This window comes from Emydura macquarii, unplaced genomic scaffold, assembly GCF_026122565.2.
Source record: "Emydura macquarii macquarii isolate MOO-44397 ecotype Brisbane River unplaced genomic scaffold, CSIRO-AGI_Emac_v2 contig_719, whole genome shotgun sequence".
In the NCBI taxonomy this organism is placed as follows: domain Eukaryota; kingdom Metazoa; phylum Chordata; order Testudines; family Chelidae; genus Emydura; species Emydura macquarii.
The window spans coordinates 1804220-2092577 of record NW_027130856.1 but is presented as its reverse complement, the minus strand read 5'-3'; the positions used below and the strand labels follow the sequence as shown (position 1 = coordinate 2092577).

Sequence of the window (288358 nt, the reverse complement as noted above, 5' to 3'; positions counted from 1 at the left end):
AGACAATGATAAATAGAAGAGAAATGGTGTTAGAGAGTTAGGTATGGAGATGGCACTTTTCCCTTTCAGTCAGTAGTAAGCTGTGCAAATTCCAGTTTGAACATATGGGCATGGCTGTTCATAGATGGACCCCAAGCCCTGCTTCCAGGTATGCCCCCAAATACAACTTTATCCACCTCCCCTCAAGTATCCTCCACCAATCCCTCTCACCATTCCTGTCTGCCCCTTGCGCCTAACTCCCCACAGAGATGTCTCTCTGCCCACTGCCTCCAAATCTCACTGAATGTGTTACTGCCCCAAATGTCAATCTCTCTGCCCTAATTCCCCTCACCCTGTATTTGTAACTCTTCTCTTCTAACCTGTATTTCCCCCTCTGTGTCACTCTGCCTCTCTATCCTCAGATGTATCTCTCTGCTCCAGATCCCCCCCAAACATGTCTGTCTCTGCCTAACCCCCCACATCCAACTACTTTCCCGCCCACCTCATTAATTAGTGTCTCTGCAGCATATATGCATCTGCTCCCTGAATGTACCTCTGTGCCCCATGGCTGGCTGACTGCCTGACTAGGACTATCCCTGCTCTCTGCTAACCAGCTCCTGGCAATCCAGCAGCACAGGTGGTAACTGCAGAACAAGAGGGCAAAGCGCAGGAGCTGCAGCTGCCTGGAAAAATCACAGAGGGCAATGCCCCCCTTCCCAGCTGTTCTAGTAGGAGCCCCAGTGGAAGAAAGCTGACCATGCAGCAGTAACTGCTGGTATTTTCTGTAGTAGCCTGGGTAGGCCCCGTGCTGTTTCAGGCTCCCAAGCAATATGGGGTGAGTTGCAGAGATGAGATTTACACCCCAGTTTGGGCAATTATATTTTGCTTGCCTAACTCAGGCCCAACTTCAGCTGGTTTCTGTTCTCTTCACTTCTTGTGCTCAAAGGTAGTGTGGCGTTCCTATGCGTTGTTAAAAGCCATCATGCTGTGGCTCCATTATCCCCCTGGTATGCCGGGTAATTGGAGATCCTTTACAACAGAAGGCACTGGGCAGTGAGTCGTTATTTCACATTGTTAATCACAGTTATCCATGTCAGCATGTATTTTATATGAGAGGGACCCTTTAACACGCATGTAAAATAGGCTGTGAAAGTATAACACCTGTGTTCTGAAGAAAGGTGACTACAGAAAGTTAAGATTCTTCTCAAGAAAATGCTGCACACAATCATTTTTTTAGAACAAGAGTGCAAAAAAGTTTCAAACTGATTTAAAAATGTCAACTGTCTTTTTTTTTTTTGTGACTCTGCAAGAAATATGACACAATATTACTTGTAAAACTTTTATTTAATCAATGCTTAATGGCTCCTAATATATTTTAAATATGCATCAGCAAGTCAGTTTTGACATTTATTGGGAGCCATTAGATAACAATTTAATGGTGATTTTATGACAAATGTCTGACACCATTAAAAATGTGATGGTTGATAAATTATAATGTAATGCATTTTTGGGTGTCAGAGAATTTGGGTGTTTTCAAATGTGACTGCTTTTGAAGTTTTAAATTAAAGGTTTTAACTTATTTTAACTCATGCATGCTGGCTTTCAGAATGAGGTATAGCTGGCTGCGTTGGGGAAGTATTTATTAGTTTAAGAAAAGGAAGTATAGGGGCTAAAATGCTATGATCAGGATAAAAGCAAACATTAAAGTCAGTGCAGACACTTGTGGTACTGCAGTGGATCTGATGGGAGACAATGGCTGGAGTTGCTTGCTCACTGAGACAAGTTTTTGCTTGTTCTTTCCCATGCACAGTGCTGCAAACCTCAGTTTGGATTCCCAACTGTGGGTTTCAGGGCAGATTATAAATATGGGAGCTTATGAGACATTTCTTTCTTAAATTGCTTGGAAATCTCATATTTACATCAACATGTGTACCCTGAATTGAGAGTAGGATCTTAAGTATATATTGGGTTCTGGATGGCTTTGGAAAGAGATCTGCGGCTGTGGGAAAAAGACGCTTTATTGCAAAAGGCCACCTGATGTAAGGTAGAACAATTTTTGTCAGGAATGCAGTGCTCAGACAGATGGAAAAACAGCGAGGGGATTTCTCAGAGTCAGAGATGACATAAAAGGATATGATGTCTAGAGGGCAAGGAAAGCCAAGTAAGCATCAGCAGCCTCCAGAGCTGCAAAGATGCTGGACACGGCAGCTGGAAAAGCAGCATTTTGCACTCATGGCATCTGGGATGGAAGAGCAGAAGTGAGGCCAGATTTTTGAGTTAATTTTGCATCTCTGGACTCTCCTGGGTTCCTCCCTCTCAACATTTATACAATCTGCCTTTGAGGGTGTTTTGTGTATGTGGGTAACTTTAGCTTGCGGTTCTTGAATATACTGCATCTATCTGTACTAACAAACTTCCTACTAGCCAGCTGGCCTCTCTCCCACCAGCAACCCCGGCTTCCCCCGCTTTCTTGGACCCTCCCTGTTTACCACTGGTGTCTCTAGGCTGTCTCCTCCCCCATTCCTACTGCCTCTTATCTATTTCTCTGAGCAGGGCTGAGAAGCAGCTTGACCCCTACATATACAAAGGGCAGAGGTAAACCTTACAAGAAGCCCAAGTAGCATCCCATAAAGCATAACATGGCAGCTAGGGAATGCTTAGGCCAGGGTTCCCTGGAAACCATGCACTGGGAATTAGGGAGCTATATTTCCTCGTCTGTGGTTGGTAGGCATATCCTGAAGGTTCTCTAGCTATCTCGCTGGACACATGGGGGTGTTGCAGTCCCATGGCTGTTAATGCAAAGCTAGCTGAAGAGGAAACATTTCAAGTAACTTCCTGTCCCCTCAAAAGGCCCTTGTGATTTACCTTGGTCAGATACAAGATGTGGAGAGCAGAGAGCATGCGTTCGTGAGGAATCACCCAGGAAGCAGCAGAAAGGGGAAAGGCAGTTTCCTGGCATGCTGGGAAGGAAGGCAGCTGGGGGGAATAGTTGGGGATTGAGAGCGATGTTCCCTTGAAGGTTTGAGTTAAGTGAACGTGAACTTCCAAGTTAGCAGGCCTTGTGACCAGACACTTGTGAAATGAACTGCAGCGTTCCTGTTAGAAATGCTATCATTCACTGAGCCCTGCAGGGTTCTCGCCGCTCTACAGCAAACTGCATTTACATAGCAGCTGTCACCCCAAAGGCAGCTCTGGTAGTTCTGCAGTTAGCAAGGCAAAATCTCAACGATGAAGCAAACCACGGTTTTTCTTTCATTTCAATGAGTTTTTGCATGAAACTACTGACCATGCATTAACCCAGCTTGCCAGCCTGGGAGCCACGGTCCTCTATTTACAAACTAGGCATAGCAGAGCCAGTAGCACGTCATGCTCCCCCACAGTGCCTTGCCAATGTGCCTTGGACACTACTGGGAAGGGATCACCACTGCAGATGTGTCAGTCTCCTTGGCCCATCCAATCCTTGGCATCTCTACTGAGAGTGCCAGCCGTGGTGGGGTTTGTCCCGTATGGGCTGGATTAAGAGCACCAATGCATTCAACTTAACCCCCCAAGAAGCCATCAGGTTGTAACTACATTTCAGTTTCAGCTAAATTGGGTTGAATTCAAACCGGCGCCCTCATTATCAGTGTTCATATCCCTAGCTATAATACTCAGCCACACAGCCTTCCATAAAGTAAGTTTTTGCTAAATAAATTGGCTTGCTTGGTGGGGTGTGGATGTAGAGTGGAAGAAAAATTCCATACAGCATCAAAATGTCCTTAGAGGCGACCCGGACAGCTTTTTAAAAAAACATCCTGGAGCTGCTTGTCTAAATAACCAAGAGGGTTATTTTGGCCCTTTGGCACTTATTTTCCTTCTGTTTATCCAGTGTCTGAAGTGCCCACTTACTACTTGCTCTGGTTAGATACTGCATTATTAATTGTGCTGCTAAGGTGCGTCAGGGAACTGGGGTACCGAGAAATGGCCATGCAGGTGCAAAAGATGAAGGGTAAAAAAATGAAATATTACTTTGCCCTTTTATTATTGCTTTTTATCTGAGGCTCTCAGGGTGTTTTACAAAGTTGGATATTATTATCCCCATTTTACAGATGAGAAAACTAAGGGTTAAAAGGCTTGTCTAAGGGCACACAGAAAATCAACGAAAGAGCCAGAAATAGCACCCAAGTTTCTTGATGCCAAGTCCCTGATTCTAACAAACTGAGTGGAATATCTGCCTGATTGGAACCCTTTATAGTTTTGCTTGCTGTCATTCATTATCCATTGTTACTTTCTATACTGTATCTCCAGCATAGCCTCTCTTATTTGTCTTTCTTCAAGCCTGTACTGGCTTTTTATATCTCCTCATACGGAAGCTCCCAGAAGACTCTAATTGTTTTGATTGCTCTTCTCTGGATCTTTTCTGTTACTTCTCTGCCCTTTTTTCAGATATGATGGCCAAAACCAAATGTACCATTCCTGGAGAGAAGATACATTATACTGGTGTCATGGATGAGAGGGAGTATAGTTTTGTGTTCAAAGCAGTTTGTGCATCTGGGTTCTATTCCCAGTTCTGCAACATTTAATTTTAACTGTGGACAGTTGCTTAGCCTCTTCTATTCCACAGTTTCCACACCTGTAAAATAAGAATGGTAATACTTAGCTATCTTCACATGGCTGCTGGGAGGCTTAATTCATTAATCATTATAAAGTACTTTCAGATACTATACTTTGACTGGAGATGCAATAGGAAGGGAAAAATAGAATTGATTAATTATACTCTAGCCCTATCATAATAGAAGTCTAATAGCCTAATCACTCTTTTGAACCCTGCTGAGTATGTTTACCCACAACAGTTAATGGTTTTTATATGAAAAAAAGATGCATTTCCATCATCCCAGCTGTCAGACTCTATTCTCTAACACTGATCTCTGGAGATTGCGAACCAGGATGGGTTCTGCTGTGGGAAACCCAGAGCTGGGGTAGAGTGGTGAAGGCGGACAGCACTACAGACATGACGTTAAAATGACGTTTGCTGCAGTGTTGCTAATCTGTTTTTTCTGGGCAACAAGGGCCTGATTCTGCAAGATGCTTTGCGCTTCCAGAGGAATGCTGAACACTGCCTCCCACTGGTGTCAGTGAGAGTGGAGGGTGCTTAGCACCCCTATGAAGATGCTCTATATAGCACCTTGCAGGACTGGGCCCTAAGAACCTGACACTAAGACTCAGCTGACTTTGAAAACCAATCCTTGCAGATTATTTTGAAGTTCGATAATGTCCTGCTGTCCCCACTTCAGAGCACTAGAAGCCATTTCATTCTTTGGGGTTTAAAAAATCATTTATGTTGTGGGTGTGTTTGTGGGTGTGTGTGTAAAGCTAATTATTCCATAATTACATATTTCATGTGCATTTGACCCATCCGTTGCAGTCGGCCTACGAATCCATCTCCATTGAGGCTGCTTCTAGCATCCCAAACACTGAGCATCCGCATATAGACACCATTTAAAAAACCCCAAGCCTTCCGCATAAGTGTTTTCTCCTTTCCCCACTAATGTAGAATGTCCTTTACCATTCATGATTCTCTTTCTATTGTTGTGTTCCCCCTCTCCAGCCATCACCCTGTCTCTTTCATCAGCACCCTCTTCTCCCACCCCAAGTCCATGCCTCTCCGTGACTTGCAGTCCATCAGTGTTGACTGTTCATCTGCTCTCAACCTTCTCCTCCCTTCCCTTTCTTCCAGTGATGTGGTTATTGATTCCCTCTGCTTCACTCTCCTCCACCCTTGACTCTTTTGTCCCTCTCTCCTATCACAAAGTCCACTCTGACACACACCCTCAGTCCTGGGTCACCCAACATCTGCTTTCTCTGCTCTTGCTCTCATGCTGTGAAGCACCTCTGGCAGAAATCCAGGGATGTAATTTGCTATAGGGCAAGTGGGGCTGTTGCCTCAACCAGATCATGGTTTGCCTCCCCCGCCCCCCTGACTTTTCATAGATTTATATGCTCCATTTTGTCTTCCACTTCCCCCCTGACTTTGCATATAATCAGTGGCGTACTGTGAGTCTCCGGCGCACAGGGGCCAATACTTACATTTGCACCCCACCCCCCACCCCATTGGCGGCCTTTAGAAAAAGTCTGCTTTAGTTGTAAGAATTACTGTATTTCTGCCAATGATTTTATGTTTGGGTAATAAATTAAATCTCTTTACTAAATTCATTACATTATTGCACAGTTATAAATAATTCCAGTTAAACAACAAAAACAATTTTACTGGTCTTCTGCTACTCAGTTATTAAAGAGGAAATAAAACAAAATCTGCCAGTTTACGAGCACTGAAATAAAGTTCCTCTGGGAGTGAAAAGCCTGCATTCAGATTGATAGCCATTGTGAGTCTTTCTATTGTAGTAACATGACAGCTTTGAAATGAGGCGAGAGAGCAGCTCACTCTCAATGTGTGTAAGAATTGGCTAGGTAGCAAAGCCCTTATTTTCTCTGGATAATTTTTTCCTAAATGAGCAAATGCCTGCTATAGAAATGTCAAACATTTTCCAAGCGACGTTCCAGGTAGAGTCCGTTGACTTGCATTTCTGAGAAAGCACTTAAACTGCAAACTTCATGAGCAGATGTCAGTGTTTTGGATCCGTTTGACATTATTAAAGATGCAGGTGGCCCATTGGCACCATTGATTCGGCTCTCAGCAGCAACGGGCACTGGCTGTGAGGCCCAGCATCTCATCATTTTTCCCGAAACACCAGTCACAGCTCATGAGGAAAGCCAGGCAGAGACAAGCTATAAATCTCACCATATATATTCTTCAGTAAAAATTAGGTGTGAAATCCAGTTTTAAGAAAATAGTGATATTGATATTGCTAATGTGTGTTGTTTTGCATGTGTAAGATGGCAGCTCTAGTTCTTTCATGTCATCTTGGGTCAAACCCAATGGACTATGAAACGGTGGGAGAGCATGGGAATTCAAAACTGCACTTTTGTCCCCATCATCCCCATTTCTTGCTGTCTTACAGATTTCTATTAATGCCTGCTCACTTTTATCCTCATGGCCTTTGTCATCTTATACATCTTTAGAGCTCCTCTGGCAACATATGAATAATAGTGAATAGTCCCCAGTGACCAAACATGTTGGTTACTTGGGAGCCTTCTCTTCAGATTCTCCTCTCATGCATGGCCTGATCCTGCAATGTTCTCACTGCCTTCAACTCCCACTGACTTCCTTGGCATTGTGTTCTGTAGGATCCTGTCCTCTACTGGCAACACCATGCCTGTTGGCTGCCTCTCCACATGGCTGAGCAGGACAAGTCAAGAGGGAGGGGAGGTGGGACTCCCAGAGTTAATGGGTGACGCAGCATTAACTCCTTTGTAGTTAGCCTCTAGGATATCTATGACATCTTGAGCATGCCCCAGTAAGCAGCTACTCTCCATCTCTTCACCTCCTAATCTATGGGGCAGTCGCCTTAGGGACAGGCTTACTCACTAGCCAGTTAATTATACATTTACAATAGGAGCACTTCAATTCCCACTTTCCATTCTAGAGAGATGACGAGTTCTAGCAGCAGAACCCATTTTAAGTACAGGGAATATCTTTGAAACCTGAAGTATCTCAAAAAACAGGGATGAACTTTGTAAATGTGGGTGCTGTAGTGAGCTATGTACAAGTGTTGCATATTAATAGTTACAAAGGGAACTGACTCAAACCATATGTCCATTTTAGCAGCTTGCACAGATGGCTTGCCCTCTCCACTGACTGCATTGCATCTGGCCTATCTCGTCAGGGCCACGAAAACCGAAGCCAGCTGAATACTCACTGAAAAGGTTGGAAGGAGAGGGGAGGCCAACTGGGAACCGTGCGGGAGATCTATGAAATAAGAAAAGTAGTAAAATACTGGACCTCCTGCAAGATGACAGCAAAGTGGGGGGGGAGGGCTGAGGCATCTTTCAAAAGTGTGGAGATTGGTTTGAGATGAGAGGTCCTCGTGGGTATTTCCCCAAGGCCCTCTGGGTACCAAGGATGTTAGAGGTCTTCTGGAGAAGAATTTATGTGAAAGCCCTGGAAAATGCACCTGTTTCTCATAGGTTTCATCTGAACTCCATCAAAACTTGTGATTTTGGCAGTTTCACTCTGTTTTCAGGTTCATTCTGACCAGAAGTTCAAAGAGAAACAAAACCCAAAGGAAAGGTTCACTGAGCACCCTGTGGAATGAAATGGCTTGGTCTCCGGCAGTTCTAACTCCACAGAACCCTAAAATAATGACCCTGTGTTTTGCCCACACCCTTTGGGAGATTTTAGCATTGCAATATACTTCTGTTGCCCTTAACATTCTCAAAGTAACAGGATGCTTTTCATTACGATCTCATGCAGGAAAGAGCACTGGAAAGTTTTCAGTGGTTCTGCACTACAGTATAGTTCAAGTCAGGGAGCTTACTAATGGCCTTCACCCTATATGCTACCAAATAAATAAATAATGAAATCAATAAAAATCCCCCTTTCCATTTGAAGAGCAACGAACAAATAGGGAAAGATTTGCAAACGTGAGCGGTTCCTTAAGTCTACTTATTTAATCAGCGTTCTCTATTGGCACCATTTTGACACATGAATATGACTATTTAACATGCTAATTAAATGGCTTGAACATGGAGCAGCCTCCTTTTAGCACATACTGTATCTGAAAATTCCAGGGGGAGCCCTGGTCTGTGTCCAGTCCATAGATTTGCACAGCACTTCCTGACTTGCTGCCTTTTACCTCAGCATTATCTCCTGCTAGACTGAGCCTTAAAGCCAGGCATCTGGCAAGTTCTCTCTTTCAGCTACCATGACAAATGTCTGACCTACCAGAGAAACTGAAATGAAACTGGGGTTTTAACTCTTTGGGTTTTTTTGGAACAAACCCATGAAAAACTGATTCTTTAGTAACATATTGAACAATCACTTCACTTATGGCATGTTTAGCAACGTTCAAAACCATTACACTTTTAGCATGCAATAAAATATGATGATTTATTACGGGAGGAGCCTTTTGATTATATTTAATGAGTTTCCATTATATCAGTTTATTAGAAGTGCGACAGTCCTCATTAAAATCAGTTGATGATTTAAACTAGAAATATTATCCAGCATGTTTTGGGGTGCAATAGCCTCATCTGGCTAAATGGGGGAGATACATATATAAATCCACCTGCGAACAGAACGTCCCCCTTAATGATGGGACAGTTAACAGGGAGAAGTGGCTTTGTTTAAGCCTGTAAACAGAGCCTTAGTTAACTAGAAAATTGCTTTTCAGGTTCTGCATGATGACTTCAGGGTAGTTTTGTTTTTACATTAGGAAAATTGTTAGCTAAGGTATAGGAACGAAAGAATCCCACCTTCCACTGAACTAAGGAAAATGCAGTTTATAATAGGATGCTAAATCAATTTTGTATTCTAAAACTAAATGATGGCAGGGTTTTTGTCCAGGGAAGCAGCGAGACAGTTTTACTGCCCACCTTTCAGGGCACCTCAGGTTTCCCTTAAAATGATTTATTTTTGCTTTACTTTGCATTTATTAAAGGTTTGTTTGATGCATTGAGATACGTTGGAAACCAAACAGAAAAATAACTTTTCTCCGTGTACTGTAGTTCATCAAATACATGAAAAATTTGGAACAAAATAGCCCTGCAGAGAGGTTTATTGTCCAACACTCATTTCTTTCTTGAGTTACTTATATGGGAAGGGAAAATTTATTGACATGTTTGTGTGTTTAAGTTGGACAGGGCAATATGAAAACTGAACTAGTGGTGTTAAAGGAGTGCAGTGTAACATTAGTCTGGTCACTACATCTCATTATAAATAAGCTTGGGAGCTTCTCTATATTCCCCAAACGCTCACTGACTTCATTCTCTATTGATCTCAATAAGAATTTTAAGAGTGCAAGGATTGCAGCATTAAGCCCTACATTTTTATGAACCAAAGTCTTGATTTTAAGAGGTGCTGAATACTCCCAGCTTCCATTAGCACCGACAGATTTTTTTTGTTTGTTTGCTTTTTGCTTGTTTTGAAGTCCACTGGAGTTGCGAGCAGTCGACACAAGACAGAATTAGGCCCCAAATCCTGGTGCCATTGATCAGGACTTCATTAGGCACTTAGCCTGAGTAAAATGTGAGTTGTAACTTCTGGATTTGGCCCTATATTTTGAAAATGTCTTAAATCAGTGAATGCTGAATAACTAATAGTGAAACAGGCTGCCCCCTTGATGATTTGGTTATATAGATGGAGACCCAGGAACTACAACTCAGCCAATGAATGCCTGACAAAGCAGGAGACTTCCAAGATGCGGTATGGAAAGCTTATTTTAAAACCTGTTTAATTAATCAACCCTGGGGAATGAATCACACTTGGAAAAAAATACTTTTTCTACCAAAATTTCTGCTCCTGCTCCCATTTTCATCTGTGGAAATTTGTCCATTGACTTCATTGGGGGTAGGATTAGTATTGACTTAAATTGGAGTTGATGGCTCACTAAGCATTTCTCCTAGCAGCCTGCAGGATCAAGCTTTGATCCAGCAAATCTGTCTTTGAAATCTCCTTTTTACTGGGCTGCCTCAGATGCTGCATACTTGTGAGCCTTGCAGGTCCCTGTAGGGCTACATTGCTCCTTGGTGGTTATGATATTTTCCACTTGTGAAAGGTGGCTTGATAGCGCTGCAGACTGAAGTCCTCTATTTGCCACTGAGTGGCTATGTATGCTTCTTCCACACCTCCTTTCCAAGATGGGGGGAAATCCACCTCTATGAGCAGGGCAAGAGTCAGTTCAGTTCGCATGGTCCATTCAGTCCTTGGATTCTCTACTAAGGCTGTCAGCAATGATCTTAATTCCAATGTTTGTGATGCTGGCCTTTATAATGTGGACTCCTGTCAATTAGGGAAACTTTAGATCACCAGTTTCAGTTCGTATTCAGCTAGCGTATGAACCGGCCATTATAATAATAGAATGATAGTAATGATATTTGATTACTACCACCTTGGATTTGATTTGACTTGGTTATATTAGATTTGACTGGAAAGAATGGTATGTGGGGTTTCATGTAGTGGTTGATGACAGCTTCATGGCTCTGCTGAGCAGGGGTGCTGTAACTAGGGGTGCATCCCCTGGCTTGAAGTGGTTTCCATCATATACAGGATGTACAGTTTTGTGCAAATTGTTCCAACGCCATTACTGCTGAGATTATAACAATTCAACAGAAAACACTTAAAAAATAATAAAAAAAACCCCCACCAATATATTTGTTCAGTATATCTCCAGTGGCTGGAGATGAGACATTAGATGAGGCGGGTTCTGAGTTACTACAAAGACCTCTTTCCCAGGTGTTCCTCACGTGGGTCTTGCCCATATGTTCAGGGTTTAACTGATTCCCATATTTGGGGTCAGGAAGGAATTTTCCCCCAGGTCAGATTGGCAGAGATTCTGGGGATGGGGGTTCACTTTCCTCTGCAGTGTGGGGCATGGGTTACTTGCCGGTCTGAACTAGTGTAAATGGTGGATTCTCTGAAGTCTTTAAATCAATATTTGCGCACTTCAGTAACTCAGCCAGAAGCTATGGGCCTATTACAGGGGTGGGTGGGTGAGGTTCTGTGGCCTGCAACATGCAGGAGGTCAGACTAGATGATCACGATGGTCCTTTCTGGCTGTAAAGTCTGAGTATTCTGCTGGGGTTCTATTCTGCTGTGCCAGTGAAGCCACTTGAAGTAGTGGTTTACTCCTGTATTCTACAAATCCCACATGAGAACTTTATCTAAACTAGTTTTACTTGAGCCAAGCAAAGGGTCTTTCATCAGCCAGCTAGGGGGAGGCTTCCACAGTCTGGTACATGTCACCAATCAGAGTTGTGGTCCTCGGGAAAAGACAGATTTTCTCTTTGTGTAAATTCATCCGATTCCACCATTTCATACTCCATATGAACCACTGTGGGTGTTTATAGCCTTTAAATACTTGTAGATGGTTATCATATCCTCCTCCTTTAGTCATCGTTTGGCCAAGCTATCCATACTGAATTCTTTCAGGCTTTCCTCATTTAGTCATTCCCTCCAGTCTCTCAATTATTTGTCGTGGTATTCTTTGAATTCTCCCCAATTTGTCAACATCGTTGTGGTCCTGAGGTGCACGAGTGCAGTATTCCAGGTGCAGTCCCAGCAGAATCTTGTAACCTGGGCCTATCACAGCCCTGCTCTGTGATGCGATACCTCTGTGTCTTACAGCCTCAAATCACACTGGCTTGTTTCCATGTTGCAACTCCAGCTCATATCTAACTTGTTGTCCACTATCAGTGCTCTGCTTTCCAGGTTTCTCCCTCCTCTTGCATAGCTGTGTTTTGGATTATTTTCCCCAGATGTATTAACTTCCATTTTCCCAGGCTCAGTCTAATTTTGTTATTTCCTGCTCATATTTCTAACCTTTCGGTCCCTCTGTATTATTCCAGCATCCTCCTCTGTTTGTTTCAAATTGTTTAGGCCAAAATCTGGAGAAAGTGGAGATGAGCCAGCATGTGAATCCAGGAACTCTGGCAGCCATTTTGCAAAGGAACCATCCAGTTCACCAGATTCCATCCCTTTACAGGTCACAATAACAAGCAGCGAGTTAACAAACCTTGCTTTCTTTCCCTGGCATATCTATCTGGTTACCAAGAGCAGCTTTGTAGTGGTTTGCAGGCACACATTTGTGATCAAAGAGGCTTTCAGAAGTACATCTCCCAGAATAACCTGCAATGGGCCCCATGTTTCATGAGGGGAAAGAAACAGACAAAATTTCCAAAGTTGTTTGAAGTTAAACACCAAAATGAACATGTCCTGATTTTCAGAGTTGCTGAGCCCTCGTTGTTCCCACCAATAATTTTGACTATCACTTCTACTTAAGGAGTGGGGGTCCTTGAATGGCCTTCTGGGAGATGTAGTTCTGATTGTAATGAGGCTTAGGTGCCTAAATATCTTTGGGGATCTGGGCCTTAGTTCCTATGCCATTACTGTGTGTCAGTGCTCTAACATGAATGGTGTTACAGTTTTTTCTTCAGTAATGTTCTGTACTAGCTCATGCCCCCCCAAAATGCCTTCCAATATAGCTACCGGATTTCCCAAACCTGACCAGTTAGTCAGCTCTGGTTTTGTTTTTATTTTATTTCTTTTAACAAAGGTTACTCTCAGTTCTTGGATGTTATCAGCTGCTTCATGGCCTTTCATCAGCGCATCGCTCACTTCCTGAGGGCCTGTTTTCCACTTGATGACTGAGGAGTTGCCTCTGATGCCAGGAACTGAGCATTTTTAATTTCACTGCCTTGAGGTTTTAGGAAAATGGAGCTCTCACAAGAAGTGGTTTATATTTCACCATTTCAATAGGCTGTAAAGGATCCTACAGACTAATATTCATTGAAATCAGACTTAATTCCTAGAATGTTCGCTAATATCCAGATGTGTGACAGCTGGAAACTAAGGGTTCAGTTGTGGGAGGGGGTTCAAGATCACACTGTACAGGAGCTGGGGAGTGTGGGGGGAGGATAGTCTCTGCTTTGGCAGCTGGGATTCTCTTTACAGACTCTGCTGGAATGGGATTTATCAAAACAAGCACATGTCCACTATTCCAAGGACTCAAAACCAAGTACGTTCCAAGCGCATTTTCAGCACCACAGGCAGCTTCTCCCAAGAGAAATCCTACAGTCCTAAGCCAGGACCATGGAAGATGCAGAGAGAGCAATCTTCTATGCAGCTATAGCAGCTGCAAAGTCTCAGCCAACATAATTGTTTCTGACTGCAAAAGGAGTTTGTCACCCCAGCATGGCTCCGTGCACTGCCAGGAATTAAGGGCTAGATCCACAAATGGATTGAACTGCCACTCCTGGCACCTAAATCCAAAATTCACGTCTTCAATACCTCCACTTAGCTGCTGCCTCACTATGTAGGTGCCTTAATTTTTGCTGGTAAAGTTCCTTAGGCAGTTAAAAATTGGCCAGTGGAGATATGGACCGATACTGCAGTCTAGTTGCCCAGACCCCTAGCTCATGCATAAATCCTAGCAGGATCTTCAAACCTGGTGTTCCCCTGCCTATCTCACTTGTGAGCTGGTGGGCATTCCCCCAGCTGCCTAATGGCTTAGGTACCTTACAATACAACACAACACAACACAGCTACTAGTGCTGTGGCCACACTCCTCCTTTAGCTCAGTGATTAGAACACTCACCTGGCCTGTAGGAAAGAAAGGTTCAATTCTCCCTGATCTGGAGAATTCTCCCTGATCTGGAGAAGGAATCTGAACTTGTATCTCCCACCTCCTCAAAGAGTACCCTAACTATGAGGTATTCTGGGGCAGGACTTCCTCAATTTCTCCTGTTGACAAAGTTCCACTTTATATGAATAACTAAATATTCACTGGGCCAGAGTGTGGGAGTATGGCCCTAAACCTGGTTTAGGGTATTCAGCTGGGTGGGGTACAGGAGACTCAAGTCCCCCTAGCGCAATGCACATTTAATTAATTATCCACAGTGGAACAGCTCCAACAGGAGAGACAGAGTGCTGCCCCAGAATACACTGTGGTCCAGTGGTTAGAGCACTCTCCTGAGAGGGGGAGTCTACGGATACGTCTACATGGCAAAAAAACCACACCCACAGCAGTGAGTCTCAGAGCCCAGGTCTACAGCCTTGGCTTGCAGGGCTCATGCTATGGTGCTAAAAAGAGCTGTTTAGATGTTCCAATGTGGGTTGGAGCTCAGGCTCTGAAGCCTGGGGAGGGGGATGGTCTTCAGAGGCCAAGCTCCAGCCCAAGCTGGAACGTCTACATGGCTTTTTTTCACACCACAGTGCAAGCCTGAGTCTGTAGAGCCAGGCTCTGAGACTTGCTGTGAGGTTGGTAGGTTGGTTGGGGTTTTTTTGAAGGGTAGGTCTACACTTTCCCTAGCTGGATCTAGCCCTGAGCCTGTGGCACACACAGGATTGTGCCCATCAGGCCCTGTGGATTCCAGCAGTCGATGGACATTCGTTGAATCCTCCTTTGCAAAAGCTGATCTTGATATTCGGAGCCCTTGGTGGTCGGGCAGGGCTAAGATGTCTCTCCCTTTGCAGCCAAGAGCTTCTGTGATATCAGTGATCTCTTCGGGAGCCACTGAACATTGAACATTAAAAGGCGAGATTAGTGGGCATGAAACAGGTTTCTAAGGCACCAGTGAACAGCTGTGCATTTCCTTCCAGAAGAGCTACACATGCAAGGCCTGGCTCTTGGCCTGCCTTGGATTGCCCATACTAATATATACATTAATAAAACCTCTGCCTGCTCATGGGAAGGGCAAGAGGACAAGCTCTGTGTCTATGGGTAGGCCACGCACTAGGATTTATGGAAGGTGCCCAGAGACTCTGATCACCTCTGTATCACTTGAATTAAAATGGATTCAGTCATGCCCTTAATCCCTCTACATCTTGCCCCCTCCCCCACATCTCTGAGAGTCATTCCTTCCATCCCTTTCTCATCCCTACTGTTGGCCAGCTCTCTCCCTGGGCCATTCAGCTATGCTGACTCTTCCTCCTGGCTCAGATGAGAGCTAGTAGTAGGGAAGCAGCCATAGTCTGGTGCCAACCTGATCTAGGTGAGCGTTTTGGCAGCTGGGAGCCAGACGAGCTCTGCCCTTCCTTTGGGGAGTAGTCCCACTCCATCCCATCCCTTTGGTGGAAATCCTACCCACTCTCCTATGCAAATACCTCCTACTCCTCTCCTAAAACACTGAGAAATTTGGCTTGTTCCCAAATATTAAATATAGCACAGCACGCTCCCTTGCCCAAAACAAAAAGCGTAAGCAACAAGTGTAAATGTAGACGAGCCCACACAAGCCTTTCTACAACTCTGGAAACACACTATCATAGTAAAGTATTGTGGCAAAAATAGGGATGTTAATGTATTCCATGTATAAGTTCTATACAAGAAGGAATTGTCTGAACACAAAGAAAAGTCCCATTGCATGGTAGCGCAGCCAAAGGACTAAGGGGTTCAGCTAGGAAGTATTGACGCCACTCAGCACACCTTTGACTTTAAAGAAATTCAACTTTTTGCAACTACGAGGACTGTGATATGACAAAGCATCTCACAAATGGAATAAAAAGAAAGAACTAATTATCCAGAACAAGAGTTGTTGTAAAGCCAAGAGCTTAAAACTAGCAACAGGTGTTACTCCCTCCCCCGTACTGGGCTAAATGTGGTTAAAATTTCCGACAATTTTGAAGGCAAGAGAACACAAGGGTGACTCAGGGAGAAGTGGGCGGGGGGGAAGGCGGGGGTGGAACTGGGCACGTGAGAGAGGAGTGGGACTCGCTGGCTCTCATGCCAGCAGGTTTTGGCAAGGTGAGACTTACTGTAATTAGTGTTAGCAGTGGACTGAGGCGGTTCTCTCTCTGCACAGCTCGGCAGGGTGAAAAATGTAGCACGCTAGCAAATCCCAAATCAAACAGCTGCGGGCCAGATAGCCATAGCTGATCTGTGCCAGATGTATGCCACTGCTGAACTGGTCACAACACTGCCAGTTGCTTTGCTTGGGTTTGAGAGGAACACGGCTGAGGGGCGGGGGAGAGGGGGGGAAAGAGAGTCTGCAGTATAATGTTCCATGCGCACACACTGCCAAGTCACACAACTCGCTTTTTTCCCTTCACTGTTAGGATTCCCTAGTGCCTTTAATTTAGGATGCCCTAAGTGAGCTTCTCAAATGTGCAGAACAGGAACATTTTCCAAGCACACACCCCCTGTGAAAGCAGCCATCAGGCAGCCCTTCCCCTGAGCTCACCCAGGCTAATTACAGCTAATAACTGTAAACAGAGTAAAAGCCACATCACTGGACTGCTGCTAAAACACCAAATGCAAACTCACAAGCAGGCCTGCGCTTTCCCGTTACTGAGCAGCCTTTAAAGTGCGAGGGCCCCATGCAAGCCCAGCGGGCATTGAAAGCACTCAGCCTGCCTCAGGCCCCAGGGAGCATGCGCAAGCACTGTAATATTCACAGCAGCAATGGTGAGCAATGGTTAAACGTCACGGGAATGTTTTTCTTCAGTCAAGTTTAAGAGGAAAATGCCTGATAGGGCAGAGCAGCTCCCACTAGCCAGAGCATAATCAGCTTCACACCAGCCTGCATAAAGACAGGCAGTGGTGTCACTGTCACGGGAGGCAGCAATGGATTATGCTGTTGCTGGCGGTATGCTGCAATCTTCCCCTCCCCCCAGCCTACTGGACTAGTTGAATCAATAGTGCCATTATAGAAAAAAAAAAAGTCTCCCTGGGTAGTGCAGTAAATATATGGTACAAATCGAAGGAGTCAGTCAGATTGTGTGTGCTCTGTGACTTCCTTATATGTAACTCCAGCCACATTATTATATAATGCACTGGCCTGTGGGTGTTCAACAGTGCCCTCTACTGGATGGATTGTCAAGGTGATCCAGTATTTATCCATCTGTAAATGTCTTGCTTTGCTAATAAGTGATAATATTACCACCAGTTAATAGACAGTCCTTTGGCTGTGTTTTTTTTTTTTGGAGCCAAATGTCATGACTAGAGCAGGGTGAAGAGTGAGGAAAAAATATTTGGAAACATTTTGGCAAATTAGAAGACATAATTTATCTGTGCTAGTGGTCATGGGGAAAGGACTTCTGGCCTGTGGTTGTATTTCACTTAGTGACAAAAATGACCTGTCGGTAGAAGAGCACAGAGTTTAATTTGTTCAGGGAATAAAGGAAGAGGCTGCACTTATCATGTGGATGTCCTCACTTCAGAGACATTGAAGGGGATAACCCCTTTGTAAGGTCCATAAAAGATAGATGAATTGATGTGACCAGTGCCTCATCACTGGGAACTGATCTGTAGCCTCACCCTGATAGGAATGGAAAGTCCCTATAGGGATTGAAACTTTGGACTTCTGAGTCTAAAGCAGGAGCCTCTGCTAAACAGTCAGATCTATTAACTTAAAAGCAGTAAAGCTGAAAAAAAACCCTCCTATGTGGTCCAGCCACTAGAGAGAGACAAAGCCCCTTGTTGCATTAGTGTGAACTACAAGCACAGAAGCTCTATACACACGGAACATAGCCAGAAATAAACCCTGTTTTAAAATCCTATTTGAAGAATGGCTCATCTATCTGTGCAGCACCTCCCTAGGCTTCACAGTGTCAGCAAGGGGGATAAACTCATGTCCTAGAATGGGCTTTAACCACAATCCCTGCCAATCCTGAGTTGTGAAGTCTATGGGCCTAGCCATACTGACACTGAGAAATCGTAAGAAAGACAGACACCTCGAGAACGCAGCAGCTAGCTGGCTCCAGTTCTGTTGCTGAAGTATTCCCCCACGTATCTGATTTTTTTGTACAATACATTATTGATGCTGTCGCTATGTGCTGAATAATACACCACTACTTATCAGACCATATGCCTTCATGCCGTAATTGGCACTCCGCGGCGGTACGTTTTTAGAATCCAACGATGGTGCAATAAATAAATTGTGTTTCTTAAACATGAAATGTTAAATTCTCAATTTTGGCAAACAATCACAAAATGGCTGCCCATGTTCAGATCCCCTCCGGCAATGGCAACTGCAGGATGCCAACATTGCCCAAATAAAGCAAGAATCTGCTATAAGATCACACTTAATTTTTTTCTGAATTTCCATGCCCCCTACCCTCCATTCTAGTAAAACCGGGTGGCTGATTGGTATAGGAGGGAGGGTGTCGTGTGGTTCTAGAGGCTCGCTCCCTCTTGCTCACAAAAAACAAGCTGATATTCTGTGATTGTGTCCTGTTAGCAGGATGAAGTCAGTGAGCCAGCTGCCAGTGTGCTTATGGCTGCTGGTGTTAATATTCCTTTCCCTAGTATCATTCCTTTAGCCCAGATTGGATAAATTAGCAATCTGGTTGTTTTACTGTCTGTAATAGCCTTAACTAGCTCCAATTCACTTTCTGTTTTGGATTGGCCTAGTAAAACTTGGAAGCATAGCAGCCCAGGCTAACTTGATGTTTCTTTCCATTTATTTTGTAGTCTTTTAACTATTCAGCACTTTCTAGTTTACACTGTGAACTGTACAGGACACAAGATTCACACTAAACTAGCCAGCACATATTTTTTCCTTATGGAGTATCTGAAAATAGTTTTCTTGAGCAACTTTATCCTTCTACATGTTAGTACTGTTTTTGACAAAAAAACAAAACAAAAAACCACACACTCTGTTTCTCCAGGATGCACCCTGAGTTGTTCCATAGCATTTACTAGTGCACTGATATCCAAACTAGCTCCCTTAATTAGCCTGAAGTGCCATCTGCTGGTTATGTGTGTCAATGTCATATTTCTCCCCCACACTACTGCTATTTGCAAACACCCTCATGATTCTAATTTCAGACTGTGACGTTCATGATTTTTGTCCTCAACTTGGAATACCCCAAACGTAATATTTTTCTGGCACTTGTAAAAATATTTAAGTAAGGAGACTGTTTAGATAACTATACAGCATTGGGCTGTAGCTATGAAGAGAATTTATAGGAAATAGAATTAAACTGGAAGGAAATAAATTACTTTGCTAGAACTTAAATATTTGTACAACCCAAAGGACTCAGAGATGCTGAAACCTCTGTTTATTCATTCATTCAGTGTAAACATAAGACGGAAAAAGTGATAGTAGCTTTTATTTATTGTCTTTAAGGAAGAGTTGAAGTAAGGAAGATTTTTTTCTTTTTTTGTTTTTAAACCTCCTGGGGTTTTGAAGCTGTTTGGTGAAAAAGCACCTTGAAAGGTTTTTCACTTTGAGCTTTTGCCTAGTCAACTCTGGTGAGCAACAGGTCACACATGTGCAGGCAACAGCCAAAGTAAACTAAAAAAGACCATCTGTTGCCTTTAATCTTTGGCGGGAGAGGGGGGTGGTGGGGAGGGAAGCGAGGGAGGATTTCCTGACAATAACAGCAAGTGCAGTAGTAGTGAGACACTTCATTGGCTGTTAGCATCAGGAAATCCAGACTCCCAACACCATTGCATTACAACAAGCCCCACTGCCCCGAAATAACAGCCATGAATGGAAGAGCAACTTCACAGGATATAATGAAAGAATTTGGGGTGGGGAGATGTGAGGTGGGTAAGAGGTTAAAAAAAAAAAAGCAGTAACTAAATCCTAGCTTACAGAAGATATTCTGAAAGCCAGGCAATGACATTCTTAGGATCTGTGTTTGAGAAGTCAGGTTTTTTTTACTCTGGCTATAGTTTAATGCTAGTGTTGTTAATTACATGTATGTCATACACACACTTGTATGACAAAAGTCCAGTGACATGCAGAAACATAGGCCAATATTGTAAAATCTGGCTACTTACATAGAAGGGGTCAGATTTTCAAAAATGCTGAGTACCAGCAGCTCCCAGTGATTTCACTGGGGTTTGTGCGTGCTCTGCACTTCTGAACATCAGGCCTCTTTTATTTCAAGTGTCTAACTATGGATTTAGTAGCCTAAGTTTAGACACCCAGATTTGAAAATTTTAGCCATAACTATCTTATGGTGCCATCTGAAGTCTCCATGATAGGGACCACTATAGGCTTCAGCCACTGAAGGGTGACTTGCCCCTTTGAGATGTCAATTCTTGTAAAGGTTTTTAGCCTGTCTGACATGAGCAGACACTCCTGAGCAGGTCTGACCTTCCATCCAGTACTGCTGGTACTATTGCGGGAGAACTGAGACACAGCCACAGTCATTCACAGTAGAACCTCAAAGATATGAACACCTCAGGAGTGGAGGTTGTACATAACTCTGATCAAAACGTTGTGGTGGTTCTTTCAGAAGCTTACAACTGAACATTGACTTAATACAGCTTTGAAACTTTGACCCTGTCTACACTTACCTCCGAGATTTGGCGGCAGTTGACGGAGTTATGCAAGCTACGGAAAAAACTTGCGTAACTCCCGTCGACTTCTCTGCTCCTCTTCTGCGTGCTGTCTTCACTGCCCTGTGTCACTTTTGAAGGTGGTCTTAGTATGTCGATTTCTGGATTGACTGAGCGGGTCTTCACTGACCGCTCAGTCGATCCAGAGAAATCGATCTGACGGCGGCAACTTTGCCGCCGTCAGTGTAGCCGTAGCCTTTACCATGCAGAAGAAAAAACGCTGTTTTTAACCTTCTTATTTTAAATGAAACAAGCACAGAAACAGTTTCCTTACCTTGTCAAATATTTTTGAAAACTTCCCATTCATTTTTTTTAAGTAGTTAACATTTAACTCAGCACTCTACTGTATTTTGCATATTTTTGGTTGACTCTGCTGCCTGATTGCACGTACTTCTGATTCCAAATGAGTTGTGTGGTTGACCGGTCAGTTCATAACTCTGAGGTTCTACTGTATGTTATTTACTGTCACTGTTTCTCAAACTGGATGGAAAGAGCGTTGCCCTGGAACCAGTATGTTGTACAGTACTGTAGCTACTTCTCTGTCCTCACAAGATCTCATGACCATACATCGTATGTTGAGACAACAAAGATCTCATATTAAGTTCAGGCAAGGATAGCAGAATATATATATATATTATATTCAGAATAGTATATATATATATGTATATATATATATATATATAGTAGCTTCAAGCTTTTTCTAAAACAAAACATTAACAAATTCAGTAAAGAAAAATGAAGCCATGTGGCTGAGACCCACAAGTGTAATTCACTGCAAAGGAGATGGGTTAAAGCAAAGTGACATAGTATTAAAACAAAGGTGGCCAAATGTATGCCAGAGGGGTTGTCACACAAATGAATCAGACAACTGAATTCAGGTGCCTTATACAATTCCTAGACAGCATGTTCTTAAGCTATATAGTAAGTGACACTGAAGGAAACATTTTGTGACATCTGAGGTGCTGGGAGCTAAGGATTTCACCCCGCTGGAAATGAGGAAACACAGAAAAGCAGTTCCACCACTTAGCATGCAGGAGGATTCTGATACAACCAATATAATAAATAGCTAATGCGCCCTGTGTAACCCTAAGAGCCCTGCAATGCCCACTGGATGGGAGCTGTCTCCCATACCACCAAAGAAATTAGTGTATGCAAATTAGCCATAGAGGAGAGGTGGTGAGTGGTTGAGTTACCTCTGATATCACAATGGTCTAAGATACCTTATTGTAGCTGTACACTATCTGGCGGTCATTTGTAAAGTCGAAATGGCTGAGAACTTGAAAACTGGATAGTAAAAGACCGTGGAACCCAGTGGTGATTCAACCTAGTGATATTCTGAACAAAAAGAGCTCTCAGGCATGCTTGTAGCTGCCTCCATCGCTTCGTACTGACTCAGACATTCTAGGCTTCCAAGTGACACAGAATGACAATCTGGAATCTTATTATAGAGATATAGTGGAAAGGAGGAAGGGGATGGTCTTTGGAGCTCTTTTAACTTGAATTAGATTTCCTCTTGCCTTTTTCACAGCATTTGGGTGTCTGTTCCACAATATTCATTTACGAGCCATTCTTTGAATGTTCCAGCTCAGTTTTCTAGTGGTTAAAACAAGGACTGGAAATCAGATCTCTGAGTTCTTTTTTCAGACTCTGCCACTGACTTGTAGAATTTAGGTAAACTGAGTCACAGAGTGACATGCCCAAGCATTTAAAAATGTGGGCATAACAATTACCTAGAGCCCTGCAACTCTGAGGCTGCTTTATATCTGCAGACTATGTTTGCGGCTTGGATGCAGATACAAATTTTGTATCCGTGCAGGGCTCTACAAATACCAAAGTAGCTTGCAGGGGGGTTGTGATGCTTAATTAGCTCACGTTTGTAAAAAGTAGAATGGGTTAGAAAAAGTTTGATGGAACCAAAGTCCAACAGAAAATATGGTTCTGCTGAAATCAAAATACTTCACACAACACAACACTGGGTCATTTTCCTGGAAAGAACGGTTACATTGTAACTGTTGTTCTTCAAGATGTGTTGCTCATGACCATTCTGAATTAGGTGTTGGGGCATGCCACGTGCACTGGTGCCTTAAATTTTTCCCGTAGTGGTATCTGTAGGGCCGGATCTAGTGCCCTCTGCAGCGGTGCGTGTATGCGCCCATATATAGGGCACTGCCAGCCCCCCTCCCTTCCAGTTCCTTCTTGCCGGAACTCTGACAGAGGGGATGGAGGGTGGGTTGTGGAATGGACGTGAGCAACACATCTTGAAGAACAACAGTTACGAGGTACATAACCGTTCTTTCTTCTTTGAGTGCTTGTTCATGTCCATTCTGAACTATGTGACCTACCAGCAGTGCCTCTGGAGGTGGGCAGAAGTTCATGACCGTGATGATTGTAGCACTGCTCTGCCAAACCCAGCATTGTCCTGAGCTTGCTGCGTGATGACATAGGGGATGTGAAAGTATGTACCAAAGACCATGTAGTGGCTCTACATATGTCCTGTATGGCCACATGCACCAAGAAGGCTGCTGAAGATGCCTGAGCCCTTGTATAACGGGCTGACAGGGATGCTGGAGGCGTGACCCCCACTTGCTAATAGCAGGCTCGAATACAAGCTGTAATCCGACGATATTCACTGGGATGATACCTGACGGCCCTTCATCCAGTCAGCGATTGTCACGAAGAGCTGCGTGGAGCAGCGAAAGGGCCTGGTCCTATTGATGTAGAAGGCTAGGGCCCGCCTTACATCAAGAGAGTGGAGACACCTCTCCTCATTAGAGCTGTGCGGCTTTGGATAGAACACCGGCAGGAAGATGTCCTGGTTAGCATGAAAGTGGGAAACAACCTTTGGCAGAAACGCAGGGTGAGGACAAAGCTGGATTTTGTCCTTGAAGAAGACTGTATGGAGGTTCAGGGCTTTAATCTCGGAGACTCTCTGTGCAGAGGTGATCATCACCAGAAAGGCTACCTTCCAGGACAGGTGCGTGAAGGAGCAGGAAGCCAATGGTTCAAATGGTGGTGCAGTGAGCCGGGACAGGATGAGGTTTCAGTCCCATTGGGGAACTGGGTCCTGCAGTGGAGGAAAAAACCTCTTCAGGCCCTTGAAGAATCTGACTGCCATCTCATGGGAAAAAAACCAACCTGCCATGTAGTGGCGGATGAAAGGCTGATATCACCGCTAGGTGCACCTTAACAGATGAGAAGGCTAAACCTTCCTGTTTCAGATGAAGCAGATAGTCCAAGATCACCTGTATAGGTGGTTTTGTCAGCAAGATGTTATAGCGGGCCACCCAGCAGGTGAAGTGATTCCATTTGGCCAGATAGGATGCCCTAGTGGAAGGCTCCCTCCTTTCCAACAGTATTTTTTTAACTTGGGCCAAACAGTAACGCTCCTCCCTGTTCAACCATGAAGCATCCACACTGTCAGATGCAAGGAGGCCAGGTCCGGGTAGAACAGCCGACCCTGGTCGTGGGAGAGGAGGTCTTGTTGCAACGGAAGTGACCAAAGGCGACGTCCAAAAATATCCCGAACCAATGCTGCCGAGGCCATGCTGGGGCTATCAGGTAGGGATAGGATACAGAGTGACCTAAACAAACTGGAGGATTGGGCCAAAAGAAATCTAATGAGGTTCAACAAGGACAAGTGCAGAGTCCTCCACTTAGGAAGGAAGAATCCCATGCACAGCTATAGACTGGGGACCGACGAGCTGGGCAGCAGCTCTGCAGAAAAGGATCTGGGGGTAACGGTGGATAAAAAGCTGGATATGAGTCAGCAGTGTGCCCTGGTTGTCAAGAAGGCTAATGGCATATTGGGCTGCATTAGGAGGGGCATTGCCAGCAGGTCACAGGAAGTGTTTATTCCCCTCTATTTGGCATTGGTGAGGCCGCATTTAGAATATTGTGTCCAGTTTTGGGCCCCCCACTACAAAAAGGATGTGGACAAGTTGGAGAGAGTGCAGCGGAGGGCAACCAAAATGATTAGGGGGCTGGAGCACAGGACTGATGAGGAGAGGCTGAGGGAACTGGGCTTGTTTAGTCTGCAAAAGAGAAGAGTGAGGGGGGATTTGATAGCGGCCTTTAACTACCTGAAAGGGGGTTCCAGGGAGGAGGGGGCTAGGCTGTTCTCGGTGGTGGCAGATGACAGAACAAGGAGCAACGGTCTCAAGTTGCAGGGCGGGAGGTCTAGGTTGGACATTAGGAAAAAGTTTTTTACTAGGAGGGTGGTGAAGCACTGGAATGGGTTACCTAGGGAGGTGGTGGAATCTCCATCCTTAGAGGTTTTTAAGCTGAGGCTTGACAAAGCCCTGGTTGGGATGATATAGCTGAGGTTAGTCCTGCTTTGAGCAGGGGGTTGGACTAGATGACCTCCTGAGGTCCCTTCCGACTCTAATATTCTATGATTCTATGACACGTGCCCTGTCTCTTTTGATCTTCACAAGGACTTTGTGTATGAGAGGTATTGGAGGAAATGCATACATGAGACCCCTCGACCAGGATAGGAGAAAAGCATCAGCCAGCGAGGCATTTTTGGGCCCCAGGAGAGAGCAGAATCAAACACACTTCCTGTTCTCCCTGGTCACGAAGAAGTCCACTTGGGGAATACCCCACCTTTGGAAGATGCGGTTGGCTACCTCCTTGTGGAGTGACCATTTGTGGTGAGAACAAAAGATCTGCTCAGACGCTCCACTAAGGTATTCCTTAAACCGAGGTAGATGAACTGCTTCCAGATGAATGTTGTGGTCCATGCAGAGGTCCCACAAGCGTAAGGCTTTCTGACACAGGGCTGAGGATCTGGCTCCTTCCTGTCTGTTGATGTAATACATTGCAGCCGTGTTGTCTGTAAGAACCCTCACCACTTTGTTGGACAGGTGTGGCAGGAACACCTCAAAGGCCAGATGAGCCGCCCTGAGTTCTCTGATGTTGATGTGAAGAGCCAGCTTTTCCTTGGTCCAAAGGCCCTGAGTTTGTAGGGCACTGAGGTGGGTATCCTAGCCCATATCTAAGGTGTCTGAGACCAGTGACAGAATCAGTCTTGGGGCCTCGAAAGGTACTCCTGCCAGTGCACGCCGCAGCTTTGTCCACCATGACAGAGAGGTAAGTATGTGGAAAGGGGGGGGGTGGATTGTGAGTACTCTGTCCAAGGAGTACCTGGATGGAGAATATACAGTCACCAGCCACATCTGAAGCAGTCAAGGTTGTAGCCTGACATACTGGACCACGTAAGTACAAGCCGCCATGTGTTCCAGGAGGCTGACATACCCTCACCATGGTGAGGGGCTGGTTTGTCAGTCTGGCTATAAGCTCCAACATTGCTAGGAACCTGGCTTTAGGCAGTAGCGCTTTGACTTGCATAGAGTCTAGGAATTTCATAGGATCCTATGAACTCTATCCTCCGGAGCAGTATCGATTTCTGTTAGTTTATCAGCAGGCCCAGCAACTAACATGTGTCCCTTATGATCTCGATGCCGTGCTGGACCTGCACTCTCGACCGACCACGGATGAGCCAGTTGTCCAGGTAAGGAAACACCTATACTCTTTTGCACCTGAGGTGGGCCGCTACTACCGCCATGCACTTGGTGAATATGCACGGTGCAGTGGAAAGGCTGAATGAAAGGACTGCAGATTGGTAGTGCCATGTGCCTACCATAAACCGCAGGAACCTCCTATGGCCCAGGAAAATAGCAATATGAAAGTAGGTGTCCTTCAGACTGAGGGCGGCGTACCAGTCACCTGGATCCAGAGAGGGGATGATGGCCACTAGGATGACCATACGAAACTTTAACTTTTTGAGAAATTTGTTTAGGCCACATAGGTCCAGTATAGGTCTCAGTCCTCCTTTTGCCTTTGGGATTAAAAAGTACTGGGAGTAGAATCCTTTTCCCCTCAGTCCTTGCGGAATCTCCTCCACAGCTCCCAATCGTAGGAGTTCCTGCACCTCCTGAATGAGGAGCTGAAGAGGGATAGGGAGGGAGGCTGGGAAACAAACTGGGAGGTGTAGCTAGCGGTACGATGTTATGGACATCCAGGCAGGGAGGAAAGAGGCGAGGCAGGAGGAGAATAGCCAGGAATCTGGATCTCGGGTGGTGTCTGGTAGGTCGCCCCTGGGCGCACCTTCAGAAACTTTGCCTTCCACCCGAGGGATGACAGCTCAGGCTTGATCTCGAGGCAGAGCTGGTGAATTGCCTCGGTGGTGCTTGTAGCCCTTATTTCTTTTCCTGTAGGGCTCCCCTTAGGATTGGTCCCCAAAGCACTGCTGCTGAGAAGGCCTAAAATGCCTCCTCAACGAGGATGGGGTATAAAGGCCCAATGAGAGTAGCCCTTGAGACCTTTAATCCATGCAGTCTGGAGTCAATCTGGACAGCAAACAGAGTCAAGCCATCAAACAAGAAGTCCTATTGGACTTCCACCGAGAGACCAGATGATTGGAGCCACGATGCTCTCATCATTGACACCGTGGAGGCCATTGACCGCACCACTGAGTCTGCTGCATCTGACGCCACTTGTAGGGAGGCCCTAGCTACTGTTTTGCCCTCCTCCAGGATTGCATCAAATTCCTGCTTGGAGGACTGTGGAAGAGAGTCGGCAAACTTCTCCAGCGACTGCCAGATGTTGAAGTGATTCTGTCCCACAATGCCTGTCGGTTGGACACCCTCACTTGTAGGCTCGCTGTTGAATAAACCTTGTGACCAAATAAATTCAATTTATTGGCCTCTTTACTTTTTGGGGTTGAGCTCATCTCCCCTGCCTGTCATGCTCGTTAGCTGCTGCAACCACCAGCGAGCCCAGAGCTGGACGTGTGTACTCGTAATCATACCCCTTAGCAGGCACATAGTATTTCTTTACTGCTTGCTTGGAAGTAGAGGGCAGAGAGGCTGGGGTCTTCCACAGAGCCTCGGCAAGCTTTACTGCCCCTTCATGCACCGAGAGGGCCACTCTGGAACGGGCTTCAGATGCCAGGATGCCAAAGAGTTCATCTACTGGCTCTGTGAGTTCTTCTATCTCGAGGCCCAGATTTGCTGCCACACGCTTTAACAGTTCCTGGTGCACCCAGTAATCATCTAGCGGAGCAGCATGAGAGGGGCCTGCTACGGCCTCATCTGGTGAGGAGGAAGAGGAGGCTGGTAACTGGAGAAGGGCTGGATCTTCCTCCCTAGTAGGGGTGGTCAGCAACAGGCTGCCCGAGAGCGAGTCCTCGTGGTCTGAGCCACCATCTAGGTTTGGTTCCGCAGCCGGGTCCCTTAAAGAATGCAGTATTGAAGAATGCAGAGGAGTGAGGGTAAGGCACCGTGATTTGAGGGAACCCCCCCAAGGATTCCAAAATTGCCAAGTTCCAGTCCACTGCCCCTGTGGCCACACCCCATCTTTGGCAGCATGGGGAGCCTATCTGTTCAGGGGAATGATGACCTCCTCTCCTGAGTCCGAGGAGGTATTTCCTGGTGACCATAAGGGTGCTGACGCCACATGCTTCTCTGTGTCACTTCTTGAACGCTGGAGCTCTATGTCAGGGAGTGGTGTCAAGAGCCCAAACACTGGCTGTAACTCGACCACATTTTTGTCCTTAGGTTTTCTATAAGGACTTGAGCAGGGCCGGGGCTCCGGTGATCCACCGCGGGAGGTCAGCACATGGTGCCGGGGGCTTGGAGAATGGCTGCGTTCTGAGGATCAACGCCAGTGCTCTGTGAATCAGTACCGGTGTTCTGGGGATCAGCGCCTATCATCCAGTGACTGGAGGGGCGACCCCGACCCCTCTCGGTGCAGTTTCAGGGATCGGTGCTGAGAATCTGGTGACCCCTGTGGAACTGGTGAATGGCATCCCATTGACAGGGGAGTGTTGTGGTGGTACCAATGCCGGCTTCCTCTTCGACATACCCCCTGCCGAGGTGTCTGTTCCTCAGTGTGCCAACCCAACCTCCTGCAGTGTAGGCGGTACCAGCATGGCCAAGAGGTCCTTCATCACCTGGAACACCTCAGGCATGGTGGGGACCAACAGGCGATGCAGGCCTCTGCTACTCCCTGGAGTCAGTGGCAGCACAGGTGCCAGGCTCGATGCCCTCACAGGTAGAGATACTCTCAGGGGTGACTCAGGTTTCCCCATGGTCCCCAAACTATTCTTAGCCAAGTTTGGCACAGGCGAGCATTCTTTTTTGGCGTGTGTCTTCTTTGGGCACATCTTCGGCACCAGAGATGTCGAACAGGGCTGGGAAGACATCGACGCCGGGGGGAGGGAGGGCTGGGCACGCTCCTGGTCAATGCCATAGTGCTGGGTACCAAATCTGACCTCGGCTTCGATGTCGGTCTGAGTGTTGACTCTATCAGAAGGACTTTAAGCCTAATGTCCCTGTCCTTCTTGGTTCGTAGGCGAAACCCCTTACAAATCTTGCCCTTCTCTCGAACATGAGCTTCCCCCAAACACTTCATACAGTTTTGGTGTGGGTCACTCAATGGCACAGGCTTCTTGCACAAAACAAAGGGTTTAAACCCCAGGGACTGGGCATGCCCCGACTCTGGGTAAACGCACTAACTAACTAACTTTGAAGTATTAACAAACAACTATATACTATAGAAAACAAGCAAAAATCATTAGGAATACTAGGACTTGCAAGAGCAAGAGACATTCCAGCACCATCACAGGCAGTAAGAAGGAACTGGAAGTGGGGGGAAAGTGGGAGGGGGACAACCGGCAGTGCCTATATATGGGCGTATACGCGCGCTGCTGCAAAGGATGCTAGATCCGCCCTACGGATACCACTAGAGGAAAAATTTCCGGCACCAGTGCATGTGGTGCACACATATCTAATTCAGAATAGACATGAGCAAGCACTTGAAGAAGAAGTTCATTTCAGAAGAAAAATGGAAAAAAGTTCTAAGAATGTTGCAATGGTCTGTGTAAATATTCTCAGAATGAAACATTGTTATTCTGAAACTACTTTGTTTCAAATTCTTATGTTTGTTATATATTAATATAAAATAAAAAAGTCAAAATCAAAATGATTTTGTCTAAATGAAATGGCTTGATTAACCCAAATGGTTTTGTTGTTATTTTCCTTTGGAAAATTTTGAAATTTCAGTTTTCATGACAATTCAAAATGAAGTCAAGATTTAAAATCTTTTTATACTTCAAGAAATGGAACTTTGTCCTCTCCACAGCACAAAGAAAATGCTTTGAGATAGAGAGCATTGCTTTGAAAGCAAGTTGCTAGAAGTGCATTGTGCTCATTGATTGACAGCACTAGCAGCTGTGTCTTTTGGGAGAGAAATGGTAAATTCTATCTCACTGAGGACAGATGAACCTGAAACATTAAGGACACTGGACATGCTCAGCGACTCTAAGAAGTCACTAAACTAGTACAAACAAAGCCACACACTAGAATCCCTTTAGCAGCCAAAAGTGCAGACTTGGCACCCAGCTCATACATAAATATGTAAAGACAGCCCATGTGGATCATGAAAAAAGGCCATATTTTATTCTTTAAGACTTTACAGAAATGAAAGTAGTGCTCTAAGTGAGAAAAAGATGGAGAAACAAAAGGAAAAAACAATAGGATTAGCTTGGATTTTACATAAATAAAAACTAATTTCGTGAATGACTCTCCAACGTAAACTTACAAGTAGAGGCATAAAAGTAGATATAATTTTGCATACTCCCTGGTAAATAAAACTAGACAGATCAATTTATTTGCTGTCCATAAATGATGACCAATTTATCAAGCATAGAGAGAACAATGTTTTTTCCCTGGGAACAGAGGCACTTATAATAAAGTGTTACCACTCCAGCTACATTATAAATAACATCCAATTTATGAAGTTAGGAAGCAGATGCATTTCCTAGTAATATGTCATCATTATCTAGAATAGGTAATAAAATCTAGGATACTATATATTTCCTGGCTGCATAAAAACAATTAATATCCCCATAAAGTAAACAACCACAAGTGCAATTTAGAAATTAGTTGTTCAATAAGATGATTACATGTCAAAGACCGATCTCATTACAGCCCAAGATATTTGAAAACGTCACATCTTTAAGGTGCAGTTAATGTACTCAGTAAGAGAAACTGGAGCCCAGAGAGTTCAATGGGCGGGTCAGAACAACATACCAATTTTGGATAAGTGTAAATTTAAATTCAATATCTTCACTTCATGTTAGTAGATCAACATTTACTCAATAACTGCCGGAAAGGCTCTCATGACCTTTTTGGAAAACTTGTCCAATATTTGCTTTGCTTCAGTCTTCCAGCACTGCATCTCCTCAGGTCTCTATGGCTTTTGAAAAATAATTCAGTGATACATAAACTTGGTGGTTACCAATAACTCAGTGCAGCCTTGTGAAAATTCTTCAAAAATGACCAAGATCAGGCCAAAAAATAACTGGCCAGTTGTGCCATGTTAATGAAAGAACTATATTTTTGCTACATCTCAACAACAAAAATTGCTGGGTGACTAGAATTTTTTAAGTACATAAAACAAATATGGTGAACACATGGAGTGGCTGCTCATCCATGGAACCAGTTTCCACCCCTCCCAGTCTGTTTTGCATGAATCACTATTTGTTACAACAGGGTTTTCCTTCATTCGTCACCTGTGCTGCCAGCCCCCTACATAAGTTAAGCCCCTTAGAAGAGCTGTATAGGCAAACCATTCATGAAGGAAAGGTGACATCCTGTGCAGTAACTGTGTTTCTTCAAGATGTGTCCCCCTAGGAGTGCTCCACTTCACGTGCATGTGTGTCTCATGCACCTTTGATCAGAGACTTTGGTTAGCAGTGCTCATTTGGCCTGTATATGCAACACAGCTTCCTGCTCTGCATCGACTATATAGGTCTGAGCAGGTGAACACCCCTCAGTTCTTTCTCTACTGCAAAGGCCCACAATGGAAACTCTGAAGTAGAGGGGAAGGAGGGCGGGTAGCGGAGAACCCAGAGGGACACACATCACAAAGAACTACAGTTCTGCACAGGGTGAGTAACCGTTTGTTTTGCGAGTCAGCTATCCCTGTCGGTATGCTCCATTTCAGGTTACTCCTGAAAGCAGTATCCCCAAAGGGAGGAAGGAGCTTGGGCGTCAGGTCCAGAACCAAAAAGAGAACAACATTGTGATGCTCTGTACCCCCATGCCCACCCTTATAGTATAATTGTGTATTATCTAATGCAAAGTATGGCATGTTAGATGTCTTTGGAATGCTCAGGATGTACTGATCATTATAGTTATAGTAATATATTGATTGCAATTTCATGTGTATAGTTATGAGGCTGCACTATGTGATATTCCCAAAAATGTGTTTTCATGGTTTTAAATATGTCCAGGCAAAACTCTCCAGGAGCAGAGGGGCAATTCACACCCCATCAAGGTGTGTATAAGACAAACCCAGCTCAGCCTTCCAGGAACAAAGGATTGGCTTGGGCATGAAGGGAAGATCAATTGGACTCTCAAGTGAGTCACCTCCCTTCCTTGGCCAGCTTGGAACCCTGAGGCAGTAATGCTCACTGACTCAGGACATGAATGAATCCATATAAGGACTTTGTTTGTCACGTGACCCTGGGGGGGGGGTGCGGGGCAAAGCCCCAGAGGGGAGAAGGAACATTATAAAAAGGGGAGACATTTGCCATGTTCTCTTGTTTCCACCTCCATCTATTACCACCACCAAGCAACTGAAGAGGGGAGAGCTTGGCTGAAGGGAAACCAGCCAGCCTGTGGTAAGAATTACCTAAATTTGTCAGGTTGCTGAAAGTGTTAAGCTTAGCTTAGAATGTGTTTTATTTTTATTTCTTTTGACCAAAGCTGACTTGTTATGATTTGACTTATAATCACTTAAAATCCTTCTGTATTTAATAAATTTGTTTGTTTGCTCTACCTAAAACAGTGCATTTGATTTGAAGTGTGTTGGAGACTTCACTGGGAATAACAAGGCTGGTGCATATCAAATTTCTTTGTTAAATTGATGAATTTATGTGACCTTACTTTGTGTTCAGTAAGCATAACTGAACATTGTAAGATGGAGGTTCCTAGGGTTGTATCTGGGACTGGGGGTATTGGCTTAGCTAGTGTCATTCTGTTGTATAATCTGAAGAGTGGCTGGCTAGAAGCACTCACTTAGTTGAGAGCACCTTACAGGCTGGAGGTTGTGCACGAGCAACCCAGGAATGGGAGCTCTAGGAGTGGGCGGTGACACAGCAATTCACCAACCCAGATTGCACCAGGGGAACGTCACACACTGCCAACTGCTGCATCGGATCTAGTGGCATGGATCAAAAAGCACGTGTTTGGAGAAGGTATGTATTGAAGACTATGTAGCACTCTGCAGATCTCAGATACTGGAACGTCTTTAAGTAATGCCATAGATGTTGACTGTCCCCATGTAGAGTGTGTTAATACCCTGCAAAGAGGTTGAATGCCAGTGATATCATAATGTGCAATAATACACCCAGAGATCCACCTCGATAGCTGATAGCACAGCTTTGTAAGATTGCCCCTTGAACAGCCAATCATTGAGGTACACGAATAACTTAAATGGCCTCTTGACAAAGGTAAGTGGCTACCACCACAAAAACCCTTGACAACACTCTTAGAACTGAGGAGAGTCCAAAGGAGAGCACCCAGTATTGAAAATGCTCCTGGCCTATTACAAAACACAGGTATTTTCTGTGAGATGGATGAATCATTCTACGGAAATAAGTGTCTTGTAGGTCGAGGGCCAAAAACCAATCCCTTCAATTTAGTGAAGGAATAATAGCTGCCAGAGTCACCATTCTGAACTTCTAAAGCGTTACAAATTTGTTTAGTAACCTTAAATCTAATATTGGTCTCCGCCATCCATTTTTTTTCAGTACAAGAAATTACATCAAAAGAAACCCTTTTCCTTGTGTGGAACAGGAACAGTCTCTTTCACTCTTAAATGAAGACGGGAGTGTATCTCTCATGATTTAGTAGGAGTACGTGAGAGGCTTCCCTGAAGAGGAAGGTGGAAGGGAGGGAGTGTGACAGGATCCCCAGGGAACAGCCTGGAACTGTGAGACCTATGTGCACCCTTAACTTTCCAGCCTGAACTGTCTCTCACAATGTTTTGCCAGTGACAGCAGCAAACCCCTCTAGATACTGTTATCACTCAGCCACCAGCATTCAGAGGCACACCCAACTAAGTTGCATGAATACTTTCATGAATTGTACACCGGGAAACACCAGCAGATCTACCAACCCTCCAGCCTCGCATCTCAGGATTATACCATCCTGCTCTGCTCAAGCCCTTCTCTAGGAGAAAGGTCGTCGCATGATGCCACTGTCCCTTATTTTATACCTTCAGTCTATGTGCCTGGAAAACACTAACTCAGACATGTCCTGGTGGGTCTTGCTGAGTCACAGAGTTGAGCAATCCCCATTGTGCGATGCTTGTGCAACTCTCTTACAGAATTGTAAATCCCTTGTTTATAACTACCCTGCTGATTAATGGTTGTTAATGGTGTGGGTCATCTTCTTTATTATCATTGGAGAACAAGCAGCAGGTGACTCTGAAACTCACACCATATTTCAATAACAACCATAAAGCAAAATCTCAAACTAACATTACACATATTTTGACAAAACAATGGGTTTCAGCAGATCATGACCTTACATATGTATGATATCTTACATGCTTTGTATGAAATATCACAACCATACATGAATGATGAATATGGGGATTACAGGGTGCTACTTTGAGGTATAGTGTGTCACAGCATGGAGGTAAAATGGATAGTATAGCCAGATGTTTCAATCTCCATGACCCAGGCATGCTGAAAATGGGAACATTGGTCTCCAAATGGGGAGAGGTGGGCAAATTGTTGCAGCTGGTGAAATAAAGAACAGGGATGATTCAAACCTTTGACCAGATCATCAAAACTGGTGTTTTGATGCCAGCTGAGTACTCAGGCTAGATGGGTGAGTGGTTCTTTCCCTCTGAAATCTGTCTTTGGTATGCAGAGAATCAGATTGGGTGGGACTTCTGGGCAGTTCATGACCTACTACATTTTCTTATGTTCATAGGTGTGTAAATTCCCAGAGATCGTAAAGCACTCTTGGAGTCTTTCATAGTGTGCAGGGATTCGTCTGTGTTTCCTGAAAACTACTTCTGACCATCAAACGGGGGTGGGGTCCTCTCCAGCGCTTTGAATCTCTGTGGGGAAGCCGGACAGTTGGAGCCAGGATGCCCTGTGCATAACTGCCGCCACAGAGATGGAACCAGCTATGATGTCTTCTATATCTAGGGGGATTTGAAGTGAGGTCCTGGCCAGTGATTCTCCCTCAGAAATGATGGCCTGAAATTTCTCTTTACTGTGATGGAAGGTACTCAATAAAAGTACTAAATTTTGTGCAGTATGTGTAACAATATTCTGCATATTTGCCTGGTAATTCGCAATCTGAAATTGCAGATGAGTAGGACTTCCGTCCAAAAATATCTAGACCCTTCTGGTCTTTGACAGATGGAGTTGATTTGGTGTGGTGTTATTTCCTCTGTTCGTTCACTGTGTCCATTACCAGACAATTAGTTGGGGGTGGGAGAGTAAAAATTTGAAGTCTTTGGTGGAGACATAATATTTTTTTATCTGCCTGCTTGTAAGTTGATGGTACTGTTGCTGGAGTTTTCCAAACCATCTTTGCTGGATCCAAAAGCACATCATTGACTGGTAGGTGTTGTTGATTGTAGTTGTCTGGCAATTTGTGTTGTGATTTCTTGATCTCTTTGAGTGGTATCACTAGAGTATCTGCCACCATTTGAAGAGGTCCTGATATTGCTGGAAATCCTCAACCATAGACAGTGGTGGAGGCAATACAGCCTCATCTGAAAACAACAAGGAGATACTGGTTTGAAGAGTAAGCTCCTTATCTGCCCTAGCTTCCTGATCCTTTAACATCTCTTCCTGCTAAGGAATGGGCTGGGGTGGAGGGGATTATATCTCTCTCTCATCCCAGTGGAAGAGATTCGATGATTTGGAAAACAGTTTTTCGTATGTCACCCAGGGGTCCCAGTATAGCCATTGAGATGGGCCATAGAGGAAGGCGATGGAATCCAAGGCTGTTTCCACCACCTGTGGTGTCTTTCTTGAAATTTCTCTCTCTCTTTGTTGGTCTCAAATAGTGGGTTCCTTCTTCTTTTTGCGTGTGGTGAGAGTTCCGTTCGGGCATTCATTCAGCAATTGTATGTAGCAGACCTCAGCCATTCCAGTGCTTTGTGAGTCAGGAGGTTGAGGGAAACCCAGCCTCCTTCGAGACGGTGGATGGGGCATTCCTCCACTGTTTGTATTTCTCCACACTCTCAGCCTGTAGTAGCACAAAGGTTCCAGCTGTGCATGCAGGAATTGAAGCGCCCAACACCAGTCCTTAGGCAGTTTAAGCAGGTCCACTCCTTTCATGGCACGCTGCAGCCTATGGATGAGGTGAAGATGGGAGGCAGTTGTTGCTGTCTGCCAGAGTGTTGTTCCTTTCTCCACTGGCTCATGACCCACTTACTCTGGCTTTGGCCGTTATCTGCCTCTATGAAGGCCTGCAGCTCCTGAGGCATTGAGCCGGCGGAGACTGGAAGATCCTTTCATGAAGGGGGTGGAGTAGGCTTTTAGCAGCTTTGAATGCTGCCTGCCTGGTTTCAGCCAGCCATCTCAGGTAGTGGGGTGGAACACCAGACAGAATGGGCAATTCATAAGATGGTGTGGGGCGTAGGCATTTATTGATAATGCGAAGGGCAGCATTGAGATGCGTGTCCAGCTTAGGCCTATGTCTACTCCTGTCCCAAGCAGACATGCAGTATTCTGCTGGAGCGTACACAAGTGCCAACGCAGCAGAGCGCAGAGTTGTGACTCCACACTCCAGTCATAACTGCACAGCCTCTGCAGCAGGTTGATCTGGGCTGCCACTTTTGCTACCACTCCATTAATATGATGGTGGAAAGAAAGGGTTCTGGCCAGCTTTACCCCTACATAGGTTGGGGTGAGAATGGCAGGGACGAGCTGTTGAGTTGGATGATGAGTTCTTTGTTTGCCTCCCTATTGTTCAGGTGGAAGGCTGAGCAGGTTGTTTTTTGAATGTTAAGGCGAAGCCGCCACTGATGATAATAGGTATGCATTGCTTGGATGTCCCTTTCTAAGGTCTGTTGCATGTCCTAAAAGGACTTGCTGGAGTAGAGAATGACTATGTCGTTGGCATATGTGAGTTTCATGCCTGAGGTATGTGGAAGGTCAGCAGTATAGAGGTTGAAAAGCACAGGGGCAAAGACTGACCCTTGTGGAACACCACAGGAAAGTCGGTGAAGCGAGAACTCTGCCCTGGATGATATTGCACACACCCTTATTAATAATGAGAAATACACCCACCCAGATAGAGCCTTCTCACGCTGTTAGGCTTGAGATAGAGAGCCCCCCTATGGTATTGGAGGAATCCTTTGCCTCTATGATACTGAGCTGAGAGGTTGTAGCTTCTGAGACAGTCAACCTACAGGAAGACTGAGGTATTTTAGGAGGAGGCGCTTTATGAAGCGAGTCAGCGCTCATCTTGGGACCTTTTGAGGAGGTCTTTGGCATTTTCCCCTTTCTGGGGAAGAGTTGAGCCAAGTCGAAGGGGTGCTGGATTTGCCTGGAGACTGGCGTAGAGGGGCGTTCTTCTGATCTGGTGCTGAAGCAGGCCAAAGGGTATGCTGCATCATTAGTAGTGTCAATTTGATCTCCTGGTTCTTCCTTTCCCTGGATTTAAGGGCTACACAGAAGTTATCCTTCTAAGGGATGTGTGACTCTCCAGGGCAACGAATGCACGTGGAATGGCCGTCGCTAACCAGGTGGCCTCCCCACAAGTGAGGCAGTGTTTGAACCCCAGTGAGCTGGGTATGCCCCCACAACGAAGACACGCCTTCCCAGGGGGAGCAGAGAGGACCAAAACTAGTTTAGTTTAGTAGTTGAGGGGAATTAACCTATCTAAAAATGAACTCACTATTAGGAGAACAAAACTTTAGTCAAGGCACGCTCGAGGCAGACACACTGAAGATCCTTCTCAAGTCGAGGTAGTTAAGAAGGAACTGAGGGTTCACCTGCTAAATCCTATATAATCTTGCTGAGCAGCACGAGGGTGTGTAGGTGCCTACCTGGGCCGGATGGACCCTGCTAATGAAAATCTCTGATCGAATGCACATGAGTCCCTGAAGTGGAGCTACTTTGAGTAGTAGGGACACTATGCTGCCTCCCCAACCTCACACTTTGCAGTGGGGGCAATCTGTGCTGTCCTCTTTCAGGGATGGGGCAGTTTGATGGGCTTCAAAATATATGGCTTAGACCAGTGAGTATGTGGTGAGGCGTGGCAGCAGCTTCTAGCCCAGCGTAGAGGCTTTAGCATGGATTGCAGCTGTCAAGGAGCTATTGTGCAGCCTGAAGCCTTCTCATTGTTTTTTTTTAATTATTCTATTGTGGTTTGTTCTAGGAGGCCCCGTCCTGGACCAGGCCCCCTTGTGCTAGGTGCAGTATAAATGCATAGCAAAAAGATAGTCCCGGCCCTAAAAAGCTTGGGATCTAGAGACGTGTCTAGATGTGGAAGTTAGTGCTCAGTGAGCTAAAGTGTAAAAGTAAAGCACATTAGCTCTGCTGCACTAACTCCCAGCATGGACACTCTTAGTGGGCATGTCCTCAGGCAATTTCATTTAATAATACTTCCAAAGTCTATTCAGCTAATGTACGCCAATGCCCTTTCAGTGGAGGGTGTGTCCATGTAGGGCATGAGAGCTAGCATGTGCCAGTTAATGCGGGCTTTTCCCCTGTGTAGCCAAACGCTAAGTGTAAGACAAGGGACAGCTGGTGCATACAGACAGAGATGGGGAGCACAAGGAAACAATGCAACAATACTGGTCAGCATAATACGCAGTGGTCTCAGCACCCCAGCTGCCTAACCGCTGTTGAGTTTCTCTGCAGTTATGCTGCAGTTTACTGTGCAGTGTGTAATCAGGGTTGGTGCAGGAAGGGCGATAGCGCCAATTTCTTAACTTTCCACAGTGTTCAGTATCTCAGCTATTTGTCTCATTAATTTCATCCTCCTCACCTCTCAATGAGCCTGCTCTCTCTCCAATACTTCTTCCTTAGAATCATAGAAGATTAGGGTTGGAAGGGGCCTCAGGTAGTCATTTAGTCCAATCCCCTGCTCAAAGCAGGACCAACCCCAATTAAATCCTTCTGGCTTGCCACACCTCTATCCACTACCAGGAACGCAAGCGGCTATTTGGGTTTTTCAATTTTTTGTTTTTAATTATAACCCTTCATTTCCCCACTTTTCCGCTTTCAGTAGCGCTTCAGTTTTAACTCTGAACTCATTGGGCAGGCCTTTCGGAAGTCACAATAACTCATTCCAAGTTACTTAGTAGTCTTTAACAGTTAGTTCCTACACCTCAGTAAGTAGTAACAGCTTCTTTCCCCTGTTTGGGATTTCTAGTTTATGCTCTCCTTTCTGATCCTTCTACACTAGTAGAAACCTGGCTATTCAGGTGCTTATTTATACATACATAGTAGCAAGCATCTGACCGCACGAGGATACCATTAGTCTTATTTTTAAAATTCTAACAATTTTTTGTTTGCTAATACAAGAAGGCAGTTTCGGTGTTAATTTTTTAAGAGACCTGTGGTATGGTGCCAGAACTGCAATGTGTAATTGTAATGTAAAGCAGAATCATCACACATAGATTTTTCTTAAAAGATCTGTGATGTAGTTAGAAATGGCCTTTCCTTTCATGAAGGAAGTGGAGCCTTTAAAACATTTGAATTCTTGTGTTCGCAGTTCTCAATTAAATGGAAGTGCCAGTGCAAACTGTTCTTATTAGAGCAGTCTCCTGAGAACACACCTAAATCTTCAGAATGCCCTCAATAAGGCGACAGCTAATGCCTGGCATTTGGGCTCTGTGGAAAAGACACAATTGTAGCTTGTGTGTGTCATCCTGGCTGGCTATTCAGCTACTAGATGAATACAGCAGTCTGGATTGTCTCACAAATTGTCATAACAGCCATTTTGCAGACTTAAATGTGCCATAATTAGGAATTTGAGCTGAAAGGGTTTTTTTAAAGTGCACACTCAAGCTAGACATCTGTAGCAATGTTGCTTTTTTTTTTTTTAAACTACCTGTGCAGGAACACTTATATAAGGATTTGTTAGGTGTGAAATGGGCTGGAAACGAACACAATGATATGCCAAAACAACAACTACAAGTTTACTCTTGAATAACCCACAGCTGGTATGTTTCAGCTACAAGAGGAGGCTAATGAAGCAGAGGAAGGAAAAGAAACAGGTAATCTTACCTTTTGATTATTGTTTTTGTCCAATTTGTTTCAATATTTGGTATCAAGAATTGTGGAGAAGGCCTTACTGAAGGGAAACGCTTCATCTGGACTCCTCTGAAAGAATGCACTCATCTTTCTGCTTCATGAACTGAAGATGACCAGATGCCGTGGAGAATGGTAATGCTGAACAGCACAGGGGGTGGGGGTGGGGGGGGGGGGGGGGGGGCGACTCAGTGACCAAGACACTTTAACATCACATTAGTGGTGTTGGTCAGTAAGTTAAGTGAACCACTCATTTCAGCCTACATGGAGTGTGCCTCCTGTATTACTAAAGAACAGGTGACTTCTCGCTGAGCTCCAGGCATTGTGAGCTGGATGCTGTGGGGAGCTCTTAGAAAGGGCACTTCAGCAGGCAGAAAGCAATTTCACTGGGTAGGCCTGCAGCTCTTTACCAACTATCTAGTCATTCACTACCAAGACTACACCGTGACTCTTTTCTTCACTCTGCATTGCCAGGTGTGCAGATCACCCAATACTTGAACTGGAGAGACGGTGGAAATAACTAGACAGAGTATCCACTACTTTCATTCACTACTTCAATGTCCTGTTGCTAAAGCTGCAAAAACAAGTATGTCAGCCCTGGTGTACATAGCTGGAGAACACACCGACTTCCCTTGTGTAAAGTCATATTGGCATAGGCTGGTAGATAGCATCTAGCAACCTAAGTGGCTAGGAAGGCAGCATGGAGACCTGCTACTATGTAATGCCACCTGCTCAAGTGCATAAGGATGTCCGTTTCAGACAGACACATGAATGACCAGTGCTGCTAAGGAAGTTAATACCTTTTTAGCTGATTTTTCTACCGGGTGAAGAAGCCAGTGTTAAAAATGAGTAAAGCACTACCATGCTTCTGGGTACAGTGCTAGGTACAGGTAGCATTGCATATCTCCAGAAGGGAAAGGGGCATTGGATTGCTTAGACATGCCCAAGATGGCTCCTTCTGTGTGAGGAAATTGTTTTGACGTTACAGCTTGTCAAGGCAAAAAGCTGGAAGTTGTTGAGGGGGGTTGAATTTGTTTTGGTGCAGTGCCATAATGGGTTGGCACAGAGCTTCCCACAGTGTTTATATTAGTTTGCCTTCCAATTTGACTCTTGCTGACAGTGGCTGTCACTTCTGCATTGTTTCTCATAGACTATTTATCAGTATCTAATCTGTGGGGTAAGACTAGCCCATGGAGCAGAGAGCTGACTGAATAATGGTGCTATAAATGCCCCCAAGCCGTTGATAAGGATCCCAGAACCCTGGAATTATAACGCCATGAGTCAGAAATGGTTTGGTTTGCAGAGTACACAGAGTGGAGATGCTCATCTTGCCCGCCCACTCTCCTGGCAGACCCAGAGAGCTCATGTCCTCCAGCCTCCCTTCTTTTAGATACCAGAGGGTCAGAACAGGCAGTCATACCTGAAGCCCAAGGGGGGGAGGGGGGCTCTGATTTATGCCAGGGCCCCAGCTGAACTTGGTTAAATTATGCCATGCTGTGATGTTACACCCATAATGTCAAACTGCATCATCCTTACATGATGGTATCAAGCTAGGTGAAGGGGCCTGGCTGTGCAGCCAAGGCTGAAAGGGTGGCCTAGGCCACCAGTGGCTCCCCTCCCCCCATTAATGTTTGAGAGTGTCAGCCTGCCTGCTTCTCCAGTAGCACGGCCATGTGACCATATGTCTCTCTTCTTGCTGGGTCCTCAGCCCTCCTCCACCCTGAGAGGGGCCTGAAGTGCCTCCAGGAGCTGGAGCGAGCGGCAGGGCCCAAATGTCTGAGTGGCAGCAAGGTCAGTCCAAGCACAGCAAGTATCAGGTAACGAATGTTCTATGCAGCATTCACTGAGGCAATTCCAGGGGCGATGCCGATACATACTCTGCACTGTGCCCCTTGCGTTTCACGCACTGAGCTGACATGGCGGGCCAGTCCTGCTCTAGCACAGTAGCAGCTGGGCCAATGCCACTGCTCCGTTCCTAAATGACAGCTCAAAGCAGCAGCCATAGGCGCTGACTCCCCAGGGCTGTGACTCACACTGGTTGAAGAATCTGTCTGGCAAGAAATACGTGCAGCTTGCAATGCAGTCCACTGACACAAAATCACACCAATTGTTCCACTGCCCGCTTGGCAGGCCTCAGTCCTGTTCTGGGTCAGGGACGGTGCTGTGAGACGATCTGTTTTTGTGACACAGGAGGGAGACCTGACATGTGTTACGTATCCTGCATGACCTGCACTTGGCAGCCCTGTCATGTAGAGGTAGAGAGAGAGAGAGAGAGACCCTAAGTGTCCTTTGGGCTAGAGGAAAGCATGTTGGGCTCGGAGCCAGAAGCCACAGCCTCTTAAATTTGACTGATCTTCCTAACAGTGCAGTTTAGCTGCCATGCTTCTATATAATGGTGAAAGCACTTGAGGATCAGCCCTAAGCAGCCTGCAAAGCTGTGGACTGAGTGTAGAAACAGATTAATTTTCAGTCACTGGAGAATGGTTTTTTCTACCATTCAGTGTATTTGAAGGGACTCATGGAAGGGGGTTTCTGTGCCGCATAAGCGACGTTGCTGCTTGTGTTCCAGGCTGCCTGCAGCACTGCTCTGCCTTCAGTCATTCCCCAGCCCAGGCCTTGGGGCATCTGAGTTGTCAATGCTGTAAAGAAAACATGCACTCTAGGCATTCAAAGTACTCCATGGCAAGACACTGCCTCCTTCTCCCCTCGCCCCTCCCCCGGGGCTGCATCTCCCAGACCTTATTCCACATACTAGGAAAGATTCTGGGCTATTTCAGGGGGGCACAAAGGTTGCTTTACATCACTTTTGTGGCCCAATTACAGTCAGTCCCATGGGCCAGAACAACCCCCAGGACAAGTGAGAGCTGCCCCAGGGGTCACTAACAGGTTGGGCTGCAGCCCGCAATTGACTTAAGCATAGAGCGGCACGCCGGCTGCTCCCTCAGCATGCCCCTAAACTGAGACCAGCAAAGAGTTGTGCAAACCAGTCCCACAGCACTCCCACCCTCAGGGTGTTCCCCCAGGGACGGTTGTAGCCCCTTTACACTGGCAGCATGGTGGGAAGAGGCCACAGCAGGAGCTAGCATTATAGAAGATTAGGGTTGGACGGGACCTCAGGGGGTATCTAGTCCAACCCCCTGCTCAAAGCAGGACCAAACCCAACTAAATCATCCCAGCCAGGGCTTTGTCAAGCCGGGCCTTAAAAACCTCTAAGGATGGAGATTCCACCACCTCTCTAGGTAACCCATTCCCCTGCTTCACCGAATCCAGCCCTATATCCCAGGAAGGACTAATTGATGAGAAATGCCAGTTTTGTCCATCCAAAGCTGCCTTCTACGCCAAGCATTCCTAGTAGCTGGTAGCAGTTGCAGAAAACTGCAGCCACACACATGGGCGGTGGGTATGACTCTTGGGGCCATGAAGTCTCCCCAAACGGCTGCTGTCAGAAGCTCCTGTTTGGCCTCAGCCCATGCGGCCCCACTTTGCTGCTCCTCTTTCCCCCATGCATGCTGCTGATGCTGGAGCAATTCTGTTAGGGCCAGCGCTGGAGGGGGTGGAGAGGCATGAGCATGGGCAGGGGGGAGCCTCGGGGGAGGGGGCGGAGTGACATGACTGGCAGGGGTGGGGGGGCTTGGGAGAGGAGGTGGAGAAGGGCAGACCAGTGTGAGTGACGGAGTCTCAGGGGAGGGGGTCGACCAGGGTGCAGGGTGAGGGGTCTAGGAGAGGGAGTGGAGCATGGGCAGGACCTAGGGAGGAGGCAGCTGAGTATGGGTATGGCCTCAGGGTGGAGCTACCCACCCCAAATGCAAGAGGCACGTGCTGCGTCTACAGCACACAGGATTGCTCGGTTTGCATGTTTCTCTTTCCTTTACTCAGGAGCACTTGCTTGTCTCCATCTTTTTAAAAGGCGGTTGGGAGTGGCCCAGGTAGGCCTAAAACCATCAGGCTTTTCTCATTCTAAGGGACATCTCCCTTGGATGCAGAATTATTGCATGAGCAGCTCATCGTTACACAGCAGAGACAACGGGCGAGTGTGAAGGTGGTGTACAAATCTCCCAGTGACCATAACAGCTGTGGAATTGACTTCTCTCCAGTGAATGCTGAACATCCATGATTGCCCACGTGGCTGTGATGTTAGGCACAAGTTGATTCACCCACTCAACAAACATCATCTTCCTGTGCACAGCTGCTCCAGGTAGGGTGACCATGTTTCCCAAAGGGAAAGTGGGACAGCAGGGGGGGGCTAGCTTGAGACCCCCTCTGTGCGCAGGGCTCGCATCAGTGCTTGCCAGAGACCCACCTGAGCCCTGCTTCCCCCCTTGTGCAGGACTGGCAAAGCTGCTCCCTTCCCCCCAGCATGTTTCTTTGCACCTCACTTTTTTTTTTTTTTTTTTAAAAACAAATGTGGGCATTTGTGCCGTTTGCTCTCACCAATGGGTCTGACCTCCTGCACAACCCAGAACGTCACTCACCCACTCCGTAATAGAGCCCTAACCTATGATTGAGTTATTGAAGCCCTCAAATCATGGTTTAAAGACTTCAAGATACAGAGAATCCACCAACAAGTGAGCTGTGTCCCATGCTAGAGAGGAAAGTGAAAAACCCACTGGGCCTCTGCCAATCTGCCTTGGGGGAAAATGCCTTCCCGACCCCAAATACATCAATCAGCTAAAACCTTAGCATGTGGTCAAGACTCACCAGCCAGACACAACCCCTCCCAGCATAGGCCATTAGGCATATTTACAAAAAATCCACTCCTTTTGTTTTCAAAAGAAAAATGGTTAGGGGTCTATTACAGGAGTGTGTGGGTGAGGTTCTGGGGCCTGTGTTGTGCAGAAGGTAAAACTAGATGATGATGATTGGTCCTTTCTAACCTTATAGTCTGTTTGTTTTATATGATGCCTGGAAAAAAAAAGGTTTTGATTGTGAGCTTTTTCCTTTTCTTCACCTCCCTCTGCACTTTGACCCTTAAAATAGTAACATAGAAAGCAGGGGAGAGTGGGGAGACAAAAGTGGGGGGGGAGAAAAAGGAAAAAACCAAAAATGTTTAATTAAAAATAATGAAAAATGTCCACTAAAACAATATCTGGTTCCTTTCTGAAATTAGCAGAACAAACATAACTTTGAAAATGTTGGGTGTTCTTTGTGAAAAGACCTATATCATTTTTCACTCAGCTCTAATTTTGACCTGTACAAAAACCTATATGTTTGGGGTCCTGCCTGTCTGTACAAGCTGCCTCTCTACTCCTGTGTTACCAATCCCATCAGCAGCATCTGAGGCACTAGAACAAATCAACCCTGCTTTAAATGCAATGGGGTTGCTGGCACGGTGCCTTCATTCCAGGTTGCTTGACTCTGGGATTAATTTCCCCACCTTGGTTACAGAGAGTTTGAATGTATTGCCTCTCAGGTACTTTTTCAAGGTCAGTCCATTTTTGCTTTTTTATCAGGCCTCTCGTGGGAGCTGATGTGCAAATTTGAAAGACGGGAGGGGTGGGGGGGTGTTAAGAATGGGACTTTGCTTTTTGTTGCTGATAAAGAAGTTTGTTTTATGTATTAATTGTACATGAACTTCAAGCAATAGCTGGGATCATTCTTAACAGAACCCAATAAACAGACCACAGCCATCAGCATGAAAACATAGGGATATTCATATCCTGAAGCTCTGCCCCTAAATCAATATAATATTGGTGTGCCTTGTGCTTACCATTGTATTATATTGAATATTATATTGATTTAGGGGCAGAGCTTCAGGATATGAATATCCCTATTTTTTCATGCTGATGGCTGTGGTCTGTTTATTGGGTTCTGTTAAGAATGTGTGAATAAATGGAGCTAATCCTTAATTCTATCTTGATCACTGCAAAGGGTGAAAGAAAAAAAGTGTTTAAAATAATAACAGCATAAATACATGGAGGCTAAAATATGTTGAAGAGGACCCAATGCAGCAAATACTTCAGATCCAGTTCTAGAAAATAGTTCTATGAATCTGGTGCTCTGGAATGTGTGTTTCCACTCTGAAGGTAGACCCCAAGGAGAAGACATAAAATGAGTAAATGGAGGTTGCTACTGGCTTCTTAAAAACGGTATGTCAGCATCCACCTGTAGGTCAGAAAATGGTTATTTTCAGGGGTTGGAAATATTGCCAGTATCACCCTGTGGGGTATTTCTAATTCTTCACAGAGATCAGTAACAAAAGAAAATAAACCATTTTCATAAATCCTTTTGCTGTAATATTGCACATCAGTTGAATGCAACTTAATATGAAATTTATGCCTGAGATGGAAAAAAACATATTTTTAGACCAAAAAAGAGAAGAGGTGTGCACTAATTTAAAACTTTACACTCATCTGTCAGAATAGTTACAAAGCCTAATCCTTTTAAAACATGTGGATAATCAGATTTGGTCTGGAGGTTTGACAAAACATACATCCACTACACTCAAGATCCACTTTATTTTCCTGTGGTCTCAGTCAGGTCAAGAGCAGCAATTATCAAAAATACAAAGTCACTTGGCACTAACAGGTAACACAGATGTTTTCCCTTTATAAGTAGAAAGGAGATTTCCAGTAGCTACAGTCTATAAGGCAAGTTTTCTGGGTTTACAGGATGTAGTATTTGAAAGGTACAATGATATTGCAAAGGTAACAGTAGCAATCTTCACAAAAATTCAAGGTCAGAGATAGCAGCTACCTGAAAATAAAGATAACATTTCAAGCAATGACAGAATCTCAACCTGATTATACTTGCCAAACTAGTGCAAATGGCCATGTTTTCAGTTCTACCACTTTCTTTGAGATTGAAAATACAGAGAACATTCAATGCCATGTTCATTTTGTTTCAAGAGCTTTAGTCAAAATCATGCATATTCTTAGTAGGTATGCAATTGGCCAAACATTTTACATAAGGTATAAAAAGGGGACATTGAAAGTAGTTCAATAGTTGTACAATTGTTTCAAGAGGTAGCAGTAGTTAAGACTGTTGTTGCACAGTCTAATTTTATCTTTGTATAATCATCTTAAATTTCTCTGTATGATCTGCCACTCTTAAATCATAACACTGTACATGTCCTCTAAATGCCTCAGGTTACAAATATTTCAAATGTAAATACAGTATCATGGAACATTTCTATAGGTTAGTAAAGGGTGTGTGTGTAAATAATGACTAGCCAGAGCACTGCTAAGAGTTTATTCTGAAGCTTTTACTTTAAGCTGTTATATCAGGAAAGACATTTAATCTTTACAACATATATTAGAAACTGAGATGTTTTTATTTCTACTGTTATAAAAGTAACATAGGATACCATTCTAAACCATCTTCAAAATGCAGACCAATCTTTTTTGTATATAAACTGTACACAAAAACAAGGCACTATACATTTTTGGATACTGAAGTATAAAGGTTGATTTGCATAGTTTCTAAAGAAACACATGCCATAAATACAAATGCTTTGTTCAGCTTAGCACCTGAAGCAGCACTGAGAGCAATTCATTACCTATTGCGAAGAGAAACTTTTCAGAATGCATAAGAGATACATATTGGTGGTATAGCTAATTCCGTATAAGCAACTGCCATCCAGCTACGTTCTGTAGATATTTTTTTTTTTTTTTTACAAGAAAGTCTTGAAAGTGAATACATATTGCATTGTTAAATACATACTTGTTCTATGTGTTTATATAAATATAAATTCTTTGTAATCCACAAACTAACAAAATAATACTTTACAAAGAGAACCTCTTCAAAAAACACATGGCAAGTACTATATATAGCCAAAGGATTGTTGCAGCAGTAGCTTGAGAAACTACTGTTTAAGTGCACAGGAGAGCAAAGTTTAAACACATTATCCTTGGAGTTGAAACAAAGTTTTCAAAAAGAATTCTCTCGCACATTTACAATATTACATGACTCAAGATCAGGCAGTATCTAAAATTTAAGATCATCTCTAATTTGTTTTTGAACACTAATTCAGAGCAATTCGTTTTGCTAATCCCAGGGTATTGAAAATGACGATACAGATCCATCAGGTACTTCCACTAAGTGTTAACACTACTTAGAAAAGTCCTTTTGCCTTTTTCACATTAACCTGTTTCCAAGAGGGCAGTGCATTGTACTCGTCTCTTGTCATCTCTAAGGCAGCCTGAATTTAAGAAAAAAAAACACATCATTGTTAGGAAAGTCATTTACTAAACTCAAAGTGCTCATCAATTGAGTAGTGAAACTGTCACAAGAATGTAGGTATGACTCAATACATGCATGTACACACTCCATTTACCTCAAAGTCTTCATCTGAAAGATAAATTTCAAGTTTCAGTGGATCAACTCCCTCAGGTAGAGGCCTTGCTAAGAGATCTGCTAGCGGATACACAGTTTTGCACAGTTTGGCTAACACATCCTCTACAAGGATTATTTGATTAGAAACTTCAGCATCCTGGAGGAGAGAAAGGAATAACAGGAAAGAGTTTAGCAACATGCTATTGAAATCAGCAACTGCTGATTTTAAATACAGCTCATTACACTGCTGGTACCAATTCTGCAGTAACTGGGGATGGTTAGCTGGTCCCTGTATTTTAGAAGCAGACTATGCACATTGGGAGCTAACCCAGTTCTTTGGCTGGAACAATTTGCTACTATAAAATATCTGTATTTAAGGACATGAGGGCTCCCCTCTTCCGTAATAAAACCACCATTTTGCTATCAAATTTTGACTGAGGAAAACTGGCTCTCTCTGGGATCTACTGCAATGTCCCTTCTTGGTAATAGTTTACACTTAAAAACACATTGCATCCGAGGATCTTAGAGCAGTCATATATATGGGCTTGTATTAACTCCATTTCCCTGAAGGGGAAGCCAATGCAGAGAGGCTCAAAGAAATCCCTGTACAATGACACTCTGCCATGCTAGGATGGAGATCATGATTTGAATTACACAAAAAACATACTGCTACTTGTTTTGTTCAGTTGCACTGAGATTCTTCTTGGTGAATCAACCCCACCAAAGTGTGTGTAATATTTTGTATGGAAGCAAACAATATTGCAGTTCATGGCTTCAAAGAAAACAAGAGCATGGCTTGTTGATAGGCAGGAACAGGACTTAATCACAGTTTTGTGGAGCTCAGAGGTGGCACCATTCTTTTTATCTTACTAGTTTTAGGTAGGATTCAAAGTTAAGAATCAAGTTAAGAATCTTTTAGTTCCAATTCTTAAGTCCTCAGAGAATGAAACATTTACTAGAATGTATGAAAATCTATAACTCTTTGAAAATATATATAATGCCCTTGTCAAAATTCAGTCATGTGAACGATATTTATTTCTTCCAGATTCCTGAAGTGCATTATTTAGGTTAATCCTCTGGAGTTTGGGACTTCCCAGCACAAAACGGGTTAGCTGTTACTAGCAATATCAAACAGCAAATACGAGAGCAGCAACAGGAAAAAATTGCAATGGAAAGTTTGTTTACCATTTCTGTGATCTCAGCTATGTCTTCCCTGTGTTCCCAGCTAGGGAACATATTGGTGAATGTCAGAGGTTCAAGACCAGCATGAATTAGGTAGGATTTGGGAGGCTTCTTTACATTTTTTCCTATAACATCCAAAACACAAAGAGAGAGTTGTAAACAGGAATTATCTTTCAGACTCTCAGTCACTCTACACTTCCAGGTAAAATTAATTTAAAATTCATAAAAATTAATTCACTGCCAGGGCCCTTCATCTAGACTTCATTAAGCAAATTTTCATTTGTACATTAGAAAAACTTTAAAAAGGTCTATTTTTCAGTATTTTAAAAGTATTTTATCACATCACCTCTGGGCACATGTGCCAATCCAAATATGCAGCTAACTAGTGAAAAGAACAAAACAAAATGGACTCCCCTTCTAACATGCATAATATAACATATATATGCCCAATCCACTGCCCTGCTAAAAAGCCTGAGTGGAAAGATGAGTTTTACATAATGTTCTGAGGGTAACAGATTAGGCTTTGCTAGACCACCAAGAGAAGGGAATTCCAGAACAGAGTGTCCTCCATTGAAAATGTCAGCAGCATGCACAATTCAAGTTTGGAGACCTCTGTGAGAACATCTCAGCTGTCCACAGTGCCATTGCAGTATGTGGGGAGTGCAAGATGGTACTGGTAGTTAGAAGCTAAAACAGACAGGCCTTTAGAAAGCAATATAAACACCTGGAATTGAAGTGAATCTAGAAGTGAACAGGAAGTCAGTGCAGTCTATGGAGTACTCATAACATGCTCCGTATGGCCAACTGGACTATTGCAATGTGCTCCAGTTGGAACTTGCGAAGGATTTTCAAGGGATGCCCTGCACATCATCCAGAACACTGTATAATCCTATCTGAAGGTCAGAAAGCCATACCCATAGATAATGACTGCAGTTATTACACCAAGCACAGATGCAAAAAGGCACTCGTGGCCAGCTGAATTCATAAAAATTAGGGACCCAAGAATGTTCCTAGATGCTGAATATCCCTGAAGAAGGGTGGACAAAAGTCCTTAAAAATGGAGAGGGGCATCATTTCTAAAAACAGCCTCAGACCATCTTATTTGGAGCCTCATCCAGCCCACTCTACCCCAAGTCCCTATCTCAGGTGGGCACTGAGAAAGACGACACCACAACTTGTAGGTTAGATGAAATGAAGACAGAGAAGCTTGTCATCAGCTTAAACCACTTTGCTATCTCATCTACCAGCCTCCCCTACAAACTGAGCATGAGGAATGATAACAGAACCTTGCAAGAGGACACACTTGAGCTATTATTACCCAGCATTCTAGGATCTCAGAGGACAGCCAGCATCAACCCAGGATCAAGAGTGACCCTGTCTACTGCACTCATTGTCTGGACATAAAAATGTGCATGGTCCTTAGTAATAAAAGCAGCAAGCAGATCTAAAAGAGTCAGCATGGATACCTAACTTTCATCCACTGTTAGAAAGTCAACCAAGGAAACGAGTGCAATCTTCACACCATACCTATACATAAACCTGACAGATAGGGACCAATGAAATCTGAGGAGTCCAGACACTGCCAGAGTTGTCTCTTCACAAGAATCACTAACTGACAAGGGGGAGCAGAGAGATTACAGAAATCTCACAAGTCTGGTGTGTACATTCTAGTCTATCACAGAATGCCACATGACATCTCAAATGAAGGCCAGTGTCACATGGGTCATTAATATCATTGTGAATTCCATGTATAGATACAATGTAAGGAGTTACATAGATATACTGAAAATGTGGTTTTCATGTCTGTATTAAGGCATTAGTCACCAGCAAAGGTGAAAAACCAGTTCTCCACCAGACAGGTGAAAAGCAATGTCTCTCTCTTTTGGGATACAAATTAAGCATTGTACACTAACACAAAGGATGGCCATTTACATATGAAGTCAAATGTTAATGAAGAGATGTGAAGTCAACAGGGAAGGAGCACACAGGATAAAACAAGCCAATGGGGATGGTAGCAGAGAGGGGGGTTATGCTGGCTCAGAGTAAAGAAAATGAATTTGGGGGTATATCTAGGAGGCAAAGAAGACACAGCCTCACCCTGCACCTAGGAAGTAAATGGACAGCGCATTTACATTCATGAAAACGGGATCTCAAGCAGCTTTGCTTGAAAACACTGCAGATAACTTTGGATGAGAAACTTCTTTAGACAGGTTAACCTGTTAGTTAAGATAGCGTGTTATGATTTTATTTTATATGTAACCCATTTGTTTCCAATATTCTTACTCACTATCATTTGTGTCTTGAATCTTTGATAACAAACTTATCCTTGTTTACACTATAAATATATCTACGTGTTGTGATATTAAGCAAAATGCTAATCCTGAGTTGAATCTTAAAAGTTGGTGTGTTCTGTTCCTTTGGAAACCCAGTAGTTCTGTGAGGGCTGGTTCACACTGACCGTGGCAGTCGACGGGAGTTAAGCAAACTATGCAAAGTAGTTTGCATAACTGACGTCGACTGCTCAGCTTCCCTTCTGTGCGCTGTTCACACTGCGCTGAGCCGATGGGAACAGCGTTCCCGTTGACTCAACGTGATGCTACTTGAGGGGGTGGACTTACTCAGTTGACTTCCTGATCGATTGATCAGGTCTCATTGACCGCTCAATCGATCCTGAACGAGCGATCTGGCAGCGGCGATTTTGCCGCCATCAGTGTAAAAGTAGCCTGAGTAGCCAGCATCAGACGCTGGATATCATAGGGGAATGCTACTGTTACACTGCAAGGCAAAAATAGGGCTGGGAGAGTGTTTGGGTGGCTAACAGGCTGGTGGGGTCAGGAAGCTGACACCCACATAAGCACAAGCAAGACTCCCTCACACTAGAGGCGGAGGGTAACAAGGTGACTCAGGGTCCTGGGCACCCAGAAACATCACAACCACTTTCTCAACAACTCTGCAAAATGTGAGCATTATGTTTTTGTTTGAGGTCAAACATTTGGTAGCAAACATATTAGAAAGCATTCAGTTGCATGAAACAGACGAATTTACAGAACTTTAATCTCAAGTATCCCAATGAACAAATTAGCAACAAATCAGAATACTTCAGCTATACAATTTAGACATGAGATTTGTCATTTGAATATCTGCTTTACTTTTAATCCTCCTATATCACAATCGCACTATGGAAACTGCTTGAATTTGCCATGGAATACTCTGACAGCTATTTGAAACTCTGCATTTTGCAAAATTTGTCAGTCTAGTCTAGACAGTAAGCAATTCAGCTCAGTAATACTAGTGGTGGGGTACAGGGAGGGTTGTTTGCACCAGATATTACTCTAACATAGGCTTAGCCATCTGGTAGGACAATTTAATTTTTGTGCAGAGAAACATTTAATCAGTTCAGTTAATGAAGTGAACTCTGCCCTCTACTCAAGCTGGTTTGCCTCTCTTATGCAAGAGCACAAATGGCAAAACATACTCTCTCTCCTATGCTGGAGCTCAGTGCTCCAAAGTAGTCTGCTGATTTAGCAGACAAAGCTTTTAAAAGTTTCAAGAAAATCTGATAGGTTCGATAAAGAGATTTATGCACAAAAGAAGCAAAGAGTGCTGCTAGGAATATTCAAGCTGTTATCCAAGGCTACAAACCAAACTACTTCATGTCATCTTGTAGTTTGAACACTGGCTGTAAGCCAAAAAAGTAACAAAAAAACCCTCACTTGAATTCTTCAGATTACCCACTTAACTAGATCCTTCTTGCTATTCTATTTTACTTTTAGGATAATGGCAGTATTTATATTTCTTGCTATTTAATTGCTCCATCTTGTTAGGGTAGTGAAAGACCAGAGCTAGTTAACCCAGGAAAGCTTAATTCCTGTAAAGTTTTCAGCATATCTGACAGGAGAATCACCCAACGCACAAGCCCAACAGGCTGACAATCCAGTAGAACAGCATAGTCAAATGGTGCTGGCTACCACTGTCACCTGGGCCACAAACCTAGCTCCTTTTCCTTCACAGTGCTTGAGATCACCCTAGTATTCAGATTGATTTTGGCAGGTGACGTGCTTAGGTAGAATATTAGGACTTTGATGGTGGAAAACTTGCTCTGAATCCATACATCAACAGCACAAATAGCTCTTGCCGAACTAAAACCACACCTGGAAAGGGAGCAAAGGGAGTTTTCAACTCCAAAGCCACTGCAGCTGAAAAATCATAGCCAACAGAGTTATTGCACTTAGCGAAATAATGTATCAGTTTGTAATTCGTAATCCCAAACAGAGACCACCAAGGGACTCTCCACTTACTTTGCATCCAAATATGGGAGGGAGGAAGGGGAAACAGAGACAGAAAATCCAAACCACTGCAGATGGCATTCGCCACCCTGTTACCATTACAGCCACTGAAGTTCAGAGGCACATTCAAGTCACAACCTCTAACAGAGATCCATGCCCCTCCTGTTTGATGAAAGCCGAGAGGGGGGAGGGGGAAGAGTTTCCATTAACACAAGGTTGTGTTGTCTAGCAGCTGGAGCCACTGGACTGTGTCTCAGAAGACCTGGATTCTATTCTCAGCTTTTCCACTGGCTTGCTGGGTGACCGGGCCAAGTCACTGCACCTCTGTGTCTCACCTCCTTAGTAAAGTGCTCTGAGATCTACAGGTGAAAAACGCCATGTAAGAGCTAGGTGGCATTATCACCAACAACTCCTTCAGCGTTTCAGAACTGCAGTGGTTTGCCCAGTCCTCAAAAAACCAGCATGTGGTGCTCAAAGGCCTTTCCAACTATTGCTCCCTCTTGAACCTCTCATGCCTACTCAGATTGAACACAACTAAAGGCCAGCATGTGAAAATACTTGCTAACATCCTCTGCATAGAATAGATAGACATCACGTCTTAATGCTCTCCCTTTCAATGACTTTCCACACTCAGCCACAAGGGATTTCTGATCCACCTAGGTGACAATTGGAGTAAACTGTACAGTAGCATAAGGACAGTCATTCCTCTCCTAAGGACCCAAAGAGCCATGATCAGTAACTGGCAACTTCTTCCCCAAGGGTCAACATACGTAGAGTTCAACAGCGGTAAATAATATATCCTTCCCCCCCTCTGCCTCTCACCTTATTCAACATATGTGAGAGACCACTGGAAGGTGCCACTGACTCAGTTGCCAACAATATGAGAGTTGTACAGTTCATTTACTGCAGTTGAAACCGATGTCACCAAGGATGTCACAATGCCACAAGAAATCAGCTCTTTAGTTGTAACTGGGAAAAGTTGGCTCAAACTAAACTGGAGTGATGCTAGTCAGACTGAAGAAATGCTCTGAAATTACAGCTGAGTCAATGTCCTCTTCTTCCAATGAAGGCATCACCCAACCCCTATTTGTCAGAGGGGTGAGAAGTCTCAAGGTTCTTTTCATCTCACTCCCAAGCTTGGATGACCAGGTAACATCAGTGGAAACAACCTTTTTTTCATCTCCTGCTCAGTCCCTTCATCCCAGATAAGAATCAATCCACATTCATCAATCGCAGCCTGGATCACTGTAGGCGGGGCTATATATGGAAGCAATTCAGAGGCTCTAACTTATGCAGAACATAACTGGTTGTCTCCTTAATGAGGCAGGCTGCTGTGAGCACATCACCCTATAGTTTGCTCCCTACAAAAGGCCCCGATCAGCTTCCACCTTGTCAGTTCAAAGCCTTGTTCCTGATTTTCAAAGCCATCAACAAATCAGAAGCCAGTTACATCAGCAATTGCATCTCCCACCATTTCTTTGGGACAATGCAGTTTACAAAACCCAGGATGAAGTGCATGACAGCTGGAGCCACAGCATTCAGGATTAAAGGGGGTTCTGTAACAGCATGAACTTCCAGAGATGATCAGACTAATCCACCACCTGCTTTCCTCTTTGAGAAAGCACATTTGCATTACACGCATGATGATTTAAAAATAATAAAAAACATTACTTCCCAAGCAGAGGCTCCTAATTCTGATGGAAGGATCAGGGGAAAGAACAGAAATTCCCTGAAGCTTACTACAGACTCACCTTGCCGATTTACTTTACCAAGGGAGAACTTAAATACTCTGGTGATGGTTACTGCAGAACCTTAAAAGAGTCAGGATTAACACTGGCACAAATTACCTTTCTTCTTACCTTTGCAGTATTGGAGTACTGTCTCCATGGCACATTTCCTGTCTGTAGCCCATCGGATTCGAGCTGATCCAGTTATTTTGTTTTCTACAGGCCACCAACCTTGCCAAAGATACACTTCGTGGTGATTGTCAACAAGGAAGAGTGCTACACAGCCAAAGAACAACCAAAAATACCAGAGATTTATACAGTCAATGTATTATTAGGTTTCTCCATAAGATAACTGCAAAGCCCTGACTAAAATCAGCTTATTTTGGTAATGGAGGACAGATGAGACTCATTTTAGAGTCCATCAATGCCATTTGTTATTCAACCACAGGGATTTCTGCGAACCCCAGAAGCAAGGGGCTAAACTCTGGTTCCCACACAAAAGAGTGGCCTCTCTTTAGTAATGGTTCACATACAAATACATTTAATTGGTTCCCAGTGTCTGCGAAGTGGAAATTTCAATCTTTTGTTGCTCACAGCTGAACCTCTCATGGTTTTACGCACACTGAAACTCTACTGCTGTGAATTAAATCTGAACAGACCCATGCTTACCGTGTCCCAGTGCAAAGCAAAGTGTGCCTTTTCCCTCCCTACTTGCTTGTTGCATGAATACTTTTATAGATCACCACTGCTCAATAACTCCTATCAGTATGTTTCATCTACTTACCTGAGGAAATAACATTATACTGGGGGTGTCTGGGTTTGGAAAACTTATTGATGGGTATCGTAGCTGGCATTAGTGCAATATTTACATTGCCAGCTTCTGTACCTGGCTGTGGGGCAGTGTAGAGATCCTCCTGCAGGAATGGCATGGAATTGACGACAGTGGGATCTCTTGCAGGGTATATGTATTCAGTGGCCGAAAAGTCTCCTGATGAGCTGCTGAGGATGAACAGGCGAGGGGTGAAGTTAAACTTTCCAGGATCTAATAAAGCAAACAAAAAAACATCTAGTACAACAGGACACCATTAATTTGAAAAGCTGCATTTACATTTTCTACATAACAACACTTTGGCTTTTGAATAATCAGGAAAGGAGACTGGCAACAGACCGCATTTTGAATCCAACCCTGCCTCATTGTGACCAGCCATTGGGGGTATATCCACCCTTCAGTTAAACTCCTGCGGCTGGCCCATGCCAGCTGATTTGGGCTCGTGGGGTTTGGGCTAAGGGGCTACTTAACTGTAGTGTAGACATTCAGGCTCAGGCCAGAGCCCAAGCTCTGAGGCCCTCCCAGCTCACAGGGTCCTAGAGCCTGGCTATAGCCCGAGTCTGAATATCTACACCACAATTATACAGCCCCTTAATCCAAGCCACGCAAGCCCAGTCAGTTGGCATGGACCAGCCGCAGGTTTTCAGTTGTAGTGTAGACACACCCCTGGTGGTTGCCTGTTCTGTGGCTTATGTGAAGTTAGCCTACCTCACAAACTACTATGTAACTGACAAGATTTTCATATTATCAATCCACCCCACAACTATTACCTTTGTTGACAGATCCAGCAGAGAGGCCAATAATTGGCCCTCTGAAGCACCTGGCACTGGCCCCTGTTGGAAGACAGGATACTGGGCTAGACAGACCACTGGTCTGACCCAGTATGGCCATTCTTATGTTCTTATGACTGAACACAAACAATCATCCAATCCCTCCAGAGGAGAACTGAAACATTTGGTGGGCTAAGAGTTAACTGCTGCTCTGTTCTATGTGTCTGTGCGGGGAGGACACTTCACTCTCCAGCCTCTTCCATCCCCAGACCCAATAGATTCACTTGTGTGGGGCAGGAAGCATATTCTACTCTCAAATGACTGTCTTGACTTCATCAGGGCCCTGACTACCGCTGAAGTTTCACATCAAAATCAGAAATGCATTGAACTAAAAAAAAATGTATTTTATAGTCCTGCAACACAGTAACATTTAGGTAAAGATCACTGGAATGCAGCATTACCTTGCAACATGCAATCATAGGCTTTTCGATCTCTCCTTCCTAATGCATCCCAGAATCCCAATGGCTCCGACCCTTCATCACATTCATGTATTGTCACCTTGCTGCTGCTGTGCAATCCTGCTTCCAATGGACATCTGCAACACAAAGAAGTTATGTGAACCCAACACCCTTACTCCCAACAACACACAGCTTCATGCACTTGTCAGCAGCCCAAGTCAGTCCAAAGACTGACTCTATGGACACTGACACTTCCTTTTTGCCAGCCTCATCCATGTGACAATCTATACAGGAAACAACAACGTAAGATATGACATTTCAGTAACTGCATTTTATTTGTATGACTGATCATATACCCAGAGCGTGAGAGAATACTCATGTGAGCTCTTTACCAACTCTCCAGTTTCTCCTTTCAATCCCCCCATCAGTTCCTCTTGCAATCTTCCTTCCCTAGTCTCATCATATCCCCTCTCTCATAAAGCTTTTTTTTATCCTATCACCTCTGTTAGGTCATAGTTTAATCTTTACTTTTAGGATGTTGTTCAATCTCGTGGAGATTGAACACATATTTCCTTAACTGGAATGCCAACTCAATACAGCAAGAACAATAAATGTATCTAATATTATTGGGATTGTGTGGAAATCAGGATATGCACATAATGAACTAGGTGCCCTGTCCATTCCTCCCTCTCCCAACACACTTCCTTGCTGCAATATCTCAGCAACCTACTCAAGATCAGTGCTGCTGCAGAGTTGTTGGGTTTTTTCAGGCAGATAGCTACATTTCATAGCTCTGCTAGACAATACAAATGTCTCCAAGGTATAAGTCAGCTACTTACTGTTCTTTTATTTTATTGGCTGCTGTTCTTCCCACATCCTTTGTGTGAGACTGTGCTTTGCAGCCATGCCACAGGTAGATAAGGGCTTTACTTATATTGAGAACAATCATGGAAGTCCTGGACCTCAGGCTGCTGCAGTGACATGCTACTTCAAGTAAATTTCCTTCAATGGAAACTTCTCCTCGTACACAGTACAGCCTCCAGTCACCTGGAGTGGGCATGAACAGGACAGCTTTATTACATACTAGCAAAGTTACTTCTAATTCAAGATCTTTTAGGATAAATGGCAAGCGCTGTATGACATTACACAATCTTAAAATATCACAAAGTGATAAAAGGAAATTCAGAGTCAATTTTATCACTGCTCCTTAACCCTCCCCCCTTTTATGTTTAGGGTGTACAGGGACCAATAAAATAATGGTACTTTATCTTTTAGTGTCATCTCCTCTTGGTGAACTGTAATACCGAGGCATAGCAGGGCAAGTTCAGGTTTATCCCAATATAATTTCAGCCTTTTCAGGCTACGATTGGATTGAAAAGAATTTGCCTAGCGTTCACAGAATCCCTAGTGTGAATTGCAATGTGAGATAAAAAGGTCACACAAGCTTCATTTTGTTTGAGTAAGAGAAGTCCAAAACGACAACATGCAAGTTCATAATCAATCATCATTTCTGCTGGACTATGTAAAACAGAGGAGCATCTTAATGCAGAGGGGACAGTTTACTCATAATTACAAACCAACCAAGACAATTTAAATGTGGACTGGAACAGCAAAACCAATTTGCTCCTAGACTGACAAAACACATTTTAAGGTTAAAGTGGGGAATGAACTAAAATGAAAGCAAGAGTATAACCCCATGACAAAGATCATCTATAGAAGAACCTCCACTATTCTCTTTCCTACAGAATGAGTGCTAGTTTAGCCTTAATCTAAAATCCATTTTTCCAGAAAAAGCAGATCTTGGAGCAGAAAACCCGTATCTAATAAGTGATTTACTTTGTGTATTTTCTTCTTCCTCTTCTCTTCTTCCAGCATGCACAATCATCCCTCCCTGGAAGCACTGCAGGAAGCATGGTGGTTCTTTCCCTTGAAGCACTTGTACCTAGAAATTAAAGCACCACAATACCACAACCACAGCAAACAGATTTAGAGATTGAGGGAACTGCCCCGTGATAGATTATCAAAAAATAGTATAGTCCTGGCCACCCACAAAGGTGGTTTTTCTTATATGTTAAAACACAGGCTATAATTTGACCTGCCAAATACATCAACATTCAGTGGGACTCATATATGTTGTTCTGGCTAGGTACTATGTTGCAGTGTTCAGCAATCTTAAATTGCAGAGGATAAGGAACACTGAAAATATTGGAATTTATTTACATTGGTTTATTTTGAAAAAATAACTCGAGTCCATAAATGGCAGGAATCATCTTCTCAAAGAACTGAGACATAATTTGAGACAATAGTTTTATGGCAGCACTATGAAGAGTGTAAAAATCATATACAAATATGTTTTAATGTTGCTTAAAATGCTAATTTCTATGAAGCCTTACAACGTTTTATGATTATTTAACTGATATTGCTGATTATTAAACTAATAGGACAGACTGGTTTATAATCACTTGCACAGAATTTGATATGGCCAGTGTCAAATGTGATCATGTCCCTTGCTCCCTTCACGCCATACCTGCTCCCCATATCATTACAATACTGTCCAAATACAATTCAATTTTATGTCTTGGTCTGGCAGAAATTGCTTCTTATGGGGCTCAGCAGAATGGCTGGAGCAATTCTGACACTTGCAGTGAGAAAGGATATGAATTCCCTAACTGGATTCTGGACTTGAAGGAGGAGAGGTATCTACACATTCATGCCTTTACCTACAGCTGGGGGAAAGAGAGAAGAAACATTCTTCCTCAGGCATTCCCAGAAGACTGATATTGGAATTACATAATCCACAAAGAGCCAGTTTTTTTTTTTTATAATGCTGGAATGTTCTTTGGGAAGTAGGAGTGAAGCCATAGGGGGATATGTATGCAACTCACCTGTGCTCCTCTCTCTTCATCAAGCTCCACAGTCATCAGTGCTGACGTCCCCTTCTCACTCACTGTAGAGTGCCTCCCTTGCCAAAAGAAGTACACACACTTCTCTTTTCCAACAACCCTTACTTGCTGCTCTCCCTTTTGTCTGCTTCCGACTGCAAAACAAATAGCTCAAGTTGAAGGAAAACAGCAATCACTATCATTGTGGATAGCATGTGCTTAGTCAGCCAGCAATATGAAATCCAGCGCAGCACTGACTACATTCACAATTTGAGAAATGTTAATGCATCACATGATTCATCTGGTGGATGTAAAGCCGCCCGCACAGTCTCCTCTGCTGACTGCCCAAAGGCCTCCAAACCAGAAGAAGGGTCATGTAAAATAATTAACATCACTTGAGAGAATCAGACCATGTGAAATGGGGTAGCCAGTCATGTTACCAGACAACAACAAAAAACACATTGGGTCTCATTTTCCATAGTACACTGCTCTTTGGCAGCAAGAGATTAGCTGGCTGCTGAGTGACATTGGAAAGGACAGCAGTTGGGACAGCGACAGGCACAAAATGAAAGTTCTTCTTTGTAAAATTATATTAAAAAGGAAACTGCAAGGGGATTTCAAGTTATGACTATCAGAGAACATTAAATTAACAACTTCCTTTCTTGAAAAGAATCTCGTGATTACTTGCAAAAGTCTCATTTTTCAATCAACTGACCATTCCATTTTAGTCTGAGCAGAGGACTACGGGCCAGGAAATTTTTTTTAAAGGACTGTATCCATTATCTAATTATTGCAATTAGTACTCAATAGCATGTGTGAAAAAAGACATGTTCTATATTAAAAACCCTTGATGGAAAGCTTTACTTTAGCTATCAAATACTCTGAATAACCTGTGATGCAATTAGGACAAGATTATTTTGGCACCTACCAGATGTTCAGAAATGTTGAACTACTCTGAAAATCCAGGCCCTCTAAAGTCATCTCAAACTGGGCTCCCAAAATCACTAGTTACTTCTGAACTAAAAACTCTTCAAGGAGTGAGAAGTCAGTTTTATTTTGTTTACATACAGAATCAGCTTATGGCTTCATGTTTAAGTTGAATCTTTTTCTTATTAAAAAGTTTCTGCAACAAAAGCACATGTGTCTGACTTGACTTTATCTGCAGCTATTCTCAGATTCACAACTTTTTATGCTGTAAGTGGATTCTCCAGTATCTTGACTCCACAATCATGCATTGGTCAGCATTTTCTGACTCTTTTTAAGACTGAAGGCATATTTGTGCTGTGGGGTGCTCTGATTAGGGCACTTCCTATCTTGGAGCACAATTCCATCCATTTGTGGGGCTGTTTATATTTTACTTACCAATGAGGCCATCTCCTGCTCTGGTGTTCATTCCTCATTTTGAGGGCATGGAGTGAGGCACAGCCCTACCAGTTCACTGCCTCAGCAAAGATTACAGAATTGGTTGCTTGCCAGAGATCTACCTACTCGGTCTTTTCATCAGAGGATAGTTAAGAATTTTCAAAGCAAGGTCAAAATCCATTGACAAGTGTTTGAGGAGCCAGCACAAAGAGAGATTCCTTCCCTCTTGGCCTTTTGGCTTCCCCACCTAGCATAGCCTTTTTTTTCCCTCTTGGTTCCTCTCTCCACTACCTGGCAAAGGCTTCACTTGGAACTAAACCTGCATCTCCTGCACGTCAGTTCAGAGCACTGCCACTAGTCCAGCTCCCTAGCTGATTCAGTTTGAGGTTAAAGATGGTTACAATTACTCTTTATATCATCACTCAAGCCATTGTGCAAACTGGAACTATGCAACTACAATTTGGATGCAAGTAAGTGTGCGTTACGGGGGTGTGGCTTGTGTGTAACGTGCATGTTATCCTGAAGCAGAGGCCACCTAATGGGGGAGGAGATATCCATGAGCCAAAACCCCAGAAACTAAGTGTTCCTAAACTGGCTCTGTGCACACACACACATGCCTGGACAGAAGGATGGTGGGTCAGAAAGAATAGTGGAGTAATGGGGATTTAAATGTCTTTAATTGGGATTAACAGAAGTGTTGAAGTTAACAAATGGAAAAGTGCTGTGTGATAGCAGAGATTGCACTTTGGTGTGAGGAAGGAGAAAAACAGCTTTGATTTTATCAGGAATTCTACTTCATATCTTGCTTACAAAGTTCTCTTAATAGCCACATGCTGTAAGTGAATTCTTGTCTTGTTTGCCTAGTTGGGTGCCTCACATACAAGGAAATTTAGCTCTCGATTTTGCTACTAACATTAGCTGTTTTAGCCACAGAAGTCAGTATCTAAGCATGAAGAAATTCAGTTGTTCACTAACCTGCAGTGCTCACCATGTACTTCCATTTAACCACGTATGTGTCTCCCTCATGGAACTGTCCAATGCTTTGTTTAGGCAGCCTACTGTAATCAAATTCCAGGATGTGCCAGACATCCACAGAGGCAGTGATAATTTCAAACTGCCTCCCATCTTCTCCTTCAACAAATCCATAGCCACGGCCAATATTTATTCCATCAAAGACTGTGCCAACCGTAGTTTGGGGCACTGATACCATTAGCATGACATCATATGGTTTAAAGTCAGACCTGGAGTCTTCCTGTGACAAGACACAACAGATTTTTTTTTGGTCTAGCTTTAGATTTTTTTCTTCTTACCCAATGATTTAACTATTAACACACAAGTAACAAATGTATTAGATACTTCTTGACAGTGGTCCTGTGTTCCTCTTGTACTAAAGCCAGTTTTGCAGCATTGATCAAACCCCTCAACACTAGCTGATAAAGAGTGTGTACGTGGGTTTACCACCAATGATATTGTTCTGGTTGACATTTTAAAGACAAAACCATCAAGGATGCAGTCTAGACTACCGAGAACAAAACTTGCATAGCTACTGATGATTATCAGTCATATATGTTTTACATTCAAATTTGCCTTCCCATTACAAGCACACAGATCAAATATTGAAAATACTCAGTAAGTTTATTTGCTCTACCTTCTGATGAAGAGATTCACTAGAGTTCTTCTCATTGTGCTTCTTTAACTCAGTCCAATCAAGAAATTTTTCTTTGAATAATATAGTCTCATTGTGTTCTGTTAGTCTGCCAAAGATAGCCCAGTCAGGACGCCCTTGTCCTTTTCTGTATCAGAAAAGGCAAAAAACTGGATTAAATTACACACTGTGACATATATGCAAGAAATCTAATGTTTTAAACATCCTTGAAAAAACTCATGTTCAATACAGGTTTCCAAGTCTTACTCTACTTTGCAAATTATAAAGTTTGAAACTACTTAGGTATCAAACATTTGCCACTGACTCGATACAGGATTTTAAAGATGACCTGCAAAGGAAAGCAAATGGCTATGTACCTTTTTCCTTATGCTTTTTCCAGCTTGAAAGATTCCACCTTCCTGAACTTTTATTTGCCAATACATAGCCCCTCAGCCAGCACAACTTTATATCATGCCGGCTTGTGGCAACTAAAAGCCACTGTTTGCACAGAGGACAATGGCAGTTGGCAGTTACACACTGACCCAGTCGAAGGGAATTCAGTTGCATTAATGCCCAATAATGCACATCCTGAGTGTATCAATAAGAGTAAAACAGCTGTTAGTTTGATACCTTGGGATAAGGGGATTGCACTCTCCAGGATCTAGAGGATTTATGTCACAATTGGCGTAGTCAAAAGTTCCATTCCACAAATGTTTGGCCAGCTGGAATGCTACTTTTCTTTGTGCTAATGTGACTTCTTTCCCATGCCATACATATACTTCGCTGCCGAAATCAAACACCAGAACCTAGAAACAATTCAAGTAGTAATTTAACTGCAGGGAAAATATGCTCAGTTATACCAAACTATTTAGCAGTGGCCAGATTGTGATATAATTAACGTAGAGAAACAAATACATACAAATATCATGTGACAAAAAGAGCCAACAATGAAACAGCAGCCACAGTACAGTGTGGTTGCAATGCCATGCAGGGTTTGATTTGTGGACCCAATTACTTGCATATTTGATAAGCAAGTACTGGGAATTCTACAGAGGAATTTGCTTATGAGGAAGTGAGGTCACGGGAGAATTCAAAGCTCTTACTGATCACAAAGCAATATTGATTTGTTCTAAAAACCTACTTTCAGTCCTTCCTGGTTGGATGATGTGGCTTCAGTAAGAGTTTACTGAGGATGGAGCAGAGTTTTTGGGCAGGGGAGAGGAAAAAAAATTAGAACTGTCCAGTTTGGACTTAGATGGCCTGGGAGCAAACGAACCCACCATGGACAAAAAGAAGTTGGAATTCTTTAAAATTTCTCAGTGTTGAAATAATACATTCTAATTTTTCCTTACTTTCTTGGTATCAGGGGTTTTGCAGATGGTCAGTCTCTGGTAGTGAAGGGTTTACAAGTACAAAGGACCTGATTTTCAGTAAGTTTGCAATGTGTATTTGCAATTGTGTGCCTACAAACTTACTGAAAATCAGACCACCAGTATCTTCCAAAGGACGTGTTAAGTGTTCCAAATTTAAGCCTCCTAAAGGCAACTTGTTGTACCTCTTTGGGTTGTAGCAGAGTACATCTTGGCATTTTTCCCCAGTAATCATCATCAGGAATAAGTTTATCATCTACTAAACGATAGATGCAATTTGTTTCTATTATTGCAGCTTCGTACATTTCATCTTCCTCGGGGCTTCCAGCAGCTTGATGAGAAAAAATTACAAATACAAAATGTTCTAATATCAAATTTCTCTACATTGGAACAGCCAACTCAGGTATTTTACTGTGATATAACATCAGGGACTGAAATAGTGAAAATATAAAAACTCTTACACTGGTAACTTGTCTGGCCACCGAGGAGTTTCCAGAAGTCTTTGGCTGCGTGGGTATGGGTATTTATTCCTTCTTCTATGGTCTGTACATAAGAAGCTCTACAGCCGAGTTCCCTCTTTGTCTGAATTAAAGTTGCAAGTTCTGAAGCCTAAGAGATAACATAATTATCTGAATAGGATCAGTTAAGTCATTTGTGCAAGTTCAGTTGAGGGAAAGTGTAGGAGCAAGAAAGGGGACAGCATGGTTGGTAGCAGTGGTAATAGTCATTACTTCTCTTTTCATTAAACACACAGAAGCTAGAGAAAAATGGCAAAAATACACTAGTGCTTTTATTTGCATTATAATGAGAATTGATCCTGCTGAACGTAGAAACAAAAACAACATCCTGCAATTCAAACTATTTTTCTGTTTAAATACAAATCCCTTTCCTGAGGATTTCCTATTTTCTATTGAGGTTTTGCAACTTGCATGCCCCACCTCAGCTTCCAATAAATGCAGACGGTGAAATATATTTAGGGAATAAGCCACATCTGCCGACCACTGATTATCAATGATATACTATTGTGCACCTATTCCAGCACTGGACTATTCAGATAATTGGCCTCAAGACTGAGTATGTGGAAGGAGGAAATAACCTGTGAGATCTCATTTTAGTGGACTAACCTTAGCTTTTTCTATGACATTTGCAAACTCTCCTATCCACAGGAAACAGTAATGTGGAGTTAACAGCAAGAAACAATCTCCACTGTTCAGCGATGAAGCCCTTGGTTCAACTAATCTTGTCTGAACATGTCTTCTTCCTAAAATATAAAACCAGGGTAATTATATTCCTAAAAATACAGGCATCAACCTTTGAAGACCTAATTATTTTGAATGAAAGACAAACTTGATCCCATTGCACTAATAATCTATTTCCAAAAGTCTTTCATTAAAAGAATGAATAAAGAATAGCATAGGGTGCATACTTAGGGGAAAAATTGTTTCCTTCTATTAATTTGTATTTCTATATTGCCACCTGTTCCTGCCTTGACAATTTTATACCCCACCGGAGAAAAAAGAATAATAATAAATGGCATAAAAAGCAGTCAAAATCCATAGCCTTTTCCATTTGTGAAACTGCTTTATTGTCTTACTAGACAATCATATAATCAGTAACAAGTTTTAAAGAGTCTTACTTGCCAAAGAAGCAGCTAGTATTTATCAGGGATTATGCACACTAATAATATCTTGCAAGAAAAACTGAAATGGCATTATGGTGTTCTTACTGTAAGTGAAAAGTGGGTAGTAATTTATTTGGTATGTTATATCCCTGCACCATAAACTTCACTTCTTGTATCTTTTAGGTTTATCTTTCCAGGGCAGCGTGTTCTTTTTCAGTACAGTGGGGCTCCAATTTCTACTGGAGCCTTTGGATGTTACTATAATGAATATGTATAAATATAAAAACTTTTTGCATACCTTTAATTTGCAACAGCATCAGTTTCTTGTATGGCACAGCACTGTTGTTGGAGTTTTGTTCAGTTAGATTGACACTTCGTAGACTGACACTGCTGAAGTTTTCTTTGCTTGCTAAGCCAGCAAGTGCTACTTCTGAGAAATTTGAGTTTGTAGACACTTACACACAGAAAACAAAAAAACCAAACAGGAGACACAAAAAGCAAAAAACAAAAACAAAAAAAAACACATTATGTTTGGTTTCTATATTTTATTTAGATTTTTTTCTTGCATGGCTCATTTTCAGCTTTTTTTGTTGTTGCCACTGAAAAAGACAACAAAAAACAGATTGAACTTAAGTTAACAGCTAGTCCAAAGACTTGTTTGTCTTAATCATTAGGCAAGTTTCTAGATATCGTCATATAGTAAACTGTCAACAGTCAGTTTACCAAATATTTTATTTGGCAGAAATTCCAATTTAAGAAAGAAATCTCTTACTCAATATTTTGGGAAATGCACTGTACATTTGTGATGAAAATTTGAATGATTAATGATGACAAGAAGCTGAGAGAGAAACCAAGTCTAATTAGATGCAATTCCTCTCAAATTTGTCTCACCTATTGTGATACAACAGAAATTTACACACTCCAAAGTCTCAGAATCAGCTTACTGTAAAGTTTTAAAAGAACCTCAAGTATTGGCAATTAATGTCTAGTTCTCAACCAAAAACGATGATGATTTCAGAAGTTAATAATTCAGATTAATGCTTCTCTTTACATTATATCTCAATTCAGAAAGAAAAGGTGGGCAACGCAAAATCTTTTACTGGACCAACTTCTGTTAGTGAAAGAGAAGTTTTTGAGCTACAGAGAGCTCTTCTTCAGGTCTAGGAAAAGTACTCAGTGTTACAGCTAAATACACGGTGGAACAGATTGTTTGGTATAACACCGCAAAGTACAATACTACACAGAATATATGTTTTCATCAGAACAGGCAACATAAAAATTAGTTATTTTCTCTGCGGAGGCAATAAGGGAAACTTAACCAATACACTATAATGATGGTTTGCCAAATAAACTTTGAAGAAACATCACAGTACTGTTACTTGTTAGTGCTGTGGTTTTCACAAGAATGCCATGTCACTAATACACTTCTCTGCAAGTTCCTGCCCGAATATAGTTACTCTATAGGTAAGCTAATGGTTTGGAGTTACAAGATCAGTTATGAATGCTGGAGGGATAATTATGGCCATGATATTCAGGGCAATTTACAAGAACAAAAGTTTGTATATTTTTGCCAGATTAGACTTGTTCTCTTTTCCCAACAGAAGTATAATTTGTCATCATTCTCAACACCCATTTTATCTCAGACCTAGTTGTTACTGCCATCTTCAGCCCCGCTCCTCCCACCTCTACCCAATCTCTCAAAACCCAATGATGCTCTCTCTTCCCTGGTTGAACAGACTGGAAAAATTGGTGTCCAAGTAATGAAGTAGATAACCTTCCCTCAAAGATCCAAATGCATCACTTCTTTCCAGTTCCACTGGGGTTCAATACTTTACCGATGTTCAGCCTTCTAACTGAAAATTAAAGGATGAATTCTCAGAGAGAGCTATGTGTTTGTTTTGTTAGCCCTTCACTACTAGAAAGATACTGGCATGTAAAAGCCATCAAATTGACTTACTTTTTTCTACTTTCATTCGCTTTGACTCCATGAAGGCAATGTTTAATCTTTGTTCAGTGTATTCATGAAGAATGTCCTCTCTTGCTGCCAGCAATTTGAGGGGATTCCTTGAAGCCTGAACTCTGCGCGTAGGTCTCACTGCACGTTTGTGCTCTGCTACAGAAGAAATTAACCTAAGCAGCAAATGAAAGTTTTATAATGTTCAAATGACATAATTGGTCTTAGTCAAAAGCACTAATGTTCACAGACTTGCTCTCTACTGGGATGACGTTTAAAGCTAAAGTCAGCTCACTGATGCATGCACAAGGGGATTCCAGAATCTGGAGAAGAATTGGATGTGGCAACTGTTAAGAGATATCTACAAAACGATTTCTACAATTGAACATCTTGTGGAGCTCTCCATATCTGTAACTAAAATTAGCCAACTCTGGGGCAAAGACGTGGTCAAGTTGTATGCTTTCTCCTGTTGGGGTAAAGATGGGAGGGGAGAGGTAAAAAAAAGGGGAGACCAACTGCCATTTGTAAGGGAACGTGCAAAAATTCATTCAGAAGAGGGGAAGAGAAGGAGCTCACTTTGGGGCATAAGGATCAAAGATGGCATCAAAGTCCTCATCAAGCTCCAAAGGGACTGTGGACACGGGGCAATCCATGTGACGGTAAAATTTGGAAAAGGTTTCATCATCATCCAGCTTCATCACCTCTTTCACCGATTTTCCTGTGACCGTTAGCACTGTTTCTTGCATCCCACCTACTGCAGATACAGATAAAAGAAAGATGGTCTTAAATACAGTGCTGGGTTTCTGACCTTAAAGTTGTGTGGTGGTGGTGGTTTGTTTTTCTGTGTGTGGTTTTGTTTTTGTTTTTTGTTTTTTAAAAACAGAGATAACATTCAAAAACAAGCCTAAGATGAGGTAGCTTCACACAATGATGATACATGCAGGGTCTGGGGCACTCAGTAGCATGAATTTCCTACAATAAAGAATAATTAAATTAACTAACTAAATTCTGCCATCCCTCCTCAAGTGATGTATCAGGATTACTTACAGGGAAAGACACTACGCAGGGCTAATAAGGGGGGCAAAATCCAGATCTTATTTCAGTGCTTCACCATGTGAAATTGCTCATTTTAACCTCCTCCAGGGAACGTTTACTTATTTCTGACATGCTTGACACAATGCCAAATACGAAAATAAAGTCTTGGTCCTAAAACATTTGCCATGTAGAAGTCAGACACTAAGATTGGAAAACTAAATATCTAGATGTGGGAACAACTCACTTTATAACCAAAGCCACTAAGTTATGAAGTGAATTATAAAGGGGCACATAAAAAGATTTAAAAATATGACTTGAATGAACAGGGTGGGGGAGGTGACCAATGCATTGGTTTGGTATTAGTAAGATTAAACAATGGACCAGCATTTGAAGACAGATTACCATAGGTAATGACAGGTTCCTAACCAATGTCCAAAGTGGTGATATGGCCTTATAACTTTATCTGGATAATTTGCTAGAAGCAAGAATGTAATGGGAAAAGATGGTGGGGCATTGAGATTGTACAAGAAAAGAATTACAATTTTTTAAAAGCTTTTTGTTTTCTACAAAACAAATAGCGGGTGTTTACTAACAACATTTTGCAAAGACTGAATCGGAGAAAAAGTGTACAACCTTCGCTATGGTCTTGGTGAAATGAACAATACAAGTACACAAACTTCTGCTATCAGGACAATAACTAAAATACTTTAATTGCTTTGCAAAATCAGGCAGAGAGTCTATTACATTCTTGAATTACTTTTACAAACCTTTGTTATTCAGCCTTCCTAAGAATGTTTCCAGCTTGTCTAGCTTCATGTCTGATTCTAACTGCATATCAGGCCTGGCTTCTATTTCTAAGCAAAATGAAAATATTACAAACAAACAGTTACAGTGTGATTCAAACATGTACAAAAGCCTAATTTCAGTTCAGCCATTTTGATTACCTACCTTCCAGAGGCTTTGAAACTGGAGTGGTAGACTTTAGCCTGTTACAGAAAGGGGATGCCACTGGAGTTATGGCAGTAGGTGATGCCAAACCTGCAGAATAAGCAGAGTCTTTCAGATTGCCACACCACTGTAAACTGTGAGGCTATGTAACTATGTGAACTTGTAAATTATTGCTTGTTAAAGTAACATAGTATGGGAAATGGGTTCTCTATTAAAGCAACCTTTGTGATTATTTTAACATGTATATGGTTTGGACTGTGTGTATCACTCAGACATTTGTAACGTTTTTGTGCAAAATAAATCATCTGCAGGGAATCTACCAAGCTCTTGTTCAGAATATATTCTGTGGAAAGAATCTTCACACATCTACTAAGCAAGGTAGCAAAAAAAAAAAAAAGGCTTGAATTGTCAGTACAATTTCCTTCCCCATTCCCACCACCAGCCAAAGTCCATGGGGCTCTGAGGCTTGCACGTGCATTTGTGGAGAGAGGAGTTAAAGGGGAAGCAAAGCAGTAGACTTGGATTCAGATTCAGGGGCTGCATCCTGATTATTGAGTCCCAGTCCCAGTTCAATATACACTATTCTCTCTTCCCTAATAACTAGCACATGTTTGATCAGAACAAATTAAACTCAGTACATACGTTTAGAACATTTTTTTAAAAATGAACATATGGGGATTCAGTACGAAGTAACACTATTCAGGGTAAAGGTTCACCACGTTAGTTGGGAAAGTACATTGCAACACTGAATTGTATACAACATCCCTCACTGCTTAGCTTAACACTGAAGAAGAAAAATCTTGATACCTTTTAAACATATGACTATTTTTCCATGTAGTAACTGTTAATTACTGAGCAGCTCAGGTTTAAGTCTTGTTTTGGAAACTTTACTGTTTTCCTCAGATAACATATATTGAAGCTGTATCAGTTTAACAACTTTTTTCATTATCTATATTAAAGACCCATCATCCTGGAGCAAGCCCTAGCATGCAGTAATTACCAAACACTGAAGTGAATTTAAAACACAGTTGGGAAGCTTATTAATGAAGACACTTTTTTACTAGTAATTGAGAAGCCTGAATTCAGGATAGATTTTGAGAGGCCTGAATTCGGGGTAGATTTTAAAGCCCTTGGCCAATGGTGTGTAGGTGAGAGTGTGCATGGACTGGTCACACAACTCCCCCTGCTGCTGGATGAACACAGCAGTGCAGAGAGCAGCTCTCAAGAGTGATGATGATAAAAGTTAATTCGACAGTTTGAAGACAAAAGAATCTTCAACCACAAAGTGATTAAGACTGAAGGAAAAAACAATGATTTGATTTTACGTTTTATTGTGTTTTTACCTTGCCATTAAATTAAATCTCATCTTTGAGAATTCCTTCATCTAGGCAATACACAAAGGTTGCGTACGTATAAATGAAATCCAGCCCAGACTACTTCTAATCAGTACAGATGTCAATGACTCTCCAGGTTCCTCTACAACACTAACATCCAGAGCGGACAAGTTCCCTCCCCTCAAATTTTAAGATCAAATGCTAGCATCAAGCACGTAGGGGTGCATGGCTCAGGTTCTCAGCCTGCAATCTGTGGCCCACTGAGCACTTGCTGATGGCTCACAGAGAGCTGGTAAGTCACATGATACTGGCTCTTCTGATTACCAGCAGCTAGAAATACATTAAATATTTTCTTAATGTTACTTCTCCATTAAGCAACTAATGCAGTTGCCACAAAGATGATACGCAACCACAGGTGGGAAGGTGTGGGGAGAAGGTCTGTAAGATCACAAATAGGACAAGGAAATGGCCAATGAGCAGGGTGGGGCAAAATTTTTATAGTTTATTAAAAAAATGCAGCTTTGGTTGATGTGAAACAATTTGCAAATTTGACACGAATTCACTAAATAGTTTTGGCCAAAAGTTTTTTGTTTTGCTTTTTGGGGGAGGAAGAGGGTGTCTTAAGGCACCATACATAAAACAGAAGGGAGGTGGAACTTTTAGCCCAGTGGTTAGGGCACTCACCTGGTTCAATTCCTCCCTCTGTCTGATGTGGAGCAGAGATTTGAAACTTTCATCTCCCACGTCCCAGGTGAGAACCCTAACCGCCAGCCTACTGGGTCACTCCCTGTGCCTGGCTCAGCAACCATTCAAGTATTTAACACCAAGCAGAACTGCTTCAACAAGAGAAATTGAGAGTGACACTGACACAGGCTGGCTGGCCCTTAAGGGTCCAGCCTATGAAAGAGCAGGCTCGCCCCCACCTCAAGTTGATCAGCTGAGGAACAGCTTTCAACTTATCAGACCTAGAAGGGGATTCTCATGAAGAACTGGGTGAGTCCAATTGGAGGGGGGCAACCGGGGGGGAAGGGGAATTGCCTACTGTCTGGGAAACAGCCTGAAAGGAGGCTGAGAAGCAGAAAGGGAAGAAGAGCAGACAGGCTACACCCAGGATGAGCTGGAACCCCAAAGAGTGAAAGCCTGCCTGACCCCTGGAAAAGGGGAAAGACTGTGCTAAGCCCTGGACAGTGGAACTGCTTGAGGCACAAGAGCATGGGACTAGACGTGAGGACAAACTACAGTGGTGGACCTGCAGGAAGAGGGGGTCTTCTGAGCCCAGCTGAGTTCACTAGTCCATTGTTTTGAGTATTTCTGCTGGACTGGGATAAAGCACTCTGGGTGTGTCTGCACAGGGATAAAGAACTCATGGCTGGCCCAGGATCAAGGGGCTCAGGGTCTGGGGCTAAAAACTGCTGGGTGGACATTCAGGCTTGGGCTGGAGCCTGAGCTCTGGGACCCTCCCACCTCACAGAGCTCCAGGTCCACCCCGAGCATGAACATCTGTGCGCCGCAGGGCTTTTATGGGCCCTGGAAGGGGCAGGACTCTATGAAGTAGTGTGGCCAGAGGGCCAGGACACATCTATGGCTTGAGTAGGCGAAGGACAGTAGGGGAAAACTCAAGCGAAAGTGCCACAGCTAGCCAGAAGGGGACGTATTGGAGTGGCAACCTTGCCACAGACCCATACTAGATTATGCCATAGCAACGTGGGAATCCCAAGTCCAAACACCTCCTCCACATAAGGCAAAGGGTGGAACTGACCTTGGCTCTCCAACATCCCAAGTGAGTGCCCTACCTGCTGGGCTAAAAGTGAGGCCCCACCCTTATATCCTCTCCTTTTTGTAAATCTAGCCCCTCATTTCCTTTGCTTTTACATCACAAAAGTTCCCACAAACAGAAACAAAATGTTTCATTTGACCCAAACCAAAAGTTTGTTGATTTTTCAGAACTGCCAATAATTCAAAAAAATCTGTTATTTGCCCAGCTCTGTCTCAGAGACCAGTTCTATTTTCTATTAAGATGTGGTCCGCTCTGTAATAAGAGTGGCACACAGGAATGCTAATAAGAGTGATACTTCTGGCCCTGGTCACACGACATGATCAGGGTTACAAAAAGTTAGCCCCCTCTCACATGGCAGGGATCAGTATCTATTGATTCCACTGGTACTGTTACACACACAAAATTTGAGAGATTTTTAGATTAGGTAACTTCCACCACCCCAAATCTAGATATACATTCCCACAACACAGGCTACCCTTTTAGGTCCACTGACTAAAAAGGGTAAGCCCTTCTTGATATTTTCACCTTGAAATGGACAATCGGTACAAATCCCTATGCAATTAATGATCAAAAACAAGGATTTTATGGCTGGCTGCTTCTGTAAGACCCTAATTATTTCTTCTGTGCAGAAAATCTACTGTAAATTGTTCAGCTTTTTACAGTATCTCAAGGATAACACCATAACAGTGAAATTACTGGTGAATTCTGTTTTATACCCTACATGTAGTTCATTAAAAAAAAATCCGTAGATGTGCACTTGCTAAATACTTGAGAGATTCTTGCAAAAAGAAGTCAGTTACAGGTCAATAGCTAAATCTCACTATTCTTATTGAGACAGAGCACTTTGATTATCAAATAAGAGCTATGTAATGAAGGGAAATCCAGTTATGCCCCCTGGGTTGGACTGGAGACAAAAACTGAACATTACTATGAGTGTACAAACAATTTACTGTTACTATTTACGGACTATTGAGCTTCATAATAACTGGACATAACTGCAAACAATACAGGACAAAATGATCAAAAGAAGCAATCACTGGAAATTACAGCAACACAATGACATTTGGCTGAAGATAAACAGTCCTCTCTTGCTAAATATGAATACTGTTTCTGTGTAACATTAGCCTTTCGTTTTGACCAGATAGAGAAGCAGTGGCTCATTTTTATTTATTTATTTATATGTGGATGATTTCTTTACAGACCTTTTTTTACCATTCGGCCAGCTACAGTGAACTGGGTAGAGTCATTGGCTGCTCCTTTGCCCTTTGTCTTCCAGGCTTCTTCCCGAACAGTAATCAGGTGTTTTCTTTCTTCAATAGTCATTTGATTCTCATGGCTGTCTGCCATTCTCTGCTTTTTTGGGAAATGAAGAAATAGATTTTAACTGATGTAAACTCTGCAATACATAGCAATGAATAGGAGAGACATTTCAATCATTATCCTTTAAATGGAGAGAAAAGCAATACATGTTACTAAGGAACATACATAGATGCTATAGCCCAGTGACTCTGCAGCAGTAAAAAGCTTTATTGTTTTGCCACCCTATTACAGTAGTAAGATGAAATTTCAGTCAATGGTATATCTTGGTTCAGGAAATTGTCAGGATTCACTCACTGCAAGACAATTAGCCTAGCTTTAATTAAAGCAAACTAAGTGGTCAATAATGTGATAACTTTAGGTGGCTTAAATTTTCTAAATTATTGTACTTCTGAAATATTTCCTGCTAATCTGTTTCAGTGATCTCTGAGAGAAGCTTCCAAATGTGAATTACAAAGTAGCACAGTGGATTAGTAGTAGAATTTTTAACCTCCGAGTTTAATGATTTTTAATTCAGTCTCTTGCTGTATATTCTCCAAGCCGGCTTAGCAGCCTTGTCTCTAGAGGCAGATCACTTTGGGATCTGTGCCAGCTTGTTCTTTGGAATAATTTCTCCAGTAGCTGTGATCATTCCAAATGCCTTTTGTCTCACCCACTTGGAGCTTTTGCCAGTTTGCTTTAAGGGAGAGACATTCAACAGCTTCAGTGATTAGAAGTAGCTTTGAGCAGGAACTATTTCAGTTCCCTCCATCCACATAGGAGAGTGGGAAGGAAGGTACATTAAGTAGGAAAAAACACCATAAATACTTCCCTCATCCTAGCTGAGTCAGTTTAGAGAATCAGGTCAGTTTCTACAAATCAGTTACCTTAAATAGAAGCTAACATTTTTTGGATTTGTGTTACACAGAAATCATAAACAGGACACACCAAAGAACAGCATTGCCAATTATCAATTTCATTGCAACTCTTATGCTATTTGGTGTTTTTCTTAGAAACCCAGCAGCTGTAATCAAACAACTGCATGAGAACATCGGCTTTCATTTAATTTTTTCCTACCCTCACAATTACAGAGAAAAGCTTGAAAACATGAAGTGAATGCATCCTTCAGGTTCTGAAACCAGAAAGATGATAGAAAACCAATTTATATTACAAATGTGTTTTTAAGAGCCTGATTCATGATTTTTGAATGCTTGAGCTGGCAATATTGAATGAATTAAACAATTCAATATTTTAAGGGACCAGTATCATGACTATAGAGGCAGGGAGACAGGGAAGGAATTTCTTGTAACTAAGAATTTATCTGAAAAGATAAAGAATCATCCACCAGTAGCAAAAGGAATGACAGGGTAAGGAAAAGCTAGCACAAGGATTGGAAGCTCTCGGTCTTTTTCCTCCCTCCTTCTCTAGCCGAGTGTACAATTATGTTTGTTTTGAGTTCAATAGAAATGTTAACTGGATGGGAAACCAGACCTTTTAATGACAAGATACATGGTAACTTAGAAAACATTCAGACTGAAGTACAATCTTTTCAATCCTGTGTGCCAGATGTTAGTTTTGGGGCGCCTTGGTGGGTCACATTCAAAAATATAATTCCAGATTCTAGAACCAGATTTGTATTAAAGGTCTGGATTTATTTTAGCCATAGAAAAACGTTAAAATAAAATTAAGTAAGTCTGTTAGAGAAAAGCACAACTCAGTGAGAACACTGAAGAATTTTTTCCCCCTTGTACTACAGTTCCAATATCAGTATCAACATTCGTAGTGGCAAGTCAAAGACAGAAGCAAGGGTGTCACTCTCCAGTTTCTTGTAGTGTTTTGACTTCACATTATTTTATTACTGAGCATGTACTTTTGCAGATGTACGAGCTTCCAACATTGAACACAGCTTCAGCACAAAAAGTCTTTGAAGTAGGGACAAGTTTCTAGAAGATTTCATGCATTCCATTTTTTTTTCGATAGAAAACAAGGATGAATCTGCAGTTCACACAGCTTTAGCTAAAGATTTTGTGGTTGCTGTTCAACTGCTACCTCCATTGGATTGATGAACAGCTGAATGCTGGATCTCAAACTCTCAAAATCTGCAAATCTGGTGCTAAACTTGGTGAGATAGCGGATATAATTTTCAAGAAGCTGCAAAAACCGCCACCAACAGTCTCAGTTGAGAGCTCCTTGCATGATGGAAAATTGGTGATGTTACTCCTCTGAAGAGTCCAAGCTTTCTGTGGAATGCTTCAACATGGCCCATAAGTGTAGAAATACTTTGATCTATACCTTGCAGCTGAAGACTGAGTGAATTGGTTAAGTCTGTTAGGAAGGCCAGTGAGCAGAAAAATGCTCAGTCTTTTAACTTCTCTTGACACTAGGCAGTGTTGCTTATTTTCCTTTTTCAGAACAGCAAGGATCTCCTTTCTGAGTGAAAAAAATTATTGAAGATACTGTCCCACACTCAGCCACTGAACTTGTGAATGGAGAGGCAAACCCCATATTCTGCATTCAACTCCTCAAGGAAGCTGATACATTTTCTGTGCCTCTGTGCTCTATTTCCTCCACAGATGATGCTGACTGTTCGTATTACACTGGTCATCACATCACTAATTTTAACAGATTTCCTGCAAAGAGCCTTCTAGTGTACAATGCTGTGGAGGGTCAGACATTCAACTATATTTTCTCTTGGCAAACCTACTAATTCACTTTTACTGCTAATCATTGCTTTTGCACCAGCTCTGACAATGCAGCAGCACTTTTGGAAGCCACCATTATTGCCCATAGCAGAAGCAACTGCCTTGTAAATATCTGCATCCTTTGTACTGAACTCAAGTGGAACTAGCTTCAGTAACTACTCATGCATGAAGAAATCTTCATCAATACTTCAGATGAAAATCAATAACTGTCTGACATCACAGACGTCAGTCCTCTTGTTTAGAGCTAATCTAATGAAAAGCACTTACATTTTTCACCAGCTGTCTTCAGTTTTGAAGACACAGGATTGTTCATGTCACTTACTCTCCTAGCTACAAGTTTGGTGAGACAATGACACGCTTTCAAAATTCTTTGCCATTTTTTCCATCCCCAAACAGATGAGCCATTCACTTAGGGTATGTCTATATTGACAGCAACACTGTTGGCTCTGCCGGATCGATTGAGCAGCTGTGGAGACTGTTCAATCAATCTGGAAGTTGATGCCGTTAATCCATCCCTGCAAAAAAAGTAACGCTGAGTTGATGGGAGGCACTTCCCATTGGCGCAGCATAGTGGCGACGCCCCGGTAGGTAGAAGTTAAGCAGTTGAGGGAAGATATGCAAGCTATTCTCCGTAACTTGTGTATTTCCCGTTGACTGCCGCTGAATTTTGCCAGGTGTATAGACCAGGCCTTAATGTATTTGCCATGGAATCCACACAGGACAGATTGGGCCTTCCAGCCATGACCGATAACCAATTTAGGAGTGGAGCCCCAAAGGCAAGCAGATGGAACGTCTCCTCTGCACTGGCAACTTCTGCAGCGTAGCTGGCTCCAAACATATCGACTTCTGTCCTTCCTTTGGTTTAAACCAGTGAAGCTAAGAGGGAGACACTGAACCATGGGCAAAGCAGTGCCCAGGCTATTGCAGCCATATTGCATGGAGAGGTCACTCCCTCCTTGCTGACAGCATGGACACAACATGGAAGATGGCAGTTGGAAAAAATAAGAAACTAAGAACTTTCCGGCTTGGAAGCTGGAATGTTAGGACCATCTGCCTGGGATTGACAGACTATGATAACCTAGAATACACAAGCAGCAAATGGAAGTCAGCTTTGATAGACCATAAGCTGTACAAACTCAACACTGACATTGCAGCACTTCAGGAAACAAAACTTGCAGATGCTGGTTCTGTCCAAGAGGACAATTATATCTACTTTGGGCAGGGTAAAAGCAGCAAAGAAAATTGTCTGCATGGTGTCGGCTTCACTGTGAAAAATAAGTGGTTAAAACTCCTATTGAAAAGTCAAAGCACATTATCTCTCTTAAATTTGAGATGATTATTGGCTTTTTGAACATCATTAGTGCTTATGCACCGACACTCAAATCTAGCCATGAGTAGAAAGATACATTTTACCACTCTGTGTCAAGTCATCAAAAGAATACCATCAACTGAGCAACTTTTCCTCCTCGGTGACTTCAATCCAAGAGTCGGCCCAGATGACAACTCATGGCCAGATTGCTTAGGACATTTTGGCATTGGCAAGCTGAATGATAATGGCCAACAACTTCTTGAATTCTGTGCCCAAAACCAAACATGAATTACCAACTCATATTTTGCAGGAAAAGATTGCCACTATCGGGCCACTAGCACCAATTAGACCTTGTCATCGGTGCTGGGGCCAATTATGTTCAACATCTTCATTAATGATCTGGAGGATGAGGTGGATTGCACCCTCAGTAAGTTTGCAGATGACACTAAAATGGGGGGATTGGTAGATACGCTGGATGGGATACAGAGAGACCTAGACAAATTGGATGATTGGAACAAAAAAAAAAAAAAATCTGATAAGGTCAACAAAGACAAGTGCAGAGTCCTGCACCTAAGATGGAAGAATCCCATGAGTTACAAACTGAAGACCGACGAGCTAGGCAGCAGTTCTCCAGGAAAGAACCTGGGGGTTACAATGGACGAGAAACTGGATATGAAATCAATAGTGTGCCCTTATTGCCAAGAAGGCTAATGGGATATTGGGCTGCATTAGTAGGAACATTGCCAGCAGACCTAGGAAAGTGATTATTCCCCTCTATTCAGCACTAGTGAGGCCACATTTGGAGTATTGTGTCCAGTTTTGGGCCCCCCACTACAGAAAAGATGTGGACAAATTGGAGAGAGTCCAGAGGAGGGCAACAAAAATGTTTAGGTGGCTGGAGCACATGACTTATGAGGAGATGGTGATGGAACTAGGCTTATTTAGTCTGCAGAAGAGAAGAATGAGTGGGGATTTGATAGCAGCCTTTAACTACCTGAAAGGGGGGTCCCGGGAGAATGGAGCTAGGCTGTTTTCAGTGGTAGTAGAAACAATGGTCTCAAGTTGCAGTGGACGTGGACTAGGTTGAATATTAGGAAAAACTTTTTCACTAGGAGGGTGGTGAAGCACTGGAATGGGTTACCTAAGGAGGTGGTGGAATCTCCATCCTGAAAGGTTTTTAAGGTGTGGCTTGAGAAAGCACTGGCTGGGATGATTTAGTTGGGGTTGGTCCTGCTTTGAGCAGGGGATTGGACTAGATGGTCTCCTGAGGTCCCTTCCAATCCTCATCTTCTATGATTTTAAGGAGGAAAAAGACTTATTGTCAGTGCAGAACACCCACACATTTCACAGTGCTGACTGTGACACTGACCACTCTTTAATCATTGGCAAAGTGAAGATTAGAGCTAAAAAACTATAGAGAGCAAAACTTGGGAGCAAGCCCAGAATCAATGGTACTAACATCAAAAAACAGGAAATGCCATAAGTTTGTAAAGGCTTTTGAACTCAGCATGCATGGGAGGTTGCTACCATAAGAAGGCAGAGTAATCTTGGGAAGATTTAAGAACAACAATCCATGAAACAGCTTTAACTACATTTGGGGGAAAGAGAATCAGAAAAGGATTTTTTTTGAAGAAAATGAAATGGAACTATTACCTTTTATTAAAACTAAGAACACAGTCTACCTGGAACACAATAAGAAGCCAATAAAGAGCACTAAAGTGAGACTTTGACATGCAAAAGCCGAAGTAGAGAGAGCAAGTAGACATTCTGCAAATCATTACCGGATCAAGCTCTGTGAAGAGATACAGACAACTTCAGATATGGGAAATCTCAAAATCATGTATGATGGCCTGAAGAAAGCTCTTGGGTCCACTGTCAATAAGGTTGCCTCTCTTAAATCAAAAGGTGGTGAAATTATTACAGATAATAGTAAGCAGCTGTCTCATTAGGTTGAACAATATTCAGAGCAATATGCACACGAAAGGAACATCACTAGTGAATCACTGGATCAAATACCAACTCTGCAGGTTGTGCCAGAGCTAGATGTGGAGCCCAGTGTAGAAGAGCTAAGCAAGGCCGTTGATTTGTTATCAAGTGGCAAGGCTCCTGAGAAAGATGACATCTCAATTCTTAAGTGGAAATTCTTAAGTGCAGGAAAGAAAGCCTACTACTATATCTCTATCAGTTGCTATTTAAATACTGGAAAGAGGGATTCACAAGAGATTGATGATGCAAACATCATCACTCTCTATAAAAACAAAGGCAAAAAGGGTGACTAACAATTACAGGGATATCTTGCTACTAAGTGTAATAGGAAACGTTTTCACAAAAGTCATCTTAATACGCCTACAAGAGCTAATGAATCATGCCTACCCTGAACCACAGTGCGGATTCAGGACTAGAAGATCAACTATAGACATAATATTTTCTGTGTGTCAACTTCAAGAAAAGTGCAGAGAGCAAAAGCAGCCACTGTACATTGCCTTTGTGGACCTAACCAAAGCATTTGACATAGTCAGCAGAGCAGGTCTATTTGCAAAACTAGAAGAGATAGGATGTCCATCAACCTTGTTAAGTTTTATATGTTCATTTCATGACAACAGGAGAGCAAATGTCCAGTTTGATGGGTCTACTTTGGATAGTTTTGTGATGAAAAGTGGAGTGAAGCAAAAATGTATTATTGCCCTTACACTTCTTGGAATCTTTTTCTTGGTACACATGAACTGTGCGTTTAAGTATATGAAAGATGGAGTGTACCTCCAATACAAGATCGGATGGTTAACTCTTCAATCTGTCAAGACTTAAGGCAAAAACTAAAGTAAAAAAGGTGCTAATCAAGGAACTTCTATTTTTGATGATGCTACCCTGATAGTCCATGATGAAGACTATTACAAGAACTCATGGATCGCCTTTCAAGTGCTAGTCAGGCATTTGCTCTCACCATCAGCAATAAGGTTGTATTAGGAAAGGAGGTTCCAGAAGATCCTTTAAATCACCTTAAATGCAGATCAACTAGAAGTAGTCCAAAAATTCAGCTATTTAGGTTCTACAGTGACTACCAACCTCTCACTGGATGAAGAATTAAATGTTTGCATTGGAAAGGCTGCCACCATCTTTAGTAGACTAACTAAAAGAGCATGAACAACTCAAAGCTTACCATCAAGACCAGAATGCTAGTGTACAAAGCTTGTGTCCTCAGCACTCATGTATGGTGGGCAAACACAATAACTTATGCTCATCAGGATAAAATGTTAAACCGTTTCCACTTACGCTGCTTATGCCATATGCTCTACATGAAATGGCAAGATGAAGTTACCAATGCAGCAGTTCTTCAAGGGCAAAATTACCACGTGTGACAGCCCTGCTCAAGTGAAGACGACTGAGGTGGTTGGACATCTGAGCAGTTTGGAAGATGGACGCACACCTAAGGACATACTATATGGGGAACTATTAGAGGGAACAACAACAGGATGTCCCAAGCTTCGCTATAAAGATACATGCAAGTGAGCTATGAAGGAATTTGGAATTGATCCTGACTGATAGGAAATCATGGCAAGTGATCATAACAAGTGGCACCATTGCCTCCATCAGGGCATCAAAGTCCATGACAGGAGCTGGCTCCTACAACTTGAAGAGCAATGAGCTTGTAGGAAGCAAGCCGCTCCCAACCAAGACACATATATTTGCAATAACTGCGAAAGATTATGCAAATCTCGGACTGGACTATTCAGTCACGAGACCTTGCAAACCATCTACATCATAGGCTGCAATTTTTCACCATATCTCGCAGACAAAAGGATGCCAATCAATCAATCAGATGCATAAGTGATCTTGATAGCATACATTTTTACCACATTACCATCCCTATAAGGCCTTTTAGATTTCACTACCTCAAAGCAGATGCAGCCAGACTTGCAGTTTGTGCAGCTGAAGGCTTTATCAGTAGGGTTCTCTGCTTTCAAAACTTGCTTTTCAAGGCCTTAACTAGAGTGGCAGGTGACTCTTAAGGGTACATCTGATATTTTGCCTTCTGAAGTGTGTTGTAGTGTCAGCTGATATTGTACTCCTTCATCACAGCTATCACTTTCACGTGCACAAAGTATTGTGGTTATCCATTATTTTCAACGAACAAGAAATTTTCTTCCCATTTACCTTGAAATATTCTGTTCTCTACATGAACTTCTCTTTTATTACAAGCAGCCACTACAGTTGCCTGCTTCCTTGCACTTGAGAGAAACCTATCAATCCTCACTCTCTGAGACTGAATGCTACAAGGGACTGGGCTGTAAGTGTGGGTTTTGGAGGAAGGGCAGGTTAGGGCTACCTTTATTCTCCTGCTGCTGCAGCTTGCCAGCTCTTTTCCTTCACCCTCTGCTGCTGTGCTGTTCTGCACTGCATGTGCTGTAGAAGACTGGCTCTACAACATGTGTGTCCTCTGGATGGCACGACCTATCACGAACAGTACTTGAGAGGTTACGTTTCATGGAGGACGCCATTTTGTCTCCGCACATGGATTGTGCAGCAGAGCATCGTTTCACTCATTGTGCAAATTCTCTCTTCCAGGCAGCTGCTGCTGGAGGAGAGACCACCTCAGAAGGCCTAAAGGGATGAATGAAATTGTCCCGTGGGTCCATTTCAGCCCGGGAGCTGCCAGTTGGACCACCATCAAGGAATGACAATGTCCTTACATTCACATAGTGCTTTTCATCCAGAAGGATCCCAGAATACTTTACAAACTATAAAGAAATATTTCACCCCCTGCCAGACCAAAGCAACATTCCATAGCAGATCTGGACAGAAAATTAATATCAATCCTACTGAAACCACAAGAGGAATTTTATATGCAAAGTGAATACTGATGCTGTAATTTGGCAAGAACAATGGCATTAACACAACCCTATTTATGTGAAAAAAATTCCCCAAGTAGTTTAATTTTAAATTTTGACTGAAAGGCTGTACCTGTGCTTCATGGCTATTGAAAAGTCAGAAGGGCAGAAACAGGAATGCTTATAGATCAGTGTACTGACAAACCATAAGATGGAGTAGTGGCGAGTTTAGACCACCATATCAGACGAGGGACCAGGATAAGCAGCTCCCTAAACATATAAATAATGTGTAGAAAGAAAAATGCTATCATGGGGAATTTCAATCTGGGGAACATATATTGGCGGTTTCCATGTTTCCTCTGGTCAAACATCTTTGAAGTATCTAAATATTATAGTTGATAATTTTCTCACACAAGAAATATTTTCAACCAACTTGGGGTAATTCCATATTAAATCTCATTCTGATGGAGAAAGATGAATTGATCACTGAACTAAAAACTGTTGGTTACACAGAAGTAAATGATCACAATCTGATTTTATATACAATGTGCAAACAGAATATAGTATCAACCAGTAATATATCTAGACACACATACATGCCAGTTTCCCAAAGCTGAAAACTATTATGAGAAAAAAATCAGTGGGAGGAAATATTTAAACATAAAAATCTGAATGATAATTGGGAATTAATGATTTTTAGAGGCCCAAATAAAACAATTCCAGGCATGGAAGGTGGCTTCTTTGGTTAAATGGAAAAATGGGGACGCTTATAGCAATGAGTACAAATCAGCATTTAGGAAATATAGATAATTAATGGAAGTTAAAGGTATCAATGAGAAAATCTACAGCCAGTAGGGTTAAAAACAATATGACATTCTTTAAATATACCTGGAACAAATTAAATTCAAGCAATGGTATAGGTCCAACAGTCAATGAGGATAATAAAATCATCAGTCAGGATGCAGAAAAAGTAATAGCATTCAATACATATTTCTGTTCTGTATTCAGAAAAAAAGCAGAATGATGTATTCAAATCTTCCAGTAATAATGAAATAATTTGTTTCATCACTAACAAGGGAGGATGTTAAACACCAACTATTAAACATTTTCAGAATTGGCTTGTAAAACTTATTGTTTTTGATGAGATCAGAAGTTTTACTGATGAAGGTAATTGTGTTGACATAATATACTTATGCTTCTGTAAGGCATTTGACTCAGGCATGCATGATCTTCTGAAAAAGTTAGCACTATACAAAAGTCTATGCAGCACTTAGAACTGTGCAGCACTTAAGCATTTAAGACTGGTTAACAGATTGCAAAATGTAATTGTAAACGAGAAGTAGCCATTCAATATCGGTATTTCTAATGAGTTGCTGCAGGATCTGTTTTTGGCCCATAATGAGGAGCTAGGTCATTTACACCGACTGACCTTGCTTGATTGGTAAAGTGGACTCATTTGAGCAACATTCATTTTAATAGTTAAATACAAGGTCACAGATCTAGGAACAAAGAACAGGATGGGGGATCATATCCTTGAAAACGGTGTCTGTGAAAAGGACTTGGAGGTCATAGTAGATAAACAATGGAGCATGAGCTAAGACATTTAACACAATTGAATTGGTGGATGTATAAACAGGGAAAGGATGAGCCAGGAGGTGGTATTACCTCTGTATAAAAGGGATTTGTGAGACCATTGCTGGAAAACCATGTCCTGTTCTAGTGTCCACACCTCAAAAAGGATGTTGAGAAATTGGAAATGGCTCATAAGAGAGCTACGAGAATGATTTGACATCTGGAAAACATGCCTTATAATGAGAGACTAAAGCAGCTCAATCTATTTAGTTTACCCAAGAGAAGTTTAAGAGATGAGTTGATCTTGGTATACAAGTATCTACATGGGGAAGAGACTTGGGATAGCAGAGGCGCTCTTAAATAGAAAAAGGCATAATGCGATCCAATGGTTGTAGCTGAAACTGGATAAATTCAGACAAAAAATAAGGTAAAAATATTAATAGTGAGGGTAGTTAACTATTGGAATAACTGCACAGAGATGTGGTGGATTCTCTATCACTTGAAGGTTTTAAAGCAAGACTGCGTATCTTCCTAAAAGATATGCTCTAGCTCAAGACACAAGTTACCGGTGGGATGCAGGAGTTACTAAGTGAGGTTTCTATGGCCGGCATTACGCAGGAGGTTAGACTAGATGATCACGATGGTCCCTTCGGCATCAAAATCTATAGCCCATGTTGTGTTTGGACATTTGTTCAGTACCAATGCAGAGGGAAGAATGGCTTACAACTAGGTAAATGCACCACTTCCTGCAACACTAGATTTTCCCATCCACATCATATCCCTCCTTGCCTTGTGAGATCACAACCCAAGGTGATACGGCTGCATGTAAGTTTTAATTCTCGTCTCTTGATTTCATAGATAGTGGTTAGGGATGGCGACCATGATAATTGTCTTTGGTTGAAAGGAAAAGGCTGAATGAAGAGATATGAAACATCAAAACCTGTAGTTTTGAAAAGAACAAGAACTTCTTTTAAACTATATGCTGTGAATTGTGCAGAGTAGTAGGAATAAAGGTGCTAGTTTAGCTTGTAAAGCAGAGAACAGCAGGACCAGAGCTTCCAAAATATGTAGACACGAGAGAAAACCAATGGATTTAAGAACTGGGGGAAAATTACAATTTAGGAGTTATTTTTGTTTCCTGTGTGACTTTATTGTAACATCCCTTCTTCCTGTTCATAAATGGTCTGTGAACAAAAGACAATTTTTGTTAGATTGTTTGCTATTTGAAGTTATTCGATTAATGTTTGCTGCAGACACTATGCAGATTGTCCTTACAACAAACAGTTCATGTATGCCTGGAGAATTTGATATTACCAATTCAATATTTGATCAGGTCTCTCTTTTATATAAACTATTAATTTAATGTAGTCACAAAACTAATTTTAACAAATTTCTGCTGCATGCCCAAAATTAGGGGATTTATTTTGGTTAAATATTGGTAGAGACAAAACTTCATTCATACAAATAGTCATGAAAAACTAATAATAGGGGTATGGATTCTGGTCAAAGCGAAGCTTTATTTAGAAACTCTGGGCGTGAAAAGTTTCTCATTTGTTCGCTCTATGAGTAATATATATCCTACTGGAAGGCATGCAGCCATACTACAACCATATATTTTAATTAGGACAATCACAGCACATGCTACAACTAGCATCTAATCTGGAGAAAAGCCCAAAGGTTTTCCTATAATGCTGCAGCCATTGATCCAAGCTGGGAGGTAGAGGACAAGGTGAAGATATAAAATAAAAGAATTCAGAGCTGCCAGCTCTGCTCAGACCTTCAAATTAATTGTTCTTGCTCCTTCCCTTCACTTTTTTTTCAGATTTCCTGTAACTTGATTTCATATGTTCAGTCTGTTGTCCCCCCCACCCATGCACACACTTTTTCTCTCATCTCTTTTGAAGGAGGACTGGTATTCCCATTCTGCTCATTCTGACCATTGTACTAAGCTGGTTAAACAAGAGGCTAAGAGAAAGTGAATTACTTTACAAGCCCTCATTAACTATTAACTGCTTTTAAATTAGTTTTTAAAAACTTGTTTATAAAGGAATTCCAGATCTGTATTCTATAGACATACTTTGCTATGTCATACAACGCTCTCCTAACATTTGCTCAAACAGCAAAAGAATGCTATTCCCAAACAAAGCATCTACTCGGTCACGCTAATTTGCTTCGTGAATATGTCTTAGAATAGTTTTATTTTCTGTCTCATTCCTCCTTGAACTAAAACAGGAAGTTTATGCAATATTTCACCTTCCATCTCCAAGGATGCCGTTCATCAAAGACCAGGGGGCTTGATTCTCTCAAACTAGAACTACTGACCTTAAAGGAAGAGAAACAGAAGAGTGAGGAAAGACAGGAGAGGCAGAAAACAGAAGCAGGATGTGCCATCCTTCACAAAACCTTTTAGAACCAAGAGTAGTGAACACAACGTAGGAAAAACATCTCTGGATGGAACCACAGCATGAAATAAAAAACTACAACTGACCGCATTGTTCATTTAATGAATTGAAATGCAATCATTTTTCATGGAAAAAAAAATTTACTAAGAGGCAGGTAGCATTGCAGTTATTGCGAGAAGCAAAAATGCTTAGGATTATTAATGGAGGAGTTCCCAAATGCTATTTGAGAGTTTCTAATGATTCATAGTAAGTGAACACAGTGCAACAACATCCTTGGACAGATTGTATTTAGCCTGATTTAGTTTATCATCTGTAATCTAAAAGATAAATGCAATTTTTAGAGATGTAGTTTAATAAAAAATACTAATGGAATTTATGTTGGTGAAAAGTATGTAATATAGGAACTTCTAATGGTACATTTCTTAGAGCAGTATTTACTAGGCAGAATATGTAGTATTCAACATAACTAAGTGCTCTTTAAGTGGTCAGGAATTTCAACAAGCATGTGTGTAAAAGTGTGCAAGCTTTTGCTCACCTGATGAATAGGTACAAAAGGATGAAATTTATGGGCAACAGGTATAACAGGAGAATAAGTAGAAGCATAGACAGGTTCCTATGGTAGGGGCAGAAGCACAGCAAGAGAATTAGAGGGGGAAGGAAATGATTTGTCAGACAATGGAGGAAAAAAAATCAAGTGATTTCTTAAAAGAAAATGAATTTACTTATTGCAATTCCAATCTAATATTTTAGAAACGTTTTCCCTAATGAAAAGTCAGTGCAAGAAAAAATTTCACACAACAGCATGTTTACCAAGACCATTTCATGCAGTAATTAAATGAGTTAGTGACAATATCACTGCAATTTGATGTGAAACTGAGCTGCACACACAGCAGAAACACTTTTCATATTCAGATGTTTTTAATCATCCCTGCTTTCATGATCTATTAAATTACTGAAGCATGTCTATAACAACATGGATATTTCCACTGGGCATGTACTCAGTCCTTACTGGAATAACGAACCATGTATCTTCCAGACAAAATGAAGCAATGTTTTCTAAAACTTGAACACAAATTGGAAAGATGTCTAGAGGGAAATACTAACATCCAGCACCCAGCAAAAGTGAATTCACCACTCTAGCCAAAGCCTAGAATAATCCCTACAGCACAGTCAGGCTTACCCAAAGCTGATTAGACATGGCATTATCATCTGTAATTCCTCCTTCTTCCTACAGGTTAAAACAAACAGGAAATATTGCACAGAACGTTGAAAACGTGCAGTTCATTAGACAGCAGCTCACTCAAATTCCAGTGACCAGTGCTTCAGGTTTAATTAGAACTGTGTGAATGCACATTCAGTAGATGCTATGTATACATAAGAGATAAAGTTATTACCAAACAGACTAATTTTTTGTCTGGATGCACAGATGATTTTTAATTTATTTATTTATTTTAGGGATTACACCATCAGGGTTTCACAAGTGTCATCCTCAGAGTAATTCTAAATCATGATAGTACACAATCCTGACACAGATGCTTTTAGCACTGTAACAGATTACAATATGAGTTTGCAGGAACTTGCTGTGGGAATGAAACGTATTTCAAACTTGAGTCACTGTTTTAAAGCTACTGCAAATAAAATCACACCTTAATCTGGGACTCTAAGTAGATTTAGACTTAAAATGGCTGACTACAACACAGGAATTTTCATTCCATTAAAAGTGTGTGTTTTTGATGCTAGAAAGGGTTTTAATTTGCGTTTTTATTTTTTGTGGGAAAACAAAAATACCCTAAAATTGAAGACCTATAAGCCAAACTGACAGACTGAATACAACATACTAAATCCAATCTGTTATATCTCTAAATAATTTGGATTTCGTATGTCAAGGCACTTCATCTTGTTATCAGACTGGGAACTATGGGCAATCTATTACTAATATACAGGGTATTCTATAAAGTGCCTGAATAGGCTCCCACTGTACAAATGAAGAACTAAAAATCCTCACACCAAATTTCAACAAAATACATCTATATGGACTACACTAGGGTAGTTTATTAAAAAAAAATACTTATTTTTCTTCTTGTAAATTTTAACCCTTCCAAATCTTATCAGGTTCTTCCATTTTATTGTTTATTCTGTATATTACTCTTTCATCTGAGGACACGAGGGCAAATTCTTCTGGAGCTGTATGGCTCTTCAAAGTTTTTAACTACACATAAAATCACTAACATTTATAAGGGAATTTAATTTCTGGAGTATTGGAAAGATCTCATCTGTAGGCAATGAACTGCCTATTTATGATTTAAGCATTTTGAATAAAACTTATTGTACCACACGGTGTACCAGTTAGTGCACCCATTCTAATGGGAGGAATCCAAGTCTTACAAACTATGTGGGTTTTTATTTTTTTTAATTTTTATTAAAAAAGACTTTTGACAAACTTGACGGTTTACATATTTACACATGCTATAATAATCAAGCCCTCTAAAACAAGATTGGTAAGTTGCGCCACATGCTCTTTAAAATTGTGACCAAGCATGTTAATCAGAACAGTGATTTAGTACAGCTGGACAAATTAGTAGTATTTGTAAAATCCATGTTTTAGTCTGAATAAGAACAAACAAGTGCCACAAATGTAACTTATTTCCTGCTGTTGAGACATGATTCTAGTATGCAACGTCTGTATTCTTTACTAGTTCAAAGCTTAGGGGTCAATAATAACTCCTGCAAATCCAACAATAGACAGACTGTATGCAGTAACAACATTTACAGTAGATGCTAACTGAAGACACTGAGGTTAAAGTGATTTCAAAACTTTACAGAGTCAGACAGTGTTCTTCTAAGGATCAGTAATACCTTTAGAAACACAAACTATGTCCAGTGAAGCTTTCTGTTTAAATTGCTTTGTGCGCTGGCATCAGTGATGTCAGTACAGTTCTAGGAATTATCATATGCTGCAGCACAAGTAAGACTGCCATAAAATCATATTTTTGTACTGTGTCATCATTCAGCTAGGCACAGGCTTCATCAGTAGCTTGATGGGAGTGCTAAACCTTCAAAACAGCCTCAACAGGCAGGAGTTAATGCTGTGCAACTCCAGAACACTCAATTTTTGCTGCTGTCAAGTTGCTAGTATGATCACATCCAGGCCTGAACACACTTCAAGGCACTTCATACTTGTTTTGGCCTCATGTTGAAATAAGTCAGGTACTAGCACTAGGAATGATATGCTCATTAACGGCTGCTGGGGAGCCATATGAAAGAAAAGACAGTTACTTACTTCAGTAACCGTTGTTCTTCGAGATGTGTTGCTCATGTCCATTCCAATTAGGTGTGCACAGGCCGCGTGCACCGTCGTCAGGTTTTCCCCCAGCAGTACCCAACGGGTCAGTGCAGGCGCCCCCTGGAGTGGTGCTTCTATGGTGCTGTATATAGGGCCCTGCTGACCCGCCGCCTCCTCGGTTCCTTCTTGCCGGAGTGCTCCAACAGAGAGGACGGTGGGTGGGTCTTAGAATGGCCATGAGCAACACATCCCAAAAAACAATAGTTATGGAGGTAAATAACCGTCTTTTCTTCTTCAAGTGCTTGCTCAGGTCGATTCCAGTTAGGTGGCTCCCAAGCTGAGGTGGAGAGGTCAGAGCTCATGGAATCTCTGACTAAAGCACAGTTCTGCTGAATGCTGCATTGTCCCTGGCTTGCTGAGTAATGGCATGTGCAGTGAACGTGTGAATTGATGACCAGGTTGCAGCTCTGCAGATCTCCTGAATGGGGACATGCGCCAGGAACGCTGCCAAGGAGGCCTGTGCCCTTGTGGAGTGTGCTGATAGTGCCGAAGCTGTACCTTAGCCAGGTCATAGCAAGTTCTGATACAAGAGATTATCCAAGAAGAGATCCTTTGGGATGATACAGGCAGACCTTTCATCCTATCCGCCATAGCAATGAAGAGTTTGATTTGACCTACAGAAAGACTTAGTTCTTTCTGTCACGCTGGCTGGATTGGGGTGGGAGGGCATTCATTATATTATGTAACATTAATATGTCAAAATCATAATAATTCATGTAAGATATAGCATGTCAGGTACTGTTAGAAAGGCTATAATATGCTAAGTAAGATGATAATACTTATGTTCATGTGTTATGTGTGTTATGAAAGTTATGGATATATTTGATGTATCTGTATTTCAAATTGTGCTGTCTGGGTCGCACCCGAGACAGGATGGCTGCAGAACAATAGCCTGCTTAATGGCCCATTGAGACATTTACAGATGCAAGGGGCCTAGGGGAAAAAGCCAGAGGTATACCTGATGAGTCACCAGGACTTGCTTATGTGACTCTACACTCCATTTTGGTTCCTGTAAAATTCCACAAACAGTATGGCAGGGGCTGGAGGATATATAAGGCAGAGGCCTGGGAATCCATTTTCTTCCTCAGTCAGGATTCAGCTTCAGCTACCAACCTACCTCTGGATCAAGTAATCTGCAACTGAAGATGTGAAACAAAGGACTGAGACCCATCCAGGTACTGGATGTATACCAGAGGAATTATACAAGCCTGCAAACTCCACAATTCTTCTAGAAACCTGATGTACATGGACTTTCAAATCATTTGTATGTATCTGATTGCTTTAATCCTTTAGCATTTCTCTTATGGTTTGTTTCTTTTTATAATAAACCTTTAGTTTTAGTTACTAAAGGATTGGCTGGCAGTGTGGTATTTTGGGTAAGATCCAAACTTATATCGACCTGGTGCTGTGGTTGACCCTTTGGGGTCAGAGGGAACCTTTTTAGTAAAGAGCATAGAGTTTAAATAACTGGTCTCTTTACTGGACCTAGTGGCTGATTAGGGAGCTGGAGACTGGAATGCAGTGAAGGGGGCTGTGTGTATTTGTGTACTGGCTTCTTGATAACCAGTGTGGGGAATCAGGACAGTTTGTGGCTAGTTGGGAAGTCTGGCTTCAGTGCCACTCACCAGTGCTGGGAGAATCTGCTCTCCTTTGGCAGCCTGCCCTGACCTTGGCATTTTCAGGTGGCTACCCTAGGCACGGAAGGGTCACACTTTCCATGCAGAAAGTCAGCATTCTTCTAACATCTAGGGAGTAGAGATTCTGCTTCCTGCTATTGGCATGTGGTTTTGGAAAGAAAACTGGGAGGAAGATACAAAACTGGGACACCACTTTAGGGAGAAAGGCTGGATGAGGTCGCAGCTGCACCTTGTCCTTGGAAAAGGTCGTTTATGGAGGGTTGGACAGCAGAGATTTAAGCTCAGACACTCTTCCGGCTGAGGTTATTGTGATCAGGAATGCTACCTTCCATGAATAATACAGGAGCGAACATGAAGCTAAGGGCTCGAAGCGGGGTCCCATAAGCCTGGCAAGCACCAAGTTAATGTCCCATGCTGTTACCGGATGGCGGACCTGTGGGTATAGTCTATCCAGTCCCTTGTGGAAGCAGGTCGCCATTGGATCCATGAAGACTGAATGCTCAGATGTGTCCGGGTGGAAGGCAGATATTGTCGCCAGGGGTACGTTTATGGATGATACTGTCAGCCCTAGTTGTTTTAAGTGCAGCAGATAGCCCAAGCTGAAGGGCAAGATGTATTAGAGAAGTGCCTTTCTGTGAAGCCCAGATGGAGAACCTTTTCCACTTGCCCAAATATCTCGCCCTGGTAGATGGCTTCCTGCCACCTAGGAGGACCTCCCTGACTGGACCTGAACAGGCAAACTCCCTGGGGTTTAACCACGAAGTTCCCATGCCATGAGGTGAAGGGACTTGAGGTTGGGGTGCAGCAGGCAACCATGATCCTGTGTGATGAGATCCAGCACCAATGGTAGAGTTATGGGTGTGACCACTGCAGTGTTGTATACCAATGCTGCCGGGGACAGGCTGGGGCTTTCAAAATGACTGACGCCTTTTCCCTTTTTGACCTTGTGAAACAGTGGGAACTGGGGCAATGTGTACTGTAGATGGTGCCCCCATGGATGGAGAAATACATCCGCTGTTGAGCCTGGGCTGAGATTCAGAAAGGAGAAGAACTGCTGACAGTTCCTGTTGAGTCGAGTCATGAACAGATCCACTTGGGGAACTCCCCACTGCTGGAAGATATTGTTGAGTATATCTGGATGGATGGACCATTCGTGGTTGCAGAATGATCTGCTAAGAAGTAGAGGTGCAAATCAACCTAGTACGATCGACCTTTGACGGTTGGGGTATTCTCAGCTAAATATGCCGAAATGGATGTTCTCACCTATACACGGATAGAATTTATAGGATTGGTGCTAGACTTGATTCAGGTAAAGACAATTCTGTCGGTGTTTCAGTTTGAGCCTATGGGCTCCATCATAAGGGACTTGAGTCACTTTCCTACCACAACAACAAGAAATCTCTGAAGCTTTTAGGTCACATGGCTTCCTGCATATATGTGGTGCAGCACGCAAGGCTGCAGTTCAGCCCTCTCCAAGCTTGGCTGGCATCGGGTTACCAACCAAACAGAGAAGCTAAACAAGATGGTTTCACTCCCCTATCAGGTCATCGAATCCCTCCAATGGTGGCGTGACACACATTTAGTATGTGCGGGAGTCTCCTTCTCCAAGCCCCAACCATCCCTGTTCTTGGAAACGAATGCATCTAAATTGGGATGGGGAGCACACTTAGGGTCATTCAGGGCTCTAGTTCCAGACAGAGTTGTCACTCCACATCAGTGTGAGGGAGCTGAGAGCGGTTTGATTAGCATGTCAAATTTTCCAGCCTCATATAGAGGGCAGATGCGTATCCGTCATGACAGACAATACGACAGCAATGTTTTATATAAACAGAGGGTGGAGCGCGCTCCTCTCCCGTGTGCCAAGAAGCCCTCAAGCCATTGGACTTCTGCATCGCCCACTCCACACATCTGGAAGTGTCTTACCTTCCAGGAGCTCAGAATGATCTTCTTAGCAGACCTGAGGAACCTTCTGAGAGATGGCACTATTGATATTTGAAAGTAAGTGTCCTTTAGGTTGAAGGCAGCATACCAGTCTCGAGGATCCAGGGAGGAAATGATCACGGCCAAAGAGACCATGCAAAACATCATCTTCTTCATGAATCTGTTGAGATTTCTCGGGTTGAGAATGGGTCTGAGACCACCTTTGGCCTTTGGGATTAGGAAATATTGGGAGTAGAACCCTTTTCCCCTTAGCTCTGGAAGAACCTCCTCCACAGCTCCCAATTGTAGGAGTTCCTGCAACTCCTGAATAAGGTATTGATTGTGAGTGGAGTCCCTGAAGAGGGATGGGGAAGGGGGACAGGAGGGTGGGAAGGAGGAAAATTAGAGAGAATCTCCCAATTCTATCGTGCACATCACCCAAGTGTCCAAGGTGATGTGAGTCCACACTCAGTAGAAATGGGATAGACTATTCAGGAAAGACCAGGAGGGATCCTAGCTCTGGACTGGTGTCTCGCCCCCAGGAGCATTTTCAAAATGACTGCTTGGAACTCGAAGGTTATCTCACCAAGCTCCGGCCCTGGTTAGGCAGAGGCTGTGGAGTCCTGAACCTATTGCTCCTGCCTCTCTTCCTTGGGTATTCTTGCCTCTGTGCCTGATAAAAAGTGGGGGAGGTTGAGGCTTGAGGTGTTTCCTCCTAGTGCTCAGAGTGTGAAAGCCCAAGGACTTCAAGGTAGCCCTAGAATTCTTTAGGCTGTGCAACTTGGAGTCAGTTTGCTCTGAGAACAACCTCGAGCCCCCAAACAGCAGGTCCTATATGGTCTGCTACACCTCTGGGGAAAGGCCCAACACCTGCAGCCAGGAGCATCTCCACATCCAAGGCTTTATGCATGTAGCAGAGTCCGCCGCATCCAAGGCTGCTTGCAGTGATGTTCTCGCCATGGCCTTTCCTTTCTAAACGACTGTGGCAAATGCCTGCTTGAAGCAGCTGGGAGCAACTCCTTGAATTTTGACACAGCCTCCCAGGAGTTAAAATTGTAGCGACTAAGGTTGGCCTGCGGGTTGGTTATGTGAAGCTGAAGCCCTCTGGTAAAATATACCTTCCTACTGAGGAGACCCAGCTTCTTCAAGTCCTTGGTCTTGGTGTCTGCTGTCCCTGTCTCTTTTCATTCGCTGTAGCCATCACCAATGACGCCAGCTGTGGGTGTGTGAAGAGGTACTTGAATCTGAGGGATGGGGCCAAGTACTTCCACTCTATCCCTTTAGCCATTGGGAGAATACATGCAGGGGTTTGCCACATTATTTTAGTGGTGGCTTGAATTGTTTTAATCGGAGGTAGGGTTACCTGAGAGGGGCCCTCCAGTGTCAGGATGTCGACCATGGAATCCTCCAACTCTTGCATCTCCTCTGCTTGGAGGCCTAGATTTTTTGCCATCCTCCTAAGCAGCTGTTGGTGGGCTCTGTTATACACCAGGGGAGAAGTAGCTACATTTCTCACCACTGCCTCATCTGGGGACGCTGATGATGCTTTAGCAAGGGCTGGGTCTTCCTGCCCTATAGGGTCCCGTGATTCCCCTGGGCCCTCCCTCTCAGTAATGTGGTCCTCATTGGTACTAGGTGCCACACCGAGCTCTGTTCTGCCCTTGGTGCCGCGGTCATCGTCCCTCTCAGTGCCACAGGGAGATGGTTGAAGCGCTGAAGGTCTCGAGCTCCTTGCGTGGGAGACGACGGATTAGAACCTTCTGGATGAGGATCCCTGGGCCTGATGATAAGCTCAAGGAGTCCAAAAGGGCCATTGCACTGGCATCTCCCACTGCACTTGCCATAGTCCCATAAAAAGATTTTATCCTTGCTTCTACCGATGGTCATGCCTCTGCAACAGGTGACGGATTTCACCTCTGAGCCAGATGAGTGAGACTCAGAGCATGGAGACCACAGTGGTGCCAATCAGGATGAGTCTGGGAAGCAGTGCCGAAGGTCTTGTTTCTTGCTCATCCCTTCTGGTGGGGGACCGCTGAGCTGTCATGGCTATTAAGTCCTGCGCTGCTTCAAAGGTGTCTGGGGTGAGGGAGAGTGCAGCTCCCCCACGTGGCTCTCCCTGTCAGGTGAAGCCAATAGCACCGGACTCGACAGATCCCCTTGCGGGACTGAAGTCGATGGTGCTGACCTGGGTGGAGAGGACACGGAGTGTCCCAGTATGGGTCATACTCGGGTATCCCCTTTTCCTGTGGACTTCACTGTAGGTGAATGTCCCGTTTGTCTTTTTTACACCTCTCCTGTGGTACCGGAGAATGGGAGCGGTGCTGGGTCTTCAGTTTTCGAGAATGCTGGTTGTCTTTCGGTGCCGAGTCCCTCTTCAGAGCCATAACCTCTCTTATAGAGGTGTGCTCCGCACCAACATGCTGGGAGCCGAGTCGGAATGGCTCACTTGGGGGCACAGTGCTGCTTCCATAAGGGGGTGTTTGAGTTTGACGCTCCTGTCCTTTTTAGTCCTCAGCCAGAAGTCTCCCTGCAGATCTTGCCCATCAAGCCAACTGGTGTCTTTCCTAGTCATTTGAGACAGGATTTGTGTGGGTCTCCCTTCAGTATAGGTTTATGGCAGGTCCCACATAGTTTAAATCCTTGGGACCGAGGCATACCCGGGGAGTTTAACAACTCACTCTCTCTTTTTTTTGCTAGAGGAAAGCTTGCCAGACAGAAGAAGCAAGAAGCTCTAACAACTGTCATGGGCAGTAAGAAGGAACTGAGAAGGCGGTGGGTCAGAAGGGCCCTATATACAGTGCCATGGAGGCGCTACTCCACAGGGTGCCTGCACTGACCCAACAGGTACTGCTAGGGGAAAAACCTTCCGACAACTGTGCACTAATTGGAATCGACATGAGCAAGCACTCAAAGAACATTCTTTTTGAATTTACACAAGCTTGGTTGCTTTATGTTCATTGGTGATTCTCTTACGTGGTTTTCAACCAGAGGATGTTACCAGTGTGACCTTAAAAGTGGTGATTTTGGAGACTGAATTGTTACACTGTGAGCTCATAGTTTTGTTTTCCCCATCCAAATTAAGTTTGCATGTTGCATATTTTAAAAATAGTCCACAGGGGACAAAATACAGCCACAACTGATTGTTTTCTTAGTCTTATTGTGCAGATACCAGATGGTTCAGACATATTCACTTATGATTCAGATACTCCTGGATACAAAAAAAGTTTTCAGCAAGGCCAGATTTCTCACCAACCCTACCATTACACACATGCTGATGGGAATAGGACATATATATTATATTATTGGCTGGGTACCTGCATTGAGTATTTAATAAAAACGTTTTTATTACTAACTAACGAGACAAAGATTCTTGTCCCAACTGGTAAAGAACATATTATAAGTATAATTTTCTTCACCTGTCCTTTGTGGAAATACCACCTCTTCAGAGTCATTACTTTTGAAATGGTCCATTCAGTCTGACAAATCTGAACAAAGTCTCTTGCAGTGCCATATCCAACAAATGCTCCTTCCAAAATTCTTATGCCACATATGCAAGGAACAGATAGTGCTTAGGAAAAAAATCTTCCTGACTGATAGTTTACCTCCGTGATCCACTGTACTATAGTATCCCTTGCTCTCAGCTTGTTTTAAAGATTTTAAAGACTGCTGTGTAAAGCGAATTAAACTTCACAATGCTAGTTTCATGGAATGATCAAGTTGGAGTTGGTTGATCTATGGTGGTGAAGAGCATGAACTTTTGGGTCTTTGCTACCTCATTCTGTTCATCCTCCATTCCACTTACTGGCTCTGATAAGCAACATAAAACACTAGTCAGACTACTCACTAATATCGAGAACTATATAAGGGACTCAAAAATAGAAGTAATCCATGGGTATTCTAATATTTGGACTTTAACAACTAATCCTTGGTTCCATCAGAACTACTGAAAATGCTTCTATGTGCATGAAGACAGCAAAACACCATCCAAAGACTTAAAAGTTCTCTCTCTCATTAGAAAAATCCCTGAATGTAATATCTTAAAACCATTTTATATAAAACATCAAGAAAGATTCATGTAAGTTAAATACTTGTTAACCTGAAATCTGTTCTTGCTTTTGTGAGCATGTGAAATCCAAATGTTTCAGAAATTATTTAACTTCCCCAAAAATCTTAAAAGCCCATTTAACTTCTTGGTATTCTGCTGATGAAAATACATTCTGCCCAAAACTGAAAATATTGCGGCAGCAGACACTCAACAAGACAACTTTTCATTTAAGAGCTCTTGTGACAGAGAAATTTTGTTTTTGTTTCTTTTTAAACAAATCCTGAAGCAAGTTAAATATGGCTGTAATGCTACAAGCTGTAGCTATTAACCAATGTTAGGCATGCTAGTCTAGTGTGATGCATCTCCAATGCAATAGTGTTTCAATAGGAATACTTTTTCCTAACATGGGAAGCTTTACCTTCTTGAACAACTGCTCAGCTTCTTGCAGCTGCGTGCTACGCTCAGGGCCAGACACTTTCCCATACTCCTGCTTTTTGTTAAGCCTGCTTTTCCAGCTTTCTTCACCGCTCTTCTTCAACAATGCCAGCCTAAGAAGGAAAAATATGCCAACCATGTAGATTTCAACACTGAACATTTCAACATTACCTACGAAAGCTGTCTGCATTACTTCAAGAATGGTTTGGTTAGGAAATTTTTACGTAAGCCTCTGACTAGGCTTTTCAAATGTGCTACCATTAGTCTAACCACTTGAAACTCAGAAACACATACCAAGGGCTTGTCTACATGCTGAGTTACTGCAATGCAAGGCAAGGTGTGCGTCTACAGCACACCAGCTTCCCAGAAGGACACTGCTACAGCACAGTGAAAGTCCCATAGTGCGGCTTAGTACAACGGGGCAATGCACTGCACTTCAGGACAGTCACTGCACTGTAGCAGTGTTTACACAGGATGTTACTGCATGGCACGCTAGTGTGCTGTAGATTCACAGGCTGCTTGCCATGTAAATGAGCCCAAAACCTGAAGACAAAATAGCAAAGATGTCCTTCGGACATTTTGTGTTTTACACTTGAAAATATATTGAGGAGGTTTTTATGATCTCTGAAATGCAATAAGGAGGAAAGTCTGTCCAGCAGCCACCCAATTCACTCCAATAAGGCACTTGAGCCGGGAAGTCCCAAGTTCTTCAGTCAGTATGTAGCCTGGCACACTGGAAGTTTCAAGGTCAGCACCTAGGAAAGAAGGAGTGTTTCATAGCCCCCTGCCTATCTTAGAGCTCATCACAGTGGCACCTATGCAGTAGTAACTAGTCATACTTGCAGTTGCACTTAAGTTTCTCCAGCGGGTTTGAGCGATATTGCTTACATTTAAAATGGAGAACACCAGCAAAATCAATAATCTCTCAAACCAGCAGAAGCTTTTGCAACTACTGTATCTACTCTTGAGCAACCACCTGTGGCTGAAGTATGAAGAGATGCTGACTCACTGATATAACGTGTCAGGCTCTATTCTGCTGGAAGGGGAACTGCATAGTCGGATCTCTGCAGACACTAATGGGCAGTGAGAAGTAAAAGGAGGGGAAAATATGGAAAAATCCCAGATTCCGACCCTTCCTCACCAAAAGTACTGATATGAAAGATTTTTGAGCTGCTCTAGTCTGTTTACTATATACAGCATTGAGAATATTGACCTGCCACCATTAGCTGAAGCAAGGGAAAAATAGAAATAAAATTATCTAAATTAGTAAAAATGGAGTGGCAGTTGTAGACCTTAACGTTAAGATGCATATAAGAAAATAAGAATTGTTTATAGTAAAAAAGATTTAATAATTTAAAAAGGCAGTTTTGCGTGTTTATAGCCAGGGATAGTAAAACGGTGGTCCCAGGTGATCACAGCCAGGAACAGTAAGATGGTGGTTTTGGGGCAATTTGGCCTATGGCAAGCACACAGGTTGAGTTAAGTAGAGGTCGCTCCAAAACCCGAAAGGAGGGATCAGTCAGTCAATAAGCAAATTTACAACTAGGTCCAGCTTTGATTGACAGACAGATCTGGCAGCTGTGATTGGTTTATAAGAATGGACCATTCAGAGAGGGCTTAAAGGTGATTGGAGGATAGATATGCTAATGATACGTATTGAGGGAATAACCAATCAGAGTAGGTCAGAAACTGAATATAAGGCAGCGAGCTGACTGACTTGGGACAAAAGATGTAAGAAATCAGAAATAGAGAGAAAAGGTAGAAGGTGGAAAGCAGAAGAAGGAATACTAGAAGAAAGAACGAAATCACTGAAGGCATAGAAGAGGTTTAGGTTTTTACGATGGAACAAGAAACCACTGCAAGCAGCAGCAGAGACGCAGCAGCAGCTGAGAAGCAGAAGAGCAGCACAGGCAGAGCAGCAGCCTTGGTGCTGAGACAGAACAGGACTCCTTTTTGACAGACCAAAGGGAAAGAAGCCTACAAGAAGTGAGCATATTAACTATAGCATAGGATATACAATAGTATTTGCCTGTGTATGCTTGGGATAATAAAGATGAACCTCTAATGTGCATGTCTATGTTATGCATAAAGTTTAGTGTTTATTAAAATTGACTGATCACCATATGTAGAATGTGATCACTTAAGCCACTACCAACAGTATGATATTGCAGTATTGAGTACTTTAATGTGTATACATGTGCTAACAGGATTTTTGTTTCTTGATTTATAATTTTAAGATCTATTGTTTTAAGGAATATTAGTACGTTAAATAAAGAATATTTTGTTTTCGAAGAGTACTGTCTGAGTGTCAATCCTTCAAGCTGAAGGCAGTATTCATGTCCTCCAAAGGGTAAACAGATTAGTCTGTTCCAGGGAGTCTCCTGCAGATCATAGGGAAACCCCTGGTAATACCCTGGCAATTCCTCTAGGGCAAGCCATCTCCTTTCACCTACCAAAACAGACAAATGAGCTAGGTAAGCCATCGTAAGGATGTCTTGGGTCTGTTTTGGGGGGGTAACAATACATTAACATGAAGTTTGTAGCTTTCAGAAATTATGGAATTTATGGAACATTAAAAATATGACATCAGTTTTGCTCATCCAAGTGCCAGGGCTCGCCTTCCCCCTGGGTCCCCCTTCCATCAGCATCCACCAAGAAAGTTTGGCTTTATAGATTATTTACCTGAAGGACATGCTGTTACAAATTAAGATCCCAGAGGGCTCCTGATCCCTGATCATGTCACAGCAAGTTCAACACTTTAAACTTTTATTGTCCAATTTGAACCATAAGATGTGGTGGTGTTCAACCAAGTTTCAGATAGCTGCTATCCAGCAAATAGCCAGGTAATACAATCAAATTGTTAGTGTGTATTAGATGTGCCTAAATGTCTTTTTAGTTATTTGAAAATCAAAATATATAGTCTATTTATATAATTACAGTTACACAGAGGAAGTGTGAACGGGGAAGAGAACATTACTTTTTGAACTTGTGTGATATTATCCATTGCCCAGTATAATGAAGATTCTTCTTATTGTCCCACAGGTATACTTTCAAAGCACATAGGTTAGGAATGCTTTCTTCCAGTAATGCTTACAGGGTGAGAGCCACTCCTCTGCTATTGGAGCCAAATCAATATATGTAGGAGCTTCAGGGAGGACAAATGGCACTTGAACCCACAACCCAGCAGCAAGGTCAAAGGCTATAATTTATATAGCACATCACTTACACAGAAGTCTTATGATTACTAAATATGCACATGAGGCCTTCTTTAGTCTTCAACAGCCCCTCTAAACTGGCCTATTTGGGAAGTTTAATTTGTGTGGTGCGTCTTGCTCCACCCCAGGTCAAGTTTGCTGCTACTCACAGACTAAAGGCACAAAGCATAGTACATGTCATCACTGAATTTCTGGAGCTAAACATGACCAAAACAACCTGATATTTATTTTTGTTCATTCAGTCCTTGAACTTTTTTGAAGTGGTTGGGGGGGGGGGGGGGGGGGAAGAAATGACGAAATTGAACACAAGTTGAAAGTCTTTCTGTACAAGATCAGAGTGACTATCTACAATTAAGCTAGACATATTTCAGTTTTCTAAACCCAACAGTTTTGCTAGTAGACAGTACTAAGTGGACTGTTTTTGACAGGCCTAAGAACACAAAGGTATCTCATTTAGCTATAGATGGAAAGCATGGGAGTAACAGTTATTTATTTCCCCTGAAAATAATTACTTTCATTCTGCCCTCAACCCATCTATATTACTCTAGAAATTAGCGGGTAGGTAGAACTTAAGGGTGTGTTCCTTCCATCAGCCTCACTGTGCCTCAATGAAACAAAGTCTTAGTGGGACTGTCTGGTCTGGATGTAGGTGCCTAGCCAATCATCACTATTTCTTTAAAATGGCTGTTATTCCTTAAAGTGAAAGAATGTTTGACATAGCTAACAAGATGGAGAGATGAAGTTGGTACAAGCTTATGAAAAAAAACAGAAGTGTCATACTTAAAGACAATGCACCTTGGAAAGAGATGTAGGAATGGAATATTTAGTGTGGGTTATTGCCAGAAGACAGGAGTGAGTGATTGCAATTTCTGCCTTCTGGGGCAAAAATGGAGCATTGCAACATTCTGGAAATCTCACTCCTTGTGAAAGCAAGACTGTCATTTGCAAATGTTTTGGGGATTCAGAATCTTCCCATTCCAACTAACTAGCCAATAGGAATTCTCCCGCACTTGCAGAGAGATGGACTAGACCGGTCATGGTCTAACTACTAGAATTCTATGGAAAGTGCATGTGACTGACTGCTAGCAGCAAACACAACAACTGGGTCTTTAAATTTAGTTTCCCAAGAGGTCAGTGGGATTCAAACTTTCGATTTAGGCCTAGGATGGTTACTCCTAAACAAACCTTTGTTTCAGGGCAGGGGAGGGCAAGGCAATTACTTCCTGGTCTCTAATCCACAAATGCTACAGTATGTTATGCCCTACCTTAACATCGGTGGCATCCACTTAGAGAAGGCACAGAAAGTCTGTATTTTTCATTTGTTTGATGTATATATTTTAAAAAATACTGTCGATTGCATGTTTGGGAAATGGGGGTATTTTTGTTTCTATGCCCGTTCTAGCTTATAGAACCCAAAAGAACCTTATTTTCACAGGTGCTGACCACCAAAATCACTCCCATTGAAGTCAATGAAGTAGAAAACTAGGCCATATATTTAGGTGCCTGAAAATGCACTTAGGAACCAAATTTTAGGTTCTTGTTTCTGAAAAACTTGAGTTGGATGTCCAAATTTGAGGGTCCACATGAATTGAGCATGGAAACATTTCTGGTAACAAAATGTATTGATAACCTCACCAGCTTCTTTTGTTTTTCAATGTACCATATGTACTGTGTTGATAAAGTGAGAATAGGATCAGGGCTTGAGCTGCTGTGAGTTGGCATGCCCTCATTAGCATATATTGACAGAATTCTAGTCAGGTCGGTCGAGGATTGAACTCAGTCTCAAAATGTTTAGTCTATTTTAGTTAAATTACTATCTTATTATTTGTATTACCATAGCACGTAGGAGTCCTACTCAAGGACAATGACCCCATTGTGCTAGGTGCTGTACAGACATAGGATAGTCCATATATTTTATTTCAATACAGTGAAACTGGGTTTTGAAATGACCCTATAAACACCCCTATTTCCACACACATGCTCAAATATTATCCCATACAGCAGTTTCCTAAATTAAAATTAACAAATTGAAGCCATTTACACATTTATCAAGCAAAGACCAAACATATTTTACATACAGATTCTACTGCTAGATTCTAAATACTCTTCTTATTAAAACAGATTGCTCCAGATCAAAAAGCAAATGATTAATGTACAGTACAAAAGTCATGGTTTGCTACTGTAACTGTGTTGCAAGCAAAAATAGAACCTGAGAAAATTCATTAAATATACTAGCATAAAAGGTAGCTAAAATATGTGTTTGAAGTTACTTGCTTCCTTAATCACTTCTTGTCACTCAGTTGGCACTTTCAAAATTAGATTAGCATGCTCTCTTTATGGTAATTGTGATTCACTACTGTCTGCTTTTACAAGTCTAGTGTCAGACAGATGAGTTGCATGTTTTCACTTTTAATAGTCTGACAAGTGAAGAATCTGGTCATTAACACATACATAGCTTTTTAAAAACCATCCCAAAGAAATGCTCCTGTGTACACAACCACTACCACCACCATGTTATAAATGTATATATGCAGATATCACTTCAGAAAGAGGAACCTAATTACCTTTCTTTAATTGACAATGTTTTGCTGGGTGCGTCCAGGGTGTCCTCAGTTGTTTCTGTTTTGTTCTCTCCAGTAGCGAACAGCTCACAGGAGTTCTTATAGAATTTTCCCTCTAGTTGTTCAGAAGCCTCCTGCTGTCTACAGGATACCACAGTTACTGTCTGAGAAACTGCTTGTGTTGCTGTCGGGCCAACAAGTTCAGAAGTAGGCTCACCATAGTCTGTGTATTGAGAAGAGCATAATTAGCACCTACTACTGTAACCATACATTTCTTACATTGCTAACCAGGAACCAGACGATGTGCTATTTAACATTCAGATCATGCACTACTTTAACTATCAAGAACTTTCTGGTTAAACTATTTTAGTAAAATTAAGAATTCAAAAAAGAACAATCACCACCAGGGGTATCGTGCTCAGTACAAAATCTCAACCTTGCACAGTCTAAAAAGGGCTGTAAGCTCCTCTTCCTTTTGAAGAAAGCAGATCTCAGGAGAAACAATGGGATGAGAGAGAAGGGACCAAAGAAGGGGAAGGAAGAGAGAAAACCAAGGCGGTGGAGAGAGAAGTGTAACTGGAAGAGGCAATGGTAGGGAGAGGAGGGGACAGGAGAGAGAAAATGAATTGTAAGGTAAGTGGATATGGAGTGAAAGTGCGTAAGAAAGAGGGATTTTACAAAAGATAATGTATCAACAAAACAGCTTGAAAAAAACCTCTCTTTACAAACATGTACAAGGGAAAAACCCAATATTGAAGAATCGCTCCTTTGAATTATGTGGATTACCTTCCATTTTCTTTTTGTAAACTTGACAGGCATGATACAGCTCTGAAGAACAACAGAACGGGGACAATTGCTTCTACTTTAGTTCTCCCTCCTCCCAATGCAGTCATGGGAAATTAACTGTGTAGAATGTGTGCTGGGTGTGAACACTAAAGTTGTCCTTCTGGCATTCTCGTTTTCTGAGATGAGTTTCATTTATACAACTTCATTAACAATGCAGGGCACAAGTTTTCCCCATTAGTAAAACAGAAGCAAACCAATTTAATCTTAGAATCTTCTACAAGTCAAACACAATAATATAGGCAGGGTTTGGGTAATTACTAGAGTCTCATTGATTGAATCGATCATGTGCCACGAAGCCATTTAAGTAGGGAGGAGCGAACTTATTTAATCTAATTCTGACTCCACACGAACGTCATGAGTTTAAAGTTCTATCACTTTGAATGTACTTTTTACATATCACTTTGAAGAGACAAGAGGAGTGGGGCAGGAGAAAATGTAAGGAAAATAAGTTATGTTTGCATATTGTACACTGTATACGTGCACACAAGAGAACGACAGAACTAACTATGTACAGATATTGACTATAGGTCACAATTTGGGATTGCTTAGCTGTTTGTGGGGGCTGGGAGGAGAAGGAGTACTATCCCAATAGAAAGCACAGGCCTTCTCTTAGTTAGAAAAAATATATTTGATTAAATAAAATCACCTTTGAAGATCAATGAATTTTAGAAGTTTAAAAAATGAAGGGGGGCTGTAAACTAAGTTTGTGAAACTAAAGAAACCCAGAGGTTTGCAAAAACCTCAAACTCCAAAAGATTTCTTCATTACTCTTTTTAAAAAAGGCTTAAAGATAAACAACTAATTTTCCATTTTGGCAAATGATCTGACTTGGAGGCCAGAAAAATCCACAACTAAAGCAACTATTTACTGTACCTCTCAACAAGGTCTTGCTTCTCATGACACTCTCCAACTCCATCTTTTCCTCCCAGGACTGTCCTCCTTTGACTTCCTGTTTACCATGCAGGATAGTATCAGAAACAAATTCTCTCTGTTCAGCAGGCTGTAAAAGTGCTTGTTGGGTAAACAATTCCATACTGCTCTTTCTTGGGAAAGTGTATTTTGTCTCTTTGTGGTAGTCTTCTGTTTTACTGAAAAGAGGATGCGTGCTTGCTTCTTCAAATGAACTATACTTTTTGATGTCATTATCTTCATATGTTAAGAATCTGTTTATCTCCCCTTCTTCATGCTCCCTTGATGCTCCCTTGCTTTCCATAGCTTCCACTGAAGACTGCCAAGGTTGTGATTTCAGTATGTCTTTTATTGGAGTGTCTGCATTTTCTACTGAAGAGTAGAATCTCAAATCAGCTTTACTGGTAGCACTTACATTTTCATCAACTGTTGACTTTGTGTGCAGATCCCCAGCATACACTGGACAAGTCGCAGAAGCCATAGTTGACACCGATGTTACAACAGTAGGTGACAAGGGAGCAATTTTTCCACTTTCATTTTGTACCTATGCATAACAAAATCACTACTGAAAAAAGTGTGACCTTAAACAGAGCTCTAATAGTAATTCACAAGAACAGGTTTATAAGCAGTTTATACATTCTTCAGGGCAAGGAATGTGCCTGTGCAAGTGTATAGTGCTATCTAAACAGAGCAGGAAGAGATGATGAAGGCATGACTAATGCCCTTACAGTTTGGCTTGGGGTAGATAATAGCAGCCAAACAAGAAACAACTCCATAGGTGAAAAAAATGCTATCATCTTAAGTAGCATACCATTTCTATTCCCCTAAGAATGGAAGAAAAAGCACAACTTCCTCCATGCAAGCAATCACAAGACACTGACATGAGACCATTATTGTAAAGCATTTGGAACATCAAAGTTTGTCTTCTGTTAATCCCGTATGCTACTACAAATCAATGTGTTTGCACTTTCAGGAATATAATGGTTGGAAAAAAACCCCCATCAAATACTCAATTTGTTTTGAAAACTGTTACTCTGAAAACTGACTATTTCATATGGGCCTTTACAACACGGCAACATGCTGCGTTCTTGATCTCTTCTATCATCTAGTTTGTTATACTATCATTTATTAAGAGACTAAACAGTCCAGGTGAATCTGAAATAAATGGCTTAATTTTGTCTGCCCAGAAGAGAATAAAGTTGCACAGGAATTGACACAAGTCACTTTTATACACATTGATGGATGCTAGTCATTTCAGGTGTGGCATATGACCCTTTAAGTATGTAGTATGCAAAGGGAGTTGTCTGGCTCCAAGCAGAAAAAATGTAAAATGCTTGTGCTAATTCCATAACACCACAAAATTAGAACCCAGAGTGAGGTGATTTTAGATTAAACCAAAATAGAAAGCGAGGTTGATGTCACTGGACTTGTTCGGAGATTCCTAGAGAAAGGAGGAGGTTTGGAGGTTCTCAAAAGCCAGACTATGCAGCTAGTCACTTTCTCCTAGCTTCACCAGAGATAAAGGTTTAGAGATCAACAACAAGGGAATTTAAGCTTTAATCGATAGATTTTTATTACTTTGTAATTAGGTTCTCTTATGCAGCAGATTTGATTTGATTTTTGCTCATTTTTTAGTAATGCATCTGCAGTGGTTATTTTGCACAATTTTCTCTGTTGTGGTTTGCCCTAGTACAACTAAATCCTAGTCCTTCCAACTACACAGTTCACTACTGGCACATCTCTTCAAAAAGTATTTACAACATAGTGTGTTCATTACAGGCGAATGTAATGTCCTCCTTAGCGGGGGTAAAAACAAGGCCAAAGATCACAGCCGCAGTGCCTAAAGTGTTTCCATGTTTTATGCTCAAATTCAGACAGTAAAAAGTTTAGCAGATTATAATACAAGGCAAACACAGATTTCCCTCCCACATGCTCTCATCGTATTTCCATTCCTCAAACTCCCACACCACCATCAGCAAAGGCGTCAGGCTCTGTGTCCATACGGTGGGTATACAATGTGAATGGAAGTGGAATTCAAGCCTGGTGCAGGGATGTCTGACAGCCTGGTTTAAAATCTCTCCAATTTCTGCTGTTTGTGAAAACGTGGATAAATTAAAAATAGTGTAAATTACAACTTCACACTTGAAAGGCAGAGAACTCACACAAGCAAAATTCTGCCATCATATGGCAAGCAAACATGGCCATTTGTGAAGTGATCAAAGGGAGCGTGAGGAAAGGGTGTAGACTTCTTAGTACTCACCATGCTGTTCAAGAATCAGAACTGGCTCAAACTGACATACAATACCTAGAAATGTACCTTGCACACACAAGATCTGAGCTACTCAGGTGATTTCATTCTCAATGTTGTAATACTAAGCAGGTGACATGTCTGCTGATTTTCATGCTAGCTTTTCTGGACTGCAGTTTGGCCATTCTATACTCAAACCGCAGCAGTAAAGAGAGTACTTCTGCAATTCAGTGGATAGGATAGCGTCCAAAGTAGAAAACCTCCATCGCACAGCAAACTCCACTGCACAAATCACCCCAGTACACAGTTTAATTTGCCATTGCAGAGATGATCGGCACTGATGAAAACTCTGCCTTTGAAGATCTTAACAACCCCAGGTAGAGGAAAAATGCAGAAGAAAAGACTGTTCCTTATCTTTGAAACTGTTGTTCTTCGAGAAGTGCTGCTCTTCTCCATTCCAAGTAGGTGTGTGCGTGTCATGTGCACGGTTGCCGGAAGAGTTTTCCCCTACTAGTACCAATGGTGCCTCCATGGCGTTGCATACAGGGCACTGCTGAATCGCTGCCTCCTCAGTTCCTTCTTGCCAGAATGCTCCAACGGAGGGATAGGGGGGTGGGTCTTGGAATGGACATGAACACCACATCTCGAAGAACAATAGTTAAGAAGGTAAGTAACAGTCTTTTTTTCTTTGAGTGCTTGCTCATCTCATTTCCAATTAGGTGACTTTCAAGCTGACTCAAGGTAGAAGGATAGGAGTTCATGGAATCGCTGACTGGAGCACTGCTGTACCAAATGCAGCGTCATCCTTGGCCTGATGGGTGATGGTGTAGTGTGCCATGAACGTGTGAATCGACGACCAAGTAGTGGCCCTGCAGATCTCCCGTTTTGGAACGTAAGTCAAGAATGCTGCCGAAGAGGCCTGAGCCCTCGTGGAGTGCGCAGTTAACACCGAAGCTAGTACCTTAGCCAGGTTGTAACAAGCTCTGAGGCAAAAGGTGATCCAAAAAAAGATCCTCTGGGATGATACTGGCAGGCCTTTCATCCTCCACAATAAACAGTTGGTTTGCCCTACAGAAGGGTTTAGTTCTCTCTATATAGAAAGGCTAGTGCCCTCCTGACTTCTTGTGTATGAAAGCTTCACTCTCTGCTGTTAGCGTGCGTTTCTGGCAAGAAGACCGGGAGGAAGATGTCCTGACTCATGTGAAACTGGAACACCACCTTCAGTAGGAAGGCCAGGTACAGTCACAGTGACACCTTGTCCTTCTGAAAGACAGTATACGATTGGTCCGATGTTAATGTTTTAAGCTCCGAGGGTCTCCTGACTGAGGTGATTGTAATCAGGAATGCTATCTTCCATGAAAGATGCAGGAACAAGCAGGAAGCCAAGGTTTGAAGGAGGTCCCCCCATCAGCCTAGTAAGCACTAAGTTAAGGTCCCAAGCAAGTATCAGGTTCCAGACCAGCAGGTATATACCCAGACCCTCGAGGAAACAGATTGTCACTGGATCAGCAAATACGGAATGCCCACATGTGCTGGGTGGAAAGTGGAAATTGCTGCCAGGTGCACCTTCATGGAAGAAATTGCCAGCCCTATCTATCTGTTTCAAGTGCATCAGATAGTCTAAGATGAAGGAATTGACACCCAAATCAGGGAGTTAATTTTCTGTGCTGCCCATATGGAGAATCTCTTCTACTTCATCAGTATGCCGTCCTGGTAGATGGCTTCCTACTATCTAGGAGAACCTCCCTAACCAGTTCCGAGCAGGCAGACTCCTTAGGATTTAGCCATGGAGCTTCCATGCCGTGAGGTGAAGGGACTTGAGCTTGGGATGTTGTAGGCAGCCGAAGTCTTGTGTAATAAGATTCATCACCAGAGGCAGGACTATGGGACTGGCTTATGCAATTTCCTGCATCATCGTGAACCAATGCCCTCTGACCCAGGCTGGGGCTATCAGTATGACTGATGCCTTTTCCCGTTTGATCTTGAGCAGGACCTTGTGGACCAAAGGGAAAGGAGGAAATGTGTAATTAGACTGTGTCCCCATGGCAGAAGGAATGTATCTAAGATTGAGCATGGGCTGTGGTTCTGGAAGGAGCAGAACTGCTGACACTTCCTGTTGAGCAGAGTCACGAATAGATCCAGTTGGGAAACTCCCCACTGCCAGAAGATATTGTCCACAGTATCTGGTTGGATGGACCATTTGTGGTTGTGAACTGACCTGCTGAGACAGTCCGCCAGCACATTTTGCACCCCTGGAAGGTAAGATGACTCCAGGTGAATGGAATGAGTGATGCAGAAGTCTCATAGCTTGAGAGCTCCTTGGCACAGGGGAAAGGAGCACGCTCCACCATCTGTTTATATAAAACATCGCTGATGTATTGTCTATCATAACTGAAATGCACCTGTGCTCTAGGTGCAGCTGGAAGGCCTGACATGCTAGTTATAATGCTCTCAGCTCACGTAGAGGGATAGCTCTTCCTGACACCACAGTCCTTGGGTCCTGAGTGAGCCTAGGTGTGCTCCCCGGCCTATTTCGGATACATCTGTAACCAGGGATAGCGATGGTTGGACCTTGGAAAAAGGAACTCCCACACATACCAGCCACACATCTTTCCACCACTGGAGGGAATTGATAACCCGATAGAGAAGCAAAACAACTTTGTCTGGTCTGTCTTTGTTTGGATGGTAGACTGATGCCAGCCGGACTTGGAAAGGTCTGAGTTGCACCTCACATATTGTGCCACATAGATGCACAAGACCATGTGGCTGAATAGCTTCAAACAAACCCTTGTTGTCATGATCAGGAAATGACTTTCATTTCTTATGATGGACTCCATGGCCTTGAAGTGAGACTCTAGTAGAAATGCTCTTGCCAGTCCCGAGTCTAGCACTGCACCTAAAAATTCTATCCTCTGGTTAGGGAATATGGTCAATCTGGGCACATTTAGGCGAAGGCCTAGATTGTAGAACATTAACTTTACCAGTTTGACTCGTGCCTCCACATGATGCCTGGAGTGGCCCTTGATCAACCATCATCCAGATATGGGAATACTTGCACCTGCTGTCTCTTCAGGCGACCACTACCATATACTTGGTGAACATTTGAAGGGCCACTGACAGGTCGAATGGGAGGACTGTGAACTGGTAGTATGCGCTGCTCACCAGAAACCTGACGAATCTCCTGTGGGATGGGACTATTGATATGTGAAAGTAAGCGTCCTTTAGGTCAAGAGCAGTATACCAGTCTCCTGGATCCAGGGAAGGGTTGATCGCAGCCAATGATATCATGCAAAACCGTGTCTTCTTCATGAGTTTATTGAGGTTTTGCAGATCCAGAAATGTCAGGAGTCCTTAGCTCCTGTGGGACCTCTTTCACAGCTCCCAAATTGCAGAAACTCCTGCACTTCCTGGGCCAGGAGTTGCTTGCGAGAGGAGTCCCTGAACAGGGATGGGGAAGAGGGGCAGGAGGATATGAAGGAGAAAAATTGGAGAATATCCAACTTCTACTATATGCAGTACCCAAGTGTCCGAAGTAATGTAAGACCATGCATGGCAGAAGTGGGACTGACAGTTCATGAAACACGGTGAGGGATCTGGGTTGCTGACAGGTGTGTCACCATCAGTTGCATCTTCAAAATGGTTGTTTGGAGCTTGATAGCTGTCTTGTTGAGCTCCGGCCCTGGCTAGTCTATGGTATTCTATGCCTATTGTTTCTGCCCCTCTTCCTGGGGTAGTCCTGCTTCTGAGGCTAGTAAAATCAAGGGGTGGGTAGTGGCTTAAAATGCTTTTTTTGTGTACCTGAGAGGGACCCTCTGGAATCAGGATTTTGACCGTCGGGTCCTCCGACTCCTGAACGTCCTCAACTTGGAGGCTTCTTTGCCATGCTCCTCACTAGCTGTTGGTGGGCCCTTTTATCCAAAGCGGGGGGAAAGTAGCAGAGGTCCCCGCCACTGCCTCATCTGGGGATGATGATGAGGATGCGCTATGGAGGGCTCAGTCCTCCCACTCCTCAGAGTCCTGCTGTTCCCTTGCAGCATCCCTCGTGGTGCTATGGGTCTCCTTGCAGTGCCGTGGTCCACACCAGGATCCACCCTTTCCTTGGTGCCGCGATCACGTTCCCTCTCGACGCCGCAGGCAGATGGCTGCAGTACTGATGGCCTCAAGCTCTGTGTGTGTGAGGCGATGAAGGACGACCGCCTAGATGTGGATCCCAGGGCCTGATGATAAGCCCAGGGGGTCCATAAGGACCAGTGGGGAGCACCTGCCACTGGGGCTGCCAAGGTCCCATAAAGGGGTTTTGTCCTTGCCCCTGCCAACAGTTGCATCTTTGTGACCTGCGCTAGCTGTGTCTGGACACACAAGGCTCCGTTTCTAAGCCTGATGACTAGGACTTAGACCATGGCAGGGCTGAGTGAGATTGGTCCAGGGCATGGTGCCAAAGTGAGGGTGATCGGTACCGAACCATAGCAGGTTTGCCTCTGGACGGCACTGCAATGGGCTGCGGTGCTGGAAGACTTACTTCCTGCTCCTCTCTTCTGGCGTGGGGCATCTGGGCTGTTATAGCTATAAAGTTCCACATCGTGTCAAAGGTGTCTGGGGTGGAAGGAGAGTGCAGCTCCCCCACGTGGCTCTCCCGGCTGGATGAGTCCAATGGCGCTGGACTCAACGGATCCCCTTGTGGGGCCGAAGTCGACGGTTCTGGCTCCAGAGGGGAGGGCGCCGAGTGTCCTGGTGTAGGATGCATCTGGGTCTATCCCTTGTCTGCAGATCTCACTGTCGGCGAATGCCCCGTCTGCCTTTTTCCCCACTTCTTCTGTGGCACCAGAAAGAGTGGTGCCGGGTCTTCTGTGCTGGGGAGTGTTGGTGTCAGTGTGCTCTGGGTGCCAAATCCCTTTTCGGTGCTGAAGCCACTCTTATTGAGGCCGGTGCACTCTGCATCGATGTGCTGAGTTGGAACTCGGCTGAGGACAGAGCGCTGCCTCCATAAGCAGGTGTTTAAATCCAACACTCCTGTCCTCCTTTGTCCTCGGCTGAAAGCTTCTGCTGATCCCACACTTATCTGCTTGGTGCACCTCTCCTAGGCACTGTAGGCAGGATTTGTGAGGGTCTCCTCTGGACATAGGTTTGTGGTAGGTCCCACATGGTTTGAAGCCTGGAGACTCAGGCATGCCCCAGTCCACGGGAGGGGTTTGGAGAAGGGGATACACCCCCCAAAATCAACTTAACAATTAATTAATAACTATTTACAAACCCCCACCCCCCTTTTTTTTTTTTTGCTAGAGGAAAGCTTGCCGAACTACAAGGCAAGAAGCTCCCAACAACTGTCACAGGTGGTAAGAAGGAACTGAGGAAGCAGCAGGTCAGCAGACATGACCCTATACGCAGTGCCATGTAGGCACCACTCCAGGGAGTGCTTGCTTTGACCCGACGGATGCTGCTATAGGAAAAATCTTCCAGTGACGGTGCACATGAAGCACATACACCTAATTGGAATTGAGAGCAGGCACTTGAAGAAGAACCACCAAGAATATTTGTTGGGACACTAAGAGGAACCAACACTGGCTGCAAATGTGTGTACAGAACACAAAGAAATGTGCATAAACAAGGGCTTCAAAGTGCTCAAAATATTTTAAGCACATTGTGCTTCACTTCAGCCTGGAAATTATTCTGACAAGATGGGCATTAATCTAACAGAACATTTTTTCTTGTACACAATATGAAAGGTGCAACAATGTATGCATTTTTCAGGCCAGGAAGAGCTTCTGTTCTCAAAATTACTAGTAAATAAAACATGAGCAAGACTAAGCGTTTACAGGATGCTGTTCCCTTGTGCCAGGAGCCTACTTCCTGACAAGGCTTTCCTGTAAGCAGAAGTGCTATTATATCCTCTGTTAGTATGTCGCTGACCTCTGACCTATTAAGGAAGCTCATATTTAAATTGAACTTAGTCTGTTTTATGAAGAAAAGTTAAAGTTGGAAGTACCTGCTCAACTTCTCCAAGTGTGACTGGCTGTGTTTGGTAACGAGCATTCATTCTCCTGTGTCTAATGTCCCCTCTGTTTCGTGTAGAGATGGCCTTTGATACTGGTTGAGACAATTTGTTAAACAAGGCCATCTTTTCTGCTAAGCTTAGGGTGGAGGAGTCCGGTTCGCCAGACTGATCTTGCTCGACTGCTTCTTTGGTTTCTCGTATCTCTTCTTTAGCTAAAGCCTTTTGGTGAGCTGATGCCTGTAAACTGAAACAATGGAACTAAAAATTAATTTTAAATAACTCTTAGGAGTTTATGGTTTAATATTTTAACTTGATATAAAACCAAGAGAACTGCACACAAAGCATAACAGCAAATACAAAATAGCAGCTTAAGTGGTTATGTAGTGTGTAAAACATTGGCATCATGAATTTTGATTAAACAGCTTCAGACTTAAAAAAAATTTAGCATTAATTTCTTTATAGGTTTATTTGGATGGGGGTAAAACATCTTTTTTAAAGAGAGCACAACAGTCATAGTTTACACTTCAAAAAGTATACTTATTTCACTGAAGATTATAGTTTACCTTTATAAAACCAGAAAAGTGAAGTTTCTACACACAGAATTTGAGCTAGTATATCTCTAGAATTCTGTTTTGGTAATTTTGAGTGGAATTATATATAGTAATTATGAAGTCCATTGCAATACTTTATTAACAGTTTGATCAATGTTGACAGCGTATTAGTTTATGTTTGTTCATATAAGCATAATTGAACTTGCCTCTGTATTACTCATTTCATTGAATCTAATTACAGATCAAAGTTCAGAGTGCTTTGATTTTCAGTTTTTTTTAGAATGTATTCTGTAAATATAGGCTGTTGTATTTATCTGTAACAACCAAAAAATCATTCTATGAACTAAATGCAATTATAGCAAACAGGAATTTGTGCTTACACCTATAGGTGGTGCAATTTCTTATCCTTCCATTAATTCTGCAAGCTAAAAATAAATATTGAGAAAGACAAATAGGGATGTACTGCTTGTGAAATCAAACACCGCTGGCTTTGGTATTTTCATTTTATAGACACATTACATTTTTAAAAAGCAAGGAAGGCTTTTGCTAGTGTTTCAACATGCAAGTTCATGTCTTCCATATAGGAAGCATGTATGCTGTAGAACAAGTAATTAACTGTGGTTAGAAAGGTCCTAAGTCAATACTTAACAAGCAAAAAGATTTACTGTTTTACCATGCAGATAGCTAAAAGAAGTTCATATGTATCTTTAATACAGTCTTAAAATTAATGTCATTGGCTTGTTTGACACATCGGTAAAGCACATTCAAGATTGTAAGATGCATCTGCTTATCCAGGACCCTTGCGCTCCATGTAACATGCAGGTTTTCCCCCCCAGTACCTGGTAGGCTGTACAGTGCTCTTAACTACAGTGGGACTAGGTATTCTTGTCACTACAGTGTGGGTATTCACAGTACGTGAAGCAGGGGTAGGTTCACTTTAAAAAGAATTGCCAAGGAAGGGAAAATTCATAAGGAGAGAGAAGAAAAAAGCATTAAGAAAAGCATTGTATTAAGTGTTAACAACAGAAAAGACAAAATCAAATAGCAATGTTTAACAATTACCAAAGTTATCTGCTGTCAACTTTTGCAGAATAATCCCAGGAACTAGAACTTTAAGACATACAGTTTCTCTCTCTAGAGTTTGCTGGTTTTTTACAAGATAAACCAGTTTACAAATTCTAATCATTAGCTATGTGCATGTATTCTTTTCTGACAACTGGCTTGCTCGTAAGTTTTTCAGAAAAGTTACAGGATGCGTGAGCAAAGAGGGTAAGAAATTTATTTTCAAAATGTATATGTGAGATTTATTGACTTTGCAAGTTTCCTCCAATACAAATATGCTCCGTAACATTGTGAAGACCTCTTCAAGGCAGAAATCTGTTTCACTTGGCTTACTAACCAATGCTCCAATTAATTTCTTCCCTCAAATATATTACTTCACAAATCTTTTGCCAGATTATAGTTCATGCATTTTACCCTGGTCTGCGCACCCACTTCTCCCAAAAGCAATCTCTATGTAGCCATTCCCCGTACGTTTCTCAAGGAAGTTGGCTCCTAACAACCTTTTTCCTGACTACCAAGCTGTAAACAACCACATGTATGAAATTTGATCTCTGAGCTAATGCCTAGGCTAACACATTAGTGGAACTTACGTAGCCGCAATGACCACCTCTTCAGTAGTAACTGGCTGGGTGCGTGATCTGTCCTGCATACGCCGCAATCTTCTCTCTATTGCTGAATTTCTTGAACGTGGTTTAGGAATATTTTTTCCTTCAAATGATTTTTCCATTTCCTAGGATCAGATACATGTCAGTATCAATAACTGAAAGGAAGATAAATTACTGAAGCAAATGTTTGTTTGGCTTTCCTTGAGATCAGGTATCAAGTTTTTTGGAAGAGCATCTCTGAATTGGCAATGAGGTGTACTATGACAACCAGCACCATGGAGATATTATAGATCTATCCAAATTACATGTAGTGTCCTGAAAACTATATAAACACTATATCTAGCACTCAGATAGGGGAGAACAGGGCAAATTTATGCGACCTGTATTGGGATACAGATTCTAATGTAGCTACAGATTAAGCATATTAAAATAGCATTAGGGTTATTGACTTTATTCTTGCGCAAAAATATTTCTGTTGAGAAAACAGGACACTTACCTTGAAAAGCAGCCTCTTTGCAGCAACACTCAGCTTGGCTCGTTCATCCAGTTTTTCTTCATCTACAGAAATCAAACAACAAAATATAGCGGGAACTTAAAACGTTACACTCTAAATGTAAATGTTTCAGAGACCAAGTCCAGAAATCCTTTTAATGGCAAGAACAAGCTTATTTACTAGCATGAGTAATCACCAAGAGAATGAACAACAGTAAAATGTAAGAGTGAGTTAGTGTCTGTTTAGCTGAACAAAAGTAACGTGAGCATGATTATACATGGAGTACTGTAAAACTGACTTTTAAAATCAGAATCATTCTTAGGTGCAGCATCTTATAACATGATTTAAGAATAGAAAATAATTTTTCTTCTGGACAGTTATTTTATGTATTAGCATTAATTTGATATATGTCATTCAAATAAGCATATATACAAACACACCCACCCACTAAATCAAAACTAAAATTATACTGGCCCATGTTTGGATTTTGTATTAAGCCCTGGACATACATCAGGAGAACACGGCTGGAAACAAATGCTTTATACCAATATCATCTTATAACCTGTTCTCTATTAGACCTTAAGACTAAGACATTCCGATTACTTTCTTGCTTCCTACTTCTAAAAATTTCAGTTGGTATTCTTAGGAGACACCATTATCCACCTCCAGAGCTGAAAACCTGTGCTACACGCGTCTTGAAAGCTACAGGGAATACCAGCTTTCAAATAGCATAAGACATTTGTTGTAGATCTACTGGACTGGTGCTATGGCCCCAGCTTTGGAACAGTCTCTAGGAGGAACCCCTTCAGTGTGCCAGTCATCCTAGGGATCGCACTTTTCCTCCAGGAAGCCACAGGCTTCACTGTTTCCTTAGATTAGACCTCTGGGCCTTCAGCATTCCTGCTTCACACTGTGAGCTCTGTTCAGCAAGTCCAACTGAGATAGATCCTTGATGGAGACCTGTGCAGTCTTCAAGGATTAATGCACCTCGCCAAGCATTTGCAGTGATACTCACTCAGCATTGTCAAAACAGTAGGGTTTTCATTAACAAACACAGCATAGGAAGTCCTTGGGGTAGCATAGAGAAATGAAGGTTAAAGCATAGTCCATTCTGGTTAGCTCAGAGCCCAGCCAAGCTGTAGTGAACCCCTTGGTTCAAGCTCTGTCTCCCTCCATCTGGCTTCCTTCGCCAGATTCCAGGCGGAAGCCCCAACTCCTTCCAACAGCCAACTCTCATTCCACAGCTCATATGTCTCCAGTGCTTTGACCTCGAGCTTGGGAAATGCTGTTCAGTCTCCCAAAGGAGAGGCAGGAAGTCTATATCTCTCTGGGACATTGGTCACTAGGTGTCTATGTCTGAGCAATTGGATTTCCTATGGCCTTCTCAGATGCTCCAATGATATGGGGCCTAGGGCCCAGACAGTTAGATGCCCTTCACATCTATGTCTTAGCCTGCCCCAAGAGCAAATAGATCTTTTCCACCCACTAGGTAACAGTATAGCATATAAGGGGAACTAAGGCACAAAGAGGACTCAAAAAAATTACAAAATATTCCCACTTCATCACAACATCAAACTCTTAGGGAGGGCCAAACTAGAAATGCTACATTGACGCAGCCATCTGGTGAAGACGCTAAATGCCGATGGGAGAGCACTCTCCTGTTGGCATAATTACTCCACCTCCGCGAGGGGCGGAAAGCTATGTTGGTGGGAGAGTGTCTCCCGCCGACATAGTGCTGGTGTGGACAGAGCTTAGGTCGCTGTAACTTGTGTTGCTCAGTGGGTGTCTTTTTCACACCTCTGAGCAATGCAAGTTAGATCGACTTCAGCTGTAGTGTAGACCTGCCCTTACAGTTAGCCATTCCTGAGATTAGCAATGAAATTAGCTTCTTAATTTGTGTCAGAATTGAAGTGTGTGTACAGGGGCAAAAAAATTAGCAAAATGGTAGTCAAAATTATGCAGCTTTAAGATCCAATGTCTTGCAACTTGCTCAGATAGAAACTTTTTAAAACCAATACAAGTGTCTCCATTAGCAGTAAAGCTTTTCCAAGCACTGGTCCCAGACCACTGGTTTGAAGTAACAGATTTTTATTCTTGGTATAAACTCATCTGTACTCTTGGTCAGATACAACTGATTACATAAAGGAAAAAGTAGTTTGGCTCAATCCTTTTTTGTAATATAATGTTCATCAGGAAGTTGAAGATGGACTTTTTTTGGGCTTAACATTGAATGGCAAATCAACCCTTCAAGATACAACCCGAGGAACAGTGGCATTGCAAATATATTTTAGTTATTCATACCATATTGTCCAGTGGGCTTTGGCTGTATTTACAGACACTCTCTTTTAAAAAAAACTAAGTTCACAGTTACCCAGGAGGGATTGGGATGAAGAGACAGACTTACCCTCAGCAGTTGGCATTTCTGGACTCAGAGCGGACCTAGTAAAAAAATCAGCAAATAAAAAAACTCAAGTCAGTTGGAAAGAAAATCTAGAAGTACAAATCTTCCACTCAAGTTGTCAGCTGGGACAGTGAATGTCTTATGAATGAGGAAAATCATGGAAGCTTTCCAAGGTTCAATAATTTTCATTTATGACAACTTCTAACAAAGCAGAAAGGCAAGCAATTCCAGCCAAATTTAAATCTAATAAAGACAAATTATTTCAAGTACAACTCATAGAAGATCATAGCTTAAGATTTTCTGCCAGTTCCTTTAACCCAACATGGAGTTTTGGTTTATTTTTTAAAAAGAGATATACACATATACATAAATCAACAATTATTACTGAGAACCAATCACATAGCTGCTCTTCAGAGTTTTACAACAATTCACTACCTATTGCTAAAACTAGGTACCTACGGTAAATTCCATTTTTTAAAGAAAGAAAACTGTCAGGAGTCAAAAAAAACTACATTTCTTATCTTAAAATGAAGACTTGACTATTTTTACTTATATGGTGAAACAAAACCCTCTGTAAATGGTTTTGCTAACATTACTGTGAGAAAATTCTCTACTTAAACTCATTCATATTTACCTGGATCACAACACTACATACAGTCTCACGTGTGCCTACCTATCTGTTTCCTTTCGTTCTGCTGAAGTTATTGGTTGTGTTCTAAATCTCTCAGAAGTCTTTCTACTTTCACCAGGAGAAAAATAGCGCCTTGGCCTTCGTGACCCTCTTTCACGTTCAGTATTGGCAGACAAATCAGTACCTGATGTTGACATCTCAAATCGAGATTCACTTTTAATCATATGATAGAAAGTGCAAAGAGAATAGAAAAGAGAAGTAAAGCATAGATATAAGCATCCCATCAAAACAATCAACTAAAGATCACTCTGCATGCTCCTACAGTAACATGCACAGAAGTATAGCAAACATTCCAGCTACCCAACATCAAAACTTGCAGTAGCAAGCAGAAGCATAAGAGCAGATTCAGGCTGACTCAGCCTCCAATACACACTGGTGAGAGCTAAGCTGTGTGTTTTAATGCAGAACACTACTGATGTTGAGTTTATTTGTCATTTTGCCAAGACCGTGCAAGTGTCACATGAAAATATTTCTGAAATGTCACCTACAGTTCAGTTTTCTTGTGGGCATTGATAGTTTCCAGAAAGGCATTACGGAGTTGGGCAACAGAGACTTTTGTGTCAACCATGCCAATTTCACCATTGGGCACATTTGCTTCGGCACTCTGAAATGCCATCTCCTTTTTTGTAACAGATTCCTTACTTTTTAAAGCCTCTGGCTCAGGAGAACCAGTATAATCAGACATTGAGCGAGTAAGGAGTTTATGCTTCATTGTACACGCTTCCTGCACATGACCTTTCGCCTTAGCAGAATGGGATACAGATCCCCTTTGTATGTACATAACTGTCTCGCTCCTTTCAAAGTTCTCACGAATCTTAAACTGGGATTCAGGCACCAGGTGCTTAGTGTGCTCTAGCTCTTTCTGAAGCTCTGATGAGTTAGCCTTTGGCTTGCTTATAAGAGATGAGCGAACAGTAGCCTTGTCAAATTCACTTGCTCTAAAATGGTCTTCATTGCTCTTCCCTTGCCTGAGAGCCTCAGATGGCAAAATTGGTTTTCTGCTTTTCAAAAGCTGTTCTGTCCCCAAAGGATATTCGTCAGGCTTTGATCCATAATTCTGAAGTATGTTACTTTTTTCCTTTTCCAATGCAGTGGCTGTTGAGGATTTTGTCATGATGCTGGCATTGTTGAGTACTAAGAGGCTGCTAATTGAGATATTTTCTGGGTCTTCTGTTGCCATCAGCTTGGCAGTATGAGCAACACCAGCAGGCTGAATATATCCATGTATTGGTTGGCGGACTGAACTGAGTGTCTGGTTGGCAACCCTATCAAAGGAAGAAGTTTCTGACTGAAGAGGCATGTAATCAACTGGCACTGGATGAGATTTTTTCTGAGATACAGTGTCTGTGACAAGTTCAGGGCTTCCATGAGCACTTTCCTCTTTCACCAGTTTCTCTCTAACTTTTACTCTTTAAGAAAGAAAAAGGATTAAAGCTATGAACAGCAATAACTAGTTTTAGGGAAAACATGAATCAATTGTGGGAACAGGGAGCAACAACACTAATAAAACAAAATAAAAAGATAAGCATCTAAGTATTTTAGAGATATATTTAGAATCAACCTCCCCATCTTAAAATCTTGGCATTAACACCATGCTCAAAGGCTTTTAAAATTATTTACAGGCACCTAGAACATGTGTGACCTTTTAGAAAGATAACTGAGCAGGAATCAAATTTAGAGCAGGTTCCTATTAATTACACTCCTTTGTCAAACTTAATACATTTTCATATTTTTCAAAATGGAGAATTAGGAATTGCTTTCTAAAAAATATAGTTTTTTGAAGGGTGTCTAAGGGTGAAATTCTGACCTCCTTTTGCTATATGTACTGTTAAGCTGCCAATATATTGATACTTGCTGAATTTGAAACAAATTAGTCAAACATCTTGGCATCTCCCCACATTCCTTTAAAAAAAGTTATAGGAGAATATGCTGCATAGACAAGTCAAAATCTCCATGTGAACCTCAGAAGTGGGAGCATTTCAAATGCTGCACATAACTTTATCTTGATAAACTAAGCCAAATAAAGTTAAGGAGCCTCTCTAAAAATGGAAAGCATGTTGGTAGAAAATGAAAGCCTGGTATGGTATCACTCCTTGTGGGCCTGCAGAAAAACTTACATTGTATGAATATTTAAGAAAAGTTTCAGCACATCCTAATATGTTACATTCCTGAGAATGTACTGAAATGTATCCCACCTTGGTTTATTTTCTAGCAATTCTGTTCAACCTTTATGATGTACATGCACAACTACGGGCCATGTTCTGCCTTTGGATGCCTGCTGCTGGCTCCCACGGACATCAGCAGGAGCTGAGCATAAGCACCTGAGGGCAGCATTTGTCCTAAATGTAATCACGTAATTGTAACACATTTCTAGCATAATTTTTAGAGACACAAAAAGTGCACAATCAGTGAGACAGTTCAATAACATTTTAAAACATAAAAAATTAAACTGAAAGCTATTCCTCTACCCTCACCACACAAATGGTAATCAGTAAGGTGTTTTTTTGCCCTAAGGTTGGGAAAAGCTCATGTACAAGTACCAAGTTAACAATTTAGTGGTAATTAACAGATATTCCAACCCCGCAGTAAGTGCAATTCAAGGCTTGCTACCAACAGACTTTTCCTAGTTGCAGAATTTATTTTCCATAAAAACAAGATTAAAAAAAAAATAAACTAAATTCTTTGAAGCACCAGTATAATCCATTATTTTCCTAGCTACCTGAAGCATCACCCTTTCCATCAGTTTAGTACTTTATCTCTCTTATGAGGACTGGTCCACTTTAAAATGACTTATTTTAAAGTAAGTGATTTATTTCACTTTACCTCACAGTGACTTATTTCAAAACATAAATAAGGGTGCTCATTCTCAAAGGTTAAAGAAATACTTTTTTTTAAAGAGTATTATGCAGGTACCAACTAACCAGAACAGCTACTGGTGAGGTTCTCAGAGTCAGATAATTTATTTAATCAAGAGCCTGAAATGCAATGAAGTGTCCTCCCCAGAACACATGCTTCCAGTTGTTAGTCCTGCTTTGAGCAGGGGGTTGGACTAGATGACCTCCTGAGGTCCCTTCCAACTCTAATATTCTATGATTCTATGATTCTTTTGATGTTCTATCACACTGGAGAGTAGCGGCTATTTGTAGCTCTGAATTTGGTTGTTTTGTCTTCCCAGTGACTTAATTCTTACTCCTCTCCCCCTCCCCCTCCATCCTTAAAAAATAAAATGCTAAAGTCTTATTTTTAGTCACACCCTGTATTCTGGGCTTAAAACATTTTGTAATGCAAAAATCTGTTGGTTTGCAGAGTGCCGAGGGGAGGGGGGTAATGGTTAAGAACAAGTTGGAGACAAGATAAGAAGTTACAGAAATTAGCCAAAGCCAATATCATAATTGCTGTGAAAAAAACATTAGGGGTGTTTCTAGTTCTTCATGAAAACATCGATTAGTTATAAGTGACAAAAAGCAGATGCTCCATAAATAAGTTTCAGCAGCAGTTTATTGAACAGAAACAGTATTTTCTGATTCATTGCTGTCAAAGGATATAAAATACAAATGTTAAATGAGGGCAAGGAGAAGGAGAGGGAAGTCAGTAACAACAGGTATAATCCGATTATTAGCCACACAGCTACATTCTAGGATACCTGGAGGGCCAGCTGATAAGTGAAGGTGTGTCCCCTTCTGAATCTTTCTGAAGAAACCATTCAGGTTTTGCTTTCCCTGTACTACTACAGAAAACAGAACTTCAGATAACTTTCTGGTAAGACATCAACACATGCACACTCAGTCCCTCCCCGCCACTTACTCTTAAAACTGTTCTAATATTTCTCAGTTATAAGGTTTTGGTTTATGAACAGGCACAGCACGCTTCTAACTTTAACAAATTTGCATGATAGTGTATCGAATAATAACCTTCAAATACAAAAGAATGCATCTGAGAACACACACAGAACTCTAAACATTTTTCCCCACGACATTTAATTGACCATGTTCAAACTGTCCAGAACCTAGACAGCCACATTAGGAAGCTTTTTATTTCACCTTCCTGGTTTGACATTTTATATAAATTACATGGACAGAAGCACTATATTGCACACAGAAGGAATAGTCTAAAAGTAATCTTGTGTGCAGTCTAAGAGCTAAAGCCTACCGAAAGATCTTTAGCCCCAAAATAAACAGATGATACGACTTTAATGAAGCTAGGAGATTGTGTCACTGTAGCTTACATGAAATTCTTGCATAGAGAGAGGGAACTTCAGAATCCTGTTCCGCTGGAAGCAATATGCCACCAGTGGTTTCACTGGTTCCAGTAACTCCCAGCCTACTCCCCTCTCAGTGGGGACGATGCTGTCTTTTAGGATAAATTGGGAAGAGCTAAAATATTCTAAATGAAGAAAACACATTCTTGGCCTGATTAATGTTGATTCTATTTTGGAGTTGGATGCAAAAAGCGAGTGCCTACTGAAATCTGAAAGCACTGAAGGCTACAAAAGCTCTTCAGGAAACAACTGATACACCTACCACTACACACCTTTCACAGATGTATTCAATATTTGTAATGTCCACAAAAATGAAGTCCCATTGCCACAGAAGACTACAACATCAATTACATTGTTAGACAAAGATGAAATGTGAGAACAAAATGCAATGTAAAAGCATTATAGGCCAAATTCTGCTCAGTTACGCTGGTGTACATCTGGAATAGCTCTTTATACTTCAGTAGAATCACTTTGGATTTACACACTATTTAACAGCTCAGTTTGGCAAAAGAATCTTTATTAAACTGAAAAGAATTTAGAGTAAGCCTTCAACTCATTAAATTGTCTTATTCCGCCTTCCTAGAAAAGTCAGACAAAAGATCACAGGGAAATTATATATAGGTACTGTAGATAAATCTGCTTATTTATAATGTTCAGTCTGAAACCTCAACCATAATTATATGACTTTCTCCAAATCTCTCATTTAAAGTCTACCTCTTACTGTCAAAATAATTTTTTGTTTTTCATCTTACTAGGATCACCAAAGACAGTTTCACACCAAAGGGTGGGAAAAGCCTTTCAAAGCACTCCATGGGGAGTTGACCCAGCAGAGCTTTGAAACAACAAAACTTCCTCCTGGCTTCTTAGTACGTACTTTGGCATTTATCACAGTGGGCATGAGCAATAAGCATTTGTATTTGATCTCTTGTCCTTTGAAAAGAGCAGCCAGATGTATGCAAACCATGTTAAAAATGTGCGGTTCATCTGACATGTTACATTTTTTACACAAAATGCAGACACTGTCAAATAATATCTTTCTGGGGTTTTTGCCTTTTCAATGATGGAAAACAGAACAATCAAATCTTCTCAACACAGGAAGTCACAAAATGCTCATATTTGTTCTGAGGCAAGCTGTATTTGGTTTTAAATTTTAAGTCAGCTGAAAACAAAAGTTAGACTTCTTTTAACACTGAAATTTTAAACACATTGTCAAAGCTCTGCACCAGGTAAACTGATTTTTAGCCGTATCTTGCATAATCAAACCTGATGGAGAATACAATGTTGCAATGTTAGTAGAAGAAACTTAATTGAGACAATAGATCATTTACCGTCCTGAAACAGCCCTAAGTATTTCTGAAAAATAGTTCTGGATTATTTAAAGCTTATTGTGATGAACTGGGAGACATTTGCATAATTTTTCTGAATATTGTGTGCCTTAGTGTCCCTGTTCAATTTTGTATTGCTTCCTGTTTGGACTTAAAGGATTAAGTCAGACCAGAGAAGGGGTGAAACCCACAGGAAACAAAATAATGGCGAAGATAAGACAGTCTCACATTTTCAAAGGATCTAAGAGAACAACGGACTATCACTGGGAGATGCTACTTCCAAGAACAGGAAAGTTACTTGTTTTGCCCAAGCTGAGATTTTCATAGAGATCGAGTGCTTAACTGGTTAAAAAGGTTCCCCTGGCAGAAATGGAGGAGGGAAGCTGGCTGACACATCGAAGGAGACAGGTAGAAACTGCAGCAGGAGCAGTCTTCTTGTCCTTGCCAGAGACAGCGTTGTGTGAGCTTAGGGGAATTTATGAAGGTGTAAGTATAAGTAATACCCATGCATGCAGGCCTTCATTATTTTTACCCTCTGCTCTATGTGGTCAGTACCTTTGAGGAATGACTAAATAATGCTTGGTTTTTGAAGACAGGGTATGTGTTGCTGCAAACATGCTGTCACAGGCTCCTGAAGGGAAATTCAGACAGATACCTACGTGGAGTTAGGCCTGTCTCAATGGGGCTGCAGCCCATACATACAGCCAGCAGTCAGAACACGTGGTTCCATCCAGAGTGAGGTGCAGGATGCCCAAGGTGTCACCTAAGGGGTGCACTCAAAAGGGCGTGAAGAGGTCCAAGATGCAGTTTGCCTGGTAACTGACACATATATTCAAGAAAAGCAACTTGCTAGTACAGTAGAGAAAACTACAGGAAGTGATCAATAGACTTAGGGGAGAGATATAAAAAGACTAAATAAAAAGGCTCAAGGAATCTAGACAATTATGGTATGTCTACACAGCATATAAACACCCGCGGCTGGCCTGTCAGCTGACTCCAGCTCCTGCTGCAAAACTGCCAGGTAGACATTTGGATGGGCTGGAGCCTGAGCTCTGGGACCCCATGAGGGGTGATGGTCCCAGAGCCTGGGCACTCCAGCCAGGCCCAAACATCTACACGGCAATTTTTAGCCCCGCAGCCTGAGTCCGCTGACCTGGATCATCCACAGCCATACCGCTGGTCTTCTATTCCAGCGTAGATGTACCCTTAGGGCTCACAAAATACAGTCTAATGCCCATACAAGTCCTTAATTTAAGCAGCTTAGTTTCTGCACAAAACCAAATCACATCCATGTGAGCACTGATGTCCAAAGGACAGCAGTTGTTGAAATTTTGTTATCTAGGTACTTACCACCCAGGCTTTATCCAGAACAGGATGGTAACCACCTCAACATGAGCAGTGTTTTTTGCTCTGTATTTATACAGTGCCTAGCATAATGGGTACTCCTGGGGGAATTCTGTGCCACTGTATATACATAAAATTCATGTCCCCTGCAAATCCTCCCCTGCACAAAATAGATTCTGCAGGACAGGCACTGCAGTTACACCTTTCGCCCACCAGGGGTTACCGTGGCACCAGAACAGAAAGCAGCCAGCTCATTGGCCAAAGCAGCCAGCCGCTGATAGGGAGGGAGAATGGCTGAATTCTTCACAGCATCCTGTCCATGGGGCCAGGTGAGGAGACACGGGATATGGGGGGGACAGACAGAGGGGCACACAGGACAGCTGGGGGGGGACAGACTGTGGCAGGGGCACAGGAGCTAGTGGGGTGACAGCATTGAGGCAGGGGCTGAATGGAAGTGGAGTACAGGGACAAATGGGAACAAGGGGAAAATGGCCGGCAGAGCGGGGATGCAGGGACACACACGGATGTGGGGAGGAGGAGTGCAGGGCTAATGAGGATGGGGGGAAGGAGGTGATGCAGGGCCACTTGGGGACAGGGGAAAGAGGGGGTTGCTGCGTGGGGGTGCAAGGGCCACATGAGGCCTGGGGCAGATGTGCCTGAACGAATGGGAGAGGCTAGGGGTCAGCCAGGATCTGCACGGGGGAGGCTCCCAACTTTCTAACAATCCCTCTTTTCCTTCCCTTCCCCTGCAAAAAAAAAACCTGTTCCATACGTCTCCCATCCACACCCAACAACCTTCCAGGCTCCTTCCCAGCAATTACTTCCGCCTCCCCCAGCTCCTCCATTACTCCTGACTCTCCCAAGCCTTTGCACTGCTTCTGAGGGGTGTGGAAAATAAGTTTCTGTATTATAGTTTAAAGGAATTATTACTCAAAGTTCTGTATTAACATGCCTAGGAAGGAATCTATTTGTCAAAAAACATTTCCTGAATCTTTTTTGCCTGTATTGTTACCGACATACTTGCTGACAGGTATTTCGAAATAAATTATCAAAATAATTGAAACTGGCGTGATTATATTGTGTTATTTTGGCAAATAAAATATGTAGAATTTTGCAGAATTTTAAAAGATTGTGCACAGAATTTTTAATTTTTTGGCACAGAACTCCCCCAGGAGTGAATTGGATCCTAGTCTGTAACTGAGGCTCCTAAACTCTACCGCGACACAGATAAGGTACATATAAAACGGTACTGGAACTCTAGCTTCAAGCCTCCTTCCTGGATGCACAACAGAAGTGCACTAAGTTCAGAGACAGCTGGTCTGGTGTTATACCATTTCACTGTCTGGAAATGGAGAACAGAGATGAGTATGAAAGAAGGACAGTATGTAAGGAGTAGGTACCATCAGTTCAAAGTCCTCCCTAGGCATAACTAATTAACTTAGTATCTCTTTTAAAAAAATTTTATTTTGTAATTTTTAGGACAGCAAAAATATCTTTACAATAAATGGAAGTGTGCATGCATAAAAGAACTGTCCCCCTGCAGACCAATTATCTCAGAGCATTAGGACAAGAGTGGAATGGAGAGGCAGTTGCAACTTTAAAGAGAAATAGCTAGGAAACATGGATGCCTGGACCTCTCTTCTCCCCTATTTGATATGAATTTTTAAAATTGGTTTCTAGAACTATATGAACAAACAAAACACTAGCCATCTCAGAGCAAGGAGCAACCAAATGTTTTAAAATTTTAAAATGATTTTATCCCAATTAGTCTTATTTCACCAAAAAGGCATTTAAATATGATGCTGGACAGAAATCGTAAACAGCCCTTTCTCACAATTAATTTGCTATTTCGGAGCAGAAGTTTTCGACTCTCAAATGGTCTCAAAGATCTGTATGCTCCTTTACCAGGAACATAGCCCACAATGGTGGGAAAGTCCAGATAACTTGTTCTGGAGCTGGAAAGTGATCCCACATGGAAGACAGGGTTATTCTAAAAGCGTCTCCTCATGGCTGTGTGAACTAGGACGTTTACTGTGGTTTATTACAGGGGAGTACAAGAACCTCAAATTGAAGTGGACAGGTTCTTGGATTTGAAAAGTGGTAGTCTAATCTCTTTTCCTTTCTTAAGGCTAGAATTTGGTCCACTCCTTTAGCTTCAGGGATTTATAAACCAGAGAAGGAAGAGCTCTGAGGGCTCACACTTTAATTGTTCCTATTAGTAACAGGATTAGTCAGGAGTGATTTATCTTTAGATTAACTGAATAAAGCTCAAGATAAAAATGTGCAGTGCTTGGGTTGAAACCTTCTGTTGGACCAGGCTCTCTGAAACATATCAGTATAATGGAATAGCCGGTCAAAACTCTGCAGTGCAGTTATATTCTGCAGTTGTTTGCATGTGTAATAATGGAGTTTCAATCTTGTCAACTTTCTCCTGATAGCTCCCTTAGATGAGCACAGCTCCTCTCGACTTTTGTTTAACTTGAGTGTCCAAAGACAGCTGTTTGCAGGTGTCTACATAAAGGAAGCTAGGATAGGACCAGAAGCTGTCTTAAAAATTGAGTTTTCAAGGTTCTAAAAATATTAGCAGTACAATCATCAGTCCTGTCCTACGTGCCATATTGAAACAGAAAGGGGAAGTAAGCAAATTGCACCAGTTTACCAAATATGGATAACGGATAGCTGGCTGTGTCCATCTACTTGCATGAAAAGATAAACCCCAAAAGACAGATTCATACTATTAGCCTTGGCCAGGAGATGTAGGGGAGTCTTTCGTTACACTATATGAAAGGTGCACAAATACCATAAAACCGGGAACTTGGGACTCATTTGAAGACTTTCACCAGTTTTACTCCTCTCATCTGAATATAATACTTCATTAAGATATGATATACTAAGTCAAAGTAACTTGATTTTAATCATTTTCTCCCATCTCTAATTAAATTTACACAAACCTCACAAATCGTTCCACATATACTAGTTCATTTACATTATTCTGAAGTAGTCATGATTACCTAGCACAGCTAAATCTTACTGACAACAGCTTACTGTCTGTTTGTTAAATGGCACACTGTCAAACTACTGTTACAAGATGTCTCCATTTCATCTTGTTTCTTTACAGCGCAGGATACATTCATTTACATTAACCTTCAGGAAGCCAAACAAACAACTAAAGATGCATATTTTTAGGGGAAGAAATTGTTAGAAGAAGTATTTAAGAGAATTACTAGTGAAACTATTTTAATTTGCTACAATAAAGCATTTGATAGCTCTCATATTTCAAAGTAACATCAACGCTCTTATGCTGCAGCTCTCAAATGAAGTCTGGGAAATCAGTTTGGTTCTCCTATCCACCAGATATCAGATTTCTCAAATCATAAGAGTACATGAAAATATATCACTTATGGGGGGAGGATAAAGTGGAAAAGTTTACATTTCAAGTATTCTGGTACCCAACATGCGCTGGGTCTCAAAAAAGACCATTGATATGATCTGTGTGACTACCAAGAGAGTCAGAATTTGCCTAAATCCATGGCCCTAACTTTTTACAATGGTCCGACAATTCTTTTCAACCAACCCACTATACATTTTAGTTTAAGACCTTCATTTGCAGGCTATGGAAACAGGCTACTTCTATTTCATACTGGCAAAATACTCCATAAACAGAAAAATTAATATAGAAAATTTGCTTTTACTGAATAAGATACTCCATATGAAGTAAATACATTTAAATTTAAAATATTTTCTAAATCAAACGGTAAATGAAAATTTATTTTAAAAAAGCAGCAAATGTGTAATACTGTAACCATCCCCATTCTTAATTTCTCCAGAAATCTCTTTAAAAAGGATCATTTGTTTTCATAAAAAGTAGGTTCTTGTTACAGTAGCTTAAAGCTAAGAAACACTCAGCAAATGCAGACATGGACTTACTTGTAAAACATTATTACACTTAAGCATAGTAACCCAGTTTTACAAGATATGACAATGAATAGCCATCAAAAGCCAGAACTCAAAAGCCAGAACTCAGCTCAAGGCACACAAAACATCAATGCCAGTGGAGAATTTCTTTATATTACAGACAAGACTTAAAGATGCTGTACCTGAATAAAGATTTTTATAAAGGTCAAAGGATACAAATATAAAAAAGGCATGCTTACCCTTGTCTGGTGTCACTGTACAAGAACTGGTCATTATGTGAATGACTTGGTGAAACTGGCTGCTTTGGTGAGGAAAGGGATACCCTGCAAGTTTGCTTTGGTGATACTGGCACTTCCTTAAAGGACAATTCTTGCCCGGAATATGAAAAAGATGCAGGACCATCCACTTCTGATGACAAGTTCTGAGTCTGTCCAGTAGCGCTAACGCTCTGTGTTCTTTTATTCTCCAAGTTTGAATGCTCCTCTCTATCTGGAACGCAATCTTTTTCATGGAAGTAATCCTTTGATTCAGAAGCAGTACTCCATGACTCCTTAGTCTCAGACCTGGAGGAGTACAGGGAGCTGTACTCCTTGCTTTCATCCTCCTGCTTACCACTTTTTACTTCCTTTTTTTCAGCAGTATCAGGATCTTTTCGTGCCCTAGTATATCTGGATAAATATTCAGAATCTACCTCAGATTCTAACGGCAATCCATATTTTTCTGCTAGCTGGCGTCTCCTCTCTGCCTTGTACCTAGCTATTCTTTCTGCTTTTGACTCAAGTCTCTGGCTATCCATGTCTCCTGTGCTAGATGTAGGCTCTGTATTTGCTCCTGTAAGTTCTGCTCGATACCTGGATGATCTAGGTTGTTTTTCTACAGAAGAATCTGAAGTTTCCTCTTCTTCATTTGATCTTCCTACAAAAAGCATGTATGTAGAAGAATAAAGAGGGATTTAGTGACTTGTCCTGAATTCACACTTTATTAAAAATATTATTCAAAACTGCATGGAGTATCATACCTGCCATTCAGTAAGCAGGCTTCAAACATATATAGTGTTACTTATTCTTTTTAGTTATTATAGGTTTTTGCAAGTCAAAATGAACTAGCAAAACTGTTTATGTATACTCCCATGAACTATTCCAAAACCCTCTCCTTCTTGCACTGACATCCCCAAAACACAAACAAATGAACAAGGAACATGCAGTAAGTGCTCCTGAATACTGAGTATGTATTTAACCTTCAAAGGAAGTTAAGATTCTTATAATAACTCACAGGTTTTAAAAATACAACCAATGTCTCTTTCCAAAATGGTGGGAGGACAAAGATTCTATACCAAAATAAATCAATGCCAGGCAGCAAACTGAAAAGCAATTTAAAAGTATCTTGTGACAGCTGTCTCTCTCTGAAAGTAAACCATTAAGCATGAGAACTGGGTATCTGCCACTGCAAGCCTGATAACATAGCAAGCCTGAGATACTTCAGCAATGTCAGTTTGGCTAATATATATGTAAACACAATTCTTACCAAAGTGGGGACTATATGGATCTGTTGCACGCATATATCTTGGTGTATCTTCTTCTAGTAAACGATGGGTAACTAATCCTGGACAATTTTGTAGGAGGATAGGCTGTGTATCATTTTCTATTCCCTCTAAACGTCTGGCAATCCTCTCTTTCCTACAAAAGATGGAAGAAAATGTGTAAGTGTTATCTAAGGATTTGGAGATAGAATTATTTTGTGATCTCCTCTAGAAACTATTACTAAATTATTTGTATTTTACAGCAATTAGAAAAAAGGCTGTTTTACCTTTTCATTTCCAAAATATTTTGCTTGTTTGGTTCAAAAAGTTTTCTCAATTCTGAAACTAAAGAAAAGAAAAGATGATGCAGTATACTATTTATAAATTAGGAATTCTCAGGCATCACAGCAGGATCTCTATAAGCTTTTGTTTTAAGCAGCAGAGCAAGAAGGGATGGCCTAGAAAAGTAGGTTTTCACATGAAACCAGTCACCTGTAGGTAAACATTTCCTATTTGGGGTTCCTCGCTTACTAGTCTCGTTAAAAAGTATTTTGCACGTACTGCAGTAAATACCAGGGAGTCCTCTAAAGATTTATTTACCCTAGGTTAAAACATGTATTTTAAGACTATGTTAAAATACAATTTGCCCTCTCTACACTAGAGTTTTAAAACATGTTAACACATTAGTTGGTTGAGGTTAATCCTGGTGGAGAGTTTAGGTGACATCACAACCAGCTAATATGTTCATACAGGTTGTTCTCTCTACACTAGTATTTTTATTATTAGCTGAATGTGTTGGCTAATAGGTTTAAAAAACCCCACCAAAACAGGCCCCTTAATCCTAGTCTAGACACGCCCTCCGAGTCTGGATGATTTGTGGCCAAAGGCCACATAGTACTTTCCATCAACTTTTTCCAGAGTTAACCCCTGTACCCTGGTTATTTTTCTACTTTGTTAATTACATTCTGCTTAGATAATTTCCCCCCTTGTAGTATTAACTGTATAAATATTTACTTCTTATCCTAAATTGTTTGATAGTGTTACCTGCTGTTAGACAACTATCACATTTCCTCTCTTGTCATTTCACTAGCATTTCTGTGATGGGTGAAGTAATCGCTACATATACAGTTTCGGCTGACATTTGTAAACTCCTTTGAACAGAAAAAAGGGTGCTATACAAATAAAAGTGTGACCATTTCTTTTCACCAGCCAAAGAAACTCCATGTATGCTGCAGAGGCTGGGCAGTGAGAAACTAGAAGCCTGATTTCCTTTGCAATAGTGTAGGACTAAAAGCTGAGTCACTATGCGGACCTCTGACTGGGTTTTAAAACTATTCTCTATTGTTTTTAGAGTGGCTTGAGTTTGCCTCTTATATTTAAAAGACTTCTTTGCTGTTTCTTTATGTAAAGTTTAGGTTTTTGTTTTACCTGAAACTTGTAATTTAATTCTTTTCAGGTGACTTCAGTTCAGGTACTGTAACTGTATCCAGAAAAATACAGGCGGATATATTGTAGAAATGAGGTCTGGTTAGTAACACAGCAGTTTCAACCCCGAACTTGCCTGTAGCAAGTATGATTGCTCAACAAATCAGCATAAAAATAAACAAACATTCACCTTATGAAAAGACAAGATTAACTATATTTTAAAATATTTGCTTCCAGGTTAAAGGCTTGCATTCAGCCAAGAGCACAAAAGTTTATTGCAGCATTAAGTCTCTGAAAAGGAGGTTTTAAAACATACCATTCTAGTATTTAGTAATGTGACACACATTGGGATTCAACTTCCATTGCAAAATATGGGTAACGGACATATCTACCTGCATACCTGAAATATCTCTGGAAGTGAAAGACAAGTGTATTAAACCATTACATCACCTTTTGTCCCTTTATCCTTGGTTCTGATCTAATTTAGTCAGGGACTGAAAGTTAAAATGGGCCAAAATGAGACTTGCTATATTTGGTCTTGAACCAGTGCAAAGAATCTAACATCTTGTCTTGTGAACTGCTAGAACAGGAAGAGAATGTTCTACACTGCTGCAAAGATGAGCCCACCAGATTTCTAGAGTTAGTCCTTGTAGCACTGGATGGTCATAAGATAGCAAGTGTTACAATATGCACCATTCACACTGCACTGTGCTTCTTCTCCCCCACTTCCTTCCTTCCCACTGGATTTTCTCAACCAGTCTTTCGTCAACCACTAGTGCTGGAAACCAAATGCCTTTCCATCCCTGGTAAATTTGGAAATGCAGCTCTCAAGGGGAACAAGATATAAATTTCTGACCCATGCTTACTCTTCAAGAGGAAAAAACAATTTAATCCGGTGGATTTCCCCAGATATCGCCAATATTACTCTACCTGATATGAAGATTGTATAGTTTAAATATTGGCCCAGAGTACTCTAATCAGATCAAATCGAAGCACGAGGGAAGGAAAAAAACAGCTCTGGCAAAGAACTTTTGGCAGAGGATTGGAGAGTACCTCCAGGATAGCTACCCACAGTGCACTGCTCTCACTGCTGATGCTAGAATACCAAATGTGGACATGCTCCGCCGACAGAAGGAATGTTGTCTGAACATGCATAAGCAACACAATTATAGCGGTTTATGATTTTCGGCATAACTTGTGTAAACAAAACTGTAGTGTAGACAAAGACTTAGTTAATCAGGACTGAAGAAATTAAATTCTGCTAACTAATATTTTGCTTAAATAAATTACTTCACTTCAGACATCAGTTATCTTAAAGGCTAGTGCTGCAAAGTTCTGCTTCTTCAGATTTATTTATGCCTTTTCCACTTTATTTATGGTTATACATACACAACTTGGGCAAAATTTTAAAAATACTACACCGCTTCAGGCTGCTCAGAAGACCTCTTTGACCTTATAACCTCTTCTCTCCAGGCCACAATTTCATGTGCAATTAAAAGGAGCAATGAAATGATTATACATAGACTCCCTAGAGAATTCTTCTGTTATATAATGAGTAGGGAGCTCTCTGGTTTACGATCTGACCAATTGTTTTCCCCCCAATTACAGATGGATTTACCAATGGACAGCACCAGGCAGCAGATACTGTTTGCTTAATTTTACAAAATATTGAAAAGACAACTTCATAAAATAAAGGAAGTTTCTTTTTTAAAAAAGCCAATCTTTAGCAATTCAACTACACTATAAATTACATGCATACTCTAGACTGTAGTTCTAAGTAGAGCATCAGACACGAAGCATTCTCCAACACCTTCCCAAACAAGATGGAGACAAAAATAGTATGGACCTACTCTATACTGCTTTGCATTTTTCCCCCCACACTTTATGTTCCAAAAGGCAATTTCAGTTACGTAGGTCAACATTTGCATAGCACTTCCCCAAAAAGATTTCAGATTACACATGCACTCTCACTTTCTATTTGGGAAATGTTTTCTATATATATTTTAAAACAGGCAGTTAGTCTGCTACTTCTGAGTCTTGTTATTTGCTGGATAAAACGTTGAATCTCATACATTTTTCTCCTAACGACACTGGTTGGCTCTTCCAAGCTTACCTAATTGGGTTTCATTTTTACTATGGTCTGCAATTCTATCTGTGCTGATGCCAGTGCCCTGCCTGTTCACTAATTAGTTGCTTTGTGACGAAAGAGAATTATACCTTCTCACATAGACGCACATGGCGGGTTTTGGGCATAATATTGCTTTTAACCAAGCAAGCCAGCCATTGGTGGTGGGGAACTTATCCCTGCATGATTCTAAAATGTGCAACACTTAGAGAAGGAGGAAAAAGAGAAACATGAGTAAATTGCAAAATGTAAAATGTTTAATTTACATTTTAACATCCTTACTTGGTTTTGGCATGAAGTACATAACCAGTTACTAGTGGTCAGTGTTGTAGCTAAATGGGACAGCCATTATGTTCTCAGCAACAACTCAAGCTTTTGACTTTAGAACCTATTTTAGAATGTTGGTCAGGACAATGAATAGGTTATCCTCTATTGAAGTATCGCAGAAGTTATCTTCATTTTAATAGCTATAGATCTTCCAAGCAGGATTTACATTATGATACCAAAGTGGCCATTTAGGTAGATGCAGTACTCATCTTCCAATTCAACCGCAGGTCATTCAAGGACAAAATACGACACGCCAAATAATTTTTATTTTTAAAAAATGTCTTATTCAATGCTTTTCGAAATTACTGAAAAATTCAGGAAGGAACAAGCTTCCTGTTAAGGTAACAGCACCTTTATATTTTGGCTGTAAATCTCTTAAATATGAGAGGATCCAATCACGTAAGATTTAAAGTCACAAACATTTTTACTGGCATACAGACTTGTTCCGACATACTGGTAGATCAAAATTTCATCTGCCAGAGAACCACTCCTCATTCACAGTTAACATCGGCCACGATATAATCCTAAAACCACAGATTAAACCTCTTTGTTTTGAGAAAAATCAAATAAACTAAAATGTTTTCAGTTTTATGGTGGGGTTTACAGGCCAAATTATACCAGTCATAACTAGGAAACGCCACGATCTTCAGATTATGCCATCAGGGACGTGCTGGCCCATTTATGGATAATGGGGTTGCACAGGTGTCACAGAGCCAAATTCCTACTAAAGAGCCTTTAATTACAGGTAGCAGTAAAAGATTCCAAGCTTGACTCTTAAAGGTTCAAATGGAGTTTGCTGAGCTGGCTGTCAGAAAAAAAACCTCCACATCTTTTCATTTGAAAATTGAACAAATCTGATATTGAAAAGTCAGTGATATCTAGAGCTAGACTGTCAAAAAAAAAAAAAATGCTTAGCACTAAGACGTTCCTATGTAAATTAAAAAGAGCTGCTGGTAGGTGAGCCCTATTGAAAATCAGGTGCATAGCAAGAATGGATTGCCATTGTTACTAAATCACTTTTTAGGATAAAGTGGCATTTTACCTATAAATTTCTGATCAGAAGAATTTCTTAGGCTGGAGGGCTCAACCAGTTTAAGTACAAAGCAGTTGCTAGCAAAGTGTTTTTAGTGAAGACCCTTTGACTTCAAACTTGTTTCCCTCTTTGGTCAGCCAGAGCCCAATCCGTTAAACTTCCAAGAATATTAAGCCCATTTTTAATCTTTGGAGAGTGAAAAGGTACAGTATATTGAGAAAATGAGGGGCTATTGACTGCTACTGATAAGTAGTATTATATACTTGTAGTCTACTTGTATAGTTGTAGTCTACATCTGAGGAATACTTCTTCTATCATGTTACTCAATTATTGCAAAAACAGCCCAGTCCAATGAATTTGTGCTTTTCTCAAAGATCAAAAAATGTATATTGATTTTACATCATAAAGGGGATTACAGAAAGAGTGCAGGATCAACCATTTATTTGACAATGACATGCTGAGAAACAGTGTTTCGTTCTAAAATGTATTGTCTCAAGCTTAATGCAAAGAGCAACATAGGCGTCATGATGATGCAACAAACAAGTCTACCATGGTATCTTGTTGGACAATGGCAAATGCTGTTATTTTTAGAAAGAGGAATGAACGCTGCATGCCAACATCCCGAGTCCTGCAATATTATGCATTGGAGTGGGGATGAATTCCTGATTTCCTGCTACATGTCATTCTAAAGTCAATAGTTAATTTGATAAATTTAGCTCTTTTCTGTTCAAGGGCTTTTTTTGTGAGCAGACAGACATTTCCATTTATCTGGATTTTTCCCTAGATTCTCCCCCACCCCACCCCACCTGTTAGGGTCACAAGTCAGGTGGCATTTTTACTGATCCCTAATTGATTAAGTAATTTATGCTGAGGATTGAAGACGCTAGTGGTGTTTTAAATCTCTTAGGGAGAATGGCTAAAGGAGCTGGAAATTTAACCATTTCCTTGCTAGAAAGCATAGACATTGCTAGAGGCAACATTCCTAGGATAATTAGGCTTAGATGACATTTACCAGCTAGTTGCAAAATTTAGGTTTACTTTTTTTCTAATCACATTCAAATAATTGCTTGGGTGGTTCTAGGCAAGAAGATTGACATCAGATGCTTAACTGGATTGTTTAACTGCATGAGAGAAGGGTTTTAGGAATGCAATCTCACTCCTGCCTACACCCATAGGATCTCATCTGCAATAAAAGGTATACTATGGCCTGTGCAGATATTCTAGCACATAAGCTTAACATTCACTGAGCTTTCATACAAGTAAACTCAGTGACTTAGATATTTGCTGAAGGTGAACAGAAAAAGACTGCAAACACAACCAAAGAAAGTTCTTTTGTAAATTTAAGCAATTTCTTTTTCTGTACTAAGTATTTATCCAGCTCTACAAATAATTTCTTTTGGAAGTTTTGAATTTCAGCTTCTGTCTGACCTTTTCGAAGTTCAGTAAACAAAACTGAACTCCACAGGCAATGATTTAACAATGACTTATATAAAAGAGCATTTAATTTCTGTATTATTCTCCTCCCTTATTAGTACCGTCTCCACAGGGAAGTGAAAACTAATTTACAAGTCCTGTATGCCTATTAGTTTCAACTGTGCTTCGCACTTGTCTATATTAATTTTTATTACACAGTGTGCAATATAGACACCTATTTTCTTTACCCACCTTTTGGAAGCACTGCTAAAAGATTAGCATCAATGTCCTTTGTGCTATTAGCAAGTTCTTCTTTATCTTCAAATGAAAATTCTTTCTGAAAACTGAAAACAATATCTGGTTTACAGAGCTGTGGACAATTCAGCTAAAAATCATATTACGCCAAGATATACAAAGATTGACTTCATGATACCCCAACATACAGACACAAAGGAGAGTATTTACTATGATTTCAGGAGCCACACAAACAAGAACAAATTCCCACTAATGGGACAATTAATGAAAAGTAGTACAGTAAACAGATGCTGTTTAGCTGAGGTTTAACATACGAGAAATACACCTATAAAAGGTTAAAGAAACTGAAACCAAAGCCAGGCTTAACAGAATTTGGAAGAGTCATTTACAACAGACAGTAGCCCATGCTTCATTAAATTATTATTTATATCTGAAATAATCTTGGTGAAATCATTCTTCATAAATAACATTAAAGCTAACATTTCACACAATGTTACAGGTTATAGTTATCTTTTCAGTACTATATTACACATTCCAAACAGAACACCTTCTGTACAATTAACGTGACATTTATGGTACACACATGCATACATCTTTAGACCTAACATAGCTTTTAGAACAGCAGGACGTGTTTTCTTGGGGGGGGAAGGGGGGGAGGGGGGGAAGGGGGTTGGGTTGATTGTCCACTTGTGAGAAATAAGCGTTTTTTTGTTTTTTTTTTAATATGAATGAATTATTTGAGATAACACAGGTGTTATATCTGTCTAAGGCATCTCCAGTTGGCATTGAGATCTCTTATGTTTAGTTAGGAACCATCTATTGAGAGACTCAGGATATGTCTACACTAGCAGCACATCTGTAACATAGGCATTTACTACAGTGATGGAAGGGGTTCTTCCATACTGTACTAACCCAACCTCCCTGAGAAGTGGTAGCTGGGTCGACATTGCATATGGCTAAGACACAAGAGACTCAGAGAAGAAAGACAGGATAAGATGCCGGGATTGGGTCTGGGACTGGCCATCGTTGGGCCAAGGAAGTGGCCACTAGGTGTGAGTGCGAGAGGCAAAGTCTCCCACAATGCCACAATTAGGCACAAGAGGATACCCTACAGGTGAGGATAAGGACTCACCTTTTGGGGGTTGTGTGTTGTGAAAAAGCAATAAAGCAATTTATGAATTCTGAATATGAAAGCGAAGCAGACTGAGTATACTCAAACTCTGAATTCAGGCCTACCCTAAATCATGTATAAAGAAACTTATATGATTCTGAAATCTTTAGCAAGTTTGTTTAGGAACATACAGTTCATGCAATCCACAGTAAATAATATACTAGGGTCTTAAAATTACTTAGGATGTGCAATGGAGTTCCTGTGATTAAAGAATGACAGATTACATAGTCCATTTACAGTTGGCTATATTCTAGAAAATTCTTCAATAGTATTACTTTGAAGACCACTAGTATATATGATGGTCATCAGTTGCCTCCTATCCTGACCATCATAAGTAGATGATATAATTACATTTTATTCTACTATGCACCTCAGTATCCTGAAAAAATATTTTCAATGAGTAATATATGAAGTATATAGTTATTGCTAATTTGCTTATTTTGTTTGGAATTCTAAAAAAGTGTTCTCTTACTTTGACAATGCTATTTACAAGCACACACTGAATCATGTGCTTTCCTTTACAGACAGTGAGGAAAGGACTAAACTCTGAAAATACTTATTAAAATGGACCGTGCAAATAAGCATTCATCATACTACCTTGTCATGAAATAAATGTGTCGTGCTGTAACTGGCAGTGGAAGTTCCTAGAAATTACTATATACAAGGGTTGGACAAGTTGTGTTACCTTCTTTTTTAAAAACAATAGCAAGCTGAATGCTCAGATCCCTGTTAACTTGTTGATAACAGAAATCTGCACCTCAACATGTGGTAAAACCATTTTTAATGGCTCCAGAAACATACAGCAGCCATGAGCAAATGGGATATGTCTGGCTTTCATTTTAGGCTGCCAGAGGCTCAGAAAAGTTCACTGCATATTTCCATGTATCTTGTGTTGCCAACTCTCCTGATTTTATTGCGAGTCTCCTGATGTGTCAGTCTTTTAAGCCACAGATCCTAGAAACATTTGATTACAAAAGAATCTCAGCTTTCAGTTAAAAAGTTCATAGCCCTCATGATTGCAGGGAAAACCCTGAAAATGTGAACACCACAGGCTCAAAAATCATAAAAGGTAAATAAACTCAAAATTAATTATTTTTAAAAATATGACAACTTAAATTAATCTTACAATTTGGATGCTGGCCTGACTCATGACTTTTGAATCCCTAGAGCTAGTAATACCATTGGCAACAGTGATATGTTGCCATAGTGTGTGTGAAATAGCATAATACTTTGAATTTTGTTCAATATAGACTTCCAACATAGGAAAGCATGTTTCAATTAAGCATGTGCTTACATCTGCTATTGACTCAATGGGAATAAGCCCTTACCTTTACTGGCCACTATCTTTTCTATGGGTTTTCTGCTTTTCCTCAGCCCCTCTCTCAAGGCCTCAATTTTTTTTTTTTTTAAAGGTTTGCAGGTCTTCTACTTGGGACCCTGCGTGCTGTGAACTGGTGGGCAGCATGGCAGTTAGATACCTTCAGTTTGCACAAAGAATTTTGAGGTAGGTTCAATGGTAAGTTGCTGAGGGAGCTCTGGGAACATGTCTCCCTTATTCATTAGGTTGCCATTTGATTAATTCAAAAACATTTACTCAACAATCAAATCAATGCCCTCCATTGTTTTATCCAGACAGCATGTCTATACCTATAGTAAACGCAAAAAGGAAGATCTTGCTCTTTAAAAATAATACAATTTATCTGAAGAATGTGCATAAAGAGATACAGTAATTCTAAAAAAGTAAAGAGATGCATTTAGGATTTATCATAATTTGAGGGGGCTGTTGGCCCCTTACTGAAACTCTGTGGGTTTTCTGGTTGGCCCTCTCCCAATTCCAGCAGAAAGGAAAAGGGTCAAAGAGGAGTCAGAATCCTTAGACTGGCAGACCCCAGGGCTAATGGGGGAGGGCCAGCTCTCCACATCAGTCGGATTGACAGGATGGGCAGATCAATGAGGGGAGTCAAGAGCCCAGCGCCTTTCTCCCTGTGATCGGGGGCTGCCAGGGCAGAATAAGGCAGAGCTAGGGAGAGAGTAGAAGTCCAAAGCAGAGCTGGGGAGAGAGCAGCTGCCGGATCAGAGCGATAGCGCTGAGGCGAGTCTCCTGCTCTCGCAGGAGGGTCGTGCACGCTGGTCTAGGGAGAAAGGAAGAGATGGGACCCTTCCAAAAGGTTGTTGGGAGGGCGGTAAGTGGCAGGGCCTGAGAGGATGTGGCCTGACAGGTGGGCAAAACTGGTTCTGGATCTGTCACAGAGCCCAAACCCATGCCCGGGCAGTGCCACACCAGCAACGTCACAGCAGCACATCCAGGTCCAGGAAGATGATGCCGGACTCGTAAATTTTTTGTTACTTTAAAGTTTATTGCATATTAGAGGCCATTGGATTGACCCTTATCCAAGCAGTTTCCTCACAGTGCTTACAGTGTGTTCTTTAATCCCCGAGGAAACAGTTTTGGGGTAAATAAATTGTATATGTGTTTACATGAATTGCAGTGATTATGGGTCAACAGGGTAACCCGGGAGTTGAGAGTATGGTGGAGTGGGGCACCCTCATCCCTGGCCAGAGTTGCCCACAGAGAGACTGAGGTAAACATAACCCTTGAGCTCAATCTTCCCTGTGTGGTGCGAGTCCTGCTCACGCATGGCTAGGAGGGAAAGTTGAGGTGGGCAGGTACCAGGGTCAAGTGAATCGGGGAGGGGACTCAGATACTTTTGTTGCTGGTTCAGCTAGGGTACTACATACATAGAGAAATTCCCCTATTACTGTGGGACAAATCCCCCTCTTACAACATCAAAAACAAACGTTTATTTGCAAGCTATATTGAATTCAAAGTAGTAAATTACAGTAACTAAGAAATATGGTTTCAGTACTGTAAGTCATTAGAGGCAAAGGTTTTAATAAGATCCTGACAATTCATTTATTTTTCACCGATTTTCCCTTTTTGTAGATAGGGAGAAATATTTGGAGATGCCCTCCTCTGTTCCATTAGTTATTTACAGCCCCAAGGTTAGCTGCTTCTGTAGGGTCAGATAAAAAAATGGTTGCTTACTTGTAGTAACTGTTGTTCTTCGAGATGTGTCGCTCATGTCCATTCCATTGCAGGTGTGCGCACACTGATGTGCACGGTTACCGGAACTTTTTTCCCTTTAGCAGTACCTGCAGGGCTGGCTCTGGCACCCTCTGGCATCGTGTGTTTATGCCGCAGTATAAAAGGGGGCAGCTGGCCCTACACCCTCTCAGTTCCTTTTTGCCATCAAATCCGATGGTGGGGATGGAGGGTGGGTCATGGAATGGTCATGAGCAACACATCTCGAAGAACAACGGTTACTACAGGTAAGCAACCATTTTTTCTTCTTTGAGTGCTTGCTTATGTCGATTCCATTCTGGGTGACTCACCACCAGTGCCATCGGAGGTGGGCTCAGAGTTCATGGATGTGCTGTCTGCAGAACTGCTCTGCCGAAGCTGGCGTCACCTCGAGCTTGCTGCACTATAGCATAGTGGGATGTAAAGGTGTGCACCGATGACCAGGTAGCTGCTTTGCATATATCCTGTACTGGAACTGTACAGGACGACAGAGAGCTGGGAAGTCTTGCGAAAAGGCCTTTCAATATAGAAGGCCAGAGCCCATCTAACATCCCGGGTGTGCCATCTATGCTCCTCGGCTGAATTGTGTGGCTTAGGGTAAAAAACTGGCAGAAAAATGTCTTGGTTAACATGAAATTGGGAAACAACTTTAGGCAGGAACGCTTGGTGCAGCCATAGTTGGACCTTGTCTTTGTAGAAGACGATATATGGTGGTTCTGAGGTCAAGGCCCGCAACTCAAACTCTGTGCTGAGGTGATAGCCACTAAAAAAGCTACCTTCCATGACAGAAGCATCAGGAAGCAGGTTGCTAAAGGCTCAAAGGGGGGCCCTGTCAGTTGAGCCAACACTAGATTTAGATTCCAGGAGTGGGGATGAGTCTCATACTTGAGGGAAGAGCCTCTCTAAGCCTTTGAGAAACCTTCCAATCATGTAATGGGAAAAGAATCGAGCTCCCCTGACCTGGAGGGTGAAATGCTGAGAAAGCTGAAAGATGGACTCTTATAGAGGAAATTGCTAAACCCTGACTTTTAAGAGACATCAGATAATCCAGGAACGTCTGTATCAAAGTTTGTCTCGGGTGAAGCCCATGCTCATGAGCCCACAGGGAGAATCCGTGCCACTTCGCCAAGTAGGACGCTCTAGTCGAGGTTTCCTGCTACCTCTTAAAATCTCTTGGACCTCCGAGGCGCATCCTCGCTCATCTACATTCAGCCAGCCAGCCTTCATGCTGTCAAGTGCAGAGAGATCAGGTCCAGGTGTAGCAGTCTGCCCCTATCCTGTGACAATACGTCTGGCCGATTCAGGAGCTGCAGCAGACACAAAGGTTATCGAGGGATTCAGGCCCCCAAAGGGTATTCCCTGCACAACATACTGAGGGTTGGTTCACCAGTCCAGGGAAGATAATACCTTGGAGGGGATACTCAGAACTTGGTGAAGACTGTGCCTGCTTGGGGAATAAACCGACGCTAGCCATGACTGCAGGGGCCTGAGTCATAGCCGTACATACTGTACTACATAGGTGCGTGCCGCCATAGGTCCTAGCAGCTGGAGGCACACTTGAGCTGTTGTGAGGGGTGACACTTGGACGTCTCTGATAAGGGTCAGCATAGAGTGGAACCGAGATTGTGGTAGGAATGCCATAGCCCATGTGGAGTCTGTACTGCCCCTATGAACTCTATCCATTGGACTGGTGACAATGTTGATTTTTGTTCGTTTATCAGGCCTAATCAGCAGCACGTGCAAATGACTAACTCCAGCACATGTTGTACCTGGGAATGGTACTTGCTTCTGACCATCCAATCGTCCAGGTAAGGGAAAATCTGAACCCATTGACGTCTTAAATATGCAGCCACCACCACTATGCATTGTGTAAAGACTCTCAGGGTTGAAGAAAAGCCAAAGGGGAGTGCTGTGAACCGGTAATGGCCCTGGCCCACGACAAACCTGAGGTACCTCCTGTGCCCAGGGAAGATTAAGATAAGGAAACAGACGTCCCTCAGGTTCAGGGCGGCATACCAGTCTCCCAGATCCAGGGAGGGAATGATGGAGACTAGCGAGACCATGTGGAACTTCAATTTCTTGAGGTATTTATTGAGAAGTTGCAGGTCAAGTATAGGCCTGAGCCCTCCCTTTGCCTTAGAACTGAGAAAATGGTGGGAATAGAAACCTTTCCCCCGAAAGTCTGCAGGAACTTCCTCCACGGCCCCTAAAGCTAGCAGGGCCTGTACATCCTGGAAAACGAGATGCTCATGAGAGGGGTCCCTGAAGAGGGACGGGGAAGGGGGGTGGTTGCGTGGAGTTGAGGAAAATTGAAGGGTATAAATCCTTCTGCAATAACATTGAGGAATCAATGGTCCGATGTTGTGCCATGCCTGGGAAAAATGGAAACGGTGGTTTAGGAAAATCTGGGATTCAGATCCTGGAAGGAGGCTGCTATGCTGCCTTTAGGCGTGGCATCAAATCTGCTGCCTGTGACCACTGGTGCAGTGCAAAGACCTTTGCTGCGAAGTTGAGGGGGTGAGAGCCTGACAGTGACGATTAAACCTTCTGTCCCTCTGTCTCCTTCTATAGGAGGAGGATTGTGCCGGTCCTTGGAACCGAGGCTGCCGCAGGGGAGGCCAAAACTGCCTTCGACAACTGCGGGGCGTACAGGCCTAAGAATCGCAAGGTGGCCCTTGAATCTTTCAAGCCATGCAGCCTCGCGTCTGTCTGGTCTGAAAAGAGGCCAGTTCCATCGAAGGGCAGGTCCTGGATGGAGTTTTGCACTTCTTGCAACAGCCCCGAGGGCTGCAGCCACAATGACCTGCGCACAGATACGGCGGAGGCCACTGATCTTGCTGCTGAATCCACTGCATCCAGGGATGCCTGAAGGAATGCCCTTGCCACCACCTTACCCTCATCCAGGATGGTGGTGAAATTCTGGGCATGTTCCTGAAGGAGAAGCTCGGTGACCTTGGATAACAAGTTCCAAATATTAAAATTGTATCTCCCCAGAAGGGCCTGTTAGTTGGCTATCCAGAATTGTAGGCTTGCCGTAAAACAAACCTTATGGCCAAATAAGTCTAACCATTTTGCCTCATTTTTCGGGGTGCAGCTTGGTTGCCCGTCTGTCTCTCTCATTGACTGCAGCCACCACAGGGGATCCTGGAGGAGGGTGGATAAAGGGTATTAGAATCCTTTTGTGTAATACTTCTTTTCAGTCCTTTTTGAGGTTGGGGGAATGATGACAGGGTTTGCCACAGGACCTTCACCACTTTTAATACCCCATTATGAATGGGTAGTGCAAACCGAGCTGGTGCTGCCGCCGCCAACACATCAAACAAGGTGTCTGAGGTGTTCTGGAGCTCCTTAACCTCCATGCCCAGGTTGGAGGCCATTCTCCTCAGGAGGTCTTGGTGTGCCCTGAAATCTTCCAAGGACGCTGATGGTTCCCTGCCACCACCGCCTCATCTGGGGAGGATGAGGATAAAGGCAAGACCTGCAGTGGAGGGGGTGGTTCTTTGCCTTGGTTCTGGCTTGAGGTGGATGCATGAAGCTGCGAGTCACCTTCAGATTCTGAGTCTTTTGACCCCTTACCAGTTGGCGGCACCACAGACTGTTTCGCTGAGGAGCAGAACGAACAAAGCCCTGGTGCCATGTGGAACTCCCATGGGTTCCAATAAGGCCAATGAGCTGGCCATTGCCCCTGGGGCCAGGCAGATGTTCAAGGCACTTCCCCTCCTCTGTAATCGCTGTGGCTGCATCAGTGCTGGCTTGGCTAAGAACTACGCTCCATCCCAGATGCCGGGGAAAGGGAGTCTGATCCTGAAGACCAAGACGGAGCTGCTGAGTCCTCCAACTGACCCCTCCCTGGTGCTGGGGAGCAATTGAGCAGGGAAGGAGACTGTGCCTGGAATTCACCAGTCGGTGCAGATTCAAAGAGTGCCTTTCTGGAGACCAGGGTGGTGCTGGAGTTGGCCCTACAGGTACTGCCAAAGGGAAAAAAGTTTGTCACTGTGCACATCGTTGTGCACCCAGCTAGAATGGAATCCACATGAACAAGCACTCGAAGAAGAATCTTTGGTCTCTTGATTTATAGGTAACCTAGTATTTAAAAAGCACTTTTAAATTCCCCCACTACTCCCATATTTTGACAATATTAATTTTCCATTACAGAAGCTTAAAAAACTTTAAAAAGTAATGTAACATGAGTAGGTGTGGATTCTGGGCAGCTGCACTAGAAACTTTTGGGTTGGTGTACTTTTACTGTTAAACACTTAATTTTTTATTATTAAAGTGATTTTTGGCACACACACAGAATTTTTACTGTTTGCTTTTCTTGCATTTTTGGCCAAAGTTGAATATGTTATTTTATCACCGTCTCTAATGTTTTCTCCTCAACAAAGCCACTGTTAGATCTGGATTCTGCACAGGACTGAGAAAAAGAAATGCATCCAACTTCTTCAGCTGGAAGATGTTTTGTAAAAAACGGTTACTAACCTTCCGTAACTGTTGTTCTTCGAGATGTGTTGCTCATGTCCATTCCAGGTAGGTGTCTGCATCCCACGTTCACAGTTCGCTGGAAGGTTTTTCCTCCTACTAGGACCCGTAGGGTCAGCTCTGGTGTCCCTGGAGTCGTGCCTCCATGGTGCTATATATAGGGCCCTGCAGGCTCCGACAGGGGGGTATGTGGGTGGGTCTTGGAATGAACATGAGCAACACACATCTCTAAGAACAACAGTTACGGAATGTTAACAACAGTTTTTTCTTCTTCAAGTGCTTGCCCATGTCAATTCCAAGTAGGTGACTCCCCAGCCAGATCATAGGAGATGGGGTCAGAGCTCAGAGTCCCACAGATTGGAGCACTGCTCTGCCAAAAGCAGCATCATCTCTGGAATGCTGGGTAATAGCATAGTGGGCTGTGAAGGTGTATACTTGACCATGTTGCCACTCTACAGATATCCTGAATCGGTATCTGGGCCAGAAAAGCTGCAGAGGACTCTTCTGCTCTGGTGGAATGAGCTACTAACTTAGGGGCAGGCACATTTGCCAGGTCATAACAGGTTTTGATGCACTAGGAGATTCATGAAGAGATCCTTTGAAAGTAAACTGGAAGCCCCTTCATCCTGTCTGTGACTGCTATGAAGAGCTGTATTGTTTTCCTGAACTATTTGCTTGTTGCAATATAAAAAGCCAAGGCATGCCTGATGTCCAGCAAATGCAGCCTACGATCCTGACTACTAGCATGTGGCTTTGGGAGAAGACCGGGAGGAAGTTGTCCTGGTTTACATGGAACCGCGAAACCACCTTCGGAAGGAAGGCTGGATGGGGACGAAGTTGTACCTTGTCCTTAAAGAAAGTAGTATACAGAGGCTCTGACATGAGCTCCTTGAGTTTGGAAATCCTCCTGGCCAAAGTTATGGCCACCAGGAAGGTCACCTTCCAGGATAGGTAGAGGAGTGAGCACATCACCAGGGGCTCAAATGGTGGTCCCGTCAGTCTTGATAGGTCATGGTTGAGGTCCCATTGGGGAACTGGCAAATGTGTAGGTGGATACAGTCTGTCCAAACCTTTCAGGAAATGTGCAAACAAAGGGTTAGCAGACACCAAGTGTCCTGCCACCCAGGGATGGAATGCTGAAGTGGCCATGAGGTGAATGACCCAGATAGACCCTGTTGTTTCAGGTGTAGCAATGAGACCCTTTTGGGTCCTAGGGCGGAAGCCTCTGCAGATTTTGCATTTGTCCTGCTGATGTGACTCTCCCAAGCACTTAACAGGATGAATGTGTGTCATCTCTTGGCATAGGCTTCTTGCAGGACCCACAAGGCTTGAAGCCAGGCATACCCTGTCCCTGGGGAGCAGGGGGGGGGGGGGAAGCTACCTATAGAGCAGGGTACTTATAAAACTACTCTAGGACTATACTAAAATTAACTAACTATCTACTAATCATTAACTATTTACAGATACTTGGGATAGCACTTGCTAAGCAAGAGCAGCAGTGTACCAGCAACCATCACAGGCAGTAAGAAGGAACCGAAGAGGCAGAGGGTCGGCAGGGTGCCATGGAGGCACGACTCCAGGGGGCACCAGAGCCGAGCCTACGGGTACTACTAGGGGGGAAAACATTCTGGCAAACTGTGCATGCAGCACGCACACACCTACTTGGAATCGACATAAGCAAATACTCAAAGAAGAACTACATTTCATGCAGTCTGATCAAGAGCACGGGGTGCCATAAATTCCTGTTTATTTCCAGACATGATAAAAAGTGTTGGGAGTATTTTCCGCAGTGAAAAGTTTAATAAAAGAATAATCTTCAGGAATCCACATGAATTTTGTCAAATGTGTCTGATTGCATTTAAAGGAATTAAATAAAATATGGAGACTAGGAAATGTTATCACTTTTTTGTGCTGCATAAGAAGAAAATGTACTATTCAAAATAGTTGTCCAAAGATTGTCAGAGGAAAGCAGTACAACAGGTTGTTTTTAGATAACAGGGATTAACATTTGAAAACTTTACCTGCCACTGTAGCATGTAATGTTTGAATAGCTGCTCCATTAACCTAGTTATATACCCAGAAGCAAACACCAATTTGACTCAAATCCCAAAGGCAACAATGTTCAGCCATTGTTTCCTCCCATCTACATTAGAGCCATGGGATATATTTCTTTGGGATTTAATATTATAATAGAAATAAACTAGCATAAAAATAGGTTTTACTACCCTACAAATTGAGCATCAGGTTCTCATTTCTCATTCTATCCTTGCATCATTTCCTCCGCTTGATCTTTGAAAGGGAAAGCTTTTGATGTCACAATTTTGTCCCGCTCCTCTAATGTGTTCATTTTGATTTCTCCTACTTCCCCCACTTTAAGGTCTTCCTAGTCCCTTTCCCCTTTTTTTCTACAATGCACAGAGCCGTGAACGTCCAGTTCAGATAAATAGCTTTTTGTCGAGCTGTTACAAGGCAAAGAATCATTTTCCAAAATGTCAAACGCAACACAGATTCAGATGGTTATTACAGGTTATAATCTTACTATCAAGAAACTGCACTTAGTCAGATAAGAAGAATTTTACAATGTTTTACCTTAGTGTTCTTCTTCTTTGGAGTAGTCTTGAGGTTTTAAATCTGACTGAATTCTCTCTGTCAAGATCTATGAGAGAAGAAAAACCACAGGAAAGAGGCCATGTATTAATATGTAACATTTAAATGGATGTATCATTATCTCTACTCTTTGATGTTGGAAAAGGTAGCATCTTGGATTAGATAGCTGAATGAATATGTACAGCTGCATGCCTAAAAGAGTAACAACTTAAAATCTTGATAAAAAGTAGAGAGATCACATGTTCCAATAAGTTTTTAATATTGTTTGTGGCAATGAAATAAATGTGCTTTAAAGAGACAGAGCCAGGAGCTACTAAATTCTAACCCTGACTGTGACTACATCTTCGTCTGTGACCTTGGGCAAGTCACTTAAGCTCTTTGCCTCACTTTCCCTGATCGTAGAATGGACACATTTGCCTGCTTAACAGGGAGTATTGCATTTGCTAAGGTATATAAAGCATTTTGAAGATGAAGAGTGCTACAAAAGCATATAGTAACAAACAGGGTTGGACCCTAGCATTATTATAATAACTGCACAATTACTGCAAAAATAAGACATGCTTAAGTAAATGTTTGGTGCAGCAGTGTATTCCGAGGTCAGTGGCAAACAGTGATCTTCCTGAATAATCTGGAAATATGTTTAGTCATTTCCATCCTTGGCTCTTGTTCACCATGGGAGCAAAGCTGTGTTAGATACAATCCTGTTTAAACAATTATAGCTGACAGGGTTCTAGCTCAGAACCGTAATATTGAAGAACCACACTATTCACAAAGGAAGTAACCAATCAATAGTGCAGTAAGGTTAAGAGACTAAGAAACAAACCGATCAGGGATGTTGTGCCCAAAACCAGCTAGCATCAGCTATTTAACCACCGATGAAGCTACCATGATTTGCTCCTAGTGGGGAAATGGCCTTCGGTCCCATCTGCACTGAAATCAGGGGGACAAAGATACAGAATGGTTGTTCCTTGACATAACTGAGGGATTGTTTCATCTTGCAATGTAGACTGCTACATGACCAATACTGGTTATGTCCCATCTACTGAGACAGTACTTGGTGTAACCATGATGAGGGACAACAAGTTTGTAATCAGTACCCGACACAGCTATTTACAATCTAGAAGGAACCTTTCATATAAGCAAGAGATACTGGTACAACAAGGATGTAATGAGGTTTAATGTACCAAGAGCTGCATTTTCAAAGGGTCTCATATCTGTACAACCTTTAAAAATTTGCTCACTCATTCTCTCCTCCTGCATCTCAGAGATACATAGATTTAAAGGGAGACCATTTAATAGGATAATAGGATTATAAAAAGGCTAGAAACCATGTAAAACCAATGACCTTTTTCTAGAGTACTGGAATATGCTGAAACAATATTTCAAGCAATCTTGTTAACAAGTAAACAGCATCCTTCTAGTCTACATAGGCATTATCGTCTTTCCTGTTGGTATTTAGGTTTTCTTTTTCCAACTAGCTACATGGAAAATAAAAGCTCATTAATCATATAGCAGAGACATTTTGAAAGACCAGCTGCAAAGTATTATAAGCAAAGATTTATGAATGGTTTACAAATCATTACACTAATAATTTTTTTTTTAAATACTCCACATCAAACGTTTTCTAGAAAGGCCAGATTTATAATATTGTACAAACACAGCAGATAATAAAAATTCTCCAGAAAAAACCCAACACAGTATGAGTTTGGTTAATCAAAACCAGGCATGTGTAAGATTTATAACCATTCTAATAGTATATAACCTATCTTATAGTTTTTGGCACAAAAACATCTGTTCACTACGAAAACCACATGTAGGCCACAGAAAAATTCCTCCCCACTCCAACCAAAAAAAGGGGGAGAGCAGCTTTCATCATCTGAAATTTGAAGAAGCGGGAGGGGTCAGGGGCTCACAGAGGGGCATGATATTTTGACTGACTCTTTGTTATCCCTGAAACACAGATAACATTTAACATTTGTAAACTGCTGTGTACTTTATAGGGTAAATTCATGTGCACTCTCAACAACTTGTGTCTGTTATCCAACTATGATATTTTTCTGGGTCCCCTCGCCTCAATTCATTCACATGTTAAACGCTTGCTAAAGTTCAATAAAGTAACTTCCTGTCACTATCTACTAAAACTTAAAATTTAGGTTAATAAAAACATTGAAGGAATAACCAAAAAAAAATCTCCTTCCAGGAGAACTTAATGGGTCTACAGAATAATCCTTTTAATGTGGCTCTATTTCAATGGTTAATCTGAAAACATACACAATCAAACCACTGCACATTTAACAATATTGTGTTCCCTCAACAGTCACAGGAAGATTATAAACACACTCATAACCCTATTAGAAATAATTTTAAGTATTTGTATTTACAATTCAGAGTATGTTTCCTTCATTGTTAAATTATGAACTTGCTTATTAGTTTAACTGTTCAATCTGATATTCCCACTCCAATCTTAAAGCAGTGGTTAAAAACATAAGCAGTTAAATACATATGCAGTTAAAATATTAAATTAGGATAACTGGACATTCCATTCCATTGTTACTCAGTACATTTAAAGGCCTTAATTCAACTGCAAGATAAGCTAATTAGAAGATCCATCTAATCGGATTTTTGAAAAGTGACCTTTGAGGAAATTATAAAATACACTAGATGCCAAACTGAATACTGATTACTAAAGTAGAAAATGCTTCTATGGAAGGACCCAGACAAATAGTATGCAAACACATACCAAAAAAAAAAAAAAAAAAAAAAAAAAGAGAAGGGGGGGGGGAAGGGAGAAAATCAACTGTATTTATCCACTTTGAACTCTTACCTTGCTCCTCAGAGTATTTAACATTTCCCAAATAGCTGGAGATCCAAGGATTTCTGAACATGGTTGCACAAACAAAGGATTCAGCAATGAGAAAATACAATGGGAGCTAATTCTCAACCAGCCACAGCCCTAGGCCCGTCTAAGCAATACTGTGTAGAGATTTTTCATAGCACAGGACTGAAGCTGTCAGGCTATCGCGTCCCAGGGAGTACAGTAAATGCATAGCAATAGGCTGCAAACTAGAGCAGCTCAAGCCAGTAATCAGATTACAAGTAGAAATTAGGCACATGAATGCTAAAACAAATTGGACAACGGTGATTGGAAGATGTATAATATTTACTACTTCAAAGTTTAGCCAAATCACAAATTATGTTCTAGTAAGATGATATTGCAGAAACTCAATAATCTTGACAGGAAAATAAATTTCTCTCCAAAAGAGGAGTAATTCCTTATCTCTAATTAGAATAAACTGCAAAGAATGTTTAAACAAAAAGTAAAACACTGCAACTGAGCTGCCAGAAGATGGACTTTCAATCATATTATTATGCTTAACATTTAGCCCATCTAATAGGCCAAAAAGGAATGTTTAAGCAGCCAAGATTTATGGATAACATCTGAGCAAAATTACTGGTGGGAGAAGGGGAGTTAAGAACAGATACCCAGACACTCATTTTAATTTGAGACAGAAGGTGTAGAACCATAAGACAATTTATCTAACAAGTACAGCGTAGCTACCACATGTATTTTAAACTAGATTTTATAGGTTGTGGATTCAATACAACTTCAAGAATGAGAAGTTAAGAATCCTTTTTATCCCCCTCTAAAAATCTGGAAGCACTTCTTCAGAATGATGCAATAACTCTGTTTTACCAAGCAGATCTGTTTGATCATCTAAGGAGTACAATCAAGTAACCAAAAGAACAAAGAGGTGTTAAAAATGGCTGTGACAGAAAAATTCACACACTTCAACCCAAAACAGCCAAAGGCAATTATTGGAGAACTGGTACTCTCCTTCCCCCTCTTCCTCCACTCAGAACCACTTAAATGATTAAATACCAATGGAAGACAAATAGCTGTCAGGAGCCTTAGACTTAAAATGTTAGCTTATGGTAGAGCCCTGCAAATTCATGGATATCTGCAGATATGTGGATATCCATAGACCATTTTTGTGGATTGTGCATGGATGCAGATCCAAATTTTATATGTAAAGCCCTGCAAATCTGCAGATATCTGCGGATCATTTTTGCAGATCGGATGTGGATACAAATTTTGTATCCATGCAGGGCTCTACTTATAGGTGTTCAGGCATAAGAGCCATTGCCTACTTAGACTGGAAGCTCTTTGGGGCAGAAAAAAAGTATATGTAGTCTTGGAAGGACAAACACTTCTCTATGAACCCGGTAATTTTAAATGAATTCTTACTCATGGTGTTCAAATGCTATTTACACATCCTGTAAGTAAGCCTGAGTTTCCAGAACAGCTGCCAATTCTACTCAGAAAGCAGAACTTATGACAGACACTAGTGTGGGTCGGACTTCCTCTCCTAGTGTTCAGGGCTGACAGTTCAGGAATGCAGGGGGCAGCTCAGGAGAGTAAAGATAACAACTATAGAGGACTTAATGTGGAGGGAGGGAATAGATGAACTGCAACAGAGAATAGCCATGTCTGATTTTTCCTAAATGATAATTTGGTCTAAGCTCAGCATCAAGCTCTCTTTACTTTACATCGAAATTATTCACCAAGTGCTGCTCGCTTTGTGCATGACATCCACGAATACACCCTGCTGAGCTTAGCACGACTACCACTTCTAACATGGCATTCTGTGACCCTACATCACTGGCACACCACTCTAGGGTAATAGATCTGGTCTGGTCTGGTCCTTCAGAATTAGTTCTGTTGGAGGCAGAGGATTAAATACACTAGCAGTATGGTGCCATGCAAAGACAGAGGGAATCTGGACACATACTTCAGTCTTCAAGAGTTTCTCCATCCTCTAGATAATGAGCAAGTCCACCCTCTTCCAATAAACATAATTTGACCTGACCTCTTTTGTGGTGAAAAAACTAGTTTCATAGGGCCCTACTACACCACAGGGTCAGCACAGAGATGAGACTGATCTCTCTTCTCACGGGCTGGTTTTAGTACAACAGCAATTTGGAATAAAAAAAAAAACAAAAAACAAAACTGGAAAAAAAAAAAAGCGCTTTTATACACGAGTTAGCAAGAAAAAAAGAAATGAAAGTATTGGTAGGGTTGAGTTTTCCACCGCATATCTGCTTAGAAACTCCTGCAGTTTCTTACCATAAATTCTTTTCCATGGAGGTAGGGAGGGATCCAAATATTTCAAGGTGGCCTTTCTGTCCTTTAAAATGACCTAGTGTCCAAAAGCAGAAGCATGTACAGCCCCATGATATACCAAGGCTATGTTATAGATCTGCAGTTATTTCCATGCCCATCCCACGCCACTAGACCAATTTTTGGATTTCAGATGTCTCTAACATCTGAGCATGGCTGGAAGTTAAATTTGTAGTTAATGAAAAAATTATGTTAAGCATACATTTCTAAAAAAACAGATGGCCCACGAAAGATCTGTTGGCAACGGAAGACTGTTTTGTAACTTCCCCCAGGACCTGGGGCAAAACATCATTTTATTCAGGGACACTGATCATTATAATCAAAGCTGGAGCTCAGACTGCTTGTAAGCTGCTCCTGACTTACAGCATGGCCTTGTCAAGGAGTCAGGAGTCAGCCTCTCCTCCTCCCCAAAATCATGACATTTTAAAAAAACATTAAATTTCGAATTTTAGTTCTTGGGAGTTTGTTTTCAAGCCTCTCTCTGCAATCACGGGGGCTAGACATTTCATTATAAAATGGCACCTATGAATTGTAATCACAGGTCTCCGGGACCTGTGGCCACACGTGACAACAACAAAACCAAACCACCACAAATTCAGGACACATTTGGCATTTTTTCCTAATGTTTCCAGAAAAGAAAGAAAACAACCAACCACAACACAACTATTACCTACCAAAATAAAGTGATATAAAATTAAATGTAATAGTTACAGTATTTGTCCTTCAGCTCATTAAACAAGAAACTATAATCCACACTATGTTCAAGCATGAGTGCACACTCTGGTTTTTAAATATAAAATATTCTGGGTTGATGACATCAGTCAGTCAACCTCACATACACCCTCTTCCCCTCCATGTATACTGGCATGTGGTATTCTCGTTTTCCTTAGTGAAGGTTATTTATGCAGATTTTTAATCCAGGATAAAATCTCCTGACATGAGATCATCCCTTGAGTGGGGAGTATGTTTAATCCTTTTCATTTTCCTATTATCACATCTATTGTTATGCAATAAATTCCAGAATCGTGTGTGTGTGTGTAATTATTGTGCACGCAGGTTTGTGCTCTTTGGTTAGTATTGCTATTTTGGACAAGTCTTCAGATAAATAGAATTCTGCATTGTGTCACCTGCGTCAGGTAGTTTAAAAAGTGTCACGTGAAACAATCAAAAACAAAGTAAGAGTTAGGTAAAGTGTGACATTTTGCTATTTGCTGTAAAATGCCAGATATGTTGGAAGGATGTGGCCCTTTCACCTGTTCTATATACTTACACATGAATTGTCACGTGGGAAAAAGAACCAATACTTCTGTACGTATCCCAAGAGTCTAGATACTCTTTGCATTACTGTTTCAGTAAGCATTTTCTTCACTGAACAAAAGAAGTGAGATTTCTTGAATGAGGTACCAGTTTCAACAAGTTTCCTGAAAAAAGACTATCATTGCTTCCAAGATCACAGTCTGTTTTAAGAAAGATGGGGGCATGAAGGGATATATTCCAGCATTCATGTAATGCATGCCAATATTCATAAGACTATGTCAAGTCTGTAGCATGATTTAAGATCAATACTCTTAAAAAAAATACTATTATGCATTTAGTTATGTTTTGGGTCATGTCAGAGAAGCCCATTTCCCCATGCCAGTGATCTACTGTAGCATATGGGAATATCAGAAAACACAGAACTGACCAAAATAAATCAGACGAAGTGCTCCTGAAGTACACCTTCATAGGTCCTAAATAATTATTTTAAGGTAATAATTCTTACAGTATTTTAAACACAGGAACTATATCAATACATTGTAAAATCTATTCAAGTCCTATTACATTCTTTTTTATGCTAGAGTTAAGCATCTAATTCTAGAAGCAACCAGTACAACTTTTCTAGATCCTTCTTTGTTAGACATCTCCAGGAAAATAGTTTCCTGTTTACTTTCTCAAAGTCTGCTGTGTATTTGAAATTTATTTTTTAGTTATGTATACCACTGTTTGAAAATGAATACATTTAAATATTCACTGACATATTTGCACGTATGTACATTGGGTACTGTTTCATTCGCTTAATTAGGATGACCTAGCACCACTGGTAAACAATGCAGTCAGTACTCAGTGCAGTCCTAGTGCAGAATCTGTGTATTCTATTACACCAACAATCCTTAACCTGATAAGGACAAACTGCAAGGAATTTGCAGTGTCTAGACACCATCTTTGATTCCCTCTGTGAGTGAATGAAAATCAGAAGTATGCATGCAATATAGTGGTTGTAGCCGTGTTGGTCCCGGGATATTAGAGACAGAAGGTAATATTCTTTTATTGGACCAATTCTTGTTGTCTCTCTCACCAACAGGAGCTGGTCCAATAAAAATTATTACCTTGACTCCTTGTCTGTCTAATCAGAAGTCTGAGGCTTTTAAAGCAAAGATGGCTTGTAGAGTCTTTCAAATAAGTCAACATGTAATATTTGCTAACTCATTACAATATTGAATTACTGCAATCCATTAAATTATCAATCCTGCCAAAATCTTCATACCCACTTGGAACTTTTGCTATGCATAATATGGAAGAATCAAGAAATAGGAGATAAAGCAAAACCTAAATTTAAATTAAAATCTTGTGAGGTTTTGATATCAGTAGTTCAGGAAGCATGAAGTCAAAATCAGGTTAAAGTCATATCAACATGAGAAATCATCAGTGACTGAAATGTATTAAAAACACATTTCTTCTGATATAGTATACAAACCAGAAGCACTTGTGAATCTGAGTTTTGCCTTGTCCATGAAATTCCAGAAGGCTATTTCTGAATGTGGCTCACAATAAAGTGTTTGTGCTTCACAGACCTTTAGATTTTTTTTGTTCAAACAGGTTAAGTAATTTAAACCCACCTCCAATTTAAAATCCACCTCCTTCTTGTGCAGAAAAGCTCTTGGCCTCCTGTCAAATAACTGCTTGTGCAGACAGGTTTGCCAAGTTTAGCCACGGCATTGTAGATACAGTTTTCTTTGAATTATATTTCTCCCCTTATGTGCTCAACAAGAAACTTCACCTCTTACTCTGAATTGGATCCCTTCTTCTTAGGGTTGCCAATCCTCCAGGATTGCCCTGGAGTCTCCAGAAATTAATCTTTAATTAAAGATTATGTCATGTGATGAAACCTCCAGGAATATATCCAACCAAAACTGGCAACCCTACGTTCCCTGGGATTGGACAAGGACTTGCCCAGTTAGTATTGAGAGGCATTGCTTGCAAAAGCCCTGTCATCCTGACAAGCTCTGGCAGAGGTGGTGCCATCCTCCTTCCTGGAGGCGTTTCCTCCCCAGCACGCCATACCTATATTCACTTCAGTCTCATCCCCACTCCAAGATGTTCCTCCAGAGTGGAATTCTGTTAATTCTGGGCACTTTGTCTTCAGGTCGAATGGAAAATGGCCCTGGGCAGCTGAGTCAGGGCAAAGAGCTCTTGTTACCTAGAAATAGAATGGTCATATCCATGCCTTGAGATGTGGCAGACACCTTGCAGACACTAACTCATAAGGCAACCCATGACACTATGAAAAGTTATAATTTGTAAACATATTTAACATTAAATACTACTTTTTCTTAGTGCTGGCTTCATACTACATTCTGGTCTTTTTCTGGGCTGTCACATTGCTGGGGTGACATCTCAGGAGTTTTCAGCATGACAACTGTCTAGAACGCCAGCCCTAGGGCAGTCCACTTGTAAATGCTCTGGGAAGTTATTGCTCACTCGTGGTGGCAAGCATATTTCAGTCTGATTTTACATTCTGCTGTTCTGAGCAAAATGCATTAGGAACGTCTGAAAAGGGAACTGGTCAGTACAGTTACCAGAAGGAAAGGTCCAGCAATGCACAAAGACCTGAGTGCAAATGCACAACAGCTGAAAGCAAGTTCTCTCTCTTTAGTCCTCTTTTGTGCATATTGCAAAAATCACCAGCCTTCAGCGTGCTCAAGGGAGCAACAAGTCACTAACAGAGGAGCTGACAAAAGAGGAGGGAAAGGGTGGAAGGGGGTGTAATTGTACCAGGACCACAGCAAACATGATGTACTGGGCCTCAAATTTATCTTGACAGGCCAGACCAAAAAAGTCACAGGTCACAGTAGAACTGTATTAGCAGAGCCATGTGGGGAAGTACCTGGCTGCACTATACTTGGCTGAGTCTATGGCACTCTATATTCATTGGTATGGAATAATATTTGCAAATATATGTATATTTTACTTAAAAGTCTCTCTCAGTGTGAAAGCCAGTCATTGTGATAGGTAAGTGAAACAGTTCGGTCAATACTATTCAACATGTGAAAAACTGGTTCCGATATTCCTTTTCTCACACAAGACAAATTCACTCTTCAGGAAACAGTCTTCTGAGAAGGAAAATGAAACAAGCTAATGCACATTATAATCTTAAAGAGCTAACTGTGCAGGTGAAGAGCAATACTGAAGCCCTCTTTTCTAAATCATAGTGTTTATATAGAGCTTCACATCCCCTTTAGCCTAGTTTGTGACACCTGCAAAATAAAGTTCTCTCTCTTATGAAAACTGAACTGAAATGCAATTTCGTCACAATGCATTATCCATACGATAGGATTGGGCCATGTATCATGGATCTGGGCTCCATCTAGCTCTAAACTGAATGCTCAGTTAGCTGCCATCCAGCATATTCAGTCCCCAGACAACCATTCCCAGCTGCTTACCTAATAAGGCAATGTGCAAGTTGACTGGCTGGTTTATAGGTCATCCAGTGTTTACCTTGCAAGTTTACAGCATGCAAGCAACTGACAACCTACCTTTTGGCAGACAGAGGGTGCTCAGCTATCCCTTGTCAACAGCTGTAAAAAAGCTTTGCTGTCACTATATTAACAGCAATAGGAAATCTTCAGATTACCATTGTGTAGGAGACTGCAGCATATCACTGCTATATGCAAAGTGATGAAGATGCGGAATCTCATTTCCAGAGGCTGGAACATATTACATTTGACATTTCATGATACTAGCAGCACACAGTTTTGTTTAAAATTTATTTTAGCAACATGAAGATAAAGCCCCAGAGAGTAAGTAATTATTTTTCATTCAACACATTTTAGGACTGTTTGCTGTTTCAAAGTTAATCAGTTCCCATATAAACACATTTGCTACTTGCTAAAAATGGTGCTGTACAGCAGGTACGAACAGCTACTTTCCATCATTCTAGGCAGCAAGGCACTTACCTGTCCAATATATACATTTTCTCCTTACCTAGATTAAAGCAAATGAGAAACACTGATTTGAAATACTTTTTAATTTTACTAATCTGCTGTGGTGAGAGACTTTCGTTGTACAGCAGTAAAGTTCTGCAGTGGATTAGTCACACCAAATCTATCATTTGGCAGTTCTTTTGCTTTTGCTGCCCACAGCTCCTACTTTTATTCACAAAAATTTCCATGCAGCTCCCAACAGAATTTTCAGATGCTAAATTGCCATCACGTCACATTTATTAGAGGTGCTTTGGAGAGAAGAGCAGCAAGACCATTTCCTGTGCTTACAGCAAAGGTAAAAATAAGGGGGGAATGGAGAGCAGCAGAGATCCCACTCTAGGTACAGCAGAAGGAAGCTCTCTCCACATCCTCCCTCCTCTTCTTGGATGGAGCAGTGAGGCTCCTCCTCACATTGCTATCTGCTTTTTCACCAAGCCTCCTTTACACCAGTGGTTAAAGTTTAATACTAATAGTTTAAATGTAATTCCCAAAATGACCACTTCCAACATCTGAGCCGGTATTATTCTTTTAAGACCCTGTCTTCCCCTGAAGGCAAATTTATAGACTAACTTCCTTCCAGAGGACTGGAGACTCCCACTCTGCAGCAGAGATATTAGGGGTGAGGGAAGGAAAGATTCCAAAAAGAAAGGGTAATCACCAGGTCACTAGACAGCAACAAAAAGATGTTGTCTGACAACTTGGAAAGGTTTCCTCACTCTTTGGATTTTGACACTATATATGTTGGTTTAAAATACTGAAAAATACTGACAGCATAAAACCAAAATAACTACCCAGTGTTATTGGGCACAACAGCCACACACTTGTCAAGTGACTTCCATTGTTAGAAAATCTTTAGTCCACAATGCTATATAAAGGCATCTTTGGGAACCAAATCTGCCACCACAGGGGGGAAGGAACAGGACTGCAAGAACTATGCGGTCACACTTGCAATGAACCTCATGCTCATACAATCACGGTTAAAAGTACTAATGTATATGGCTGAGTTGCTCTTATAAATAGAATGTGTTAAAAACACTGCTGGGAATCATGTTGACAGTTTGTAAACTTAGCTTTTATCATCATTTACTGTCCAAGTTGTACCAAAGTGCAACAACGAGAGTTCTGATCTGACGAAGTGGGTTTCTGCCCACGAAAGCTTATGCCCAAATAAATTTGTTAGTCTTTAAGGTGCCACAGAACTCTCATTGTTTTGCTGAAAAGAGACTAACATGGCTACCCCTCTGGAACTCATCAACATGCAAAGTGTAACAGCAGATCTTGGATCCAGCCTGTCTATTATTCTTTTCTGTTAAAAAAGCTATTTTTCCACGAAACCATACTATGCTCTCCCAAACCAAAACAAGGAAATACTTCTAAACATCAACTTAGTGCAGCTGTATTTTGAAGTGAGACTATGTAAGAACGGCACCTTTCCCAGCAGATCTGCTGCCTATGTACACCACATTCATGGCCCCAACCTGCTCAATTTAACAAGTACACTCCTACTGCCTTTTGATCCTGCCAACACTGCAGGAGCAAACTAAGCAGCAGCAAGCTGGATTCTATTGCTTATTGCGCATTAACAGAATTATTGACTAAGTTTTAATCGGTTATAGCTGCACTAAATCACGGAAAGCTGGGAAATTTCATTTACAGATGCCATGGAGGCCAATTTGAAGACAATCGGCTATTAATCTAATTTGGCCAACAAAACTTTTAGTGCAGGGAGTGATTTGCAAGAACCCCCCAGCCTGATTCATAGTGCAGACTGGTTTTGCAAGCCTGGCAAATCAGAGCATTGTTACACGTAAACTGAAGAAATGTAATACAGAAATCACTGAGACACAATCCCATTTTACAGATACCTTTAAGTATTCCACATGCAATTTCACCAATGAATTTAAGAACACCTACAAAACTGTGCACTAGCAGGTGCTAAAAGTCTTAATGCATGTAAAATACTGTAAAACTTGAATTTAAAACAGGAGTGTAAGTGACTGCTGCACTGATAGTACAGAATGCATAACTGTTTCCATTCTAATCACCTATTTTCTATCATGCAGATTTCTGATATGCTCAAACTTTCAGGGTGAAATTTTCCAGAAATGCACTTGCTTGGAAGTGCTTTTTTTGGACAGTTTGATAAAGAGTTCATTTTGAAGTACAAAGGGGGGAGGGGAGGAGAATGCACTTCAAACACTTTCATTGTTGCACCCTTATTTTGAACAGTCATAGAGCAAAGAGGGCTGTGGCAAGAAGTGGTAGGAAATTATCCTCATTAAAAAGCAATGCTCTTCATTGTTCTGAAGGAAACTGATTTTGCTTTGGTTCATTTCTAAGTGTTCTGAAAGCTGGGTACTTAACCTATGTGGGAGCTTTTCACCACAAAAGCCTACTGGGCACATCTACAAAGTTGATTTAGCTGTATAGGAAAAAGTCTAGTCAAATATGTTGCTGCACAATGGTGGGGACACCCAAGGATGGAGAAAAGACTTAGGTGTATCTTGTAAGATTCAAATGAACTGAGAGGGCACCTTGTGAGTTTGCAAAGACATGCTCAAGCTGAGTCATGAGGAGTGCCTTGTATATGGGGTGATCTTATGTCATTCCTCAAATATAATATTCAAATATATATAAATTAGTGGAGGAAAATGTAGTATCTTACAGTATAGTGCATTACTATTTATATCAGGAAGTTCATGAAACTCATGCTCATGGAGTGCACAGTTAACTGTACTGATGTAGCAGATTACTGTCTACCACCACTTACTACAGATTAAGTCTACCACCACAGAGAGATAATGAAAGTATGTTGGCATACAGGCCACTTACATTTGCAGCTAAATTTGCTTCAGAGTTAACTAGTTCCTCCCATGAAAGAACGAAGAATTCCAAGACTTCTCTTACTGTTTGCATTACAGTGACACCCAGAGGTACCAGTTAGGGAAGGGGCCCCAATTGGATAGTGAAGAACAAACTCCTTGTAAGAGACAAACTTTGCAATCCAGGTTTTGAATATAAATATGTAATAATTAAATGTTTATTTAAAGATACTTTTTTCTGCATTCTCATAATAGTCTATGTTCATAGAATTAAATACTATTATACAGTGAAGTGCTTATCGGCCTACGGGTCATAATCACCAGGTGGGTCATAAGGGAGCACTGGGTGGGTTGCTATATATTACTGTGGGCATGTAGGGATCCATAAAACCCACAGTGGTCACTCACAGTATGTCTACAGAGCAGATGGATGCCTGCGACTGGCCTGTGCCCGCTGACACATGCTCGCTGGGCTTGGGCTATGGGGCTGTTTCATTGCTGTGTAGACTTCCAGGCTAGGCCTGCAGCCTGAGCATTGTGACCCTCCCACCTTGCAGGGTTCTAGAGCCCAGGCTCCAGCCCGAGCCCACATACCTACACAGCAACAAAACAGTCCTGCTGACCGAGCTCTGGGAACCTGAGTTGGCTGGCATGGTCCAGCTGCGGGTGTCTAGTTGCTCTGTAGTCACACTCTTAACATACTTCTTAACTGGTTCCTGTTGTAACATGCTGTTCCCCATCTTCTATCACTCTACCTCCTGCTGCATTTGCAAGCCCTCTGTCATACTGGAGGTTTCTCCCCCTCCTTCACAGCAGGGTGAATAACATTGATTTTAAATATCAGATTTAATTTATATTAAATACAGATTTTTAAAAAAAAGATAAACCTATTTTAAATTAAATTTGAAATTATGACAACCTATGTTAAGGCCTAAACTTACTATAATCTAGTAAAATCATTTAAATTAAAGTTAACATGATAGTAGTTCATGTTTGCTTCTAAGTTATAAAGAAACTCAAGCCACTGAACTGGTGAACTAGAGAGTTTGCTCAAGTGCTTAACCAGCTTTTGAAAACAGTAGCCTCTTCTGTAGGTGCTGTGAGAATATTTTCTTTTCAGTTTATTCAAACTAGCTCATTCAAGATGAGAAACCAATTGAGAGCTAAAGCAGCAGAAACGTTTTTGTTTCTCTTCCAATCTATGAATAAAAACTAGGTGAGAGACTATGAGATCTATTAGTTTTAAAATCTTGAAGGACAATTCACTAACCACAGATAGTTTGGTTTAATAAACCAATTTTAAATGCAAAGCATTTTTATGTATCTAGAGCATTTAGTGTTGTTTTATTTAGCTAATGAAAACATTTCAAAATGTTGTTTTTGTGCAAGTTTAATTTCCATTCAAGTAGAGCTTTACCCCCCCCCAAAAAAAATCACAAGTAAAAAGTTAGTAATCTAGTGAATAAAGACACCATTAACCATTTCTAACAAAAAAACTGTAAATTGATAATATGAATAGATGTAATCTATAATAGCTATATAATAGCTTAAATAAATAAGTATAGAATCATAGAATCATAGAATATTAGAGTTGGAAGGGACCTCAGGAGGTCATCTAGTCCAACCCCCTGCTCAAAGCAGGACTAACCTCAGCTATATCATCCCAACCAGGGCTTTGTCAAGCCTCAGCTTAAAAACCTCTAAGGATGGAGATTCCACCACCTCCCTAGGCAACCCATTCCAGTGCTTCACCACCCTCCTAGTAAAAAACTTTTTCCTAATGTCCAACCTAGACCTCCCGCCCTGCAACTTGAGACCGTTGCTCCTTGTTCTGTCATCTGCCACCACCGAGAACAGCCTAGCCCCCTCCTCCCTGGAACCCCCTTTCAGGTAGTTAAAGGCCGCTATCAAATCCCCCCTCACTCTTCTCTTTTGCAGACTAAACAAGCCCAGTTCCCTCAGCCTCTCCTCATAAGTCCTGTGCTCCAGCCCCCTAATCATTTTTGTTGCCCTCCGCTGCACTCTCTCTAACTTGTCCACATCCTTTTTGTAGTGGGGGGCCCAAAACTGGACACAATATTCTAAATGCGGCCTCACCAATGCCGAATAGAGGGGAATAATCACTTCCCGTGACCTGCTGGCAATGCCCCTCCTAATGCAGCCCAATATGCCATTAGCCTTCTTGACAACCAGGGCACACTGCTGACTCATATCCAGCTTCTTATCCACTGTTACCCCCAGGTCCTTTTCTGCAGAGCTGCTGCCCAGCTCGTCGCTCCCCAGTCTATAGCTGTGCATGGGATTCTTCCTTCCTAAGTGGAGGACTCTGCACTTGTCCTTGTTGAACCTCATTAGATTTCTTTTGGCCCAATCCTCCAGTTTGTTTAGGTCACTCTGTATCCTATCCCTACCCTCCAGGGTATCTACCACTCCCCCCAGCTTAGTGTCGTCCGCAAACTTGCTGAGGGTGCAATCTACCCCATCCTCCAGATCCTTAATGAAGATGTTGAACAAAACCGGCCCCAGGACCGACCCCTGGGGAACTCCGCTTGTGACCGGTTGCCAGCTAGACATGGAGCCATTGATCACTACTCGTTGAGCCCTATGCTCTAGCCAGTTCTCTATCCATTTTATAGTCCATTCATCCAACCCATACTTCTTTAACTTGCTGATAAGAATACTGTGAGAGACAGTATCAAAAGCTTTGCTAAAGTCAAGGTATATCACATCCACCGCCTTCCCTACATCCACAGAGCCAGTCACCTCATCATAGAAAGCAATCAGGTTGGTCAGGCATAACTTTCCCTTGGTGAATCCGTGTTGACTGTTCCTGATCACCTTCCTCTCCTCCAAGTGCCTTAAAATGGATTCCTTAAGGACCTGCTCCATGATTTTTCCAGGAATTGAGGTGAGGCTGACCGGTCTGTAGTTCCCTGGATCCTCTTTCCTCCCTTTTTTGAAGATGGGCACTATATTTGCTTTTTTCCAGTCCTCAGGGACCTCCCCCTGTTGCCACGAGCTTTCAAAGATAATAGCCAATGGCTCTGAAATCACCTCAGCCAACTCCCTCAGCACCCTCGGGTGCATTGCATCCGGCCCCATGGACTTGGATGAATGGACCCCAATGTCCAATCCTTCTAAATAGTCTTGGACCCGTTCCTTCAGCACTGCAGGATGTTCGCCTCCTTCCCATTCTGTGCCACCCAGTGCAGCAGTCTGAGAGCTGATCTTGTCTGTGAAGACAGAGGCAAAAAAGGCATTGAGTACCTCAGCTTTCTCCACATCCTCCGTCACTAGGTCGCCTACCCCATTCTGTAAGGGCCCCACACTTTCTCTAATCTTCCTCTTGTTGGTAACATGCCTGTAGAAACCCTTCTTGTTCCCCTTCACGTCCCTTGCTAGCTGCAACTCCAATTGTGCTTTGGCCTTCCTGATTTCATTCCTGCACGTTCGAGCAGTGTTTATATAATCCTCCCTAGTCATCTGACCAAGCTTCCACTTCTTGTAAGCTTCTTTTTTGTGTTTAAGGTCGCCAAGGACATCTTTGTTAAGCCAAGCTGGACGCCTACCATATTTGCTATTCTTTCTGCACATCGGGATGGTTTGCTCTTGTGCCCTCAATAAGGTCTCTTTAAAATACAGCCAGCTCTCTTGGGTTCCTTTCCCCCTCATATTAGCCTCCCAGGGAATCCTGCCCATCAGTTCCCTGAGGGAGTCAAAGTCCGCTTTTCTGAAGTCCATGGTCCGTATCCTGCTGTTCTCCTTTCTTCCTTTTGTCAGGATCCTGAACTCTACCATCTCATGGTCACTGCTGCCTAGGTTGCCACCCACTTCTACTTCCCCTACCAAATCTTCCCTGTTTGTGAGCAGCAGGTCAAGAAAAGCACGGCCCCTAGTTGGTTGCTCCAGCACTTGCACCAGGAAATTGTCTGCAACACTCTCCAAAAACTTCCTGGATTGTTTGTGCTCTGCTGTATTGCTCTTCCAGCAGATGTCAGGGTGATTGAAGTCTCCCATGAGAATCAGGCCCTGTGAACTGGAAACTTTCCCTAGTTGAGTAAAGAAAGCCTCATCTACCTCATCCTCTTGGTCTGGTGGTCTGTAACAGACACCCACCAGGACATCACTCTTATTATTCTTGCTTCTAAGCTTAACCCAGAGACACTCAACTGACTTATCTCCAGTTTCATACTGGCTCAGAGCAGTCATAGTGCTCTCTTACATACAGTGCAACTCCTCCCCCTTTCGCCCCTGCCTGTCCTTCCTGAACAGTTTATACCCATCCATGACAGCGCTCCAATCGTGAGAGTTATTCCACCAAGTCTCAGTTATTCCAATCATGTCGTAGTTTCTTGACTGTGCCAGGACTTCCAGTTCTTCCTGCTTGTTTCCCAGGCTTCTTGCATTTGTGTACAGGCACTTGAGATAAGTAGCCGAGTGGCCTACTTTCACAGTATGAATCGGGAGGCCTCCCCTGCTGCACCCTCCTCCTTCTGCTTCCTTGTGGTGTCCCTCTTCCCCACTAACCTTCGGGCTTAGGTCCCCGTCCCCCGTCGAAACTAGTTTAAAGCCCTCCTCACTAGGTTAGCCAGCCTGTCTGCGAAGATACTCTTCCCTGTCTTCGTTAGATGAATCCCGTCCCTTCCTAGTAATCCTTCTTCCTGGAACAGCATTCCATGATCGAAGAATCCAAAGCCCTCCCTTCGACACCACCTGCGTAACCACGCATTTACTTCCCCAATGTGACTGTCCCTACCTGGGCCTTTTCCCTGAACAGGGAGGATGGACGAGAACACCACTTGCGCTTCAAACTCCTTAATCTCTTTTCCCAGAGCCACATAGTCCGCAGTGATCTGCTCAAGATCACTCTTGGCAGTGTCATTGGTGCCCACATGGAGGAGCAGGAAGGGGTAGCGGTCTGAGGACTTGATAAGTTTTGGCAGTCTCTCCGTCACATCCCTAATCCTAGCTCCAGGCAAGCAGCACACTTCTCTAGTTTCCCGGTCTGGACGGCAGATGGATGACTCCGTCCCCCTTAGGAGGGAGTCCCCGACCACCATCACCCTTCTCTTCCTCTTTGGAATGGTGGTTGCGGATCCCCCATCCCTAGGAGAATGCATCTCTTGCCTTCCGATCAAACGGGTCTCCTGATGATCCATTCCCTCTGAAGGGTCCTCCAAATCATACTCCGCCGTAGTACTTGTGCAGAGAGGATGAAAACGATTCCTTACTTCTATCCGCATGGTGGGCACATGGGTTCTCTTTCTTCAGGAGGTCACATGCTGCCAATTTTCTTCCCCGTTCTTCATTTTCGCCTGCCCGGCCTTCTCTGAATCTACCTTACGCTCTGCCTGTGCCTGATTAGTTAGGAGGCTATATTTCGTTGCAAATCAACATGTTTTAATCATTACCAATCAATGAGAATCAACCTGTCTTTAGGAAAAGAACTAAAAAGTACAAAGGCAAAACAAGATTAAAATGGATTTAAAATCAAGGTTTCCTGCCTGGTGATTTAAATCATGATTAAAACTGGTGATTTATATCAACCCATCCTGCTCCATAGTCACAAGTGCTCAGTGACAGGACAGATGAAGGAGGGCTCCAAAAGACTGTGGAGCAGAGTGCTGTGTAGGTGAGCAGATTGGAGTGGCACTTCCCACCTAATATCCCCATTGTTTCTTCCTGTTAACAAACCCACACAATCCTTTACAGCTAAAAAGGGATGACAGGATGGGGGTAGTTTATAGGACAACTAGCTGGGGTACAGACCCAGAAAAGTTGAGAAGCAGTGGTATAAAAAGCCACAAGTACTGTGGCTAGAGTTAAATATGCAATTCCTGACTCCAGTGCTTACTCATTGAACCTTAAAATGTGCATCCACTAAGTAGATGTAATAAGTGAATACAACAGATAGAAAATTTTACACAGTATCTATTAAAAATGGTCCAACAAAACTAAAACTATTGATGTTCACATGGTCTACACTGCTAGCAAATATCACACTGAAAGGGCCTCTGGAAAGATATTCAAGATTCTTACAATGTGCATGAGAACACCTCTGCTTTTGACTGTTGTCCCAATCTAAATATCATTCGTGAACATTCTTTCAGCACCAAATGTATTTGGTGATTTGCAAACCAATTAAAATATGATCCCCACATCAAAGATTTTACAATCCTGGTCAGACATTCGTCAAAAATAAAAGTCAGATCAAGCTGAATAAGTAAAGGCAAATAGCAAAAATGTTGAGTAGTAACAGAGCTCCAGATAAAATCCAAACCAAAAGGTCACTGCAAAGCATTGAAGTGTTCTTACTTTGACCTCAAAATCTAATTCTCAAGTAGTCAGCTAAACAGAAAATGCTCAGTCCATTTTGTGAGTAAAGTAATTGAATCTGTTTTGCATGTGGACCAATTGCCAATGGCTTCAAGTCAAACTACAGTAGTATTTTGAACTCTATTGGACAGCATGCCTAATTAAAATTCAGTACAAGAAATTTAAAATCATTCTAAGAATGTGGGAAAAAGTGAGATCACTGTGAAAGGCTGTAACATCTTCTTCAGCTCAATTCTGGTTTCTAACTTCCTAATAAACAAAAATAATGAGCTTATACTTGTTCTAGATTTAGTAGAAAAGGCTGGAGTTGATTCAGTAGTTGCATTAGCTTACAATGCCACATTAGTGTACTGTAAAATAAGGAAAGCATATCCAAGTAAATTTGGAGAACTAGAACATATTTTATATGACTGACCCAAACTAATGGATGGCTGCTAAGGGGGACATTACATCGGGATTTTATTGGACAGTACTGCTTCATTTTAATAGTCAACTTTGGACAATAAAAGAACATTTAATTAAGTGACTTGCCATCTGTGAGTTCCGCACTTTTTTAGGGGGCGGAGGGGGGCAGGAGGGGGGAAAGCTATTCTAATTTAAAATTATCATGAGGATTAAGATGTTGAAGTCTGCATGGATGCAGGTTGGACATTTCCAAGTTTTGAAGTACGTAAATAGCCTGAGGAGAGAACCAATTTCTTATGGAGAAAGCAAGGTCTGTAAGAGAAAAGATGACCTTGTGGTTAAGGAACTAGCCTGAAGCTAATGAGATCTAGGTGCATTTCTCAACTCTACCAGAGTCTTTTCATCCACAAGGTCCCCATCTGTACGAGGTTACTACTGCCCTACCTCATATGTGCTCTGTGAAAAGTTTATTAATGATTGTGAGGACATACAGACACTATATCGATGAGGACTAAGTGAGCACCAAGACAGATTAACAGGACAAGAATATGTATTTGAGGGTTTAACCTAACTACAGGGAATGGAGATGGATTTCACTCAAATCTGTTTCAGTGGTCACATACCTTTTTTGCAAGGGATAAGTGGTTAGGATAATTAGTATTATTTTAACATCTGAGATTTTTGATTTATGCCCACTGGTCAGAGACCATGTATTTAAACTGGATACTGCAATAACTCTTACCAGAGAGTCAGGATGACAATTACAGGGCTGCATCCTAAATGATGCTGTAGAACAATGTAGACAATTTGCTGGTAGGACTTAAAGAGAGACCAGACATGTATTTTAAGACACTGCTATACATTCTAAAGTTTGTGAAATTACTTTTTAATCTGTGAATTTATTGGAAACCTTAAGCCACCATAAAAACAGTTTTGTGGAAATTCTGAATATTGCTTGACCTGTATTTCCCCCTCCTCTTGAAGAACAATATAATATGCACTGATTAGCAAATCCTCCAACAATGGATTATTAACATAATGCTACGTGAACAGAAAGTGTACTCATGCCACATAAAACTGGCTCTGACTTTTGTAATTTATAGGCTACTTTAACACAGTTACTATTTTTCAGGTACCTGAAGACATGCTATGCACCTTATAAAACAAATGAGCATACAATCTAAACCCAACAGGATAGACAGGGTAAAGCATTACTGTAAAATTTCACAGTTACTCAGCAGGCATGCACACGCATCAATGGAAAGGTTCTTATCTACCTATTCTGTTCATTTCCATGATCAAGACAAAACCATGTTTTTGGGGAAGAAATTTGAATGTGGTAAAGACGACGACTTGGTAAAAAGCCTTGAGGAATGACTTCCAAATGTAAAGGGACATGGAAGAAAGAGAGAGGATGAAAGATTGAGATTGGCATCACTAGTGAATGGAGAGGCTGGAGAAGAGAATGCTAGAAGAGATTAGGTCTGAGATGTCTCAAAAGGACCCCCATTGGAGTCTCAAGTACAAGCATGAGATGTCAATTTCATACAGAGTATAATAGGGGGAGTTAGCAAAACAATTCAAAGACAGCGGTGGATGCGGTTGATGCAACAGGGAAGAAATATTATTTTGTCAGCTTTGACATTACATGAGCATTACAGGTACTGTTATTAATTTTGTTTACCTGAATATATAAGCAGCTTTTTCTTTGGGAAAATGATAGTTGTCAGCGGTGGTGCCTTCTTTGGTTGATGGGACATATCAGTTTAAAAAAAAAAAAAAAAAAGGCAATTCTCTGACTAAAAATTATTCTTAGGTGTTGCTAGCTGCTGCCAAAATGTCAGAACTATGCAAGCACTCAAATCATTAATGGTGCCAAAATCCTATGTAAACAACTGGATTATTTAACACACATTATGTTACTGGAGTTTAGCTTCCTTTTGTAACCACAGAGCTAGTTTGGGGGAGGGGGGTGTTAAATGTCTCATCTTCACCAGACACTAACAGAATACAAAACACTTCTGTGTGGGAACAATGGGTAGTACACTATCAACTGTTTCTGCCAAATGGGGTTCTGGAGTCCTGTGAAACACCAGCCCTTATCAGACACAGTACTTTACCAGATCATCTCGTAAATTATTCCCCTTAGTCTGTATCCAAATAGTGATTACTACAGTACTAGCCCAAATCACTATAATACCTCTGACTCCTATGGTAAGCACGTTACCTTTTTCCAAATGCCCTTCTAAGAGGCTTACCCTCTAAATCAAGAAGGCTAATAGAGCAAGTACCATGACAGCCACATAGTCTCAAAGCCTTTTTGTTTAGTTCCTCCTTCCTGTTGGATGAGGTCATCTGCCACCACCTTACATGTCACACACAAACTGTAGGCTCCATGGGGCAGGTTCCATACAAGGCACCATGCATACTTTTAGAGCTGTAGTTGAACATACAACATTTTTATTAAACAATGAAGCAACACTTACAAGTTAAAACAAGTATGAACATGTGTAAGTTTGTCACAGTTACCAGCTCTGTGGGGCATGTTGGAGACTGGGAGTGGGTGAGGGGAGGTGGGATTGTGACTCACCAACTTTATAAACTCAACAAAAATGTGTCTCATTTTATTGTTTGAGATAATGAAAAATGAATAGAGTTTTATATGTGATTTAATCCTGAGAGAGCTGCTAAGAGAATTCAGGTTTTTAGAGAGGCCAAGGAAAATCTTGACCTTGACAAGGCAGTATAAAGGGTTGCACAGTCACTCTCCTGAACAGGCCTCACATCCCATTTGACAGCTCCATAAGTACTTCTTTCCACTTTCAAAGATCTCTGATTCAGCAGGAGTGAGGCATACGACTTCTGGTAGAAAGACAAATCCTACTAGCAGACTAAATCCTTTTTCTAGGAAGACGTTTATCTAACACAGGGTCAGCTCTTCTGATCTCCCATTTACCCAGAGTTTACGTTAAACTCAAGTGCTACCTACTCAGCTCCCTCACTGCTAACAAGAAACAGCTGAGCAAAAAGAGCCCTTCCCATTTCACATACAGCCTTTAGGCTCAGGGAAGAACCAGGTGCACCCTGGGAGTCCCATGTCAGCAACTACTGCAGTGTCTCATTTAAAATATTAAACTAATATCGAAAATCATTTTGGGATGTTAAAGTCAGAGCAGTTTTTAGTGGGATGTGCTAGTCTGTACATAGTTTAAAATCCAAAGGCATTTGTACAGTAAATGTCAAACAGAGCAAAGACAACTACCCACAAAATTGTAAGCTAATGGTTCCTACTTCAAAATGTTTAATCCAAGATCGCTTTAGGTACAATTTTAATAACTGGAGAATACAGCAATACAGAAGGGAAATGAAAAAAACTTTGGGAAAGAATATTTTGTGGTTTTTCCCAGAATATAATCCAATTCACATTGGCAATGCACTGTTATAATTTACATATTCAAACAATATCCTCAATAAATTCAAAATATAACACGACCACCAAACTACCCACTATACTAATAGTGCAAGCAAAGAGTTCATTCTACTGCAAAGGCACCAACATTTCAGCCAAAGCTTCACTCGTGGATCCTGTTGCTCTGTCTTCTTACATTATATGTCTAATGTTATTTAGAATCCCTATTTAATCAACATTCAGGTCTCCCCCCAGAAATTATGTATGTATCTGCCTTTGGAAGACAATGGTGGGTTGTTTTTATTAAATATAGTTGAAATAATACACAACTATTTAACCACTATCTTTACAGCTAATTGTCCTGCTAAACAATTTTATAAACCACCAGTACAAAGGAACCTTTAAGAGGGAAGATTTTACTGATGAATCATATTGGGAATTAATCTAAATAATATGCAAAGCTAAGTTCTTTTTAGACAAGCAATACTTGGGTCAAACCTAGGAAGTAGAGTGGCCCTTCTTAACCTGCCCTAAGGAACTCATATCACTTTAAAAGCATGTGAATCCAAGTGAAATGCATTTTATGTGAAAAATACAAGACTCTTAAGCTACCACACCAGCCTTATAAAGCCACCATATCAGCTTCTTCTCCCAACCTTTCTGAACAAATTATATTAAAAAATACTTTCATATTAAGAGGAGAAAATCATCATTTCCCTGTCAATAGAATCCACAACAGAAGACTATATCAAAGACTTACCTCAGGGTCCATACCGTAGTATGCCTTCCAGGACCCATAGACAGCTCTGCATTGTGTGGCACTCTCTTGTCTACACCATGTTTTTGTGTAAGAACCAGATTTCATATGCAAGCTAAGGCTCACTTTTGCATTCCTTTAGTGTTAATCGTAAGTATTCTGTTTAATTTACGGATACAGTGGAACCTCAGAGTTACAAACTGACCAGTCAACCACACTTGAAATACGTAATAAGGAAGCAGCAGAAACAAAAAAAAGCAAATACAGTACAGTACTGTGTTAAATGTAAACTACTAAAATAAAGGGAAAGTTTTAAAAAGATTTGACAAAGTAAGTAAACTGTTTCTTTTAAATGCTTGTTTCATTTATATTAAGATGGTTAAAAGCAGCATTTTTCTTCTGCATAGTAAAATTTCAAATTTGTATTAAGTCAATGTTTAATTGTAAACTTTTGAAAGAACAACCATAACTTTTTGTTCAGAGTTACGAACAATCTCCATTCGTGAGGTGTTTGTAACTGAGGTTCTACTGTAATTCTTAGATTAGGCATTTTAGTAGTCTATTCAGGCAATTGCAGGGCTAAGACCCAGGCCTGAATGTTAGGCTCCACAGCAAATATATATTTTTAAAAGCATATTTATATGCTTAAATGTATAAGCTTTCAAATTGCCTAACAAAGATTGAATCAACTTTTTGGGGAAACAGTTTGCTACAGGCAAATCACTTCTATTCTGTTCATAGTATAAAGGCCCTTTCCCTCAAGGTCTGACAGTTGGAGGATTAACTCTTCGTCAGATGTGTCTTTAGTTGGAGACAAAGCAAGAGCACGCAGTGCATAACTGTTTTCATAAATGGTATGTGGCCACATGTAAACTAGCAACAACTTGGCAAAATGAGCGACAGCTTAGCACAATCAATACAACCATGCACTGCCTCTGTTACTTTAACCATTCAAAAATGTTGCCTAATTTCAGGGTTTATTCTGAAAAAGCTATACTCTTCTACAGAAGCATTGCAGTTTCTAACAAAACAATGACTAATTGCATTCACAATAATTCCTTTACTAAGAGATTACTAAAGTGTAGAGGGGAGGAATCATCTCTCTATTTCAGGGGTTCTCAAACTTTGTCTCTCTGGGACCCCCTTTGAAAATATTTCAGGCTGTGACGACACCCACCCCATACCTTGCCACCCCTCTCATGACATGCCACCCTTACTTCTGAGCTGCTGCTGGGCATGGCACTGCCTTCAGGGCATCCAGCCAGCAGCTGCTGCTCTCCAGCTACCAGCTCTCAAGGGCTCTGGCTGTCAGCCATGCATGGGACTGATAGCCGCACTCCTGGCATGCACAACGGTTCGTGACCCCCCCCCATAATAGCCTCACAACCCTTTGAAGGGTCCCGACCCCCAGTTTGAGAACCCCTGCTCTATTTGTAGTTAGAGAATTGAGTTACATACAACTAACTAGTTTAAGATTGATGCTATTGTGCTTTTAAAATCCTTTATTATTTATATTAACAGTGGTGCCCAGAGGGCCAATTACAATTAGGTCTCTATTGGGCTAGACATTGTACAAACTTCTAGTAAGCGAGAATACTTGCCCTGAAGAGTTTATAATCTAATTTGAGAAAAGACACAACAAGCAAGGAAGACAAACAAGAGGAGGAAGGATGGGCAACTGTTACAAAAATATTCTGTGGTTACATAAATCACCTATTCCAAAGCTTGAATGTTCCTGATAGTTCCCAATTTTTGTTTTCTTAAGCCATGCAATACTGTGATAAAGACAAGCCCCAAAAAACAAATGTGAATCTACAAAGTTAGAAGTCTTGAAGTGAACAGATTTAGGCCTTATCTACACTACATAATTTTGTCAATAAAAAGAGTGGAGGTGTACACACTACAACGCCCCTCCTGCTAATTTAACTCTCCTACTATGCCAACAAAATAAAACCACCTTGATGAAAGGCACAGAGCTTTTTGCGACTAAGGTAGAGTGACAGTGTCAATGTAGACACTGCGTTCGCTTATGTCACCATAAATGGCCTCCAGGAGATATCCCACAATACCCATCCTCACCACTCTAGTCAACAGTTTGAACTCCACTGCCCTGCAACCAGGTACACAGGCATCCACTCCTCCCCCTTTCAAAGCCTAAGAATTTTTGACGTTCCTTTTCCTGTTTGCTCAGCATGGAGAGCTCACATCATCACATCTTCCCAGCTGACCATGAGGCTCCCTGCAGCAAACATTCTCCCTCCTGGAGTGCACCAGAGTTGCTGGATCTGCTGACTCTGTGGGGAGAGGAGGCTGTGCAGTTCCAGCTCTGCTCTAGCCATAGGAACTTTGATACCTATGGGCAGATTGTGGCCCTTCTCCAACATGCCACAAGCAAATGGGACACACATCAGTGCCGTGCAAAGATCAAGGAGCTGAGGCAGGCATCCCAGAAGGCAAGGGAGGCAAACTGTCGCTCTGGTGCTGTGCCAAAGACCTGCCCCTTCTACAAGGAGCTGGATGCCATCCTTGGTGGTGATCCCACCTCCACCTCCAAAAGTATCGTGGATACTTCAGGGGGGCTGGAGACAGCGGCCACCAGAATCAATTTTGAGGTGATGAAATGGTGGATGAGGAAGTGGAGTTAGAGGATGATGTAGGATAGGTAGTGTGGTGAGCTATGTCCTCTTCTCATCTCCAGAGGGTTTGAACCAGTCCCAGCACTCCAGCTCTCACATGCCTGTTGCAGGAAAGGGGAGCTCCGGTAAGTGCTTGTTTTGATTTGATACTGCAAGGTTACGTGGAGATAGAGTAATCCTTTTTTTTGTTATATGATAGAAATGTGTTAAGGGATAGGAATGTATAAGACTAGCACTGTTTGCATCTGCTTCCCATTCCCCTATCCAGCTATGCAGTGAGGGCCCTTCAGAAAGGTTTATTAATGCACCCTGAGATTTCACAGGAATCCTCTAGAGAGATATCTAGAAAACTTTCCTGGAGGTATTTGCCAATCCTCTGCCAAAGGTTTCTTGGCAGAGCTGCTTTGTTTCTTCCCCCTCTGTAGGAAAACTTTGCTGCACCAATTGACAATTACTTCTGCAGGAACCAAAGTAGCACACAGGCGAGCAGGACATGGACCCGGTCTGAAGCTGCACTCTTGCGGGAGATGCACCCTTGCTTACCCTCAGGAGTGAGATATTGGCTTTGATTACCCCAGCCTGTGGAAAATGGTAGCAGAATTTACAATAGTGTCCTTAAGCGCCTGCAGTGATCCCCTTTGGAAACAACCCAGACCCTTTGCCCCATTGTACCCCCCCCCAGGCCAAACTCACCATATTTAGGCACTCGCCAAGCTTTGTACTTGCCAAGGGAGAGTGAAAAAGAGGTGTACTTAACGGTTATGATTCAAGGCTAAAAGTGCACTCAACACTGCGGCTTAGTACACACTTACCGGGAAATTTGGCAGCAGTCAACGTGAGTTACACAAGCTATGCAGAGTAGCTTGTGTAATTCCCATTCATTTCTTAACTTCCCTTTAGCGCACCATTTTCACTGCACTGTGCCGATGGGAAATGCGTTCCCGTCGACGCAGTGCTACGCCTTTTGAGGAGGTGGTTTAATTGAATCAACTTCCAGACTGATTGAGTTGGTCTTTACTGCCACTCAATCAATCTGGATAGATTGATCTGACAGTTGTGAATTTGCCACCATCAGTGTGTACATACCCTGCCTTTTTATTGCTTCTTGTGCTTCTGCAGATGTGCCCTTGAGGGGAACCTCTTACACACTGGAGGAGCACCTCTGTCAGATAAGGAGGCGAACTGAGGAGTAAGGAGGACATGTTTAGGGAGGTGCTTCAGTTGTCTGATGCTGCAGATCACTATCACAGGGCACGTAAAAGAGACAAATGAAAAGTTAAAAATGGATAGCTAGGAGAGGAAACAGGGCCAGGAGCATATTTCAGAGAATCAGGAGTGGATGATAAAACCGATGGAGGACCAAACACTGATGCTGAGATCCTGACTGTGCTACAGTCAGAACATATGCATGCTCGCCTCCCCCTGCAGCCCATATAGAACTCTGTTCCATGCCTTCGCAGTACCCCTTGCACTCCACCCCTTTGAACAGGTTCCTTAATGACAGCACACAGTTATGACAGCTCCGTTAAGAGAGTGCTTTTCAGTATCATGTCTCTTGCAAGAAACTGAATTCTGTGTCTTGCTTATTGTTGTTTAATAAAATTGTACTGGTAGAAAGAAAATCAATATTTATTTTTGTCCTATACACGGGGCTGCTGCTGGAATTCACATGCAGTGGAAATTGGCACATTTGCAGACTACAATTCTCGCTCAGGAAGCGATCATTAAGGGACATTCCAGGCAGCAAGTAAACAAAGTCTGGCTGACTGCATTACAGAAAGACACGTTATTGGGGCTAATTGTCAAAATGGAGTTTCAAAGCCTCTCTATGAATAGCCACCTGCTGAGTCCCTCTAACAGCCCTGGTATCTGACTGCTCAAAATCAGCCGCCAGGCAATTAATTTGCCTCAACGCTCCACTCTCGTGCTTCACAAGTGTTATACAGAGCACAGCAGGCTGCTATGACCATGGGAATATTTTCCTCACTGAGGTCTAACCTGCCGAAAAGGCAGTGCCAGTGATCCTTTAATCTGCCAAATGCACATTCAAGTCATTCTGCATCTGTTCAGCCTGTTGGTGAAATGTTCCTTGCTGCTGTCCAGCTTTTTGGAGTAAGGCTTCATGAGCCATGGGAGTAAGGGGTAGGCTGGATCTCCCAGGATCACTATGGGCATTTCAACATCCCACACTAGAATCTTCTGGTCTGGAATGAAAGTCCCTGCTCGCAGCTTTCTATACAGGCCAGTATTCCTAACACACACATCTTCACGTACCTTACCTGACCACCCTGCATTGATATCAGTGAAACAACTACGGAGATCCACCAGCGCCAGCAATACCACAGAGAAGAAGCCCTTTCTACTGATTTACTCCATTAAAAGATGGTCTGGGGCCAAAATTGGGATGTGTGCGCCATCTATCGCCCTGCTGTAGTTAGGGAATCCCATTGCTACAAGCCCGTGCACTATTTCCCTGCACATTACCCACAGTCAGTTCTTTGTAGCAGGATGCGATTAATAGCCTGGCACACTTGCATCACTGCAATCCTCACGGTGGACTTTCCAACTCCAAACTGATTCACAACTGACCAGTAGCAGTCTGGAGTTGGCAGCTTCCACTCAGCAATTGCAAACACGCTTCTCCAAGAAGAGGGCAGCTCTCATTTTAGTGTCCATGATGCACTGTGATCCATTCCCAGAACTCGGAGACTGAAGTTGATGAGTTGCACAGTGGGACAGTTACCCACAGTGCACTGCTCTCTTGGACTGTGCTAGAGCACCAGCTGTGGACATGCTCCGCTGACACAAGAAGCATTGTGTGAACATGCACAAGCAATGTAATTATAGCGGTTTATGATTGTCAACATAATTTGAGTTGACTTAACTATCATGTAGACAATGGCCTTAGTTAGGATATTAAGAGGTCTCCATGGACTGCCTCAACTCCACCAGGGGTCTTGAAAAGATAAAGATAACATTTACACAGCACAGGACTGTGGCCAGCCCAGCCTACCTGGAGAAAATACATGGCTTAGTCTATTGTGGTTCTATATGGTGCCTTTTACTCCTGATTTCCAGAAATCTCAGTTATGCCAGCAGTGGAGGAGACCAAGAGGAGACACCTCAGCACCCAGCTGCCCTTCAGTTTGGTGGGTCACTCAGGCCATTTCCCATTTCCATTGCTCCCTCTTGTCTCCTCCCATTAGAGAGTATTTGGTCTATTTCTTGCTGTATGGTGTGGAATTACCACAGATTGCCAGGCTTCAGAAACAAAACACCTTTTCTCCACACTTTCATGGATGGCTGATTGGGGTTTATCCTCAACAAGCTGTAAATATATTCTCAGAAAGAATGAGCAGTCTGCTTCAGTCTCCAGGCCTGTGAATATTATTTGTAATGTGGTAGCACCTACAGGATGAGTTTCCTGTGCTAAGCATTGTACTTCACATAACAATGGTGTGGTCCCTACCCTTAAAATACAAGGGAAAGTTAAGACAACAGGTGGCTGCAGACAGAGAGAGGGTGCACAAGGTGACAGTGAAAGAATTATGAACAAAAACTGGAGGGAGGGGGAAGGAAATCTGTTCAGGAAACATAATTCACTAGGGATATCCTGGACTGAAAACAAACCAGGCCTTTCCTTCCAGAGGAAAGATTTATGGACATTTGCCAAGCCACAGCCAGCCTAAACAAGAATCCTCAAAGATGAGTGTGCTGTTCTTCTCAGGCAGATGGGCTTTATGGTCTCCTCCTCATGACATCTTATGCCCAACTACAGATGTGACCAATAGGATGCAGGGTGGTAGTAAACTGTGCTCTGAAAAGTAATCTCAGTGAGGACTGCTTCTCTAGAAATTTCTTGAAGCTCAATGCTACCCATTGCAAGTGCATCTTGCAAGTGAGAGTTTGGATTTGTTCTTCCTGATTTTTTTTCAGAATTTGCCAAAGAGGGAGAAAAGTTCCATGTAATTGATTCTAAAAAGGTAACATGTTAATATTAGATTAGGCAAGCCCATCCACCATGGAGGTTCCATTAAAGGAAGGATTATATCCATTCTCCTCATTCAGAGTCTGATCATCCCTAAATGCATCATTTTGTTTTAGAATGTGAGTATCAATGCTGTGTATGGTTATATTGTAATACCTGTTTATTTAACATAAAATAGTTAGTTAAGCGAAGTTTTTTAATTTTAATCACTCATTGTGCCAGTCACAGTCCTCCACTAAATTCAATTTTCTGTAACTGCCCTGGAGACTTGAACCTTAAAGCCTGCATGACCCCATTTTGAGACTTATTCTTTCCTGTGATCCCAGACAGCAATAAAGCAACACAGCAATCAAGAAATCCACACATTAAGTACATGATTTAATGCTCTCTGATGTGAGACACTAGATAACACTGTGTGACATAGTGGGCATTTTGGCTTTTGTTCGTCCTTAACCAAAACACTGGAGAGTCCATAATCAAAGAAAGCCTAGCCGTATTTGTGAGCATGTTTCCTGTTTTTCATTAATAACTGCAATCACTAGACTCACCACTGGAGGCTGAAGCAGACACTCTGTGTAAAAATGAGTCCGTTGTGCATCTCATCACAAATCAGAAAGAGGAATTCACTGGTAAGCAAGTGAGGCCAAGACTTAGAAAGGCCCTATGTGGTGATACTAGGGCAGCAGAGACAGTCTTACAATGGATTCTTTATCCTTCAGTGACAACAGAGCACTCAGGTTAGCACAAAAGAAGATATGGGCCCTGCCTTAAGGAGTTTACAAGCCATTGCAGATTCCCATCTCAGAAAAGGCTAACATCGGGGAGTCCTACCAGCTCGAACAGAGAGGACGTTCTGTTGATGAGGTGGCTGTCACAGATAAGGATCTTCTGCATTCAAGTTCCTCAGCTAGATGCTTTCACAGACAGGTGGTGCAAATAGCCAAACTGACATCTGCACAGCCAACATGTCCGTACCTACGCCACAAATGCCGCACCAGGGGGCTGCCATTTTGGTCTACAAAAATGGCAGCCTCCAAACAACATGACCCGCACTCACTGTACGTGTGAGGTCACGCCACAAGGCAGCCATTTTGTAGATCAAAACAGTGGCCTTCTGGTGCGGCATTTGCGGAGCTGGTCTGGACATTTTCGGAGACAGATGGCATCATCTTGCAGGCTGAATCTGGACCACTGAGCCTGCAATCCTGTCTGCAGATGGCTCAACCCCAACACACAGCTGGAGAGCCTATGTCTTAAGAACTCAATTAGGTTTTATTCCTAATTTTTTTTAAATTGCAAATAGGGAACACAAATCAAAAATTATAAAGGTAAGCGCCCTCTGGCGTAAGAAGCATCAAACAAAGTGAACAGTTTTTATGGGTAATTGCTAGTGAATGAAAACTGTTCTGAAGACTGATTTGATGAACAGGGAGGCAGGACCACATGGTTGTCACCTGTTTTAGTACTTTCTAGGATAGCCCCCACTGCTGTGCACAAGATTATTCCTAAAATCCTTCCACATGAATGGTCTTCAGAGTTGGCAGACCATTGCTCTGGAACTCATTGTATACTTGCCTCAAGATGTCTCCCCCATAACCAGACCTACTCTCTTTGATCGCCTGTTGCCTCAGGGGCTGACAGAGCTGAACTAATGTCTTCTCCTTTCCCCCAACATGGCAGAAGAACTGACCAGCTGGCAATAGGTTTCAGTTGCATTTTACCAGCAGGGGGGAGAGTTCTTGTGATGGTTATTTTCTCTTTTAGTTTAAATTAACACTGCATATGCTAAATGAATGCTAAATGCTTTTAAATCTTCATGGGTATGTAGATTATCTGTTGAAGTCAGTGGCTGAAGAGTCATTTCTAAAAGTGCTGTTTTCAGTTTGAAATCAAGTTGGAAGAACAGTTTAAATCAATCCCTCCAAGCCCTCAGAGTCTTATTGGCTTGTTTTTAATTTTACAGGGTTTTTTTTTTCAGACTTTGGGGATATAAGGAACAGAGAGAGATTCCATCTTTATCCCTCACCTTTGGAGACAAAGAAACCAAGCAATCTGATCTCTGTGATGGGTCTTGTCCAGTAAATGCAGGAAAGGAGACAGAATGAGATAAACCATCTGGAACACAGACTGTATCTTGCTAGATTGAGTTTTAGAATTTTAGATGCATGTTTTCACTTTTATTTGCTTGTAACCATCTTCACCTCTCTCTCTTTACTTGGAATCACTTAATCCAAGAGCTCTTGTTAATAAACTTATTTTGCTTTCATTATAAAATCATCAGCTCTGTGTAAGTTAAGTAAAGTATACGCTCCTAGAAAGCTAACATGTTACTGCCTCTGTAAAGGCTGCAAACCTACCACTGTCTCTGTGAGGGTCCAGGGAAAGGGACTGGTCCCTGCAGTAGGATGATTTAGGGGCAAATTTGAGGCTGGAAGGGTTCTAAAAATCAGCCTGTAAGGAGTAACCAGGTTGGGCAAAGCCAGGGTGAGGCTGTGGCAGGCGGCTGGGGTCCATGCTCTGGACGGCAGCTGCCCAGCCACAAGACACCCGGGATTACAAGACAGATGGTGACTAACCCCTTACTGGCCTGGGTGAACACAAAACGGCACAATATACCCAAGTTAAAGAAGTTTCCATTAACTCTTGTTTGTCAGGGGATGGATAGGAACTGTGTATCTATGGTTCTCTTTAGATTCCTTGCAGCTTTTTTTTTTTTTTTTTTTTTTTTAAAGAGGAACATGTAACATTGCTAACAAGCGAAGTATTGATAACTCTCTCTCTGAAAGTGAATCAATCCTTTATATGCAGTAGCCATCTTTCAAACGTACCATTTTAGCCTTTATATTTACTCAAGGTTACACTAGTATTTGCAATAGTCCCCATTCTTACCCTAGTGATTACCACAAATACTGAGCTCTATTTATTTAACACAACTGGCAGTTTTTTTAAGAGGTTAGCCACTCTATGTCCCTTCCCTCACCAAAAGGATACACCGTGCGAGCAAACCAGCAGTTGTGGCCAACACAATAACAGAACAAGTGCAAAGAAGTAGAGAAAGATCAGTCTTGGCACTTGAAATGGAGATCTGTTTACTTAATAGATGGAAGTAAGCACTTACTTCTCTATACTGGATACACTTCTAGTTCAGGGATTTAAAATGCAAAGAACAGATAACTTCCAAGTAGGGCTTTCCCACACTGTATAATTTCATCATAGTTTCCGAGACAAGGTAATTATTAAACTAGTTAGCCTAGTATTTTGCTCTCTCTATAATTACCTCTAAGAGTTTTCATCACTACCCCTCAAGGTTCTCCTAATTTTAATGACCTATTAATACTAATTTGTCAAAATTACACTTCCAGGGATTTATACAAACCCGTTGACAAAGCCGCTCCCAATCCTTTGCATTATACTTGCAGTTTGCTTTGTGCGTTTATTACAAACGCAGTTTTATGCTGGCAGAACATTTATCTAGCCTGTAGTTGGTCCTTCCATCTAGGTCAATAACAGGAGCAGCAGACATCCGAGTTCTACACACAGGATACCTATTAATCTCCCTCCTGGACATCTTGCCTCTTTCACATGGGTTAATCTGTTGTAGGATTTTAAAACTAGGGTTTTTTTTCCTCCTTACCCCCTCTTTCACTCCCTTTACATGCCTTTTAAATTAAAAGAAAATTTCAAGGCTGTTCCCACATATAGGAGCAGATTTCACCCTTCTGAAGTCCAAATAATTCACATGAATTTTGAGAGATTTGTTCAGACAGTGTTTTACACACTCAGCTTACTCCAATACATGTTACAAGCCTGCTGGAAAATGGTATATTACAGAAGCTAAATAGTTTGTGACACATTCCATGAAGTTCAATACTAAGAAGATTTATGGTAGTGTGAATAGTTTTTGCTTGCATATCAAGGGACAGAAATGCATAATTCATCTAGCAGTCTTTTATTTCCCACTACCCACAGCAGTAGCACCCAGTATAGCACTTAGAACAAGTTTAAAATTAAGCTACACAATATGTCACCCATGATCTAATTCACAAAAAGCTACTTTGCAGGTTCTGCATTCAAAGCAGCTCCCAACTGCAAAAAAGGAGCAAAGATGGCTAGAATTTAATGGCATGGACTATTCAAATTTATGCAAACCTCTGATTTCAATAGGACAGCTATCTGCGGTATGGGACAGAGAAAATAACAGCACAGTTGTCACTTGATATAAGAGGCCCCTCAAATAATGATAGATATAAAAGGCAAATAATTTGTAAACAAGAAACCAAGTTTGTGAACTTTAAGCTACACTTAAAGTGCTAATCCAGAGATTTTTAAAAAGTTAAACTTTCAGTACCCATCCTCCTAATGTCACTGCAAAGTTGACATGTAAGAAATGTTGAAAGCTAAGTAATATTTACCATTCCTACTGCATAGACATTTGTTCTTACCTGTCAACAGATGGGCAGTCCAAGGCTGTATAGAATTCTGACCCTCACTTCCCTGACCTGATTTTACCAGTTCAGTTCCTTTGAAAGCTAATTTAAAAAACAATTTATAGACAATGCAAGTTTGTTCAACTGCTGTTCAAACAAATATGGCCAAAATTTGGCCTGGCATAGAACAAAAGTATTAAAGTCATTGTTCATTTTTGTATAATGGAGATACTGGAGATATTTCCCAAGCAATAATGAGGCCTGGTATTGGAAGGATCCAATTTTCAACTGCTGCCCAAATGTCTCCTTGGCAAAGGTAATTTTTAAAGTGGCTTCCATATCTAACCTGTAGAAGATTCACGTTGTTTGAAGGGGGTGGGGAGAACCCTGAGATGAGAGAAAGATAGAGGGCTGTAAGTAAAATCTAAGACCAACCACTCTAAATGGAGGCCAGCGGGATAGGACAGAGGTCAGGAGGATTGACCTTATGAGGTCTATGCTGAAGATCTAGGATATAAATGGGAATTTGCCTGAAAGGAAGGGGTATCAGTTGTGACTGATACATCAGCAGTCTACTAGTCAAACCAGAAAGTCCAAGACGTGTCCTACCACGATACTGGACAAATAATTATGTCAAGTTATAACAAATGTTATGAAATCTGAAAGTCACTTGTGGGGTGTATGTAGGGTCTGGTTGTACTGGGAATGGAAGTTTCAAAGAGAACTTTAAGAACAGGGTTTTTTACTCAGCTTTCAGACAATCCTCACTGGTGCAGTCTAGGGTGTTCTCTGGATAAATTACAGTATTTCCAATTTACCCTGGTGAGAGATCAACCTACTTGACAAGGATCTGGTCCTCCTTTCCCAGCCCTCCCTCCTGTAAAAGCCCATCCCCCATGTCCTTTGCAGAACACAGGAGAACTAAAGTCACAAGCAGCTTGTGAGTTTCCACAGTGAATGTAATCCTTAGGGAGGTGGGGTTGACCCTTCTCCAAGCACAAGGTCTGCTTTAAATTGAAATGCAGCTTCCATGGTCCCTGGAAACAAGCCTCAACTAATTTACTCTTCATGTGACCATGAAGTAAAACTGAATTTGCTGCTCCCATTGCACAAGCTCAAGAATAAATTTTGCTTTGCAGAACTGTATTTCTAGCCCTTAGCGCCTAGGGAGCCAAAGCCTAAGCGGCAAGCAGGGCTGAATTTCAGTGGAGCTGTCAGACCTTAGAGATGAAAGGGCCATTACACTTCACAAAAGGTTCAGGAAGGTGCTTTAGCTAAATGGGAGATATGAGATGTTAGCAGAGTTGTGAGCCTCAATTTCTGGGATCTGGTCCATTTGAGGCAGGTCATACCACAGGATACAGAATGATGCAGCCACATAGGCCTGGATCAGGGACATTAATTACACAAATATTTTTTAATGTTTACAACTCAATTCTGAGCCGGTCTACCCTGTTGGACCACCTGCAGATGGTGTGGTCAGAAAGTGATGGGAAAAGAACCACCATCAACTAAATTGTATTTGGCTGAACGTATTAAACCCCAGATGAGCTGGTAATTCACCCCCTTGGAATCAGAAGCCTGTTCAATCTGAGCAGGATATAGGCTTGCCTTCAGGGCAGATAACTCTCGCCAACCAAAGTGCTCTCATATTGAGGGCTGCTGGCCGCCAGCTCCTTGATAAACTAAATTAGTGGAACAACCATAAGCATAGATGCCAGTCTACTATTGCACGTTAAAGTAATTGTCCCAAAAGAGTTTCAGGAAGAAAGTAGTTCAAGACTGTTAATCAAATCTTTAAATTTTATTTTAATGAAAAGTTCATTTGCAATACTAAGCAGTCAAGCGAACACAATATTTTGCAGACAACCACTAAGTAGGAGATATAGCATCTACATCAATGTAGCATGAACAAAAAGATCTCTCAACCAAATGGGTAAGAAGATGTCAATCACTGAGCTAGCTGCGCTTCTGACCCCTTGTCTGGGATCACTGAGAACACCCCCTTCAGGTGCCTTTACCTCTCATGGGATAGAATTTAATGATTCTCCCACTTTCAGACTGGGTCTTAGACTACAGTAACTTGTTACCAAGTGTTCTTAACCTGCACATCCAACTGAGTTTGGGTATCTGCAATTCTTTCCTTTGGGAGCCTGTGGCCAGTGTGAAGTACAGTGACCCAAAACATCCTTCTTCAAATAAAATTGTTTAATCTTAACAGTAGGAACAAAGCGTAACATAATAGAAAGGATTTTTAAAAGAGCAAAAAGGGCTACGTGCATATCTATTTTACCTAGAATACTCATGGGGAGGGCTAACTTCCCTCAGGCCTCCTCACAGCTGTGACTCTAGGATACAGTCTCAAAAACTTGTCTTCCACTCAAGAAAGAAAGGGTCTTTAAAACCTCCTGGATCCTTTGACCCATCACCTCTATAGGGACCAAGTTACTCCTGGAGAAACCAGTCTGGCAAGCCCAGCAGGAAGCATCAAAACATCCCAGCAAGAGCATCAAATTGAATGGCCTCTTGCATTGTCTCAAGTGTTTGCTAATATGTCCACCTCCCCATTTCCTGGATGCATTTGAATTAACCCATTATATGTACATAATCATCATAGCCCAGACAAGAAACAGCATCCATAAATTATAAGCAGCTCCAAATCCATCACAGGAGTCTAATATTTAATTGCCTTTGGTATGATTTAGAGAAGTACCTACCCATTGAATTGTTTCTGCAGCGACCAGTTGTTTTTATACTAGCTTCAGTCAATTTGATAAGTTCCCATGAGCCAAAAATATACATTGCCTCCACTCGGACCTCCACTTCATGCCTGATATATATCTTTTATTTTATATATACACATTAACCCAGCCTGAATTGGAGGTCCAGAGGCTGCTAGTTATTCACAAAAGTAGCAGCCTTTAATCTTCACAATTCAAGATAAAGTTTTGTCCCCGAACTGAAGATATTCTTCAAACTGGTTGAAGTTCTACAAGCAAATATACTATGCTAATTAGGGCATTTTAAAAACTCTACAGTGCATTCCTGGCTTGGTTTTTGGAATAAATAAAGGGGTAAAGAACTGGAATAGTAGATAGAAACTGCAGACCCAGAAAGGATAAATGAGGCATCTTACAATATGGATGCTGATGGGAGACAAGTTTTGTTTGGAATATGTTTATGTGAGCAGAATAAGGAAGCTTCCTTGGAAGCTAACAGGCAAGCCAGCACTCTGATCATTTAGGCACCAATCAGTTCCCCTAGAGAAGGCTGCTTGGGAATATGCAGCTAATTAGCTGATCAGTCTGGGAGAGCTGATGAACCAATTAGCTATCAGTTGAGGATATAAAAGACGACACCAGAAGGAAGTGAGGAGGGCTAGCTGAGCTTACTAAACTCTGAGATTTTGAGGAAGGGAGACCTCTGTTCCTCCCTGCCCCTGCAGGAAAGGGAAAAAAACAAAATGTTTCGGTACACAAGATTAGATTGATACTGTTGACGGGAATATAAATAAATTCACATGAAGTTGCTACTTACTGATGAAGTCTGAGATGGTTCTGGAGCATCAGAGGACGGGGAGAGAGCGCACCCAGTTATAGTCAGCTTAATTTGAATTATTGTGCATTAAATGTTATGAAGTCACCTAGCAGGCAATATCATGACTAATCAGGCAAGTGATCATAGGGTTTAAAGGCAAACAGGCTCCCTGCTACATGCACATAACAGAGCTTGTGAGAGATCACAATGGCAAGTAGGCTGAAATAAATTTCATACAAGTACTTTTCCATTACTAAAGTATTCTTAAAAATTATTACTTTCTCTTAGACAGAAACCATAACAAAGGATATATTTATCACAAATCCCTCTGAAAACAAAATAAAAGCAACAATTCGGTGGAAAGAATACATTTCCTGATGCAAACTATTTTTTACTTTCTCCATAATGCCTCGATTATAAAATAAAACTAGTAAAACTCAAGGTACAGTCTTTTTTTTTCCCATGCTACAAAGGAAGGCAAAAAAAAACCCCAGAGCCTTTGCCAGTCTGCCCTGGGGGAAAATTCCTTCCCGACCCCAGATACGGAGATCAGTTAAACCCTGTGCATGTGGGCAAGATTCACCAGTCAGACACACAAGAAAGCATTCTCTGTAATAACTCAGAACCCACCCCATCAAACATCCTATCACACACTATTGGCATATCTACCACCATTAGTCAAAGATCAGTTAATTGTCAAACTAAGCTGTTGGCATCCCCTCTATAAATGTATCAAGCTCAGTTTTGAAGCCAGCTAGGTTTTTTGCCCCCACTGCTCCTCTTGGTTCCAGAACTTCACTCCTTTGATGGTTAGAAACCTGCATCTAATTTCAAGTCTAAACTTCCTGATGACCAGTTTATATCCATTAGTTCTTGTGTCCACATTGGCGCTGAACTTAAATAATTCCTCTCCCTCCCTGGTATTTATCCCTCTGATATATTTACAGAGAGCAAGCATACCTCCCCTCAGCCTTCTTTTGGTTAGGCTAAACAAGCCAAGCTCTTTGAGTCTCCTCTCATAAGGCAGGTTTTCCTAGTAGCCCTTCTCTATACCTGTTCCAGTTTGAATTCATCTTTCTTAAACATGGGGGACCAGAACTGCACACAGTATTCCAGATGAGGTCTCACCAGCACCTTGTATAATAGTACTAACACCTTCCTATCTCTACTGGAGATACCTCATCTGATGCATCCAAGGACTGCATTAGCTTTTTTCATGGCCACATCACATTAGCAGCTCATAGTCATCCTGTGATCAACGAATACACTCAGGTCCTTCTCCTCATCTGTCACTTCCAACTGATGCGTCCCCAGCTTTTAGCAAAAGTTCTTATTAATCCCTAAAATGCATGACCTTGCACTTTCCACTATTAAATTTCATCCTATTTCTATTACTCCAGTTTACAAGGTCATCCAGATCTTCCTTTATGATATCCCAATCCTTCTCTGTATTGGCAATACTTCCCAACTTTCTCTCATCTGCAAACTTTATTAGCACATTCCCACTTTTTGTGCCAAGGTTAGTAATAACAAGGTTAAATAAAATTGGTCCCAAAACCAATCCCTGAGGAACTCCAATAGTAACCTCCCTCTAGCCTCACCATTCACCTTTCAGTATGACCTGTTGTAGTCTCCCCTTTAACCAGTTCCTTATCCACCTTTCAATTTTCATATTAATCTTTTCCAATTTAACTAATAATTCCCCATGTTGAATGCCTTACTGAAATCTAGATAAATTAGATCCACTGCATTTCCTTTGTCTAAAAAAATCTGTCATCGTCTCAAAAAAGAAGGTCAGGTTGGTTTCGCATGATCTACCTTTTGTAAAGCTATGTTGTATTTTATCCCAATTACCATTAACCTTGATGTCCTTAACTACTTTCTCTTTCAAATTTTTTTCCAAGACCTGGCATACTACTGAGATGAAACTAACAGGCCTGTAGTTCCCTGGATCACTATTTTCCCCTTTCTTAAAAATAGGAACTATGTTAGCAATTCTCCAGTCATACAGTACAGCCCCTGAGTTTACAGATTCAGATTCATTAAAAATCCTTGCTAATGAGCTTGTAATTTCATGTGCTAGTTCCTTTAATATTCTTGGATAGAGATTATCTGCCCCCGTTCCCCTCCCAATTTAGTCCCATTACGCTGTTCGAGTTTGGCTTCTACTTCAGATGTGGTAATTTCTATCTCCATATCCTTATTCCTATTAGCCACCCTACCACTATCCCTAAACTCATCATTAGCCTCATTAAAAACGGAGGCAAAGTATTTGTTTAGCTATTCAGCCATGCTTAGATTATCCTTAACTTCCACACCATCCTCAGTGCTTAGTGGTCCCAGATCCTCTTTCTTTGTTTTCTTCCTATTTATATGACTATAAAACCTTTTACTATGGGTTTTAATTCCCATTGCAAGGTCCAACTCTACTTGACTTTTGGCCTTTCTCACTTTATCTCTACATGTTCTGACCTCCAAGTAGTAACTTTCCTTGCTGATGCCTCCCATCTTCCATTCCTTGTATGCTTTCTGCTTTCTCTTAATCACCTGTCAGATGCTTACTCATCCAGCTTGGTCTACAACTCTTGCCTATGAATTTTTTCCCCTTCCTTGGGATGCAGGTTTCAGACAGTTCCTGCAACTTTGACGAAGTAATTCCAAGCCTCCTCCACCTTTAAATCCACGAGTTCTTCAGCCCAGTCCACTTCCCCAATGAATTCCCTTATCTTTTTAAAGTTAGCCCTTTTGAAGTCAAAGACCCTAGTCACAGATCTATTTTTGTTTATCCTTCCATTTAGTTTGAACTGAATTAGCTCGTGGTTGCTCGAACCCAGGTTGTCCCCTACAACCAGTTGTTCTATGAGGTCTTTACTACTCACCAATACCAAATCTAAAATGGCATCCCTTCTTGTTAGTTCATTAAATATTTGGTGAAGGAATCGGTCAGCTATCAGATCCAGGAAAATCTGGACCCTATTATTACTACTAGCACTTGTCCTTCAGTCTATACATGGAAAAATAAAGTCTCCCATAATCACATAGTTCCCAGTAGTATTTACTTCATTAAAAGCCTTAAAGACGTCTCTATACATGTCCAAATCAGATCCCGGTGGTCTGTAGCACACCTCAAGCACTATCCCAGGAGAAACTATTAGTTTTCTTCTCCAATGTGATTTTTACCCAGATAGACTCTGTCTTATCAATTCCATCACTTCTAATTTCTTTATAGTCTACCTCAGTGGTTCCCGGCCCGGGGGCCAAAAGTGACCTGCGGGGGCTTTCAAAGTGGCCTGCCGCTCCCCTCCTGCTGGGTTCTTACAATCACATGCTTCCACTGGCCACTTCCCTCACCCAAGAAACTGGATGCCCAAATTCCAATGGTTTGCAAAGGAAGAAGGCTGCCTTAAGCTCCTTTGACAATCCCAGCCTTTGGTATTTCCCATTGCTCCCCCAAACTCCCAGTTTAGATACCACATGCTCTTGAACAAGGAACACATGCTTTCCCTGAAGTAATTTTGAAATAAATTAAATATATAGAAACAGGATTCTGAAAACACACAGTGTATTGCATTTACCTTAACTTCAGAAGTTCATTACACCACTTAGAGTTATTCCACTGAGTTTCTAGGTCAGCATCTCAAATAAACATGTTTACATGCCTTCTAAATAGTATGACTATAAACACATATTGAGTACTGTTTGATGTCATATTTTCCTGCAAAGCCACCCAACCACCTAACTTTTCAGTGTGTGTGTATTATATATGGCTTGCGGCAACTCAAACCAATAGAGTGTAACCAACACTTGAAGCATGACTCTTTGTCCCTCATTAACAGCCAGATCAGAGATTTGAAAGTCTGTCCTGGTTTTGAGACCACACACCTGGATCATAGCTGAGGCATTAAAGATAAGATGTAGAGGTCCATGGTTTAATGACTGCTGCTGATGACACACTCGGGGGGTGTTGTGTTACATAGTTAACAGATTAAGTGTAAAAATTAAAGATGTTATTCATTAGTGAACTTCTATAGCACTCTCCAAACAAATGTATTAAGCCTCTTAGCACACATTAGGCAATAGTTACTTGTGCAATTTTACAGAAGGGAAAATGAAAGTTCAAACAATTTAAGTGACTTTAGCACCCATGTCACAGGAATTGAACCTAGATCTTCCTACTGCCAGTCCCATGTGTAAGCACAAGACCACCATTTCAGTGCCCAGTTGTTACTGAACTGCTAGTGGCCGCATGTTTGAAAGACGATCTTGTCTGATTTTAAAAGCTCAGCAGGTTTTCAGGTCCCAGTTAATACCTATAGGTGCCAACTGGCAAATACTGGCCCTGATTTCTAGGTTTCATATTTCATTAAAATATAATGGGTGGGGTGCCTTTCTTTTTGGTTGATTAAGAGTATACACAGTACTGTTTGAGGTTTTCCCTGGCGGCTTAATGGAACAGGTTGCCAAAAGTGAGAGACCTGGAAAGGAAAGCTCATGTAAAGCACATGAAATCTGAATGTAGTTTTAGAGCATTTCTTGTGTCTTTAATATCATTTTGAAATACTATGACTCATACCCCATTTCCACCCATATGGAAAATAGAACTTAAATCATCTAGTGAATCTTCCAAAAAAGTTAACCTACCTTTGAGACCAATATGATTGAACAAAAATAAGATCCTGGAGCAGTCAGCTGAATTCCAGTAGTTTTGTAACAGTAGATTTTGCAGGTATAATCACAGTGAACATCTGGCTGTAATTAACTCCATAAAAATAATACTGTTAACTCCCTACTGCTCTTTGGCATGCACAGTTTTCTCTGATCTACCAAGAGTCTACACAGCACTTCTCCAAATACCTGAATAAAGTAAGTCTGTCAGAAAATATTAGAAATTGAAATCTCATTAGTCATATGTTACAACATGTCAAATCCTGTGGAGATTACACACTAGCTGTAAAATAAACTAATGTGACCTGAATTTTTTCCTAGGATATCTTTGGTATTACTTGCAACACATGATGCTTTTTAATGTCCAAGCTCATCATTAAGTAAACATGCTTCATCGTATAATTACATGAGGAACTTTGAAAAGGCTATCCTAGACAAATTACTTTAGATGTAGTCCTTGAAGAGGAAATATTTAAAGTGTTTTCAATCTGGATATGCAACGTCTTTTCTTTCATTTCAGTTTTAAAAAATTGATTTGATACAACAATTCAAGCTTACAAAGAAAAAAAATGTGTTCCATTAATAAATCTAAGCCCATCAGTAAAAGCTTGGTGTATACTTTTCTTGTTTTCTTTACTAAAAGACTCCATTGAACAGAGTATTTTATCACCTGTTACCCAATGCATCTGCTTAAGGCAGATTCCAACTGGAACATGATTTGCTCACTAAAGCCAGAGACCTTCAAGTGTTTCAGCTAACTCAAAGCTATTGAATTGAAGTAACACAAAGATAAGAATGTGTCATTAAAAAGGGGAAGAAAATCTTGCCTACTGCTTCTTTTAAGAGGAGATTATGCCCTTCAGTTCTGGCTAGAGGACAGAGTCCTTCCCAGTGGAGAAAGGCAGTTTGAATAGAATTTCTCCATCAGAGGCAATGCCTCTGGAAGGTGAGCCATCTCAGGCAGCCACATACACCGCTGCATTTCAAAGCTACAACTCACTTAAAATTATAATTAATGACAACCATGCCATACACACACTGTCAATAATTGACAAACTGGGGGAGGAGGAGAAGTATGTTGACAATGGGCAATGGCAGTGGTTTTTTTCATTTCTTTAGCTACATTCTTCATATTAAAATGTACTTGGGTGAACTGTCTGGTGGACCTGTTCTATCAGAAAAAAATGAAGGTAGTGAGTTTTTCTACATCAAAACAAATTCCACAAGTTAGCGAGAACACAGTGTGCATAAGCAAGCATCCTGGGTTTTTAAAAAGCCTTTACACCAGAACTTGAAGAACATGCTTCTTCAGAGGAAAACTACTACAGCTCGTTATGCTTAATGATGTGTATGCTGGACCAATTTGCTGTTACAACAGACTGTATATTATCTCTCTCTTTATATGATGCACAGATTCTTTCCACTCACAAAGTCATCATCATGGCAGAATGCACCTTAAATTCCCTGTGGTGGCAAGTGACTTAATATATGACTCAACTATAACATCTTTGCCATCTCACTACAGCAGACTGGGTCCATCTTACTTTTGGAATAAGTCAAACAAAGTGGTAATGCCATTTCACTTTTCTTTAGAGAGAATACCAGAGGCTCAATGTACATCAAATTTATATTTGTAATGCTTCCTTTCTGCATAATGGATTGAAGAAAGAATTCTTTGGACATTTTTAATGGATTAAAGATAAGGAAGCTGCCTTTTCCCCCTTACATTGAGGATTAGGAATTTAGCACGAATGCCAGAGATGTACCAGCTACACAGCTGTGGTCCTCCCTGAATAAGGTGGCTCCTAGTTCAAAATAGTTGTACACAGAGTAAGTCCCTGCTGGGAATGTGACAGATGACAAGAGTACATTTGAAAAGTAGAATTATTAATGCTTGACAAATTGACTTTACTTTCCCTGTTATCTGTGGGGGAATTGGTTAATTGCCAAATCCTAATAATTTGAGAATTCACTATATGAAGAGGAGCGGATAACATTACTTTTCATCAATCAAAATGCTTCCTAAAGTGTCCAGCTACATTTTTAGTGCATTTGAGCTTAGATCAAGGTAAGGATTCTAGCACAGTCCTCCTGCTCTTACAGGCTAGAAACCCTGGATTTGAAGTGGTACATAAGACTGACTACATCCTCATGTATGTCTGAATATTGCAGTAGCCCTGTAAATTCCTAATTCATAGGATAGAAGGGTTAGTCTCGATTCTCCTGCTCAAAACCACCATTTAAGGGGTCAGTTTCAGATGAGACGTATTTTCAAAAATAAAGCACAAAAGCACTCTTTCACCCTTCAGTGCACGTTATAAGTGCACAGTGTAGGTATGTTAATATAGTGACAGGATTTATTACCAACTTTCTTTCTCAGAGTTAGCAGACAAGGAATAACTAAGTTATGTGAAAGGGCAGAGTTTCCGAATATACTGCTACTAAAATCCAAATATCACACCTAATCAACCCATTTGATAATGGGAGGAATTATTCTATAAAAGGAGTTACAAGAATTTTAGTGAGATAAGATAGTAAAGACGATGAGAACACAACTAATTTCGGTTTGTCAGACACAGAGCTGACATGGTGTCTGTAGATCGGTTTTGGTGGATGCAGCGTGTGACTAACGGCCATAGCTTCCGTGCTGGGGAGGATCCATCTTTTTGCAATATATTGCATAGAATTAGTCTGTGTTTAGGTTTCAAGGGCATTCAAGCAGTATTTACCAAAACTCTCAAGTGTATACAAAAAAGCAGCAAACAAAAAAACCCTTTTTCTATAAAAATTCCTCACCTCCACTCAACAGTTCTCTTTTGCCAGTTGGCAACAGTTTAATACATAAAAGCTAGCTGTTTGGCCTATTTGACACCATATAGTGAAACGCATGAAGAGAACACAAGCTCATAAAGGGATAGTGGGTATATTAAGGGAACAAGTTTTTAGAGCTGTTTGATGAAAGGTTTTAGTTTTGCAGTCCAAGTACAGAACCGAGAGATGATCACTAGCTCCTGAGAGCTCACATCATCCTTGCCTCATTTTCTCCATCTTTAAAATGGAGAAAGTATTTATATTTCTTTCACGGGGTGTTTTGTAAATTAGTATCTCTGAACCAGTTAAGGCAGAACATAAGGGGACATACTGGGAGCAAGGAAAGATAAGTATTCTGAGTAAACTTCCAAATCTATCAATTGTTAAAATGCATCTATTGTATCTCATCTAGGTCTACTGTAAGAGTTCACTCAGATTCATACATTTAGGTACTGGTTTTACAATACCTCCCCTAAAACATTGAGGGGTAAGGGAGGAAAATCACTGAAAAACCTTTTAAATAAATATTCCTATCCCAATTTGTGATATTGGTATTATAGGTTAATACACACTCAGAAAGAGTCACACTTCACACGCAAGCCAGTCAGTGACAGACTTTCCATCCATAGTGAAATGAACTCTTCATTTAAACAAAGCCACAAGAATAAAAATGCCTCAGAGGAAGACTGAATGACTGGCATGCACAGGCTGAAAAAAAAAAACAACCACTTGCACTTCAACCAGACAAAGCTTCAAACATTCTCAAAACAACTGGCGTTTAAACATCTGCTTTCAAGCTTTTAGAAGGAGGTGTTACTTACTTCAAAATCCTGTTTAAAGAAAACTGCTTGTCTGCTTTTATATAGGAAAAAAGAAGAAAGTCTTCACAAAATAATCACTGAGAACTACTGCAACTCCTTCTAGCCAACAGTAAGAATTAAACTTCCATAACACTATTTTGGAGAAGTTTCTCCTTTCACCTAAAAATTTCTTTCCAAAGAACACAATATTCGGGTGCTAAGAAAACAAAAATGACACATCACTCAAGTTACCAAATATCAACATATAAGCTTGGCAAGAACATCTGCAGCCAAGATGATTCAGAGACAGATAAATTTAGAACGGTGCTTTCCTATGGCATGCGGGTGCCAAACACAGTAAATATGCAAAAGCTATATTCCAAGTGCTGCTTCCGAAATATTTGGAAGCAAAGTTATTAGCAAAACTCTTCTTTCAAAAGTCCTCAGTCGTCTAAAGTCCTCAACAATGTAGTTCCCTGATCTGCCTTTAGTGTTTCCATCCATCACTTCATATATCCACATAAAACTATAGGCTCTCCAACCTCAGAGGACTAAGCCAAATGCAGTGTGGTAACTTCACATGGGACCAACCATTTATGGGCTGAACAGTAGAGCTTTGATACCAGCTAATCTACCATAAATAGCTCTTGAAACTCAGAAGGATCAGATCAGCTGTTCCAACAGTCCCAGCCTGTAGTTACTTTAAATCCAATTATATTGTCAACTTTGTCTTGCAGCTTTCATTTTACATCCCCTGACCAAACCAAGAAATTAAAAGCTGCAAAGACTAAAGGGTAGTAAAACAAAGAAATCCAATCACAGATATGAGAAAGACCTGGAAATGAGATGGAAAGGAGAGAGAGAGATATTGCATCTAGTAGGATTTTTAGAGGTACTACTTTAATAAAAATCCTTTTCTAAAAACCAGAAGAGTTTTAATGTATAAAGAAAGCAGTTTAATAATCTGATGCCCAAGACAAAAGGATAGCCCAGATTTACAGAGAAAATGACATGAAATAAGTAAATAGTGTAACAAACAAACTGAGCTTTAAAAGCAAGTGAAATTGAGCAGAGTAATGCTGTAACTCATTGAGTGTTTTTGTTAGAGTGAGAGCATTAACTGTCTAGATATTTTTCCATGACTTTTAAAAACAAAAACCAAGTAAAAGTACTATCCCTGGAGCAAAGTCTTAGATCTCCATGTTGTACATACTTAAAGTATCATGTTTCTTTGAAGTATTAAGAACTACCATTTAAAAACATGAACATTTTGAAGCCACTGGCTATTTTTATGGGTTACCAATACAAGACAATGTAACTTTCTAAAAATATCAACTGTACTACTGAAGTAGAGTGACTCCTGGGAAAGCATAAAATAGTGACATTGTCCAGAGGCAAAATTTAAATGTGAAGACTTACAAATAATGCTGTGCGTACAGCATTTCATTTTAAGGTACTCAACCATCACAGGAAAAAAACACTCCAATTAAAAGTATAAAATTAGATGTAATCTTTAAAAATAAATGATATGCCTCCACATTCTTCCTCCAGTCCATCCTTAAAAAACAAAACAAAAAACAAAAAACCCATAACCGCTTCTATGAAGCCTACACAACACACTCCAGTGCTTCGAAGAAGAGAAGCACTGGACTGGGTCTTGCAGGGATTTTGCAGAGAAGACACTGGACTGGGTTTTTGGAGACCTGTGTTAAAAGTCCCAGCTCTGCCAGAGTCTCTCTCTGTAACCTCAGACAAGTCACTTAGTCTCTGTGACTCAGTTCCCCTTCTGCAAAATGGGAATAACTACTTCCGATTACCTTGAGTTTGCACAGCACTTTGCATAATGAGGGCCTGAATTTTGGTTGGGGCCTCTAGGTGCTACTGTAATGAAAATGAAGTAATGTTTAAAAAACCCCAAAAACCTAGAAGGCAAACCACAGAAAACCCTAACAGTTAGCTTTGTGTTGCATTCCATCACCTTCCTCGTTGTGTTGCATTCCATCACCTTCCTTGTTGTGTTGCATTGTCAACTTGGACAGTGGCAAGGTCCTGCTTTCAACCTTGTCTGCAAACCATCTAGCACACTTTAAGCTCTATATACGAGTCACTGGTTTTAATCTTGCCCAGGTTACTAGTGACAAAGTAGTTTCAGTTAAATGCTGGTGAATAAAGTAAACGTGTTTGTAATCTTTGCTCAGTTTTCTGTGAAGAAATGTCCATCAACAAATCACCTCATCTATCCTGCTTTTGAAGTCACAGCAGAAAGGCCAAGAATTGAAATAGGCCATGGAGACAACTTTTTCCTCAGGCCCTGGAGAATAAATATTCATCCAAATAGGGCCAGATGCACATTACTGGGGAAAGAGTGAACTTTCCATTACCAGGAGCATCAGGTGCTGGACTGATAAGTACTCAGAACTGTGAAATTTGTCTTAACTATTTGTGTTTCAGTTTGGACATTATTCTAAAAAGTCCTTCATTTTTAAGTAAAATGTGATTTCTAAGAGATCAGTAGCTACCACTTTCCCACCACAAGTGAGTATATTGTGACTGGGAGTTTATTGGAAGGGATTCAAAAGAATTCTTACATTACTACACTCATTAAAATGGAGTAAATAATCTGCTTGTAACAGGAATCAGACTGAAATCAACAATAAATATTTTATTTACAGGTACAACATAAGTTTTGTCAGTTGGTGTTCTCTCCAGATCTACTTAAATCCTGGGTCTCTTACATTAAGACTTCTAAAGATGCCCCTTTTGACACAGTCACCCCCGTCCCCAAACAGGAAACTGGACTGAGATTATCAGCTCATTTCACACAGACCACTATACAGCCATGAAATAGTAAATGTATTGTCACTACCAACACAGGTGGAATTTTAAGGATCTATTCCCACCCTCCTGAACTATTTCCTTTAAAAAAAAAAAAAAAAAAAAAAAAAACACCTAAGGTTGTTATAAGATCCTATTTTCACACAAGCTACCTTAGTAGTACAAAATAGGGAAGAGGTTCTGAATATTGTAGAAGTGCTATGACCCCATCACACAAAAGTACAAGATTTTGTAAAATCCCAAAGACCCTGAAGAGTTACAGCTAATATTTTAGCTTCACTGTTAATTTTTGCTTATTGTCATAGGCTTCCTTCCAAGATACCTCACAGCATGTATGTGATTCAGCCAACACCTTTCATGGACAGTCATTCTGGATTTGAAGTGAGATACTGGGGCTGTAATTCAGACCCAGGATGACTGTCCCTTTAATGAAGTCAGAATGGCTCGTATTAACATGCTCTTTGTGGTAGCACAGACTCATATTTCCAGAGAGGATCCACGTTTCAATGCGTAACAGTCATGGAATAATTATAGTATAATACACACACTAGGCCAAGTTTATTGCAGGCTCTGTAAGATGTATGACTATACAAGAAACTGCATGAATTAAAAAAAATAGTTACTGGCTTTGCTCCTTCCTGTGAAAAGCTTTGTTATGTAGAGAAAGATAAACTTAATGCAACTTACCAGTATCCATTGTTAGAATCATGACCCCACTTCTGTATCTCAGGAGCAGAAAGCTTTACCATCCAGTAATACGTGAATAACTCAAAGGGACTGAGCATGGCTTTGTTTCAGCTTTTATCTTCTGGCTCATCCACTCCTCTCCTCCCTTTTGTGGGATAAAAGCATAGCTTGTACCCTCTGCCCGGCCATCCCTATTGGTCCATTTAAAATACCTCATTTATTTAGCATATTCATGTTTCTCTGAGAGCCTAAAATGACCCACATAGTTTTTGTCCAACCCAGTTTTAGTCCCTCTGGGAGAGAGAAAAGTTCACTCTTTTACTGAGTAAATAGTCCCAATAGGTTTCATTTTAATAGGGCCAAAATACTTTCCCCAGCACATTGCCTGAGAAGCTAGGTTTGTATGCTGGGGAGAGGCAACAAAACACACCCCACACACCGCAGTAACCCCGAATTCTACTACGCTTCTTATCCACAGGACGAGTGGCTGAAGATGCCACACAGTTTGGGGGGCCCATCTCAAGAGCTGACATCCAACCCTGCTGCAGTGAAAAACTGCATTCTCTTCTACATCTGGATATACCATGGTAAAGGCAGGATTAACCCTCTTAGGTTTTTCTTTGCTATGCAGACATACCCTGTGGCTGGCCCGAGTCAGCTGACTCGGGCTCACAGGGCACAGACTATGGGGCTGTTTCACTGCTGTGTAGGAAATGAATGAAATATACATACACTTACACAATTTGAGGGTTGTAAGGAAGAAATCTCACAGCATGAAAAGCATTTATGTGAATACCACCTAGAACTCTAAGGGCTGGGCGACTACTTGATCCTCACCGAGGGACATGTGTAAAAGTAGAAACAATGTACGGCAGTCTGCCTGAAATACTCAGAGGTTTTAAACCCATTTAAAACCAATGTTTCAGCTAAGTAATGCAAGGGGAGGGGGAAATAATAAAACAATGAAAAACAAACGAAGTTTCATGGAATTTCCATTTGATTGGGAGATGCCAGGATTCTCAATTACAATGGAACTGAGGGAAAGCCCAAATTTAAAAAAAAAAAAAAAAAAAAAAAGACAATTGCTTTTGTATTGCGAAACCTTTAATATCTGAAGTTTGATTTTGTGTCTTACAGCTTGAATGGTCAACAGAATTTATATCTATATACATGGGGCTTCCGACACAAAGTGAATCAAATGCCACTGGTCTTTATCTGTCTTCTGATAAGCACCAGTTAAGGAACACTTTTCTAAATTAGGAGTGTATACTTCTTAAGCTGTAACCTCAGCACACTAGTTACCAACAGTTATGTTAAGACTCATAACTCAGTGATAAAGCCACAAGTAAATTTTGAAATTATTACTTATCCAAGCGAAGTGTTCCCCCTTGTTTTTAAGGATGTGGGCTGCATGTTATAAAGACTGAGTTTATAAGGATATGCAAACAAATTGGAATCCACAATTGAAGAGGATTAGCATGAGTAACATTGCTGAATCACTATCCCTCATTATATATTTCTTGCATCTACTCTGGCTTTAAGTGGCACTGTGCCAGGATACAGACGTTGATTCAGTCTGTTAACCACACTGGAAAATAATATAACCAGAAGGAAGACAACTTATAAATATAAACCCTCATGCTATAAGACATAAGTCAACCCTTAATTAATGGGAGTAAGGAAGAAATTTTCCACATGAGAAAGTTATTCTCCAACTGCCCACTCCAGCGTTCCACGCACTTTTCTTTGAAGTAGCTGATACTAGCCACTATCTGACACAAGATATGGGATTAAATGGGCCACTGGTCTCATCCAGTACTGCAGTTCCTAGGATACAGAAGATAAGTCTCTGTATCACCTGAAATTCTGTCACCTGAGGTGACACAATTCAGACCCCACTCTTATAATTGGCAGGAACAGTCATTTCCACCTGTACAAGAAAATTTTGAACTCATCTGCCCCTAAAGATTCCCAAACATTCAAACCTGCCTTTTAACCACATTTCTGGAACTAAAGCATCAAATATTTGTTTTGGGGAATGCCACACAATGAGAGGAATACAGAACCTGGTTTGGCAAGTCAGTGTGTAAGAGTTACTGCAATCTAGTTGGCAAAAGCACAAATAATTTCAAGGTTAAAGGAAGATAAATGGGTACAGTATGGTATTACTCCTCAACCTGTACACACGCTAAACAGAGTTTAAATGGTTCTCAGAAAGTAGACAACTCCAAATTAATAAAGATGAAGTAGGAACCTTTTGAGTGGTATCAATGGAAATGCAGAAGTAAAAGTAGCCAAAAAGGCATGTAAAGCCAGAATATAATGTTTCTATCTTACCTAAATTAGATTTAGTGAAGATGTTCAATCTCTGACATCAACAGTGTAAATACTGTTGCACTGTATCAAGACAACAACATGGGACTTGTATCACTGGTGTTTGTTATAACCCAGCTGAGAGAAGTGAAAATTTCACTACATCACAAGCTGAACTATGACTGAACTTTTATAAAAAGATGAGGATTAGAGGATGCCAAGTTAGATTTGTTTTTAGATTTCATGAATGGACATTTTGCAGCCCTACCAAGGTGACAGTCAGAAAGTAATGGAATTAAGGGTTGCATGTGGAGCCTTCACTCTGCTCCCTTTTGTGTATGTCTCTTGATACAGTCCAATTGCCTGGTCACATACCATTCCATAAATATGTATCAGACCATTTATTGCCTTCAATACAAGGCAATTGTTACTGCTGCTGCTGATACTGTTTTCAGTGGCATTATGGTTCAATATACACCGATTTAGACATTTTAAATAAGTCCTCCCACAGGTAGGTATTTTAATAGCTAGCGGTTAATAGCAGCATTTCTATGGCATGAAAAGATATGAAGACCAACAGATGTTTCCGGGGTTGATGCTATGAGGAAGGCTTTGGTATGATCGACCATCAGGAGGCATTCACAGAAAGAAGACTTCTTCACTGATGGACTCCACTTGAGTATCTGGGGTATTAGTCTTCTGGGATCAGGCTGGAATGATTGTTAAGGGCTTTAAAAAAGGCGACGAGGGGAGAACATTGGGAAAGACTTATGAAATCTCCACACCTGGCTTCAATACACGGGAGAAGAAAAATCAGCTAAATGAAGGTATAGTAAGGGATAATGGATCACGAGTATAGAGAGCCAAGTGAAAGAAGGTACTAACTCCAATCAATATTTGTAATCAAGTAGGTGTTTCACCAACTGTAAGGACTATATCTTATCCAGCTAGAAAATTGGGTGAGGCCTGAGGGAAACAACTGAGATGCTTGTATACAAATATAAAGAGTCTGGGCAATACAATAGAGAAACTGGAACTCTTGGTGCAGGAGGTCAAACCGGGTATTACAGGGATTACAGAAACTTGATGAAATAGCACTCATGACCAGAATATAGTATTTAAGAGTAGGCACGGTTTAGGAAAGACACAAATAAAGGTAAAGGTGGCAGGGTAGTGTTGTACACTATACTCTAAAGAAATAAGAAATGATAATATGGACAAAACAATCTGTTTGGGTCAAAGCCACTTTGGAGAAGGATTGTAAAACAGATTCTTTTAGCATAGTGTTAGGGGTCTGCTATAGACCCCCAGGGTCAGACTCAGATATGGATAGAGATCTCTTTAATATTAGAAAGCTAAATACTACTGGGAATTGTACTAATATTGATAAGGTTCATTTATTCCTAGATGTGATAGATGGTTTTTCCCCTCCATCAAATAGTCACTGAACCAACAAGAGGCGATGCAATTTTAGACTGTTTCTGTAAGTAATGCGGACATCATAAAAAAGCTGGTCATAGGAAATAACCTTTAATTGAGTGATTACAAGTTGATTCAGTTTAATTTAAATGGAAGGATCATCAAAACCAGCTTGTCAACTCTTATATTTGATTTCAAAAGGATAGATTTTGGGAAATTGGTTAGAGAAGAGGTCAACTGCACTGAAGAGCTCAAGAAATTAAATGTGGTGGTGGCCTGAAATTTCTTTAAATCAATTACATAAATTATCTGTAATTTGCATCTCAAGCAGGGCAAAACACTTTTAGGGAAAGGCACCAGGACCCAGCTGGATGAATAACCACCTCAAAAAGGTTATTAAGATTGTAAGCAGAGTCTCTAGCGAATGATCAATAAAAAAAATTACAACTTGGAGGTTAGAAAATGTAGGAATAAAATGAGAATCGCTAAAACAAACTCAATTAGCTCTTGGCTAGGGAAATTCAAATAAATTAGTGGTTTTTTAGTTACATAAAGGGAGATGGAAGGATGAGGTTGGGCTGCTATACAATGTGGATGAGAAGAGTAAAGATAATCTAAGTATGGCCAAAAAACTAAATAAATACTTTGCCTCAGTTTATAACATGGAGAATAATATGGAACATAGGCATGAAGGCAGGACAACTGATGGAAAGGAGTGTGTGGAAATGGAAATTACAACATCTAAGGTGGTAGAAAACATCAGAGCTTAATGCGCTCAAGTTGACAATGGGGGAGGGGGACCTCGATAATGTCCATCCCGGTATACGAAAAGAACTAGCACATATGATTGCTAGTAAGGTAGTAAGAATTTTTAATAAAAGCTATCTATTCAGGGATAGTACCATATGACTGGAGTATAGTTAACATCATACCAATATTTAAGAAAGGTAAAAAGGTGATCTGGGCAATTACAGACCAGTTAGTCTAATTAGACTAGTTAAGATTATACGTTCTACCTTAGCTTTATAGCCTTAATATTAATGAATTTTTTAAAAGAAGTTTAAAATGTGGAATGATTTGGATAGACACTACCACAATACCCTGTAACATGCACATTACAAGATCTGCAAGAGGACCCTGAGAATCTTAACAGCTGTGATACTTTCACCTTACAAGACGTAGTAATGGTTTGGCATGGCAGCTCCAGGAGCCCTGCCTCAATCGAACCCCAATTCATCAAGGTATTTAACTTAAAAAAAAAAAAAAAAAAATGCAAGTAGTTCCACAAAGTCCACGAGACTATTAAGTCTTAACATCGGACAAATGCTTCAGAACTTTAGTATGTGGGGGACCTCACTGCCCACCTTCACTACACAGCTAAGCATATATGAATGTTGTAGTCACCATCTACGTATTATGTAAACACTGTGAAAGTGTCATACAATCGTTACATGCAATGAATAAAGTTTTAAAATGAGTCATAACAGTTAAATCAAATCCAGTTTTCACCACAACACTGAAAAGGTATTGCTCAATTAATCCATGTCAAATTTCACCTTTCTACCCTGGCTCTTCAAGCTCTTTTAAGACATAGATAAGAAATAATTCTCCTGTTCTTGAAGACAAAGAGTCCAATGAAGGAAGGAAACACACACACACACACACACACACACACACACACACACACACACACACACTCTCCCCCTCCCCCAACTCTTTGTCCTCAAGAACAAGTGAATAATTTTTACTCAAACTTTCAAAGTCTGGGAAATCTGAGCTTGAAGAGTAAAAGTTAAGGAAAGTTATAAGCAAATGAAAACAAAGGATGAGAACTGAAATTCTTACACAACCTCCATAATCAGCAGTCCCTGCCACTCTCATAATAGTAGTAACATTATAACCAGCACACACAATCACAGCACATGTTGAAGGAACAGTGTGGCCACAACTTCTCCAACAGCTCAATAGTAGAGTAGTTACACAGTACTACTAAAATACAGCTGGTTCATAGGAAGATTTACCTACTACTAACCCATATTTTGCTAGCCTGAAATAAGATGATCCCCTTGGACTTCTTCAGTTTGAGACAAGTTAATTTCTCCATTTGCAATAAATGTGAGCAGAAAGTCCCAAGAGAGATTAACCAAGTTTAAGAGATGAGATAGGAGGGAAACATTTGTCAAAAGTGCTACATTAGTTTTTTGGGGTTAACCAGAGTTCTGAACTGCTAAGATCAATAGAAGGAAGAAGGTACACACAAGACAGTTTGAGATGCTCATAAGAAAATATTTGTCAACAGCCCGCTAAACATTTTCACAGTACTTTAGAAACAAAAATTTTTATTTGAATTCTATGTTGGTGTGTCTGAATAGCTGACAAATATGTAGATTTAATGCTATAAGCTAAGAAATGCATTTCTGTGTCAGGAAAAGGAAAACAATGGATTAAATCAGTAGCGAGAAAGATTCTTTATAAGTGTCTAAGGATTGTGAGGTTTGTTTCCAAACAATGATTGCATGGGAAACTATGGGCTTATTTGTAATTTTAGCTTTCAAAAGGAATTGATTCCTCTGTATAAAAAAAGCAGGGCTCTGAAGAGTACTACCAGGCATGACAAGGATACTAAATGAAGCAAGCAATGAAGTCTTGTTAGCCAAGTTCAGACAGTTGAACTTTGAGGTCTAACAGTACAAATGCAAGTTGCATAGCAGCAGCCCACACACACTTTGGGTAGGCACAGAACATACGTTAGACACCATTATCAATTACACAAAAGAAACCTAGAAAGATATTTCAAATCACAAAAAGTAAAGATACAAATTAGAAGACTAGACAGAACAGGTCCAGGCACAAGCATCTTGACCCAACTCAAAACTGAAAACCAATCATAAGTCTAAGCTGTAAATATTCAAAAATCCTGCAAAATCAAAAGCATCCAAGGTTTTAACAGGTGAAATAGATATCCAAGTTTTCAGTTTTATTATCCGTTCTTCAACTAAAAACAGTGTACTTTTAAGAAACATCAAGAGCTTCACAACATATAAGGTAAGTACAGCACTTTTGTTGTTAAATATCTTTTATCTCAATATTTTTCCCACTTTAATGCTCCATTCAATAAAACTGCTATGTGAAAAAACATTTCTCCAATAACAGGGGTCAGTATACATTTTCCCTAATATTCATCCTCTCTCTAATCCCTCTGAATCCCCCCCCTTCCCTCCCCGGCAAGACTCTAGCTTTGATTTTCATCCTCATCCTGTATTGCCGACAATAGTAGTGTGATGTTCATGTCAGAGTTGAGGTAAACAGAGTCTCATTTTAAAAAGTCAGCCCTGTACAAAGCAACTGGCCAACTTCTCAGAGTGGGAAAGCAGTTACAAGTGAAAGTCAAATTTTAAAAATCCACAATTTTGGGTTTTTGGTTTTTTTTTTTTTTTTTTTTTAAACACAGGACTTACCTCAAATGCTAATCAATAGGTCATATGGCTTCACAAGTGGAACTGCATCAATATTCACGTTACTCAAATACTCCAAACTGCATCAGTATTCATGTTATTTTGAGCTGTAGGCACTGTCCCCTAGAGGAAACAAGAAGAATAGGTAAGATTATTGATGACTATGGAGATCCAAGCAAGAGTCTCTATACCATTATTGGCTAGCTGAATGTTAGAACTCCTCAATTTAGCCTGGCTCTGATATTCATTAAATTCCAAGGCCAGAAAGGACAATTGGGATCATCTAGTCTAACCTCTCGTATAACATAGGCCATAGAGCTTCCCCAAAGTAATTCCTACAGAATATCTTTTAAAATCAAGACTGGATGTTTTTCTAAAGTTTGTCAACAATGGAGAATCCACCACAACTCTTGATAAATTGTTCTAATGGTTAATTACTCTCACTGTTAAAAATCTGTGCTGTACTTCCCATGTGAATTTGTCTAGCTTCAACTTCCACCCATGGGACCCTGTTATAGCTTTCTTTGCTAGACTGAAGAGCCCATTATTAAATATTTCTTCCCCATGTAGGTTCTTATAGACTGTAATCAAGTCATTCCTTAAGCTTCCCTTTGTTAAACTACATGGCATGAGCGCATTCAATCTATCATTATAAAGAGGGCCCTATGAAATTCACGGCCCATTTTGGTCAATTTTATGGTTTCAGATATTTCAATCTGAAATTTCAGAATGTTGTAACCATGGGAGTCCTGACCCAAAAGAGGACTGTACAGAGGGAGGGGGTTGCAAGGTTACTGCAGGAGTATCGTGATATTGCCACCCTTGCTTCTGTGCTGCTGCTGGCAGCAGTGCTGCCTTCAGATGTGGGTGGCTGGAGAGCGGCAGCGGCTGTTGGCCAGCTCCCTGCCCTCAGAAATGAGGATAATATGGCATGGGGGGGTGGGACCAGCCTTACACGGGGGAGGGGGGAAGGTGACCGCCCGGGACCCCATGGTCCCCACCCTCCCCACAGCCAGCCCAAGGCCTCTTTAACCTCACTGCACTGGGCCCAGCACTGGGAAGGAAAAGGGCTGGGGGCACCCTAGCCAGGGGCTCTTACTGTGCGGTAGGCTCCAGCTACTAGTCCCGGCCAGGCTGGGGAGGGACGGGATGGGACTGCCTCCTCCCCTGCAGGGGTCGCACTGCTTGGAGTCAGGGCCGGTGCTGCAGCAGCTGCTGGCCAGCTGATATAAGTGTGTCCGGAGGTGCGAGGGGGCAGAACGGCCAGGCTGCCCTGAGGGCCACTGCACTCTGCCCCTGCATGGCCGAGCACCACTGGAGGCTTCGCAGCCAGCCCCCCAGCAGCACAAGGCCCCTGCCTCAGCAAGGAAGGGGGGCGGGGGGCGTGCAAATGCCAGCATTGGCTCCCTGGCGCCAGGGACCAATGGTACACCACTGGGTCTGCATCACAGTCCCGCATCATTTTCATCATTATTAAACCCAAACATTGGTGGAGCTAGGCCCACGTTCCTGAATATTGGTGGAGCATGGACACCATGGGCCCATATAACTGGCCGCCTATGGGATTGAGTATATAAACAAACAACTGCATCAGTGGTGGAGTGAGTAATTAGGACTCCATGGGATACATCAAAATTCAAGAACAGATCTGAACACTGCTAATTCCAAGAAAAAATAGTGTGTCTTGTTAAAGAAGTGATTGCCCCTGTACAGACACTGACTGATATGAGACCAAACACAGCTGTGCAGTGATGCACTGGTAGTTACTTATTGCCTAGTCCAGCTCTTCCAATGATAAGTCTTATTGCATTTTGAAAATAGTGTAAAACCAAGTCATGGATTTCCGGACTTATTGGAACAACTGTTGTGGTTAGCATACCACTGCTCTGCTTGCACAGATGCTGCTAAACACATTAGGAGATGAGAGAGAAGTTAAGCACAAAGAACAATATCTAGACGAGAGGTCAGTCCTACCTAAACTGACGTTTCCATTGTTACTAGCCAGACTTTTAAACAAAGCTCCTTTAACACACACGTTTCCATTCTTTTTTAAAATGGGAGTCCAGCAATACCCAAATCAATAAGTACTTAAAAAACCCAAATCACAGACTGTCTAGAAACAACGGGCTAGATCCCTTTCCTTTTCAATGTAATTCATCACTCACGTTCACCCACCCAATTTACATTGCCTGCCTAAATCTATTTTTCTAGATCTCAGGCAGCAAAATTATGTACTAGAATAAAAACAAGTCAACAGAAAAGAAAATGCAACCTTAAAAGTGGCCCCCCACTCTATTGTTGCTTTTTAGTCTCATGCATCTCTACATGATGTTTCTTTTGCTCTCTTTTAAAGTACAGGGCATCGAGACTGGGGTTCTCTTCACCCTGGCCCCCAAAAGAGCAAGCAAGAGATGCTTAAGTTAAGAGGAAAATAAACCAAAATCAAATCCTCCATCTCCTGGTTCCTCCTTGCTTTCTGACCCTAAGGCACATCTATGCAAGTACTTCCTCCTTTTCTACCCTCAAAAATCCTCCTCTCGACATTCGACTAGCTTTTTATTACTCTGCTTTAATAATCCTAGGCCTGGTCTGCGCTAGAGAGTTAGGACGACCTAACTCTGTAAGTGCCTACACTACAACATTGCTCCCACCAGTATAAGTCACCTATTACACTGACTTAATAACTCTACCTCTGCAAGAGCCATACTGCTTAGGTCGGTATATTTAGGGTGACAGGGTCTGTGTAAGCACTGTGTTATTTACATTGCTTGTTGGCTGTCAGCCCCATGCAGGAATCACAGCTGGAGCCCCCCACCTCCTCCTTGGATGCTGACAGTCAGATATCAGCCCCGGGGCCAGGGGAGGGCTCCAGCTATAAGCCCCACAGGGGTGGAGTGGGGCTCCAGTTGTGTGCCTGGTAAGAGGCTCACAGTTCAGGCTGTCAGCCCCAGGGTGGCGGGGCTCCAGATGTTAGTGCCCCACAATGCCCCACTTCAGTCAGTGGAAGCACTCCTGGTGAGGATGCGCACCACCTACATAAGGAGCATAGTTTTGTTCACATGAACCACCACTTTAATTACTGCGGCAGCTGTATGTCAACTTAACTTGACTTAATTTTGTAGCGTAGACAAGGCCTGGTAACCCTACTCCCCACCTCTACCTTAGTGTGGGCATTACAAGCTATTTTTTGTTTTCCCAGTATATTTTTGTAATTCTCTTTCCTTCTCCCCCATTAAAAAAAAAAAAAAAAAAAAATTACACTAATACACACACTTTTCAACAAGTCAACAAGGCCAAACCCACAAGTTTAGAGATAATCCAATACTACAAACATTTTCTAAAGTGAGCCTCAGATGAAATTTAAGAAACTAACTTTAAACCCTCTTTTCTGATTTTTAGTAAACTACCCAGGGACTATCTGGAGATCAGATCCAGCATGTGAAGTTTCATGAAAATCAGTTTCTTTTGTGAGGTGAAGGAATAGGTTGAAGAGACAGGGCTTAGTGGGAAGCTTGCTTTAGCCATATATATTGCTACCAGCACTCCATAACTGTATCAGTTTACTTGTCTACTTTTTGTGCTGCAGCATATGTTACGCTCTTTAACCATCAGTGCCAAAGAGAGAAAGCTAAAGCCTATGTTATGGCATTCTCTCTTTAAAACCACAAAATCCAGACTCTGAAAGGCATCTAGAATTTGTGTTATTAGCTGAGCTATCCTGAGGGAGTGCTGTTTCTTTAGCTGGTTGTTCTCTATGCATGGGGTTTTCTGTACGTTCTTTAAAAGGCATTTGACACGATCAAGAAAATTTTAGCAAGAACTTGTAATAATAGTGTGGTGATGAGTCTGAGGCTTAGAAGAAAATACTGAAAAAGATTGCCTCTCCCAGGAGACATTTGATGGTTGGTGGAAATCTGAATAAATAAAGTTGAAGCAGAGGTCTAATATCATTAAAATATTCTTGACTTTGACTGCAATTGTTGCCTGTACTACCTCCATACTTAATCTCTTACACATTTATTTATTAAGTTACTTGGAGTACAGAACTGATGACTCTCAAATGTTTAGAAGTTAGAAAAACAGGGTAGAGAAATAGTAAGAGTATCATCCAGATACTAGCCTTTATATTTTGATGGGATGCTCTATTTCATACCAGTAAAACAACATTATCTGTTCACAGCAGAGAGTACATGATTTAGGCAAGAAGGAAGATCCAAATATCCTTGGACACTTGCTATTATCCATTTACTCTGTTTTAGCCTGGCCCCAAATAGAAAATAGTGTTTAAGATATGCCTCAGAACAAAGTTCAGACAGAATAAAATCAAAAGTTCTGCATCCTTGTTTCCCTGGATCAGATGATGATTATTTGTACTGCATTAATGCCTAGAGGTAGGTCCCAACCATGATCGGAGAATCATTGCATTTAGCACCATACATAGAATGTCCCAGAGAGCTTGCAAAAGTGTATCATAGCTACATTGGGGCAGTCTGTCCCATTCTTTAGTTACTGTGAGTTTAAGAACAGTGGCTCTTTAAGTAATCTGATCAATGACGGGTACAACTACTGTATGTATTTCAGAGACAAAGTTGTCCTATGCAGAATTAATTCAGACAGCTGTTCTGAATAGCTAGAGATTTTTAAGGCTATATTTTATTTGAAGAAAAATGTCCAGACATGCCTCAGAAATAAGAGATATTGATAGAATTTTGGATTTTAGTATTAACTTAAAAAAACTCAAACAAATCCACACACCACCACCTTTTCTCAAACTTTTATAGTTTTACTAACATTCCTTCAAATTACAAAATTTCCCCCAAGGCATATGTACACCCTAGAAGTTAACTGAATTTACATTACCTTATGTTGAGGCAGCGTCTCTTTTCCTGTTAATAAATTCTACATAAACGTTAAGAAGGGACTGAGATTATCTCTGTGCATCAAGTTTGAGCAAGAAAATTTTAGGAACAGAGATCCCCTTTCAGAAATATGCTTTCGTTCATACAATTTGAACTTCTTTGGAATGTCAGGAGTAGGCATTAGGCAAAGTAAAAAATTTTCTGCTAATATTTTTGTGACTTGTATTCTGCTTCATCACATCTCTTTTTAGAATAAGATTTCAGGAAAGATTGACCTCTATATTGAGAGGTCAAAAGTGCACGCATCTGGCTAAAATATGCATTTGTCCAATGTTGACACAAGGGTGCCACCTCTTAACTTATTTGCCAGTTTTAAGCAGTAAGCATCAATTAAAACTGATGCAAAAATAGGTTCAAACTGTGTGTCTGGAGAACCATGTGGTTTAGTACTACCACAAATACTTCTTTCTGGGCAGTACATGATGGAGGTGGCACCACCTCAGCTACCAAATGAGGAAGTTGTTACTCTGTGAAGTGCATCAGGTGTTCTTGTCACATACAGGGAAGAGGACCCCATTAGGAAGTAAGTCATGTGGACTGAACACAGTGGACATGTGCCCTCTAGCATTAATAGGTAATGTAAGGCTCCAAAGCCCCAATTAGCATACTTACAATTTCTGAGCATAAGAAGCAGAATGGTGACTAGCAGTCAGTTAAACAAACATGTAACCAAGAATGATGCCAAAGACCCATGAGCACCAGCTGATTAGAATATATACCCAGAGTGGCAAACCAACTATACAGGTTTTAGCATATACGATAAGCTGAAACACAGACTTAATTAATTAAAGATCATGAAAATGTGCTTATAACGGATTCCTTTAATATCAGGTGGCAGGTAGAGCTGGGTGGGAAACTGTTTTCCAGTCCTGTGAATATTTTAACCACCATTTGTGCTTTTTGAAAACCTCCTCAGAAAAGACTACAAACACCTTCACTCTTCATTTCTGCCTAGATCCAGAAGTATAGTTAGTGCTAGTGCACATATCTGTCTTAAAACCAAAGAAATTCAAAGCTAAGGAAAGAACAATTCCAAACTGTGCCTGCTACCACCAATATGATATTCACAGTACAGTGGGTAAACTTAGAGATAATAGAGAAACACGTCAGAAGAAAAAGATAAACTTCCATCCATTTAAAGAGAAAGTCCAACTTAGTATCCTACGTGTTTTAGCTTAGATAGTGACTGGCTGAACATTATAGCCACTTCTGTAGCAAATAAATTTAAAATATTTATTTTTTAAAATAAGTTAAGCCCACATACCTTTCAATCTCCCTTGCAAAGTAAAATTGACATACTGGTTATATCTATCTCCTTCAATTAATTTTTTTCAGTATTGCCTCCCATAATGCTATTATGGTCTGTCCATCTGTCATAGTCCCTTTGCCCTACAATTTGTTCACAGATTCTTTGCTGTTTCCCCCTCCCCCCAATGTTTAGAGATTGCTTTTCTATGAAGAACTGAGGAGACCAGCTGGAGTGACAGTGACTATATCATGACAGAAGTATGCATGACAACACCTCCCAGGAGTGAAGCCATCGATCTTTAAAAAAAAAAAAAAAAAAAAAATGAAGTTATCACTTAGATGCTCAGAGAACTGTGAGCACTATTACCAAAAATAGAGGTGCATATGTAATTCCTTCCACTGTGGCAAGATTAAGTTTATATAGCACATGGGGTAAGGACAATTCCTCTAAATAGCATAGCGTACATGATATTGGACCCAAAAAAATCATGTCATTGCAACGCAACATGAATGTTTGAAGTGCATCTGGAGAAACCGGGTGTGTATTAAAAACACTAGAGTGTTAGTATTGAATAGCGTGTCCAACTTCTACTGCTGCTTGCCAAGTGCCTCCCTTAATTAGGGAGCATTAAAAGCAGGAAGCTTGAATGAGAGCTTTAGCCAAGAAAGTCATAACACATTAATACGAAGTTTTTTTCCAGAGTAGTGGAGTATAGCTTCTCATAGAATCTTGTTTCAAGATCTGATGAAATATGATTCTAAGAGAAACTCTACACTAATTTGTAGAAGTTCCCATCATACACTGACCTCTAGTGTAGTATAGTAAATAAGACTCAAGACGTGAAGAATCTTTTCAAAGCTTTATGAAACATTTAGTAAGTTATTTCCACAAATGATTTGCCTTTCAGACAATAAAAGAGAAAGAGGTCAGATGGATCTCATAGGATTACTCAGGTTGATTTTAAAATAACTGGAGAGAAAAAAATATCAAAAGAAACTAAGATTTGGAATGCTTTAATGATTTAAACTGCTGCTGTGTTTATATAATGTATGCCACATCAAAGCCACACTTGGCTACTTTGAACACCAGCTTGATTTATTTATTTTTAACTCCTACAGATTTTCTGAAGTACAGAGAAGGCTTATTGAACTTTGTAAAACAGTTAAATACAAATCACCAAGAGTCAGAAAGAGGTGGCTCGAACACCATTGACTCCAGTAATTTCACAATGGATTCCACAAAATAAAAACAAAAGTCTGGGTTCTGCCTTGTAGCAACTTCTACACACTCCAAAAGCATGAGTTAAAGTTAAATGCACATGTTATAGCCAACACTGGGAACACAAAATTTTTTTGTGAGGAATGAGGGGCTCATCCAGGATATCACCTCACTGCCTTCGAACTTAAAGGGAGACAAGACTCCATGCAGAAGCACAGGCTCACCAACAGCAATTCCAGGGCAGAACAGTCCCGTCCTTCCTCTTCCGCCTGTGGCCCCACCCACAGGCCCCACCCCTGCTTAGCCCATGCACTGCTGCAGCCCTCTTCACCACTCGGTCCCCCCTCCTTTCTTCCATACTCTCCCTTCCCCCAGGCGGCAAGCAACAACCAGGGGAGCAGGGAGGTGGGGGTGGAGGGAGAGAAGAGGGACGCAAGCAACGTGTGACGGCAGAGAGGCCAAGTGGGGAGAAGGAGCGTCGTGGCTAGCAACAAGCGGTGGAGCAGGACCTGGGGTGGAGTGGAAGTGGGGCCATGGGTGGAAGAGGCCCAGGCCTTTTAAAATTGTTGGTCACTGGGCAACTGCCCCCTTTACCTGCCCTTGTCAGCAGGCCTGCAGAAGCATTCCATGCCCACACGAGTCAGTAAGGGTCGTCTGACCCTTAGGGACTGACTGCAGACCTATTTTTGACTAATTCCTCCTGAGGATGCCAGCAAGTTTGTTGTGAAGCTATTTTTAAACCCAAGAATGATTTTTTTTTTAAAAAAAACATTATTATTATTGATTGTGAAGATGCAAACCTGCTTTGGGACACTTCAGAAGGAGTGCACTCACTGGGCACAACGGAATCTGGATTTTGTCCTGTGAGGCTGCTTTTGTTTTAAATACATTTTATTTTTCAGCAGACATCTTTTATCATAGTAGTAACTACTCTGGCTGCTGCAAGCGGCAGAAGCTAGGTCGGTGGAAGAGCTTCTCCTGCCAACTTAGCACTGTCCACACTGGCACTTGTTGGTGTAACTTATGTTGCTCAGGGCGGTGATTTATTCACACCCCGACCAACATAAATTATGCCAACATAAGCTGTAGCGTAGACATAGAAACCAGTATTTCTTATGGGATTTAGACTATCTTTGATTTGGTTCTCAGCCCTTCCTTTAAAGTAGGGAAGTTATTCAGAAACTGCTTCTGAATCAAGTGACCTTTTCCAAAGTGTTTAAGTGTTCAGATTTCCTTGCTCACTTCCTCTGGAATTCATGGACACACAGAGATATTTTGGATCAAGTGCTTTGTCTTCTCTGGAGAGTAGAAACACTTATGAACTCAGATATCACTTCCCAAGCAGTTATGTAACTTTTAGTCAAAATTGCTAAATTATTCCCCTCTTCTTACCCCAAAAAGCTGTGTAATTTTAATGCCATGCACACATTCTCAGTTTAAAATAAATAAAAATGCTAAATTGTCAACAAGCAATGCTAAATTCACTCAAAAAGAGTGAACCTTAACTGCCAAAGAAGCCATAGCAGATTCTCAGTAGTCAGAAAAAAAATACTTCAAGGTTCCAAGAAGTTGGTCATTAACAGAGACTTTTTTTAATTAAATAAATACTTAAGTGAAGTTCAACACGCTCTCAATTTCAAGCAGTGTAGGTCACACTGACTATATAGAAGTCTGTCTAGAAGTATAGGTCCTCTAATTATGGGTGCCCAGTGTTAGACACGTAAAACTTTTCCTTCCAGAGCACTGAGGGCAGATAAGTCAAACTCAGCGGGTGCTCAGTTCTTTTAAAAAATATCTATTCAAGAGTCAGAAGCTAGCACCCAAAATTAGAGGTTACTTTTAAAACTGTATGCCCAAAAGGAGATCATTGGAAGACAAAATCTGGTCATTGCTGAACAATGTGAGTATTAAACTATTTATAGCTTATGCTATTAATTAATTCACATAGAGACCTAAAACCAAAATCCAGAATCTAATCAGCCCTAAACCACACCTCAAATGTAATTTATTTTGCAGGTCTCTGAATTTTTATCAAAGCTGACTGCCTGCTCTGTTGCATCACAAAAGCAAGCAGCGATCCACAGAGACACACAAGAATGAAAGAAGTTCATCCTTTCCACTCCCTCATCAAATAAACAGTAGTCTGAGAGAAAGTGCTGAGCTGGAAGCCAGAAGCCAGTTCAAATCTCATTTCTACCCACTGTTATTTCTTTTCAAAAAGTTAAGAGAGCAAAAAATATTCAGTGTTAGCTTGAAAATTTAGGACAGACTTTTTGAAGAATGGCCTACAATTTATTCTAGTTAAAGATTAGACTAACATTATGTCTATCCTTTGAAAAGTATATTACCTATAACATTCCTAGTCTTCTCTGAAATGGTAAGTTGTTTTTTTATTTTAATTAGAGACATTTTGCATGGAAAATAGGAAAAGCAGATGGATGAGGTAAGTAAACCATTCTTGCTGGAAAATGGACAAAAGGAGAATCGTAGACACCAGTTGCCCAATATATTCCCCTTCCCCACTAGGATGAATGCAACAACCATGTAACATTAATAGGACATGCAGAATACACCAGCTCTTCTCTAAGCTGTTTTCAAATCCTTAGGCTTAATATGATTTTAGCCATAACAAACATGGCTCAAAACAAATAGTATATCTTGTTGGTGACTAATCACATAATCCCACTGCAGGATTTCACATTTTGCTATGGATGGTATGACAACTGTTTATATATCGAGTGTAGAGTTGTCAGTAAATATAATATATTGACCTAGTTTAATCAGTAAACCAGATCCCTCTACGGGAACTGTTATAGACACAAGAGTTTGACCTATCAGCTACTTCAATTAAAAAGGCCATGGTCCTTAAATATAAATGGACCTGTCACTGATTTGATCACTGCCTGTATGTACTGTGATCCAATAAACAAGATTCCTAAGGGAGTGTCGGAAGTTAATGGTGTATTCTTGGTCAGAAATACACAGCTTACTTGTGAAACATTGAATTAAAATGATATTTTATATGGAGGTCCTCAAACCAGTTTGGTACACTTGAGTATTATGCCTGCTCTATATCCTGATCAGTGGAAGAAGAGTCAGAGGGCCAACATTACCTGGAGGGACTGTTATTGACAGGACAGCGGTGGAACAGGAAAGGTGAGAGTGTGGCTGAGTTTCTTCAAGCCTAAGGACAAAGCAGTGCACAGGGATTAATAAAGTTCCACTGGTTCAAGTTTGATGCTGAATGCTGGCTCTCTACGAATGAAACATGGTGGCAATGTCTGAGCTGTGAGTTCTCTGCAGTGCAGCAGCTGGTAGCATGAGCCATGGAATTCTGTCTGAAGTCCTCCAGAGCCCTGGGTCTTGCATACACAAACCTAGCCCAGCAATGGACCAGATGGAAGGAGGCATTTGAGCTGCGCAGAGACCTGACCCTGCAGGAGGATAACAGCAGGAAATTAAAACTGTTACTGTACCTAAATGGAGAACAAAGCAGAGAGATCTGCACCACTCTGCAGCTCACCACTGCCTCATGACTCACAACAGTCCTGGGAGCCCTGGAGACTTATTGCACCGTAGAGCAGAATGAAACTATAGAGCAGCACAGGTTTTTTACTTGAGACCAATCTGAAAGGAAGGGGATAGATGCATGTTACTGCCTTATGCATGCTAGTTGTTACATGCAATTTTGAGGACTTGACAGATTTCCCTGATTTGGGACAGGATATAATCTGCAGCACCTGAGATCACCACCTGAAGTAGTGGCTGCTCCAGGAAGGCAATCTCACATTAGAAGATGCTTACACCTGGGGAGTGCAGCAGAAGCCTCAAGAGAAAGGATGGAAGCCCTAGTAGGCACAAGACATCCAGTGAGACAACAGCAAAAGAAGAGCAATTGGCTAAAGTTCCATACTCACAGTGAGGTGCATTTACTGGGGGAGACAACATGAGTAGGTAAGGGAGAAGTGCCCCGCACTAGGACAGCATCACAAAGAATGTGGCAAGGAGGAACCATTTCAGCAATGAGTGCAGAAGCCAAAGAAGGTCTCAGAAAGATCCAGTTAAACTTGTACAAGAAGGGATGGCTACATCATACAGTGGTGATGACATCTTTACTCTCTCCTTTAGTAGGACAGCATATCAACTCAGGTTGTCAGGACAGGAAAGCAACAAGAGATACTAACCTTTATGCCTACAGCAAGTTAATAGAGAAATGCCCTTGTGCTTTCAGCTAGACAGTGGAGATTCGTGCAATGTGATTCTTTGAGTCCAGTTCACCCCATTACAAAGAGGAGGAGCAATCTAAGAGTATAATGGAGCCTATTAAAAAAAGGGCGACCTCAGGCTTGTCTACACTTACCTCGGAGATTCGGCGGCAGTCGACTGGAGTTACGCAAACTATGCAAAAAACTTGCATAACTCCCGTCAATTTCTGTGCTTCTGTTCTGCGCGCCATCTTCACTGCACTGCGCCAACAGGAACCGCGTTCCCGTCAATACAGCGCTATGCCACTTGAGAAGGTGGTCTTAATATGTTGATTTCTGGATCGACTGAGTGGGTCTTCATTGACCGCTCAGTCGATCCAGAGAAGTCGATCTGATAGCAGCGAATTTGCTGCCGTCAGTGAAGACATAGCCCTCATAATAACTAATCTCAAAAATAACAGATGGTACCAACAGAAGTTTATGGTAGTAGCTGGTTTCCTTCTTGCAGAAATACAGCCATACAAGCCATGGACCTGATCAAACCAGCACTGGGGGAGCAAAATTTTATAGCTGCAGTACAAGAAGCAAAAGAGGAGCCCCATGGACAGTGGAGACAATTTTAAAAGTATAGGGAGGATGTTTTCAAAGGTGACAGGTGCCTCGGAGGAAAGCTGCAACTGGAAATAAGTCCCACAGTGGAACCTGTGTGCTTACCATGAAGGAAAATCCCAATGGCACGATGTAATCCAGTATGCTAGGAGCTCAAAAAAAGTCTGCAGAACAGGGGTATCATAACATCTGTAGAGGCCAGTACAGCCTAGGTAAGCAGAACTGTTGTAAAGAAATCATTCACACAAATTATACATCTGCATAGGCTCAAAGCCACTGAAACAGGCATTGAAAAGACGCCACTATGCACTGATGACATCTTGCTAGAACTTTGGAAAGTTAGAATCTTTATAGTCCGATGTGAGGAACTCAGTCACTACAGATGGCTGTGCGCGCATAAGCCCAGCACCAGAGAAGACTCACCCAAGGGCTGCCAGGGGTGAAAATAACTGCAGATAATATCCTCATTGTAGGCTAAGGGAGGAGCAATGATACAGAAACTGAATGCGACAATGGCAGAAAATGACAAGCTCTTTTACTGCAATGCAGGGACAAGAACGTAAAAAACTCACCCCAGAAAAAGTGTGAGTCAAACAGCATGAGGTGACATATATTGGGCATCTGCTCACAGTAGAGGGACTAAAAGCAGATCCCAACAAGATGAAGGCAGGGGAGACATGCCAGCTCCATTGGATGTGAAAGAGGGTTATATCACTTCGAAAGAATCATACATTTTCTGTCCACACGCGGCTGTAGTAGCAAAACCCATACATCAGCTCACAAGATAGAATGCTGAATGGGACATGGAGAAACAAATGATAACAGAAGCTCCTGTACTGAAGTACTATCAATCAGGAGAGCCACTGACATTCTAGTGTGATACTCTTTTGCAGGAGTGACCAGTCGCTTATGCCAGCAGAGCACTGTCAGAGATTAAACAAGGGCATGACCAAATAGAGAGAGAGCTTCTGGCTGCAGTATTTGAAGTGTGAAGAGTCCATCAGTACACCTATGGCTATCCAGTAATAGTGCAATCAGGCCACAAAACCCTGAAGGCAATGACAGTAAAGCCCCTTCTTGGTGCTCCAAACAGATTGCAGCTCATGTTGATGTGTCTCCAGGGCTATCAGACAGAAATCAGGTATTGTTCAGGATGACTACTGAAGTTAGATGACCTAAGCAGGGCATATATACCCAGCATCAGTGCGTTGGGGAAACGGGATCAGAACACTGAATCCATTAATATGCTGCACTGTCTCCCAGTTTCAATAGTGAAGCTGATGGATATCAAAGAGGCTACTGAAAAAGACATCTAAATACAGGCAGTCAAGAAAGTGATACTAGCAGGGTGGCCAGGAGACAAAAGCCAGGTATCAGTAGGAGAAAATTAAAAATGAACTGAATGTACAGGATAGAGTCATATCAGAGGACAGAGAGTTGTTGTCCCTGCCTCTTTATGTAAGGATGTTATGCAAAAAAACCAAAACCAACCCCTCCCACATTCCCCCAATTTCATACTCACATCCACATGCCTCACACCTGGGCACTGACAGCTGTCTTAGATGGGCTTGCGAGTGTGCTTACCAGGCCAGGAATTAATACAGAACTCTGCTCCTTGGTTAAAAGGGCGTGACACTTGCCAGTCGTGTAATAACCACCAGAAGTAAGACTGTTACCACATGAACTGACCATTTGGCCAGAGGAAAAGGTAGGAGCAGACTTGTCTATCTCCAAGAAAAGCAATACTTGACTACAGTGAATTTCTATTCACATTTTTTGGAGGTTGATGCCCTGCCTGATAAAAGCAGCAAGTCAGGGATAGGGAAATTGAAGACCCACTTTGCAAGATATGTATTCACTGACAATGGACCCCAATTTGTCTCAGAAGAATTCAAGATATTTGCATGAAAATGGGAGTGTGATTGCCCCAGCATACCATAAAGTAATGGTAAGGTGGAATCAGCTATGGAAACACTGAAGAGACTGTTACACAAGGCTGTTTGGTCCAGTTCAGGCCCCCATTAGCATTTTGGCACACAGGAACATTTTCCACAGGAGTGCCAAAAGAGCTCAGCACAGGCACTGATGGGATGAAGGACCAAAACCCTGCTACCAATTACAAGAGATCTGTTGCAGCCAGAAGAATGGAGATACCAGCAACAGCAGATGGCCAACCATTAGAAAAAGTAAGGACTAGAGTAAAACAGATCAGCCAAGGACCACTGGCCCTGGAGACAGGCACTCGTCTCTCTCATGGCAGAATCCTCACACCATAAGGCATTAACTAACGGAGTCCTGAGAGGTGCGCATTGGCACCCAGCTCATACAATGTGTCTACACAAAAGGGACAAGTGATCCAAAAGAACAGGAGGCATTTGTGAGCAAGAAGACAACAACTAGAGAGCCTACAGAGGACATCACAGAATGGAGGCAGAGAACTATCTGGTGGCCAGTCCCACAGGGAGGGAGGAGACTCAGACAGATACGTTTGCTAGACTCAAACAGACACGTCAGCTTCTGATGTGGTTGCCTTTTGAAGACACCAAACTATCTCAAAGATTACGTAACCACCTGAGTCTGTGGCAAAACGGCTTAACTATGTGCTAGCAACCTTTGGTCAAAGGTAGACAAGGTGGGGATCTGGGAGTCAGTTATTTGTTTTAAATGTTTATATTAAAACACTTGTAAAAGAGGGAAGATCTATCATGATCAATGGAACTAGAGTCAGATGGCCAATGTTCCCCAAAGGGACTGTTATTGACAGGACACCAGTGGAACAGGGAATATGGGGGGTTAGGCTGGAAGCAACTCAACCACATGGCCAGAGCAGAACACAGGATTTAATAACGTTCCACTTGTTCAACTTAACCTACGTTCAGCACCATTCAATTAAACATGGTCTGCATGACAAAGTTTTAACGGCATAGCTATGTCTGCCAAGAGTGTCAAAAGACCACACCATCTACCTGACATAGCTATGCTGGCAAAGTCCCCGATGTAGAGGCTTCTATGCCAACAGAAGAGTGCTCTTTTACGGCATAGCTAATGTCATTCTGGAGACGGTGTGGCTACGCTGGCAAAAGAGCTCCTCCTGTCAGCTTACCCTGCATCTCCACTGTGGCTATGCTGGCAAAGCCCCAAGGCTCTGCAGTACAGACACATCTCAAGTATATAGTACAGGGAATGGATTAGTTCAACCATTAGTATCTTCAGACGGCCAGATTTAGGGGTAGGTGATTGCCTGGGGTGCCAGGTTTGGGGGACACCAGGCTCAGAGTGTTATTTTTGTTGTTAGCAACAAAACAGAAAATAGAATGTTTGAAATAAAATGTTTCAGGTATTTTGTGTGTGGGATTCATTTTTCACTGAACTCCTAGAATCTTCTGGACCCTCGTAGGATCTCATGGAACCTTCCAGACTTTCTGAGAACTACATTTTCCTCGAACCTCCTAGAATGTTGTCAGCCACATATATTGCTTACACATGGCATGAATAAATACAGATTTACAGATCCTACCATGCAAAATGATGACAGGGATAAATCATGCACCAAAGTCATGAAACGGACTACAAATTTAATATAAAATAAAGTATTCAAAACTTTAACTGGGGGGGGAGGGCACCAAAGACGCTCCTGGCTTGGAGCGCCATTTGATCTAGGTCTGACCCTGTGTTCAGACATACCTGGGAGACCTAGGAATACCATCCAATCAGAAGCCATGAGAGGATGACTTACAGGAAGTGCTTGTTATTCCTGTGTGATCTCTTTTTCAAGGTTTCTTATAAAAATTCCTTGCAGGAAGACTCCCAGGTCCAAGATTTAAGCTTGCATTACTCATAAGCAATTGCATTAATTTTTTAACGGTGCCATAAAACCGGTTTGTCTCCATTATCAAGAGACCACAGGTCAGGATTTCAAGAATCATAGAAAGTTTACAGAGCAATCTGTAAAGGCAAGAGGGGACCACATGACTGCATTTGTGGCTGTCAAGACTAACCATCTAAAGCAGTGCAACTGCAACAGAGGCAAACAGGAATAAACATGAAAGCATGTTGGTTTCCAAGACGTAGGTACATTTTACAAAAATAGTACAGTACTCAAACAGAAGTTTGTAACATCACCACAAGTTTGCTTCCTAATCCAGGATTCCTTATTCGCCTGTTGCATTCACGTTTGTTTGTAAAAATATTGCAAAAAAGAGAAAAGCTGAAGATTCATTCACATATACATTTGTACACCAAAAGTGTTCATGCAGCTTTGCAAGTCCTCTAACCAAGGAAATCAAACATGTGACACACACCACCAATGCCTTCCAAAACTGGCTACTTAGAGGCCGGGGAAGAAGGGTAATAAGTGTCCCAGAACAGTCACAGTTGGACTTGGCTTGTCAATTGTCTCTCCTCTGCCTTCAGGCAAGATAAGCTGCAGTTTGGAAGGAACAAAAATTATATGCTCTTCCTTCTCTCACCTCCATAATTATCTAACCAGTATTAAATATTCAGCTGCAAACTGAATAATCCATTGGAGGTTATAGTCAGACTAAAGAATTAAACAGCCCCAAAGCAGTACCATGAAGTGTTAGCTAGAAAAATTTGTCATTGTGTTAGCATAACTAGGGCCTTGTCTACACTACAGAAGTCAGTCGACCTACATTAGGTCAACTTACAGCTACCACATTAATTATTGCGGTGGCTGATGTCCACACCAGGAGCACTTCCACTGTGACCTTAGAGGGGCAGTGTTGGGAGCTGAGAGCTGGTCTCAGATCCGCTGGCAGCTCCCTACCGGGAGCCCGGCTGCCTCACAGGCTCGCCTGGGTCCCCCTGTCGGGAGCGGGGTCCAGCCACTCAGCTCTCTAGGAGAATGAGGTGCAGTTGGGCTCTAGTTGCCTGACTTTCTTGTTAATGTCACGGCTCCAGTGGCTGACAAGAATGACAGCCAACAGCTGATGAAAGGAACGCAGTGTCTACACTGACACTGCATCACCTTAACTACACCAACATAAGCCCTACACCTTTCCTTGAGATGGTTTTATGATGTTGGCATAGCAGGGGAGTTACATCGGTGGGAGGAGCATTTCAGTGTGTACACCTCCACTGTTTTGTTGACAAAAGCTGACTTTTGTCGACAAAGCTCTGTAGTGCAGAGCAGCCCTAGAGTAGAAGGCAGATAACATTTGACAGAAAGACGTATTAGACCGTGGAATGAGGAAGTCACTTGACTTTTAAAGCTAAATGGGACAGAACAGTAGAAACTGTACTATATGGAACAATTTTGCATGAGTAAGGGAATGGAGTGAATCGTCTAATGAAGTTTTACCTTCTCTAACTTACATAGCCATTACATGGAGAAGTTATACAATTCTAAAGCTGTGCATCTCCTCCCAGGTATTTTTAAACCAGTAAGTAATGGCTGCTGCCTTTATCTGCAAAGCTGAAGTAGCTTGTGATGTGATGGCTGGATTAGGGGGCCATTTATGATATTATCAAACATCAATATTTCAATAATTCTTATGAGATGGGCCATGTCAGGTACCATCAGAAAGGTCAGAATTTAGTATGATGATGATTATGTTTATGTGTCATATCTGTATTTGAAGTTATGGATGTTTGATGCATCTGTAGTTCAACTTGTGCTGTGTTTCTGGGCAACACCCCAGAAAGGCCGGTTGCAGCACTAGCTGCTTAATGGCGCACTAAGGGAACTCAAAAGGTATAGTAAACCCAGGGAGAGAACCCAAGGGCTACAGTTTATGAGTCATCAGGACTTACTCATGTGACCCTGGACTCCATCTTATTTCTGTAACTTTCCACAAGCAGCATGGCAAAGGCCAAGGAACATAAAAAGCTGCACCACATCCATACTGTCTTTAGCCTTCACCTACGTCTGGATCAACTCATCTGTAACTGAAGCTGTGAATCAAAGTACTGAGACCTAGATGCACTAGATGTACACCACTCTTAACGGTCTCTATTCAAGTGCAGTATGTGCTGCTCACTGCTTCATATGCCTGTAGTCTGTTTTGTCACCTTAAGACAGACCTACCTTATGGAAAATAAAAATTTACATTCTACTTTAGATAGAAGATCAGAAGGATTTTATGGTGTATGTATTATATAACCCACTGTATGTATTATGTATGTAACCCACTGTATGTATTATGTATGTAACCCACTGTTTTAGAAGACAGCACATCTATTATATTTAATTATTTCAATGTCACTACTGTGCAAAGCTGGTGAATAATAGAGATGAATTCTAAACAAAGATTGAAGCTACTCGGCAGATGATTGAAAAAGCAATGAAAAGAAATTACAAGTACATGAGCATACATATAGCTCTTGTTAAAGAAGCAAATCGTGTTCTCTACTATACAAAAGTCACTTGTGATGGGATTTTACGGTTTCAAATCAACAAAGTGAAAAAACTGACCAGCACAGCATTAAGATAAAGTCTATTTTAAAACATTTAAAAGAAAAACTTTGTAACCAGGCATACACATAAGAGCACAGTCGGGGGGAGGGAAGGGGGGAGGGGGACGACACAGTAGCACAGGTGTGGGCAAGGACTCCATCCTCTACTGCTTTGATGCTGTGTGTCTGGAAGGAAACAAAAAAACTCTTTACTCTTCCCCATTGCTTAGAAGGAGCATCTGGAACAGTATTAACAAAGTTATTCAGCACTTGGCTACCACAAAAATGTTCTACTCACCAGCAGTGTGTGAGAGCAATTGCATAGTTCAAGACCTGGGAATACTTAAGAGTCAATTACCCACTGATCTCCTGTTTACTCAGCATATCTTGGTACTGTATGCTACCAGTGCTCAAAGTTTTTAAACCAGGCAACTATCCAAAGAATTACATGGATACAGTCAATTTGAAATTCACTCAGCTTAACCTCCCGCCCTCCCAAAAAACCTAAACAGTTTCAGGTACTACATTGGCTATGGAGCAGGTATGATTTTTAGACTAACGGTGTCTGTTTAAACAAGCTAGCCAAGTCTTATGAAAGCCAATGCCCTCAAGGGCACAGGAATGTACTATAATGGGCATAGTAAAATAGGAACCTCCATTTGCTAAGGGTGAGTAAGTATTTGCAGGACCCTGATGATACAGCTGTAGCAAGTTGAAGGGGAATTGCAAGTTTTGGAATGTCCCTACCAGTACACTGACCTGGGGAGAAGGAGCAGAGAAGAGGTTAAAAAACTGGGTATTTCTGGGATAGGGCAGCAAGTGTAGGAGAAGATTATTGCCTCCTCTAAGCAGTCAGAAAAGGAATTTGGGAAGAAGTGAGCACAGTAGAAACTTTCACATCAGCCATTTGAGGCTAATCGTTAGTTCTCAGATCCACCCATCTGGGCTACTGGAATTAGATTTGGCCTCTACACCAAACAGCTATTTTCACAATTAGCTTCCAAATCAAACCATCCAGTCTGCAATATGCACTCTTCCAAAGTGCACTCTATTGTTAGTTCCATGGCATGTATCATATTTAAAATCCTATTTTGACTTTATCCTCCTCAGGGCAGAGGCAGATCCTGTACAATGTTTAGTACACTGCCAGAACATCAATTATCTGTTTAAAAGTCAAGACAAATTTCAGATTTCTTGTGTCTGAGATACCGTTCCAAGTACATTGAATCCAACCCTAATTTTCAATTTGACCCATTCTCACTTCCTACTCAATGGTTGTCATCAAGCCTCAAGTACCCGGCTTCCCCATGGTTATCTATACCCTTGGATATGTAAATGTTGCCTTCTATATATTTTCTATGTTTCCTATTTTGCTGTATCATTTCTACCAACTGCATCTGAGGAAGTGAGCTGAGGCTCACGAAAGCTTATGCCTGCTGAAATTAAAATTGTTAGTCTTTAAAGTGCTACAGAACTCAAGTTGTTTTTGCTGTATACAGACTAAAACGGCTAACCCTCTGGAACTCTTCCATCATTCTTAATTATCTTGGCTAGAATTATTGTTGGGAACTTGGTACATGCCAGCCTCTTTTCTCACTCACTGCAGCTCCAAAATGCAATTAACAAAAGTTAGTTTGTGTGCAAACCCAGAAACGTAGCACATGGGCCAGGAGGAGAAGAGTCACTAGAATCCAAAGCTATTCTCATTTTTATGTATCATACCATGGCAAATCTCTAAACAGGAGTCTTCGTATTTCTGCAGTGAAATAGAAGTAGTTGGTATGGTGAAATAAGTGTAGTAGTTTCTCTAAATTGCTGAAGACATCTAGCTCAATCTGTGAGGTTTCTTTTGTAATTGTATTTCAGCAATTCAGCTAATCTGCCCAATAACTGTAAAGCAGTTTACAAATTTAAGATGAGTTGCTACAGGAGATCGATTCACACTGTGAAGCCAAATGTCGCTTACCATTATAAATAAGGCCACAAATCTGTCATGGATTCCATGATTTTATGAGACCTCAGCAACATCTTGAAAATTCCAATAATTCAGTCCTGGGTGGCAGAGCTCAGGCTTCAGCCCAGGTGACTTGGGCCCAGGCTTTGGCACTGATGTAGTGAAACTGCATCACAGTGTGTACATTTCAGTGATTTGTTGTTTATTGCCCGCATCTGGTCTGTGACTTTTAATAAAAATATCCATGCCAAAATCTTAGCCTTAATTATAAACCATGAGATTAAACTAGGTATTCTGACAGAAACTTTAAATATTTTACACTTTCAAGAATTCTCACAAATGCTTAAAGGAAATATAAAAACGCTCTTCAGATATAGAATGTCTGTCTCAGCTAAAACAAGCTGTAAAGAATTCTAGAATTTAGAAGTTCTGTGATCAAACAATACTTGTACACAGCTGAAGCATGACACTGTTCCATGATACTTGTTTTCTCCAGCCCTTAAGCAGCAACATCAATGGTTTAGGAAAAGTTTATTACAGAAGCTGCAAAACAGGTGTCAGAACTGTACAATTCAGTTTAAGTAGCAATGCTTATGCAATGACGAAGGTCAGTTTGTATGGTCTTCACTATCAGCTTTTGTTTTATTCTTGGTGTCTTACTTTCCACAGCACTTCAATTTGGTGAGAAGTACTGCAAATCTGATGACATTTTCCACCTCTAAACAGGTTTAGAAGCAAAATGTCTCACAAATGAACATTATTTAATTCAGACATGAACGTCAGTTAATTGGAATAAGAACTTTTTAGATAAGGTAGTCATACCCCCAGCAGAGTGAGAATGCTGCTAATATTTGGCTAAAGTCAATTTCCAAAATATTTACCAAAATCCTGTTCCTTTATCTACTCCCATTTGAAGTTAAAGATTTATTTTCAGGTATAGTGTTCAGTTCTACAGAATCTTTTCACTACACCCAGAAGCGGGTTTGAACCAAAGGCTGATTTTTATTTTTTTGCACTGTTGGAAAATAACTATGCTAAAATACAGGACCTAGCAACTATGAAGGCAGATCTTTTGGGGTATAGCCAGGGGAGGGGAGGGCCGCAGACATGCAGAAGAGAACTGGCCTGTTTAAAAATGAAATTGTAGCCTCCCAGTACAAAAGATCTGTGATCAGCAGGATTGCAACTCATTTTCTGGAGACAAATTACTAGTGGGTAATAGTTCCACAAAGCTGCAGTGTACCCTAGACCCACTTCCAGAATTAACTACACTTGTACCTCCATATGAAAATAGCAAAGGGTTTTTCATACTGTGAAAATCTCCTAATGCATAAAGTAGTACAAAGATGTTGAGCTACTTTATTGGATATTTTAATGTGCCCAACCATGGCAACATACTATAATAGAGAAGTTCCAAAAAGGAATAGTGTCTGCAGTAAATAAACTAGCAAGTAAACAAACAGAGCAATCAAACGCTTGCTACAACACCAAAGCTTTTGATTTTGATTTCAGAACAGTATTTACTGAAGAGTTACTTTACCCACTTCTGGCACTGTTTTAAGAACAAGAGTCTGCCACACTGTCAGTTTTCTCTTAAGTGTCAGGCACTGTAAATCCTAATTACAAGCAACATCTATGGTAAAGCGACTCTACCACAGATAACAATAGTCTTAACCACTCCTGAACTTATTTTTTAAACAGCGGCACAGAAGTTTGCATTTCCACATCCTCATCCATTTTGCTGTGTCAGCCTAAAAGTGTCCGCAGTGAAACACTTTTTGCCACTTGTAGTATTTTACAGTTAAATTTGTTATAGCTGGCATTTCACACACTACTGCATCTCAGCATCTTGGTATAACAGCAGCAATACTTGCAATACTGGGAATAGAAAGTTGTAAACCAGTATTGTAAGCAGTAAGGGAGCTGGAACGGATTATAATCTTACTGGCAGAATGGAAACCCATTGTATCACAAATGTCACCTTTTCTTCATAACAGAAGGTTAAAATGCCATTTAAAAAAAAATAAGTATCCACTTCTGCACAGCAAGAATTAAGGAAAAAATTAGTAGCACACCAAAATGTGACAGTCATTGAACTGCACTTTAATTTTTAAGTTTTTCTAGGCCTACAAATGTAATTAATGTCTGCCTGGTTTTTGACCATGTAATTTTTAAATCTTTGGTCCATATCTCCAAGGGCTCATTCACTTTTCTTTGTTTTTTAGATGGGAATATCTTTCTTCATACTGCCTTGCCGGAGGGGGGAGGAGCGGGGAGCCCTGCCTTCAAACTGCTAGCCCATTCTTGTATCACCACCAATTGGGTGGAGCATGGATCGTATGAAAGGAGGAGTGGATGACAAACAGGATTATCATGCTGTCTTCTGGAACAGAGAGACAGAAGAATTTGGAAATGGGGATATGGAGAGAAAAGGTGAGTTGTTATAGCAGGGTCAAGACATCCCCAGTGAGAAGGGACAAGAGTGGAAAGTCCAGGACCCACAGTGGTCCCAAAAAGACAAGCTAACAGAAAGGACAAAATTGGGATCTCAATCTTCACCCTGCTGAAATGTGACAGCCTCATTCACCAGCCAAAGTCTCAATTCCACTCAAATGAACTCTGGAGCAAGATGACAGACTAAGTTTCTACTTGGTCACTTTTCATTACTGGATCAGTCACATACTGGTACCAGCTATAAAAGCTGGAAAGTGGTTTTGACCTTTTCATTAAGTACATTCAGCTGTACTGTAAATCTGCTCAAGCTATGCAGAGCAGTGATTAGTACACAGTCCTCGTCTCTAAACAGTTGGACTCAAACCTAGGTTTGGCCAAGACAACATTAATGTGTTGGTCATGTCCTCCTGAAGTTTCAGTAGCATAACCACCACAATTCTGTACCCAGGACAACATCTGTCAGAAGCAGCACAGCACTGCAGCAGCAGAAGTTTTGCATATATTTGGATAGAGCCAGAGGTTATGTGTAGGTGTAACAATGTATTCAGAGAATTTTAAATGATAATCTCTATTCGGGGTTTCCTAAAAGAAATGCTTATTTAACCATATACCTACCCTTCTGCAGCAGATCTCTCCCTAACACTGTTGGGGGGGGGGGGGTCTCATTTCCCTTCTTTTCCTCTCCCCCAGACAATTTGACCTCCTAACTGAGGTAGGAGGGTTCTTTTCAGGGTGCATGGAAGCACCGTGGTCACATCATCCCAGTCCAACAGGTGCATGATTTTTATCCTGCTAGGACATCATAAGGAGCACTCAACAGCACTATTTGCGTCATGGTTAGCTCCTGTACCAGTATCAAACACCAAAATTACCTGGAGCGGGTTGGGAAATAATGTGTGGCAAAGAAGCAGAGGTGAAAAGAAAAGAAAGGAAAAACTACAGAAAAGATTGATGAGAGAAATATGACAAAATGCAAAACCCAGGCGTCAGAATATGAGAGAGTCAAACTTATCCTACCAACAACAGTTCAATCACAAACAAGTCCTGCCTCAGGAAAAGGCCAGATTAGGAAATGGAAGGAAGTTAGGCATTTGGCCCTCCCTTACCTAAGGCAAGGGGCTTGGACCATAATCCCCTGCTTTCATTATCTGAACGCCAATCATCCCTGGTGGATCATTCACTATGACCAACTCAGGTTATATTTAAGAAATGTGTCAAACTCAGGGCTTGTCTACCTTTAAAAGGCTGCAGTGGCAAAGCTGCAGCACTTCGGGGAAGGGACTATCTACTCCCATAGGAGGGCTTCTCTCATCAGCGCAGATAATCCACCTCTTCGAGAGGAGGTAGCTATGCCCTCCCATCGACATAGCGCTATCTACACCAGAAGTCAGTTCAGTATAACTGCGTTGCTCAGGGGTGTGGCTCTTCTACACCCGAGCGATATATTTATACCCACAAATTGCTAGCCTAGATCAAGCCTGAGAGAAAGGTGTCTGGAAGACTTATTTTGCAGGCTCAGGCATCCTGTGAAGGTTTACCTCAAGACACAGAATATCGACTTGTCTTTTTAAAACATATGGGAAGAAAAACTTTCACAATTTAAAAACATTAAGTTACCTTGATTCAGTTAAAAAAGGAAGACGTGTATTAGGCTAGGAGGGAGATTTTCTAGGGAAATCACAGTAATTACGACCAAACAGGACTTAATAGGCTCTCTCTCTCTCATTCCTATTTACTTTGGTAGAGATTTCCAAAAATACTTCATCTTTAAACAATAGTGAGTTCATGCTGGAGTTTGAGAGCACAAAAAAAAATCTGACCAGAGGGAGGCATAGTTTCATTAGTACCTGCTTTAAAGCAACACCCTCATTACTTCTATAGTTCCACATCTGGCTCTCTCTCCTGTGAACAACTGTGCAGAATCATGTTGAAGTTTTATTTTGCAGCAGACAGCAGGAACCAGTTTTGTAAGATAATTTCTCCTTAGCCCTTAGAATACATACTATACTCTCTGTTGCCCCCACTCCAGTTGAGGAATTTAGGGGTGGTATACTCTCCACCTTGTGAACACACTGACTTTTGTGCAGCATAATTCACACTAATTAAGTTTTACTCTACAAAGTGCTTTGGGTAGAACCAGGGACAAAGATAGTTGCAGAAAGGGAAGAAATTCAGAGCTGTAGGCAAGGGAGAAAGGTTTTCAACTGACATGAAAAGTCAGATATGACAATACAGGAAGGGAGCAGAGACAAGAGCTACGAAACAGGTTGGAGAAAGTCTACAAAGGATTTTAGAAGACAAAGAACAACTTTAAGACTTCTGCAGATAACAAACCTTCTGGTTTGCAAACTTACAGGGACCACATTTCATCAGGCATGACTTTAGAATCCAATATTGAGTGCAGGGGGGTTTTAGAGATTATTTTTTCAAAAAAGAAAAAAAAATACTTGTGTTGCATTCCACAACCAAATGAAATACCAATATTTTCATACAGTGAATCAGATATTAGAAATGGAAGAGTTAGATCAGTCCTTCCTCTTCCATTAGAGCAGGATACATTATGTCTTGACAAAATTAATTGAATTGATGCTACAATTGATGTTCAAGAAAAGTGCGGTAAGAATTATCAATATAGTCCAACCTACACATCACCTTTGAGCTCTAAGGAATTATTTTGTGGGCAGTGGTCCCGCACTTCAAACTTACAAATTTAAACAAGTCCTAACATAGTCCAACCCTCCTGGACTTGTAATATCTTGATCAGTAAAATAGCCACATGGTTACATGAAAAGCTAAAAAGTAAAGATTGTCCTTTGATATGAGGAGAGACTGTTATTGAGTTTTGCTTATATAAGGAAAATTCAATGCAATTAAACAGCTGCACTCAAGTAAAATGTGGATAGTTCCTAAGCTTGAACCTACCTACCCGCCGGTCCCTCCTTTCCAAAAAAGGGTTTTGCAGAGTTGTCTGTCTTTTACCTATAGTGCAAGGTTTACATCTGGACTACTGGTTGGTTTACACTTATAAGTTTTATCAGTATAACTATGCCAGTTAGGGGTATGATATTTTGCTGCAATAGTTATACAAATAAAACACCTAGTGTAGCTACATTTATACTGGCATAAAGGTGTCTTATAGCAGTATAGCTTATTTCAGTTCCCAAATCAGAGTAAGCTATACCAGTGTAGCTGAGTTCACATGGAAGGGTGGATGCTGCTTTAACTACACTGGTACAGTTAAAGCAGCAAAACTTTCTAGTGCAGACAAGCAAGAGATTTCAGCCACTCATTACCATGGATACATAACAGAAATCTCTGAATTCAATCTAAGTGTCATATTTGTTCTTCTAGACAAAAACTGGAAATCTGGGATGTTACAGCTCATGAGAAAATTGATAGTTATATGAGCACCTGCTTTTGGCTACACACATAGCAGCAATCCAACTTCAAGGAATTCTCCGATTAAATTTCCAAATTGAAATCTAATGATAAAAAGTAAAGGACTTAAAAGTAAAGTAATACAGAATTAGGGCTGAAAACTAATTTGATTCCCACTCAGGAAGAACAATTAAATTTATCAGATTAAAATAGCCCACTGTTTAGAAAAACTCCATAAAAATATTTATGACGGTGTATTAAAGAAAAAAAAATCAAGCATATATTTTAATTTCCTTGCTTTTTGTTTTAAGTTCAGCATACTTTACTACAGGGTTTGTATATTAAGGATTAACACAGAGTTCTTGGTTTAAAAGTATTGAAAGAAGTGGTCATGCAACTATTACTCTACATTATCTTGACTATTTTCTGTTGAATCTCTAATATCTTCATTTGTATCATGGATTGTAAATAAAAGTATCAGGGTAGATAAAATTCAGTGATTTTTTTTTTTTTTTTTAATAAAAAAATCGGATTTTTTTATTTTTTTAAAATCACCAATAAAATACTAAATTTCTCTCTCATTTAAAAAATAACAGTTACGACTAAATCTCATCACAAACATGCTAAACCTACACTTACAGTCTCATAAAAATGAATTAATGGCTCTAGTCTGCCCAGCCTAACTACCAGCTCTTGCTTCTTGAAAGTTCTGGGCTTTCAGTTTCTGTTTCTCAGCAGACTAAAGTGACACGTGCAAAGACAGACACAGGCTGGATTAGGACTATTGCTGTTCTGTGCTTATGTGGTGGTGGAGCTGGGCCAAGCAAGGCAAAGGAGTTAGTTAAGACACTGTCTTAAAGACAGAGAGACAAAGGACAGAGGCAGAGTAGAAAGGAACAGTGGAGTGGACTAGAAAGAAGAAGGGAAGACATTATTCAGTACACACAGCTTCCTATATTCCTCCACACTTTTGCCACAGAAAAACTGTCATGGCTTCTGGGCACAAGAGAGACCCTATCTGGGAACATTTTGAAGAAATTCCTTCCCTGGTTAAAAAAGAAAAACGTGTCAAATGAAAGCAGTGCAAGAAGGAGATGCAGGGCCTAGTTGCAAGAATAAAACATCATAATGAAAACTGCTTATTGGGAAAAATGATGTGGATGAGGATATGTCTGAAGAACAATGTGGATCAACTGGTTGGTAATTTAAATAATTCACTTTGCAATGTATTGCATTCTTCAAGACTCTCTCTATGCCTTTTAGTATAAGTGTGATTTAACAAGTAAATTCCCAAGCAGTTTGCTATGTTGGATATTGCTAGGGAAAAAAAAGTTTAGCTTAGCTAATCCTTATGGCTTGTTTAGTTAGTTAACTAGGTTTAGAATCTATCATCCAAGTATATGGTACAGAAAGTTGCAGTAGGAGAAATCTAGAGTTGCCAGTTGCCACTGGGTGTCATTTTCTTATTTTATATTACATAATACATGCTTTGTTTTGGAACATCATGGCCACAGACCACAACGGTGATGCCATAAATCTATTCCCTATTTTACTTCAGCGTAACTCGACTTTCCCAAAAGAACCCTATCCTATACTTGTTTTCTCAAAAAACAGAAGTGCCAGTGAGTTCTAATGGGCTTACTCCAAAATTAAGTGCACTCTAAGTGCAGTCAGTCAGTCAGTCTTAGCTTTTTTGGTAAATTGGAATTGGATCTGCATCCTTGTTGAAAAAAATTTAAATGATTAACTGCATAACAGAGTGAGAAGGACTATTCAAAATAATTTTTTAATTTTGTTTCCAGATTCCATTTAAACACAAGAGACTTTGACTGGGACTGTCTATCTGCAACAACTTCAGAGTAATCCGTTGGTACTTTTAGCAACAATGCTGCAACTAAACGTATTTCAGACAAAGTATCAGTAGCAAGTAAAAGATTTCAATCATCCAGTAAAACCACTACCATGGATGGGTTTGTAGTAAGGACCAACAAATACCAACAAGACACCATAGATGAAAAGATTGCTCGGTTCATTTATGCCACAAATTCTCCTTTTCACATTGTTAACAATAAACATTTCATTGACATGGTTGAGTCCTTATGACCAGGTTACACTCCACCTGGTAGAGCAGACATTGGTGGAAGGTTGCTAGATACAGTGTATGAGAAGGAACTTGAACAGTGTGCAAGAAATACTCAGGGGAAATTTGCCAGTTTAAGCCTTGATGGGTGGAGCAATGTACACAATGATCCAGTAACATGTGCCTGTGTGACAACAAAAGATAGGATTGCATATCTTTCAGAAACAATAGATATATTATCAGGAAATGCCCACACACCAGAATATTTAGAAGAAATGGCAATGAAAGCTGTAAATAAACTGAAGAAAAATTCAACTGTCACGTGCGCAGTTTTGTCTCAGACAATGCTGCAAACATGGGAAAGATGAGAAGATACTTAGAAGAAGAAATGGAAGGATGCTCCTTAACATATGGCTGCAGTGCCCATTTAATGCATCTTTTAAGCCAAAAACTTAAGTACGTCTTCTCCAGGAATAAAAGAAAATTTTGTTGAAGTCGCAAAATACTTCCGTAACAACCATTTCGCTTCAACTTCACTGAAGAGAGCAGGAGGATCCAAACTAATTCTCCCTCCAGATGTTGGATGGAATTTGGTGGTTGATCATTTTGAACAATTTATTAAGAACTGGCCTATTCTCATAAAACTTTGTGAAGAAAACCATGATAAAATAGATGGAAGTATCTCATTCAAAGTATCTAACATTGGATTAAAAAGGTATGTAGAGGACATGCTCAGTATGCTGAAGCCTATATCCATAGCCTTAAACAAACTTCAGAAATATTGTTGCTGCATTGCTGATGCTGTCGAAATTTGGAAGACACTTCAAGAGACATTGAAAAAAGAAATACCACACCAGAAAGTTAAACTGCAGGCAATAAAGAAGCAAATGGATCAAGCACTAACTCCACCTCATTTTCTTGCAAACATTCTCGACCCCAGATTCAAAAGTAGATGCTTAACTTCTGAAGAAGATGATGCTGCCATGGCATGGGCATCTCAAAATCACTCCTCAGTTATGCCAGTCATAATAAATTTCAGTACAGTTTATTGATGATGTTTTGAACAAAGTCACTCCCCTGAATTGGTGGAAATCATTAGCCAGGCACCCCGAAACAGAGTTCCTTCAGTTGCTAAGCCAACTTTTCACAGCAGTAGCTTCCTCTGCAGGAACAGAGAATATTTTATCGTTTGGTATTATTCACTCAAAGCTAAGAAATCAACTGGGAGTTGAAAAAGCAGGAAAACTTGTATTTCTGTTTCAGTCTATGAATAAAAATGACAGTGGGAGTGGGAGTGGGGAAGATGAGAGCTAGTTGTAGAAGTTTTAAGGACAGCATACGTTTAGTGTTGTGATGACTTGTCTGTTAGAGTTAATAAAATTTGAAAATTGAAAAAAAAAAAAAAAAAAAGTTTAAGGAGTGCCATCAGCCGGCAACTCAGGAGACTGCTGCAATTGCAAATGTGAAACATGTATGTAACATTTAAGATTTAGTTTAATAAAATATAAGTGCTATTGTGTTTGTGTGTGTGATTTAGTTCTTACCATTCCTAATGTACTGCTGCTGCATCTGCAGCTTGACACAGGTAATGTGTGTTATGTACTATTTCCTAAATTAATAAAAATCAAGTTATCTAAAAAAATTACAAAGTATACCCTTCCTAGATGTTGTAAAATGCTGTATTGAGTTGTAAATTAACATGTTTTAGTGATCAGTTTTGCACCATTTTTTAAGAAATATGTGAAGAAATATCAGTGGGAAACTTGATTTAAATCAATGATTTTCTCTTGGTGATTTAAAATCGCCTAGATTTAAATCAATCCATCCTGGTAGTTATCACAGAAAAAATTGTAATTAAAGCTTTAAAAGGAGGTTATAGCACAATATTGCAATTAATCTGTCACAGGAAGTGAGAAGTCAAATATAATTTATTTTACAATTTAAAAAAGCATTTTAGAGTTATATAATAGTTTAAGAAAATATTCTGTCATAGGACATATAGAACAAACTGAATTTTAAAAAATAACGGAGGAGCCTTGCTCTTCAGAAGGCAGGAAGGGGGGAAGTGAGAGGGGGGCGACAGAGACCATAGCTTTTAAGGGGAAAAAAAAAATTCAGTCACTTTTCTCAAAGAAGGTCAGCCATTACTTAATAGCCATCTCCAAAACACCAGGTGTACCCCCAGGGGCCTGAAACAGTGGATAGTGGTTGGCAGGTACAGTAAAGGACACCAGGAAAACTCAGGAAGTCCTCTGAAAAGCCTTGCACTAATTCTACAGAGACAGGATCAATATGATTGAGGACGTACTGGTTCCTGGAAGAAACTAAATTACAGCCTTCCACCTCTACAGCAGATATACTTTATTCCTTTGTTTTAGAGGTTAATTTTGCCAAGCTGCACCCCAGCCTTCACAGATTTCCAGAACTATGAAGTCAGGGTTCAGGAGAAGTAGCTACAGTAGACTGATACAACTAGCAATTAGTCTACTGGGCCGATGACATCAGATACTACCCATTTTGTATGAAGTCAGCAGATTGATTGGGTTTTTTAAAAGCAGTTTTTAAAACAGCATTTAATACAGTTTTGCATGATGTTTACATACATGGCAGTTTATACAGTTTTTCATAACTCTTTTGTAGCCAAATATGCACTGGTGGCAGTATTTAGTGGTTACAGCAAATGGCTAGGAACCAAACCAGTTCCAGGATCATATCCAACCAGCCACTTGCATCATGCTAACTCAAGTAAGCCACTTGACCCCTTTGAGTCAAAGTAAATCCCAAGTGTAAAGTTGGTTGAAAAAGTAGGCTTTATTGACAAGCACATGCTGCAGCCCAACACCATCTTAGCTAAGAAATCTCTTTCCAATAACCTGTGTAGATAGATGCCCAAAAAGAATCTGTACCGTCTGTTAAAGACACAAAACATCTCAAAGCCTTAACTTTGTTTTCCTCCATCAGCCTGAAGTGATCCAGAATATGTTCCTGACCACATTCAATGAAACAGTCGCTCCTCTCTAACCACTCCTTTCTCCTCACTCCTGTTATTCCCTCCCCCCTTTTAAAGTTTGGAAGAGATGCATCATTGTTGTGACCAAATCAGTTCCAGAATTTCAGTAACAGCTCATGCTCTCTTACACCAATATGTGTCTCCACTGCCATCAATAAATTTCCCTTAAAGCCTGTAGTGTTAAGAACATATTACAGGAGTGCCCAACCTACGGCCCACCAGAGCATTTCATAAGGCCTGCAGCCTGCTTCAACACAATATACTAACGGCCAATTCATTAGCATTTTGTTGTCATGTTTATATCATTTTAGTTTACACAAGTGTGTAAATAGACAATACTGTACATAGGTTGTTTCTATCTCAATACATATGAAATAAGATGAGTGTAATATAAATCAATACAGGTGACTCTAAATCTTATTAAAATATATACAATCTGTTTGGCCCACACAAGGGGTTATGCTCGGGTTTTGTGGCCCTCCTTTGTAATTAGGTTGGGTACCACTGTATTACAACAAAGACAGGGATGGCAATCATCCAGGGCCACAATCCAGAGTTGGGCTCAACTGTGTCACACCTTTGTACCAACTCTCACTACATCACAGCTGGACTTCATTGAAAAAAAAAAAAAATGTTTATTTTTATTGTGTGAAGCAGCTGAAGAAAACAGAGGGAAAAATTAGAATGATTTTTTTCTTTTTCCCATTTAAAGTATCAAAGGAAACCTTAATTTACACAATGTACCATTGGATGATTTGTTTTTTTTTTAAATCTACTAATTGAAAAACTAGATGCGGAAAAAAAAATCTTTTAAAAAAGTTTATTTTGCTATCAGATACACTCTGTATAGTCAATCATGTTGTTTCTCCTGTAAACTCAGTTTCCCATTGATGTGGATAATTCACACAGCAACAGGAGGGAAAAAAAACCATTAAAAAGTAGGATAATGTTACTGTAAAAATCCTAAGTTACTATAGGAATCTGGGCAGATATTGAATTTCTTTTTAAAATGAGCTTCAGGTACAATCCGTTTTTAAAGAGTGCCTCTTTAAACAAAGTTTACAGGGTATAATTTCAAAAGTAGCGAAAATTAAGGAAAGTAGGAAGTGACCATTTAAATTACCTCCTTCATCCTAAACCGCTGAGCTGCCTCTTTCAGCACCAACTGTTGGACCTCCAGATAGTTAACCCACTTGCATGTGTAGGGAGTGATCTGGGAACAGATGGATATAGTCCAATATTGACTTTTACAATAAGGTGCAATTTTAATGGCTGCCAGGCCACAAACTGCTACTGAAAGGGCAGTCAACTTTTTGAAACTAAAGCCAGGAAAGAGAGGTCAAAGTAGTCTGAAGAACATAATATATGAGCCATACTTCAAAAGCGGTAGGCCGAGTCAGGCAGCGCATTAGTAAGCTATAAGTTATTAGGGTCAGAGAAGGCCCATTGATTTCAGTAGGACTGATTTGCCTCACCATGCCTTTTTCAGGTGGGACAAGATGACATTTGGCCATAGCACAGAGACCAACAGAGTATTGGTGCATAACTACAAAAGGTATTTCCTATAATTTAAAAAGCTACATTTTAAGAGATTTAACAGTATGTTTAACATTCTGCTTTTGTTCCTGAACTACCTTTTCAATTAATGTGCCCTTTCTAATACTTGAGGTATTAGAATACAAAGAATAATTAGATATTTCAACACAGAACGTGGTTTTAAGTGGTTTGGATCTTGCTAGGGTAGCATAGTGTTTAAAGCAAATGAACCCAGGCATTTTTAATTCTCATCAACTCCCTGCTTTGGGATCATTCCCCTAAGAGATGTAACTTCACCTCTTTGTGGCTCTACTTCTCTGTAATACCTATGTCACAGGGGTGAAGTCAGACATAACATCTGCAAACAGTCTGAGATACTCAAATAAATAGGCTATACAAAAGTAAGTAGGATATAAAAGTAAAAAAATTGCTGGAGGCATGAGAAAGCAGACTTCAGACACTATGACAGATATATGGCCTTGAACAACAATACTGACATTTGAGTATGTCAGAATCCAGTAACCTCCATTCGCGCTCCCCCCCCCCAATAGCATTACATCATCTTCACTAAAACGGTATACTTTACAGAAGTCCCAAACATTTTCAGATTAAAGTTTGAATCATTAAAGCACCCAGTCAGATCTGCACAGCAATATAATCCTTCATCACTATCAGTTTATGCAATTTACATCAAACTTTGCTCCTTGTTTTTTAATGGAACTATATTATTCAAGAAATATTCTTGTTAGTATATTAAATGTGTAGAAAAGATTTTGAAGTGAATATAATTGCAGGTGCATTAAATTACAAGACTTCTCTAAATTCTCATTATGCAATGTGTGCAGCTGGAGAATATTATGAAGTTCATTTGTTACATGGTGTGGTAGGTGTAAGCATGTCTAAGATTACCTTGCATTTTGAATTAATATATAGTGTCTGCAAATTTCTCAGAACTGCTAGTGATATCTTTCAAGGCACTATAGCAACAATTATTTTAGTAATCTCCTGAAATAATTAGAGGTTTGGGAAACAAAATATAAGGTAAGTTTTACAGCATAAAAGAAGTTGCATAGGGCTTTCCTACAGAGGAACTCAAAAGATGATTTTGTCACTGGACTTATAACCCTTATTTCAAATTCTTTCAGCCTTTTCCAAGAGATATATTTACAATGTAATATGGGGGGGGGGCGGCGGCAGCACTTGGGAGGATTCACTCTCTAAAAATTAGAGTGGCAAAGAAAAGTGGCAAATTACTAGTGGATGAAAGGAAAGGTTTATATAAAATGTTTTTCTTTGCAATCAACCTATTATGCACAGTCAGAATTCTTAAAAAGAATTTCAAGAAACTCTGTATGACATGTTTAACTTTTGTATAAACCACACAAAGATCATTATTTATTAGTTGTCCCACAAAAGCTATTTGTCAGAAAAGTTATTGCATTGTATTTGGGTGCAGTACAAACAAGACTCCTCTTGCCACCCCATTTTTCAAGTTACTTAATTATTTTCCTGGACTTCTGCAGTTTTCCTTTGGCATGCTAGCTGCAAGACAACACACTTACACATGACAAAATATGGTGCTATAAAATATAGCACAAAAAAGGTGTTTTGTAATATGCAGTAGAGACTTCTGGAGTGAACTGCATTTTAGGAGTTTTAGAAGTTTTTATACCCATTATGTTTCTCAGGAACTTTTGTCTATTACTAGAAAGAGTGGCTAAGTGCTGGGTGAGTTTCCACACAGTCTCAGTCCTCTGAGCAAAGAACTGCACAGTGGTTTGTATCAGGCAAGGCTTTAAAAAAATCCACTTGCCAATAGAGAAGTGATCAGCTGAATGCAATCAACTTCTACAGAATATTAGTTTTCATTTTCTTAAAAAGTTGATTTCCTAAATCTTATGGTTGCAAAATAGGATTCCAAAACTGAATAGACATGAACTCATCTAGCGTTGTTTATTGAAGTCCGTGGACAAAACTGCACTGCCTCTGTGGCTTCCCATACCTTTACAATGTGGCAGGAGAGTAAAGACTGTCCAAAATCTTGTTTTCATTGTTGCTAATGAGGTGGCTACCTGCAGCTATGAAATTGACATGTTCAATTTCACTCTATGGCTACCTGGGAAAGCTAAGAGCTGTAACAAAGATAGGCGCTAAAGCTATTTCCTGAGGACGCCAACCCAAAAATCAGAGGCTGCAGAGGGGCATATTATCAGAAACATGCATTATTTCTAGCCTCACAACAGCCAGGAGGCTCTGGCATAGTAGGGGAAAGAAAAACAATGCTCCTCCCTCTGATGGGGTATTGGGGGGCTCCACATTGATCAAACTCCCACAGCATTCAGCTAGTAAAAGATGGAACCACTGAGCAAGATCCAGGAACAGAACATGCTCCCTTCCCCAGTAGCTAATGGTGTTGCTGGGCATTACTCAACAGTGGAGTACCTCATCTTAGTTTATCCTCTAGGTTTTTGGCAATTTTCTCAAGACTAATATATGAGGTTAAGACAAAGAAAGGAGGGTGGCAGTCAGAGTGGAGGCAGCAGGTAAAGGGTGCGAGGCTGTGGTGGTGGGAAACATTAAAATAGGTGTTGCATGAAGGTGGTTTGGAAAGAGGTTGATTACCAGTTATTTTATAGCACTCATAAGTGTGGTAGGTGCTTCACAGAAAATGTCCAAAGAGCTTTTCAATATAAAATGAGCTTACAAGTTATCCACAAAGATCTGGGCTGGAGGGAGGAAAGGAAAATTGATAGACTGATTTTGGCAGACTGGAATAGATTTAAAAAATAGAGAGAGAACGCAGAGAACAACATAACAGATACATAAGAATGCAAAAGGAAAGGAAAGACACTGAAAACAAAGGTATACCCCACAATCAGTGGAAAAAAAGGCAGAAAGGGAAATGAGGTATAACAAAAGCAAGTGATGCAGTAGGTTACCTTTTTTAAGTTAAATAGACAGTTAATTGCAGCATATAGTCAATTAAAACATTATATTGAATGAATGAACATATACAATCTAAATATAAAATAGTTGGGCTTTGGTGGATACATGGTGAAACAGATTTTGTTTTTGTTTTTTTAAGAACTCCTGGCTGGACTTGGCCCTTAGGATAGAAAAACTTACCCAGTGTTTACAAGCCCCAGTAACGTACAAAGTGAACATCAGGGACTAGGCAGCTTTGAGAAAGTGAGTTTTCACTTATTAACTAACAGTAAAATTTCTTACAGTAGCTCTCTAGAGCTAGAACAGTCAACACCTAACATAAAACCAATGACTGTTTCACAAAAGTATCAGAAATTTTCCATAATAAGAACTTGTGGTTTCCTGCAAGAGGAAGAATGCCTAGTCTTCTAGAATGGAACCAATTTGTTCATGGAAAGTTTTTTTGGGGTTGCATAAAGCAACTAATTTCTGTAATACCAAGACAATGTGACTTTAGTTCAGGAAAGACTGGTATGGTTAAGAGTTCCTATGCAAAGATTGAGACAAAAGGGATACATTTGCTTAACAAATGTGGCATTTCTATGAGTTATAGTGACACTATCAGCTTTTGTACTCAGTAAGTTCAATATTCTCAGAGCAACTTAATCATTGCCAGGGTTGTTGTGGTTAAGTTTTTGTTAAATCTCATAAATATTTTTGAAGTTGTTTGGTTTTTTTACTTTTGTGTTTGAAAAGGTCTTTTGGACAGGCTCAGAAGCAACAGCACACTGTCTTTCAGTTTCAGATTTTCTGTTACTGGTAGATGCATTCTTTCAGAGCCGGGGGAAGAGCCTGCACAACATAAGGTGTTTATGAGTAGATTGCCTATAAGAAATAGACTGCAGGGCATGTAAAAATAACTGATCAATTACTCTTGCCCCAGTTGCCCCATGGAAAAGGCACTGGGTCCCTAAACCAGGGATTGTGGATTCATGTCTCACCCTGGAATGCTTGTTTCCCCACTCCCCACCAGCACATTCCCTTTTCTTTTTAAGGATGTAAGAGGACTTTGCCTTCTGAGATTTGCATAGTGCCTAGTACATTTTGGGCATTATTGTAATAACAAAATTATACCTTAGCTGAGCTACAGTGACCTTTCCAAGACCTGAGGTGTTAAGAATTCAAATCACATTCAATACCCTGCAGCAATAAAAGTTAAATAAAGCATAACTGACTAACGTAACAAGTCTCAAAAAGTTATTTTTGCTTGTTTAGACTGGTTCCACGTCATTTATTTAACGCAGAATTTTGATTAATAGCTCTTTCCCAGAATATTTTATTCAAAGTCATTTCACCCCAAACCTAGAAAAAAGTTATTTCAATTTGAATTCTGTACAAGATACCTGGACTCCCTACAATGATTTCTATATGCAGATTTATTATATGTAATACTCTAGTGTTTTACCTAGAATATTAGATTAGAATACCTTCTTTTCCAACCCATCCAAAGACAAAAGCCCACAAGAGCAATGCGAAAAAGGCATTTTACATGCCACATATAGCGTCATGCATGGACCAGATATTATGCTGCTCAATAGTATGTAAAAGTAACTCTGTACCAGTCGTCTGCATTCTAGAACTGCTGTTCTCAACTGGGGGTCCATGGCCTCCCAAGCAAGTTTTAGGGGGTCCACCAAAATAAACCAGAGAGCATATAAAAATAAAAGCTGTTTCACCTCAAGCTATTTGGGCACACTGGTTTAAAAAAAAAAAAAAAAAAAAAGGCAGAGAGTATGTTAATTTTCCTGCATGATATGCTGAAACCTATTAGCTTCATCAGGGCAAGCATTAGAGGATAGCAAGCAGGGCAACTGTCTGGGGCCCCTCTATGGGGTGGGGCCCTAGGCGGCAGGGCTTGGGCTTCAGCCTCAGGCATATTAATATTTGAACACAATATTCTTTTTATTTTTGCACCTATATTTTCCTTTTCTTTTTTATGTGTGTGTTTAACTGTATGCTATCAATTTAATACAGCTTTTAATCAACTGGATATGCAAAAAAAAGAGTTGTGGCACAAGTGGGCCGTGGAGTTTTTATAGCATGTTGGGGGAGTCTCAAAGAAAAAGACTGAGAACCTGTTCTAGAAGGTAACATGTAGCCACAGGGTTAAGAATGCTTATTTCTGGGTTTCCTCTAGGACAGATCACAAAGACTTATTCTTGCTGGTAGTGAGTTCGTGCCAGCAGTCATTACTTCAAGGAAATTAGGAATTGTGTTTTGGAAAGAAAAACAGTCCTAACTGTTGACTCTGTACAATAGGTCAAGGAGTTTAAAATTTAAAGATGAATACATGAAAAGCTATATACAGAAAACTGTAAGCCTTTGTTAAAGACATGATTGTAAATATGTTAATTTATGTTCTCATATGCTCAGAGGCCCCAGTCAGGATCAGAACCACATGGTGTTTGTTAACTCTGTACCTATCTAACTTGAGGCAACAAGTCAGTGACAGATGACAGGAGAGAGGAAAAAGGCAACAGTCACAAGTTTACACAATGAATGTGCAAGTAACAATATGCACTATTAGATAGTTCAAACCATTTTTTACTTTAGTTTCTTTCTATTGCTATTTTTAATTTTTAAACACCACACACCAAGACGTATAGAAAGGCTTTAAGTTACAGAAGGCTATGGAACATTGGGGGAGGTGTGGGGGGGGGAGGACGAAGACAAAAGGGAAGATGCAAACAGAAAGCATGGTGACAGAACATGCAGACACCTCAAGAAATCTATGAACTATAGTTGGAGAAGTCAAAGACTAAAGTGCTGAATTCGAGATGTCTCTGAGGTCAGGCAACTGAAAAAGATCCTCTCTGCCCTGCTTTTCCAATGCTGGTCTCCTTGTCTCCAGATGAGTTGGAGGCTTTAAAGCTTTGCTCCATAAAGCCCTCTCTGCTGCCAGCCTTACAGAGGGGAAGAGATATTGTATGGTAGAAAGCCACTAGCCTTTAAAAGGGTATTTATTGAAACTGACTAAAGAAAATTGTACTTCATTCCCATAGGAAAAAAGGTTTACTCTAAAATTAATCAGTTAACAGGGAGGCAAAATTGTGCCAACTTAAGGAGAATTGGTTTAAAATCCTCTATCTACATTTACAAACATGCCTCTTTCCTCCTCTCTCCTCACCATTGCCGCTCCCCTGCTGCCACTCAAACACATCTTGATTTCCACCATGAAAAGCTTTTAATGGCTTATGTCTTCAACTAATGGCCTCCTTCCCTGACTTTCCTGGTACTAGCCGCATCCCCTTCCAATCCAAAATTCCTCTGAAAAAGGCTCTTTCTGATTACTCAGCTACATTCAGCCCCACTTAAAATCCCTTAGTTGGCTCCCTATTGCCCCCTAAGTTCACGTTCCTTTGAAGTCCTCCATAACCGAGTGCTTTTTTACCTCTCAATTGATCTCCTCTCCCCCTGCTCAGCCCAAGCCATTCTCTAGACTGCTTCCTTTGTTCCTTACCCCCCGCCCCCTTCCCACATCCGCAAACACCTACCTTGGTTTTTTCTTTTAGTAGCCCTTTATGCCTGGAAACCCTTTCCTGATCAGATTTGCCTTAATTCCACTTTCCTTTTAATCCCTTCCTAATACTCAATTCAGGGAGATTTATAAATTAGTCATTTAAAAAAAAAAAAAAAAAGTCTCAAAATGCATCCATTGATCTTACTAAAGATGGGAGATTACAATCTTTTCACCCACCTTCCCCTACCCTCACCTATTCTTGACTTAACTTAGGTTGTCAACTCTTCAGGGCAGGAACTCAACGTCTATTTGTTTTCATAAAGAGCTATGCATATCTATACAGCTATCAGAGTTAGCAAAGGGGTTAGTTTCTTAACCATTTTTTCCAAATTAGTTAATTGTACATTTTAAGCTAATCATTTAGGACTCTGTATGCTCAAATTAGTGTAATTGTGTTCCAAACATGGTAATAGTTTCAACATGCAGATCAAGATTTCTGCTATAGCATTCAAGACCAAAAAAATCTGAATATTAGTCCTCTGATGTTATTCCTTCCAGAACAATTCTCCACATTGCAAAAAGCAAGTGTTTATCCAGAAACAGTTAATGTTCCATTTTAAAGACCCCTGGCAATCTGAGGGACATGTATTTCAGCTATTTGGAAATGCATAAAAACCAGATTTTTCTATTTAATGTAGCATATTTAAAGTTTGATTTTTTCAATTTGCTTCTTCAGAGGAATCCACCACCAAAGAAAGCCTCCTATTAATGTAAGCTGAGTAGTACTGTTGTTGCTTAACATAGACATTAAAACAAGAATTGGCTAGAGTCAATCAGAACTGGTAATGGACACAGGAACCAAAACAATTTATTTGAAAGCTTCCTCTCAGAGTAACAAGATCCACAGCTCTGTGACAATGGGTACTTCAACCTGCTTGCCGCTTTGGAGAAGAATCAGACATCTCAGTCACTGGTAGAAAGGGGAATGTCTCACTTCCTGAAGTTCCATTCAATTGAGACACATTCCATAGCCAGGATACTTCAAAAACTATTTTCCCCAAGGGGACATCTACACTGCTCCCGGGGCTCAGGCAGCTAAAAGGCTGTTTAATGGTGGCATAGACATTTGGGATCAGGCTGGAGCCCAGGCTCTAAGACCCTGTGGAGTGGGAGGGTCCCACAGCTCGGGCAGCCGGAGCCCAAATGTGCACACAACAATTAAACAGCCCCTTAGCCTGAGCCCAAGCCAGCTGGCACGGGCCAGCTGTGGGTGTCTAATTGCAGTATCGACATCCCATAATTACAGATTGTTAAATATACTTCGAAGTAAATGCACAATTTTTTCCTAGTGCAGGACATAGGAAAGTCCTCTTAATGAAACAAACCCAGATCTTTGGATGTCAATTTCTACCCCTATTCTGGATAATCTACTTGTCTCTAGGGTGGGCTGGACCTTGTTATTTGAAGAAAAAAATTGTTCAGGTATGCACAGACAAATTCTCCTATTTTTCATTGTGCTGAAGTTCACAGATCTGTTACAATGGGATTTTTGCAGCAGCCTCTCCCGAGTGGAAAACAAGATCCTCCTTTCATTTTGGATAGCCATATTTAAGTAGCTTATATAACGTCCCTCTTCCCCAGCTGTAAAGAATGGAGAAGACTTCTGCGAAAAAAAGCATTGGCTAGAGAGGCAATAATTAATATGTAGGATTTGGTGAATTTACATATTGGTGTCTACATTAGTAGATCTCAATACAGGAGACAAGCCTTCTTTACCCTGAAATTATTAGTGCTCCCAAGCATCGAAGTCTAGTTTTTAACATAAGGAAGAACATTAATTTATTTTGGGAATGAATGCTATGACAATTGCGAGAATTACCATTTGTCTCAATTGAAAGTACAATACAGGTCTCATCTGAGAAAGTTCCCCTTCCCCAAAAAATCAAAACTCATCTGAATGGAGATGGTAACCATCATTTTAATGGACAGGAAATATAAATGACACCTCCTGCAGGAAGGTCAATCTGGAGAGTGCTGCAAGAAGCAAGCAGAATGAGGTTCCAAGGTTGGGCTCTTTGACCTGGTGCAGCTGGAATAGGTTGTTATCCCAATGAAGCATTTAGTGCTGGGATTAGTACAAAACTGTCTTTTCTTAAATATTGTCAATAACGTTATGCAAAAGAGACTTGACCTTTCCTTGCACACTCACATATCCACATCAAGACCTTCTTGGGAGGAACTCAAGGCTATGCTTCACTTGTTTCACATGGTAGTTACACTATGGGCTTTGCACCAGCCAGTAAAATATGTTCCATTTGTTGACTTCTCTTTAGGAGGTCTATAAGAATGATGATCACTTCACCCAAACTTGTCTGGTTCTGAATGGAGTACTGGTTTTGCTACAGCAAAACACCTGAGAGACAGAGACGTTGGAAAGTTTAATCGGGCTTGTGAGCCACAGCCTCTTCAGCCAGAAAGGCATAAACAGTATAATTGCTACTCTCTCCTTCTTAGCTTTTTTCTGATCCTAGAGAACAATGGAAAAGGTTTGAAAACATGTGGCTGAGACATAGCTCAGCTTTGCAAGAAGGTCTCTCTCCACATGGAGGCCACAGGGCAGTTGTTGCTGTTTCTAAAAATGAAGGCCCCGGCCCACCAGACTGACTTACAATGAGTGAGGATATGTTTAAGTGCAGGTTCCTCTCTGTTGACTCCAGCTTCTCCAGTGGTAGTCTTGGAGTTCATCTCTCCCTTGATGGGCAGCACACACAGACATAGGAAACTTTGGTTTGCCCAGGTAAACATGTTCTTTCTAGTTTATTTATGCAACCCTGACTGGGGCCTTTAGGTGTTACTGTAACAAATAAATAACTATATAGTGACAATTCCAGATATGTCTTGTTAAAATAGAAAGAAGAAAACATACAGTTTTGGACAAAGAAACATCATTGGCCTGGATGTCACAAATAAAGACCATGGATGCCTGACAGCAGCCACCTTCAGTCCTTTACTATGCAGCACCTGACAGCTTGTTATAGTTCCCTATATGAAACAGTTCATGGTATTACACAACACCCTGTTCTGAGATGTATTTAAAACAATAATGAGCTAAGAGCAAGTTAAAGCACATGGCCCCCTGCTACCAAGGCTGCGCCAATATGCAGCAAAGTTTTGAACTGAATGACTTGCCACAAGGATTGATTCGGTCAGCTTTTAAAACACAAGATATACATGACAGGCTCACCTAAGCCACAAGCCGCAGCCCTACCATCAAATGAGCCACCAGGAAATTTTGACAGAGCTACACGTTATTCCTAACCACCTGACCCCAACAGCATCACCAGTGAAACAAAAATATTTGGCTAAACCCTCTGACTTATTTGGTCTTTCGTTCTGTTTAAGGTAGTAGAAGGCTGCCAGTTAGAGTAGGCACCCTTCAGTGAAGTGGGGAAGAAAGAAAAAGAGATTAATAATATGACTTCAAGTAGCACCTCCTCAAACCAGAGGTTTTTTTAATTAGTTTTCTACAAAGGCCACTAAAACATACAGCAAACACAATTATTGTTAATATATATATTTTTAGTTAAAACAACAATGAACCTTTATTTTATACCTAGAACCAATCACCTAAGATGGGTTTTATATACAAACCATTCACTCTAGCATATTGTAGATACATTGTCTTCTGTCTAAGACCGTGGTTTATTCACAATAAAAATTTTAAACACAAATACAGAATCTCTTTAGTAACCAACCCATTAGGAATAACAGAGCTGGTTACAATGTCTACTATTAAACAAAAAGTCAAAAAAAAATTCTTCTCTAGTACTTAATGCAAATGCAACACATGTAGCTACAGTTGCCTGTTTCAGGCAGTTGGCAAGCTCAGAGATGGAAAAGTTGCGGAACAGCTGGGGAATGCAAGACACTTTTGAACAGGCTATGTGATCCAAAATAATGGTACATGTTTATACACAACACATTGGCAGTAACAGCCAAAGGCAGGTCTGGCGCATGCACTACAGCTGCTCCTTTCTTCATAGACAAAGCACAGCAAGTGGATACAAATGGAGTTCACACTCACAAAAATATGACTTTCATTCTAAAAGCAGCAGCTTGATTACCAAAATAGACAGCCTATTTTCCATTTGGACAAAGAGGTACAAGATCCTAAATCACAAGTAACCCTCAAAAACAGATAGTCCCTTTGTGTTATTAAAAATGTTCTGAACTGAAGTTTGCTTTCCACCTGTGGTTGCCAAAACAATTTTGTTCAGTTCTATAGTATTGTGTAAGTTGCCATCTCTATTACACAAAGTTTCCTTCTTACCACTGTAAGGTAGTGGGAAGGAAGAAAAGAAAACCAAGTACATAAACTTTCTGTCTAAGATAGATCCTGCCTGCATAAAAGTTAGCTAGTTTACAAAGAAATCTATTACTTTGGAAGATTATTTTTTTGAGAAGAGAGGCCATCTCATGTGATCTATTTTTGTGAAAATATACAAGCTTGCTTCCTAAAATAGCAAGACAATACCCCCCCTTCAATTTGTGTATAAGACATGAGGATGTCATCATGCAATCACTGTTTGCTGAAGACTCCTTGCAATGTTATGTCCTAATGTAATGCAAGTATAACAAGTTCCAAATATTGTACTTCAGTAAGGATTTGCAGTAGAGTTGTGTCTCCCCAGGCCAAGTGATCTTACTTCCAATCATTAAATCTTATTAAGATTGGTCTATAGTACAAAGTTAGGTCAGCTTAACTATATTGCTCAGGGCTGTGAAAAATTTCACGCCCTGTGTGATGTTATTAAATAGACCTAAACCCTGGCTTAGACACTGCTAGGTCAAAAAAAGAATTATTCTGTCGACCTAGCTATAGCCTCTCGGAGAGGGGGACTTACTACAGTGAAAGAAAAATCCCTGTCTACACCTAAAATGCCGCAGCAGCACAGCTGCACTGCCGCAGCAGCACTTCAGTGAAGACACTAACATAATGCTTTACACGAAGACTAAATGTGCTTGCTTAGAAAGAGCTGTGTGGTAACTTGTAACTGCTAGCAAGACACTGTTCATAGCCCCCAAAGTAAAAGCAAAGCACAGGTTCTGGCTGTTAGGCAGTCTGACTTGCTGAGGATATCACAGCACAAGGCAGGAAGCTGTGCAGCTGTAAAACCCCTGGCCAGAAGGGAGAAAGATGCACCTCAAAAGAAGTGACAAGTGGAAACCCTAAAACCATAAGTGTATGCCCTCAAAGAAGCCTGGGGGGTGGGGGGGAAGAGTCTGGTACAATTAACCCTTAAACTGTGATACCATCTCATCCTTGACCCGTAAATGTTTTCTGTGAGTTAAGAACAACCCATGTACTACCAAAATATTTTCTTAACATTAATTTTTATGTCCCATCATGTAATAACAGCATCACAACAGCTATGTGGAGGGAGTAGCAAAAGTTAAGATTAACACAAAAGGAAAAGTCAATTTATTTACCTGGTTCAGAAGCAAGGATATTTTGAGCCACTAGTTGTAAACCAGGCTAGAGGTGGGATGCAAGCCTCCCTTCCCCGCCTCCACTAATTAAATAACAAAGACTACTGTATGTCTAAGTGCATCTGAGAATTAAATTCCACATCTTCTACAACCCAGTCTCAAGCTGCTAATATCAACTCGCCTGCTGATACTAGCCTACGAATAAGGCCAAGTTTGTCATGTTCCAAACACATTTTACCATAGTTAGTAAATTCAGTACAATTCCATGGGGATTTACTGAACATTTAATATAAATTAGATTAAAATCCAAGTGTTAAAGAAACAAAAAGTACTTTAATTTCTATTAGAACAGAACATATTTGAAACCCAGAGTGAAAAGAAACACCAAAAATAAAAAAAGACATCCACATTGGCTTCAATAGAATCCACAGAACCAAATAATGCAAGATGCAAATTGCAACTTCCTTGTATAATTTTGTACAAGGTATAAACTATGATGAATCAACAAATTCCATCTATTGATTACCGGATGCTAAGTAATGTTCACCCAGGACTAATGTCATATATATACACAGGGGAACTGCATTTCCCATCTCCCTGCCTTTTCTAAAATAATCACTATTTACAATGCAAAAATGTTTAATATCTCCCCAAAATCTTAGCTACTCCTGATATTTAAAACAGAAGTGTATTTGCATGTCATTCTTTGGTTATGAACAAAATCTATTTATCCTATGACCTCATTTTCATGTTTCTAGGACCTCCAACTGAAGTAAACGGTCATTTCGTCTTCATATGAAGTATCTCCTATAATGATTATTTAACACATGACCTCAAATTCAACCATTTCCCTGCATTATTAGAACAGTTGCTAGCTACAGTGAAAACCAAACTCTCTGAAGAGCTTACAATAAAAGTCCCAGTAAAGTTAAAGTTAACTGCATGTAAATAAGATTATTTCTACATTTCTAGGCCTTCCCACACTAAAATTGACCATACCAAGACCAAAGAGGTCACCCATCATATTTGTAAGAGGCCAAGAATCCATCCCTGATATGCTCCAAATGGTTTATACCTACACCAAATACCCTTTGGAACAGATTTGCTTTCAGCAAGACATACTACCTGTTCAGTCTGAATCATTTCAGCGCCAGCATGAACTACATTAAAATTGGTTGAGAAAGTTCTCCCACAGTGAACCAGTGGTCTTCTGATATTTCCCAGTTCCAGTTGCTTCTGGGAGCTATGCCAGGAATTGTGGAATAGGTACCCAGAGAGGACATTATCTATTAAATATTTTAGAAGTGTGCTAGTGCTCACATGGTGCAAAACTGTAATACTTCAGAATCTGAATCAGCATAGTTACCATTCACAAAGAAATCATTTGAGTGTAAACTAGTGCAGTCTCGCCACTTCAGTTAAGAATGGTTAAGTTTTCTAGTGAAATTACAGTCCTAATTCTTACTCTGAAACCTGTCCTCATGGGAGCAAAGCATGCTAGATACAAACTAGCTCAACCTAGCATGAAATGATGCTCACATCTAGACAGGACTGCTATCCATAACTATATTGCTGAAAACATGCCCAGGATTATCCCTCTGAAACTTCCGAATAGTTTGTGAACACTGCAGCCATTTTAGTCTATACTACAAAGGTTAACACTACTGTCAAGGCTAGATTAAACCACAGGCACTGTAGGCACATACCTAGGATCTCTGCTCTTACAATTACATCAGAATCTGACCTCTCTTTTAAAAAGTGTAAGTTTCTAACCTTCAGGATTGCAAAGAAAAGCTTGAAACCATGTCCTGAGTTGACTGACGCAGTGATCATCAGAGACTCATGAAACTGCAGAGCTGGAAGGGACCTTGAGAAGTCATCAAGTCCAGGCCCCTGCACTGTGGAAGGACCAAGTAAACCTAGACCATCTTTGACAGGTACTGGTTCAACTTGTTTTTAAAAGATTCCAATGATGGGGACTCCATGACCTCCCTTGGAAGCCCATTTCAGAGCTTAACTACGCTTATAGTTAGATAGTTTTTTGTAATCTCTAACCTAAATCTCCCTTGCTGCAGATTAAACTCATTACTTCTTGTCACTACCTCCAGGGGACATAGAGAACTATTGATCACCATCCTCTGTATAACAGCCCTTAACATATTGGAAGATTATTATCAGGTCGCCTCCACAATCTTCTTTTCTCAAGACTAAATATGCCCAGTTTTTTCAACTTTTCCTCATAGGTCAGGTTTTCTAAACCTTTTATCATTTGTGTTGCTCTCCTCTGGACTCTTTCAAATTTGTCCACATCCTTCCTAACCGGTGTGCCCAGAATTGGACACAGTACTCCAGCTGGGGTCTCACCAGTGCCAAGTAGACCAGGACAATTACCATCTGTGTCTTAGACACAACACTCCTGTTAATATACCCTAAACTCACATTAGCTTTTTTTGCAGCCACATCACACTGATGACTCATATTCAGTTTGTGGTCCACTATAATCCATAGATCCTTTCAGCAGTACTACCGCCAAGACAGTTATTCCCCATTTTGTAGCTGTGCCTTTGATTTTTCCTTCCTAAGTAAAGTACTTCACACTTGTCGTTATTGAATTTCATCTTGCTGAATTCAGACCAGCCCTCCAATTTATCACTGTCATTTTGAATTTTAAACCTGTCCTCCAAAGTGCTTGCAACCCCTCCTAGCTTAAATTTTAATAAGCATGCTCTCTATTCCATTATCCAAGTCATTTATGTAAACATTGACTAATACTGGACACAGCACTGACCCCTGTGGGGGACCCCAGTAAATACTCCCTCCCAATTTGACAGCAAACCATTGATAACTACTCTTTGAGTATGGCCTTTCAATCAGTTATACATCCATCTTATAGTAAATTGTTTGTGAGACTCTACAGACAGCCTGAAACAATAGCTCTGACAGGAGTGAACTACCCCATGCATCTCAATGGGGTGTTACCTATGCCTGGAAGCAGCCAATAGTATCCTAGCAGGACTAAGTAATAGAAGAGTGCAGCAGGCCCAAGCTGCCTCTCCTCAACCAGCAGATGTCCCAGCAGCCAAAGTAACAGGGGATCCCTCCTGCTGCCAATCCTGCCTCTTGGGATGGAGAAGGCAACCCTTGCTGCCCTTCCTAGATGGAGTGAGGACCATATGCCACTGCTCCTGTCTCTCTGGAAGGCAAGTGGGGATTCCTATCACCGCTGCTCCTAAGCACAGGAGCAGGGATGCAGAAAATGGGTAGGGCTGGGTTTTGGAGCCATAATGGGGTCCCCTATGTGGTTGTATACCTCAGGCCTTGAATAATATCCCATCATAGTTGAAATATGGTTCAGTCTTACTACTGTAAACAGCACGAACCAAGCTATGGATCTACTTGGAACAGCTGGTCAAAAGTTTTCCATTATATTTTCAATTAGCTTTTATTTTCTAATTTGTATGAGACTTCAAAATATTGAAATATGTTTTACAGCACCTAACAAAAAATAATTTTAAAACAAAAAGCCTGCCATTTGTACTGAACTAGACTGTACTTCTGAGTGGCGATAGTGAGACACTGTTCTCATATTTCATTTTGAGTATATGTGAACTACCCCTCCAAGAACTAGCGTTAACCAATATAAAAGCACTGCCCTTTAGTACCTGGGACATTAGCATGGACTATTTAGCTCAGATGACACTAACAGCTGTTGAAGCCCAAGCACAACATCAAGAATAAACTGATAATGTCTCAACTCTTGTTTGCTTTCCAACCTCTCTGCCTTATTGCCTCATGCCAAGCTCTAAACCCATATGTAATCAGTCTGTTGCAAGATCTCTTAAAGCTCTCATGAGAATCATAAGCCACAACCGCATGCCCAAACTAAGGCGCATTGTTAAGCAGAGCAGTTCCAAAGCAGCCTTTAAAACAGCCAGCTGTAGTACTGTTCCCCCACCAGGCAGGCAATATCCTGCAAATACATTACAGAGTTTATAAACATTAACATGTACTTTTCAATTTGTTTTTCCTATCCACCTAAGTGTATTTGTTTCCCCTTCTACTCATACTTCTGACTGCAAAGAGAGTCAGCGACAATAGGAAAGGGCAGGCCAAAATCCCACTGCAGACCTCCTACATGAGGTGACAGCTAATCAACCATATAATTTGGTTTCGGGCTGTGGGCCAAATCAAGAGTTTATGCAGAACAGTAACCAGATATTGTGCTGATTCTTTCCTCTACTTCACTCTTCCAACTACACCAGAATCAGAAGCTCTCTCTCACACATACAATCCTCTGATAACTTCTTCCAGTAAAGAGAGAAATGACACTTCCTTCCGATTTTTAAACTTCATTCCTTACTCGCCTGTGCAATAATGAGCGAGTTCAATAATGGAAGAGCACCCTCTGCTGCACTAGGGACACCACTGCTACCAGCTCCTGTGAGGATGTCAAGATACAGGAAGGTTCCATTTTAGTGAAAGTTGTCCTTGTCTTAGTAATACAGTTTGATAGTGTCTGCACTAAACATTTGCTCTAGTCACTGTACAGAAGAGGAATTGTATGGATAACTGTTTTATCCTAGCCCTACTTCTCTATGGATAACACAGGCAGATACGTCAACACTTTGACCTACTATTAAGATAAGCAATTTACAACAAAAAGTTATGCCACTACTTTCAGACAAATGTAAGCAAAATACAAGTCAACAGTCCTGTGAGATTTCTCCTGAACAAAAGAGAACTGAGGGTTTGTTTGTTTGTTTGTTTGTTTGTTTTTGTTTTTTAATAAAAAGACTAACTTAAGATAAGTTTTTGAGAAAAAAGCTTTCATGAAACCTAAATCCAACAGAAGTTTTTCCTCAATTTTTAAACAAAAACATTGCCTTGAAGTATTTACAGTTTAAATATTGCAAATTTAACATCTTGAAAGCAAAACTCATTATACACAATGGTGAAACTGCCCTTTGAGTCATTGCTCAAGTGGAAAGTAAGGCAAAATGTAAGCAGCCGGTATAAATAGTGATAAGTAAACAAGATGTTAGAACTTAGATGAAAAAGATGCTGTCCATTTAAAATCATGTGATATCTGTTTACAGCAGGGCTTTAAGACGGCAGTGTCTGTTTAACAAAGTTGTCACTCCGTTACTAGGGGGGTTCTTCTAAAGTGTCCATTACCTTATTCAGTATTGTCAGCAGTCCTCGTTGTGAGGTGGGGAGAAGTCAAGCTCCCTCTGGGCTCCACAAGAGAGACTTAATAACACTGGTTTGCACAACTACACAGTCCCACCGCGCTTGTCTAATTACGCGCTAGGTGTTGACCGGACTAAAACAATTCAGAGTCTGTCCGTTTGGGGAACAAGGAGGGGTGAGGCCGGGTATTTGGAGAAGAAAAAGTGTCACCCCCGAGTCTCACCTGGCGCGCACCCCCCAAAGATTGCCTAGGGCAAACTTTCACCTGGGCAAACAGCCCCTAAGTAGGCGAGCCGTGCACGCACCACACACACACACACGCGCGCGCGCTTCACCCCAGCCCAGCTCTCCAGGCAAATGCGGCAGGCTACAGCCGACAGTGGGGCCCCCTTGTCCCCAGTGCCGCCCGCTCAGGACACCGGCCGCGCGTGGGTCGCCGCTCGGCGCCCGCAGGAGGCACCGGCTGGGCACGAACGATCCCGCCCCCTCTTACCTTGCTGCGGCCCGGCGGGTGTCTCCAGAGCAGGCCCCGCAGCACAGCCACCTGCTCCGTCCCACTGCACCGCCACGAGGAACGCAGCGTTACCAACAAAGGAGAAACTTCCCCGGCCCGAGCGAGCGAGGCAGGCAGGCGGCTCCTCTCCTCTCCTCTCCTCTCCCCTCCCAGCCCAGCCCAGCCCAGCCCCCGGCCGGCGGGGGGGGCGTGCGCACGGCCAAGGCAGGCACGTAGCGCGGCGCAGCAGCCCGGCTCCGAGTGACCCGGCGGCAGAGGGGCTGGGACACCGCGCAGCCGGCCGGCCGGCCGCACACCTTCCCCAGCAGCGCCCCCCCCCCCCCTGCACAGGCAGCCGCAGCCCTGCAAAGCCGGCAGGGGCAGAGCGGCGTGACCTCGGCCCCCCGCCTGCACCAGGAGCAGAGTCTGCCCGGCGGCGGGGGCCCTGGCGCTCACACCCCGGAAAGAGCCGTGCCCGCGGGGTGAGTCCCTGGCTCCGGCGGGCGGGGTTGTTTCCTTGCCCCGCCCCGCCGGATCAGGCCCGGGAGCGTGGCCCGGGGAGGCGGCCCCAGCCGGGGAGGAGGTGCCCTGGCCCGCCCTGCCCGGAGCGGAGCTGCGGGAGTCAGTTACCCTGTTGCGCCCCGGCGCTAACTACTTAGCAAGCCCGGTAGCAGCTGCCCCGCCACCGGCCTGCAGGGGCCCGGCCCGCTGAGTTGCTGCTCCGCCTCTCCCCGAGCGAGCGCACCCCTTCCCCGCTGCTGCCCCCAGGTCTCTCACCCCGGCACCGGCAGCTTCCGCGCTGCTCTCTCGCAGATACTTCTTAAAGGGGCCGCGGCGCCGCCGGAGGGCGGGGGGCTGATCACAGGAGTGCCACGAGCGCCCCGGGGCCGGGCCGGGAGGCAGGGGATGACTGCAGCTGTGTGGTGGGGTCAAGGGGCGACTGGGGAGCTGGACCTGTGTGGTGGGGGCAGGGAGCGACTGGGGAGCTGGAGCTGCGGGGTGGGGCAGAGGGCGACTGGGGTTGTGTGGTGGGGATAGTGGGTGGCTAGAAATCTGTTGTGGGGGCAGTGGGCTGGAGCTGTGTGGTGTGGCAGAGGGTGACTGGGAGGCTGGGAGCTGTGTGGTGGAGGGCGGGGATGACAGCAAGGTGTGTGTATATCCAGGGGAGCTAGAGCTGTATCCTGAGAGGCAGGGGGGTTGGGACTGGAGCTGTAGGTGTAACTTAACAGAGAGCTAGGCAGGGACCTGGAGCTGTAACCTAAGGGGAGTGGGCTGTAGCTGTATCCTCCTGGGAAGGGAGGTAGGTGTGGGCTGTAACTGCATCCTGGGGGCAGTCAATTAAATCCTTGTGCAAAGATGTAAAATCAGTCATTGGGGCAAGAATGAAAATGCTTTAGACCTGGTCTACACTAGAGAGTTTTGTCGATAAAAGGTGACTTTTGTCAACAAAACAATCCTGATGTACACACTGCAATGATCTTTTTGTCGACAAAACTGCCCTGTTTTGTCGACAAAATAAAACCACCTTGATAAGAGGCGTAGAGCTTTTTGGGACAATGTTTTAACCGCAGAGCAGTAGTGGAGACACTGCTGTATGTTTTTGTCACAGTAAATGGCCTCCAGAAATGTCCCACAATGCCAATCCTGACCACTCTGGACATCCGTTTGCACTCTGCTGCTCTTCAGTCACCCGCCTCTCGCCCCAGAAACTCGCGGGAAGTTTTGAAATTGTTATTCCACTTCGTGCTTGGTTGGCATGAAGAGCTTGCATCTCATCTTCCCAGCTGACTCTGGTGGCTCCATACAGCAACCACTCTCCCGCTTGGAGCACACCGGAACTGCTGGACCTGATCAGCAATTGGGGAAGGGGGGTCTGCTGTGCAGTCCCAGCTCCTCTCTAGCCGAAGGAACTTTTATATCTATGGCCAGATTTCTCATGCCGTGGTGGAGAAGGGCTATGAGCGGAACACGCCACAGTGCCAAGCTTAAATCAAGGAGCAGCGGCAGAGCTACCACAAGGCCAGGAAGGCAAACCGTCACTCTGGTACGGAGCCAATGAGCTGCCGCTTCTACAAAGATCTGGAATCCATCCTTAGTGGCAACCCTACATCCACCCCCAAGACGCCCGTAGACACTTCTGTAGCCCCGGGGCCACCAGATACTAGACTGAACCATGACGAAGAGGTCATCGATGAGGAAGTGGAGCTGGAGGATGACCTGGAGCCGGGGAATAGTTCGGTTGCTGAGGTTGGGAGTCAGGAGCTGTTCTCAACCCCAGAAGGCTACAGCCAGCCCCAGCCCTTCAGCTCAGGCACTCAGGATGCAGGAGAGGGGAGCTCTGCTATGTGTTTGGAAGCTAATGCTGCTTGTGTACTGGAGGCATGGAGGCTTGGCTAAAACATACAGGTAGTTGAAAGGCTAGAAATGCACAGGAGTGGCTGTGTTTGCATGTGCTTTCCTGTTCCCTTGCACATCTAGGCAGTACGGCTGAGAAGCACATTAATGCACGCTGAAATTTTGCAGGTATCCAGTGTGACCTCTAGGAAACTTTGTTGGAGGTACTCCCCAGTTGACTGCCTCAGATTCCTGGGCAGAGCAGCTGTGTTTCTGCCCCCGTTGTAGGTCACTTTCCCACGCCAATTGGCAATCACTTGAGCAGGGAGCAAAGCAGCGCACAGTCATGCAGCATGGGAACCCAGTTTGAAGTTGCTGGTGTGGAGGAAATGCATCCTTGCTGACTCTAAGGAGTGAGATATCTGCTTCTATGGCCCCTGCCTGTGGAGAATGGTGGCACAATTTGAAATTTGTTTTCCCTATGTACCTGCATTTATACCCCCAAGTGAGCACCCACCCAGAACTTTAGACCTGCTTGGATGGTCTGCCTCCCCACCACCCCCACAACTCACCATTCTCAGGCTGATCAAGGAGCTGTACTCTGCGCAGGGGGACAGTGAGAATGAGGTGTGTTTCACAGTGATTCATGTGTACTGTTAGAGAACTCACAATAATCGTTTTGTACATTGTTTCTTCTTCTTACACTGATGTGACCTTCATAGCCAAGGCCCCTATGCCGGTGGACCACGTAAAGCTGATAAGGAAGCGACCCCAGAGAAGCAAGAAGGAGATGTTCCAGGAACTCCTCCTGTCCTCTGAGGCGTCCCAAAGAGAGAAAAGGGCATGGAGACAATCAATGTCAGAATCTCAGAAGATGGACAGACAGAAATGGAATGAAAACCAGGAGAGAATTTTAGCTGGCTATGAGTGTATGATCAAGGCCATGGAGGATCAGACAGAGCTTCTAATGACAATAGTGTTGTTGCAGACACAGTTCATGCAAGCTGCCCCCCCCGCACCCTTCAGCCGCAACAGAACTTCTTTCCCTGTGCTCCACCAACTCACCCTACACATTCTTACCAAAGTCATGGGCCATCTTGCTTACCCCTTCATTCCACCCCTTCAGATAGCTATGAGAATGACAGCAGGATTTACACGCAGCTGTCGTAGCTGGCACTGCAACCCATTACTTTCTGTCCTCTAGGATTTGTTTGTGTTGTGTGATGTTTTGTGTTTAATAATAAAAGTAAGCTCTCAAAACAAGAAGCACTCTTTATTTATCTGTTGAACATGATATGTGTACCTACCATTGACACACATGTACAGCTGTATAGAATGTCACAGTGCAGTCTCAAAAAACACCTGATGGGTTCTCATTGTCAAAATGGGCCCTCAATGCCCTCCTTATATGTATGGCTCCCCGTTGTGCCCCTCTAATACCCCTGGCATCTGGTTGCTCATATTCAGATGCAAGGCAATCCAACTCTGTGGTCCACCTAGAGGCAAACTTCTCGCCCTTAGCTTCACATAAATTATGGAGCACACAGCAAGCGGCTATAATCATAGGAATATTGTCCTCATTTAAGTCCAGCCTGCCATAAAGTCATCTCCAGCATGCCTTTAACTTGCCAAATACACATTCAACAGTCATTCAGCACCTGCTCCGCCTGTTATTGAAACGATCCTTGCTGCTGTCCAGGTTTCTTGTGTAAGGCTTCATGAGCCATGGCATTAGTGGGTAGGCTGGGTCTCTCAGGATCACTATCGGCATCTCAACATCCCCTATTGTAATCTCGTCTAGAAAAAAAGTCCCTGCTTGTGGCATCCGGTACAGGCCAGTGTTCCTGGAGATACGAGTATCATGCACCTTTCCTGATCAACTCGCATTGATATCTGTGAAATGCCCACGTTGATCCACAAGCGCCTGCAATACCATAGAGAAGTACCCCTTTCTATTGATATACTCCGTCACAAGATGGTCCAGTGCCAAAATTGGGATATGTGTGCCATCTATTGCCCTGCCGCACAGTTAGGGAATCCCATTGGTGCGAATCCATCCACTATTTCATGCACATTGTCCAGAGTCACAATCCTTTGCAGCAGAATGCAATTAATGCACATTTGTGATAACACAGCTCCAACGGTGGACTTGCTGACTCCAAACTGATTAGTGACTGACCGGTAGCAGTCTGGAGTTGCCAGCTTCCACACAGCGATTGCTATGTGCTTGTTCACCGAGAGGGCAGCTCTCATTCTGGTGTCCTTGCACCACAGGGCAGGGGCCAGCTCCGCAGAGAATTCCATGAAGGTGGCTTTGCGCATTCAAAAGTTCTGTAGCCACTGCTCATCATCCCAGACCTGCAGAACAATGCGATCCTATCACTCAGTGCTTGTCTCACACGCCCAGAAGCGGCGGTTCACCGTTTTCAGATGCTCCGTAAATGACAACAGTATATTGCAGTGCTGTTTGTCTGCACGTCACTCAGGAGGCTAGGCTCCTCGGATTCCTGTTCCAATTTGGAGCTCATGATGTACTGCGTGACCAGCCATGATGTGTTCAGAACACTGAAAGCAGCAGTGGAGAGAAGTGTGGGATCCATCTTTTTAGATAGAGATGGCGGGCATGCAGTAAACGGGGGAGGAGGCGGAGGGTGGGGAGGAGCTATTGAAAAAATGGCACAAGTCTCTGCCAGCAACGCAATGAATGACAGCACAGAAACGCAATGCACCATGGGACATTGAGCCAGCACCCATGCTGCTCCACGCTCCTCTCCCCCATTCCACAATTCCTAGCAGCAGAAGCTGCCGAGTTGCACAGTGGGATAGCTGCCAACGATGCACTGCTCTCACTGTCAATACTTCAGCACCAAGTGTGGATGCAGTTTTGTGACAAAATGAGTGCTGTGTGGATGGGCGCGAGCACTGTAATTATAGCACTTTTTATCACTAAAAAAACCTACCATCAACAAAACTTTCTAGTGTAGACAAGGCCTTAGTCTGGCAGGCAGCTGCAGGTTTGAAGGGGATTACCTGCTGTGTCCCCTCCCCATTTCTCCTCTCCCTTCCTCCCCACAGTGGCTGTGCCTAGCATGCATAGTACTACTTTGCATAGTACCTGGGTGTAGTTGCTTTGTTAAATGTATTCTACACACATATTTACACTATCTAAGTGCTTTACTAGCATTAACTAATTAAGCCTCTCACAGCACCTCTGGGAGTTAGATCAGTATTTTAATACATTTATAAAAGCACCTTATTGCTGAACAGTTAAGCTTTTGTCTTCATCCACCAAAAACATGTACTTTTTTTTTTTTTTACAGTGAGATAACTAACACACAGGCTATCTTACTCTAAAATCCTAGTGGAGACAAGGCATGGGCAGTTTTTACCATGATGTAACTAGGTAAGGTCATGCCTAGGTGGAGAGGAGAGTGTTAAACTCATCTAGCTACATTATGGTAAATACTGCCTGCACCTTGTCTCCACTAGGATTTTATGGTGAGATAGCTAACCTGGGTTAGTTATTGCACTGTAAAAACTTTTTGGCAGGGAAAACAGCCTCATGGTCTGCAATAAAAATCAATTGTGTTGATGAGTACAAGGATATTAAAATAAAAAAGACCTAGACAGCTTAGCACTTACATACTGTAGTGATTAGGTTCTTTCAAAATACACAGAACCCTCTCAAACTATTTACAACTCCACTATTGACAGTAACTTTTGAGCAGGGTAAAATAAAACTTTTTAAAAATCTCATTGAGATGAAAATAATTCTAGTTTTTTGGGGGTTTTTTTCCAGAAAAGTTATTGGAACACAAGATGGGAGACTCAAACAACAGTTTAGCTAATGGCACTCCAAATATTAGCATTAACATGAATGGCTCCAGCTGCAGTATTTCAGGATGGGATTTCTCTAATACTCTACATGCAAAAACAGGAAACCTCATTTTCTTTATAGTCTCCACACAGAAATGGGAAACCTCACTAAGATGGGTGAACTTTAGTACTTTGTATTAAATGAGGATATTGATATAATAGGCATCACAGAAACTTGGTGGAATGAGGATAATCGATGGAACACAGTAATAGCAAGGTACAAAATATATTTGAAGGATAAAATAAGTTGTACTGATGGGGGAGTGGCACTATATGTGAAAGAAAGCAGAGAGTCAATTGAAATAAAAACCTTAAATGAACCAAACTGTGCCATAGAATTTCTATGGACAGTAACTGCATGCTTGAATAATAAGAATATAGCAGTAGGCATATACTACCAACCACCTGACCAGGATGGCTGCTTTGACTTTGAAATGCTCAGGGAGATTAGAGTGACTATAAAAATAAAAAATTCAATAATAATGGGAGATTTCAACTATCCCCATATTGACTGGGTACGTATCACCTCAGGACAGGACGTAGAGATAAAGTTTCTTGACACCTTAAATGACTACTTCTTGGAGCAGCTAATCCTGGAACCCACAAGAGGAGAGGCAAATCTTGATTTAGTTCTAAGTGGAGCACAGGATCTGGTCCAAGAGATGAATATAGCTGAACCGCTTGGTAATAATGACCATACATAATAAAATTTAACATCCCTGGAGGGGGGGGGGGGGGGACACGAAAGCAGCCCACCACAATAGCATTTAATTTCAGAAAGAGGAACTACACAAAAATGAGGAAGTTAGTTAAATAGAAATTAAAAGGTACAGTGCCAAAAGTGAAATCCCTGCAAGCTGCATGGAATCTTTTTATAGACACTATAATAGAAGCTCAGTTTAAATGTATATCCCAACTTAAAAAACATAGTAAGAGGACCAAAAAAGTACCACCAGCGCTAAACAACAAAGTAAAAGAAGCAGTTAGAGGCAAAAGCTATCCTTTAAATCCGATTGAGGAAAATAGAAAGAAGCATAAACTCTGGCAAGTGAAGTGTAAAAATATAATTACGAAGGCCAAAAGAGAATTTGAAGAACAGCTACCCAAAGACTAAAAAAGTAACAGCAAACAGAATTTTAAGTACATCAGAAGCAGGAAGCCTGCTAAACAACAGGGGGGCCACTGGATGATCGAGATGCTAAAGGAACACTCAAGGAAGATAACACTATTGCGGAGAAAGTAAATAAATTCTTTGCATTGGTCTTCATGACTAAAGATGTGAGGGAGATTCCCAAACCTGAGCCATTCTTTACTATGTGACAAATCTGAGAAACTGTCGTAGATTGAGGTGTCATTAGAGGAGTTTTTGGAACAAACTGATAAATTAAACTGCAATAACTCACCAGGACCAGATGGTATCCACCTAAGAGTTCTGAAGGAACTCAAATATGAAACTGCAGAACTACTCACTGTGGTATGTAACCTATCATTTAAATCAGCTTCTGTACCAAATGACTGGAGGATAGCTAATGTGATGCCAATTTTTAAAAAAAAAACTCCAGAGGCGATCCTGGTAATTACAGGCCGGTAAGCCTAAATTCAGTACCAGGCAAATTGGTTGAAACTAATATTTAAGAACAGAATTATCAGACACATAGATGAATATGATTTGTTGGGGAAGAGTCAACATGGTTTTTGTAAAGGGAAATCATGCCTTATCAATCTTCTATAATTCTTTGAGGGGGTCAGCAAGCATGTAGACAAGGGTGATCCAGTGGATATAGTGTACTTAGATTTTCAGAATGTCTTTGACAAGGTCCCTCACCAAAGGCTCTTAAGTAAGCAGTTATGGGATAAGAGGAAAGGTGCTCTCCTGGGTCAGTAACTGATTAAAAGATAGGAAACAAAGTGTATGAATAAATGGTTTTTAGTTTTCAGAATAGAGAGAGGTAAATAGCGGTGTCCCCCAGGGGTCTGTACTGGTTCCAGTACTGTTCAACATATTCATAAATGATCTGAAAAAAGACGTAAATAGTGAGGTGGCAAAATTTGGAGATGGTACAAAACTACTCAAGATAGTTAAGTCCAAAGCAGACTGCGAAGAGTTATGAAGGGATCTCACAAAACTGGGTGACTGGGCAACAAAATGGCAGATGAAATTCAATGTTGATAAATGCAAAGTAATGCACATTGAAAAACATGATCCTAACTATACATACAAAAAAGCTGTTACTGCTTAAGAAAAGATCTTGGAGTCACTGTGGATAGTTCTCTGCAAATATCTACTCAACTACTAACAAAATGTTGGGAATCATTAGGAAAGGGATAGATAAGACGACAGAAAATATCGTATTACCTCTTTATAAATTCATGGTGCGCCCACATATTGGACTACTGTATGCAGATCTTGTCGCCCCATCTAAAAAAAGATATATTGGAATTGGAAAAAGTACAGAAAAGGGCAATTACAATGATTAGGGATATGGAAAAGCTTCCATATGAGGAGAGATTAATAAGACTGGGACTTTTCAGTTTGGAAAAGAGATGACTAAGGGGGAATATAATAGAGATATATAATATCATGACTAGTGTGGAGAAAGAAAGGAAATGTTATTTACTCCTCATAACACAAAAACTAGGGGTCACCTAATGAAATTAATAGGCAGCAGGTTTAACACAAATAAAAGGAAGTATTTCTTCACATAACACACAGTCAACCTGTGGAACTCCTTGCCAGACAATGTTGTGAAGGCCAAGATTATAATAGGGTTAAAAAAAAAAACTAAATAAGTTCATGGAGGATAGGTCCATCAATGGCTATTAGCCAGGACAGATAGGGATTGATGTTTGTCAGAGGTTGGGAATGGCTGACGGGATGAATCACTTGATAATTACCCATTCTATTCATTCCCTCTGAAGCACCTGGCATTGGCCACGGTTGAAAGACAGGATAATGGGTTAAAGTAATAATTCAACAAATGTGCTGCTGGCTTCCTCCCGGCCACTGGGCCAATCACTATTAAAAGCTGGAGGAAACAGACATTCTTCATTACTTTTTATTAAAATAGTGAGATTTTCTTCTCAAACTTGCTCATTGTAGAAGCAAGGTGTCATTGAGATGGAGGAAATATAATATTGCTGGTCTCACCCTTACTAACTGGGGCAGCAAATGAATCTGTCCACATGGGGTGAAAAGTAAGCAAAGCCTTTCCTGGAATGTAATTTTAAACAATAGGAGAGGGAGGGTTGTGTTTGTTTTTTGTCTCTTTAACCCTATTTGCTACTCAGATAATTGTACTGAAAAAGAACCGTAATCCTACTTAACTCCATCAAATTTAAAAAAAAACAAACCTAAACATGTGCTACATAAAGAAATCCAACAAAGGGAATCATCTGATGAATCTGCTAAAGCTGAGAGCCACTGTAGTGAAAACATTAAGGGCTTGTCTACATTTACTTCTGAGATTTGGCGGCAGTCGACCGGACTTACGCAAGCTACGCAAAAAACTTGCATAACTCCTGTCGACTTATCTGCTTCTCTTCTGCGTACCGTCTTCACTGCACTGCACCAATGGGAACCGTGTTCCCGTCGACGCAGCGCTACGCCACTTGAGAAAGTGGTCATAATACGTCGATTTCTGGATCGACTGAGCGGGTCTTCACTGACCGCTCAGTCGATCTAGAGAAATCGATCTGACGGCAGTGACTTTGCCGCAGTCAGTGTAGCTGTAGCCTAGGTTAAAAAAGGGAGGTTCTATTCTGCTCTATTTAGGTTCTTGTACTGAGGTAGTCCTCTACCCTCTGTGCCCTAGAATCTACATCACCAGTCTTCAGTGCAATCACAGGAAAATCATAAGATGTTGAAGCATATTAAATAGAGATAACTCTGAACCAGAACCCCAGATGTGAACATCCTTAAATTTTAGGGAAAGAGTGAATCTGTTTTTAAATATTTCATTTGGAATTGTTAAAAAAAACAACAGATATATCTTTCTATCACTCTCTCTCTCACTCACACACACACATGCCCTACCCAAACATGGCTCAGTTTACCTCTATTGTTAATGTTGCCCTTTTGTTGAGTATTGGTAGATTTTCAGGCCCTCGTAGGTCAGTTTGATTTTGAAGTAAAATTGGTGACATTTTCTTCATGTAATTTGTTTATTTACAAAATGTTCACAAGTCCTATTGGCTTGAACAGAGATGGTAACAAATAGCACGCAGGCAACTCACTCTTGCACAGGCCTCATGTCAGGCACCTCTGTTGATCTCCAGAAGCAGCTGTCTTATTCTTTTGTGTCAGTCCAGGGCCTACACTGCAATAAAAGACACTGAGTCTCAGAACCTGTTTCAATTGACTCGGACTTGTGGCGCTCAGGCTGTGGGGCTAAAAAAAGCCATATAGTCAAGGGAAGAGGGTCTAAGAGGCTGGGCTCCAGCCTGAGTCCAAACATCTACACACAGGTTTTTCTTTGCAGTGTAAACTGTATTGGGATACCCATAGAAATCTCACTGCTTCACCAACAGCCTCTTCTTCCTGCCTCATTGCCTGAGTTTTACACCGAGGAATCTCCATTCCAAAATTGCTCACCAAGACCACATGATCTGGAAAGATGAGCCTAGGCATCTGCCTCTCTTTGTTGCAACAGCTGTGCAACACAACTGCCAGACAAAGCAGAGTGCTTTAACCTTCACAATATCCTTAACAACACTCTGGCTACAGGTACTGCATGGTAGCTATAACTTTTTCTACAGGGTGTTTCATGCTATGTGCTTATATATGAATGATACCTAATGTGCAAGTCATTCACACCTTTCACTATAACATGAATCATACCACACATTGTCTGGCAGAAGAAGGAAGGAACAAATGAGGGTAACAAAAGAGTGGGGAAGCATAAACCATAGAAAAGATAACATCCTTGAGCCAATCAATGGCTTTGAAACTATCCCTCACTCCTTATCTCACGTGCATTAGGGAATCTACAAACAAAAATTGTCTGGCAGTTCCAGGCTTCTATTTGATAACATAACAGTTCATCAAGTCCCTTTACAGAAAAAACAGGATCAGGATCTCTATATCCTGAAAGAGATGGAATTTTGTCCCTCTGAAGAACACTCTAATAAGACGGGTCTAAGAAAATTGCCTGAATGAAAGACAGTAATTGAACTGCTAAAACTTGCTTTTCCATGATTGACATAACATTCTACTTATTTGTTTTCAAATAATGAAAAAGTTTGATAATGGAAGTTTTAAAATTGAAAAATTGCAGGCTACTTGCTGAAAATGCTATTACCAGAGCAGGATACAAAATTGATTTGTCTGGTCTTAGTATAAGCTTTATCAGTCTATAGTAGTAAATAAATCACCTGCCATCTTCTAACAAAGATTCTTGTTCTGAATACTCATGAATAAGGCTGTAAGTCTGTCACAGATTCTACGACCTTCTGTGACCTCCGTGACTTCTGCACCTACAGTGGCCAGTGCGACTGACCTCAGGACTGCCTGAGCAATGGTCCCAGGGGTGGCCCTGAGGGTGATCCCAGAGACCGTTGGAGAGTGGTCCCCAAGGGCCTCGGAGCAGCAGGTGGCTAGGGCAGTCAGCCCCCACCACTAGAGCAGGGGCCAGCCATCGGCCCCCCAGAGTAGTGGCGCCCCTGGGAGCAGCTAAGATTTAGTCAGGGGGTATTTATAGTAAAAGTCATGGACTGGTCACGGGCCATGAATTTTTGTTTATTGCCTGTGACCGGTCCATGACTTTTACTAAAAATACCAATGACTAAATCTTAGCCTTACTCATGAGGCAATCCAGCTATACAGTCAACTTTAGTTCAAGTTATCATTGGTTTAAACAGCTTTAAAAAGCAGTAAAGGGTTTATTGGAGTTCAAAAGGGAGTCGATATTGCTGAACCTTTTGTTCGCAAAAGAACTAGGAATGAATTGGGATTATATATATAAAAAAATCTTTTGGGTCAGCAGAAACCATCTTGACCTATATGGTTTTAAAAGATGAATTCTTCTTTTATAAATGTCTTTAAATTACAAACCTGTTTGATTTATTCAAGGACCTAAATAAATAATTCTGTAGTTTGGGGCACAAGGAAATGCTTGTTTAAACAATGGGTCTGCCTAGGGAAGATCTGAAGAAATAATATTCTGCTACAGCAGAGAATTCAGTTCCTTCTACTCCAGAAAGTGTCTTGCTTTGTTTTCAAAAGTACTCTGCAGAGGACACAATGATGCTATCGATTGCTGTGGAATGCAGATCCTTTCATTTCTATGTAAGTGGTATGAATTTGAACCAGGTTGATAGTGATCAAACATATCACCATTTGATTGTGTTTAAGTGGGCTATTGAAATGAGTTGCTGATCTCAGTCATATTTGTAAGATATGAGCATTCACTTCACAAACATCACCACTACATTTGGAACCAGTTGGCAAATTAAGACCTGGTCTACAAGTGGAAACAGCCCTGATATCAGCCATTGGTGCAGATCAGGTAAACTGTGGTTTGCATAGGTGGAACTTTCCTTGGTTTCACAAGCAGTGCCATAGGTAAACTTATGGCTGAAATTGGGGCTAATTCCAAGTGTAGAAAAGACCTTAGGAAAACCTAGATCCTCGAAGGTATTTAGGCACCTAACTCCTGGAAGGAGTTACCTTTGAGGATCTTGGCTCTAGTTATGAATGGGCACATAATCTTTTTTGCCTGCCTTACAGAGACATCTGGAAGTGGTTTCTCCAGGTCTAAGGTGAGGCAACGTTGGTTGGAGTAGACTGAGAAAGCTTTGGTACCATTATCCATACTGATTCCGCAACTAAACAAAAGACCACAATTTCCAGTGCTGTGAATTTAATAGTTCTACGATCTAAGTTCATTTTGGCTCCAATGCATGAAGTCATCTCTATTCAGGAAAACATTTTAAAAGAAAAAGGAGTAAACCTACTAGAAAAATACATCTGTGGTATATTTTCTTTGATTTAAATCTACACTGAAGCAGCTTCCATTCTGTTACCAAAGACAATTCTCAAAATATACTGATATGCTTAGAGATGGGCCTGAATCAAAATCCTAGGTTACTGTGCACCCAGACTTTGGAAACTCAGGTCTGGAGCTCAACTTGGAGGTCTGGTCCAAAAAACATCCCTGAACTTTGGGGAAATTGAGATCCAGATATGAATCAGAATCTTGCAGCTCAGTATTATCTCTAACTGTGACAAGTAAGTGCTTCAGAACACAGTGTAAACATCTAAGGTATATGTGAACAGGCCAAAGTAGATACAGGAACATATCTGTCCTGTAACTTTTCCAGACTTTGAAAAAGACAGAGAAGTGTAACCATCTATGTTTTCCACTGCCTCCTTATATTAATATATTCAGCAATGAAGTGTAGTTAATAGCTTTCTCTTCCTATGCATGACTATCCTGGAGGTCGGGGGTGAGAGGGTGGAGGAATGAGAAAGCCTGAGGTCTTTTAAAAGGAGATGTGAAAAACTCAAGGGCTAGTGCAGAATTTTAGAAAACTGCTGGGGCCTCTGTCCACCTTCAGAAGAGCAGAACTGGCGGGAGAGCTGGCAGCCAAAGCAACCTCCACCGATTTATTTATGAGTTACTGGACTCAGTCCAGTGTAATTATGGGTCTGAACTCTGGATCAAATTCACTTGACATATGAGAAAGTCTATGGAAAAACAGTGATAATAACCCAATGATAACAGTTTGTCTCATAAGCAGCAAAGTATAAAGGGAATACAGAGAGCAGGTGGGAAGAAATAAAAATGACATTATCCCAAAATGATCCTCTGACTCCTCTGGTGATGTTTTCAATATGTATCTATTTATTGTTAAGAAGAGATCTGCAGATAATTCTGGAACAAGTTCTGACACACTTCAGTGCAGTAGCAACTACAGCACTGGAAAATGTGAAAACTATGGAGGTGCAAAAGAATCTGAAATTAGATCGGGGCAACAGTGTCTTTTGGGTGGAGTAGCTAGTTTGTTGCCCACAGGGCATCTATCCAAACACTCATCACCTAAATGAGAAGCAGTTGGCTTTTGAACAAGCTGGTTTTAGGAGAAGCATTAGTATAAATATGGTTTATTTTAAAGTTTATATATTAAATAAAAATATACATTTGAGAAGTTGTGCATGCTCCATTTTGGGTCTCTGATTCTGCTAGCTCATATCATAGGTGTAACACACATGAATATCAGGGTTAGTGATTTATGGTTAAAACAACTGCAGGTCTACATCAGGATTTATATCATAGGGTCACATCCTGCTCTTCTGATGCCGCTGAATGTTCCTACCTATTTAAATTTAGACAGGTAAACAGGGGTTTGCCTGTATTGTGTTGCTCTGATATAGATTCTCTAGTCTCTGCTGTCACTTGTCATAGTTCGTGTTTGTTTCTGTTCATTGTGTTGTTAACGATGAGGATATTTTGCACCTATTTGGTATATGCTATCTGTTTTTGAAAAAATACAAACAATGTTTTTCTAAGTTTTTTTTCCAGATTGCTTAATATACATCAGGATCATAATCTGTTAATCTTTGTCTTGCAACATTACCATAGAAATGAAGACATGTAATTTAAAAAAAACCTTGCATTTAAAATGTTCTCCTTAGAGCTCCCTCCCCCCAAAAATCCAAAACACACACACACCAGTCCCTCCGTTCCCCACAGCAACTAGTGTTCATCTGAAAATTTGATTGTTAAATCATTATGGTATCTAAATTTAAATATAGGAGTTTATCTGATAAAATCACCTTTTATACAAAGTGCCTGTAGTGCAGGTGTCATTCTTACAAGTTATTTTGTTAATAAAAAGTCATTTGAATATGGATGAATTGAAACAAAATATGATGTAGTTTATAGCCAGACACCCTCAGCGGATTAATTACCATGCTCTGATCCCACTAGTGGGCAGCATGTCATCCGTTGTCCCAGTCTCTCCCCTCCCCGCCCACAGTGGGCTGGCACCAGAGAGCAAGGAGTTTAGCCAAAATGTGAAAGCCCTAGGGGTAATGCATGTTGTTCAGCTGGTGACTCTTGAGCAAAATACTGGTTTGGGAACCCACATATGCCTGTGGATTTGTGAAAGGAAGCTTGTACCTAAAAGTCTGGGCTGGGAACTGGGGAAAGTGCAAGAGGAAAGTACTATCCAGGAACGACAAGGGGCATGGGTTCTGGGCACAGTACAGAAACAAGGGACGTCATGATGCCGTCTCTATTTCATTAGAATACCCTTATAAAAGGCTTCATATTATCCCCATACGTCTAATAGAATTTAATAGAGAAAAACCAATAGGGTTAGACGGAAATGTGATTGTGTTTTATAGAAGTTACTCTAAAACATATTAAATGCTCTTGCAAATTATGGCCTAACTATAAGTGTTTTTGAACCACCCTACATAATTCTCAGAATTGTTATATGATGGCTCAAAGAAAAGTCTCTACGACTTTTCCATAAGGGACTTCAAACATAATCCAGATACTTTGGGAGGAGAATATTCTAAATTGTAAATTGAAAGAAGGCATAGGCTGGAACAGCTGAGAAACACAAACAGTGCCACAGGAAAAGCCCTCCCTCATCCCATACAGCATCTGTCTGCACCACACACAACTCAAGCTGGTGATATTTGGCCCTGGATTCCATGAATACCAAACTTACTAACAGTTTTGGGGTTTTTAAGTAAAATGATGATTTAATTCTGTTGAATGGAAAACAGGCATCTTCTCTGACTGGAAAGAATTACTGACATTTGCTTTGCAGTCTTGTCAAGTATTAGATTTCAGTTGATGGAGGTCAAATTGCAAGTTATAAGTGAGCTTTTAATAATATCAAAGTGGGTACTTACAGTTACGTAGCTAAGCAGCATGTCATGAGAGTCTGTCAGAAGGTTTCATGAAATTCAGCTGCTGAGCAACACACCATGTGCCTGATGAATAAATAGAGTCACTGACAGTGAGATAGCAGCATAGCTTTAAGTACTCAATTTTACCTTGCTCACCTGACTTCTCAGTAAATTTACTCAGAGAGGCAGTCAGTCTAAATATGAAAGAGACAATACATTTAAAAGCCAATTAACAAGATGGTACAAAGAGCAAACTATCCAGTTAGCATATACTCCTCTTGGTTAACCAAAGGGGTTTTACTGCAATTAAAAAACTCCAAAAACTTGAAGTACTAATACCACCTTGGGTTATAATATAACCTCTGTATACTTCAATATCTCCATCTATGAACGGGAGTAATTTATACATGCCAATCCCACAGGTGTGGTGAGATGATCAGTTAATTGTTTGTTAAAGCACTTTGAGGTTCTAAAATAAAGGATAGTAATATAGGTACAAAATAAAATTATTTATAATAAGTGGCTTTTTAAAAATTGTATTTGCTTTACACCATTTATGCTTATTGGTTATTTATTTGTATCTCTCTCAGTGACAAAACTCCATTAATTCAATAAAGGAGGGAGAATCAGGCACTTGGGCCCTGATCCAGCAAGGAGCTGTGGACAGGCGGTCCCTGTGCTTTCATCCACCCTCACTGAAGTCAGTAGGGGTCCACTCAGGTGCAGGACTTCACCCACATGGAAATTTGCAGGATCATGATCTTGGTTTGAACTGTGTAATTAGACTAGTCAATTTCAATTTCACTTTTTGTTACAGTCTCTTTCACCTTCTGGTTCTTATGCATAGCTACAATGGAGGGGTGTCCAACACAGCAAGGGAATGTTTAAATGACATAGGTAAAAAAATCAGCATTTCATTAAATCAGACATAAATTTGAAGCCTAACTTACTTTAATGTTCTTTTGAAGCAGGGTTCTACAGTATTTATTAGCTTATTACGAATTGGAATCCTGACCGCAACCTGGTCACTAGAAGCATGCTCAGATTCTAGGGGAAGGAGTGACTTGCACTTGTCTGGAACAGCCACCTCACACTAACCCTCAGCGATCCAACAAAATTCTACAGATGAAGCTGTATCTAGGCTTCTTCAGCTGGAGTTGGGGTCATTGTGATATAGAGCCAGAGGGTGGGAGGCAGTCTTGAGAATCCTAGAAAAGCCACTCAAAATAGAGGTTAGCCATGGTGGTCTGTAGTTTAAACAGAGGCTTCCCACCAGGAGCCAGTGGGATAGATACTTGGAGATGGGGGCAGCACCTAGTTATTAAAACAAGATTTCCACTCCCGCCAAGTCTTATACCTTTACAATTTCATACAAAATCCAGTATGAATCTTATTGACACACACACAGCAAAAGTGATGTTCCGCATGATTTCCCATGACCTGTCACTCAGACCCACCAATGGCTACTGTTTAACTGGGACTCTCCGTTTATTTTTCCCATCCATACTAACACTTCTGCAGCAGACATCGTAGAGGGACTGGAAAAGAGGAATAACAGTTCCGTGGCAAAACCTTTCATAAGAAATACAAGTCATATGATATCAGACTACTGAAGGCAAAAGAGAAACTAAGAGCATTTCCAACACAGAAGACTGAAAACATTTGGAGTTTCTTTGAAACTCAAGAGGATCTACAAATAACTCATCCTCACCAGATCCAGAATGTTCACATCTCATCTCCTTCAAATAAATGTTTCATTTTTGGCTGCCTAAATAACTTTGTACAGAAATAGAGTGGGGTTGTTTGAACAGAGTTCTGAGATTTTAACAAGAATAAACTCCTCCAGAATCAAGGACCATCATGCAAGTGATCGGCCCTTATCTGATGATGAAAAGTATGTTTTTCAAGCCACTTAGTGAAAGCACCTGGATATATGAGGGATTGATTCTCTATTGCCTTGCACCTTGGGCTGGAAAGATAATAACACTACTCAGATGCTTACAGTTAAGCATGTACTTAAGAGATTTGCTGGGTTAGAGCCTTACACATGTGCAGAGAGAGTGAAAAATATTTCCAAATCAGAATATTTGGGACTGAGTCACCAAGCTGTGCTCGACACAAGATCAGGACAGAGGGCATAGATGGCTTTAAGCTAATTTTGTGTTCCCCATGTTCTTGAGATGACTGGGGCCTACCAAGGACTACTTCAGCAGCTGAGAATAACTGGTGTGCAGCATGTTCTGGGTGCAAATCTCTCTTCCTTGATAGGCTTCCCCGCACTGGCGACCGCTGTTGGGGAATGAGCTGCAGAGCTGTTTTATGCTGAGCAAGAGAGCCCCTTATGCTGGAGGAATCCCCTGGGGCCAGTTCCACCAGCTCTGAGGTCCCACTGCACTGCCAGAGTAGCATAAAAGAAACCAGGACAGAATGCAGAATCTGTCACATAGGGAGTAGAATTGGGTGCCTCACTGTGCCTTTGAAAATCTCCTCCCACTGTAATGTTTTTTACCCACTTTGCAAAGCTATAAAGGACTGTGCAAGGTACAAGGCAGTGGAAAATCAGGTCCCCAAAGTCTCTTCTATTAAAACCAAATTATTCACCTTTCAGCCAAGTAAAACATCTTACAATGTTCAAATAATCTGTCAATCTGAAATTCTAGAGTAAATCCAAAAGAAATTAAAAAACTCTAGTACTTGGGACAGGCTTGTCACAAATTGGAGAAAGTTTGAATGTGCATTGTGGGGCTAGATGGTGAACAAAATTAGCTTATTTGGCACTTTGCTCATTTCATTGGAAGTTGCAACCTGTTACTCTAGTGCTGAATCTGGTCCTATTTTTTTTTTTTTTTTTGGTAACAGACTTATTGCCAATCTTTGCAGCCAGATCCAGCTTTCTAAATTCTTCTCTATTATTTGACTGTTGGGAAAATGAAACCTTCCAATAGCTAACAAGAACAGAATTATATTTCATTACACTACTGCTGGGCCATAAATGTGCTATAAAAAGTGTTACATTTCATCCAGAAAGCAGCAGTGTAAATACTGGGCTAATATCAATTCTTCCTGACATTTCTGAGATCTATGAATGGATATCGTACCAGGGTCATGGGGGATTTGATGCTGCATGGCATGGACATAGAACATTGCACATATAAGCAGAAGGTGAAAGAGATGAGCAGGACAGAAAGAGCAAAGGGAAAATTGATCCTGCATAATGAGAGATCTGGTCTGGACCACCAAATGACTTTTGGCTCAGAGCAGGAATAACACCAAAGAGGAGAGTGTGTAACTAAATCCCTTATTAGTATAAGGATTGTGTTAAAGCCCATGCCTCAGACACATCTGCTCTTTTCTCACCTCCCTCCCTGCCCCCACTCCTTTATTAACTTGAAGTCTTGAGAGAAAATATGCAGGCTTGAAGAAGGCTTGAGACTTAGGGCCCAATTCTGTTTTACATTAAGCCCCCTTCATAATGCTGAGCTGGCATAATGGAATCCTAAAAGGGGCAGAAATGTCCCCCGGAGAACACCCCTTATATTGGAGGTTTTTACTGCCAGCTCAGAGGTGGCCTTATGACTCTACAGCTGCCTTGCTCCCAGCCCTGGATGTAGGGGGGAGTGCTGAGAGAGGGGAGGGATGGAGCGCACTGTGCTACTGCTATTGCTCTTAGGGTGCAATGGGAAGCAGAATCTAGGTTAGAACCACCCTGTGACTGCTGTAATTTAAACCAAGGGCCCAGGTATGCTCCCTGCCGCTGCAGAACACGGGGAACACAACACTAATTTGTGCATTCCCCAAGTCCAGGAATAGATCAACTGAGAATTAGGGCCTAAGTGTGGAGAGCTATATCTAGTGTTGCATCTTATGTGTGCCCACATTTAGCCTCCACTCACTTGCAATGGAGTGCAGCAGTTTTGCCCTCCCTGCTGTGCATAGTTTTTTGCACTAAGGCATGGACAGTTTGTATATAACAGTTACGTTATTTGTATTTAAACATGGTAGCACACAATAACCAGAGCCTGCTCTCTGCAGCAATCTATAGTTCCCTAGTCTGTCCCTGGAGATGGTCAAAAATTTTCTGACAGACGTTTTCCCCCACCCCCTTCAGAAAATGCTGTTTTGTTGAAACAGAAGCTCCCCATGGGAACACATAGATTTTGATGACATTTCATTTATAAATAAAATAAATAAATAGAAATGAATGTTTTGATAAGGTCAGAACATTCGGGGTATGTCTACACTACGATCAAAGACCCTCTGGATGGCCGTGGCTGGCCCGGGACAGCTGACTTGGGTTCGCGGGGATCATGCTGTGGGGCTATCAAATTGCAGTGTAAATGTTTGGGCTTGGGCTGGAGCCTAGGTGTTGAGATGCCATAAAGTGGGAGGATCTCAGAGCTCAAGCCAGAGCCTGAACATCTACATAGCAATTTTAGAGGCTCGCAGATTGAGCCCCGCAAGCCTGAGTCACCTGCCCCAGGCTCTCAGACTCCGTGGGTGCCCGGGGTTATCTATGGCAGCGTAGACAGAGCCTCAGTTTCTTTGTTTTTGGAATAGAACATTTTGATTTTTTGTTTCAAAACGACTGTTGACAATTTCTTCTATATTTTGAAAAAAAATTAAATGTTGGCTTTTAAATTGAAATGTCCTCCCTTATTACATTCAGAGACTTCAGTCTGGGGCAATTCCAACATTTTAACTGCACATACATCTGTTCTATGTGTAAGCAGGGTCTGAATGGACTTTCCCCTGCCGAGCTGGTATTTGCATGAGCATACCCATCCACTCTGCCTAGGTGCACAGCATGATGGGACTGCTTTGCCTAAATGATCCCTTTGGCTGGTGCTGGGTTACAGATCACTTTAGTGTTCAATGCATGGGTAACAAAATGTTGTTTCCGTTATTGTATGAGCAAAGGGCAGCAGAGCTGTGCTTAGCCTGTTCTGATTCAAGGGTCACTCTCACCTGAACCGAACTGGCTAAGCAAGAGGCTCAGATGCCCGAGCCTTGTGAAGGTTGATAGCCGCGGGGGAGGGGGGCAGACAGGTATTCCTGCCTGGAAGTGTGGGCTCACGGTTCAAGGATTTAACTGTCCCTTCTCACTCACTGCCCAAGGATAGAGCTAATTAGGGTTTCATTAGAAGTCTTTTGGTTTGTTAAGTGTTCACTAGCGCTGAACTCACCTACTATGGGACAGCGCACCTGCCCAGCTTCAGCATGGCGGTCCAATCACTGAGAGCTGACACTCTCATGAGTCCCAACCTGCAGAGGTCACAATGGAGATGAAGCAGATGGCAGCAGACGGTGATGGTGTGCAGCAGAGTGGCCTGCGGAGCAAGAAGTGGCCAGCAGGGCGGCTGGCACAGGGCTTAGCATAGTGGTCAGATGGCAGAGTGAGCAAGGTGCCTTCTTTCCCCGTCCCCCCACAACCATGGTGGGAGGTGAACTCTGCAGCTGCACCTCTAGATTCTGGGTCGACCCTGACTAAGGACACCACCTATGAGTGAAGTGTGGTGAAGGGGCGGGCACATTAAAGGAATTTCTTGTTGCTGGATTTAAGAACCTGAAGCAAAAGGAAACTGCCCCACGTACTCTGGGGTGGGTGTTTTGTTCATGGTTTTATGCATGTGAATCCTGCCTGTGGCATTTTCCCAAGTGAATGCCGGGTTACTTTTCCCCTTTTTTATTAAAAGTCTGTTTTCTACACTCAGTCTCTGTGCTTGCAAGAGGGGAAGTATTGCTTTTAGAGGTGTCCAAGAGGTGGTGTGTAATTGTCCCACGTTACTGAATGAGGGCTCGAGCCAGTTTTATGTTATATTGTTGAAAGGAACCCCTAGATATTGAACCCGGCCCTTGTTGCTGCCGACTCAGTCTAGCAGAAGGGTTACATATGGCCTGGGCTGGATTAAAGAAAGGTTTTTTTAGCATAAACCACATAACCAAAACTGATTCTTTCATGCTCTTTCCTCTCCTTAGAGAAAAATTCCAACTGGACCCAAAGAGGGAATGTCAATACTTTCAACTTAAACATGCTGTGCCACACCAGTTTATTCCGGATGCCTTTGCTGCTCCAGACACATAGGCTTTTGAGGCTTTCTGAAAAAGTTACACTGTCTACCTAGGCCATTGTCTGGTATGTATTCCTGCCTCAGAACACCAAGGATCTGTACTGAACTGGGACCTGTGTTGTTCAACATGCTCATAAATGATCTGGAAAAGGGGGTAAACAGTGAGGTGGCAAAGTTTGAAGACAATATCAAATTATTCAAGATAGTTAAAAAGATGACTGTGAAGAGTTACAAAGGGATCTCCCAAAACTGGGTGACTGGGCAATAAAATGGCAGATGAAATTCGATGTTGGTAACACAGAGTAATGCACATTGGAAAACAGAATCCCATTTATACATACAAAATTATGGGCTCTAAATTAGCTGTTACCACTCAAGAAAGATCTTGGAGTCATTGTGGATACTTCTCCTAAAATATCTGCTCAACGTACAGCAGCAGTCAAAAAAGCTAACAATGTTAGGAACCATTAGGAAAGGAATAGATAATAAAACAGAAAATATCATAAAGCCACTATATAAATCCATGGTACACCCATACCTTGTATACTGTGTGCAGTTCTCAAAAAGATATATTAGAAATGGAAAAGGCACAAAGAAGGACAATAAAAATAATTAGGAGCATGGAACAACCTTCATATGAGGAGAGATTAAAAAGCCTCAGACTGTTCAGTGTAGAAAAGAGATGACTAAGAGGGATATGATAGAGTTTATAACACCATGACTGGTGTGGAGAAAGCAACTAGGGAAATGTTATTTCCCCCTTCACATAACACAAGAACTAGGGTCACACAATTAAATTAACAGGCAGCAGGTTTAAACAAACAAAAGGAAGTATTTCTTCACACAATGTACAGTCAGCCTATGGAACTCATTGCCAAGGGATATTGTGAAGGCCAAAAGTCTAATTGGTTCAAAAAGAATTAGATAAATTCATGGAGTACTGGTCCATGAATGGCTATTAGCCAAGATGGTCAGGGACACAACCCCATGCTTGGAGTGTCCATAAACATCTGACTGCCAGAAGCTGAGAGAGGATGACAGGGGATGGATCACTCGATAATTGTCCTGTTCTGTTCATTACTTCTGAAGCATCTGGCACTGGCCACCTATAGAAGACAAGATACTGGGCTAGATGGACTGCTGGTCTGACCCAGTATGGCCATTCTTATGTTCTTATGTTTTTGATGTACCTATCAGGCAAATGACAATAACCAATGACAATTTTAGAAAGAAATGGGAACATAAGCTTTCAATTTCCCTTACCAATGTTCAGTGAAATCCGATGTGTTTCAACATACAACACTGCTCACTCAATTTGGAGTTAAGAATGATCCAGCAGAAAGTTCTTTGGAGGGTGCGCTGGACTCCATATAGTCTTTTCAGGTCCAGAGCAGCCAGGTCACACCAATTTTGGAGCTGCTGTGCAGTAGGCACTAATTTATACCATATGCTTTAGGATTGCTCTGTGATCCATCTGTTCTGGACAGAGGTAAATATTCAGACCAAATTCTTTCTATCCATCAAGGTGGAATTGCAGGCTGGCTGCGCCATCTTAGACCTAACCAATCCATCTTGGAAACTGAAATATTTTGAAAAACTATGCTTGTGCAGAGTTCTGATCATAGCCAAATGTCTAATTCTGAAATGGTGGAAGTCTCAAGTGTGTCCAGCTACCAAAGAATGGTGCTCTGATTTGGGCAGTTTGGTGGCAGTGTAAGGAATAACGTTTCACAATAGAAACAACTAAAGTTTAGAGCTATATGGTCCCCGTTTTTGGAAGTATCGGAATAATCAGTTAAATTTCCCACAGGTCACTTTCTGGGGTGCTCCCAGACCCTTTTTTGTGGTCTCCTCCCAATCCCTTGCTCTCCTATCATTCCTCTCCTAATCCTCTTTTACTTACCTCTCAGGCTTTTCTTTGATCCTTTTTTTACTTTCAATACTCCTTTTTCTCTTCTGCTCATATCTGTCTGAAAGGAAATAATTCTGGAAATTATTCATGATCTTATTTTACAGATAACCCCAAAATGGGGAGGAATAACTAAATGACCATTGTTATATAATTGTACAGGCACATCTCTTTATCCAGTCAAAAATTATCATATTTTTTGCTGTTAATAATGAAGAGTTTGGCCTTACCTACCTACCTTGTTGTAAAATCTAATATTGGCTGTCTACTCCATGTTATCTACCCTTCTTCTTTTTGTTGTTTATTTTGACACCGCTAACATAAATAAAATAGAAAATTGAAATGTCAAAATAAAAAAAAACATTTCAATTGATCTAAAACCATTTTTGGGGGGACAGGGGATTTCATTTCATAGGAAATTTGAAAATTCTTTGTTTTGTTCCAATTCAGATCTAAACAAAATTAAAAATGGGTAGAATTTCCCACAAAACAGAAATTCTGGTTCCTAGCACAGTTTTATCTGTCGCTGCAGTTCAGATTCCTAACATGCAAAATAGAAGATGATCTCTGGTGTATGCAGCCACACATCACATTCTTACTCAATAACAGCAGCTCTACACACTGCAAAGATTTGCAAGATAGAGGCCAAAGTGCAAAAAATGAGTGATTTGAAATACTCTATGCAGCTATTTAAATGACCATATTCTCATGGTCTCGGCTGTCCCTTCCCACACACCCTGATAGAGCAGATTGAGTTGTCTCTGTGATAGGACTAACACTACTCACAGTGAAGTAAATGGGAGTTTTCCACCAACCTCAATGGGTCATTGGACTATACTCCAAAAGAAATATACTGTTATCAGACTAGGGAGAAATCCATGTAGTAGAACATATCAAGATTCCAATAATCCTTTTCTGCACAATGCAGCAAAAAGCAGGTTTGATCTCAGTCTGTGGCAAATATGATCTCTAATAAAATTAAGGACTTTAAATGTAACCACCACTTGTCTTTTTAAAGGCCCCTTCTCTGCTCCACTAAGCTAGTTCAACTACTCATAATTGGCATACTTAATTATTCAGCTGCAAACTAGGAAATACCGATTCACCTTCTGATCTGAGTGCCTGTAATTTATTCATCCAAAATCTGAGCTTTTTATTTTTTCAAGTAAATTTAACAAATGCCTTTCTCTCTCTCTAAAATCACTTTTCGGAAGATTAAAAAAGGGACATCTAAAGAGGATGTAATACACTGAGGCATCCACTATTTTAGTGAGATTGATCCTATGTAAGAAAGCTAAGGGTAATTCATGCCATCTGACCAAATCATTTTTAATTTCTGACAATGCTTCAGCCAGCTTCAGTTCAAATGCATCAATCTGGGCAAAGGGACAGAAATAAGGAGATCCAAATAAATAAAATAGTTGCATTGCTGGTAAGCTAAGAATCATAGTGACACAATTGCTAAAGGCAAGGATCGTCTGTTGTTGGTTTTTTAAATTAGCGTCTCGGGAGCTATTCACCACAGTGGCGCTTCCTGCTGTCCATCCTGCAGATTACTTCTGCCAGTTGGTGCGCTCCCTTCACGTGATGCCTCTCCTGTCATCCTCTCCCTCTACAGACCACCTCAATCCAGGAAGTGCAGCATCCTCTTCAAGACTCGGACCTCCTGTCAGGTCACCCTCCACGTTTCTCCATTCCGAGATTACCCTGAAGTCCCAGGCAATCTTCTCTTTCACTGCTCCTCGGCCCTACTCCTGCAGTGGCTGGTAGGGGAACCCAGGCCTGCCCTCTACTCTGGCTTCCAGTCCAGGTACCCTCAGCTCAGCAGTTCTGGGCTCTACCCTTGCATCCCTCACTGCTCCTTCCCTATACTGCTTACTACTCTTCCTGGTCTCCCCTCTTCTCTGAGAGTACAAGCTCCAAATCACCTCCCTCTTCCCAGGAAGTGACTGCCCTTTCCCAGATGCCCCTGTCTGTTGCCAGTTACCTGGCTATATACAGGCCCCGCCTATTCCTGCATAGCTGAGCCTGTTGGGAATTGGTTCCTTGTGCCCTGGCTCCTCCTCCAGGTGCAGCCTGTGGAGTTAATTAGCTTGCCTGGCCATCTGAACCCCTTCCAATCCTGTGTCGAATGGACAACCCATCACAATTAGTTTTTAAATCCTAAAGAAACTATAATAAAATTCATAACTTTAATAATCCCAAACACTGACAGATCTAGGTGGACAAAGAAGTAACATGTCGCTCACTATCTATATGCTGGCTCCTCCCACTTGCACTTACTGAGGCTTGGTCTACACTACATACATATGTTGGTATAACTGAGTTGCTCAGGAGTGTGGATTTTTCACACCCCTGAGCGATGCAGTTATACCGACTGAACTCCTGGTGTGGGCAGCGTTACATTAACAGGAATGTTTCTCCCATCAACATAGCTACTGCCTCTCTGGGAGGTGGAGTACCTACTTCAATGGGAGAAGCTCTCCTGTCGGTGTAGGTAGCTTCTTCACTAAGTGCTGCAGAGGTGCAGCTGCATTGGTGTAGCTATGCTGCTGCTGCCCTTTATGGGTAAACAAACCCTGAATAACAGCCAACAAACTATAGCTGCCAAATTTCTCCTCTGAAAAAAATCCATCTGAGCAGAATATAATATTGGCAATAGAGGCGTGGAGACATGCATGAAAAATTAGAAACCCTTTAAAGAAGTGTCTCAAATTAAAGACATGCAAAAATCCAAACAAAATGTACCCTGCAATCCAGTCAAGGGCCTTTTGATGTCAAGTCCCAGAATGAGTGTATCAGAACCAGTTCCGATTAGAGCTGGTTGAACTACTTATTATGAATTAAGATCTGTTTCTGGTTAGGGAATCATTCATGAACTGAGCCTGATTTTCTTTAATGCATTGTTTATTCCCAAGCATTCACTGAGTACTTTGCATGAATAATTTTCAACCTATGGGTTGTTTGTGAACTGTTTACTTTGACCATTTAATTGTGTTCATTGTTGTATGTGGCCCTATCCTTAAGTACTGCTTCTGCTTCCTGACTGGAGTACTGTGACTTTTTAAATCAGATGAATAATAAATCAGGGAATAAAAAACTTGCCAGAATTAATTTTCAGATAAATAATCACTTGTGCTGAAATTTGTGAAACTTTGGTGATTCACCAACATTATTGGTGAATGTTTGATGATTATCCACACCCTTGCAAGTGACGACTAATATGAGTTTGTATCACAGCAAATCAAACTCAACACCTTTATTCACAAAATTATTTGTGTATCAGGTAGTTTTTCTTTTGCTTTTTTTTTATAATACTGAACCAGCTCTGGCTGAGACAATGCTACTAAACCTGGGGATGTGGGGAAGGCATAGGAAAGGCTAAGATTTTGTCATAAGTGTTTTTAGTAAAAGTCACGGGCAGGTCGCAGGCATTAAACAATAAATCAGGGAGGCCCGATCCCCACAGCATGAGGGCTAAGAGTGGGAGTCCCACTGCTCAGAGCTGAAGTCACAAAGGTCAATCTAAAATCATGGAATCCGGGACCTCCGGGATCAACTCAGAGCTTTAAGTATAGGTCATGAGTCCCAGCCCAGGGACAGCTGGAAATGCTCTAAGGATAGTCATTACTCAAAGGAGATCATAATCTGAGCCCTAGGGTGGATTAGTGTGTCTCTCCATTTATCACAGTTCATGGGTGTATCCTAGATTTCCCCTACTCCTCCCTGCTTAATAGAAAGACTCTATTTATTATTCCTCTAACTGGCTCCACAATACAACTCACCAGCCCCTGGCATAAACAGATAGCATTTTGCTCCCTCTCATTCCCATTCCACATCAGCCGACAAAGAAGGCAGCACTGTGATTCTTGAGTGTGGCAGCAAGTGGGTCCAGGGAAATAGGGAGCCTCTGGTTTGCTTGATGAGGCCCCGCTTCCTACAGTCAAAAGGATGAAGGACACGCAAACGTGCTACAGGAGCGTCGTCCACAAATGTCCTTAATAGGATCAATGGCAATAGTTAAAGCCCCACTAGTGGCTCCTATTTTTGCTGGCCAGGGCTTGAGCAAATATCTTGGAGGCAATATGAACCAGATGAACCTCTGTAGCCCATATGCGCTAGGACTCATGCTTTCACAGACAGTATGCCAGATATTAATTGCCAGGAAGGTTAACATATCTTTCTAATAAATAGATAATCTGTAGGCTTCATATTATTGACAATAAACATTTACCAAATACTTCCTGAAAAAATGAAAAATAATTTCTTTAATGTCTCTTATTCCTTGTGTAAATTAATAAATATTTATCGTCTGGTGTCTGGTCTGAGAGCCAGTTGTAGAATTTTAAATATATTGTAATTTTTCACATTTGTTATAATTTCTCTGAATTTCTGCTCTCTTAACTTTTCAGCCCCTTGAAGTTAAACTTCTTTTTAATCTGGAAAATTGGCAATATATTTTCTGTAACTTGATCATCCCAAAAGAAAACATTTAACTGCTTCAAAAATGTAACCAGCTTTTCTAGTCATCTGGTCCATGGAACGGTGGATTACTCAATCAAGCCAGCCAAATTTAACATTGAAAAGAACCAGATTTAGTAACCGTATCTAAAGCAGACATTGTCCCAAGAAGCGTAAAACTCATATTCCATTCAAATACAAGCCAAGGCGGATATCACAAACAAGTAACAAGACATCCTATTTAAAGGTGAATGAAAAATCTATTGCTTATTTAAAGCTGTTTAAAATCCCAAATTAGTAATAGAGATGTACACAGTGTTAAAAATTATAAATACATTTCAAAGAAATTGGTTGAAACACCAATCTCTTCTCTTGCTTATTTTACTAGACCTATGCTCTGTTTCTATTCCCTCTTAAATCAGTGCAAAATTGGAGTCACTCCACTGAAGTCAGTGGAATTACACTACTGTAAGAACAGTGTGAGAGAGATGAGAATCATGTCCTGGAATGTCTGTTTCCCTTACAGCAG

At 41.5% G+C, this 288358-nt stretch overlaps 1 protein-coding gene and 2 long non-coding RNA genes across 23 annotated transcripts; 1 reads left to right on the top strand and 2 right to left on the bottom strand.

Moving 5' to 3' along the window:
• Window positions 1-46600: 46600 nt before the first annotated feature.
• On the bottom strand, window positions 46601-260050 carry SVIL (supervillin). Of its 21 annotated transcripts, none has more exons than XM_067542573.1 (43): window positions 259950-260050; window positions 208679-208798; window positions 201489-201633; window positions 150937-151003; window positions 139613-139704; window positions 133325-133382; window positions 133043-133194; window positions 131758-132433; window positions 124320-124403; window positions 121165-122085; window positions 120659-120829; window positions 119989-120023; window positions 117588-117649; window positions 117077-117216; window positions 116264-116359; window positions 114865-115117; window positions 106598-107177; window positions 104882-105101; window positions 99086-99215; window positions 88903-88950; window positions 88258-88335; window positions 87574-87642; window positions 74818-74968; window positions 70505-70594; window positions 70324-70410; window positions 69098-69275; window positions 68525-68697; window positions 66866-67021; window positions 66071-66207; window positions 65408-65555; window positions 65132-65277; window positions 64207-64382; window positions 63580-63724; window positions 62907-63183; window positions 60573-60724; window positions 59524-59629; window positions 58527-58734; window positions 57691-57824; window positions 56517-56672; window positions 55763-55906; window positions 49621-49742; window positions 48437-48592; window positions 46601-48301 (listed from the first exon to the last, which is right to left on the bottom strand). In XM_067542573.1, exons 3-43 carry the CDS (start codon window positions 201508-201510, stop codon window positions 48215-48217), a joined length of 7083 nt encoding a protein of 2360 aa, XP_067398674.1. In that variant the 5' UTR covers window positions 201511-201633; window positions 208679-208798; window positions 259950-260050; the 3' UTR covers window positions 46601-48214. The 21 variants fall into 21 exon arrangements, with proteins under 21 accessions (XP_067398674.1, XP_067398673.1, XP_067398685.1 ...); XM_067542572.1 differs by lacking the exon at window positions 259950-260050 and adding an exon at window positions 259320-259474; XM_067542584.1 differs by lacking the exons at window positions 201489-201633; window positions 259950-260050 and adding an exon at window positions 259320-259474.
• A 5425-nt stretch (window positions 260051-265475) lies between these two features.
• On the top strand, window positions 265476-277158 carry LOC137149208 (uncharacterized). The gene is made up of 2 exons (XR_010918701.1): window positions 265476-265746; window positions 276913-277158. It is a non-coding gene; the product is annotated as an uncharacterized lncRNA (long non-coding RNA).
• Window positions 269707-283398, bottom strand: LOC137149207 (uncharacterized). Its single transcript, XR_010918700.1, has 3 exons — window positions 283363-283398; window positions 275395-275475; window positions 269707-269845 (listed from the first exon to the last, which is right to left on the bottom strand). It is a non-coding gene; the product is annotated as an uncharacterized lncRNA (long non-coding RNA).
• Window positions 283399-288358: the final 4960 nt, after the last annotated feature.

What these genes read in the sequence shown, in the direction of transcription:
- SVIL (XM_067542568.1), bottom strand. Translation starts at nt 172,696, where the DNA reads ATGTCCCATCAACCAAAGAAGGCACCACCGCTGACAACTATCATTTTC. An exon ending in GGCATCCTTGGAGATGGAAG is followed by an intron (nt 74,969 to 87,573) that starts GTGAAATATTGC and finishes TTCCCAAAAAAG; the next exon opens with CAGAGAATGGCAGACAGCCA. An exon ending in GATGCTGTTGCAAATTAAAG is followed by an intron (nt 66,208 to 66,865) that starts GTATGCAAAAAG and finishes TTTATATTTTAG; the next exon opens with GAAGAAGACATGTTCAGACA.